The 210,669-nt window shown below is 40.0% G+C and overlaps 3 protein-coding genes and 5 non-coding genes across 15 annotated transcripts; 6 read left to right on the forward strand and 2 right to left on the reverse strand.

Annotated features, from left to right (window-relative positions):
- Window positions 1–8,798: 8,798 nt before the first annotated feature.
- On the reverse strand, window positions 8,799–113,117 carry LOC130922933 (SH3 and PX domain-containing protein 2A-like). 4 transcript variants are annotated; one of them, XM_057848214.1, is made up of 14 exons: window positions 112,783–113,117; window positions 108,146–108,226; window positions 100,446–100,521; window positions 97,095–97,171; window positions 94,330–94,421; window positions 78,352–78,383; window positions 49,592–49,720; window positions 33,936–34,049; window positions 28,224–28,307; window positions 16,709–16,826; window positions 16,295–16,623; window positions 16,088–16,137; window positions 15,451–15,570; window positions 8,799–15,376 (listed from the first exon to the last, which is right to left on the reverse strand). In XM_057848214.1, the coding sequence occupies exons 1-14, from the start codon at window positions 112,852–112,854 to the stop codon at window positions 13,499–13,501; spliced, it is 3,252 nt and encodes a 1,083-aa protein (XP_057704197.1). In that variant the 5' UTR covers window positions 112,855–113,117; the 3' UTR covers window positions 8,799–13,498. The 4 variants fall into 4 exon arrangements, with proteins under 4 accessions (XP_057704197.1, XP_057704199.1, XP_057704198.1 ...); XM_057848216.1 differs by lacking the exon at window positions 49,592–49,720; XM_057848215.1 differs by lacking the exon at window positions 28,224–28,307.
- Window positions 44,870–44,942, forward strand: trnar-ccu (transfer RNA arginine (anticodon CCU)). Its single transcript has one exon. It is a non-coding gene; the product is annotated as a tRNA-Arg (tRNA).
- trnar-ccu (transfer RNA arginine (anticodon CCU)) lies at window positions 53,977–54,049 on the forward strand. The gene has a single exon. It is a non-coding gene; the product is annotated as a tRNA-Arg (tRNA).
- Window positions 55,194–55,266, forward strand: trnar-ccu (transfer RNA arginine (anticodon CCU)). Its single transcript has one exon. It is a non-coding gene; the product is annotated as a tRNA-Arg (tRNA).
- trnar-ccu (transfer RNA arginine (anticodon CCU)) lies at window positions 56,049–56,121 on the forward strand. Its single transcript has one exon. It is a non-coding gene; the product is annotated as a tRNA-Arg (tRNA).
- Window positions 56,912–56,984, forward strand: trnar-ccu (transfer RNA arginine (anticodon CCU)). Its single transcript has one exon. It is a non-coding gene; the product is annotated as a tRNA-Arg (tRNA).
- A 2,568-nt stretch (window positions 113,118–115,685) lies between the features above and the next one.
- slka (STE20-like kinase a) lies at window positions 115,686–155,301 on the forward strand. 2 transcript variants are annotated; one of them, XM_057847756.1, is made up of 19 exons: window positions 115,686–116,367; window positions 127,085–127,249; window positions 128,978–129,026; window positions 129,471–129,620; window positions 132,675–132,747; window positions 132,956–133,150; window positions 134,133–134,214; window positions 134,346–134,477; window positions 134,541–135,476; window positions 135,644–135,774; window positions 136,059–136,182; window positions 140,458–140,637; window positions 148,235–148,306; window positions 150,088–150,217; window positions 150,291–150,415; window positions 150,492–150,686; window positions 150,762–150,887; window positions 151,043–151,156; window positions 154,328–155,301. In XM_057847756.1, exons 1-19 carry the CDS (start codon window positions 116,218–116,220, stop codon window positions 154,472–154,474), a joined length of 3,276 nt encoding a protein of 1,091 aa, XP_057703739.1. In that variant the 5' UTR covers window positions 115,686–116,217; the 3' UTR covers window positions 154,475–155,301. The 2 variants fall into 2 exon arrangements, with proteins under 2 accessions (XP_057703739.1, XP_057703741.1); XM_057847758.1 differs by lacking the exon at window positions 148,235–148,306 and having other exon boundaries at window positions 115,691–116,367.
- Window positions 155,302–155,358: 57 nt separating this feature from the next.
- LOC130922761 (collagen alpha-1(XVII) chain-like) lies at window positions 155,359–208,112 on the reverse strand. Of its 4 annotated transcripts, none has more exons than XM_057847753.1 (50): window positions 207,790–208,112; window positions 197,838–197,888; window positions 197,578–197,697; window positions 194,365–194,631; window positions 194,221–194,277; window positions 190,360–190,395; window positions 190,219–190,269; window positions 187,569–187,724; window positions 186,767–187,438; window positions 185,436–185,513; window positions 185,292–185,357; window positions 184,805–184,939; window positions 184,649–184,741; window positions 184,541–184,585; window positions 184,313–184,453; window positions 181,317–182,102; window positions 181,191–181,241; window positions 179,156–179,182; window positions 179,016–179,078; window positions 178,840–178,935; window positions 175,539–175,574; window positions 175,432–175,458; window positions 174,948–174,992; window positions 172,807–172,869; window positions 172,612–172,638; window positions 172,391–172,462; window positions 172,293–172,328; window positions 170,216–170,251; window positions 170,081–170,143; window positions 169,949–169,975; window positions 169,795–169,869; window positions 169,423–169,503; window positions 169,289–169,348; window positions 169,147–169,206; window positions 169,058–169,084; window positions 168,936–168,986; window positions 168,775–168,861; window positions 168,670–168,699; window positions 168,491–168,595; window positions 168,292–168,411; window positions 168,105–168,218; window positions 167,836–167,970; window positions 167,644–167,763; window positions 167,391–167,570; window positions 166,078–166,218; window positions 165,781–166,011; window positions 160,150–160,314; window positions 160,000–160,080; window positions 156,118–156,201; window positions 155,359–155,999 (listed from the first exon to the last, which is right to left on the reverse strand). In XM_057847753.1, exons 2-50 carry the CDS (start codon window positions 197,851–197,853, stop codon window positions 155,947–155,949), a joined length of 5,388 nt encoding a protein of 1,795 aa, XP_057703736.1. In that variant the 5' UTR covers window positions 197,854–197,888; window positions 207,790–208,112; the 3' UTR covers window positions 155,359–155,946. The 4 variants fall into 4 exon arrangements, with proteins under 4 accessions (XP_057703736.1, XP_057703735.1, XP_057703737.1 ...); XM_057847752.1 differs by having other exon boundaries at window positions 185,292–185,360; XM_057847754.1 differs by lacking the exon at window positions 175,432–175,458 and having other exon boundaries at window positions 185,292–185,360.
- Between the last annotated feature and the right edge of the window lie 2,557 nt (window positions 208,113–210,669).

Below are 210,669 nucleotides of genomic sequence, written 5' to 3' on the forward strand. Positions count from 1 at the left end.
GGTGCTGAAACCTATCCCAGCTAACTGAAGGCAGTAGGCAGGGTATATCCTAAAATGGTTGCCATCCAATTATCAAGGATAATGGCGAGACAAAATATTTGAATTTTTTTTTAATGTTTTGCTGAGATTTTTTTCCCTTGTAAAATGTAATTGTTTTTTGTTTGTGTGTTTGTTTGTTGTTGTTATTTTTAATTAAAAAATATAGCTCCATTTATCTTTATTAAGGTTTTGAAGACTAAAGAATCTCTGGGGGAGGGATTGGAGAAATTTAAAAAATCTTGTAACATGACCTTTGTTTTCTAGTCATATAACGACATTTTGAAACAACTTTATTTTTTTGATTTGGCAAAAACTCCCATTTCCTGTTGCACGGGTGCCATCATCTATTTCCTTTTACCCGTGACTCAGATGGAAAAGTGGCTTTTCGTTCCCATCACCATTCCAATTTTAGGGGAATACCATTAGTGAAGTTCCCTGATAACAAAGTGTGTCGAGCGAGATAGATGAAACATAAAACCCGATCACCCGGTTATGAGTGCTCTAATATAACTCTCAGGAGGTATGTATGTTGAGAATGTGACAAACTGAGGCTGGAGGCCTTTGAGTAAACAGCTGTAAGTCACAGCAAGACTGTTTATAGAGCAAGTACGTAGCTTTGTTATTTACACCAAAGTGGCGACATGAAACAGCCGGCCGAGTGTTCTCACGCCATAACACAAACGTTCATGCGTGTGAAAGTGACACAAATTAAACGCTTTCACGCATACAGTACTGTGACATACCGACCCTTCTGTCAGCTGCTTAACTTATTTGCTGCCATTGACTTCAAGAGACAAGACATCCAATCCATTCATGGTAGCAGGGCTGGAGTGGGACTCACTTTCAGCCCGGGAGTTTCATGCCACAGACCGGCCTACTTTGTATCATGACCTACCGTATTGAAATTAAGGCTGTCAAAATTATCGCGTTAACAGGCGTTAATTAATTTTTTTTATTAATCACGTTAAAATATTTGACGCAATTAACGCATGCACTAAATGACCCGCTCGCACATTGCCTCAAACAGATTACAATGAGGCCGTTTATGGACATTGAGTGAAGAGAATGCCACCGGCCGCTTGGGGGCAGCGCCGTTCCATACTCATGTTATTTCTTCTAAACGTGGGAGAATTAGTAGTTGTGAGACGTTTAAGCTGTATTCACAATGCAATGCAAATTGCTATTTGTGCTCCACACGTATTTCGGTAAGTTTTCTTTCTTTTAGTGGCAATTATGTGTCTCTTGTTGTATTTTGGGTAAGATGTGTACAGATATATGTTATACAGTAAAGGCGAGTGGACACAGGCGTTCTTTGGACCGCGCCGTTTATTGGCATAAGCTTCTCCTTAACAACTAACATAAGTATCCTTTAGTGAAAGCACAACAAAAATAATATTCCTACCTCTCCCAAAAAAAATAATGTTCACAAAAAGAAAAGCACTTCAGTCTATAGTAATGAGGCCCTATTCTGACACACAGTTAAACAACAATGCAAAATGAACTGGCATTCCATATCAAAATAGCTACGCAAAATACACGTAAAACTTTGGTCACTCTATTTTTATTATTGTTATTTTTATTCTTATCATTATTATTATATTAACTCTACTTTTGATTGAACATTTTACACATTTTATTAAAACAAAAACATGAAGAGGGGTTTTAATATAAAATTACTATAACTTGTAACTATAACAATTATCTTTTAAGAACTACAAGTCTTTCTATCCGTGGATCACTTTAACAGAAAGAATGTTTAATAATGGCATTTGTGGATTTATTGTTACAATAAACAAATACAGTACTTATGTACAGTATGTTGTATGCATATATCCGTCGTGTGTCTTATTTTTCCATTCCGACAATTATTTACAGAAAAATATGGCATATTTTAGAGATGGTTTGAATTGCGATTAATTACGATTAATTAATTTTTAAGCTGTAATTAACTCGATTAAAATTTTTAATCGTTTGACAGCCCTAATTGAAATATTGTAATAATAATCATGCTGTCAAGCGATTACAATTTTTAACCGCAATTAATCGCATGCTGTCAATGGTAAACTTGCTATTAGTGGCATTTTTTTAATGCATAAATTTATGTACTTTAATTTTTAATTTCACCTATTAGCACAGGAGTTGATCAATGTGCTCACCTTACATCAAATTTCATTAGAAACAAGAAAACAGTTTTACTTTACACTTGTAAAGATGAATTAAACATGAATTTTCCCCAAATAACTTGTAAAAAGGGAGGCACGGAGAAAGAGTGGTTAGCATGTCCGCTTACAGTTCTGGGATCAAGAGCTCAAACACGGGTTCTGTGTGGGGTTACGATTTTATTTTGGGGTACTATTTTTAATTTTATCTTATATATTTGACAGGCTTTTCAAAGGCTCCGGAACCTTTTGCAGGTGTTTTGAATTACACAGGTGGCAAGTCTGTACAAAACCGAAGGTTTTCATCATCTTCATTTTTTTTTTTTTTTTTTTTTAAGTTTGTGGTTACAATAAACAGAAAAATCTTCAGCATCAGAATAGTTATGAGGAACTGCTTGAGATGAACCATTACATGCAAATTGACATATTAAATTTTGTAGGTTTAATCTTTTTATGTTAAATTGACAAAATAAAACTTTTACTTGATATTCAAAATTTTCGGGGAGTACTGTATATACTTTAATGTAATATATCATTTGTTATCAGCGTTTTCATACCATTAATGACATTAAATTACAACAAAAAATTAAATGTAAACGAATGTATTTTTTATATACTCCAGTTCGCTAGGCATCAAGTTGGGAGGGGCCGACTCCGCCGCTGGCAGAGTGGTGACTTAATGCTCGAGGCGATCTCGCCCATCTCTGCGCGCCCCAACTTGAAGCATATTATTTTGACATTTGAAGTGTCCAAGATTAATGTGCGAATACGCCATCAGCTCATCATAACTGGTTTATGTCAAGCGAGCAGGCGGGTTCCATGTTTAAGATGACGGGTTGGCAGAGAGCCATATGCGCTGTTCAAAAGAGCCATATATGACTCGCAAGACATAGGTTCCTGACACCCGCAATAGAGAATGACGCACCACGTGACTATTCTGTTGTACAATGTCCCGTCAAGTTAACATCACTATAATATTAATGAATTAGAAGAATGTATGTGTCTTGTTTGTCCTCCTACAGAAACCATGTTAAAATAAAAAGTATACTTCCCTCCTCCATCTTTTTCTATTTTCAAACATTTTTGAAAAAGCTCCACGGAGCCACTAGGGCAGGGATAAAATGCGGCTCTAGAGCCGCGGGTTGCTGACAAATCCTACCATGTGTTTCAAGACAATAAAGCCTGGAGAGGATACCGATGAGTGCGGGAGGGTGCAGCACGTCACATGAGTGACACAACCAAATACTGCTACAATGCAGGCTAACTAAACATAACATAAGAAAATGTCAGACATTGTTACATTTGACAGAAGTTATGGCACATTTTTGTCTGGTTGTCATCTCATCATCGTCATGAAAAAAATTGTTCATTGACAAAATCTTGTTGTTATCGTCTTTGTTGATGAAAACAACAATACTCCAGAGATACTCATTTGGGGCTCTGGCTGGGCCAGTCAAGAACTGTCGCAGTGTTGCTCTGAAGCCACTCCTTTGTTATTTTAGTTGTGTGCTTCAGGTCATTGTCCTACTTAAAGGTGAACATTCGGCCCAGTTTGCGTTCATGAGTACTCTGGAAGAGGTTTACCTCCAGGATATCTCTGCATTTTACCGCCTCCATCATTCCTTCAATTTCAACCAGTCCAGTTCCTTCGACCTCATGATTTTCGTTTGCTCTGTCATGCACTGCAAGCGTAAGCTCTTAGGCGTGGGCCTTTCCTAATCAAAAAGAATCAGTTTATTTAAACACAGATGGACTCTAATAAAGGAGCAGAACCATCTCAAGGAGGATCAGACGATTGGGCAGCATGTGAGTTTAATATAAAGGTCTGATTACTTATGACTATATGATATTTCAGGTTTTTTTGTTGTTGTTGTTTTTTTTGTTTTTTTTTTTGTTTTTTTTTATACATTGGCAGAAATTTCTACATTTCAGTTTTTTTCCTGCCAAGATGGGGTGCTGAGTGTACAATAATGAGAAATAAAATGAACTATGTTTTGATTTCCGCAATAGCTGCAATGACACAGAGAGTAAAAAAATCAAGGGGTCTGAATACTTTTAGCCACTGCATGCTTCAACTTTGATGAGATTTTTGATACAATCACTACTTTCGTTGGCTTTTTAATTTGATTATAATTCTAGTTTGAATAACCAATTACAATTCCTATTAGCTCGCTATTTTTCATTGTTTAAGATTTTTATGAAAATTTAATTAAAATAACATTTTCCTTTTTAACTTAATTACAATGAATTATAAGTCAAATTTTGATTGCAATAGAAACTATTTATACAATTGTAGCCTTGTTATTTTTGTTTTTGTCTTTTTTTCCAACAATAGTCATTTTATTTAGATGAGATTATCAAATCTAAGCTAATATCTTTGATTGTCTTATATGTGTTTCTTATGTGAACCATCTTTGAGTGTCAAAAAAGAGCTATAGACGTTCAATGTGTTATCATTATTATTATTATTATTATACATTTACTGTTACTGAAATCACATCTGTCGTTTTATTTGAATTGTAATGTAATCATTTTTATTGTGAGTAGAATTGTTTGTAAAGACGTTAATTCAAAGACAATTGCTATAACGGCTCAGCCATTCCAACAATGATAACAAAAATTTTTTTAAAGATGTAAAATTTGTTTGTATTTGTAAATTTAATAAAATAAAATGACATTTAATTTAGTTAATTCAAATAACCAAAATGTGTGTTATCAAAAGTCTTATTTTTTAAATTTAAACTACAGCTCTCTAACACACACGCACACACACACACACACGTACACACACACACACAGAGCCTTGTGGTCCATAGGGGGAGCTAGGCAAATGCTAGAGGCGTTGCATTGTCATTGTCAAGGCATTAAGAAAAAAAATGTTCAAATAGTATTTGATGATAGAGGTATTAAAAAAATTATACAACACAACGAAACAAGAAAAGAACAACAATACATATTATAAGTATTTAAATAATAATGAAATAATTTTTCTAATGCACCTTCTGCCCATTTCACTGTTTCCTGCGATGCAGTAATTTCACCACCGTCTCTAATCTCACTTGAAAACATACTAGGAAGGTAATCTACCTTTGATGTCTTCAAATATGTAAGACATACTTGCATTGTAGCCATATTATTATTTGTTGACGCTGTTGAGCTGCCGACATGCAGAGCGCTGTTGTATGTTTGTGTGCAATTGATTTTAGTGTTGTGAAAAGGGGGTGTTAAACCCTTTTGGTTTTCAAATGTGTTCTACTGTCATTACGCCGTCTAGCTGTAAAATATCCAGTATGTGTGTGTACTGCCATTTAACATGCTTTGTAGGAAGAAAATGTGCGAGCATGACAAGTTTGGACCGAATCGGCTGTTTTTGGATGGGAAATAATTAAAAAATAGATCCTCAGCACCCCCTGCTGTGGGTGACTTCCAGCACCCCTGCCTAAAGGTGTTATTTCTATGCAATCCTCCGCAATTGAGCGACGTCATGAAAAGACAAAAACCCTCCGGGTCACATTTTAGAAAGAAGACAGGAGCATAAACGTGAAAAAGACAGAGGCTTGTTGTGATGAAAAAAACTTTTTTAAATTGCATAAACACGTATACTTAGCGCAATTCTAAGCTAGCAGTTATTTACATAGTTTAGATGACAAACTGCTAAAGCTAAATTATACTGTATCATTAGCCAGGGCTGTTTTAGAAATATTTTCAGTATTCAGCCAGGTGTGCACCAGCAAATATGTTGCCTAGGGCAGGGGTCCCCAACCGCCGGGCCGCGGACCGGTACCGGTCCGTGGCGCATTTGCTACCGGGCCGCACAGAAATAATAATTTATTAACGACTGCATTCTGGCCGAATTAACTTTGGCCTGTGCCCATTAACACACCAATATTCCTGTCTACTCTAGATCTAATACTACAGGATAGAATGTCGTCATAGAAATCCATTGATTGGACTGCTAGCAGTACATCTTGTTTGTTTATCTATGTGCGCTTGTCCTCGATAATGACGCATGACGTAGGGCGGGCGCATCACATTTGTTCCCGGAAATAATTAGCCCCCACACTAGAATGACTGAAAAACAGACGTCTTTGGACAGATTTTATATGAGGAAAAGGGCACTTGACGAGCCAGAAGAGGAGCCTATATCCTCGAAGAAAACAAAATCTACGCTACTTCCCAATCACTAAAGACCCACGAACTGCGAAGGAGTGGATTCGTGACCCGTTTGTGAATAAACCAAGTGATTCGAGCATGTCTTTGCAACAGGACGATCAGCTTGTAGCGATCGCAAATGACGGGGACCTTAAACGTACTCTACATATGAGACAACAACTCTACCGAGGTTCTGGATTAAAGTCATTCCGGAATATCCTGACATCGCTAAGAGAGCACTGAAAACCGTGCTACAACTTCCAACATCGTATCTTTGTGAAACGGGCTTCTCTCACTCTCCTATCACACCAACGAAACAAGCTCAGGCCTCCCACTGATTCAGCGGGTGAGTTATATTTTCCCTGCACTTAACACGACAGGGCTAAAAACAAATGTTATTTTATATTTGCTGTATTTTTCTGCCGCACATTGCCGGTGTTCTGACAAATTTTGCATGCGCATAACGTTAAAAATGGCCGCGAAAGCAGCGATTCCAAAGTAAACACTACAAACTTTCTTTAAAGAAAGGAATATTGATTTGCGTTTGATCATGGTTGGACTTGTAGAAAAGTTCTCCTCAGACACATCCTGCCATGTTAGCTGCACACAACGAGTGAACGCCGCTCTCTGACTTAACGACTTCGCCGTGTCGTTAAGCATTAATTTACGCCATTTTCGTGTTGCACATGGATGTTTATGATGTTACTATTTTTTTTTTTTTAGCACCGGTGGATAACTGAATATAAAAGAGGGCTTTTTCACCGCCACAAAAGCTTTGGGAGCAAAATTTTGTAAGGGTGCAAAATTTGACAAAACACCGGTCCGTGAAAAAAATACCCAAATCACACCGGTCCATGGTGCAAAAAAGGTTGGGAACTCTTGGCCTAGGGCAGTACTGCTCAAATAGTGGGGCGGGCCCCCCCAGGGGGGCGCAGAGCAATGCTGGGGGTGGCGAATGTGACCTTGGGGAACATACTTTTTTGCGACTAGAATAAAGTGTAATTGCACATCCACTCAGTAGGTGGCAGTGCCGCTCTCATTTTCAGAGTGTGCACAATATTTTTGAACCAAACAAGAGCACACAAATAAGAGCACTGGAGTAATGAAAAGCTAAGACAAAGAAATATGACGAAACGTATGCAGCATTTGGCTTTTGGCTTTGACATTTAGTACAGTGGGACACGAGGAAAGACCAGTCTATTTACTTTGTTTAAAAATGTTCGCAGCGGGCAACAGGAATTAGTTTTTTTCAGCGAAAACGTGCCAAATATTGCCAACCATCCTCCCGCTTTGTCAGTGTTTCATCAGTAAACCAGCGAGCACTGTCATATTATCATATAAGGTGGCATACCAAGTTTCTCAGTGCAAAATAACTCCACAACAAAGGAAAGGAGCTGATACTGCCAGCAGCAAGAATACACTGTCCCTCTGTCCAATGACACTGTCGTTTTTGTTCTACTAAGTTTTGTTTTTCCGGTCTAATTGTTTGGCATATTGTCCTCGTGAGTTAATGTTGCTAATCAATTTGGATTTATTATTATTTATTGACTTTATTAAATTGTATTTTTCAGTATCAACCGGTGAAAAAATCTTGAGTGTATTTTTACAGTATGGATGAGTATTTTTTTTTAACTTTATTGTAAGTTGATCTATATTACTTTTTTCCTTAATATTAAAAAGAACACAATGTTAAGCAGAGGAGCACAATATATTTTATATACAAATGATACTACAGTATATTTACAGTGGCGGCAGAGAGTTGGGGGGGGGGGCGCGGAACGTTTATGTCTTCCTGGGTGGGGTGGCATAACAGAAAATAATTGAGAAACACTGGCCTAGGGTACCAAATTGGTCAGGAACGGCCCTGCACACACACATTTGGCCACACGAAATTGTGTAATGAAGCTGCCTGTTGGCTTTTAGTTGGCTTCAGAGTGTTTGGCTAGATGTCTCTGTGTCTTGTAGACACGTCTTATATTTACCCATTTACATTACCTAAATCTACAGCTTCATATGTATTGATTTAGAATCCTAAATTAGCTTCAGACACGAGATTGAAACTGTGCTGTGTGGAAGATTTGAGATTTAATCTCCCTAATATTAGACGGATTGAAAAGTAATTATTGTCAAAGTTCAACTTTCAGTGCAAAATGGCAATTGCCTGTTGTCACTTGAATGCTTTCTAATCACTGTCAGTGCATGGGGGACGACAATGGATTAGAATTAGTGAGATACTGAGCTCTACTGCCCTCCAGTGGACACAAAGTTCCAACTGGAAATGACCAAGCATTTTCATAATGTGGTAAATTACACATTTTCCTCTCTATCAGTGGTGTTCGATTTTCTTTTATCACACTCCAATCTGTGAAACACGTGTCAATGTCACCCGTGAAAAATGGGAAGAAAGAAGAGTTCAAAAAGTGCATTTATTTTCATTTTCAGGCACTTCAGCTATTGCTGCTTGTCACACAGTCAAGAGGGGAAAAAAATGAAAGCGAGCATCATCTAAAGACTACATGTAAAAAAAAAAAAAAAAAAAAAAAAAAAAGGTCAAATTTACTGCCCAGCAGAAACCTTTTTTTTTTAAAACCATTAGAATGGAGTTAGAGCAGATGCATATAGTAATTGTGAACGATTGAGTCCATTAGAATAATTTTAAATCAATGAATAAATACAGATTTGGGTTGGATGGCCAGTTTTCTTGGTTAACCATCAAGGGATTCATTTTTTACAAAATGCCGTCATTATAACTTGAAATGCTCACAAAAGGACAATTACATAAATGATAGGAATATCTTACATAATGGTGATGTACAGTACGAAAAAAATAAAGCTGTAAAAAACATGCAAATAAGACAGCACCATGATTTGACTAACACTTAGCAGCAAAAAGAAAAAAACAATGTTACATTTGAACAGCTCAAGGCTTTGTCAGTATAATGAAATCAAACATGCAGAAGCTTTACATGCACAGAAAATTCTACAAATATGTTTACAGTAATCCCCCGTCTAGTCACACCATACATGTGGTGGCAACCACTACCACCACAAATTAGTGTTTCAAGATTTAGTTAATTGTTTATGTGATATTTTATGAACATATACAACTCCTTCTAAAAAAATTAGCATATTGTGATAAAGTTCATTATTTTCTGTAAAGTACTGATAAACATTAGACTTTCATAAATTTTAGACTCATTACACACAACTGGAGTATTTCAAGCCTTTTATTGTTTTAATATTGATGATTATGGCAAAAAAGTCAGGAAAAAACAAAAATTCCTATCTCGAAAAAATAGCATATTTCAATCGACCAAACAAAAAAGTCAACCTTCAATTCATTATATTAGCTATGCAATCAATACTTGATCTTAATCTTTTTGCAGAAATGACTGCTTCAATGCAGCATGGCATGGAGGCAATCAGTCTGTGGCACTGCTGAGGTGCTATGGAGGCCTTCCTCTTAACAATATCCCACAGATTCTCTATGGGGTTCAGGTCAGGAGAGTTGGCAGGCCAATTGAGCACAGTAATGCCATGGTCAGTAAACCATTTACCAGTGCTTTTGGCACTATAAGCAGGTGCCAGGTCGTGCTGAAAAATGAAATCATGTCCATAAAGCTTTTCAGCAGATGGAAACATGAAGTGCTCCAAAATCTCCTGATAGCTAGCTGCATTGACCCTGCTCTTGATAAAACACAGTAGACCAACACCACCAGCTGACATGGCACCCCAGACCATCACTGACTGTGGGTACTTGACACTGGACTTCAGTCATTTTGGCATTTCCTTCTCCCCAGTCTTCCCCCAAACTCTGGCACCTTGACTTCCGAATGACATGCAAAATTTGCTTTCATCTCAAAAAAGTACTTTGGACCACAAGCAACAGTCTAGTGCTGCTTCTCTGTAGCCCAGGTCAGGCGCTTCTGTCGCTGTTTCAGGTTAAAAATGGCTTGACCTGGGGAATGCGACACCTGTAGCCCATTTCCAGCACACGCCTGTGCACGGTGGCTCTGGGTTTTCTACTCCAGACTCAGTCTACTGTTTCTGCAGGTCCCCCAAGGTCTGGAATCGGCCCTTCTCCACAATCTTTCTCAGGGTGCTGTCACCGCTTCTGGTTGTGCAGCGTTTCCTGCCACACTTTTTCCTTCCCACAGACTCCCACTGAGGTGCCTTGATACAGCACTCTGGGAACAGCCTGTTTGCACAGAAATTTATTTCTTTGTTTTAGGGGCCGTTTACATGGTGACTCTCCGAGAATACCAAAAACGTCAAATTTGCATTTGCATCTCCATTCGAACAATGTCGCAATTCTGCATGAAAACGATGTAGTATTCATTCCAAGTCCTAGGGGGCAGTGCAGATTTAAAGGGCGACAGAGAATGATGGACTTTGACCCCACCAAGCTCCCTCAGCCCGGAAAAAAATATGCCCGCCCACTCGAAGCAATGGCATTTTTCTTTTGTTCAAAAAGGCACAAAAAAAAATCAACATATTTAATTTAAAAATATTATTAAAACAGTAAATTAAAGCCGACATTCCGCCATATGTGCTGTTTTTAATGTTTAGTAGCACCGCTGCGCACGCCCAATGTGACGTGTACGAGTGCTGACGTTAACGACGCGGTCTCGCGCCGCAGGAGCCTTTGATATGCATGCCGAGGAAGCCCCCCTCAACCCCCCGCAATCGGATTCTTCCACTTTGGAGGTAGGATTCAGAATTTTTCGTCTTCGCTGACACCATATGCACGCGAGGCGAGTCCGCAACTCAGTCATTGCGTCTTTGTGTCGCAGAGTCGCCATGTAAACTGCCCCTCAGTCATTGCGTCTTTGTGTCGCAGATTCGCCATGTAAACCGCCCCTTAGCCTCTTGCTTGAGGGTGTCAATGATGGCCTTCTGGCTTTAGGGTGTCAATGATGGCCTTCTGGACAGCAATCAGGTCGGCAGTCTTGCCCATGATTGCGGTTTTGAGTAATGAACCAGGCTGGGAGTTTTTAAAAGCCTCAGGAATCTTTCGCACGGGTTTTGAGTTAATTCGTTGATTCAGATGATTAGGTTAGTAGCTTCTTTGGAGTACTTTTTCATGATATGCTAATTTTTTTAGATAAGAAGATTTGGGGTTTTTCATGTCTTTTTTCAAAATTATCAGTATTAAAACAATAAAAGGCTTGAACTACTTCAGTTGTGTGTAATGAATCTAAAATATGTGAAAGTATAATGTTTATCAGTACATTAAAGAAAATTATTAACTTTATCACAACATGCTAATTTTTTGAGAAGGACCAGTATTTTCTAATGGGTGCACACTTTAGTTAATATTTGTCCGAATGTTTACTGGAATTTATTTTCTAATTTGAGGTACCGACCACAGCTGTGTAAGATCTGGCACCTACCATTCTGGAGGGGGCATATTTAAGTTGATTTGATTATGACTGTTTGGCGTAAAGTTTTCACTGTTTGTTTAAATGCACATTAGTTGATTGTTGTTTGAAGTTCATTAAATTTTTCCATCTGTTGTTTTATAAAGTTGACAATGTTTGGTTAATTTGTCATACCTCCTTTAGGTGGTCGTTAGTAGAGTCCGCCCTTCTTTAAACGGCCACGGAGATGTGTCTGGAAGTCAGTTTGGTTGAAGCCTTTTGTTATGTTAGCCTCTTTTATGTTGGGCCCAAGATATTTTGTTAAACTGTTTCTTTTGTGACTTTTATTAAAATTAATCTTCACCTAAGTTAAAACACCAGTGCCCTCGTGTATGCTTGGTCCACTACAATATAAATTGTATTTTCTATTTGCATTTCTGTTGTTTTCCTCTAGAACAGTGGTGTCAAACTGATTCCACAAAGGGCCTCAGTGGGTCCTGGTCTTTGTTCCAACAGATCCAGCACAGACAGTTCAACCAATGAGGTTTCTGCTAAAATAAGCAGCACCTGACTGCAATCAACTGATTAAGCTTGTAAAACACCAGATTGGTGAAAAGGTATTCATCTTGTTTGGTTGGAATGAAATCCAGCTACCCACTGCGGCCTTTTGAGGACCGGTTTAACACCTCTGCTCTAGAATCTATCCCTAGCTATCTTCATTTCTCATGTATATTACACACTAGTTTATTAAGCCTTTGAGTATTGAGAGCGAGGGGAAGAGCTTTGAGGGGTTCTGGTGGTGTGGCCGCACGTGGGCCTGGGGCTCTTGTGGGTCCTGTTTACCGGTGTAACGGGTGCCCAGGTGGGTGAGGAGAGGGGCTAAAAATGATGATGATGCACCGAGCTATATTCTAGTGTTTACAGTAAGTGGGCATATATATCACTAGAAACATCAACCACCCCATGCTAATACAGTTAAGGCATGGTGGGTGGTGCCTTAACGCAGGGGTTTTCAACCCAGTCCTCAAGGCACACTGTGGGTCCTGGTTTTTGTTCCAGCCGATCCAGCAGAGACAGTTGAACCAATGAGGCTTCTGCTAAAACAAGCCACACCTGACTGCAATCAACTGATTGCACTTGTAAAACACCAGATTGGGGAAAAAGTGTTGTCATCTTGTTTGGTAAGAATGAAATCCTGCACCCACAGTGTGCCTTAGTGGAATAGGTTGGGAACCCCTGCCTTAACGTACCGATGATCCAAGTCATGGAAACGGGCATTGATCTCTTTCAGGAAACTTATCTAAAAGAAATGACTGTGATTGCCTTTTCTGTGATTTTTCGCAAGTGATTCGACAAGATAAACCTGTCAAATAGGAAAGTAGCACAAAGACCAAATCTAGACGCATCTATTTTTGGCAGGGCGGAGCTAAAATTTGAATTGGTAGCGGAAGCTACATAGAGCAGTAAAACCAAATTAAATAAGAGCACAGGAGTTTTAAAAATGTTTTTGAAGTGTGTGGAAGGCATAAAAATCTGAATAAAATAAAACAAAAAGATACACCATCTAAATATCAAGGATTTTCATTATTTTACATTTTGGTCTGTAATGTGTATTACAAGCATGTTTCACTATTCGCAACAGGGCCCAGTCCTGATCCCCCACGAATAGCTAGGGATTACTGGAGTTTCTACAACGTGGCCACCACTGAAAGCAACAAGTTCCACTTTTCAAATGTTCATTGGCTTTGCTCTTCTTGGGCGTTCAGAGATGCCCCAGCTGAGAAACCGCTAAGGCTTCCTCTCGAGGTAATTGGAAGGAACCCAACCTTTTCTAGGTTTGCCGTTGTCCAGCACCTTGCAGTACCACCAGCCGTTGGGGTTCCTTTCCAGAACCTCCAGACTGGTTCCCTCAGGGAAGCCCATGGTCTCCTCATCGCCATGGTAGTCGGCGATGGAGACGTAGATCTCTCTGAGGTTGTTATGGATAATGTGCGGCTTGGGCCTTACGGCGGACATGGGGAGGGAATTTTTCTGAGGGCCGCCACCAGGGAATTCCGAGCCACCGGCGCTTGAGGGACCCCGACTGAATGGGGCGATGTTGTTGGGCGCGGGTACACGTGGCACTGTACCAAATGAGGCATTTCGACGCACCGTGGGGCTGACCCGAGGGTTGTCGCCGGAGTTCAGGGACTCGTTTCTCCTGAGGGAACCCACAGGGCTAGGATTATCCCTAATGGGGGCTGAGATGAAGACTGACTGAGGTCTGACCACCTGCTGCCGCTTGCTAGCATTCTGCTTGCGTGACCCAAACAAGCTCGCGGGTTTGGAGAGACCGCCGGGTGGTTTGGAGGGGATGGGGGGCGTGACCTTCTTCAGGTTCTGATTGATGTTGTTCATGGCCTGCACCCTTTGTTCGTTCTTCTCCAAGCTGTTGGACTTGCTAAGGTTCCCAGGTTTGGACGGCGTTCCATCAGACTCTGAGCCGGCTGCATCATCCCGCTGCCGCACGGGCTCCAAGAAGTATGTCGGGGCCCAGCCCTCGGAGTCTTCCCAGCGGACGTACCACCAGCCACTTTCCTGCTTTTCCAGCACCAGCACCTCCACGCCGGCGGGGAAGCTGAGTTCTGACTCCTGGACTTTCTCGTACGGGTCGGTGGTGCGGTAAAGGACGCAGCCTTCCGCATCCGAGTCCCCACGGCTGCCTTTGGAGTAAATGGAGGACAACTCGGAGGACGTGCTCTGAGACGAGAAGGAGTCCTCGGAGGAGACAACAGAGGCCGTCTCTGAATCCTCGCCTTTGCTTTTGCTGCCGTTCTTGAGCTGGCCCGTGGGTCGTAGCTGTCTTCTCAACGTGCTGATGTCCATCTTGTCCCCACTGGACGCCTTAGCTAGCTGTGGTTTAGGCCTCACCACCGGCTTGGGTTTGGAGGAAGATTTGGCGTTGGGGGATGCTTTGCTTTCCTCCGAATCTTTCTTGTCTACCAACAATGACTCGTTACACCCCTCCTCGCTTTTGGTTGACATTTGGCTTCCGTTCAAGTTGATCTTGAGCTTATTAGCCGCAGATCTCCATGCTCCCAATTTGGGGTTGGCGGTCTTGCCAGTTTCAGAAGAAACGGTGGCCTTGGAAGAACTGGATTCGCGGCTAAACTGTCGCTCTGGCAGCTCCTTGAAGGGCCGGAAGCCATCGTTCTCGTAGATGCACTCCTCCTCAGCCTCCGCCTCTTGGCTGTCTTCAAATGACTCGCACATCCTAAAGGAGGCGCTGTGGAGAGATGACGCCGGGGAGGGTTTGGAGGACCGCTGGGATCCCTTATCAGAGGACGTGTCCTCACTTTTGGCATCCACCAAGGAAGCTTCGCAACGCAGGAACTCAAACTCAGACTCTAAATCAAGGTCACCAATAGCTGGGACGTCGTACTCCGGCTCTTCATACACGGGCTTCCCGGGAGACGCTGGGGACTCGGGAGTCTCAGGCGGTGCCGTCTCCACCGAGTCCTGCTTTTTGACAGGCGGCGCAGGAGGAGGAACTTTGGGTCGGCAGAGCGTGCTGGTTCTACGATTGAGGTTGGGCTTTTTGCGTTTGTCAATGTAGGAACATGGAGCCCAGCCCTCTTGCTCACCGATCTGGACATACCACCAACCTCCAGAATTTTTCTCAATCACCTGAAACATCATATGTGATGGACATTAATTCTGAAAATAATCCACTCAGAAGTTTTAGATTATGTGATTGTCACCTCAGCCTTTTGGCCTCCATTAAAACTGATCCCATCAGAAATACAAGACTGGAACTCGGCAATTGTGTAATACTCAGCTTCAACTGTAGGGGGCTCTGGTGGTGAGGGCAAAGGAAATCCCTGGGAAGAAAATATTTAAAAAATATTTAAAAACAATACACTTGATGTATTAATTAGTCTTTCATCTTTAGTGATGTTAACATTACAGCACAGGTTAGGTACACCTGTTTCATATATGGAGATGGCATAGGCTCTGTTTTAATTAACCAAAAACCCCAGGGGCAAGCTTATAAGTTACATTAAAAAAAGAAATAGAAAAAAGAAAACTTATTGTTTTCTGAGACGGGGGTGAAACAAGGTTTGCCCAGTAATTGCTCATTACAAATTAAAAGTATAACAATAAGGCACATTAGCACATACCAAAATAGAACTGGTTCCAATAGAAAAGCAAATCTAAACAGAATAACCAAAAGTACTGACGCATCGACCTATTTTGCTCCTCTAATGCAACATAGCATGAAAAATATGGGAAACATCTAAGTACAAAAGCTAAAAAAATACCTCTTTGATAGTCACATTAGTGACTAGTATATAAAATATTATGTTCATGTACGTATGTTATATAAAGCACTCCCACCAGAGTTGCATCTCTTCGAGGAGGAGGTTTTTGCCTGAGAACTGGGGAACCTGTGGAACAGAAAAAAATGTATTTTTATACTGCACATTCAAACTTTCATTTCACTCATTCACTACCATTGATCTTGATAGGTTTCCAATCCAGTCGGACTGCTACATCGATCACTTTCAACGGCATGAAATGATTATTTTAATCAACGTGACTGACCGATTTCGATGCGGTGAGGTGCAATACGGGCCACGGCTGGCGAGGCCTGCTCTGTTTTGCCCTTCCCTTCTTGAGGCACGCCGACAGGACCCGTTTCAGAACACAGGACCGGTAAGCTGATCTCTTTGCGGACGACCCGCGGGCTCTCTGGCACGCTGTCGCCACCTACGTCCTTTTCACTTGGGGCTTTCTTGTTGAGCAGGTTACTGATCTCCATGATGTTCCCGATGATCTCCACTGGGCCAGTTGCTGTATTTTTTCTGGGGGAGAGGTCTTCTTTCATCTTCTTTAGATAAGAAGCTGGAGCCCAGCCTTCCTTATCTTGGTACCTACATGTCCAGAATAAAGTAGAACTCCAAATTACTTGATACTATGAACTTGTCACAAATTCCAAACATGCTATGTGAGACTCACCTTATAAACCACCAACCTTCAAGGTTCTTCTGAATCACTTCCACAACCACTCCTTTCTCAAATGCGATTTCATCTTTCCCTTGGCTGGTGTACGCTTGCACTGTGACATATTTTTCTTCTGTCATAGACACAGAAAAACAGAGATGTATTTAAATTATGTTTGGTTAAGATAAAGATTACTTACTGTATTTTCAGACTACAATGCACACGAGATTGTAAATTTATTTTCATACATACGGCACTCCTCATTATAAAGCACTTTAGTGTGTAAACATACCCAGGGTGTCTACAGGTAAAGCTCATTTAATGCTTTTTGATGCCACTTTTAATGGCTCTTGACACGAATTGAATGCCGATGCCCAACTGCAGATAGTTTCACACACACACAAATTGTAAGTAGAGTTGTCCGATAATTACTTTTTAACTGATATCCCAATTTTTTCCAACTCCAAAAATCCGATACCGATATCAAACAGATACCAATATATACTGTCGTGGACTTAACATTTTATGGCCAATTACTGTATATTGTGATTCCCCGCCGGATACTTTAATAATGATAAATATAAAAGCATCAAGGTTTTCCTATAAGCATCCTATAAGAAATAAGAGAACAACCTCAACTGAAGTTATGGGAAAAATGCCTATATTTTACCACTATATTTGTTGTTGAAATCAAAATACTTTCATGCAAACATCAATTTTTAGATCAAGTGCAAGGGCAAAGTGCCAATAAGGCACTGCCATATCGCATATGACTCACAGTGTTTCTGGCTCAAAATAACATCAAAGGCACCCTGCTTCAGTACAGTGAATGAGGTACAGTGCCCTCCATAATTATTGGATTTATAATAATTATGTGCTTTTTAGCTTGTAATAAAATTTTTTTTTTTTTCGAAAAATATGGGATCCTTAATGGAAAAAAAGAGAAAAATCCAACCTTCAATACAAGTGCATTTATTCAGTGGGGAAAAAATCCCACATAAAGAAATAATTATCTGACATCAAATAATGTGTGTCACAATTATTAGCACCCCTGGTGTTAATACTTTGTACAACCCCCTTTTGCCAACAAAACAGCACCTAATCTTCTCCTATAATGTTTCACAAGATGGGAAAAGACAGAAATAGGGATCTTCAGCCATTCCTCTTTGCAGAATCTCTCTAAATCATCCAGAGATCTGGGTCCTCTCCTCTGTACTCTCCTCTTCAGCTCACCCCACAGGTTTTCAATGGGGTTTAGGTCTGGGGACTGAGATGGCCATGGGAGGAGCTTGATTTTGTGTCTGGTGAACCATTTCTGTGTAGATTTGGCCATATGTTTAGGGTCATTGTCTTGCTGAAAGACCCAGTGACGACCCATCTTCAGCTTTCAGGCAGAGGGCAACAAATTTTGATTTAAAATGTCCTGGTATTTCAAAGCATTCATAATGCCATGCACCCTAACAAGGTTCCCAGGGCTTTTGGAAGCGAAACAGCCCACAGCATCACTGACCCACCCCCATACTTCACAGTGGGTATGAGGTGCTGTCTACACGCCAAGAAGCTGTTTGGGAGGCATGCACGGAGAAAACCTTTCCTCACTCACAATCATAAACGCAAACGTCTGGAGTTCGCCAAGCGGTATTGGGGCTTCAACTGGGACCGTGTGCTTTGGTCAGATGAGACCAAGATTGAGCTTTTTGGCAACAAACACTCTAAGTGGGTCTGGCGTGCCACGAAAGATGCGCATGCTGAAAAGCTAAAAAGAAGCTAAAAAAACCACATAATTATTATATATCCAATAATTATGGAGGGCACTGTATGTCTTGAGTTTGAATTCATTATTATAGACAAGTTTCCTGAGCGAAATATGGGCGGCACCATTTTAGAAAATGTCTGCTCCGAACTTCCGGTTTAGAAAGAACATCAATTGCGGTTGAAGTAAGCAGTGTGTTGACAAAGTTAAAACTGCAATATCAAGCCAGAGGAACCCACAAAATCTCCAAAAATTGATTCGGCACGACGTAGATGACACGTAGATAAGATTGTAACAAAAATAGTATGTCATTCTCTTTTATTGCAGATATTGATCACAATAAAACATTTAGACAATATGAAAAAGGTCAATAAATCACAATTTATAAAATTATCTGAAAAATTAGCATACGAGAATGTGATATCAGACAGCAGAGCTCCGGAGCGGCTTACGAGCCTCGCCAAACTTTGACCAGACATTACGCAGATCGTCGGGTGCAAACAGATGGTCTTTCTCATGCTGTCCTCGGTAATTCCAGCTCCAATAGCGTATCTTAAAGTCCCTGCAATTAAAAAGCTTGTAGTTGGATCTCGGGATCAAGCTGACGGTCCGCCGCGAGTCGAGCCACGTCTTTCCCAGCCTTTCAGCCGCCCCCGGGTAGAACGCACGTAGTCTCAATATATGTCCATCAACGTACAGCAAGTGTTGATGTGAGGCACATCAACTTGTCTTCCCATTCCTAAAAGGCGTTTTCCACCTGTAAACAAAACGAACAAAAAACTTGTAACACTTGCGTTTATGCGTTGACATAATTGTGCCATCTACACGTACTGATTAGCAACAGGCTAGCAGCAGGTACAGTAGTTGTAGTAAATAATATTAAAGATCATAATCACAATCATCATCGTAATTACAATATCAAAGGCAACAAGTGGTTTCATGCACAAGATTTTAGCATAACTAAGAACATACCTTCCTTAACACTGCGGAAACATGGCTACAAAAACACCTGGTCTTTGTGGTGGCAAGAGCTTGGTTCCACATCTGTTTTCATGAACACGTTGTTCTCACCTTTTGTGATGATGGCAGATGGATGCGGTATTTCCAATTTTTTTTGTTTTAGGGATTTTGATGAGTAATGTTACTCCAGCTTCACTGTTGTTTTGGATGGAGGAATTCTAAAACGGAAGTTGCTGCAGACATAAGGAAGTAAAGCGGAAGTACCTCGGAAACTTGTCTATAATTCATTATTTTTCATTTATTTATTTTTTGCACCATGAATGCAAATGGTCTGTTCACATAACAAATCGCAAGCATCTTAGTTTGGAGACATCTAATGGTCAATAAGCATAACTGCTGTGCTAAACTGTGACCATCTCTTCTCCAAAGGCAGAAGAGAAGGCTTCTACATTCACTTTGAAGGCAAGATGCATATTGGACCAAAACCTTATGTCGAAATTATCACATATCATTTTAAAATACTTTAATCAGCCAAAATTATCGGCTACCCAATAATATCAGACAACTATAATAAATTATGTAAATTATGTTTGTTTTGTTTTTTTAACCAAGTTTACATAAAATTTGATGCCTCAAACATTAAGCTTAATCCTTTTTAATGCTTTTTAAAGCCTGAATTTTGACAAAATCCATTTAATGACTTTTAATGCTTTTCAATGACCTGCATAAACACCGGTACTGCATCTGTCATTTGTTTTTGTTTTATTTTTTATGAGTTTGCTGAATGATAGATTTGTCTTTAGCACTCTACTCTCTCTACTCTTCTCTACAGTTACGTTCCACCAAAATAGGTTCAAGGTCATTCAGCACAATCAGAATTCATTAAGCACATTTTCCATTTTTGGGAAAAATAAAATATTCCTAGTACGCCTGGTAGGTTAAAAACAGAATATAGTAAAGCAAATTTGTAGATGTATAATATGTTTTGACACAATAGAATGGAACGTTCCCTATCAACTACAACTAAAAAGTTGTTTTCTTTCATCTCAACGTAAGCCTACAGCCCAATACTTGTTTTTTGGTAAATAAGTATCACATCATCACACTTCCTTGTTTATTTACAGTGATCCCTCATCTTTTTTGGTTAATGGGGTAAACCCCCCGCAAAAATGGAACATCCGCGAAGTAGAGGCGGAGCTTATTTGAATTTAAAAAAATACTACCATACCTTAACCCTAAACCCTAACCTTTGACATGGTAGTACTGTCGAGATAATACTCTCCAAACCCTAACCCTAAACCCTAACCTTTTTTTTTTGTGTGTGTGTTCAATATATTTATTCGAATATACCAGCATTGGAAATATACATATAAGACATGTCATATGTATATTTATATATTTTTTTAATAAATATTTTTAAGCACTGCAAATGTATTAAAAATGATGAGATATATGTATAAAAGAAGACAATGACTTGCAAATGTATACATACATATAACTTTTCAGACTTAACATTTTAAATTAATACTGTATTTATGTACCGGTATTTATTTTTAATTGAAAAAAATCCACAATAGATTCAGTCCACAAAGTTTGAAGCGCAAAGTAGCGAGGGATCACTGTACTACTTTCCTGTTTAGACAATTCCTGTGGCATCTTTCAATTGATTGGCTTTTATTGACGTTGATATCCTTTTGAATTCTGGGGGCTGGCAGTGAAGGCTCATGTTTCACTGCCATTTCCAGCAAAAGATCAAAATGGATTGGACGTCTACCACCATCAATCGCAGAAAAACTCAAAAAAGGAGCACAAATTGATAATTAAATTTGTGTACAGTGAAACACTAATAGATGGAAAATTACTATATACATCTGTCAAGCCTGTTTTAAAGTCAGTGTAAACAGAGAACAGCTACAAAATGGGTCTCACAATTAAATATCATGGGCAACACATCGTGAAGTGCACTTTAATGTTGCACACGGAGTAATTGCGAAGATAGAAACACTGTGCGGCCTGCCATTCATTTAGTTTTGTTTACATTAAGTGCACCTTAGGCGAGCCAGCATCCTATGAAGTGTCCTTGGCCTTGCGCCTCTAAACTCAGCACATAATAGCGAGAGAGGCTCCGTGCTGATTTATGCATTCCTGCAAGGCCATTGGAGAGACACCATTTCCCGTCATTATGGTCATTCCTGACTTATCCCTGCCTGAGCGAGTCACATGAAAGCAGGGCAGCAAAAGTTACAAGAAGTAGTGTTTGGGTTCCTGCTTACAAATAATTTTTCTTTCTCGCCCTTTCCCAAGGTTGTCGAGGAAGGCAGAAACGGGCTTTAAAGTCATGTATTTAAATTAGTGAGAGCATCTTCAAACTCTCTGTGTCAAAATGAGACTAGATGCCATCTGAAGCCAACTTTATCCCAAGAATTTGTTTTATGAATGAACTGCCGCCTCAAACACAATCACTTCAAGGTTTTCATTTTAATTTAATGTTAAATTGCTTTTGTAACCAGCTCCATCATTGGCATTTTGGAAATGGGGTATTAAAATACCCCAAATTTGCCACTTTTTGAGAGGTGTTATTCAGAGAAATCATCAAAATGAGTTTTCAGAGCATCACAGTGGTGGCACCAATTACCATGAATGATTAAAATACAGTGGGGCAAATAAGTATTTAGTCAAACACTAATTGTGCAAGTTCTCCCAATTTAAGATATTATAATTGCCTACAATTGTCAACATAGGTAAACCTCAACAATGAGAGACAGAATGTGAAAAAACCCCCAGAAAATCACATAGTTTCATTTTTAAAGAATTTATTAGCAAATCATGGTGGAAAATAAGCATTTGGTCAATACTTTAAGTTCATCTCAGTACTTTGTTATGTACCTTTTGTTGGCAATAACGGAGGCCAAACATTTTCTGTAACTCTTCACAAGCTTTTCACACAATGTTGCTGGTATTTTGGCCCATTCCTCAATTCAGATCTTCTCTAGAGCAGTGATGTTTTGGGGCTGTCGTTGGGCAACACGGGCTTTCAACTCCCTCAACAGATTTTCTATGATCTGGAGACTAGCTAGGCCACTCCAGGACCTTGAAATGCTTCTTACAAAGCCACTCCTTTGTTGCCCTGGCTGAGGTTTGGGATCATTGTCATGCCGAAAGACCCAGCCAGGTAAGGAGATTTTCACTCAGAATCTCGCAATACATGACCCCATTCATTCTTTCCTTTACACAGATCAGTCGTCCTGGTCCCTTTGCAGAAAAACAGCCCCAAAGCATGATGTTTCCACCCCCATACTTCACAGTGGGTATGGTGTTCTTCGGCTGCAATTCAGTATTCTTTCTCCTCCAAACACGAGAACCTGTGTTTCTACCATTAAGTTCGGTAAATTTTGGTTTCATCTGACCATAACACATTCTCCCAGTCCTCTTCTGGATCATCCAAATGCTCTCTAGCAAACCGCAGACGGGCCTGGACGTGTACTGGCTTCAGCAGGGGCACATGTCTGGCAGTGCAGGATTTGAGTCCCTGGCAGCGCATTGTGTTACTGATAGTAGCCTTAGTTACTGTGGTCCCAGCTCTCTGTAGGTCCCCCCGTGGGGTTCTGGGATTTTTGCTCACCGTTCTTAATATCATTTTGATGCCACGGGGTGAGATCTTGCATGGAGCTCCAGATCGAGGGAGATTATCAGTGGTCTTGTATGTCTTCCATTTTCTAATAATTGCTCCCACAGTTGATTTCTTTATACCAAGCATTTTACCTATTGCAGATTCAGTCTTCCCAGCCTGGTGCAGGTCTACAATTTTGTCTCTGGTGTCCTTCGACATCTCTTTGGTATTGGCCATAGTGGAGTTTGGAGTGTGACTGACTGAGGTTGTGGACAGGTGTCTTTTATACCGATAATGAGTTAAAACAGGTGCCATTAATACAGGTAACGAGTGGAGCCTCGTTAGACCTCGTTAGAAGAAGTTAGACCTCTTTGACAGCCAGAAAACTTGCTTGTTTGTAGGTGACCAAATACTTATTTTCCACTCTAATTTGGAAATAAGTATTGTTTAATTTAAAAATCAAACAATGTGATTTTCGTTTTTTTCCCCCACATTCTGTCTCTCACGGCTGAGGTTTACCCATGTTGACAATTACTAGCCTCTCTAATCTTTTCAAGTAGGAGAACTTGCACAATTGGTGGTTGACTAAATACTTATTTGCCCCACTTTAAGTCCCTTAACTTGAATAAAAGACAGTTAGTAAAGACTTTTGAAAGGCAAGCATGCTTCGTGGCTTCTTTAACCAATTTTTCACATTTGGAGTAAAATTTTGCTGACTTTGGCAATTCTACTCATATCTCAAATTATCTTTGTAGTTTTGGAGTGCAAACCAAAAACAGAACCAGGAGAGCTAAAACAAGTGTTAAGGATTAGATTTTTTAAAATTGTGTTTTAGCATCTTTAAATGTGTTTAACTACTTCGTTGCCACTGACGGCGGTTGGCAGCAATCATTCCTTTAATTGGCAGCGAATGGGTGAAAGATAATTGAGGGTCAGCGTTGGATTTTCACCTGTCATACTTAGGACTGCAACAACCCCCTTTGATCCCGGTAGTTCATTTCCTGCCTTCCCCTAACATTTCCCAAAGTTATTCAGGAAAAGACAAATACTGCAGCAACAAACAAAGATCATATTTATGTCTTTTTGTATTTTTGACCTCGTGGACTCTTTTTGTGTGTTCTGCCTGGTGAAACGTTTTCCCCTCTCAAACAATATCCAGCCGAGCAAAGAGGGGAAACTCTGAATCAGATGTTTTGTTAACCACAACATGCATCGCCTCCATCACTGTTTGAATAGATTCTAGTGGAGTCAGCACAATCTTTCTTTTTTTTTTCCCCCTCTCTGTCCTTCTCAAGAAGGATTATAGTCTTCGGTGGAAACAACGCTCGTTCCACTCCAGAGCGCAGCGCCAAGCACAAAGTTGGGAATCAACCTAACTGCTTATTCCTCAGTGCATCTCTATCAGAGACCATCTTGGCCTGCTTGCGGACGTCATTTTTCACACGTCAAAATTAGTTGCAATTTGCAGCTGAGCTAAGTAAAACGGGCTCTTAAATGCGGCATCAGGCCAATCCCTCTGTGTATTGCGCAACTGATTTCGGTGCGTGGGTGAGAGCTGTTCGGGAGTATTTGGCAGTGTTGAAATAAGCAACATTCTGTAACATTAGTTCAGTAATTGGTTGTTAGTCATGAAGCTACTGATTTCCCCTTATTTTCCCTGGAGGCAGGATTGGTGGATTAAACATGAACTGAAAGTACTGAACCATACAGCAACAAAATATTAATGAAGGAATACACAGTATTGCCCCATTATATAGCAGTTCACCATTCATGCAGATACTTTTTGCTAAAATTCAAATTTGAAATGCGTGAAAATGAGATCACTTGAAGACTCCCCCAAGAAATTTAGTAGTATTATTTTTAATGAAACTCATCAATTCACATCATCATAGAAAGATGGCAGCAAAGCACGACTGAAGAATAACTGAAGCTCCTCAAATCACTTCGTTACGGTAGTTGCTTGGCCACGAGAAAGTAATACTTCTATTACTATGGCTTGTTGAATATTTTAGGTAATAAGATCCTAAATTTGACCAAACGGCAAAGTATTTGTTATTTTTTGCAATGCATTTACCGTATTGGCTTCAATATAAGACAGTGTTTTTTGCATTGAAATAAGTATGAAAAAGTGGGGATCGTCTTATATTCGGGGTCTAGACATTATACCCATTCACGACGCTAGATGGCCAAATATTGAAGCGATGTTCTGTCATGACAGAACTCAGCTACTCTCAAGTTTAACCAGTATGAATTATTTTATTGCAATGTTTTTCCTTATTCAAATTTGTTTCAAGACTACAGTTACAGTTAGACTGCACTTTGATGGTTAATGCAGTTATTGCAATTTTGTTGTTTTATCACAATAGATTGGTTTGTTTGCATTTCAAAAACCAGAAGCCATTCATTTACGAATGTGATTACACGTTAGTTTACATATTTAAGTGTTCAGATATTAAGATTTGAATGAGGCAAAATAACTAGGGCTGTCAAACGATTAGAATTTTTAATCGAGTTAATTACAGCTTAAAAATTAATTAATCGTAATTAATCGCTATTAATCGCAATTCAAACCATCTATAAAATATGCCATATTTTTCTGTAAATTATTGTTGGAATGGAAAGATAAGACACAAGATGGATATATACATTCAACATACGGTATATAAGGACTGTATTTGTTTATTATAACAAGATGGCATTATCATTATTAACATTCTGTTAAAGCGATCCAATGATAGAAAGACGTAGTTCTTAAAAGATAAATGTTAGTACAAGTTATAGAAATTTTATATTAAAACCCCTCTTAATGTTTTCGTTTTAATAAAATTTGTAAAATTTTCAATCAAAAAATAAACTAGTAGCCTGCCATTGTTGTCAATAATTACTTACACAATGCTCATGGGTGCTGAAGCCTATAAAATCAGTCGCACCCAAGTGCCAGCAGAGGGCGGCAAAACTCCATAAAACACAATTAACATGCAGGCATTTCACAGTACTGTCATTTAAATCTGTCTGAGCGGGGCATGTGCGTTAAGTGCGTCAAATATTTTAACGTGATTAATTTTAAAAATTAATTACCGCCCGTTAACGTGATAATTTTGACAGCCCTAAAAATAACATGCTTTCTCTCTCAAATATATTGTTATAAACATTTGTTTCAGGTGTACTGTAATTATTTTCTGTATAAAAAATATAATTTGTTGTTCAAAAAGTCTTTTTTTAAACTTGAGTCTTGAAAAAGAAGGGGTCGTCTTATAATCAGGGTCGTCTTATATTTGGGCCAATACAGTAAATAAAATTATAATAATAAAGTATTAGAGCACTTTGAATTACTTCGTTGAATTGTGCAATACAAATAAGTGTTGAGTTTTGTCAAAAATGTTTCCCTAGTGTGTCTGGTCATTGTGATTACCCAGTGATTTCACCTGTGGTGGCATGCTCCTTGTGTGTTGACGATCCGCTGCCTCTTGTGTCACCCACTTGTGCCTCATTTTCTCGTTACCCCTTGTCTGTATTTAAGCTCCCAGTTTCTGTTAACTCCTTGTTGCGTAATTGTCACTTTCATGTCTATCCCAAGGTCTGGTCTTGTTCATGTCAGTTCCGCCATCCATTGTCCTTTTGTTCCTGCATCCTCTGTTTATGTAAGTTTTTGGTGCTTTTTGTCTATACTTTGAGTTTTTGTAGTCATCATTAAATCATTTTTTGAGTTCACCGGCCACAGGACGTCGGCACGGGAAGCCAGGACGGGCCCATGCCGTCGGCGTGGATGAGCACGCCGAGGCTTATGGACGGAGGTTTTGGCCAGAACAAGTGGCAGGTGTGTAGGAAATACAGCCCTTACCTGGGTGTCCTCAGAGGCAACCCCGTGGAGGTCCAGGGTAGATGGCTAACCGGGAACCCATGTAAGGGTCCGGGAAAAAAGGCTGGGAAGGGGACGTGGAATGAGGGAGGTGTGACAAAAACTGAGAAGGTGAAAAAAAGGCACTAACTCAAAATCTGGGTCGGAATCTGAGTCGGGGAGAAGGTTAACTAAATCAGGGCTATCTTTGAAATCAGAAAAATCGGAGTCTAAAAATAGGTAAGGAGGTAGGATGGTGGGTTGGAGACTTCCCGCTGGGTTCATAATTGATTTGGTCATTCTGTCAGGTGGGGGCGGCATGGAGTACCCCAATGCAGGGAAATAATGACAAGGAGGCGAGGCAGGGTAGCGGTGAACTCAAAAATTAATTTAATAACTACAAAAACGCAAAGTACAAACAAAAAGCACCAAAACTTAGACAAAAAACACAGAGAACGCAGGAACACGATGTTTTGTGTTGGTTCCCTCCCAGTGTGTCCCTGTGATTCCCCATTGATTTCACCTGTTGTAACTGCTCCTAGTGTATTCTCCAACCTGTGTCACCCATCTGTTACTCCTTGTCGGCGTGTGTATATATGCTACCAGTTTCTTTTCACTCCTTGTTGCGTCATTGTCAATGCTCATGTACACATCCGAGTCTGTTCCCGTCAGTTTTCTCCAAGCCCTCACACTCCCCTCAGTAAGTTTTTGATAGTAACCTGTGTTTTGTTCTTCTGTGTTTTTTTGGGATCTTCACAGTATTTGTTGGTACTTTGTTTTTTTTTTTTTGTTTGCTGTAATTAAATCATTTTTGCACTGCCGGTCTGTGTCACCTGTTTTCCCACAATTGGGTCCACACCACATGCCTGCGCGCAAACACTGACAGACGAGGGCTATGGATGGCGAAATTGACATAAACAACACCAGACCTTGGGATAAATAAAGCAACAATTACGCAACAAGGAGTTAACAGAAACTGGAAGCTTAAATACACAAGCAAGGGGTAACAAAACAATGAGTCACAGATGGGTGACACAAGAGGGAACGGATTGGTAAACACACAAGGAGCAGGCCACCACAGGTGAAATCAATGGGTAATCACAATGACCAGACATACTAAGGCAAAATCTTAACAAAACTCAACTCTAGGCGTGACAATATCAGTGCCTTTGTCTTGACAGTCTTGTATAACCACCACATTTTTGGTTATTGATTTACAAGTTTGGTTATGAGATGAAGTCAACTCATAGGTCAAGGCACTAATGTGAATGTCAGTAGTTAGTCACATCTGATTTACATGAAGACACGATGCAAGACAAGACAAACAAGCAAGCAAAGGTCTGCAGACGGGGAATCCGTCGCACTTCACCTCGGCTCTGCTGCCGGCTGATGACACCCCCCAGCGTCCATCTCCGGTCCAGCCTCTTCAGGTGGGCCTTGTGTCGCTTAGTGACTGACAGACACAAACGTGGACCAAACAGAGGTGAACAAACACATACATGGAAAGCGACACGCATATACTATGAAGCTGAACATGAAGATGGTTAATACAATGGCTGCCATTGGCGGCGATAGAAAAATGATCCCTGCAAGCGCTCCCTGTTAAAACGGATTAAAGGTCTATCAACGTCAATGGCAGCCGATGAGTTAACAGTTGAATGATGACCGGCTGAATAAAGGGGTTACAGGGGACGTGTTAAAAAAAGACATCCCTGCAGCTTTTAATTAGGATGTTGTTAGCATGGTTTCCCCATCCTGTCATATTGAAGCATCTGTGCCACACATTGTTGCGCTGAGTAAATGCATCACATTACTGGGACAGCTGATTATGCCTCATAAACCTCAAAAAGATTGCAGATTGATCTTCTAACGTAGCTTGTTATGTGTTATATGTTAATCGTGCAGGTGTACCTAATGAAGTGGTCAGCCAATTTACAAAATGTTAACAAATGCACAGAGAGGCAATTGTGAGGCAAAAACATTTTGGCAACACGGTTAGAAAAATTCCATGTTTGTTTGGAAGTCTAATAATCATTTCCATACTCCATTTGTTGTTGTTTCCAACAAAATGCTGCATAAGCCTTTTGCTAATATGCTGCAATTGGTTCACTTTCATTTCAAAAGAGTCCAAAAAGGCAAAATTTTCCCCTTATTATGTAAAATCAAGGCCACACAAGTGGAGGAGGGCCATCCAAAGGTGTTTTCAGGCTGGACCGGTGACATTATAAAGCAAAAGTATAGGGACACTTGACGTCAGTCGGATTGTTACTCCCAATTTGAATGATATCACCATAATAATAATAATACATTTTATTTGAAGACGCCTTTCTTGTACTCAAGGTCGCCAATGCTGTATTAGAAAAGAAATCCGTTTCTTCCACATAAGTCATCAAGTTATGCCTTGTCGAGATGGAAAAGGGCCTTCCCCAGAACTGTTCTCAGTACCTAGGAACAGGGGCGCTGGAAGTCGTTCACAGCAGGGGGTGCTGAGGATTTATTTTAGTTTTTCCCATCCAAAAAGAGCCGTTTCCGTCATGCTCGCGTGTTTTCTCTATACAGTGCGTGCACGATAGCAGTGCACAAGCATGCTGGATAGTTTACGTACCACTACTAGGTTATTACACAAACAGTAGGGCTGTCAGACGATTAAAATTTTTAATGGAGTTAATCACAGCTTAAAAATTAATTAATCGTAACTAATCGCAATTCAAACCATCTCTAAAATATGCCATATTTTTCGGAAAATTATTGTTGGAATGGAAATATGAGTCACAAGACGGACATATACATTCAACATACTGTACACAAGTACTGTATTTGTTTATTATAAGAATAAATCCACAAGATGGCATTAACATTATTAACATTCTTTCTGTTAAAGAGATCCACGGATAGAAAGACTTGTAAATCTTAAAAGATAAATGTGAGTACAAGTAATAGTAATTTTGTATTAAAACCCCTCATAATGTTTTCGTTTTAATAAAATTTGTAAAGTTTTCAATCAAAAAAACTAATAGTTCGCCATTGTTGACGTCGCCGAGCGGGACGTCACATGGGCTCCCTGCCGTTCTTCCACTGTGTCTTTAACTACGTAAGGTAGTGATTGAAATACACCACAAGGTGTCAATGGCGAGTTTTAAATTAATTAGAGATCTAGCCAAGGCAAAGTCTGAGTAAGTTTTATGTTTATTTTGCATAGCTATTTTGATTGGAAATGCCAGTTCTCTTTGCATTGAGCGCTTTTCTTTTTGTGAACAATTTTTTGAGAGATAGGAATATTATTTTTGTTGTGATTTCGCTAAATGATACTGTAGCGACTTAACTATTCCGCCCAAATACATGATGGGAAGTTGGTCAACCCTGATTGTCAGTGGTGGCTGCAAATGGTATATGTTCTGCATGTTAAGAAAAATATCATTTCCTGTCATTTTTCCCCACGTCGCTTGCCATAATAGTTATGTTTGTTGTGAAAGAGTTGTCAAAGCTTATGCCAACAAAAGGCGCGATGCAATGAACGCCTGTGTCCACTTGCATTTCACTGCCTTTTAGCTCTTAATGTACGGAAAAGGCGTCATTGTAATCTATTTGAGGCAATTCCTGAGCGGGTCATTCCGTGCATGTGTTAAATGCGTCAAATATTTTACCGTGATAGATTAAAAAATTAATTACCGCCCGTAAACGCGATAACTTTGGCAGCAATAAAAACAGCTTTCTATTTCATCTACAGTGTGTGTTGGAGTTTTTGTACTGGAAATAAAAGCGCCCGTGTATAATATTGCAAATCCCAACAGCTAGACGGCGACACACGATCACATTTGATTATTAAAAGGGCCAATAAGCCTCAGTTTAACGCCCCATTTTCACAACGCTAAAATAAATTGCACACAAATATCCAACAGTGCTCTGCATGGCGGCAGCTCAACAGCAACAGCAAACAATAATTTGGCTACAATGCAAGCACGTCTTACCTATTACCTAAAGGACAATCATCATTTTCGACCTCGAAATTGAATTTTAGAAATTTCACTGATTTTGTAAAGAAAAAAATTTTCGTTTTTGTTCCATGTTAGCGCCTCCTCTGTCAACAGTTTATTTTTCCGTTCCAATAGCCCCTTATTCAACGTGACCGGTAGCAAGCAAGGTGTCAGTGTTATTAACACAAAAAAAACAAAAAAACTTTTAAACATATGGCGGAAAACACTCAAGTGACTTGAAGTTCCGCTCTGAGACCCCCGATTTGGCCAAATTTCAAAATTGTCCTAAATGCATATGCATTGAAAAGCCTAAAATCTCAATTTTCTGGGGGGAGAAACATTTTAAACAGGAGGGCATTTTTTGAACAGCGAAATCATAACTGTAGGTGACAGCATGAGAGAGCATAATTAAAGATGCCATGATTTTAATGAGATATTATCGCATACTTACCTTGTTTCAATCCAAAAACTCCATGTAGCATGTATCACCGAGTGTCAAGACACAGCTGTGAATGGCCACAGCCTGATTTTTGGGGGATTTTATGGGTGAGAAGGGTCGCGATGCAGAAATCGCAAACATCAAGGAGTGGTCGAGATTTTCTTTTTCATATATTCACTAGGGCTGTCAAACGATTAAAATTTTTAATCGAGTTAATTACAGCTTAAAAATTAATTAATCGTTATTAATCGCAATTCAAACCATCTATAAAATATGCTCTATTTTTCTCTAAATTATTGTTGGAATGGAAAGAATATACATTCAACACACTGTACAGTAAGTACTGTATTTGTTTATTATAACAATAAATCAACAAGATGGCATTAACATCAACATTCTGTTAAAGCGATCCATGGATAGAAAGACTTGTAGTTCTTAAAAGATAAATGTTAGTACAAGTTATAGAAATTTTATATTAAAAACCCTCTTAATGTTCGTTTTAATAAAATTTGTAAAAATTTTCTATCAAAAAAATAAACTAGTAGCTCGCCATGGTTGATGTTTTGCTCATGGTGCTTAAATCCATAAAATAAGTCACACCCAAGCGCCAGCAGAGGGTGACAAAACTCCAAAAAATGCAAGTAACAAGTGGCCATAGCACTGTGCTGTCATTTTAATCTGTTTGTGCGGGGCATGTGCGTTAATTGCGTCAAATATTTTAACGTGATTAATTTAAAAAATTAATTACCACCCGTTAACGTGATAATTTTGACAGCCCTAATATTTACCCTGTTAATTTTTTTTTTCTTTTTTTTCTTTTTTCTTTGTTTGGATTGATTATTTATCGTCTAAAAAATCGGGGGAAATGCGACAGTAACAAAAGAAAATACAATACAATAAAATTAAGCAATAGTTATGAGGTATATATCCGTTACTTATTTACTGACTTTTTTTTTTCATTGTTACGTAATTTGTTTAAAAGTTAAAGAATATGCGAGTGAATAATTTTTTTAAAGCCGTTTTTTTTAAACTAAATATTAGACATCAATTAATGATTCTAGGCTAAAAATGAGAAACATTTCGAATAATAAATAAATATAATTACTTAGCTTCTTTTTATGGCTGGGTTGAAACAAAAGTGATTGTGCGGTGTCTGTAAACTGGGGTCTTCAGGGTAAAACCGACAAATTAAAAATAGTTCGGGCGCCATGAAACTGCTATGGCAGCTATAGTCATATTGTTTTATCAAACACAAAAGTTCTTTTGGCTTAAAATACAGCGGTTTATTTTAAAGAGGGGTGCAAGAGCAGAAACTACTTTTGCAGCCTTGTGTCTCGTGTTTTCCGCCATATATATTTAATCCCCATAGTCAAATATGCTGTTGTTTCATTGTGCTTTATTTATTCATATAAAATAAATAAATAAATAAATAAAATAAAAAAGAATGTACCAAAACACGTTTTTCCTCCCCAACACCAGGGGGTGCTGCAGCACCCTCAGCACCCCACTTCCCGCGCCACTGCCTTGGAAGCATATAATTTTCTAGAATTTCATGCTACGAAGGGTCTCAATACATGTCTCAAAACTTATATCTACATCTCAGCAGCGCCTAACTGGTACCAGCCAGCACCTTCTTATTCTTAGTTGTATTGTACCAAAGGGTTCAAAGTGTGGGTTAAACTAGCAGTTTTAGTTTTGAGTTATAATTGTTTATTAACGTGATATTTGATTCATGTTGGGTGTAGAAACAGAATGAAGCTTAACATTTTTCATTCCAACTTACAAACTGTAAATGAAACAGCTTGCAATAAAGCACTTTTTGTCGGATGATTATCTTGTACTTCTTTATGACAGTAGGTCTGATAAAATTGTCGGATGATTATCTTGTACTTCTTTATGGCAGTTGGTCTGATAAAATTGTCACGCGTGGTGTTGTGTTGACCATATGCTCCTGGTTACCAGGAAAATAAATATTAGAAATATATTTCTCCTATTATTCATGTATTTTATGTATTTTATGATGTCATGTATCCACTACTGTACATAGTAACATTGGAAAATTTGCTCAAATGAGGAGTATTTTCACTTACTTGTACTCTCCCTATAAAATTTGCTTGCGCTAATAGACCCCATTTTTCTTGATAAAGAAATCCAAGACACCAAAGCCCCACTGATAGGTAGTTAGGAGCTGATGGAAAATTCTCTTTTGGGTCTATGGCTGTAAAGCTTAGAAGTAAAGAGAAGCATTTGCCAGTGTATGTTATGTATATGACATCATAATAATGTTTTACCATCAAAGTCATGATTATAAAAGTGCAGGAATTAGGAGTGAAGTGATTCAACGCTAACTGGAAATGGAAATAGGGCCTATCATGTAAAGCGTGAGTAACATCCTGGTTTGTACAATGCACTACTGTACAACTCATCACTGGTGCTGTGGTCTGCTCCCTTCTGGAACCCCTACTGGCCAGTGACGCAGACTTGAATCCAAGCACTGTTTAAGTGCGCTTACGATGGCAGGCGGACAGGGAAAGTGGTTGACGCCGGCCGTTTGGAGTCAGAGGCCCCGTTTGTGTACTGTGATCGTCTTGTCAGTGATCAAAGGTGGACGAGTCCACGGCTATAAAGCGCCACATGTTCACGGATGCGTGAGCTGGCGGTAACTTACCTTCCCCGCTTTTTGAGGCGCCAACCTCCAAGTCGTCCCGTGTCCCGCTGTGGGAGTTGAGGTAGGTGGCGGGGACCCACCCTTGCTCCTCTGAGGTGCTGACAAACCACCAGCCTGTGGAAAGGAATCAACATGGCAGTTAACGGTTTGAGATTTAAAAAAGACTGTCCAAAGAGGGCTAGGAGTCATTGAAAGTGTTGTTAATCTTACTTTAAAAAAGTAATTAGTTACACTTACACAACTTACTTGTCCCAAAAAGTAATTGAGTTAGTAACTCAGTTACCTCCTTGTAAGAGTAATTATTTACTCAGCAAACTAACTGATATTACTTTTCATGCTCCACACATTATATTATACATTCTATAACATATTGCACATCAAAGATGTTTACATTAACTGTTTGAATTTAAATGATTTCTTGACCCCCCCCCAAAAAAACAACACTTTTTACTTTTTTTTAAATTTTATTTTAATTTCACCTATATAAGTGTATAACAGTACAAACTTTAACTTTCAAATGCTGTGAGAAACAAAGCCTTTTTGTTTTTCCTGTTGTACCGTGCCGAGGAACGTACTGAGCCATGAGTTGTATGTATCGTCACACCCCTAATATATGTAAATATATTTTTCAATATGCAAGTGAGGCTCAACTCCTGCCTTTCCTATCTTTCCTATCGTATCCATCACACATGGATACGTCACTCAAGAAAAGTTTAGGGCAAGCGACTATTTTTGGTAATAATAATAAAATGTATTATATTGTAGCGTCTACAAGGCAACACTAACTTGGTGATGATAATGCACACTCAGCAGGAAAACAGCACACTATTTTTAATTACCTGTACTCACCTGGATGCCATGAAATGTATTTTAAAAAGTTGCCCAAGAGTTTAAGACGCTCACCACACTAAATGCTAATGCTAACACTAATTCTATGCTAACGTTCCGAGTCAACTATCATCATCATCATTGCGTTTGCAATGGCGTCACCACCCCCTACACTCCTCCCCCTCCCGCTCTGTGCTATCCAAGGCAGCTGTCAAAATCAGACAACTGCAATTTCATACAATCAAATTGAAGAAAAACGTCCCTTCACATCCATTGCAAGCATGGGAAAAGTAACTAATTAGATTACTCACTACATGCTTATTGATTACGTTTCAGTACCATTGACTGTTGTTCGCTGCCAGCCTCTCAGAGTCAAAATGGTTCAGATGTTGGTCGCCGTCATTGTTGCTTTGGTCAACCATGATGATAACGAAAATATTTCATTGACGAACAAATTTTTTTCATGACGAGACGCTAATGACCTAAAAACGTGTCTTGGGGGAGTGAAACATAACGAGACAAATGCCAGTTTGTCGTTTCGTCAGACGACAGCGAGACAAAAGTGCTACATAGTTTTCGTCATATGTTCACAAAGTATGACATTTTTTATTGTATGTGTTGTTAGTCAGACTACATCGTAGCAGTGTTTGGGTCGTCTCACTCATGTGACGTCCTGCATCCCCACCCTGACTGTTACTGACAAATGGTGGTTAACTCATTCACTACCAAGGATATATAAAAAAATGATGTTCTTCAAGACAGGCTGCGCTCCAAGCTTGCTTTTTTTGAAACACATGGTAAGATTAGTTCGGAAAATATGCAATGTTTTGCATTCGCATTCAAAGGTCTGTGCTAACTGCGGAGTGATAATCACACAGTAAATGTAGTCTAATGTACAATGTAATGTAACCAGTAGCAATAGCATACAGTAGCATTCGCGTTAACATTAACTTTAGATGAGCGAGCGTCCTCAAACTGTAGTTGTGTTGTTTTCGGTAATTTGGCGTCTGCTCTTGCTTACATTAGTAGCGCGCCGTTCTTCCAGTTGCAAATAAAACCATCGGAAAACCCCCACGAAGTTGGCGTTGTCCTTGTTAGACGCTACAATAAGTGCTTATCTGCCAATGTTCATTCGAAATTGTCGGAAATGCTTATTTTTTTAATTATTTTTTTTTAATAAAACCTTTGAATTTTGGGGGGACTAAGACCTTTGAATTTTTACAGACAAAAACATTTAGAATATTTGTCGACTAAAACGAGACGAGAACTTAGATAGGCTATTCATAGATGAAAAGTAAACGAAGACTAACACATTTTGAAATGACTAAAATATGACTGAGACTAATAAGTATTTCTTTGTCCTGTTCAGCAGCTTGACACGGAGATCTTAGTGTCCAATTGATTTGAACAGTTTTAATGAATCACATGGGAATATGACATACATCCATTGAGAAAGCAGCAAACAGGAAGGTGTTATGGGGGAACAGAAGAAAAGAGGGAGAGAGACAGAAGAAGCACAAACAACAACAAAAAATGCATTAAACGCCTACTCTAACTAACTATGAATATGTTGGTGCTATCGTTAGCTAGTTGGATTTCCAGTTGACACCATGTGGGGGGCCTGATAACCAAAGAAAGAAGGGGGGGAGTCTGAGAAATATGTGATTGGGAGGGGTGAAATGTACATAAATCAGCCATGTGGCCTAGAACCCAGTATTTGTGTGCATCCCTTGTGAGTGTGAGTATGTTGGCATCCTATTCTATGCTGTCTCAACGCTAATTTTGATACCAAGGTTTTCTACTTGAGTGTGTCTAATTTCACCTAGTCATGCGTGAGTCCAATCTAAAGTGATAGTCCCGCAGACGAATGGAGATGCTGCGTGGGTGCTGCCCCAGGGCCATGGTCCTTCCCCGGCCAATCCGCGGGGGGGAAGCAAGCGCAGCCCATCCCTCCTCCAGCAAAGCCACCCGCACCCCTATCAACCGGCGTTCAGGGACGGGATAAGGGGACACACCACCACCCCCATGACCACCCGCCGCATGGGCAACAGCCGCAGCCCCCCCAACCGGCACGGAACACCGCGTGAACCTAACGGCCCACCAAGCCCAGGGCAGGGCAGGACCCCCCGCCAGAGCAGGCAATATACCCATCCAACCTACTGGCATCCAGCCAGCGACCCGTGCCGTTGCACAGGGCGGACACCCAGGCAGAGAAGAGAGGGGAAGGCGGTATGATGAGAAGCCGCCGCGGAGCGGCGCGAGATCGGAGCCCTGACACCCCCCCCCACCAAGACTAATAACTATTTCGTCAGGCTGCAAAAAAACAACACTGGTCACTGTCAATGGCAACAAATAAGGTAGTTGGCATTAAGATTATGGTGGGTCCATGTTAAAAATGTCCCAAAAAAACAAAGCTTGTAAAACCCCAGGGCTGCAATCACACAGACTTGTCACAGCTGGCACCATAACCATCCTATACATACACACTGTGCCACACCATTCTCTTGTTTGCTGTGGTAACAGAGATACAATGCACCTGACAGCTGCTCAGAGAGCCATAAAGAGGACTGGAGCGTTCCATCATAGCTGGCCCGAGCCTCCAGTGCACGTGTTCTTGAAGAAATGCTGTGTTAGAGGGCTTTTAGTTCCACCATGGGAAGAAAAAATGGAAAAACCCCATTGTAATGGGTTGTTACCACGGTACTGTTTTGGGATTGCAGCAGCTTATTAGTGCCATCTCTGTGATTCATATGGACGTCAATGTTAGCTGCAATATGTTAGCTGGACAGTAGCATGGAAACATAGATGAGCATAAGCTGGATATCAAGGATGTCAAATAAATGCTCAAATGGCTTTGCGGAGAGTAGAGCGGTTTCACATGGATTTCGGGTGGGTCCGTAACTTAAGGAAGGCTGGGCTGTTGGGTATCTGGCTTGGACTCAAGTATATATAACAAGGCATGTAATGTGCTGAGTCTTTGCGTAAAACCCACGGCTCAAACAAAAACCGGCGTCCGTAAATCAGTCAAGAGCCCGAACAACAAACTAACCCCAGAAAAACAACATGTTGTCTGTTAAGGTCCAAGACTAATGACTCTCCAAGGCTCTTCGCACGGCCGACTGATGCAGCCAAACCAGACGTACGATCATAAAACATTTTTAGCTGCCACACATAATGTTTCATATATTTTTCTATTGAACTACACTGCAAATTTAAAAAGATGAGTAACTTTGTTACGAAAAATTTTATTCAAGATGGCATTTGATAGGCTGTTAAATCTGCATTGTTGCTACTCTCTTCACCTGACATCCAAATTTCAAATTATTGCATTAGACATCTACGGTGATGAGCAGAGGTATTTGCACCCCTTGTGATTTTGCAAGTTCACCCACTTACAAAATAGGCAGAGATCTGAAAATCCAGTCATACATGCATTTCCACTTATAGAGACAATTTTTTTTTTTTTTTTAAATCTGGAACACATTATATGATATTTCAATTATTTATTCCTAATTTACTGGGGTTCGTATATATTTGTACCACTGAGAAAATCAGTGCTAATATTTAGTGCAGAAGCCTTTGTTTGTAATTACAAAGGTCAGACGCTTTCTGTAGTTCTTCACCAAGTTTTCACATATGGAAACGGGGATTTTGGTCCATTTCTCCACACAAATCTTCTCTAGATCTGTAAGGTTTCGGGTCTGTCATTAAGAAACACGAAGTTTCAGCTCCATCCAAAGATTTTCTATTGGATTTAGAACATCTATTGGCTAGGCAACTCCAGAACCTTGATAGGCTTTTTACACAGCCACTCCTTGGTCAGTTTGGCTGTGTGCTTCGGATCATTGTCATGTTGGAAGATCCAGCCACGACTCATCTTCAAGTCTCACTGAGAGAAGGAGGTCGTGGCTCAAAATCTGACGATGCATTTCACCATTCATCCTCTGCTTTATACAGTACAGTCGTCCTGTCCCGTTTACCAAAAAGCAGCCCCAAAGCATGAGGTTTCCACCCCCATACTTCACAGTGGGGATGGTGTTCTTAGGGTTGCACTCATTCATATATTTTCCTCCACACACGTCGAGTAAAGTTTGCACCAAAAAGTTCTACTTTGGTCTCATCTGACCACATGACATTCTCCCATGACCCCTCTGCATCATTCAGATGGTCCCTGGCAAAATTAAGACCGGCCTTCACATATTAGGCTCGAGCGTTTACGTCACAGCAACACGGGATCATGCGAGATTTGCGACAACGCAGCCATATTGGAAGCACGTCTGCATCACGGGACATTTAAACTTAATGGCAAATACAATTCAACTACGAGTGCCAAAGATGGAAAAAAGTAACGAAAACTTGCCGGTTCGATACAGAGACAAACTTGTTACCACGGCGAAGGACAGATATGTGAGCAAACTTAAGGATGTGAACAATGTTGACCCTTACAAGCAAGCCGAACAAAAATGGAATAAATATGTCGACAAGCTGCCACCAATACGCAAAATGGACATCATGCTGTATTTAGTGTTTAGTGTTAGTTACTACACTCATCAGCAATTCCGAAACTATAAATCGCTACAAAGCTACGAACAGTTTTGCTGCGGATCGCTGCAGGACCTGCACATTATGACCGTAGCAAACGGCAACACCATCGTTCTTGCAAAGGTAGGCAATGTGTGTTTACATTTTCATTGTCATGAACATCTGAATTTGTGCTGTGCTGAGCTGTGATTGTTAAGTGACAAATCAATGTTGTGTTTTAGAAAACAGATTTGTTGCAGACAATGTAGCCTGTGTACAAATTCTTTGCCACTATCTCACGGCAACAGCTTTTTCATTTAGAAACGACAGGAATTATGTCTAATGAAGACAATGCACATCTATGCATGTTAGTTGTTTAGCTGTAGCTATAGCTAACAACAGGCCGATTTAGGGCATAAAGTTACCGAAATTTGCGTAGACAAACAAAATTAACTTACCGGAGTGGAAGTGCATAGAGCAAACTCTGTGTGTAACTGGAGAATCAAACGTTATGCCCTCCCTTCTGATCGAGGCCACCCATGCCATTCTTTGACATTTGGTAAGTTCAGATATGAGCTTTCCCTCGCCTTTTCTCCATGTAGGGATCCGGAAGAAACTCAATGGGGTTCCATCGAGCTGTACATTCTCCTTTCTATTCGATCGGTTGTTGCAATTCTTTACCGAACAATAATTTCCAATCATTTTTAAAGAGCGACCTGAGTTGAAATGCCTCACTGTTTATGTTTCCCGGAGTTCTGACACCGAACTTCCTGCTTCCAACATGGCGATAGGGGCTGAAACATCGCTAGTACCACGTCATACGCTCGAGCCTAATACTGACTACTACTGACAGTAGCCTTTGAAACTGCATCCAGCTCTCTTCAGGTCATTGACCAGCTCCTGTCGTGTAGTTGTAGGCTGAGCCATTAATTTTCTCATCACGAGTGACGCCACACAAGGAGAGATTTTACATGGAGCCCCAGTCCGAGGTAGATTATCAGTCATGTTTAGCCTTATCCATTTTCTAACAATTGCTGCACCTGTTGATTTATTCTCACCAAGCTTCTTTCAAATTGTCCCATAGCCTTTTCCAGCTTTTTGGAGCTCAACAATTTTTTCTCTGGTGTCTTTTGAAAGCTCTCTGGTCTTGCCCATGGGAGTAGTTGGATAATGACTGACTGTGGAGCGCACAGGTGACAATATTGAGCTCAAACAGGTGGTGGGTGGGTGGTTACTCATGGGGTAAAGGTAGACTTTTTTAAAGGTAGACTGACAACGCTTTGAGTGTCATAATTTATTGCTGATTCTCAGGGGTACAAATACTTATGAACCCCAGTAAATTACAAATAAATTTTAGATTGGTCTCTATGAGTGGAAATGCATCTTTGATTGGAATTTCAGACCTCTACCTATTTTGTAAGTGGGTGAACTTGCAAAAGGGGTGCAAATGCTTCTGCTCCAAACTGAAACGACATCTAAAACATTGGTGTCTCCTGTAAATGATGGAAAGATATCCAGCCCACATGGTAGGTGCTGCAATTTTTGACATTTAGTCTGGTATAAATTTCCTTCATATTGCCTAATGGATAAGGCACTGGCCTCCTAAGCCAGAGATTGTGGGTTCAAGTCCCATCTGGGGTGTAAGACCTCTGTTCATCTGGGGTTGCAACTAGCCTTATACCATTTGAATGACCATAATTTCAACAGTATATGCTAAGTCTCCAAAATGAAACAAGACACTGGTTCACTCCTCAATTACAAAAATAACAGGTCTTCACCCATACAAGGAACGCACAGTAGATACCAAAAATATGGAACAGATGATAAAACATCGTATTGTAAACTTCAGTTTGCAATTTATTCTTGAAGGACTTCAATGTACAGAGGAATACATCACAACAAGCTGGCGACTAGAAAGAAGCAGATGCACAGTACTGATGTAAAATGACGCACATGTCATTTTTGGCAACATAGATGCACTGTTTTGCAAAAGATCCACAACTAAGTCAATCACAAATGGTCGCGTCGTGTTTTTGGATGGCTGTTTATCACAACCAGCCCTTCCCTGTGTTGCTAACAACAACAGAGGATTTTCAACCACAAGTCAAGGAAAATCACTGAGCGCAGCCAAATGGTGACTGGCAGCATGCATTTCTGTCCGGTATGATAGCATAGCGATAGTCAGCATATTAAATCCATCAAAAAACTTTATTGTATATCATTTTAGTGGAGTCTCATCTGCAGATTTTTAAGAACAGAGTGTCTTGAAACATGCAAAAAAAAGCATTCAACTTTGATCAACATATAAAAATCACTTTATTTACAAACCCATTGTGCAAGGTATGAACAGAGTACTAAATTCTATTTGTGTTTCATACTGTTCTTGACATCTGGAAACTCCACACATGCTTCATTTTCTCTGTAATCCACACCAGATTGCCGCAACAGGAAACAAAATATACACATTGTTTTTTCTCCATAAAGGACTGAATGATATGTGAAAGCAGACAGTTTCCAAGCACAATTAATCAATCGCACCGACGCCACATTATTAGACCCAAAAAAGAATTAAAACTTTCACAAGTAAATAAACAAAAACAAAATCTCTACACTCCTCGCACTAAGCACTGGTTCAGCAGCAAACTGAGGATATTTTTTTCAGAACATGGAATGATGAGGAATGCGTCGGCGCAGCAGTCTTGCTGATATTTGACACCACTGTCAAGTAGAGCGGCAGAGAACTCCATTCATTTCCAGCTTCTGTATTTATTAACTGTAGATACAGTATCAACACACAAGAAGGGGTGGTATTAACTCTAAACACACACACATACACACAGAGGCTTCCAGTTTTCATAAAACACTGGGTTTCAATTACCTGGGCGCTTCTGGTCTACAGAAAAGGGGGGTTGTGGGAAAACAGCACAACACGACTTTCAAGAGCTAATGTTGACCTTAGAAGCTCCGGTCTCTCACTCCAGAACTGTGAAAGGATCGCCTCATGGTCTAAAAACGAAGCACTGTTTGTGCACGGTGGAGGCCCGCTGATGTGGAGACACAGCGAGCCTTCAACGTGTGAAGGGCCACCCCTGGAAATGTTGGTTTAACTGAGCAGCCAAACTTGCTGTCTTGCTTCCTAATCTGTGATAGTCCAGACTATTTGTGTATCACTCTGAGAACCTCTTGAAAAATAGAGCTTAAAGGTAATACTACATGAGCTTTCAAAAACAGAATGAGGTTAATGCCTTCAATTGGTCCCTAAAGACTTCTGATAGAAATTTCAAAGAATGTGCAGGAAATGCACAACGATTGGAGACTAATACGTCTTCCATCTGCTTTTGTGACTCCAGACATTAAGTTGTAGATATTAGCTTTAATGGTCATGTTTCAGTCCATTGATGGCAAGAGATGTCCTACCAATTTTGACTAGGAGGGCTGATTGTGTTCCATAGCTAGACAAAATGGCATCAAGTAAATTAATCCGTCCCTGATGATGACTGACAAGCTGTCCTGTTTCTCCTGTTGTCAGCGGATAGATCGATTGCATTTATTACTCCTGAGTCATTGTGAACAGTTCAATGCTTCCATTCTTGTGGGGACAATTTAAATAAGGCTTTGGAAGAGGTTTGAGGGGGGAGGGGTGCAGAGAACTCTGACAAACCCTAAACCCCTTCAGACACCTTTGGGACTGAACTACAATGACTAGAAAGCCAGGTCTTCTTCATCCACTGACCCTCAGGAATGCCTTTATGGAAGAATGGACAGAATTTCCCATGAACAGACTCTCAAAAACTGCAGAAAGTCTTCCCAGAAGAGTGAAATATTAAATTTCCCTTCATTTCCAGTTCCTGTAGTTGTACAGGACAGGTAACTTAATACCTTTACGGCACTTAAGCCAGCAAACCTGACTGACCTTCCATTGCCAGCAGAGGTAAATATACAATATTTTACTGTAAAGCCTGAATGATGAATTCAGATGAATCTTAACTTCTGTGGTTACAATGTGTGGCCTTCCAAGTAATGATGATGCTGTATGCTACAAGCTTTGTCGCAATACCAAATAAGGGAGTAGAATCAACATTACCTCTCCATTACAGTTTTGGACAATTTAGTCCACGGTTCACATGAAAGTGACTAAAGTAACAGCTTGGGGTGGCCCAATACCTTAAAAAGACACTTTTCCCCTTTCATTTGTCACCGATCTGGATTTACAAATAGTTTGGGATCACAGAGGATAAATCAAAACACTTTCCAAGCATGCGCTTGCTGAGCTGAGCACTAAAGCGCTTCTTGCCCTCAACCCGCAGACAGACGCCGGGGACTACAGTAAGGATATATTTTTACCATGTGAGAGTAGAGCAGACATCTAGCCCATCCATCATGTCATTCCAAGGGCTGCAGCGGCTTAATCTTCCAGAATTTCCTGCAGGTCCAGTCGGCATTTAGCCATGAAGTTGAACATCAAAAGCAGGTGAAGAAACCTCTTTACCTTCCAGGTTTTCAGTCATTCTGATCTGCCAAAGCCTTTAGTGGGATGCAGAAGAACATTAAGTACTACTTCTGTCCTTAGCGACCTTTAAATTTCTCATATGTCTTCACTTACTCCACCCAATTAATTAAAGAGGGTGGGGCAAGCACAATGCATACAGTACAAGTGTGGTGTCAGGGGTCTTGGGGCATTCCAGGGGTTCATATCTAATTCATGAAGTCTGATCTAGAGGTGGAATTAAGGCAAGTTAAAGAATTACTCGTCTAAAGAGAAACACTGGGGACAGTGTCTGTATGGTTGCCCTTGAGGGATTGGCAAACTGTCTGCTGTAAGTACATTTCCATGACTTAAAGCTGTTTTCTGTCCCATTCAAATTTTCAATAAAATATTCAATGAAGAACTTTTGAACTTACCGAAAAGGCGGGTAGCTAATGTTAAACACCTCTTCCATAATGCAAACTGAGGAGAGGAATCCCGAAGGATACATTAACTTATTACAAAGAAACAACTCCTCCGAACCAATACCTTTGACAGGAAATGAGTTTTTCCATTTCTCCACTAGTTTCTCTAGTGCTCAACAAGCAACACCCCCACCTTCACCAAACTCTCACCAAGAAGAAAAGTACGTGTCATCAAGCGAAGTGAGCGAGGACAGAATTATAATAAAACACATTTTTAGTCAGGATTTAAAAACATTTGAAAAGCATTTGGGGTGCATGTAGTTTTGAATGACCATCCCACAGTCACATGAATGTCCAACCACAATTCCTTCAATCACGTCCTCTCTTTTGTGTCTCTTAAAACAAACTGTTGAAAAAATATGACATTCTTCTCCATCTTCAGGATTGTAACTGCTAAAACAAAAGCCATGACGTATTGACTAATCCGAGTACAGATTTGTGCACGTCGCTCTCTAGTGGTGGCCACCATTACTGGGGTGTTTTCACAACTCAGTGGCAGCCCAACGTCAGTCAATGTAAATAGTAACGTTAGCTGCTGCTGGGTGTGTGCTGCGGGCGGCACACCTCAGCACGGCGTAATTTCCGTCGTGTTGCCCAAATTAGTCAATACCGTCTCAGGCACAGCTCCACCTCCAGCCCCAGTGGCCTAATGGATAAGGCACTGGCCTCCTAAGCCAGGGATTGTGGGTTCGAGTCCCATCTGGGGTGGACAGTCTTTTCACTTCTTCTCGATCTTCAACTCTGTAACTGCTAGTATAAGTGCTATGGTGTATTGAATAATCTGAGTAGAGATGTGTGCACGAGACGCTCTTGTGGTGGCTGCCATTACTGGGGTGTTTTCACAACTCAGTGGCAGCCAGCATCAGTCAGTGTTAATAGTGATAATAAAAGAAATGAGCACAGATAAGCGCGGAGCTTTCTGGGGCGGACATGCGTTTTACGGAGCAACCCCCAAATCCACAAGCAGTTACATGTGTTTCTTTCTCACTTAAAAATAAACTGTTAAACAAATACGACATTCTTCTGAACCTTCAGGATTGTAACTGCTGAAACAAAAGCCATGGTGTATTGACTAATCCGAGTAGAGATGCGTACACGTGACGCTCTAGTGGTGGACACCATTACTGGGGTGTTTTCACAACTCAGTGGCAGCCCAGCATCAGTCAGTGTAAATAGTGACATTAGCTGCTGCTGGATGTGTGCTGTGGGCGGCAAACCTCCACAGTGGCGGACGGGATACTTCCGGTCATTTTACCCGGATTAGTCAATAGTGTGTCAAGCAGGCCCAATAGAAAATTGTACTTTGGATAGAAAAATGAGTACAGATAAGTGTGGAGCCATCTGGGGTGGACATGCATTTAAGGGAACAACTCCCAAATTCACAAGCAGTTAAGTGTGTCAAAATACTTCATTTCTTTATTACTTCCTCCCATTTGTCTCACTTAAAAATAAACTGTTAAACAAATATAGCATTCTTCTGAACCTTCAGGATTGTAACTGCTGAAACAAAAGCCATGGTGTATTCTATTGACTAATCCGAGTATGGATTTGTGCGCATGGCCCTGTAGTGGTGGCCACCGTTACTGGGGTGTTTTCCCAATTCAGTGGCAGCCCAGCGTCAGTCAATGTAAATAGTAACGTTAGCTGCTGCTGGCTGTGTGCTGGGGACGGCACACCTCAGTAATGGCGGACAGCGTACTTTTCCTCGTTCTACCCACATCAGTCTCATCTAGTCCCAGTGGCCTAATGGATAAGGCACTGGCCTCCTTAGGGTTGTGGGTTCGAGTCCCATCTGGGGTGTACTGTCTCCAAATACTTTAATTCCTAACACCTCCTCCCCCCTCCTTCCCTCCTCTCACTTAAAAAAAACTGTTGAACGAAAATTGCATTCTTCTCAATCTTCAACTCTGGAGATGCTAAAACAAGAGCTGTGGTGTATTGACAAATCAGTGTAGAGATTTGTGCATGTCACCCTCTGGTGGTGGCCACCATTAGTGGGGTGTTTTCACAACTCAATTGCAGCTCAGCATCAGTCAGTGTAAATAGTGACATTAGCTTGCTGCAGGTGGCAAACCTCAACGTGGCGGACAGGGTACTTCCTGTCGTTTTACCTGGATTAGTCAATACTGTGTCTAAGCAGGCCCAGTAGAAAATTCAACTTTTGATAGAAAAATGAGTACAGGTAAGCGCGGAGAAACGTGAGAAATTCAAAAGCAGAGCCAGGGATTGTGGGTTTGCGCTCCATCTGGGTGGACAGTGTTTTGAGTGTGCAACCACCAAAAGCCTGGTCAGTCACTTAGTTGTCCAACCACTTCGATTCCATCATACATCTCCCATTTAATAAATTTTAATAGGGCTGTCAAAATTATCGCGTTAACGCGCGGTAATTAATTTTTTAAATTAATCACGTTAAAATATTTGACGCAATTAACGCACATGTCCCGCTCAGAAAGTATTCTGCCTTTTGGTAAGTTTTACAGCAAGACTTTTTGTGCTGTCCAACAGCGAACTCTTGTGGTCGCTTTGCGACATGGTTTATTGTTTTCTTTCCAGTTCATTATGGCTGCACGACGTCTCGGGTTGATAATGTTGTGCTTATATGATCCTTGGACAAGATTTGTCCGTAAGTATGGTTGTTGTAAAGAATGTACATATTATGTTAGTAAGCGAAATGTTATATTTTTTGTATGAGACGCTTTTTGTTTTATGTTTAGTGAACCTGTATAGCGTGCTAAGCTAACGTTGTTGCTAATGCAATGCTTGTGTACTTTTTTTTTGTAGTTTTACGACGGTCTAAAGAGGACAATGGTCAAATCAGATGAAAAAGGAAGAAGTCTAATTATTAAAGTGTCGTTCACTAGCTGTCTAGCTTTGGAAAAAGTAGACGCTTCGGAGTGAGGACAGCATAGACAGATTTAAATGACAGTAGAGTGAAATGCCCACTACAGTCCTTTTGTACCGTATGTTGAATGTATACGTATATCGATCTTGTGACTTATCTTTCCATTCCAACAATTTATTTTACAGAATATATATATAATTTACAGAAAAATATGGCATATTTTATAGATGGTTTGAATTGTGATTAATTGCGATTAATTACGATTAATTAATTTTTAAGCTGTAATTAACTCGATTAAAAATTTTAATCGTTTGACAGCCCTAAATTTTAATTTAAAATACTGGATTCTTCTCCATCGTTAGTACTGTAACTGCTAAAACAAGAGGTATGGTCTTTGTTGTGTTGTCAAGACATTTCAGCAGAAAATACTACTTTAAATGGAAAAGTGAGGCAAATTGGGCACCCTTACAGCGCTGACCTCGATTCCTTGCCTGTCCAATGACATATGTTATTTAATCCAAAGTAAGTAACATGTGAACACCCAGTCAGCAACATAATAATAAACAACAGGGTGAAGTTAACGCCTGATACAAACAAGTGAATGCCAAAATTGGTCTCAATGCATTGGAAAAACACTGCAATGTGAGCAGATCAGCAGATTTGTGGCCTACTTCTGTAATTAGGAGATCAATATATCAGAACATATTGAACTTATATATTATTACTTTTTCTACTTGAGGGAATATATACTAAATTAAATTAGCTCTAAATTCCTGTCAGCCACGTGCATTTGTTGATGTTGGCAGAGCCAGTTGAAGTGATGTCACTCAGTCCAAAGGAGCTGTATTAGCCTCCTTCCACTGCGGGAGGTTTTGCTCTTTCACTTGCTGGAAACAAAATGTAGACCCATTCACCTCAATTTTTGGCCAAACACTACTGATCAATAAAACAATATGGAAATTCATGGTTAGCACATCTGTATCAGAATCAAAGTATTCTGGATCTGGAAATCTCAGATCAGGGCTTTCTGCTGTCCATTTCAAAACTGTCCATACTTGATGCGAATAGTTCATGTGCCATAGAATGAAGAGCATTCCGGGGAGTACTCTATCCTGTGAACCTGAACAGGATAAGTGCTACAAAATGGATGGATAAATCTAAATAGCTAGGAAATCATAATGCGAGCATGGAACTAGTCAATCACATTCTCCATGGATCGTCAGCACACAGCAGGCAGCTGAAAGGCATTGTGGAATTTTACTTCCTCCAATACCCTGGATGAAAGGAGTAGAAGGTGGTGGTGTATACGTCTTGCTGTGGCTCCCTATTGGGCTGAGATCCTACTAGAGCAGCGCGTGAAAACAAATATGTGAACCTTACGCTCCCACACATGACACTTCAAAGTGATCCCATGCTACGTTCTCCTTGCTTAAGGCCACTGTGGTGCGGTGTTTCACTCACACCCACAGTGAAATCCAAGTCCCATTCCCTTCCTGGTCACTGTTTTCGTCTTCTGTCTCTCTTTCCGTGGCATGCTTCTGAAGAACACATGAGTCCCATTATTGTTTAACTGTCTCAGCACACCATTAAAGCTCAGCGTCAAACCCTTGTGGGCCTAAACCTCCCTGGCTCATCTTGCAATTCACGCTTTAAAGCAGCTTTAGTTGTAATTGAGAGTTTTTACCAAAAACATATGGATTGGCACTCCTGGTGTTCATTACAAATAACCACAACTTAACTACATGTCTAATCCTCATGTCTTTAAAGCAGGGGTCCCCAACCTATTCCACTAAGGCACACTGTGGGTGCAGGATTTCATTCTTACCAAACAAGATGACAACACTTTTTCCCCAATCTGGTGTTTTACAAGTGCAATCAGTTGATTGCAGTCAGGTGTGGCTTGTTTTAGCAGAAGCCTCATTGGTTCAACTGTCTCTGCTGGATCGGCTGGAACAAAAACCAGGACCCACAGTGTGCCTTGAGGACTGGGTTGAAAACCCCTGCTTTAAAGTATTACCGTCTGATTGAATTAATTTTGTTGTAAACCATTTCATGCATTTTTTGCGTTTTTTCCACTGATGAGCAAAAGATGACAGTTTCTGCAGCCATCCTGGTCAACAACATTTGTGATGGTATCCTATACCTCTTGGCCCGACCCGCTAATATTTTCCAAGGGTTAAACAGCTGACTAAGGACTCTTTACAGCTGGCCTTTGTCAATCAGGCATGGATGCTGGCTTTCCATTAAAGTGCGGCGGAATAATTAATACAAGTTTGGAAGAGGCGGAATGCTGGCCTCTCGCCTGAACTAACAGGGGGACAAAAACAGGGCTGACTGCAGGCCAGGATGAGCCTCCAGATGGGGCTAAAACAGGGTGGATTCAGGACAAAGGAGATAAGAGGGTGGAGATTGAAGCAGAATATAATGTTAGAGGAAGCTGAGGAAGAGTTGCATTGTAAAGGTGTATGAGTCTTGCTGAGCATGCTTATGTCGCGTGTTTGTTTTGATCACTCACCACTCTCGCTCTTCTCGATGACGTCGACCACCTCACCCGCTTGGAGGCTGATTTCTGCAGGTTCCTGCTTCTCGTAACTGGCCACTACCACGTACTGTTCCAGGAGCATGGGGTCCGAAGCATCCAAACCTGGAGTTGATGGGAAGAAACAGGCTGTCAGCCAGCTGCCAGCCATAGGTCCCCTGGAACGACCGCTGGGCACCCGCTGTGCCATAGGCCACTTTGTTACTTGAGCTCAGCCAATCACAATATTCACAGGGCTCAGTGCATCTTCCTGAGAGTCTAGCCATAGAGGTGCATCCCCCTCCAGCCCAATATGGGGCAGTGGAGATGCAGAGAGTCTACCCAGAGATCATCATCCCAAAAAGGGAATGTTCAGGCAGAAAACAGAGGAAAATCCATGGTGTGTCGCATAAACCACCTTATCCAGAGTGTCCGACAATGCTGAAACCGGGTCAGGAGACGCATGTAGAAACAGTACCATAGTTGGAATGAGTGCCCCAATCAGATGCCACACAAGTCATAGAAGTGTTAAGGACAGGACAGTTGAGAGAGGGAGCGAGAAATGGCTTCCCCTGGAAAATAAACCATCTGCTAAAAAGCCTCCTTCTCCTGAGTCGGGGCTGGAACTTGGAGGAAGAGTAGGGGGGTTGTGTACGCCAATCATAAGAGTCGGCACCAGAAGCCTTAAATAGAACCAGATGAAGGGGCTGGAACAGCACTCAGAGGGATGGCCCTCCGTCTCTATGAAACACTAGACCTCAGCCTACGGTGTGCAACACAGCCAATGGAAATGTTCCTTTCTCTACCTCGCTGAGTTAACCATGTCAACACCAGCGGTGACTTAGTTTGTGCTTGTTTTCATAACTTGATCACATTCATCTCTTTACCGGCGCCCCGTTCACCCTGAGTATCGGAATGCCCACTTGTGAGGCGCACACAGATGGATTTTATTTGCGAGGATATTCGGAAATGTGAGACATTGCTGCTGCCAATAGCGGCCTGAGTACGAGTAAAGAAACTAAAACCTAATCATGAAAAATCTTGCGAAAAAGTGCAGTCGACTGAAATAAGGAAGAGCTAACAAGAGTCAACTGCTGCAATCAGTTCACCTATAAACAAATGTTTCTGCTGACCACGCTTTAATAGGGTAGCCTTACTACAGGGGCGCCAAAGTGCTTCTGCTTTTACAGATGACTCACATAACAATAACAGACCTACCGATTGCATTGTACCACATGATTTCTTACATTTCTAATACCAAGTCAATACAGGGTCGGTATCACAACGTCCAGAATTGTCAACTTTTGAAAATTGTTTAGCAAGAGACTGCGTGTGTGTGTATAGCAGTACTTCTCAAATGGTGGGGCGCGCCCCGAGCGATGCCAGGGGTGGCGCGAGTGACCTCGGGGAACATGCTTTTTTTTTTTTTTTTTTTTTTTGCCGTACTAGAATAAAGTGTACTTGCACATCCACTCCAAGGGTGGCAGTGGCGCTCTCATTTTTCAAAGTGCGTGCAGTATTTTTGAAATAAGCAAGAGCACACGGAAGAGACTCATGCAGAGCTGGACTCACGCAGCGACCCACTGTCTTCTCCGTTTCTCACGTGTCCGGCCGAGAAGTGCCGTTTTCGGCTTGGGATCGTCACGACCACCGCCCTCACCTACGGTTCTCCCTCGGCCGCCGAGAATGCGCTTTTTTCGGGCCGTTTGCCTTTTGGCTTTGACTTTTATTATAGTGGGAAATGAGGAAAGACCACTGTTTACTGAGTCTAAAAATGATTATAGCGGAGAGTCTGAAGCCAAATCAGTTAAGACGCCACTTAAAGACATTAGACATTAATCTCATTGATAAGCCGTTTGATTGTTTTTCAGCGAAAACGTGCCGAATATTGCCAATTGTCACAATCGTCCCGCTTTGTCAGTGTTATACCAGTAAACCAGTGAGCACTGTGGTGAATCAGCGAAAATAAAAACTTTCCTTCTGTCCAAAGACACTTTCCCCCTCTTCTATTCAGTTTTGTTTTTTTCGGTCAAATTTTTTGGCATGTTGTCCTGAAAAGTAAATGTTTGTAATCAATTTGAATTTGTAATTATTTACTGATTTTATTACATTTTATTTTTCAGTATCAAATGGTCAAAAATGTACCTTGAGTGTATTTTTACAGTTTGGATGTGACTTTTTTTTTTTTTTTTTTTACTTCAGGCAAATTGATGCGCGTTAAGTCTTTTCTGTTACAAGCAAAACAATGTTAATAAAGTTATACTTTATCATAAGTTGATCTATGTTACTTTTTTCTTTAATAGAAAAAAAGGACACAATGTTAGGCTGAGGCGTACTTATAATAGTAATATTATAGACAAATGATACTATTTACAGTGGTGGCAGAGAGTTGGGGGGGCGCGAAACATTTACGTCTTCCTTGGGGGGGCGTAACAGAAAATAATTGAGAAGCACTGGTGTATAGGGTACATACTATACAAGTATATGTGTGTGTATATACTAGTACATATTGAATATACCGTATTGGCCCGAATATAAAACGGTGTTTTTTGTGTCTTTTTGCATTGAAATAGGACTAAAAAAGTGGGGGTGTTCTTAAATTCGCGGTGTAGACATTATACCCATTTACGACGCTAGATGCCCCCAGATATCATTGAAGCGATGTTCTGTCATGACCAGTGTTGGGCACGTTACTTTAAAAAAGTAATTAGTTATCGTTACTCACTACTTCTTCCAAAAAGTAACTGAGTTAGTAACTGAATTACTCTATAGTAAAAGTAACTAGTTACCAGGGAAAGTAACTATTTCCGTAACTTTAAAAAGAAGTTGTTGTATGTCAAAGAATTTGAAATTTTCTGAGCAGTATTCGAGTCAGTTGAATAGAGAAGAACAGACAGCTAGTTGTGTTATAGAACCTTGTAATATTTTTTGCACATCACCAGCAACAGAATTATCCTACATTTGAAGTGCGACAAAAATAAACAGATTTGAATTGCTTACCACAGATGTCGACAAAAGCTTTGCCCCGGGACATAAATTACACTTTAAATGCACGTTCTTTCCTTTAATTTCGACCATCTTGAAATAGTGTTTATATCTCCACCTCGCAAAGGACAAATTTTCCTCTGATTGCTCTGCCATCATATCTTTCTGCATCTCTTTTGCGTCTGTGTGTTTGCCGCACGCGTACATTCCGGTTTGTGTGTGAAAACACCGGCTCTGAAGTTTGTTTGAAAAAAAACAACTTTATTTTACAACAAATTAGGCTCGAGCGTTTACGTCACTGAATGGGGGATCACGTGAGATTTGACAACGCAGCCATATTGAAAGCAGGTCTGGCTCGCGGGACATTAAACTTTAACTTGCCAGTTCGATAGAGACAAACTCGTTACTAAGGCGAAGAACAGATATGTGATCAAACTTAAGGATGTGAACAATGTTGACCCTTACGAGCAAGCCGAAGACAAATGGAGTAAAGATGTCGACGGGCTTCCACAATTACGTGAAATGGTCATTCTGCTGTATTTATTGTTTGGTGTATGTTACTAAACTCATCAGTGATTCCAAAATTACAAATTGCTACAAAGCTACGAACAGTTTTGCTGTGGATGGGTGCAGGCCCTGCACATAATGACCGTATCAAACGGCATCTCCATCGTTCTTGCAAAGGTAGGCTATGTGTGTTTACTATTTTCATTGCCATGAACCTGAACGCACCCCAAGTCTTAGATGACAAACAGAGCACACTCGCTATGGCTGGTAGTTTCTTCAATTTAATCAAAAGTAAGTAACGCACCGGTAACGGCGTTGTAACGGCGGAAAAAATAATTAGTTAGATTACCCCGTTATTGAAAAAAATAACGCTGTTATGTAACGGCGTTTTTTATAACGGCGTTATTCCCAACACTGGTCATGACAGATCTCAGCTATTCTCAAGTATATTAGTGTAGTATAGTGTATTGACTCATCCGAGTAGAGTTTTGTGGAGGTGGCCGCCATTACCGGGATGTTTTCCCAACTCAGTTGCAGCTCAGCATCAGTCAGTGTAAAAAGTGATATTAGCTGTTCTCAATTCTTTAACACTTCCTACCATTTCTCTCACTCAAACTGTTGAACGAATATGGCATTCTTCTCAACCTTCAGGATTGTAACTGCTAAAACAAAAGCCATGGTGCATTGACTAATCCGAGTAGAGATTTGTGCGCGTTGCCCTCTAGTGGTGGCCACCATTACTGGGGTGTTTTCACAACTCATTGGCAGCCCAGCATAAGTCAATGTAAATTGTAACGTTAGCTGCTTCTTGCTGTGCGCTGCGGGCAGCACACCCCAGCAATGGCGGACGGCGTAGCTTCAGTCCTTTTACCAAATGTGTAGGACCTCTAGCCCCAGTGGCCTAATGGATAAGGCACTGGCCTCCTAAGCCAGGGATTGTGGGTTCGAGTCCCATCTGGGGTGGGGAGACGTTACCTCACTTAAAATAAACTGTTGAACTGAAATTGCGTTCTTCTCAATCTTGAACTTTGTAACTGCTAAAAAAGAGCTACGGTGTATTGACTCATCCGAGTAGAGATTTGTGGACGTGGCCGCCATTACTGGGGTGTTTTCCCAACTCAGTTGCAGCTCAGCATCAGTCAGTGTAAATAGTGACATTAGCTGCTGTTTGCTACGGGCAGCACACCTTAACAGTGGCGGACGGGGTCGTTTTACCCGGATTAATCAATACCGTGTCAAGCAGTGCCCAGTAAAAAATTTCACTTTGGATAGAAAAATGAGTACCGATAAATGCGCAGCCATCTGGGGTCGATATGCGATTTAGGGAGCGACCTCCAAATTCCCGAGCTGTCCAAACGCTTCAATTCTATAACACTTTCTACCATTTCTCTCACTCAAAAATAAACTGTTGAACAAATATGGTATTCTTCTCAACCTTCAGGATTGTAACTGCTCAAACAAAAGCCATGGTGTATTGACTAATCCGAGTAGAGATTTGTGGACGTGGCCGCAATTACTGGGGTGTTTTCCCAACTCAGTTGCAGCTCAGAATCAGTCAGTGTAAATAGTGACATTAGCTGCTGTTTGCTACGGGCCGCACACCTTAACAGTGGCGGACGGTGTACGTCCGGTCGTTTATCCCAAGATTAATCAATACCGTGTCAAGCAGTGCCCAGTAGAAAATTCCACTTTGGATGGAAAAATGAGTACCAATAAATGCGGAGCCATCTGGGGTGGACATGCGATTTAGGGAGCAACCCCAAAATTCACGAGCTGTCCAAACGCTTCAATTCTTTATCACTTCCTACCATTTCTCTCACTCAAAAATAAACTGTTGAACAAATATGGCATTCTTCTCAACCTTTCAAGATTGTAACTGCTAAAACAAAAGCCATGGTGCATTGACTAATCCGAGTGGAGATTTGTGCGCATCGCCCTCTAGTGGTGGCCACCATTACTGGGGTGTTTTCATAACTCATTGGCAGCCCAGCATAAGTCAATGTAAATTGTAACGTTAGCTGCTTCTGGCTGTGCGCTGCGGGCAGAACACCCCAGCAATGGCGGACAGCGTAGCTTCGGTCCTTTTACCAACAATATAGGACGTCAAGCCCCAGTGGCCTAATGGACAAGGCACTGGCCTCCTAAGCCAGGGATTGTGGGTTCGAGTCCCATCTGGGGTGGGCAGACGTTTTAGGCAGCAACAAGTAGTGACGTGAAGCAAAGACTTCAATTCCTTAATACCTCCTCCCATTTACCTCTCTTAAAATAAACTGTTGAACTAAAATTGCGTTCTTTTCAATCTCCAATTTGTAACTGCTAAAACAAGAGCTAGGCTGTATTGACTCATCCGAGTAGAGATTTGAGGACGTGGCCGCCATTACTGGGGTGTTTTCCCAACTCAGTTGCAGCTCAGCATCAGTCAGTGACATTAGCTGCTGTTTGCTACGGGCGGCACACCTTAACAGTGGCGGACGGTGTACGTCCGGTCATTTATACCCAGATTAATCAATACCGTGTCAAGCAGTGCCCAGTAGAAAATTCCACTTTGGATAGAAAAATGAGTACCGATAAATGCAGAGCCATCTGGGGTGGACATGCGATTTAGGGAGCAACCCCCAAATTAACGAGCTGTCCAGACGCTTCAATTCTTTAACACTTCCTACCATTTCTCTCACTCAAAAATAAACTGTTGAACAAATATGGCATTCTTCTCAACCTTTCAAGATTATAACTGCTAAAACAAAAGCCATGGTGCATTGACTAATCCGAGTAGAGATTTGTGCGCATCGCCCTCTAGTGGTGGCCACCATTACTGGGGTGTTTTCACAACTCATTGGCAGCCCAGCATAAGTCAATGTAAATTGTAACGTTAGCTGCTTCTGGCTGTGCGCTGCGGGCAGAACACCCCAGCAATGGCGGACAGCGTACCTTCGGTCCTTTTACCATCACTATAGGACGTCAAGCCCCAGTGGCCTAATGGATAAGGCACTGGCCTCCTAAGCCAGGAATTGTGGGTTCGAGTCCCATCTGGGGTGGGCAGATGTTTTAGGCAGCAACAAGTAGTGACGTGTAGCAAAGACTTCAATTCCTTAACACCTCCTCCCATTTACCTCTCTTAAAATAAACTGTTGAACTAAAATTGCGTTCTTCTCAATCTCCAATTTGTAACTGCTAAAACAAGAGCTACGCTGTATTGACTCATCCGAGTAGAGATTTGTGGACGTGGCTGCCATTACTGGGGTGTTTTCCCAACTCAGTTGCAGCTCAGAATCAGTCAGTGTAAATAGTGACATTAGCTGCTGTTTGCTACGGGCGGCACACCTTAACAGTGGCGGACGGTGTACGTCCCGTCGTTTATCCCAAGATTAATCAATACCGTGTCAAGCAGTGCCCAGTAGAAAATTCCACTTTGGATAGAAAAATGAGTACCAATAAATGCGGAGCCATCTGGGGTGGACATGCGATTTAGGGAGCAACCCCCAAATTCACGAGCTGTCCAAACGCTTCAATTCTTTATCACTTCCTACCATTTCTCTCACTCAAAAATAAACTGTTGAACAAATATGGCATTCTTCTCAACCTTTCAAGATTGTAACTGCTAAAACAAAAGCCATGGTGCATTGACTAATCCGAGTAGAGATTCGTGCGCGTCGCCCTCTAGTGGTGGCCACTATTACTGGGGTGTTTTCACAACTCATTGGCAGCCCAGCATAAGTCAATGTAAATCGTAACGTTAGCTGCTTCTGGCTGTGCGCTGCGGGCAGCACACCCCAGCAATGACGGACAGCGTACCTTCGGTCCTTCTATCAAAAATTAGGGTGTCAAGCCCCAGTGGCCTAATGGATAAGGCACTGGCCTCCTAAGCCAGGGATTGTGGGTTCGAGTCCCATCTGGGGTGGGCAGACGCTTTAGGCAGCAACAAGTAGTGACATGTGTCCAAAGACTTCAATTCCTTAACTGACTCACCTAAAATAAACTCTTGAACTAAAATTGCATTCTTCTCAATCTTCAACTTTGTACCTGCTAAAACAAGAGCTACTGTGTATTGACTCATCCGACTAGAGATTTGTGGACATGGCCATTACTGGGGTGTTTTCCCAACTCAGTTGCACTCAGCACACCCCAGCAATGGCGTACCTTTGGTCCTTTTACCAATATATAGGCCATCAAGCCCCAGTGGCCTAATGGAAAGGCAGTGGCCTCCTAAGCCAGGGATTGTGTTCAAGACCCATTTGGGGTGGAGCGGGTAACTAGGCAGAAACAAATTTTACAAGCAGTTAAGTTCATCCAAAAGCAGAAAATACCACTTTGGATATAATTGTGAGAAATTCAAAAGCAGAGCCGGGGATTGTGGGTTTGAGCTCCAGTGTTTTCAGTGTGTCACCCCCAAAAGCCCGGTCAGTAGGACGTGAGAATGGCCTGAAATGTGTAGGAGAGACATTCAATGTGTGAGAGATGAGAACCCTGCGAAGCCCCTTTCCATACGATATTAGTATTTTGTATTCCAGAAGCGCCCATCAAAAGAGCCACATATGATGGCTCGTGAGCCATAGGTTCCCGACTACTGCTTTAGCTCATTCTCTGCGATAGACATCCAATCCATTTGAACTGGGAGGGTGGCAGCAATAACACACAATGAGTTAAAATGGATTGGCTGTCTATTGCCTAAGTGGCAGCCAATGAGTTAGAGTGGTTTTATTATCCAATAACGAAACCCCTTGTGAATTGAAGAAGAACTGAACATAAAAATATTAAGGATTTGTTCAGAAACAATAGTAATAGCAGTATAAATAACTTTTTCTATACATTGATGAGGAAGTTTTTTTTTAATGTTGTGAAAATAGCAACCCTCAAAAAGTAGGTATGTAAGCCTATATTTATTTAGGGCAAACAAGTGAGAAACTGAACCTACTATTACACATTATTCGCAGAGGATAGAAAGCAAAAATCAAAAGTCAATTTTAACCTAAAAAAGTTTTATCACTGCCTATTCTAGAGATGGAACTAGTTTACTGCAAAGCCACTACTTTTGGCATCAAGATGCTACAAAACGACTGTAAAGTCAAGGCCGAACCACAAACATAGCAGATTTTGAAATGAAATGAGATGACTTGCTTGTGCTGAATCGAGAATATCCCAGAGTTTTCTGCACCAATATTGGTATTGATAATGCTCATTGCTAATAGGCAGCATTATCTATTTATATTTTCTATGAACTATTATGATAGTTTCTCATCTATCCACTGATAGGAAAAGCCAGATATTTCAAACTTGGAAAAGAGAAAACACTTGGGGGGAAGCAAACGATGCATTTATTTTTCAAATGTGACAAACTGTTCCTGGAAAAAGGAAGTATATTTTAAACATAGCAATCCAAATGAAGCTCATCGATAGAGACCGGCTGAATTTGACTTCCATTCACCAAATGAATGACCTGGCATCAACAGTCCTGAAACACACTAGAGACTACGCCTATGCTTTACTCTGGGCATTTATTTTATTTTACCGATTAAAAATTGACATTTGAAGTAATCATTTGTGAAGGTCAAGTCGTCACCATCCGTCTTTCAATTCCTACTGGAGAGTCTAACATGGGATTACTGCGGTATCACAAACGTCATGTTGTATTGTGAAGGACAGTCGCCCAAACCACACTGTTGGAGACAAACGCTACTTCTATTTGAGGTATTCTCTCCTAGTCTTCCAAGTATAATATGATGGTGGTTATAATTCAGTTGACGCAGGCAAAAGCATCCATTTTCCTAGGGGTACATAAGTGTTTTTACATTCGCTGATGACTTACTACACCGGCTAAATGAGGACGCGAGTGCCACAATGCTTTCTACGGCTCGTAAAACTCAGAAAGTACTCATGCATGTGTAGGCTTTCCTGAGTAATTACTCATTTAAAATGCAGTGGGTTCACATATATAGTAGTGCACATGTGTTTTATGCACAACAGGGATGCAACTATTCTGCTATTATTCATTAAACAGTGTTCTCAACTTGAGCTAAAACAATTACTAGAATAATTAGAGTCACTCGATTTTAAAAATTGATCGAGGAATTTTCTCTGCCTCAAGGAGTCATTTCATTTCGCCGGCTCTAATCATGACCTTTTGCCCGAACTGCTTTAAATGCGGCACAACATAACACGCTGACGCTAAAGTGCGTAGAGGAAGAAGAAAGAGGCTGCAGATATGGTTTGATTTCAACCATGCATGAATATGGAGGTAACGACGAAAAAGTCGATGAACGCGAAGAGAAGGGCGCCAAGAAAAAACAGAAAATGTCAAAAGTGTGGGAGCATTTCAAGATAGACACCAAGGCAAACACTGTTTCATGTATTCACTGTAAGACAGCGCTTGGATACCACTACAGCACGTTTTCAATGCTGCAGCTCCACCGAAGACACCCGTTTTGAGCGATACTAGGGACAAGGTAAAATTGACGTAGCGCTAATGAATAAAATTAACGTTACTGTACGAGGGCTAGGTTTCTATTAATCACGACCAGTGTTGTTAATCTTACTGAAAAAAAGTCATTAATTATAGTTACAAATTACTTCTCCCAAAAAGTAATTGCGTTAGTAACTCAATTACCTGAATGTAAGAGTAATTAGTTACTTGGCAAAGTAATTGGTGATAGTTACTTTTTTTTTCCCCTCAAAAAAAAAAAAAAAAAAAAAAAAAAAAAAAAACATTGGCCAAAATATGTGAAGTTTTTTTGTGAAGGTTTTTGGTACTATTGGCCCAAGCCCAATTCTTTACCCTAATTTACCCTTTACCCTGAATCAACTGTTAAAAGTTGTTAAAATTGCTCCCATTATTGCATTAGTTCCCTTCTCTCTACTTTCGACATATGAAAGTTTTAAAACTGTTTCATCATTTAAAGATAGATTCAAGTCAAGATTTTGCCGATTTAGAAATATTTTAGATAAAAAGTTACTTAGGTTCGCAAGGAAGGTTCTCTACAACAGAGCCGTCCTAAAAAGTCTACTGCTTTAAGATGGCAGCTGTTTACTAACGCATCTAGTGCCATGTCTGTCATTTTGCATCTAGTTATATCTATATACAGTATATGGGATATCTACCATGTCTACCATATCTACCATAACATGGGGGCGTAGTTTGTAGGCTATCGGCTACAACAGGTATTATTGGAGCTACCTAGCATCGCGTTTGATCGGCGTCACAACTTTCTTGCCTCCTTCCAACTCCTGCTCTGCTCTGTCGTCTCGGTGAGTCAGTCTCCCTCAGACTTTTCAACCAATATAATAACGCATAGTAACGCATGCCTTGCCGTCCTCAGTAACGGTAACGGCATTGCCAAGATGAGAAAAGTAATTAATTAGATTACCCACTACCGAAAAAAATAACGCCGTTAGTAACGCCGTTATTAACAACACTGATCACGACAAATGTCTATGTGTGGCTAACACGTCTTTCATACAGTCTTTATTTAATCTGTAAAAACACAGCACTGTAGAGTGATGAGGGTGTAAAATAAAAACATAATAATGCTAACTGTCGATTTTAGCTCAATAGTCATTGATGGATAAAACACCAAGTTGCACTGGTGCCAAATGTGCTCCAATACAGCAGGTATCGTGCATATATTTTGAAAACTGCAAAAACTCAAAATCTTATCAGGCCTTACAATTAAGACTAACTTAAAACTTAACTAGAACTAAAAATTAGCTTGACACAAGTGGAAATTCAATTAAACACGTGGGAAAAACACCTAACTTTTAAGTGATGCGTTATCAAGCGTAATGACATTTTTAGGTAAGAAATCAGAATTTTCTTTTATAAGACCTTAAAGTGCATGTGACACGAAAAAGCATGTTTATTTCATAATACACGCGGTATTTTATGCTCCTGAATGATATGGACCGCTTGGATGTGTGTGGAAGTGATCGCTATATTTATTTAGTTTTTTGAACCCCGCGCCATGAAAATGAGTGACTTCCGGCTTCGGTCTTGCATTGAGGAGGAGGGCGCTGTGACGTGTGCGGGTGAAGACGTCCTCTTCACTAAACAGCCGTACTGTTGTGTATGAGGACTAAGGATTCAGCTGATTTTGCGGATTAATACGTTTATTTTTCGCATCACGCCAGCCAAACGGCTGCAGAAAAATCTTGCTTTATGAGGGAGAGGCGTGTGTGCCTTTTTGGAGGTTCAAAAGTTTCCCATTCACCGTGGATATTGGCCAAAACAAGCCCTACTACTGTGGGACCGTTGGACTTACGAGGAAGTGAGTAAACATCTTGTTTTGTATTATGTCAAATATAAATACAGCAATTACAAAGTAAACACTACAAACTTTCTTTAAATAAAGGACTACTTACGTTTGATCATTGATTGGCATATAAAAAGCTCTCCTCATGCACATTAGCTGCACGTTAGCTGCACAACAACTGCAGCCGCCCTCCTCCGGGAAACGAACTGTAAATTGCTCTCCGCCGGGTGGTTTGCCGATCCGCGAAGACAATCGACAACCCAGTCATGTCAAATAATCTGGGCGAGTTATGTGTGATTTTCCACTTCGAAGACTTTGAAACATCACTCAGTTCGGGTTAGCATGTCGGCTAGCTGTCACGCCTCTTGGTTTGTTTACATTCTCCGAAGCCGGGGAAGGAAAATGACATATGTCCGATTTAGGTGTCATAAAATATCACTCGGGAGGTGTGACAGTAAAGGTGAAGTCTACAGTTTTGACCATTATGGAGTAATTTTGACATGTCGTCCTGAATAAGTGCATTTTTATCATTTCATATTCCATTTAGCACAAGACTGTTATTTGTCATGACCATGCCATTTATTTAGCAAGTGGGGAAAATACTTGGATAAAAAGAATATCCTGTAAAAATATTGGAGTAGAGAGATTGAAACAATTACATTTTGCGGCTCTCTTCGTCGCGTTTTCTTCGTTCTGAATAATTCACCCTCAATGGGCTGAATACTAAAACCGATGAGCCCAGTCTCCCGCTGACATCATCCACCTGTTGGGGACGCTAGAGCCCGATAATGGTAGGCGTGGCTAACCGGCAGATTAAAAGACTATTTCTCGTCATCTGCGCTTTGCTAAATTGTTGTATATAGTCGAATCGTCTCAAAATATGATTCTAACTCACATAATAATGCTATTTAAGACTTTTTTCTCCTGTCGTATGCTCTTTAAGTTTTTTGAGTGAAAGCATTGAATTTTTTGTAGTTTTTTTCTAGTCACATCTGAGATGCAATTGTTGACTCTTTTCAACAATTTATATCTAAAATAAAGACTTTGTCTAAAAAAAAGTTCAATATTAGGTGAAATGTCTTGTTTTCTCATGTATATTTATAATTGCTCTTTTTTTTCAAAAAAAAAAAAAAAGGTTTTATCTGAGAACTCGATTAATCGATGGAATTTTCAGTTGAATACTCAATTATGAAAATATTTCATAGCTGCAGCCCTATTCTCAACTAACAAAGTAACTGGATGACAATGGATTTTGAGTGATAGGATGACAAAATATCTATCGTCACACTATCGTCAAATTTTACAATATGAATGAGTCATACTGTATGTACAGTATTTAGCCTAGCCTGATGAGTGTCATTGGTGTCAGCAAATGAAAGTTGCGAGCTCATTTTAGCGGTTTGCTGTTATATTGGTAATTGTTAGCTAGTCTGGAATGGTCATTCACTGACGGCGATCCCAATCAAATAGACTGGACGTTTATTGCCATCATTGGCAGCCAGAGTTTATAAAGCATTTGAAAGTGTGTGTCTTTCCTTGATAACATGCAGTATGCGAGCAATACATTTTAACCATAATTTTTCATTGTTTGCAATGATATTAAATATACCTATTAGATATAATATACACTCACCGGCCACTTTATTAGGTACACCTGTCCAACTGCTCGTTAACACTAAATTTCTAATCAGCCAATCACATGGCGGCAACTCATTGCATTTAGGCATGTAGACATGGTTTAAGACAATCTCCTGCAGTTCAAACCGAGCATCAGTATGGGAAAGAAAGGTGATTTGAGTGACTTTGAACGTGGCATGGTTGTTGGTGCCAGAAGGGCTGGTCTGAGTATTTCAGAAACTGCTGATCTCTTGGGATTTTCACGCACAAACATCTCTAGGGTTTACAGAGGATGGTCCGAAAAAGAAAAAATATCCAGTGAGCGGCAGTTCTGTGGGCGGAATGCCTTGTTGATTCGAGAGGTCAGAGGAGAATGGCCAGACTGGTTCGAGCTGATAGAAAGGCAACAGTGACTCAAATAACCACCCGTTACAACCAAGGTAGGCAGAAGGGCATCTCTGAACGCACAGTACATCGAACTTTGAGGCAGATGGGCTACAGCAGCAGAAGACCATGCTGGATGCCACTCCTTTCAGCTAAGAACAGGAAACTGAGGCAACAATTTGAACAAGCTCATGGAAATTGGCCAATAGAAGATTGGAAAAACGTTGCCTGGTCTGATGAGTCTCGATTTCTGCTGCGACTTTCAGATGGTAGGGTCAGAATTCGGCGTCAACAACATGAAAGCATGGATCCATCCTGCCTTGTATCAACGGTTCAGGCTGGTGGTGGTGGTGGTGTAATGGTGTGGGGAATATTTTCTTGGCACTCTTTGGGCCCCTTGGTACCAATCGAGCATCGTTGGAATGCTACAGCCTACCTGAGTATTGTTGCTGACCATGTTCATCCCTTTATGACCACAATGTACCCAACTTCTGATGGCACTTTCAGCAGGATAATGTGCCATGTCATAAAGCTGGAATCATCTCAGACTGGTTTCTTGAACAGGACAATGAGTTCACTGTACTCAAATGGCCTCCACAGTCACCATATCTCAATCCAATAGAGCATCTTTGGGGTGTGGTGGAACGGGAGATTCGCATCATGGATGTGCAGCCGACAAATCTGCACCAACTGTGTGATGCCATCATGTCAATATTGACCAAACTCTCTGAGGAATGTTTTCAGCACCTTGTTGAATCGATGTCACGAAGAATTGAGGCAGTTCTGAAGGCAAAAGGGGGTCCAACCCGTTACTAGCATGGTGTACCTAATAAAGTGGCCTGTGAGTGTATATTAGAGAGACATAAAGTTGTAGAAAAATGAGAGACTTTGGAAACCTGTGCATCTGGAAAATCAAAAAGTTATATTTTAAAGCTGAGGAAAACGAAATTAAGGCAAAACAATTTTGCTCCTAAATGGTTTTATTTCAAATGTGACAACCTAGTTGCTGCGAATTAAATATGCATGCGCTGCGAGGATTCATTTAATGGGGCTATAATAAAAGTATTTACTTCTTGGCTTGCATCAGATGGATGTATTAACTGCTCACTATGTTTATGTTTCACTCAGATTTATCAGTGTGCTTCTTGCACTCCACCCTCGCACTCCCAGACGACCAAACTCCATCCAAACCCATCCCCCCAACCCCCCAAAACCCACCCATGCACACAAACCCGCTATTGGCTCCACGCAAAGGAGAAGACAATAATTACTCGCAGTACTTAATCAACATGGGTAACTTTTTGAGAAGGTTTGCGAGGAGCCAAGTTTGGCAATGCCTTTGTTTGGCTCATCAGCAGCAGATGTGCAGTGAGATTAGTAAAGGTCACAGGACTGCTGTTCAATGTAGTGCAGATGTACTCATGTCACTGCATCACTATGTGGCCCTCGGCAGGGAAAGGTCGGACCGAGTACTGACATTTCCAAGTACAATTCTTGGCCTAGGACAACCTTTACGAGCTTGTTAGTCCATGTTATAAAAAGAGTTTTGTGGAGTTCTATTAATCTGTAATTCAGTAGTCAAAAGTCTCACTAATGGGAGGTTGCAGTAGTTGTTTGAACAAAAAACTTTTTGTTACCATTCATTGTTTTGCAATAAAACCACTTGGAATAGTAGTCTCTATAGGGCTCTTTATCGACTTTAGTGGCAATGAGTGGAAAAGGAACAATACATTAACACCAGTGTGACAATAGCTCCTTTGTAAATGCCAGAATTTTTGTCGTTCTGTATAAACTGCACCTACAAAGAGTGAGACTCCCCTAATCAGATTATATTTCCTTCTAGAAAAAAAACAAGCCCAAATCAAGTCAAAAGGAAAAGCAAATAAGAGGTGTATTTTCTGATACTCCTCATACATGAAAAGATGAATTATCCTTAGGGGTTTAACCATGTCCAGTTTAATGTAATGTGCAAAAAAGTGCAATCAAATGATCAACAACTAATTGATAATACAATTTTTCAACAAATATTTAAATCATCAGTTAATCAGGGAGATCATTTCACTGAGAATTGTACAGATACTAGAATTGTCACGCTCTTCGGTAAATATTCTATATTGATTAGTCACAGGTTATTCTTTTTTGTGCATTTACCTTACTGTAAATTTAAAATAACATCCTGTTTTTGAATAAAAGTATTGAAATATAAACTTTTTTTAAAAATCTAATTTTTTTTTTTTTTAAATCAACAGTTTAAAGATGTGCAGAGTGGGTTTTGCCCACCTATGATAAACAAGGAGGCACTCCTCAGTAGGGGTGTGACAATATATCGAAATGGTGATATATCGTGATACTTTGCATCCCAAAAGGTTATCGATACGCTCATGCCAAGAATCGAGATATCGTTTTGAAAAGGTATCAATGTTTAAAAAAAAAAAAAAAAAAAGAAGGAAACAACAAGTTGCTACCAAAATCTTACTACATAATAGTGTTTCAGTTAACTCAATGGCAGCCATTGACAGTTACTTTTTCTGATTTTCAGGGCTTTTACAGGTCACTTTCTGTTCATTTTAGGGCATTTACAGATAACTTCCTGTTGAGTTTGAGTCACTGCCTATTCATTTGTGGGATTCCCGGCTCACTTCCTGTTCTGTAACCCAAAATCAACAGGAAGTGCCCATAAAATACCCCCAAATCAACAGGAAGTGACTGAAAATCAACAGGTAATGACCTAAAATGGCCCAAAATCACCTCCTTGCCTGGCATTAATTGGCTGCCACTGATGTCTATGTCTATGTGGGAGGGGCCTGTTTGAAGTGGGAGGGGTTAATTTTCTGCCACCCTCCCAGTTCAAATGGACTGGACATAAACTTACAGCAGAAGGATGAATATAGCTTGTTTTTTTGTAGTATGATTTCCTGGCCAATGTATTGATAATCGCTGTATTGCTATATCGTGAGATCATCGTTATCGTGAGCTTCATATCGGAAATCGTATCGTATCGTGGGGTACCAAGAGGTTCCCACCCCTACTCCTTTGCATCCAGAATGCATAATACACAGTGCTGGCCAAAAGTATTGGCACCCCTGCAATTCTGTCAGATAACGCTCAATTTCTCCCAGGTAATGATTGCAATTACAAGTGCTTTGGTAGTAATATCTTCATTTATTTTGCTCGCAATGAAACAACACATAAGAGAATGAAAAAAAAAATCAATTTTGTCAAACTTCAACTCTGCTTTTTTATCTCTCTGGCTCACAAGTGGGGTCTTCCTGGGTATCCTACCATGGAGTCCCGCTTCATTCAGATGCCGACGGATAGTACGGGTTGACACTGTTGTATCCTCGGACTGCAGGACAGCTTGAACTTGTAAGGATATCAGTCGAGGTTCTTTATTCACCATCCGCACAATCTTTTGTTGAAATCTCTCGTCAATTTTTCTTTTATATCCACATCTAGGGAGGTTAGCCACAGTGCCATGGGCTTTACACTTATTGATGACACTGCGCACGGTACACACAGGAACATTCAGGTCTTTGGAGATGGACTTGTAGCCTAGAGATTGCCCATGCTTCCTCACAATTTTGCTTATCAAGTCCTTAGACAGTTCTTTGGTGTTCTTTCTTTTCTCCATGCTTAATGTGGTACAGACAAGTACACAGGACAGAGGTTGAATCAACTTTAATCCATTTTAACTGCCTGCAAGTGTGATTTAGTTATTGCCACCACTTTTTATGTGCCACAGGTAAGTAACGGGTATTGTTATTTACACAAATTACAGAAAGATCACATGATTTTTCAAAGGGTGCCAATACTTTTGTCCAGCCCATTTTTGGAGTTTTGTGTAAAATAATAAAGATTTAATTTTTTTCCATTCTCTTTTGTGTTTTTTTTTTTTTTTTTATTGCAAGTAAAATAAATGAAGATATTACTACCAAAGCATTTGTAATTTCAATCATTTTCTTGGAGAAATTGAGCTTTATCTGACAGAATTGCAAGGGTGCCGATGCTTTTGGCCAGCACTTTACAGTAAAGGCTTGCTCACTATTCTGACTTGCATGTTATACATTTACAGCACCTCTCACTATATTTTTTTCATTTTTAAGAACTCCAGCCTGGTAGGTTGCATTACACTACGATGACTGTCAATCTTTTTTATGCAACAGTGTACAGTAAATTTAAATGGGAAGAATCATTTATGACTAGACCTGCACACATTGAAGTTGAACCTGGTTTGACCCTTACAATGGGCCCTTCTTGTTCTGTGAATCTCATCATTGTGTATGAGAAAGTAAAGGGGGTGATCTGTTAAAAGGCACACTACTCAATGGCTTTTCATTGAGAAAGAGGCTGGGGAAACAGTGCAGAGTTGTCTTTAAAAAATTTGCTCTTAACGATTTCCTGTGCCGATTTCAGGTCTTATCCATTTGCAAACACAAAACACCTCTTGACCCACCCAACATTTGACCCATGCATCAGTTAACCCTTTGGCTCCCGCCCGAAACAGCATAAACACACACACGCGTACACATGTAAACACTGACAAAGGCACAGCCACACATCCACATACGTCCCTACAGGCCCCTGGAGGCCTGCAGCTCAAATAAAGACAGCAAGGCTGCGCACATAAACACACTCCCTTAGGTTGAGGCGCAACACTGAAATGGTTTCCACTTGCCACGTAAACCTCCTCTCCATCTGCTTTTCACATGCACTACACCCCCGAGCGCTGCGCCTCTTTTTCTCCTCATACTCATTTCGAGCTGTCTTCTGACTTCTCGCTTTCATAATACATTCATAACGTGTCAAATGTTACAAAAATATCAGAAGGCCCTGGATATAGTTCACAAAAGTGACAGGAACATTTTTATTTGGGATCTAGTAACACTAGAAAATAAATGGAAAATACAAGACTCTTTAATTTTCAGGTACTAGATGATTTTTTTATTTTTATTTGCACGTGTACAGTGTAGCCTCATGAGTCGCTCAATATGTTACCAGGGTAACATTTTACAATACACGTGAAAAAACTATTTCAATGAAGGGTAGTAATTATTGAGCATCTTGAACTCCCAACTTTTCGACTTGACTGCATTCAAGCTGGCGGAGAGCTGCAATATGTTTGGTACGCATATGTGGACTGCAGTGACAATTAGAGAGGACTCAAAGGGTACCATGGATAGAAAGTTTGGCTGTCAAACGATGAAAAATTTTAATCGAGTTAATCACAGCTTAAAAATTCATTAATCGTAATTAATTACAATTCAAACCATCTCTAAAATATGCAATATTTTTCTGTAAATTATTGTTGGAATGGAAAGATGACACAAGACGGATATATACATTCAACATACTGTACATAAGTACTTTATTTGTTTATTATAACAATAAATCCACAAGATGGCATTAACATTATTAACATTCTTTCTGTTAAAGGGATCCATGGATAGAAAGACTTGTAGTTCTTAAAAGATAAATGTTAGTACAAGTTATAGTAATTTTTAGTGTTGCACCGATACCATTTTTTGGCCCCGATACCAATACCTGGCTGTGCAGTATCGGCCGATACCGATACCATACCGATACCACCCCGATTATATATATATATATATATATATATATATATATATATATATATATATATATATAATTTTTTTTAATTTTATTTTATTTTTTCCCCAAAGAGCTACATAATTGGATGTGAAATCATTGCTATCAAGGCTTTGTCAGGCTGTTGCTTACCTTTGCAAAATAGGAAAAAGACTAGTACAAAGTATAATACTAGTCCAACAGTAAGAAAGTAAAAATAAGTTCATAATAATAAACTCTGAATGAACTGAGTAAATTTTTTTAAACCTCTCAAAGAGGACCAAACACCAAACAGTGCAACTTTCATGAAATTATTGTCACATTCTGCTGCTGGTTAGATTGTGTTTTGTTGCTGGGCTGTTAGTGGGGGCGTTCCTGACATCGCACCTGAATCCAATGCGGGCTCATCAACGCTGCATTTAAGCACGGGTGAGCTCAGAGAAGGCTGCCGAGATATTTGCTTTGCTGATCGCCATTTGACATCTCGCACTATAGTCTCGCTACATTTGCTTGTTACGCCCCTGCATTGGGTTTTTTCTGTTAATGTGCTGCACTCGTTTGTAACCTCTACCCTGTGCAGGTATTTGAGTGTTTTTATTTTGGCTTTTTGGCTCGCTGCCTATCGTCTTAGTTAATCTTCGAGTTTTTAGTATTGAGCTCCGTCGACCTGCTGTCACGGACTCCTTTTGTTATTTCTACTATCCCGCGATCGCGTGTTATTTTTTGTTTGCAATCATTAAACCCTTGTACTTATCCCCCGCTTGTTGTCCGCTTCGAGGTCTAACCTTGTCTCCGCATTTGCGGACGCTCACAATTATAAGTAATAATAATTGACAACAGCATCCCGTCTCTCTATTAGCCTCGTTTTTTCGGGAGGGGGTGGGTCCCTTATTTCTATTTCTGAAAGGTGGCAACCCTACCTTGGAAACAGTTCCCAAATTACTGCAGCATTTCTTTCAGTAAAAGACAATAAAAGTAAAGTAGACGTAGTGAACTGACCAGAGATTGTTGCACCTGTCCAGCGCCCTTCCTCTGGATAGCAGTCCTGCTCTTGCAGGTTCAAACTTGTGTTCGTTCACGTTTCGTCTTCACATGTTTTATCAGGTTTGATGTATTGAAACTGGCCGATTTAACTCCACATCTCGAAACTTTCAGGCCGCAAATCTTGCACGCAGCCATCGATTTTAATTGACAGGATTTCTATTTTGAAATATTTCCCGACTGCCGCCATGTCGGCCATGTCGCCATATCGGCCATGTCATTGATCAGAAGTGGCTATTGGCCCGTTCTCATTGGTCTGGAGCAGGCCAATAGCGATAGCTGTTTGGTGTTCATGTGTCTTCACACAACACAGAAACAAAGTGTAGTGAGCGCCAGGAGAAAAAAAAAAAAGGCTGCGGTCAAATGTTATAATAATGGACCGGTAAATGGTATCGGCGCTGTCTTTGTTGGTACTCGCCGATACCGATACCACCATTTTGGGCCGGATCGGCGCCCCTTGCCGATACTAGTATCGGTATCGGTGCATCTTTAGTAATTTTGTATTAAAACCCCTCTTAATATTTTCGTTTTAATAAAATTTATAAAATTTTCAATCATAAAATAAACTAGTAGCTCATCATTGGGGGATGGCGTGGCTCAGTTGTAGAGTAGTTGTCCCCCAACCCAGAGGTTGTGGATTCGATTCTCTGCCCTGATGAACTCGCCTAAGTGTCCTTGAGCAAGATACTGAACCCCACATTGCTCCTGGTGCTGCGTCACCAGTAGGTAGATGGCGATATAGTGTAAAGCGGTTTGAGCACCTTGAAAGGTGGAAAAGCGCTATAGTATAACACCATTTACCGTTGTTGACGTCGCCGAGTGGTGACGTCACACTGGGCTCTCTGCTGTTCTTCCACAGTGTCTTTAACTAAGTAAGGTGGTGATTGAAATACACCGCAACGTGTCAATGGAGAGTTTTAAACTGACCCCGTAGTTCCCTGTTTACTGGTCCATCCACGTCATTTGAGTGCTGGCTTCACAATGTACGAGACCTCTGATAGTTTGTATATTGTGACTAAATATTGCCATCCAGAGTATTTGTTGAGCTAAACGAAATGTTTGAATTGAGTTTGACCAAAGTCTGAGTAGGTTTTATGTGTATTTTGCATAGCTATTTTGATTGGGAATGCCAGTTCTCTTTGCATTGTTGTTTAACTGCATCAGAATAGGGCCTCATTAATACAGATTGAAGCGCTTTTTTTTTTTGTGAACATTATTTTTTTTTGAGGGCTAGGAATATTATTTTTGTTGTCCTTTAACTAAATGCTACTTATGTTTGTTGTGAAGGAGTTGCCGAAGCTTGTGCCAATAAACGGCGCGGTCCAATGAACCTCCCTGTCACTCGCCTTTCTCTGCTTTTTAGCTCTCAATGTGCAAAAAACTGCATCATTGTAATCTGTTTGAGGCAATGCATGAGCGGGTCATTCCGCGGATGCATTAAATGCGTCAAATATTTTAACATGATTAATTTAAAAAATTAATTACCGCCCGTTAACGCGATAAATAAGACATGTAATTCTTAAAGATAATGTCAGGATGATTTAAAATAATTTGATATTAAAACCCCTCTTCATATTATCTTTAAATAACATTTGTAAAATTAATTTAACGAGTAGGTCGCCATTGTTGTTGCTGACACAAAGCACTTGGGGCGTTGACTTCACTGGGCGGCACTACCGGTATACCACCGTGTCAATCTTTAGCCACATAAACATGTCGTCGGTTCTGCCCTTCCAATTTGAACCCGAGCGGAAAAGTGACAAGCAGGACCACACTGTCGATATGTCACAAAACGAGCAGCAAAAGCAATTAAATGATGGTCTCCAGCGGGATTCGAAGCCGCCGTTCCCGAGCAACAGACGAGCGTGTAAACCACAGGACTATCCTTCCGTGTGAAATTTGAGTCATGATTTTCCTCATAAAGTAATCGCGACCCACATGTGTTGTCTGTCTCTGTGCGGTAAAACCTGAAAGGGAAACGCAACTAAAAAGAAAGTGCGGCTGGCTTGACCACGGAATTAAAAAACACGGCTCATTTCAGACAGCAATCAGACAACAATAACATAGGGATTGCGTAAAAGGGTTTGTTGAACACACAAAAAAACACGCGATTGCGAAAAGGGAGACACAAAAAGGCTCCATAGCAGTAGGTCGGGATCAATAAAAATAAAAAAAAAAACATGAGGGAAAACCGGGAAATGAAAGAAACATGCAATGATGTAACAAGCAACGAAGGGATATACAACTGTCAAATGGCAGCAAGTTAATATCTCAACAAGCCGCCTAGGATCGGTTTGATGACACTGCTCATGAGCTGGAACTGGATGCAGGTACAATGTTGGGAATTCATCCTACAGCTCTGTAACAAAACATCTGACCAGCAGCAGAATGTGACAAAATCATGCAAGCCGTAATACTAGCTTCGCTGGCTAGCTGGCACAGCTATTCTCCCAGTCCAGCCCAACAGTGTCATCACCCCCAGCGTGCAATGCGCGCGTAAAACATGGTGCCCTCCGAATCAATGGCAATAATATATATGTTTCCAATAACATATTTAAGTAAAAGAGAACAATTGTGGCTTATTAGACCCTACAAGTCTTTAGGTCCGAGGTTCCCTTTCAGGTCACTGAACTACCCGCTCTGCCAACTACACCAAGGCAGACAGGCTGGTGTGCCCTTTAACTGTTTCAGTAGACATAAGGACCTGCGCACAACTTATGTACAGTATACCCCTGACCATACCAAAACAAACTTATTTGTGATTTATGGGAAAGTTGGAAAAGATTAATGACCTTTTCATTGAGTTCAATTGGGAAAGGGGATGTCTGATAGAAGGGTTTCTAATTGTGAGGGTATGGAACTAAACAAATTGGAATTGGAAGTATTAAAAAGAAGGGGTATTTATTATTGATGACAAACTAATGTTTGGTAAAAACCTGAAGCTTTAAAGACTATAAAAGGCCAGGAAGAAACTAAAGGGGTCGTAAAATCCGACAAGGCTAAACATTTAAGTTCCATTTTAATTCTTTGTTGATAGTCGTGGTGATTGTAAATCTCTTGAAAAGACAAATAAATCTAATGGACAAGTACCTTATCCTCTTTAATCTCTCCACAAATGCTAGTAATGAATGCAAAAAAAACAAAGAAAACAGATTGATTGTGTGTTAGCCGCAAATGTTTAGATATCTTGTGCTTGCCAGGTAAGCACACATCATTGTACGCAGCCTCCCAACCACTCGCATTCTCAGCAAAGTCTAGCGGGATACTGGCACCGTGTAATTATGGAAACCATAAAAGATGCAAGCTCCAGCATAAAATTTCACCACACTCTGGTAGAGAAGCGAGGTCAACCGTTTCATCTGCGCTAACTGCCAATGTCCAGTCGAGGTTTACAGATCAGTAAACGCATAAACACATGTAGCTCTTAGGAGCGACAAAGCTCATTAAATGCTAATTAGTACTATATGATGAATTTTCCAAGGCTGCCTTTTCGCTAAGAGCGAATGTAGGTTACTTGACACACACACACACACAGAGTGCAGAAACGTTTCCATTTTGCAATGTCGTTGGAATTCCTTGTTGCATAAAGCATAATGCCATGGAACATATGATAAATTTAGATTAGAAGACGTTTTTTTCAGAGCGGTAAATCTGTTCAAGTGGAGCAAATGTGCATGATTGCAAAAAGAAATGTCATTTTTTAACGTGTGTGGGTATTGCTAAATTGCAAACACACACAAGTGACAACTAACAGACACAAATACACTTGCCAGCTGCAAGCCAGAGCTCTTTGCATTCTTTTATTGCTGCCTCCTACGACAGTATCCCTATGGTCAGCTGAGTCACTCACACATTCTTCCTCCCTTGCACTCTCCTCTCACACACCCCATCCAACGCACACACATCTCACCAACTGCCAGGCTTGGCAGAGAAAATATAGAGGCACAAACAGGTGGTCCATCTAGCGCCCACCCATCATTTTCTAATAGCAGGTCAGTCAGTTCAAAAAAACAGGACTGATAAAGGCAATCATTTGAAAGTGACATACAGTGTTGCCTTGAGATCAAAGTGACCCATTGTTTTAGGAGTAAGTTGATATTTGCACTTTTTTTAAATCTCATTTTGCTTTTTTCTCCAAGTATAAATTTTGAGATACAAGCAATGTATAGACCCCAATCACGTGACGTCACAACTCCGCCCTCCTGACTGGCGCCGCCATATTGTCCGTCAGCTCATCGTGTTTACATATTACCACTGCGTACATTCCTCCTATTACTGCGTGTTTTTCTGCTTGTCTAAGGAATCACCGCCTAGTAAACGAACCCAAAAACCTTCCTGACAATCGTTAACATTGATTAATCAAAATGGTCAAGGCATGTGTGGTGGTTGGTTGCAGTAACAGAGAAGATAAATGGTCATTTTAGTAGTTGCTGTGTGCCCATTGTTAAAAGGGCAAATCTCTAAAGCAGCGCGGTTTGTTTATCTCGGTCCATGATGCGTTTGTGTCGACAGCCGTTAGACAGCGGCGAAAACATCAGTATGATGCCAACACGATGGCAGACATCATCAGACGGAGACTATGAAGCTCGTCGCCACGGTCGCAGAGCAAGAAGGTGAGCGCAACAACAGGTGTTGTGCCGAAAAATAGCCGCCCTGCGTGAAATTTCCCCCCTGACGGGAGCGCCCACACGGAAACGACTTTCTTGTACCGTGAGCGGGGGTCGCGTTAACCGAATATTTTCCGTCGTTGACCGGTTTTTTAAAACGGTGACGGAAAAAACTGAAGTCCGTCGTCATTTTGACAGGTTGCAATTCACACCCCAGACCACAGGGTGGCGAATGAGCATATGAATTAGCTATTGTCTCTCTTAATGCATGACGTCGTTGGCTATTCTGTCAGAATATTGTAGCGTCACCGGGGTCTGGCGGCGGCACCGTGATTGACACATCAACGCAAGGTTCCTATTGGTGCACCCGGTGTGCCAGCGCGTCATCCAATTGGTGGACTAGATTGCCGCCTGTGTATGGACCCCAATCACATGACGTCACAACTCCGCCCCCCCTGACTGGAGCCGCCATATTGTCCGTCAGCTCGTCATGTTTACACATTAACGCTACGTACATGCCTCCTATTACGGCGTGTTTTTCTGCTCGTTAACATTAATAATCAAAATGGTGAAGGAGTGTCTGGCGGTTGGTTGCAGTAACAGAGAAGACGGACCGTATTCTGAGAGACCCGAAGAGGAGAGCGAGATGGACTGCTGTAATTCGACAAGAAATCTGGGCACCAAATGATCACCACAGACTATGTAGTAGTCATTTTATATCTGGTAAGATGCATTTAATAAATATTTAGGAGATTTTGGGCTGACAACCACAATTAACATCATTGTGTGACGTTGGTGATTGGGGTCCATATAGTTGCCTCTTTTTCTTTGGGGGTGGAGTTGTTGTTTTGTTGGTGTTGTTGGCGGTAAGCAGAGTAAAAAGAGGGAGAAAAATACCACGACTTCCGTGTCTAATTTTTCGCCGCCAAGCAAGCGTTACAATATTAATTAAAAATGAATGAAAACTAAATTCTATTGAATATGTCATCATTATCATTTTAAAAATTTAAGTGACGGGTAAAAATAGATTATGACCGGATTTTTATGACCCTGTCAGTCAAAATGACAGACAACGAAAATGTCTAGCGCAACCTCTGACCGTGAGTATGTATTATTTTACTCTGCTTGCACTAATAAATGTCATACCTGTGTAATTGTCATTGGGATATGGTTCTGAAAACCTGTAGACTAATACATTTCTGTTCAAAGATGGTTATGTGGCCCAGTCCACGATTTGTTACTAAAATACAGTACTAATATTTTGTGTAATTTAATTATTTAAAACTGATCTTACAGTCGTAAATCCATTACTGTAATGCGTCCATGAAAACATTTGATGTTTTCACGTCAATAAAGCGTTATAAATAAGCGCTCCCGTCAGGGGGGACATTTCACGCGGGGCAGCTATTTTTCGGCACACACCGGCCCGTTGTCAATCAAGTTTCATTATACAATCGTGACAACGGTGACGCTCAGCTGACCAAATGTCAGTTTATATTCGGGCCGGTGCCGATTTTGGGCACCTGACTCCTCATCGTGACATAAACTGGAGTATGATTGGAAATTTTGTGGTCTCAGGACGAGCTCTGACTCACGGGACGGGACCGGACAGGAGGAATCGGTTTGGGCACCAAATATGGATTTGGCGACTGGATCGACCGAAGTTTTTCCAAATAATGGCTTTTATACAACTCATCCAATGAGTTTACAGCATCTGAAAGCACCGGGGCTTCCATAATTTGCAAGTGAATCCACCTTTAGAAACTACGATCAATGACAATATGGACACACAATGACGGACAATATGGCGGCACAATACAGCGATCATGTGATTGTGTGACGTTGGTGATTGGGGTCTAAAGCGGGAGCAAAATACCTTCAACTCGCTTCACAGTATATGTATAGCAAGTAGTGACCAATTCACCAAAAAAGATGCTTTGAGATGTTTCATGACACTCCCCATATAAGTAAAAAAAAGGACAATTAAATTTGCCTTAGCTAAACAGACAATAACATGCTAAAAGTTAGCATAGACAGTTTTAGAAGATGTTGACAAATACACACAGACATATAGTACAGGCCAAATGTTTGGACAAACCTCATTCAATGCACCACAAATGAAGGTCCCAACCCCATTGATAAAGCAATAAATTCCACTAATTAACCCTGAAAAAGAAAACCCGTGAGGTCAAAAACCATTTTAGGTGACTCCCTCTTGAAGCTCATCAAGAGAAGGGCAAGAGTGTGCAAAAAAGTAATTAGAGGAAAGGGTGGCGACTTTGAAGATGCTAGAATATTATAAGTTTTTAGTTATTTCACCTTTTTTTGCCAAGTACAGGGATCCCTCGTTTTTCGCGATTAATGGGGACCAGAACCTGCTGCGATAAGTGTAAAACCACGTAGAAGTGCCCCACCAGATTTAGCAATGACTAGAGATACATATAAGACATGGTTTTTCACTTTTTTCCATAAAGTATAATGATAAAAAAAAAAAACTTTTATGTAAATATACATAGCCCTGGAACTAACAAATAACTTGCAAATGAAACAGAGTTTGTTGAAATCAACTCCACCAATTAGCTAACCTACTCCTAACTCGAAGATTAAGCCTAATGTCAAAAATCCTGAACTTCCGCTTTAAATTTTAAACATGTAATTGTCCCACCGAATTATTTTTAAACAAAAATAAATTGGAAAAATGCTTATCTTTATTAAATGCTTCATTGAGTGAGTCCACTCAAATCAGCTCAAGCTGCTCACTTACAAACAACGAGTTGCCACAGCAACTGTTTATTTAAGTTAAACGATGATTGACACATGCGGGGCTCTGAAGTTTCAGCTTCCAAGAGTCTCTGGCAAGACCAAATCTTAACGTCTATTAATCATCGTTAACTTTAATAAGCAACTCAAGTGCACTGCCTGACCAAGAAAAGTGGTAGGAGGGAGAGACTACTTCATCGGATCAGGACAGCTCTATAAAATACTGCATTTATTTATTTATTTTTTAATTGAAAAAAAATCTGCGATGGTCTGAGGGCGCGAAGTTTGAACCGCAAACTAGCAAGGGATCACAGTACATAACTCCGCACATGTTCATTCATAGATATATTGCCTTCAGTGAGAATTTATACTGTAAATACCGTATTTTTTGGACTATAAGTCGCAGTTTGGTTTTTTTCAGTTTGGCTGGGGGTGCGACTTATGTGTGAAATTGTTAACACATTTTTATGTCATTTCACATGTTATTTTGGTGTTTTGGAGTGACACTGATGGTTTGGTAAAGTTGTTAGCATGTTCTTTATGCCATAGTTATCTGAATAACTCTTAATAGCTATAATTTCCCCCAAAAATACGACTTATACTCAGGTGTGACTTATATATTTTTTTCCTTTTCATTGTGCATTTTTTGGCTGGTGCGACTTATACTCAGGTGCGACTTATTGTCCGAAAAATACGGTAATCAAGAAAATAAAGAAAACGCATGAATGAGTAGGTGTGTTTAAACTTTTGGCCTGTAATGTATATTCTCTACTCTCTATACAAAAAATGACAATAACTCATAGAATGAGTACTATTTTTCATTTGTTTTTTTTTTTGTTTTTTTTTTGTTGCTGTTAATATTCTGCACTTATTTGTGTAGCAGAGCATTTTTAAGTATTACGTGACTACAATTTGTGGCATATTTACAATTTTAACTGTATCCCCCATGAATGCAGAGTAAAAAATAATCGCGTTAAATTTATAAGTGCTGTAAGCAGTGAAAATAGAGAAGATTGTACGCAATCCTTACCCGATTTGCGTCTGCCAGAGCCACTGCTGTCCCTGGAAATAAAGCAACACAAAAGAGGCATGGTCATTATCGGGCTTGCACTTTCAAAGCAAGACCAAGCATTGATATGGCTTCATTGAAAGAGTATGTAAATACAGCTCAATCTATTTGTGGGAAGGTCCCAATGCGGTTGGCACAAGCACAGAAGACCAAACCCTCAGTGGGTATGCATGTAGGACTTGTCGACATATCAAGGGGTGGGGAGACCACATAGGAACATGTGTAGGGTCTCAACAGTCAACAAGTTCTCATTAGAATCAAGTAGGAATGACTATTAAAAGCTAAGCATTGTAGAATCAACATAAAGAACACAATATGATTAGGGACAGAATCATTACGCTAGAAATAATTTTACATTATACAAGCATTGAACAACGTGTTAGTCACTCATTCACTGCCATTGACAGCTATAGATGTCCAATCCATTCGCTCATTCGCTGCCAGCCCTCCCAGTCAAAGTAGGGTGAACGTCAATCACTGTCATTGGAAGTTTTCCTGTGTATCCAGTTGGGTATTTTTATCACAGAGATTAACCTCCCTAAATACAGAAGTTGATATTGCTGTATTAAAGTCCACTCATATATTTTGTACCAGTTCATGTAAATGTGAATCGTAACATAACGCGCCACGGGTTAGCGCAGTGGCGTGCAGAGATGCTGCGGACTGACGTTAATGTGAGCTGACACCTGGCGCTCGGCAGCAGCACCGACGTTGTGGCCAGTTATGGATATGAGGGCATGTTTGGAGAGAGCTTCTCTAGCATTTGCATGGTTACAACAACATTCAACTCTGTTTTTTATATGCTGGCTTTCCACAAAGAAAATATTTGTTTAACCCTTCCATAGAGTTTATTTTCCATACACTGATAATACAACTGTGCATTTTAGGTCTATTTTGACTAGAGCCATATACAGTATATGCTCAAAATAATTTTCCTAAATCAATTTATGAACAAAAAATATTTTCAATATACAGTGGTATGAAAAAGTATTTGATTGAACCTTTTGGAATTTCTCACATTTCTGCATAAAATCACTGTCAAATGTGAGTCGATCATTGTCAAAATCACACAGATGAAAAAACAGTGTCTGCTTTAACTAAAACCACCCAAACATTTACAGGTTTTCATATTCTAATGAGGATAGCATGCAAACAAAGACAGAAGGGGGAAAATAAGTAAGTGAACCCTCTGCCTAAAGAGACTTAAAAGAGCAATTGAAACCAAGTTTTACCAGACATTTTAAGTCAGATGTGTGCCTAATCACTGATGAGTCGTTTAAAGCTGCCCCCCCCCCCCCCCCCCCCCCTTTGGCAGCAATAACTTCACCAAACGCTTCCTGTAGCTGCAGATCAGTCTGGTACATCGATCAGGACTAATCTTGGCCTATTCTTCTCTACAAAACTGCTGTAGTTTCAGTCAGATTCCTGGAATGTCTGGCATGAATTGATGTCTTTAGTCATTCCACAGCATCTCAATGGGGTTCAAGTCTGGACTTTGACTTGGCCACTACAGAACGTGGATTTAATTCTTCTGAAACCATTCTAAAGTTGATTTACTTCTCGCTTTTGGATCATTGTCTTGTCGCAGCATCTATCCTCTTTTTAGCTTCAACTGTCTGACAAACGGCAAAACATCCTGATAAAACTTTTGAATTCATTCTTCCATTAGCGATTGCAAGTTGTCCAGGCCCTGAAGCAGTAAAACAGCCCCAAATCATGATGCTCCCTCCGCCCTGCATCATGGTGGGGATGAGCTGTTGATTCTGGTGAGCGGTTCCATTTTTCCTCCATACATGACGTTGTGTGTTAGTCCCAAACAATTCAACTTTGGTTTCATCAGTCCTCAAAATTTTTTTGCCAAAACTTCTGTGGAGTATCTAAGTGCCTTTCTGCGAACATTAAACGAGCAACAATGTTTTTTTTAGACAGCAGTGGCTTCCTTCGTGGAGTCCTCCCATGAACACCATTTTGGCCATATAGTTTTACATATAGTCGATATGTGTGATATTAGACTGTGCCAGTGAGTTCTGTAAGTCTTTAGCAGACACTCTATGGTTCTTTTTTACCTCTCTGAGTATTCTGCGCTGAACTCTTGGCATCATCTTTGGTGGACGGCCACTCCTTGGGAGAGAATCAACAGTGCTTCAACTCTCTCCATTTGTAGACAACTTCTATGACTGTCGATTGATGAAAATTCAGACTTCTAGAGATGGTTTTTTATCCTTTCCCAGCTTTATACAAATCAACAACCCTTGATCGCAGGTCTTTGGACAGCTGTTATGACCGAGCCATGATGCACATCAGAGATTGCCTGGCACGGCCAGACTGTTCTCCCTGTATTTTTCAAACACTGTGAGAATAGTCTGGGACCCAGCCCATTAACGGCCCCTCGAGCAAGAACAAAATCAACCATCCAATCAGATTCATTTATTTTCGTGATGTGTTCTCAACGAGCAACGTCACTCTTCCGCGTCGGAACTCAACACAGCAACACAGATGGCGAACAAGAGAGCCGAGAATATGTTCCAATCCACGGTAAAATCAGTTTTAAATTACCAAAAACACATCGACATAAGTCATTGACAACAGTCTGTCTCACGCTAGCCATGTTGAATAAACTCCGCTCTCCTCGTATGTTTACTTCCGCGCGCAAGTCCCTCGTCGCTTTACTAACGTCACGTCTGCCCGTCGCTGATTGGTCCACTCCGCTGTCTGTTTGCTGTGGCTTTCTCCGCCCTGGAAATTTTATCCGCTGAATGGTGGCCAGACACAATAGCTGGAACAACGTTGAGTCTGGTGTACCAGGCTACATCAGACAATGCTTCTCACTGAGAAAATTCTTACCAGGTATGTGTTTTATAGTGGGCAGCGCAGCTTTAACCGACTCATCGGTGATTGGGCACATATCTGACATAAAATGTTTGGCAAAAATTGGTTTAAATTGCTCTTTTAAGTCTCCTTAGGCAGAGGGTTCACTTACTTATTTTTCCCCTTTCTGTCATTGTTTGCATGCTATCCTCATTAAAATATGAAAACTAGGGCTGTCCCAAACGACTAATTTTCTCCCGATTAGTCAGCCGACAATTTTTACGATTAGTCGACTAATCTAATAATTAATTTTTTATTTATTTATTTATTTATTTAAAAACTAATTTAGCAATGAAATTTTTGTTGACGCTTATCAATTAAAAAAAAAACATATTGGAACACTCAAATCATTTATTAAAGTACAAATAAACACGTAAATAACAATAATAAATCACAAATAAACAATGAGTTCAAATGCTGATAGAATTAGCTAGTGTAGCATCCCGATTGAAAAGATGGTCTCTTAAACTGATGGTTTACAACTTTTATTCCATCCTTGATGTAAACACACCGTAAGAGCTACGGCGCACACAAATAAAGCCACACAATTAGAAATTAACAAAAACTTTTCACCTTTTTCCTTTTAAACCTTATTTATATATCAATGAATTGCCTATATGAATTGCCTTTACCTTATTACCTTATCATTGACAATCTCTCCCTTGAGTGCAATCACTGTATATACTGTATATATTTATGACCTTTTAACCTTATATAATTTTCTATACCATAAAATAAACCATAACATGAAATAAACCTTTCAATTAGCATTAAGAACAATACTAATAGCACTTATAGGCCCATTGTCAATGAAACATTATTATTTAGTAAGGCGACAGCACCCTCTGGTGTACAAAAAATGAAAAAAAAAAAAAAAAACCTTACAAACTGCGTGAAGGTGCTTGAGGTGTTTATTCACGGCCGACGTGCAGCCAAGCTTGGCACTGAAGAGACAGGACAGAAGAGTGTACTCTCCTTTGTTTCTTTGAAATAAGTCAATGTTTTGGACACTCTGGTGCGCTTTTTTTGGCTTTGTGCCGCTTTCCCTGCTTGCAAACAGAGCATCCGACATTCTAACTTTCCACGCATATATTTTTTTAACCCTTCATTAACCGTCGACGGCATGTTGTGCTCGTCGACGGATTTACGTCATCAATGACGTCGACTACGTCGACTAGTCGGGACAGCTCTAATGAAAACCTATAAATGTTTGGGTGGTTTTAGTTAAAGCAGACACTGTGTTTTCATCTGTGTGATTTTGACAAAGATAAGATCACAATTGACGGGGATTTTATGCAGAAATGTGAGGAATTCCAAAAGATTCAAATACTTTTTCATACCACTGTAATTTTAAAATCCTTCATCTGTGCCTGTGCCTCTTAAATTGGGGTTGAAAGACTGACATTTTTATATCTGCAAAATTTCAAAACCTTTCAATCAGAATTGTGGATGCAAAAATAATATACGAATGAGGCGAGTTCAGGCCGAGCAACACTTCTTGCTTGAGTATCATCCAAACACAAACTGGATTCATGTGTTAGTTAAGATAAAGTCACACTTGGCCCACTCCCACTTTAGTTCTGGACTCATGAACTAATCCCTGAGGAGAGATTCCCAATGACAAGCATTAGATAACAGCCCTTCATTGAAAAGACATTCTTTTATATTAAAATGGGGTCACAGCAAAATATCAAATTAGCTTGTCACTTAAAACTTTTTCCATTGGCTTGTTGCGGAGATGAGAAGTGGAAACGACGTGTGAGAGGAGATGATATGGAATGATGGACATAGAGTAGATGACCTGTGCGGCAAGCATGTGATTTGGGAGGATATTCTTCCCATGAGAAGGACAAAGAATGCAAACTCTGGATCGGTCCAAGCTGTTGCAATCAACACTCCGATCTCATAAGCGTGCCAAATCATTAGCAGCGTTGAGCTTACACATTAAAAAGTTTGATCTCAAAGCGCTAATAATTAATCTCAAATTGAGGTTGTCTGCAATTGCAGTCAATCAACAGTTGTCTCAGCTTGTAATGTAAATAAACAAGTCTGTCAAGTGTTTAAAGGGAGGATTGTAATAGGATTATTTTGTTGGAGGTTTAGCTCAGTTTTTGCTGGCGGGTGAGTTAACAGCTGAATGCTATCAAAATGTTGAAGATTTTTTTTATTTTATTGATACTCCAGTAGAACTGCCACAATTAATGGACTAAACAACTACAGTGGTATCTCTACATACGAAGTTACAGTATTCGAGCCTTTAATTGACAAATCGCTAAAATAATCGGTGATTGATCAACTATCAAAACAAACGTTTGTGACATTCATCATGAAACCTTAACCATTCAGTTACATGAGGGCTGGCGGTGAATTATCACATTTCAGTGTTATTGACTATGATAGACGTCTAATTCATTTGAACTGGGGGAGGTTGTCAGCAATCAGACAAAATAGGTTTGATGTCTCGTTGTCAATGGCAGCAAATGAGTTGATTCACTTTAGCAAATTATGATTCAAAATGACCTGAATAACCAGATGCTTTAAATCAATAGTCACATATCACAATCCCTGCAGTCACAATACAAAAAAATGGGAAAAGAAACACTTGTCTGGATAATCTGCCTTTATGCATGATGACAGGGTTGGATTAAGTAAATTATTAAAATTTTGAATGATAATTTTTGACGTAACTTCTTGGAACACATCACACAGATATTTATAATATTATTATTACCGCATTGGAGGCTAAGTATGTTCGCTGCACAGAGCCCACATTCATTATTAAATTATCTATTCGACACGTGCATTGGGAAAACTAATCCAGCGCCGTGCGTCATGTTTGATGGACCTAGGCTATTAGTAATGGAATGTGTGCTTCATGTATACATTACACAGACACCCAGGTTCACCCAGGATTAACCTCAACGGGAGGAACCAGCAGCTTCAGCCTCGAGCGCTCGACATCACAGAGCAGGAAGTCATTATAAAAGGACAAGTTGATTGTTTAAAATCCCAGACAAATGCACAAACAAAGAGATCAGCGATGTGAGCTTCTGGGGGGAAATGATGTCTGTTTGACCAAACAGCAACCACTAATAACCTCCCATGTGGGGAAACCTATGTGTAAAGGGAAACATGAGTATGTAAAAAGTGATACTTTTTGTGCACGTCAATCAAAAATAGAGAGGAACTGTAGAGAAAGGTTAGTGGTGCGGTTTATATAATGTTCTATGGTGAAGCCTGAAGCAAATCTAAGGACACTGAGGTCATTGAGTCTTGCGACCATGTTGTTCTTGGCAGAAGATAAAGAACATAAAGAATATCTACTCATTGAAATGCGGATCTGTACTAGTTTCTGTGTGATGGAGCCCATCCTAGCTGGGTACACCACCTGAAATTGTTGCCAGCTAATCACTGGGCACCTAAAGACTAGGAGTGTAACAACGCATCAATTTAGATTGATACATTGATTCGTTTGATCCAATCAAATTGATGGAAATGCAAAAACTTATTTACATAACCGTCTTCTTCATTTTGTTAAAAAAAATATGTTTTTAATCAAATACCCGAAATGTTTAAGCAATAAAACCATCATAAACACTAACATGTATTATTTTTTTTTTTTTATTATTATGGCTTCAGGTAACTTTTTAACTGATCGTGTTAAATATGCACATAATTATGTATTAAATCAGTCGAAGGCCCTTCTATCAAATCAAATTGTGGTTTACTTTGTAATATTGACAAATATCGCATAATTTTCCAAAGAAATTGGTGACTTACATCCTTATTTATTACAGTGCTGCAGTTGATACCGTCCTTAAAGTGCCTATGACAGCAAAAAGCATGTTTATTTCATATTTCACGCGGTATTTTATGCTCCTGAATGAAATGGACCGCTTGGATGTGTGTGGAAGCGATCGAGTTATACATTCAATTTTTTGACGCTTTTTAAATTTTTTTTAATAATGTGACGTCTCCCGGGTCAGCATCTCACAATGCAGCTTTGCTTTATAGCATGCAGATGGACTGCGGATTCAGCTGATTTTGTGGATTAATTTGTTTATTTTTCGCATCACGCCAGCCAAATGTGCTGCAGGTTTTTTTTTGCTGCACCAGGGAGAGGCGTGTGAGCCTTTTTGGGTTTCAAAAACCCCCACCCCGAGATTGGCCAACACAAGTCCAACAACTGTGGGACCATTGGGCTTCAAAGGAAGTGAGTAAACATTGTTTTGCATTATGTCAAATACAGGGATCATGGCACACGTTTTAATACGGAGGTGACTCGCATTTTGTGGCTGACAATGCTCCTTGCCCACCGAGAATCCCACTTGAAACGCCGCTTGGTTTGGGTTAGCATGTCGGCTACCTGTCACGCCTCCTGGTTTGTTTGCGCTCTCCGAAGCCGGGGCAGGGAAATGACAAAAACCGGACAATTCCGGTGGCATAAAATATCGTTTGGGAGGTGCAAGAAGTTGATAGTTTTGACCATTATGGTACTGAATAAACAAATTTTGAATATTTCATATTCCATTTAGCACAAGATTGTTATTTGTCATGGCCACTCCATTTATTTAGCAATTGGGGAAAATACTTAGACAACAAGAATATCCTGTAAAAATATTGTATTAGAGAGATTGAAACAATGACATTTTGCTGCTCTCTTTGTCGAATTTTCCTCATTCTGAATAATTCCCCCTCAATGGTCTGAATTCTAAATCAGATGAAATCGTGACCCTTCCGACGTCATCCTCCATCTGGGGACGCTACAGCGCTAAAATGACAGGCAGGGTTAAACGGCAGATTAAAAGACTAATTTCTCATCATCTGCGCTTTGCCAAATTGTTGTATATTGTTGAATCGTCTCGAGATATGATTCTATTTCACATAATAATGCTATTTAAGATAGATATATTATTTTTATCCTGTTGCAGGGTCTTTAAGACCAGCCTGAAGTCATCAGGAAAAGGGTAGAATCCAATGACCCAGTATAAAAATTGGAGGCCGAGGTAAATGGCAACCCCTCCCCATGAATAAAGGAAATAAACTCAGCCCTGATTAGAATGTCTGCAGGTAATTGGAAATTCACTCCACAAGACAATGAGCAAAGCCAACCTAGCACACTTGGCTTGATTTAAATAGCCACAGTAATCTTACTTGATCAAACGCTAATATTTAAAGTACGGTTTCCTCCGAGGGCGGTGGTCTTCATCTTCTCGTATTTGCACGCTGAGTACACAGAATCCACACTGGGGCACCGTATGCTCAAATTGCATCATCCAGATGTAAGTACAGCCAGGCAGGCCTCACACATACTCACTGAAATTTATTGAAAACTCCAACTGCGAAGAGTGGATTATTATCGCCGCTGAGTAGGCAAACACTGTTAGAAATGTAGATACAGTATGCATGCGTTTAGTGGAATTATGCATACTTCCATGAGAGCTGGAGCGAGTCCCGGAGTGTCTGGATGGATGTGCACATGGTTCCTAAAATTATTCGGAAAGCTTAAATGCAGAGGAGAAAAAAATCATCTCCAAGGGGATTGATGGAGTGTAATTTCACTAGGAATCATTAGATGCGCTCGGACTACAGGTTAGCCAACGGATTCTGTTTGTCAAAAATTTGCATAACACTGAGTGAATGTTATGTCATTGGCTGCCAGACCTGGGAGGGGCTGCCAGTGAATGATAGCTGCCCGACCTACCAGTCAAAATGGACTGAACGTCTATCGCCGTCAATGGCAGTGAATGATTTATCAGCTAAAACTGCAACTCAGACAACAGTGAGCTTTAAACCTGCAAGCTTTAAATTATCCAAAAATCCATTTCAAATATCATCATTATTTCATTTTTACTACTTTTAGTAGCAGAAGTAGTATTAGTAACAGTTGTCATGGTGATGGTAATAACATTACTGTACAGGTGGTAGGAGAAGTAGTTGTTCTGTTATTAGTGTTTTTTGTTCTAGGAAATATCACTGTGTTGATGGTAGTACTAGTACAGCAACAGTAGTAGCGCTGATAGTAGAAATACAGTACGGTATGTCTGAGCAACAAAGATTGTAGAATTCCATCACAGCGTTGAGGCTTGCCCTCTGGTTCCCTCTAACGGCATATTGACAACATAGCATCCCATAACATTTTCCAACGTGCAGATGCATGATTGTCACTAGATGGCAAGAGAAGATGAGTTTTCAAAGAACCACCTACAGTGACCTGTGTTAGCACAAAATGCATCCTGTATTGTTAACCCTTTCAGGGACAGTGGTCACTACAATGGACAGCTATTCAAAAGTTCACACTTAAGACCTTTAACTCTTTATAGAGAACATGAATTTATGGTAAGTTTTTTTTTTTTTTTTTTTTTTTTTTTTTTGACAATTAAAGACTGACTTAAAGTGACTATTTTTGCCACCCCATCAAAAAAATAAATTAATTAATTAATAAATATTTGCAATTATTTACATTGTATTATTATGATTGTATTTTAAAAATATTTTTGAAATTATAAATGGGTTTATAAATTACAGTGCCTTGCAAAAGTATTTGGCCCCCTTGAATCTTGCAACCTTTCGCCACATTTCAGGCTTCAAACATAAAGATATGAAATTTAATTTTTTTGTCAAGAATCAACAACAAGTGGGACACAATCGTGAAGTGGAACAACATTTATTGGATAATTTAAACTTTTTTAACAAATAAAAAACTGAAAAGTGAGGCGTGCAATATTATCCGGCCCCGTTACTTTCAGTGAAGCAAACTCACTCCAGAAGTTCAGTGAGGATCTCTGAATGATCCAATGTTGTCCTAAATGACCGATGATGATAAATAGAATCCACCTGTGTGTAATCAAGTCTCCGTATAAATGCACCTGCTCTGTGATAGTCTCAGGGTTCTGTTTAAAGTGCAGAGAGCATTATGAAAACCAAGGAACACACCAGGCAGGTCCGAGATACTGTTGTGGAGAAGTTTAAAGTCGGATTTGGATACAAAAAGATTTCCCAAGCTTTAAACATCTCAAGGAGCACTGTGCAAGCCATCATATTGAAATGGAAGGAGCATCAGACCACTGCAAATCTACCAAGACCCGGCCGTCCTTCTAAACTTTCTTCTCAAACAAGGAGAAAACTGATCAGAGATGCAGCCAAGAGGCCCATGATCACTCTGGATGAACTGCAGAGATCTACAGCTGAGGTGGGAGAGTCTGTCCATAGGACAACAATCAGTCGTACACTGCACAAATCTGGCCTTTATGGAAGAGTGGCAAGAAGAAAGCCATTTCTCAAAGATATCCATAAAAAGTCTCGTTTAAAGTTTGCCACAAGCCACCTGGGAGACACACCAAATATGTGGAAGAAGGTGCTCTGGTCAGATGAAACCAAAATTGAACTTTTTGGCCACAATGCAAAACGATATGTTTGGCGTAAAAGCAACACAGCTCATCACCCTGAACACACCATCCCCACTGTCAAACATGGTGGTGGCAGCATCATGGTTTGGGCCAGCTTTTCTTCAGCAGGGACAGGGAAGATGGTTAAAATTGACGGGAAGATGGATGCAGCCAAATACAGGAACATTCTGGAAGAAAACCTGTTGGTATCTGCACAAGACCTGAGACTGGGACAGAGATTTATCTTCCAACAGGACAATGATCCAAAACATAAAGCCAAATCTACAATGGAATGGTTCAAAAATAAACGTATCCAGGTGTTAGAATGGCCAAGTCAAAGTCCAGACCTGAATCCAATCGAGAATCTGTGGAAAGAGCTGAAGACTGCTGTTCACAAACACTCTCCATCCGACCTCACTGAGCTCGAGCTGTTTTGCAAGGAAGAATGGGCAAGAATGTCAGTCTCTCGATGTGCAAAACTGATAGTAACATACCCCAAGCGACTTGCAGCTGTAATTGGAGCAAAAGGTAGTGCTACAAAGTATTAACGCAAGGGGGCCGAATAATATTGCACGCCCCACTTTTCAGTTTTTTATTTGTTAAAAAAGTTTAAATTATCCAATAAATTTCGTTCCACTTCAGGATTATGTCCCACTTGTTGTTGATTCTTGACAAAAAATTAAAATTTTATATCTTTATGTTTGAAGCCTGAAATGTGGCGAAAGGTTGCAAGGTTCAAGGGGGCCGAATACTTTTGCAAGGCACTGTAGTACGATGCTTATATAATTTCCATTAATTATTCATTCATTCATTCATTTTCCATTCCGCTTATCTACACGAGGGTCGTGGATGTGATAGAGCCTATCCCAGCTAACTACGGGCAGTAGGCTTTCCAATAATTATTATTATTATTAATTATTATTATTGCTCATGTTTTGACATCCGTCTAATATTTTAAATCTGTCATAAATGTTCTATACTTTTATTTTTTTCTTATTAATTTTTATTGTTTTTAACCTTAAATCTGCCTTAATGTTTTAATATGATTGTACGGTGACCTTAAGTGCCAGAAAGGCGCCTTCAAATAAAGTGTATTGTTATTACTATTATAAAAACTAAAATTAAACTAACTAAATTTCCAATTCTTAAATTATTCGTGATTGGGTCGTGGAAGATTCGAGAACGATTGACAAACATCCAAATTCCGATTATTGAAATATACCAGGTAAAGCTGAACTAAAACACAGTTAACGCGGTCATCGGGAGGCAATGAGGAACGGACCAGGATTAAATATCATGTTCAACTAATGCCGCTAGATAAAAAATCAATAATACCTGACTGCGGCCGACAGCCGCTACCAACCACACCAAATTGCTAGTTGCTACAAACATACAGCCACAAAAATGTTACGGTAGATATCACATATATGTAGAACTAGATGTGAAAGGACAGACGACAGCGGCGTTAGAACATGTATAGAAAACTAGATGCGAAATGACAGACTTGGCGGCGTTAGTAAACAGCCGCCATCTAAAGCAGTAGACCTCTCTGGAAGGCTCTATTGTAGCGAACCTAATTACCGTATTTTTCAGACTATAAGTCGCTGTTTTTTTTTCATAGTTTGGCTGGGGGTGCGACTCATACTCTGAAGCGACTTATGTGTGACTTGTTAGCATGTTCTTTACACTATCATTATCTGAATAACTTAATAGCTATGTTACGTTAACGTACCAGCCACGTTCGCATTTCGTTGTTCATGCATCATGTAACATTATCATACTGTACTTATTCAGCATGTTGTTCTCTATTGTATTTTTATTTTAAATTGCCTTTCAAGATGACATATCTGTTCAATGTGTTGGATTTTATCAAGTAAATTTCCCCCCAAAATGCGACATATGTTTTTTTAACTCTTCATTGCGCATTTTTGGGCTGGTGCGCCTAATACTCAGGTGTGACTTATAGTCTGAAAAATACGGTAACTTTTTATCTAAAATACTCCTAAATCAGCAAAATCTTGACTTGAATCTATCTTTAAATGATGAAACAGTTTTAAAACTTAAAACAACTTTTTCACAATATTAAATTAATTGAATGTAATTTAAAGCTGCTGATACAGTACAGTACAGTACAGTTTTTAACTGTTAATTTGATACTGAAAATAGTAGTTTGGTTTAGCCTGAGAGGATTTTTGAACAATTTTGGAACTAATGTACGAAACATTAAAAGCAGCTACAAATTGGTGGGTGGGGTGCCGTGTTGTTAATCTTACTGAAAAAAAGTAATTAATTATAGTTACAAATTACTTCTCCCAAAAAGTAATTGCGTTAGTAACTCAATTACCTGAATGTAAGAGTAATTAGTTACTTGGCAAAGTAATTGGTGATAATCACTTTTTTTTTTTCCCCTCAAAAAAAACAAACAAAAAACAAAACAAAAACATTGGCCACACTATGTGAAGTTTTTTGTGAAGGTTTTTGGTACAATTGGCCCGAGGCCAATTCTTTACCCTAATTTAGCCTTTACCCTGAATCAACTGTTAAAAGTTGTTAAAATTGCTCCCATTATTGCATTAGTTCCCTTCGCTCTACTTTCGACATATGAAAGTTTTAAAACTGTTTCATCATTTAAAGATAGATTCAAGTCAAGATTTTGCCGATTTAGAAGTATTTTAGATAAAAAGTTACTTAGGTTCGCTAGGAAGGTTCTCTGCAACAGAGCCGTCCTAAAAAGCCTACTGCTTTAAGATGGCGGCTGTCTACTAAGCATTTAGTGCCATGTCTGTCATTTTGCATCTAGTTATATCTATATACAGTACATGTGATATCTTCCATGTCTACCATATCTACCATAACATGCGGGCGTAGTTTGTAGGCTATCGGCTACAACATGTATTATTGGAGCTACCTAGCATCACGTTTGCTCGGCATCACAACTTTCTTGCCTCCTCCCCACTCCTGCTCTGCTCTGTCGTCTCGGTGAGTCCGTCTCCCTCAGACTTTTCGACCAATATAGTAACGCATAGTAACGCATGCCTTTCCGTCCTCAGTAACGGTAACGGCGTTGCCAAGATGAGAAACGTAATTAATTAGATTACCCACTACTGAAAAAAAATAACGCCGTTATATTGTAACGCCGTTATTAACAACACTGGTGGGGTGCAACAATAATCGATTTATAATCGAATCGTAGCCTCTGAATCGTAATCGTAATTGAATCGTTTGGTGCCCAAAGATTCCCACCTCTACTTATGGTTCTGGGCCTCGGGGCTAAAATGCTTTTGTTTACCAAGGAGTATAAGTTCAAACTATAAATATATCTTTAAAGTGTTTATTTAGAGATGTATTTATATATTTCATTTTGCCCCATTTGGTCCTCTATATTAATGTGACTTTTGTGTATTTTATTTGTGTGTTTGCATTGTCATATGATGTAAAGCACTTTGAATTACCTTGTGTGGAATTGTGCTATACAAATAAATTTGCCTTGCCTAAACAACACTATAAGTTTTTTTTGTTTCTTCTCTATTGTATTCAACTTATTGCACTCCATTGATGGTGATGTCCAATTAATTTAAACCATGAAAACTGGCTGTGAGTGCTTATCTTTTGGTGCAAATGACAGTGCGAGACATCCAATCCATTTGGATTGGACAAAAAGCATAGTCAATAACAGCAGTCAGTTAACTGAATGCCCTATAAGTGTTAAAGTGTAAAAATCGTAATTTGTGCATGACAAGGTTACATCTCCGGCGTTCCAAAATGTAATGGTTGTAGACTGTGTCATCTCATAATAGATGTTTTAAAGTAAATGATGCGATAATGCCTCATGAAAGTATTCTTTTGACTTCCCTCCTCAGTAGTGAAGCATTTGTGCAGCATGACTTTTGAGACCCCACACAAACCCTTGTTTAAATTCAATTTACTTTGAAGTGGGATTAACATGCATGAGCGTGTGGGGCTGCCGGACATGGAAAGATGACTCAAGAGGTTTTTCCCCTTGAGTGGGCCAGGACAGAGCAGTGTCAACATTCATGGTCTGAAGAGTTTAAATTCACGCCTCTGCACTACCTACAACAAAGCTTAAATGTCCATAAATAAAAGGATAAGAATATTACTTAAACTAGGGGTGTCCAAACAATTTCCTAAAAGGATGAAATGGCTATTTTGATACTCGTCATCTTACTAAAACCAATCCATAAAGTTATTGTACCTTGTATTTAAAAAAAAAAAAAAAAAAAAAAAAAAACTTCTACAACACTGGATGCTGCGAAAATTTTATGGAGGTTGGATCACATAAGTTGACAAACAAATGTTGACAGGCAGCAGAAAGTGGAGCAAAACAGTTTTGCTTCCAAACTGAAGTTCCATTAGTAAAGAGACATTTGTTATGTAACAGAGGTTTAGTCCCCCCCCTAACTTAACTAATTTGCTGCCATTTAGGGTGACCATTGTGACTGGGAGGGCTGGAAATGAACATTCACTGTCAGCACTCCAGAGGTGGGTAGAACAGCCAAAAATTTAACTCAAGTAAGAGTAGTGTTACTTCAAAATAATATTACTCAAGTAAAAGTAGTCATCCTAAAAATGTACTCAAGTACAAGTAAAAAAGTATCCAGTGAAAAGTATACTCAAGTAATAAGCACAATGTGAGTAACTGCTTATTTTTGTTAAAATAAAATCTTAAACAATGGTATTTTTTGTATTTTTTTAAAAATTATTTCTATGAACTGTTGTTATAATGATACCAAACAATAACCCATTACATAACATCATTAAGCCAAATAAATAAATAAATAAAACAGAAATGAAGTACAGTTCGTCCAAACAGCATGAGTGCCCTCTAGTGGAGAAAACAGTTCCTAGTTTGAATAGTTCCTTCGTAGTTAGTATAATGAAATTAAAAGGATAATATTTCCGTTTTTCCGTGGTCAATCGGTGCCAGATAAAACCTGAGAGAGATCTTTAAATCCACGCTTTTGACTCATGTTGAGGGCAGCGCTCTATGTCAAATACTTCATTTTTTACAGTGCTTTAAAGACGCCATGTGATTGTACAGGCTGGCGTGATCATAGAATGGCAAGCTTGCATCTGATTGGTTTAATGGAGTCATGTGATTATTGTTGCGACGTCTCATTGGTGAAATTAGTCGAGCAACTCTTGGCATCGCTGGCAAAACATATTAAATCTAATATGTAAAATAAAGAGGGAAATGTAACGACTCTTGTGTAGCGCAAAGTAGCAGCGTAAGAGTAGCGTTTTTTCTTCACAAATCTACTCAAGTAAAAAGCATGGCTTAGTAAAACTACTCATAGAAGTACATTTTTCTCAAAAAGTTACTCAAGTAAATGTAACGGAGTACATGCATTACTACCCACCTCTGCAGCCCTCCCACTTAAAAGGGAGTCGACTTCAATTGCCGCCAGTGGCACTGAAACGTGAGCATTGTTGCTATGGTAGCGAATGATTTAAGTGAGAGTGACAAATGATGACGAGTGGTGAACTTTGCCACATTTTCATGACATCGTTGATCCTAATTGCATTTGTTCTGGGATCAGATGTCCCCTGCCAGACGCTATATTTCATTAAAGGCCATCTCACTCATCTGGATCCAACACACACATACAGTATGATGAGAGCACATGAGTCAGTATATGGAGCGCACACTGTGATAGTTACTCACTCAGTGGGAGGGTTGAGGTCCTCTGACTTGGTCTCAAAGAACTTCAGAACCTCTTCACTTTGTGAAATGTGGGTGGGGAGCTTCAACAGAGCCTGCGAATGAGAAAGCTTGTTTAGCAACAGCAGGTCAAATGTTTTTTGAGATAGGTTTCACTAGCAGTGAGTAAGCTTCTGACTACTCAGTCAGTCAGATGTTAAGACCAGGTGGAGGGTGTGGAGAGAAAGAGAGAAGGATTGCTTTTCTAGAGTCAAGCCTGTAGGGGTGATATAGAATAACAATCGTCTGTCTCAGCCAGCTGCTACAGGAGCCATAAACAAAGCCTTATAGAAAACATATTTAAAAGGGCATCTTGAGAAGGGCTCGTCTGTGGTGTTCACTAAATTAATTAGGGGAGCACACTTACAGAGCCAGAGCACTCTGATTAAAAGAAAATTGAATGTGAAAACCAGGAGTTTGAAAAATGCTTACTTTTTAAAAATATATAAAAGTAATTAAATAAAAAGCAATGTCAATTAAAAAAAAAAGTAATGAAGGGAAAAAACGACACTGAGAACCGCTTTATCGACTATAGATGTTTTTTGTTTTGTTTTTTCTGTAACCAGGTTTCTTTTTACAGTGTGATCTTGTTTTGATGCTATTCTTTTTTTACAGTGTCAAATTGCCATTTCTATCCCGAAACCACAGACACGTCAATGAATGGATGAAGTCATATAGAAACAGTATGATTTACAATTTAATTCATTACAATATTTCATTTCTAGTACAGCGTCATTCTATTAGGTCTCTCAAACATAAAAAGCTGCTCAGCTAGGCTACATACTGTATTGCTTGTTATTTGTTAGTACTGTATGTTAAGTAAACTCAACTGCCAATTTTCAGAAACTTTGACTCTCCAGTTGTGTATTAAACCATAGACTTCACTATCAGTTGACGAGACAGCTCCTACAGACATAGCGCAACGGCTTCCCGTAGGAGGCCGGGCCAGGCAGAGTGTCCTGGCAGCTTTCACTGCGATAAACTCAAACACACGCTGCATTCTATCGCCAGATTTAGGTGGAAACAGGACAAAGTTTTTGGTGCATGCTAGCAGGCAGGAGTGTCTCAAGAGTGATTTGGTCGAGGATTCAACGTAATTATTATATAAAATAGCACCATGCATGCACTTTCAAATGTGAACAAAAAAAAGAAAAAAATTGAAAAAAATTAGCATAACTTTAGGTTGAAATATTTACGTAAAATGAATGATAACTGCTTTTAACCAAGAATCTAGATTGTGTTACGATTACATCTATAGAAATTCCAGGATTTACGCATTTTATTTACAAGAATTTTACACTTTAAAAGCTCTATGTTTTGTGATGGCCGCCATGTTGGATTTTGTATCGACACAATATCGTAATATTACATTCAAATAATCAGGTAATTTTCGGCCAACTGCCCATTTTTTGGCAAAAAACTAGTAATTTAGACATTTCCGAAACCATACAATAAAAAATTCGGCTTTTTTTACGTGTTTTATTTTATGCAACATTTCAATCTAAAACTGACGAGCACCTGATAGCCGGCAAGACGTGCTGAGGCAATAGTGACATCAGAATCAAAAACGGAAATTTTGCTTTTGTTGAGTACAATTTAGATGATTCTGCATACTTTCCTGAAGTATTAAGTTTCTGACGTGAAAATTGAGTGATGTATTTGCTGTTGAAAACACAAAATTGCACTAAATTAAAAAAAATTAAGTCACTATTTCAGGCAAAAACTTAGATATGTTAAATATTGCTATTGATCCTGAAAATATTGGTGATTATCTCTGCATTTGGAGATTTTTGTGCATCTAATGTAAAATCTGAGAATTTTATAGCCATTTTAAGTTTTGTAATACTTATATAAAAATAATTAATCTGGATTTTATTAGAGAAAGACTGAATTTTTTGATGCCGCTGCTCATGGAGACTCATATATGCCTAAGGCAGGTGCCTGTTTTGGTTTTAGGCACTGGCGGCTTTTGTTTTGAAAATATTTGAATTTTAAGTTTTTGAAAATAGGCCACCATCGTTTCCCGTCAACTGATAGTGAAGTCTATGATTAAACCTAAAGAACTGAGGTGGAAAAGTACTTAAAAACTGTCAAGTAATATATAAATTTTGAAATTTAGCTCCCTCCATGAATTACAAATGGGGTCATATTTGCAAAAGCGGTGCAGGATTTTTCCAGATCTTATTATACTGTATTCTACTTAATGTACCTAATGTTTTGGCCTTTGAAACTTTCTTAATGAAAATCAGTGGCACGCTTTGCAACACACCTGCCCAGCACTTCCTCTCTGACTTAACAATGAAGTGTGGGTCAGGCAACTGCATGTTGTGTTGACTCCGCTGATTCATTCGTACTTTTTTCATGTATTCTGGTCCAAGTGAGTGTGCCCCCACTTCCTTGGTTTCTTTTAAAGGCTGCCTATTTACATTGGCCACAGGAAATGAGCGGTGCAGATAGAGCAGTCGCTTTCCTGTTCAGGCCTGGGACGGGAAGATAAATGCCGAAAGGCTTCCCTGAAAAAAGTTGCAGCACTTATGTTCTGCGAATAAAACTCTCAAAGAGGTAACTTGTCCCTATCACCCTGACCAACACAAACACTAAAGAGTCAGTCATTGTCTGACCTAGAACATAAAACTTTATTGCATTTACAGACCATAAAATTACATTTACGGACATGTGTTTTTAGACAATTATAGCTCTGAGGAAAAGACGTGCAATCTTGGGCTTACTTTGCAATAGTTGTCTAAGTGCTTCAGTCGTTTGACTGCAACATCTCGGATGTGACTTCGACGAAACAGGACCTTACCTAGAAGGGAAAAGAACACACGCAATTTTGTTCATTAAACTAATGGTAAGTAATAACATATACATTGAATGCTGAAGATTTTTTGTGATTTGGATTTTTTCTTTTCAATTCTCAAGAGTTTTCATCTTCGCCTATTCTTTTAGTAAAAACAGCAAATGAAGCAATAAAGTCAATATTAGGACAAGATGGCTTTGAGGCTTCCCCATTTGATTGCTTGATTTAACTGCAAGCAGACCATCTGCATACTTGTAAAGAGCAAAATGTTTTAATGCCGTTGAAATTATTTGACCCTTTTTAAGAGAGTTATGTGGAAACTTTCTGTTAATATAATTTATTGAGCACATAGTATACCTTTACTTCTAAGCAACAAGATACAGCTAGTAAGTCTACTGTGTACTTTTTAACAAACATATTTCTCATCTCTGACTTTGATAGTGTGAGCATACAGTAAAGTAGCCTTGATATCATCCAAGCACACTTGGTATAATGGAAATTACAAATCATAAATGTAGATATGTGTTCTGCAACTGTCCACTGTTTCATTTACCTGTATATCTGTTTCAATTAACCAAAATGTATTTGACATAATCACACACATCCAAAATATAGTTTGGTTTTGAAAATAATGCATCTTATTTGTTGTGTGTTTGCGAGTTTGCTTACAGGAGCCCAAAATAGCATCACCCAGACTTGAGCAGTTCAGCCTGTTTTACAAAGGATCTCTTCACTGCTCCCTTCTGCTTTGACTCAAAATACGTTGATCAGATTAGACCAATTTCTCACTGCAAACGTCTTGCCTTTATGGCCGACAGCGCACTGCTTGGGCTTGCTGGAGTGAATGATCGTAAAAGAAAAACAATGCGACATGACTGGCCCTGATAGTGTACAATAAGCTGGAGCCATAAAAACATGGGTGATATTTCCTTCTTTTATTCATGTACAGGAACTTCTATTCGTGTACAGTGAGGAAAATAAGTATTTGAACACCCTGCGATTTTGCAAGTTCTCCCACTTAGAAATGATGGGCGGGTTCAAAATTGTCATTGTACCGTATTGGCTCGAATATAAGACGGTGTATTTTGCATTGAAATAAGACTGAAAAAGTGGGGGTCGTCTTATATTCGCGGTCTAGACATACCCATTCACGACGCTAGATGGCACCTTGTTAGGGTGCATGAATGAATGCTTTGAAATACCAGGACATTTTAAATCAAAATCTGTTGCCCTCTGCCCAAAAGTTGAAGATGGGTCATCACTGGGTCTTTCAGCAAGACAATGACCCTAAACATATGGATGGCCAAATCTACACAGAAATGGTTCACCAGACACAAAATCAAGCTCCTCCTATGGCCATCTCAGTCCCCACACCTTGTTTTGTTGGCAAGAGGGGGTTGTACAAAGTATTAACACCAGGGGTGCTAATAATTGTCACACACATTATTTGATGTCAAATAATTTTTTCTTTATGTGGGATCATTTCCCCACTGAATGAATGCACTTGTATTGAAGGTTGGATTTTTCTCTTTTTTCCATTAAGGTCCCATATTATTTGAAAAAAACAAACAAAAAAAAACTATTAGAAGCTAAAAAACACATCTTTTTCAGGGGTGCCAATAATTATGGAGGGCACTGTATTGTTATAATCATTTGTTTCAGATGTACTGTAATTATTTTCTGTATAAAAATTAATTTGGTGTTCAAAAAGTCTTTTTTCCAAACTTGAGTCTTGAAAAAGGGGGGTCGTCTTATAATCAGGGCCGTCTTATATTCGGACCAATACGGTAGGTCCACTGTGAGAGACAATCTAAAGACAAAAAAATCCGTAAATCACAGTGTACGATTTTTTAATAAATATTTTATTACACTGCTGCAAATAAGTATTTGAACACCTGTCCATTAGCTAGAATTGTGAGCCTCAAAGACCTTTTAGTCACCTTTAAAAAGTCCAATGAAAAAGTGGAGTGGAGGTGGACCTTTTGAGTCTGACTTTTTGACCTGTTTGAGGCGGTTAGCTGCATATAAACACCTGTCCACCCCAAACAATCAGAAAGACCCCAATTACTAATATGGTTAAGACCAAAGAGCTGTCCAAAGACACCAGAGACAGAATTGTAGACCTCTACAATGCTGGACAGGGTTACGGGGCAATTCGAAAGCAGCTTGGTGGTATAAGATCCAACAATGGAGCAATTATTACAAAATGGAAGAAGCTAAACATGACTGTCAATCTCCCTCGGACTGGGGCTCCATGCAAGATCTACCTTGTAGGGTCTTAATTATCCAAAGAATGGTGAGGAATCAGCCAAGAACTCCACAGGAGGAGCCAATGACTATTTGGATGATCCAGAGGAGTCATGGGGGAAATTCATGTGGTCATATGAGATGAAAATTGAACTTTTTTGTCTTAATTCCACTCATAGTGTTTGGGGGAAGAAGAATGATGAGTACCATCCCAAGAACACCATTCCTACTGTGAAGGACGGGGGTGGTAGCATCATGCTTTTGGGGTGTTTTTCTGCATATGGGACTAGACGACTGGACTGTTTTAAGGAGAGGATGACCAGGGCCATGTATTGTGAGATTTTGGGGAATAACCTCCTTCCCTCAGTTAGACCATTGATAATGGGTTGTGACTGGGTCTTCCAACATGACAATGACCCAAAGCAGACAGCCAGAATAACCAGGGAGTGGCTTCGTAAAAGCATATCATGGTTCTGGAGGGGCCTAGCCAGTCTCGAGACCTAAACCCAATAGTAAATCTTTGGTGGAAGCCCAAACTCCGTGTTTCTCAGTGACAGCCCAGAAACCTGATTGATCTAGAGCAGATCTGTGTGGAGCAGTGGTGCAAAATCCCTGCTACAGTCTGTGCAAACCTGGTGAAAAGTTGTTAAAAAATTATACACAGTGATTTACGGATTTTTTTTTTCTTGAGATTGTCTCTTACAATGGGCAAGCGCCTACCATGAATATTTCAAACCCGCCCATCATTTCCAAGTGGGAGAACTTGCAAAATCGCAGCGTGTTCAAATACTTATTTTTCTCACTGTAAGTGTACATGCATGTACAAATGTACACGCTAAGGAGACTCTCCTTAACTGTCACTTTACAGATCAGGTCAAATCTCGTATAACTTCAAAATGCTTTACAACACTAATGTTGGTATTGCTTTCCTTTTCAGACAGAGTTCTGGTAGAAATCTTGTGGCAGCTTTACAACGCACAAAAAATATGCAAACAAGTCAATTTGTGAATGGTAAACTAAGCTGATTCATTACCTGGTAAAAAAGGAATAATCCTCTTTTTAGGGTCCTTCTGTCCACCTTCAATAGGAAATTTGTCAAGAATCCTCATCTGTAACAGTGTAGAAAGAAAACACTATTTGACCCCACATCTGTATCCCTTCAATAACAGAAAGAAAAAATGTCAATCACGCCAGAAATTCAGTCAGTCATTTGTGGTATTTTTTTTCAGGCGAGCTCTGTAATGGTACATGAATTCAATAGCAGACTACATGCCTGCTACTGTGTCATTCATCAAAAATATGAGCCACTTTGATCTCTGAGGCAGCAGACATTGTTACATCAGGCTCTTTTAAGTGGCAAAAATGCCCTCTCAAGCACGTTCCACTCAAGAAATGTAAAAAGCCATCAGATAATGAACACAGAGGGCAGCATACCATTCAAGTCATACAGACAGTGGAGCTACATAGACGTGAGATTGTATAATGAACTCAGATTTCCTCAGTTTCCTCTAACATAAATCAAGGTGATCAAAGGTGGGTAGTGACGTATTACATTTACTTGAGAAAAATGTACTTCTAGGAGTAGTTTTACGAAGCCATAATTGATAACATTATATATTATACATTATAATAACAATAACATTATTAATAACTTTTCCTAGAGTAGTTTTTTTGAAGAAAAATTAATCTTACTCCGCTACTTTGGGCTACACTAGTCGCTACATATTTCCCTTTTATTCTACATATTAGATTTTCCTTTTTTTAATTTTTGTCATAGATGCCAACAGTGGTTCTACCAGTTTCAACAATGAGAAGTCACAACAATAATCACATGACTCCATTATACTAATCCGACTCAAGCTTGCCATTCTATGATCACTCTGGCCTGTTCAATCACGTGGTATCTTTAAAGAACTGTAAAAAATGAAGTATATGACATAGCGCGCTGCCGTCAACATGACTTGGAAGCGTGGATTTTAGCCTCTCTCCCAGTTTTTATTTGGCACCGATTTACAACGGAAAACCGGAGATATGGTACTTTTAATTTCTTAGTAGGAAATATGTTTTCTCCGATAGAGGGCACTCATGCTCTTTGGACGAATGATGCTTCATTTCTGTAGATTTTTTTTCTTTCGCCAGAATTCAATGATTTTTTTTGTATTTATTTGGATTAATGTGGTTATGTAATTGGTTATAGGACAGTATAATAATAACACTTCATAAAGATAACCTTATGCGGGGGTGGGGGAGGATCAAACATCTTAAGAAGTTACTCACAATGTGACTTGAATATTCTTTTCACCAAATACGTTTTTGATTGTACTTAAGTAGATTTTTAGGATCTACTTTTGGAACTACTTTTACCTGAGTAATATTATTTTGAAGTAACGCTACTCTTACTTGTGTATTTCTTGTTTTTTGGCAACTCCACCCACCTCTGTAGGTGATGCAATATCTAAAGACAGTCACTTTTCTGCATTGGTGTACTCCGCTTTGCCATGTTCCAGATGTGTTTAGTGAAGCAGAAAAAAATTGTGAACGTCAAGCACAGGATAGTGTAGAAATGTAGTCAAAAAGTACCAGGTGGGAAAACAGTGAAAGTACAGACTCAGAGTTGATGCTAAGGTTTTTGCGGTAAGATGTGGTTTTGGTTTCAGCACCCTCTTTTGCTGCCTTTACAAAATCCTCATGACTTTTTACCCTCTGCTCAAGCACGGACGGTTAAAAGATGTGGTTTCCTTCGTAGACGGTCAACTATTGCCATTGTGTTTAAAAGTGCAGAATGAAATGCTGTGTCAGAAAAACATCCTTGTTTGAATGGGCAAAAATCCACTCTAAAGTCCTTACGAGTAAACCCAAAACATCATGTTCTCATACCGCACTGTTTTAAAATTTTGGATCGTACGTCTGTGACAGAGTAACCTCGTCCAAGGAGGTTCTGTTTTCACTTTTGAGGTTCATTTGTTATCTCGGGAGAACACTCTGCATGAAAAAAATGCTGAATAAGTATTATTCCAATGATCCCATGTAGGATGAGAATTGGGATATAAATTGAGAGATATAAATTCAATTTGTTCCCCCAGCTTGTTCAGAACTCAAAACACTAATAACTCAAATGATCTTTGCCCGAAGAAAAATTTGCATGTCATCAGATGAGGTGCTTTGTATGAAACAGAAATGATGGAATAGTCCTTTTTAGTTATTATGATCATGAATTGTAGTACTCATTTACTTCGACAACTTGGGTGGAGGTCTTCCAAAAATCTTTTTATTTTGGAAATGTGCTCTGTGTTGGACACGAGGGGAATTTCGACTTCATCTGTGATGGGATGGCTCACTCAACACCTTTCAGAGACATCCATAGGCGTTGATGACATCATCCCATGGGGTGTGGTTCGATGCACTCACAACAGGTGTGAAAAGTGCTCGTGGGGCAACAGCTGGCCAACTTGAAGAGTGACCCACATTGGATACACCGTGAATCTCTACAATACTGCAGTTTTTTGTTTTGTTTTGTTTTTTTTACAATATTTGAATACTGCATTGACAGCATGCTGCCCATACAAGCCACCTACACAAGTCATGTGAGAGGATGAACACAATTCTGCTATATTAAAGAAAGAACAACATCAATCTCTTAGTGATCACCAAAATCTCAATAATTTAAAGGATTTTACATACTTGAGCTCACAGCAATAGGCAAATAAACGGCACCACATGGAACTGGAGACAATGGAACTTTTTTGGAAAGCAATCTATGGCAGGAGGAGTCTGGAGGAATGCTGGCGTGGGCAGGGACTCCAATTCTTGACTTTTGTTTTGACATATCTACAAACTTGTTTACTACTGAGAGATTAGAGGTCACTGACCTCGACCTTCTTGGACAGGATTTACACTCCTTTTGCGTAGGTTGAGTGATACAACCTAACAACGTGTGCAGTATCAGAAGCTGCAATAACAATTGCCTCTCGTCAAATAATTTGGACATCTGTTTTTGGCAATCTTATCACTCAGTCTGTTTTGCATTAGATCCCATAGAATGCAGACAGGGTAAGACTGATTACGATCCAATTCTCCAAATCCGAAAAAAATGGCAGCTAACAGACTTTTGGGAAAGTTTGGGTCCAAAAGGCAAAGGCAAGCCAGGTCGCACACTCCCAAATCCTCCTGTGGAATGCAGCAAAAACCCATGTGCTCAATCCACTGAGGCTGCAGGGTGTGGAGGCTGAAAAATCCCTTCTGTTTCTCTCTGACTGTAAACTCTGCTTGACACACTGACCGCTTCGAGAAAACAGAAAAGAAAAAAATAGATCTGTGCTCAGCACTATTCTGACAGGAAAATAGGTTAATGTGCTTAAGTCTGCACATGTATTAGGAAGGGCAAACCGCATTTAAGTTAAGTACCAAGAAAGAAAATAAGTGAAGAGGCGGATAATATATGATGATTGTGATGCAGAGGGACTGTTAGGAGCTATGCTAAGTGGACTTGAGAGGTTTTAACAACACAAAGTGTCTGTCTTCCAAGATGTTTTGACATCTTTTAAAGAGCATGTCTACAGCAGTGCCTGCTGATAATCGTCCACACTGTGACCTGTCTTTGTTTACCACTGAATTGATAGTTATCTGATGAGATCATGAACACATTTGTCAGTATGGGGTGTCAAATGGCTCTTTATTTTGCCTCTGTCAGCTTCCAGAGCGCACAAAACAAGCAATTGTGCTCCAAAAACCGAGAAGGCATCTGGAGTTGGATCGTAGGTGTCGGTTGGCCGACACACAAACAAAATATCAGTTCATGGTTTGAGGGAAGAAAAATATTCAGATGGATCAACGGATGGAGTGCAAAATGAGCAATTCACAACAATGAGACTGCCTTGTTCCGCCAGGATTTCTGCATCAATTCTTGGAAGAACTCCTCAGTGATCTTCCAAACTGCAACTCTCTTTTCTTGACTTTAACAACCCTGCTTCGATCCTATCTAACAACACACCACCTCACCCATTTACTACGTTGCACCTGCTCAATATTTATCAAAATATTGTCATCACCTGCCATCTGTTTCACATGGATTATCAAAATCCACTTTTGCTACCCACTTTACATGTACAGCTATAGAGTGCTGATCCACACAGATAACCATTGGGATACAAAAACATCTAAAAATCAGCCATCCATGAACATGATGACAGAAACGTGAGAGAAACTCTTGTTTCCATTCAACACAGAAAAACATTTCCTGGATATTAGAATGGGACCACAGAACAAATGGGTTTCCTTTACTGTACTCCAAAAGGCTACCAAAGAGGTTGACTCACCAATAAGCACAGAGGTAGAGATTTGATTCAATAGTTAAGGACCTTTAAAAACTACAATGGGATTGTGAATGTGTTAGTACACCTACGGTAGGTAGTAGTTCTGCCTTGAAGGGTAACTTGGATAGAAAGGCATGTACTTCTTAAAAGATAAATGTGAGTTCGAGTTACAATAATTTGATATTAAAACCCATCTATAATAAAATAGAATTTGTAAAATTTTAAATAAAAAAATTAACTAGTAGCTCACCATATACTGTTGACATTGCACGGTGGTGACGTCATATGGCCACGCTGCCACACTTCACATTGTCACTCTTTAACTATGTATGGTAGTGATTTAAATACAACACAAGGTGTCATTGGCGAGTTTTAAATTAATAAGAGCTCAAGACAATGACTGTGTTTTGTTGCCTGGCACGGCCAGACTGTTCTCCCTGTATTTTTTAAACACTGTGAGAATAGTCTGGGACCCAGCCCATTAACGGCCTCTCAAGCAAGCACAAAATCAACCGTCCAATCAGATTCGTTTATTTGCGTGACGTGTTCTTAACGAGTAACGTCACTCTTCCGCGTCGGAAGTCGTCTCCACAACAACACAGATGGCGAACAGGAGAGCCGAGAATATGTTCCAATCCACGGTAAAATCAGTTTTAAATTACCAAAAACACATCGACACAAGTCATTGACAACAGTCTGTCTCGCTCTAGCCATGCTGAATAAACTCCGCTCTCCTCGTATGTCTACTTCCGAGCCCGCAAGTCCCTCGTCGCTTTACTAACGTCACCTCCGCCCGTCGCTGATTGGTCCACACCGCTGTCTGTTTGTTGTGGCTTGCTCCACCCTGGAAATTTTATCCGCTGAATGGTGGCCAGACTCAATTGCTGGAACAGCGGTGAGTCTGGTGTACCAGGCTATGTGTCTTGTCCCTCGACTGACGCCGTAGTAGATCAGTCACAACAAACAAGACTTGTGATAATGGCTCCCAGTGTCATAGTTTGTATATTGTGACTAAATATTGCCATCCAGTGTATTTGTTGAGCTAAACGAGTTGCTAAAATGTTTAAATAGAACTTGACCAAACTCTGCGTAAGTTTGTGTATTATGCATCAGAGGTTGCGCTAGACTTTTTCGTTGTCTGTCATTTTGTCTGACAGTGTCATAAAAATCCGGTCATAATCTATTTTTACCCGTCACTTACATTTTTAAAATGATAATAATGACATATTCAATAGTATTTAGTTTTCATTCATTTTTAATTAATATTCTGTCCGAACAAGCTTAAAAAGAGGCAAACAGACAGCGGAGTGCACCAATCAGCGACGGGCAGACGTGCCGTTAGCAAAGCGACGAGGGCAGGACGAGGGACTTGCGCGCGGAAGTAAACATACGAGGAGAACGGAGTTTATTCAACATGGCTAGCGCGAGACAGACTGTTGTCAATGTCTCGTGTCGATGTGTTTTAGCTCATTTAAAACTGAATTTACCGCGGATTGGAACATATTCTCGGCTCTCCCGCCATCCGTGTTGTTGTAGAGACGACTTTCGGCGCGCAATAGTGACGTTGCTCGTGAAGAACACGTCACGCAAATAAACAAATCTGATTTGTCAATTGATTTTGTACCTACTCGAGAGGCTGTGTCCCAGACTTTTCTCTCAGTGTTTGAAAAATACAGGGAGAACAGTCTGGCCGTGCCAGGCAAACACTCAGTGTCATTGACGTTTTTCCGAGTAAGGCCAACGACGTCATGCATCAAGAGAGACAATAGCTAATTAATATGCTCACTCGCCACCCTGTGGTCTGGGGTGTGAATTGCAACCTGTCAAAATGACGGATGGACTTCAGTTTTTTCCGTCACCGTTTTAAAAAACCGGTCAACGACGGAAAATATTCGGTTAACGCGACCCCTGTTATGCATATATAGTTTGATTGTGAATTTGTGAATGCCAGTTCTCTTTGCATTGTTGTTTAACTGTGTGAGAATAGGGCATCATTTATACAGATTGAAGCACTTTTTTTCTTGTGAACATTATTTTTTGAGAGCTATGAATATTATTTTTGTTGTATTGTCACTTAATGATACTTATGTTTGTGGTGAAGGAGTTGCTGAAGCTTATGCCAATAAACGGGGCGGTCCAAGCTACGAATCTGAACGCCTGTGTCCACTTTCCTTTCTTTCTGCCTTACACCCCATTGTGCATTGAAGAAAAACTACGGCATCAGTCAAGGGACAAAACGCACTCATTAGCTTGATCCCTAATGAATTTCAAACTCGCCATTGACACCTTGTGGCGTATTTCAATCACTACCTTACATAATTAAAGAGTGACACGTTTTTTGTTGTTGTTATTTTTTAGAGTGACTCTGTGAAGCACGGCAGCATGGCCCTGTGACGTCACCGCCCAGCAAGGTCAACAACAATGGCGACCTACTAGTTAAAATAATTTTACAAATATTTTTGAAACGGAAACATTAATAGGGGTTTTAATATCAAATTATTATAACCTGTACTAACATTTATGTTTTAAGAACGACATGTCTTTCTATCCGTGGATCCCTTTAAAACTCAAATTGACTTACTGTGGTACATAAACTTTAGACCTACCCAAACTGCCGGAAAGGTGCCAAGAAGCACAGTCTATCGGTTTTGACCAAAAAAATCCAACTGACCTTAGAGAAACATCTTTAGACGAAACACAACTCGTAGTGTTTGCTTGACCTGCTTAATCCTCCCTTTATCCTCTAAGCATTAAGCTTCAATTTAGTTCTGCACAGTATGCCTTTTATTTGTTTCCACTGTAAACCGACCACAACTGTCCATCTTAACAATACTCCTTCATTTGGTTGCCAGTCTCAGTGATGTACCAGATATACTGCTGCCTGCTGATTGTTTAAAAGAGAAGCAGCCACTTTCTTTCATGTAATGACAATACAACAGAATGGGATAACAACTGTGGATTATAACAGAAATTGGATGCAAAGCATTGTTTCTTGTTTATAGTCATTGTAAAGCAGAGACATAAATACACCCTGAAAGGGATTTGCAGTGTACCATGTGAAGCTGTACTGTACAATACCATGAAGTTTTAGTTTTGTTTTCTTCAGGCTGTTCAGCCCCCATCAACCTGTAACTCCACACATTTCACTCTACATTCCGCTTGACGTTTTGTTCCTCCCTTCCTCCCTTTTACGCAAATAAACGTGATACAGCTGTTGACTGGATTTCGTCTATACACTTATTTTTGAGAGAGGATTCCATTAGTCTTTGGATACCATCCATCATCTGAAGGAAATGTAAGGATCCAAAGGTCAAACTGAAGACAACCAATATGTTTAATGTCAAAGCTGGTAACATAAATAAACCTTGACTTACGTATCTCCTTTCAAAATAGCTTATATTGTGTTTTTTCTATGACATACCTGTAGGTCAAAGAATTTGCTGTATCTTCTGTAAATGACATGAGAAGTGGAGTCTGAGTAGGTCACGTTGATAAGATACACCTAAGGAGAAAGGCGCAAACAAGACAGACATTAAATCCCTTCGTCTGAGACGCCACAGAGGCACCGATTGAGCGGTGTTTACCCAAGCGACAAAAAAACGCACTCACTCCCATCTTAACTTCAGGAGTTCAACAAAGGTCAAGTAAACTCATTAAAGTCGGCGCGCTTCACTGACACATTGGAAACCCAAGGGGGGTTAATGCCGGGGTCAATGGATTTCAGGTAATGTGTCATGACTGTAAATCATTCGTTATGATTAAGATGCATGAGTGTGATTTGTCGATCAAAAACTCAAATTCTGAGGGGAGGGAAAAAACCAACATGCTCCAATTGTGTCAGTGCACTGACAGCAGTGAAGTGTAAACACATCCAGAGGATGCACAGGGATTACCATTTGTGGAACGCACATCAGTCACCAATTTGACAAAACCCAGTTGCTAAACATTCACCCATAATAATTCTCTATTTGCATGAACAATTAAGGACCAAAAGACATTTTTGAGCAACTTGAGCTTTCAAAAACAGATGGCTGACCCTAATGCATTTCAATCAGAGCACGTGGGAGCGCGCGCTGAGGGTTTAGACACGCAGTGTTCACACACATATGGTGACAGTCTGCAAGGATGAATTTTAAAGTCAACCTTCACTTTGGTTTATTAGGCAGGGTGTGCAGCTAGGAGGAATGAGCTCTCTGGCAGCTCACTAATTACATATGCAGCATGTAGGGATGTGTGTGTTTAATGCCACAAAATGTCATAAATTAAAAAAAAAAAAGTCATAGATGCTAAAGTAACATCAAGGGACTCTATAGTTCCCATGATCAATCAAATACTTGTTTCCACTATAGGGGTCCGCACTTAAGAATGAATGAATACTGTACATTTAGGGGATCCAGTTTGGAGAAACCACTATAGACTAAGAACTTGTCATTGGTTCATACTCAAGCCAAGTTGTAAACAAGGAAGAGTTGCCATGGGCTCCAGTCCTGTCAGTCCCTGGAAGGAAGCTCAACTCCACCAGTGAGGAAGGACAAAAGACAAAGGGTTGCTTCTTTACTCCATCCAACCGGATAAGCATTTTCAGTTGCTTAGCTCATTGATAATGAGATTTTTTTGGTCTTCCTCTACTTTCCTCAAGGGGATTTCCCTAACCTCTGCTTCCTTCCCCGGGGAATTTCAGGCTGTGCTTTCTCCTCTTAGGGGGCTTGGGGAGATACTTCCTCAGCAGAAGATGGATGAGGCAATTGATCCTGACTCTCAGGTTAATTAATCCAATTTCACCCTATGGACTAATTGACTTGTGGGGTCCCCCTGAGACGTGATGTTACTATGGTCAGCAAAATGATACCAAGTCCATAACATGCAGTCCCACATTGTCATAGTTGAAGCTCTGTGTGATATACAGTATCTGTCAATGGGTTGCATTGAATGGGAATTAGGAGCAGTTCTGTGAACCACTGCACTGCCAATGGAGGCACAGCAACCCATTGAAAAAATTTGAGGTAACTTTATTACACTGAAGACCAAAAACACTGGAAGACCCACTCACTCATGATAGTAGATGTTGCGCTAATAAAGATATTTTTGTAATGAAAGTCAACTTGAGATAGAATGAGCAATGTCATGTCATAAAGGTATTTGTACATATAGTCAAGGGAAAATTTTGACTATTGCAGTAATTAAAGTTGTTTTAATTAATGGTTTTAATTAATGGTAGAAAGAAATTAATTACTACTCTGGTTACTGTAACTGAGTAGAGTAGAGTATTTCCTGTAACTTGCAATTATTTGTAGTATTTTTTACAATCAGTAATTTTACTTTTACTCAAGTGAATTTTGTTGTAATTATTTAGTCAATTACATTTAGAAAAGAATTCACTTAAAAACTATAAAAAGAAAAGAGCAAGGGGAGGGGAATTTTTCCGTCCGCGTGCCAGTACGGAGCATCTATTTGATTGGCTCTGATAACTGCAGCACCAGACAGCAACACATTATGTTATTACATTATTAACCTTATTGTGTCAAGAAATTCTGTCACATTGCCGCCAAATTACTTGTTCGTGCTCACCGTCACCATAGACCAGTAGTTCTTAACCTGGGTTCAATCAAACCCCAGGGGTTCAGTGAGTACGTCTAAGGGGTTCGGCGAAGGTAAAGAAACGCAGAGCCCTATTTTCGTACACTGATTAAATCTAGGCAAAGTGGCTTTTTAAACAAGGTTTTGGACTGCTTTGCTCCCAATTTACAGGCTTAATCCATTTCTTTTAAATGCTAGTCCTTGATCAAATGGGAGAGGAACTTGTTTGCTCAGTGGAAGGTTGACTCGCACTTGGTATGAGGGAATTCATCACACCAATGGGCAGCGTGGTCTCAAACTTTGACCTATAAAACATGCTGTCAAAATGAGAAGAATTTTGAACGGGAATTTGCTAAATTATTAGCTTGCTAGCTAAGCTTAGATATATCGATTTTGAATTTGAAAAGAAAAATGCTTTACTATCTAATTCCGAAAGGTTCAGTGAATCCATATGTGAAACTTGTGGGGTTCGGTACCTTTAGCAAGGTTAAGAAGCACTGCCATAGACATTACATGTATAGATTTATATAGACACAATCGACACCATAGGTAACTGGCGGCCATCTTGCGTCGGGAAACTTCTCTAGCGGGCTCCAGTGCAGCAGATGAAGGAAGGAAAGAAGGTGAGTGTTTTCACTAAGTAAACCTGATTTAAATACTGTATAAGAAGTACAGTATATACAGAATATATAATAAATCACTCTAAGAGCTGGTGGAAAAGTGGACGAGGGATTACCAAATCCACCTCACAGTTCTAAAATCAAGGGTTCAATCCCAGGTCCAGGCCTACTGTGTGGAGTTTGCATATTTACCGTGCCTGCGTGGGTTTTCTCCGGGTAGTCCGGTTTCTTCCCACTGCCCAAAAACATGTATGGTAGGCTGAATGAACACTCTAAATTGTCCCAAGGTATGATTATATGTGTGACTGGTTATTTGTCTCCTTGTGCCTTGCATTTGGATGGCAACCAATTCAGGGTGAACCCTGCCTACTGCCCATAGTTATCTGGGATAGGCTCCAACACCCCCGTGACCTTCGTGAGGATAAGCGGCTTGGAGGATGAATGAATGAATAATCCAGGAGGAATTTTAACCTGGATTTTCAACTTTAAAATTCAAACAACATAACAGATTATTCAGAAATGTAATTTTACCTACAAACCTGATCATTTGAGTTATTACAACTATTTTGTCAAGTTACCAGTGTAAACATTCATTCATTCAATCATTCATTTTCCATGCCGCTTTTCCTCACGAGGGTCGCGGAGGTGCTGGAGCCTATCCCAGCTAACTATGGGCAGTAGGCAGGGGAATGATTTTTAGAAATGAGTTAGGAATATTCAAAATGACAAGTTACCTAAGAAATCATTAGAATTTGAGTTATGTCTACTTAAAATCTTAAAGACTTGCGTGATCAAACTCAGTTTTGCCCTAACAATGAATAAAAAATTACCAGAGGTGAGTAGTAACTCCGTTACATTTACTTGAGTAACTTTTTGAGAAAAATGTACTTCTAAGAGTAGTTTTACTAAGCTATACTTTTTACTTGAGTAGATTTGTGAAGAGAAAAAAAACACTACTCTTACTCCACTACTTTGGGCTACTCAAGAGTTGTTACATTTTTCCTCTTTAGTCTACACATTAGATTTATTACTGTTTTGCCAGCGATGCCAAGACTAGCTCTACCAAGTTCATACAAAATACACTGTTGAAACATTTTAGAAATATTGTAATAATAACGAAGAGGTATTCAAATAGAATCTTTGTGATTTTAAACTAAAATAGAGATTTTCGTAATTTTCGTAAACAAAACGCGAACGCCGCGAAAGACCAAAAGCGGAGGAATACAGTAATTTTTCCCCGCGGCATTCCCTCGTTTTTCGCGATTTTTACGAAAAATGCAAAAACGTGAACACCACGAAAAATGAGGGAATACCACGGGAAAAATTCACTGTATTCCCCGCTTTTCGTGGCGTTCGGGGTTTTTGCGTTTTTCGTAAAAACTGCGAACACCGCGAAAAAAGAGGGAATACGACAGGGACATTTTTTTTACTGGATTCCCCCACTTTTGGCGGCGGTTTTCGTAAAAACCGCAAACGTCGCGAGAAAAAAAGGTTAATGTAGCAGAAAAAAATTGGGTACAGTATCATTATCACAACAATTCATATCGATAAGTTTGTGCAGTGAGAAAAAAAATGTTGACAAAAAAATCAAACTAAAATAAGCAGTTGCTCACAATGTTCCTTATTACTTGAGTATTCTTTTAACTGGATAGTTTTTTACTTGTACTTTAGTACATTTTTTTTTTGATGACTACTTTTAACTTTTACTTAAGTAATATTATTTTGAAGTAACGCTACTCTTACTTGAGTAAAATTTTGGGCTACTCTACCCACCTCCGAATATACACCACTGTGTGTTCTTTGATAAGTTTATTTACAGGTTACAAGAGAAACTAAGCATTCCTGCCATACAACAACTTACATAGTGTTTGGAGGGATTCCTCCTCTTCTGCACATCCACAACACTGACGTCAAGCACTGTCCTGAGCTGCATCTCGACAGATAAGTTTCACCACGAATTCAAAGCACAACGTCTTCCCATGAAAACCAGTGGGAGTTTAAAAGCGGCTGTCAACTGTTTTCTTTTCTAAGTTAGAGGGGAAAGTCCATACATCCATAAGAAGTGAGTGCTTGAATGTCGGTCTGGAGCTTCCGAAACATGACAGCGCAGTAAAAGTGGTGTTTAATCAAGTGTTCTCCCTCGGAGAGGGCAGGACCACTTCGAGGAAAAAAAAAGTCAGATGAGAAGGAAGGAGGGCTGAGTGTGCAGGGCGGTCCAACAGTCCCTTTCCTCTGGCTAGCCCGTACACTGCACGCTGAACCTAGATCACAAGGTACACAAAAATCAATCAATGTTGTGACTTAATCTTATACAAACTTTATGATTGTAGTTTAGAAAGATAAATATAAATTAATCTCAACACGTGATGCGAATTAATGTATGTCAAGTGGTTGACCGCGTGAGGGCGCTACAGCACAATAAAGCACATTGAAGGTAAACAGTCGCTTTATTTTTGGAAGCAACTGTATCATATTTGGCAATGCAGCGCATCAGTTTTACAGCTGTTTCACATATTTTGCTCAGAAGTCGTTAGGGGCGGGACAAGGTTAATTTTACTACATTATTGAGAGTAGCATATTTTGCTCACAAATAGTTAGAGGCAGGACAAGGTTAATGTCATTACATTATTGAGAGTAATAGTTTAAATCACTTTAATTTATATGGCTTTCACCAAGTGCCTACAATACAGCCATATACTGTAGGTCTAAAATACAAAATAATTAAAACAATTTTGTATTTAACACAAGACCAATATAATCCAAATTAAACCAAAATGAATTCATTTCAAAACTAATAAATACGATCTAAGGTCAATAGAAGAATGTAGTCATTGTGTATAACTTACTTACGGATTTTTTTTAATTACCGTAATTTTTGGACTATAAAGTGCACCTGACTATAAGATGCCACCCACCAAATTTGACACAAAAACGGCATTTGTTCATAGATAAGCTGCACTGGACTATAAAACGCAGTTTTCCTCACTGTATTATGGGGTGTTTACACCAAAAGATATTAACCGGTAACACTTTATTTGACAGAGGCATCAAATGACCACATGAAACGCCATAAAGGAAGCTTCAATTGGCCATCACTGCTCCCTTGAGGGAGACAATCAACCTGTGCTGCCATCTGCTGTCAACACTGTCATCCAACATGCCTCCTAGAATGCATTGCAGGCTACATATGTAAATGACAATCGAATTCATGGTCTGTGCTTATTATTTCTTCAGTTACTGTTCCAGTTGTTTCATTAATTGCGAGTTATGGTATTTGGTATCACTTTATCTGATAGTGGCGCCATAAAACTGTCATAAGACTGCCATGAGCATTTAATCAATGCTTGTAAAAGATATCATTTTGTGTCATTTGGCAAATTATCTCACTTTTGAATGGATGTAAAAGGAGTTAGTAACATAATTTGCCGGATGACACGAAATTACAACCGTCATAAGTATTCATTAATGCCCATGATGGTGTCATTTTATAATTAATACGGCCTTATTGCAGTCTAATGACGCCGCTGCCAAATTAAGTGTTACCTATTAACACAATAAATCATCAAATAAGCTGCACTGGACTATAAGTCGCAGGATTCAAAATGAGGAAAAAAGATTGCGGCTTATAGTCCGAAAATTACGGTAATCATGAAATAGAAAAGAAAAAAAAAATCAAATAAAAAATGTATATACAGTTGACATTGTTTACTCATGTCATCTAATAATTTTCATTTAATATTTTGCATAACTAAGAAATGATACCGCAGAAAAATTAACAATTTTAGCACACTTACAGTTAACATTTTAAATTAATTGGATAAAATTTGTGACAGAAATATTTACAATTTCAATTCAAGATTTCAGTGTATTTTACATGTTTCACATACACATAATACGATTTTTAGAAAACCTTTGGTTTGAGATGCAGACATATTCAAATTTTATTAAATTCTTTGTGCACATTAGACACTCCCCTCTCTGTCCAGTTTTCAAATTCAAGAACTTACAGCACACAATAGAATAAAAAATACACAACATATTAGACACAATGTGTAATGAGTAATATCAATAAAGAGAATATAACATAGCAAATAATAACAACTGTTGTTGACCCAACCCTATTGTCGCTCTCTTGTCACCATGCATACCACCACTCGCACTTTCTGTTACAAATTTTACATCCAGTTGTCTAGCTCTACATATATTTCACTGTTTGGGCAGGTTTTTTTTTTTTGTTTGTTTTGTTGTTTTTTTTTCTCTATACCGCTATTTGCTCTATATGTACAGTTGATTTAAGTGGACTTGAGTGTTGATCTGGCCAAGACGCAGGCATATTAATAGCAATGTCACTAATTGCTCAAGTTTATGACATTAACTGGCGTCTTTCGGCATATTGTGGCTTCTATAAGTTATACCCCATAACTAAATTTACTACCCAACAACTTTATTTGGAAAAAGGAAAAAATAAAAAGAAAGAAAGAAAATTCAAGAAAAAAAGAAGAAAAAACTTTCTTCCTCCTTATGACGTCAGGAGCTAAAGTCGAGCGCGTGTTGGAACTGAGGGGGCTTCTAAACTGGAAGGAGGACGACTACACAGGAAACCCGTCGTCCATCAAGTTACCATATGTTAAACCAATTTACAACGGAAATTTCTGGAAATTAAAATAATAAACCGTTTATTTTTCAGAGGAGTTAGAGTGCCGTTTAACTAGCTTGACGAATTCAGGCAAAACAGAACAACTTAACGAAGAAAAATATCTGCATTTAACAGTCGAATTGACACCCAGCCGTACGTTGAGTCTTTATTGTGAATGCGCCTGACGGAAGTATTAGTTTTAACGCAAGTTAACTTGACGCTAGCACGCCAAGTTGCATGTGTGGTCAGGTCAGCTAGCTGAAGAAGAAGAGGGCGCGGGGCTTCTTGCCTCGCCTTCGTGTGCCATTTCCGCGGTGACGTTAAATGAGGGCGAGTCTACCGTTTTGACGTTTTTACTCGTCACCGGCGCGGTGCTCTCTTTCAAGCCCTTTTAAACAAACAGCACCAAAAAGAAAGGGAGCCTTCGCGCAACGGTCAACTCCTCCTCCGCCGACGCCTCCGTTTCCTCGCCTCGGGCTTCTCCCCATGACCGACAACGACTTGAGATGCCCGGCAATGGAAGTTGGAATTGACAGCACCACCGCAGTTTAAATGACATTTACCCGCTTTATAGCTACTCAAGCTCCGCCACACTAGCGGAAATCAGCGGCGAGGCATCACTCACATCGTAGTAACACCCCGCACCCCCCAAAAACAAAGATGTCATTTTTCAATTTTCGCAAGATCTTCAAGCTCGGGCCCGACAGGAAGAAGAAGCAGTACGAACACGTCCACCGAGACGTCAACCCCGAGGAGATTTGGGACATCATCGGGGAACTCGGTGATGGAGCATTCGGCAAAGTCTACAAGGTAATTATTACTGCACCTCTATGTTATTAGGTAACCGTCCTCCATACAGACTCCATTGTGGTTCTGATAGCACACACATTGGCAAGTGAGAACACGTCAAGATGACAGCTTGATGACAGGGACATGATGACATGCTAGCCCGAAAATTATGCCCAAAGAGTGCCGTTTCATAAGAATATAAAATAACTAGTTCTCAAAATAATTAGCCTACTGTGTACGTCTAGGCAAATCATCAGGGAAGAAGTAGCTCAACTGGGAAGTCACTCGTTTTTTGTTGTTGTTGTTTGTTTGTTTTTCATTATCAGTGCTTTCACTTCAAGAGCACAAGTGTAAAATGACTGCAATTTAAGATTATTTTCCTAATTTAATGTAATAAATATTATTGAAATAACAAATGAAGACAATTTTAGTCATGATAAATGTGCTCATTAGAGGATACCCATCACCCTAAAAATCTAAAGAGTTTGCCACAAACATAATGTATGATCATATTTTTATATTTGTGTATAAGAGCTGAATTAAGACAAATGAAACCCGAAATTAATGTCACAATTACATATTGCATCACCTGACCAACTGTGGAAAATAGGCCCTTGCCGGTATGATATTCTGACGGTATGATAACCTTAAGCCAAAATATCAAGGTTTCACATTATCACGGTATTGCAATTATAGAACTAAAATGTGTTTTTTAAAAAAAAAATTAAAAACTTTTCTCCATTGAACAGATTTTGTATTTTTCAAAACATTAGCAAATTGGAACATACAGTGGACAAGTATTTGATACACTGCCACTGTAAGTATAATGTTAAGTTAAAATAAAAAAGAGCCTAAACCCACAGCTCAATATTATTACAATCAGAACAAAAATAATTGAAGAATTATTTTCCATAAAAAGCACATGAGTATGACTCGTACCATGTCTACATTATACACAGCCTTTCTCAACACAGACAGTTGCCAGAGAGAAAAAACATACCACGTTTTACCACCACTAGACACACTAAACAAACACACTGGAGTTAACTCTTGTAGCTGGTAAGAAACATTCATGACAGTATTAACTAATCTTTAATTTTGTATAAATACGAAATCATATTGGAGGTATTGCCTCCTCGGCACCCACCCTCCGCAAACATGTTTTACGTTTTCATACCACGGTATAAATAAATGTATTATCATTATTATACCTTGAAAAGGTCATCTCCACATGCCTAATGGAAAACAGTTTAGTGAGCTGTATGTTGTGATAAGTATTGATGACTTGACAATTTGAACAAAATACATGCTTTTGGTCACACTATAAATACAAATAAACAGTACAAATACAGAAAGCAGTACATAAAGTGGGCATATAAATTGTAATATGTTGGCATAGAAACTATTATTTTTGGACACTGGCATGTTAGTTTGGAATGTTCCTTGCCTCTTGTTTTTTTGTTACGTTAGCTCTATTTTCAGGTGACTTAAGTGCTGCCTAGCATGTTGTACTGCAAGATGGTTCGACAATAAAGGCTTGCAACTCTAAAACTGGACTTGCCTTTAAAATGAGAAAACATTTTTTTAAATGCCTGAAGCCATGACAGCTTCCTCTACTTGTTTATATCAAATTCCAGGTTATAAGGTATACATTCATTGCAAAGTTGTATGCCCTAAAAATCTGAAGTGCCATTGATCGTGTTGCTACCAGTGGCGGCTAGTTCAACATAGCTGGGCCTTCAACAAAGTCTTACATGACTATTTCCACTTCTTTATGCTACCAATATTGTGGCACCACTGTAAAAACTATTAGTATTATGAAAAACAATATAATGGCACATAATTCTGCCATGTCTTGATTAGTCCAGAATAAATACTTTTCTTTTATTGTTCTTATTCACGCACTTTTAAGTGGTGCACTTTGAATTTCATTATACTTGTACAATGACAATAAGGACTATTCTATTCTATTTATTAAATTACTTGACAGAACATTGAACAATTTGGTAAAGTACATTACATTGTTGTGAGTTAAATATAATGTACAGGGTGTTCCAAAATGGTTGACCCCATTCTAAATGCCCATATCTCGGAAACTACTGAATGGATCTTAATGAAACTAAATACACTTTATATTGAAGGTCATAAGTTTTATTGGTTAAATTTACAAATAAAAGTTCCATTATTTGTTGGTTCTATGACAGATTTTCATAAATGTTCAATATGAGTGCCGCCTGTGACTCTGTACACGTCGAGTCGGTATTCGAGCTCGTGCCAAACTCGCTGAAATTTCTTGAAATTTATGGTGCCAAGTCCTAATTTGTTTTGAAGTTGGTGCCTTTGCAAAATTTGTGAAGGCACGCTGCCCTGTCTTCGGTGACTTAGTCCGAGGGTACTCTAACACGCAAAATGCCTTTTCTATTAAAGTGAACAGCATTTCTTAACCTGAAAAGCTAGAAATGCCAAACATTACACACAAAAACTTGTACCGTTTCTATACAAGCTGTGAAAATTTGCGGTCATTCCAACGAAAATTGTCAAAATTATCGGCCTACGAATGGGGTCAAACATTTTGGAACACCCTGTATTGTGTGTGGATTGCAGAATGCCACAGATGCGTTTTTCTAGTTGATGTTGGATGTAACTTTGCTCATGTCAATAGATAAGTATGGAAAAATCCTATTATCAAGATTGAGTTTGTCATAGAAAGAGCCCCATCACTAATACAGTGAACAGCTGCATATTCACTTGACACACTTTGACATTGGTGATGTTCTTTATTAGCTGATTTTTGTTTTTTTTTGTTTTTTTTTGTTTTTTTGAGGCTGGGATTTCTTCATTTTTTGCGGAAAAAACTCACCCAATCGCTGTTTTTGCACTTGGGCCAAAGTAGCAAAAAATCGTTTTTGTAGCATTGTAGCATTTTGCCGCTAAGGAACTTGAGTTGAAAAACTTCATTTAACTTTGTTATTGTTAACACTGTACAAATATTCTAGTAATACTCTACTCATTACTCTGATTCCCAGTAACATCACAGAAATAATTGGACCTTGCCTGGCACAGCCAGACTGTTCTCCCTGTGTTTTTCAAACACTGAGAGAATAGTCTGGGACCCAGCCCATTAACGGCCTCTCGAGCAAGTACAAAATCAATCGACAAATCAGATTCGTTCATTTGCGTGACGTGTTCTTAACGAGCAACGTCACTCTTCCGCGTCGGAAGTCGTCTCCACAACAACAAAGATGGCGAACAGGAGAGCCGAGAATATGTTCCAATCCACGGTAAAATCAGTTTTAAATTACCAAAAACACATCGACACAAGTCATTGACAACAGTCTGTCTCGCGCTAGCCATGTTGAATAAACTCCGCTCTCCTCGTATGTTTACTTCCGCGTGCAAGTCCCTCGTCCCGCCCGTCGCTGATTGGTCCACTCCGCTGTCTGTTCGCTGTGGCTTGCTCCGCCCTGGAAATTTTATCCACTTAATGGTGGCCAGACTCAATAGCTGGAACAGCGGTGAGTCTGGAGTACCAGGCTAAATTGGACCACCGAGCCCAGCTACCTTGAGCCAGATACCCTCAAAGCATTAAAACATTTCCATTGATGTAGAACAGAAATGGCCATTGACTCCCACTGGACCCTAGACTGAGGCATAACACTTTTCTTTGCAATCTTTATAAAGTTTTCAGACCAATATAGCCTACCGTCAGTGCTAACAATTAAGCCAAGATACCATCAATTGAAGTCAACTTAATCACTTATTATTCAATCTACTACTGCTGTCTGATGTGGATGGCTCTGTACGGCGCCTATGCAGGAGTTCCTTCATGAAAATCTCCTGATTAAATAATACTGCTAATTGTTCAGAAATGTCTATCTCCCAGTTTGCAGTTCCTTATTAGCTAAGTAAGTTGCTGCGATGAAAGCCAGGAGTCTGTCATTGGCTTTATACAAACTACTACTATACGAAGTTCATATATCTGCTCCACAAGACAGTTAGGACAGAATATCGAAGTTGGGATTTATTTTAGCAATGGGATTGCAGTGGATAAAGTTACTATCAAATGGATATCTTGAAACAAAACTCAGTACTACTTACATTATCTTATTGGCCAACATAATAAAAAAGAAATGTGATTTAATGTGCAATGTAACTTCCAATCATTAAAAATAGGAAAGTAACATCCTCAGTCTAGAACCGCTCCCAAGTCAAAGTTTTTCCAGATGACCTCAAATGTAGACCGTATCGCACATGAAGGACATTGCATTAACATGCTGTCCATATTCACCACAGACAACGCATATCATTCACATCAATGCGATTCAGATTGCTTGAAATATGACACACAAAAATTGACACTGACGTCAGGCCATGCAGAGGAAAAGTGACGGGGCGTGTGTCAGGTTAGCACTATGTAAACATAGGATCAGTTGTTCCAATCCTAACACTGCTCCCTCCCTCCTCTTTTTCCCTTTTACTCTTATGTTGGGTGTGAGTCTACCAGGACTCAAAGCAAGCCTTAATAAAACAACTCCCCTCTAACTGCTTGTACACACAAGGTGTTTTAAAAGATGAGACATTTTCCCATATTGTACAAAATCCCAGCTTAAACCTAAATGTCATGCCTGACTCAAGTGACGGGAAAAAACAGAGCGATGGGAGGAAAAACCAGCGTGAGGAAGTGACTCTGAGCCAACTTCAGTGAGAGTGGGTTGGAAGATAAGCTTTGCTGACAATAGTTTGGCGTGTTATTGGATCTCTTGGTCATTTCTGTAGCAGCAATGGCCATGCCCATGGCTGGATTTAACTCTGTGGTTCAAATGAAAATTTTGATTTTTAGCACACACGTGACACCATACGGATATGCGTCAGAGTGGTATAAATAGAAACGAACGAGTGAAAGTTGGATATATTCAGATCAGACCTCTTCCAAATGTGGATGAAGATCTCATATGCAAGCGGTATTTGCTAATGCAGTGCATAATGTGATTTGATATTCCAATTTATTGGGATGACAATTGGTGACATACTTAGCTGTTGTGTCTGCTCCAAACTAAAACTCAAAAGACATCCTCTAAATCTAAACTACGTAAATCACAGACCAGATCTCAGGTATTTGATACACCACAATTTCTCAAGTATCACATGGCGGAAAACACTCAGGTGGCTTGCAGCCTCTCTGAGACCCTATTTTCTGCGGGAAGAAAATTTTTGAACCTGAAAAGTAGGTGAAATCAGGTCAGTTAATAATAGACATTTTTGAGACATTTGAAAAAAAAATTTAAGTTTCTCAATTAAAAAAAAGGTTTTGAACAACCAACCTGGTACATAATAAATAACGAACACTACAAGTAACATTTTTTAACAGAAACTTTATTTTATCTATTTCTTAAAGATGATTTCCCTACTCCTCGTCATTTCATAGTCGTTGGGTGAAAGGAGAGAAAAATATGTAACGGTTACCTTAGGTGTACCAGATTCTCTGAGAGATACTCAACCATGAAGTTTTTTCCGGGGTGCACGGCTCTTCTGAGGGCCTGGGAGAGGAAGCCAATCTCTCCAACACTCTCCCTTTTGCTGTGCTCAGAGCCATAGGAGCAATGTTGAGCCTTGTGGAGCTGCATTGTCAAGTCATGAAATGTTGATTCATTCTGGTGAATGGACGCAATACAAATGATGAATAAGAACATAAACAAAAAAGACCCTCCATAACACACTTATCTAGGCTGATTTTAAAAAAAGACTACCTTGTACTGACTCTTAGCAGCATCATTCCATATTGTCATCCTTTTCACTGTCATTTTTATGGTCATGCTTGACAGGATCTGTGTTTTAAACTTGTTGATCGCTTTGTAGTCGTGTTTAATGTCATCTGTCATAAAGATGTGGGCCTCCCTGACCACAGTGTCCTCCCCACATCAGTAATCACATCCCTCAGAATCTCATATTTATCCGGGTCATTCGGCCTCATGTCTATACTCCACTGTGTAGGTCTATAGACCCCACTCACCAACGTCACACAATGATGTGTCTCTGTATCCGGCCACCATATTGTCCGTCATTGTTTATTCGTATTCTCAGTGGTTTCAATTTGTCGTGCAATTTATAGTGCAATTCATGGAAGCCCCGGTGCTTTCAGACGCTGTTAACTCATTGGATGCGTTGCATAAAAGGCGTTATGTGGAAAAGCTTCAGTCTATCCATTCGCCAGATCCATATTTGATGCCTAAATCGATATTTTTCGACCCGCTGTCTTCGCCGTCTCTGCCTGACATCTGCTACCCTGATATCTACAACTATCTTGTCCACAGAAACTCAGCCTATTCTCACGAAACTTTGAAAAACTTTAAGAGCAGCACTCTAAGCAACATTACCCCGCGTGACCCTTTACTTTCAATTTTCTAAAATGGCGACAATCAATAAAAAAAAAAGTTGACTGCGATGGCCTACGCTTCAAGGATAGGTGGATATTGGACTATTTCTTCAATAAAATACGCAACAACTGTGTCTGCCTCATTTGCAAAGAGACAGTCGCTGTTTTCAAAGATTTCGATGTGACGCGATATTACCAAACAAGACACACTGACATGTACGACAACATTACAAGGAAGATACGCAGCGAGAAATTATAGCAACTTGAAGCTAGTTTAATTTCACAGCAGCAGTATTTCGCAAGAGCCCGAGTGTCGAAAGAGAACGCCACAAAGGCGAGATTGTTGAAATTATGAATTTAAAAAAATAATAATAAAGCAAATGTGACACACAGAAGGGCTTGCTAAAAATTGTTTAAATATATTGTTCTACGTAAATCAGCCAAGGTAGCCCCCCACATTTTTACTAGAGCTGGGAATCTTTGGGCACCTAACGATTCGATTACGATTACGATTCAGAGGCTCCGATTCGATTATAAAACGATTATTGATGCACCCCCCTCCTTTTTTTTCTCTTTTTTTTTTTTTTTTTTATGTTTTGTACATTAGTTCCAAAATTGTTCAAAAATACTCTCAGGCTAAACCACACTACTATTTCAGTATCAAGTTAACATATAGCAGTAAACAAATATACAAAAATAACATTAAATAAAAAACTCCAGTCCCCATTCTGTATCAGCAGCTTTAAACTACATTCAATTAATTTAATGTTGTGAATCAACCATTAAATTAGTTAAAATTGCTCCCGTTATTCCATAATTTCCCTTTTGTCTACTTTCGACATATGAAAGTTTTAAAACTATTTTAAAGATAGATTCAAGTCGATATTTTACCGAGGAGTATTTTAGATAAAAAGTTAATTAGGTTTGCTTGGAAGGTTCGCTACAACAGCCTTGCAGGGAAGTGTACTGCTTTAAGATGGCGGCCGCTTATAACGCCCGCATCTAGCTTTTTGTAGATGTGCTGCAAACACTATTAAATCTATAATGCATCTAGTCCTATATAAATGATATCCACCGTAACATTATATGGATGTACTTTGGAGCAGCTTTTCGGCAGCAGTCAGGTATGTTGTTGTGTTTTTTTATCTCGTTGCATGAGTTGAGCTAGAGCCGTGAGTATAGCATTGGCATTACCCGAGGGGCCGGGTAATGGGAAGCATGATGTTTAGCTACTCTCGCTCCGTTCCGTTCCGAAGACCGCGCGGCGCGCTGAGTGTTGTGTACTTCCGCTTTACTTCGCATATTTCAATAATCGGAATTTGGATGTGTGTGAATCGTTCTCGAATCTTCCACGGCCGAATCGCGAATAATTTAAGAATCGGAAATTTTGCACACCTCTAATTTTTACCACACCAAATCTGGCCCCATTTGCAAAAAGTTTGGACACCGCTGTTTAACTGATGATCCGTAGACAAGGCCAGCTTCTTTCACTTGGTACCAGCTAAATATTATTAAAAAAAATAATGATGGCGGAAGAAATAAACATCTTGAATTTGAAACTGTATGTTGTCGGCGATTAGCCTCGCAAAGATTTTAGTTGTGGTTGTCAGCCCAAAACCCTCTAAATATATATTAAATGCATCTTACCAGGTATAAAATGACTACTACATAGTCTGTGGTGGTCGTTTTGTGCCCAGTTTTCTCATCGAATTGCAGCAGTCCATCTCGCTCTCCTCTCCGGGTCTCTCGGAATACGGTAGAACTTCAAGTCTCTCCGTCTATCTTCTCTGTTACTGCAACCAACCGCCACACACGCCTTCACCATTTTGATTATTAATGTTAACGAGCAGAAAAACACGCCATAATAGTAGGAATTTACGTAGTGGTAATGCATAAACACGACAAGCTGACGGACAATATGGCGCGGAGGCGTGGTTGTGACGTCATGTGAGTGGGGTCTATATGGCATGATGACATCTGAAAAGTAATGCAGGCAATAATGTGAATAATGTGAACGCGAATAGGGAATTCCCAATAAAAAGATTGATCTATCTATTGTGTTTAACCTCGAAGCGTGGGACCTAAGCTTTATAATTTAAGCATCTAATGTATCTAATACATTGATATCATCCCTTAATAAGCAATGCAAACGGCAATACAGGTCGAAAAGATAATGGATAAGCCGCTAGTCAGTTAGCCTGCTTTGTTCATACTTCTTTTCGCACTAGCGTTCGACTGCAACGTACGTCTATTTTCTGGCTCGCGCTGCACTTTCAGTAACTTTTTGCGCTATGAAGCGTGAGCAGAAGTAGAGACACACTGATTTTGACTAGATATTAATGCGTACTTACCTTGTTTCCATCCAAAAACTCCATGTAGCATGCATCACTGAGTGTCAAGACACAGCTGATATTGTGTATTGTGATATCATCATTGTAAAGGACCATACAGTGGGGCAAATAAGTATTTAGTCAACCACCAATTGTGTAAGTTCTCCTACTTGTAAATATTAGAGAGGCCTGTAATTGTCAACATGGGTAAACCTCAACCATGAGAGACAGAATGTGGGGGGGGAAAGCAGAAAATCACATTGTTTGATTTTTAAAGAATTTATTTCCAGATTAGAGTGGAAAATAAGTATTTTGGTCACCTACAAACAAGCAAGATTTCTGGCTTTCAAAGAGGTCTAACTTCTTCTAACGAGGTCTAACGAGGCTCCACTCGTTACCTGTATTAATGCCACCTGTTTTAACTCATTATCGGTATAAAAGACACCTGTCCACAAACTCAGTCAGTCACACTCCAAAATCCACTATGGCCAAGACCAAAGAGCTGTTGAAGGACACCAGAGACAAAATTGTAGACCTGCACCAGGCTGGGAAGACTGAATCTGCAATAGGTAAAACGCATGGTGAAAAGAAATCAACTGTGGGAGCAATTATTATAAAAATGGAAGAAATACAAGACAACTGATAATCTCCCCCGATCTGGGGCTCCATGCAAGATCTCACCCCGTGGCGTCAAAATGATAACAAGAACGATGAGCAAAAATCCCAGAACCAACGGGGGGACCTTGTGAATGACCTACAGAGAGCTGGGACCACAGTAACAAAGGCTACTATTAGTAACACAATCCGCCGCCAGGGACTCAAATCCTGCACTGTCAGACGTGTCCCCCTGCTGAAGAAAGTACACGTCCAGGCCCGTCTAAGGTTCGTTCGAGAGCATTTGGATGATCCAGAGGAGGACTGGGAGAATGTGTTATGGTCAGATGAAACCAAAATAGAACTTTTTGGTAGAAACACAGGTTCTCATGTTTGGAGGAGAAAGAATGCTGAATTGCATCCGAAGAACACCATACCCACTGTGAAGCATGGTGGTGGAAACATCATGCTTTGGGGCTGTTTTACTGCAAAGGGACCAGGACGACTGATCTGTGTAAAGGAAAGAATGAATGGGGCCATGTATCGAGAGATTTTGAGTGAAAATCTCCTTCCATCAGCAAGGGCATTGAAGATAAGATGTGGCTGGGTCTTTCAGCATGACAATGATCCCAAACACACAGCCAGGGCAACAAAGGAGTGGCTTCGTAAGAAGCATTTCAAGGTCCTGGAGTGGCCTAGCCAATGTCCAGATGTCAATCCCATAGAAAATCTGTGGAAGGAGTTGAAAGTCCGTGTTGCCCAACGACAGCCCCAAAACATCACTGCTCTAGAGGAGATCTGCATGGAGGAATGGGCCAAAATACCAGCAACAGTGTGTGAAAAGCTTGTGAAGAGTTACAGAAAACGTTTGGCCTCCGTTATTGCCAACAAAGGGTACATAACAAAGTATTGAGATGAACTTTTGGTATTGACCAAATACTTATTTTCCACCATGATGTGCAATTAAATTCTTTAAAAATCAAACAATGTGATTTTCTGTTTTTTTCCCCACATTCTGCCTCTAATGGTTGAGGTTTACCCATGTTGACAATTACAGGCCTCTTTAATATTTTCAAGTGGGAGAACGCACACAATTAGTGGTTGACTAAATACTTATTTGCCCTGTATATCATCACAGTATTGAGTATTGAATCGTGAGTTGTATTGTCCCACCTCTATATATGATCCACCAATTTGTGATGGAATTTTAGGGAAATATTTTAATTGTGTGATCCTACTACAGCCTCACAAATTTTCTAATACATTTATTGCTATGAAACAAAGTAGCTTTTTCACTATGATAGCTGCTGAGTAGACCATATACTGTAAGAGCAAAACTCAATAAATTATGGTAAAATACAGGGGGGGCATGATTGCATAATTTTACGACACTTCTGTAAGAATAAAAACTAAAATGACAATGTTCCAATGTTGGGTTCAGGCTCAGAACAAGCAAAACGGAACCCTCGCTGCCGCAAAGGTCATTGACACCAAGACTGAGGATGAGCTTGATGACTACATGGTGGAAATTGACATCCTGGCCTCCTGCGACCACCATCACATTGTCAAACTCCTGGACGCCTTCTATTTCGAGGGCAAACTCTGGGTAAGTTGCTGTGCTGATTTGAAGCCAAGGAGAGCATAGAAAAGAAGCTCTCGTGCAGGGAGACTTGCCAATTTAGCACAAGCCACTAGTTGTTTCTCTTCCACATTAAGTGCATTTTATCCACCTACTTTTTAGGAGATGAACAACGGTTAGGATACCATGAGTTCTCTGTAGAATATGAATAAGTGCCTGTAGAGGGAAAAAAGGACATCTGAAGCCACAAAACAGTATTAGAGCAGAAATCACTTACCGTATTAAAAACGTTGCTGCCTTTGCTTTTCTGCACAGATAATTCTTGCTTCACAAAGTGGGCGGGGAATGCTCTTGCTGATCGCCTCTTTTTAAACCTTTAATGGAAGTGCTAATCTGCGCAGCACAGCTTGAAACAGCCTATGGAAAAGCTTTATTAATTATACTCTGTATCTGATAGCGATCTTTATTATAAGCACTTAGCGTCCATCTGTTTGAATGGCAGAGGCCAAGTTGTGTATTATCACACTTTCACGGGCATGTAGATCATATAAAGCTTTACCTTAATGAGATAATTAGTTATTGTGCTATATTTTAATTCATTTAATGTGATTGACACTAATTGACATCCAATCCATTTCAAGGACGGGTGGGAGGTCTGGGATAATCATAGTTGAAATGGATTGGACGTCGATCTTGTCAGTGGCAGCCAATGAGTTGTTAATCTTGTCAAACAAACTTGGAATTCAACCAGTCTTTGTTGCAGTGAGTGCACAGTGGACTCCCTGCGCTGTTTTAGTACTCACTCAGCAAATCTCGTGCTACACGGGACAGACCAAGAGACCCCTGGTCATTTACGTCTTGGCTGTTGGTGTCATGTGACCAGTCTCTGGGGCACGGGCCATATCCACCGCTGACATAATGGAGCGGTTTGAAGAGAAAGTGCCCGTAAATAATTCAGAGCTACACAGCAGCTCGTCCCAATGGAGTTCGTCTTTAACCAGAGTGATGAATGTGTAACCGCATGTGTGTTGTGTGTATCTTTTTGCAAGTTTTTATTGCACATTTTGAAAAAATGGTTTGTTGGTGTTTAATGTTGGAGTTAATGTGACAATGCGGTTATACATTTACACCTGTGAAAGTCAAAATGAAGGAGATTACAAGACAAATCGTAATTGAAAACAAGCCTGGCAGTCTCTGTTCATCATTGAACAGAGGACAGTGTTTGGTAGTAGCGTGGATTGATTTTCTATCACTTGATACCACACATGACTTTCCATAATGGACTAGAAATAGCAGAGAAGTCAAAGTGGCTGTTAGGTAAATTTCATCATCTGTACGGAGGTTTTAGTAGAAATACGATGTTTTCTTTTCCTGAAAAAAATATTCTATTTTATATGCTATTCATATAATGAATAAAATTATGTCAGTTCACCCTTAAGGAAAATGAGAATCAATATATGGGAATAGATGAACAGAAGAAAAATTCAGCAAAATGTCTGATGAAATATGTCTGATTTGAGGCATTTTATTCTCGGCATGTTTCCTATTTAAATGATTCCGTGTCAGTGCTGATATGACTCCACTTCTAAAATGTCCGTTGATAATTCGCTCCAATTGATTGGCTTCTTGGAACAAGGTCTAATCGATAATGTCTTTCTTTTTAAAAGGTCATTCTGTCCATCACATAATAAATACTTTTTTTTAAAAACGCCTTTTAAATGTATCCCACAAGATGATTCATTTTCCTTTTTGCAGATCCTTATTGAGTTCTGTGCGGGTGGTGCAGTGGATGCCATCATGCTGGGTAAGTCCCCCATTTACCATCAGGTTTTGTTCAACCCTTTTAGTCAATCTAGAATGCATTGTAAGTTGTGCCCCCTCACTCTAGTTAACAAGGCCATTTCAAGCCAGTGTGTAATTGTTGTAGCTCCGATTACAAGGAGTGGTGCTAATTTCTATACTGTCATTTCACCCTTTTATTGTGCAGATTGAAAAAAAAAACATGTCCACTGTGTGAATTAGATTCATTTTGAATATAAAATAGCTATGAATGCCTTCTGTTGTTGAGCATGTAGCCACACTTAAAACTTCCTCTCGTTGAAGTGATTTTTGCTCCGCCTGTTGCTATTGGTTACCACTTACCATCACAGCTGATGTTTACTTACCAACTGGCCACTCAGCACACTGGCATAACAAGGCAATGTAATTTGTAAGAAAATATGACTCACTAAATGTCATTCTCTTGCAGAACTGGAGAGGCCCCTGACCGAACCTCAGATCCGTGTAGTGTGTAAGCAGACGTTGGAGGCTTTGGTCTACTTGCATGAGAACAAGATAATCCATAGAGACTTGAAAGCTGGCAACATTCTTCTTTCCTTGGATGGCGAAGTGAAACTTGGTAAACTAAATTATATTAACAAGCATGAAAATTTTGCATGCATTTCATTGTAGAGCGGAGAAATGTTTAACAGTGGTTACCAGAAAAGTGTCATCACAAATTTATATGTAAAAAATTAACTCCACCACAAATGTCCCTTGTTTTGGTTGTGCATATTTGTCATTAAATGAGAAGGATTATTCATCCTGCAAACGATCGCTCCTCTTCCTGCAAAGATCAACTCTAAGATGCTCAGAAGAATACCGTGCAGAACAAAAGCAGATTGTTGTCTTTTCCAGCTTGAGACCTGGTTAGCTACTTAGAAGCATCCTACTGAGCCACTTAAAGGCTTAAGGGGATAATTAGTTAAGTCGATCTTTGGGCTGCCGTCAGCGGCGTGGCACCCAGCTGAGCTGTGTGATTTTGACAAGTGCGAGCTCTGGAGCGCCATGTTTACACAAGCATCTGACTCACTCATGTACCCCCTCAAAGAAAGAAAATATTTGGTTTAGAGGTCAACCTCGATGGGGTTTTCAAATTTCATTACCGATATCTTTTGCCGATATCCAAAACCGATTTTGAAGGGCGATATTTGAGACCAATATACTTTTTTTTTTTTAACGCATGTAAATTATGAAACTTTTTTTTTTTTAAATGCTTCAACAGCTTCAAATTTACAATGATCAATGGGATTTAGAGAATTAATTAGCTACTGTGCTACCAAACCAACGAACACAGCACTTCTTTTTATGATTACAAACACTCCGCAATAACAGTACATTGTTTTCAAATTATTAAACTTTCCATGACGTCACGACGAGATGTAAACAAGTGAGACCGCGTTTAAGAGGATGCTCTCCATGCTAAAGCTAATGATAACGCGAATGCTATGCTAATGCTAATGCGACTGCTATGCTAATGCTATGAGTTACATTTAGACTAAGGATCACTCAGTAAACACCTTAAAGTAGCATTGCTTATTCTCTCATGCAAGATAAAAAAAAATCTTACAATATTTACAAAACAGGCAAACCTGAAGGTTCCTGTTGGAGCCTGTTTTAAGCTGCTGCAGGGTCCTTCCGGGGTCCTACTTAGGGTGACCACTTCCATAAGGTCAAAATAGAGGACATGTTTAAAAAAAGAGGGGGAAAAAAGGAACATCAGACTTGCAGAATTTTCATCAAAAATAAAGTTAAACGGTCAAACCTTTTTGACTATTTAGTTTACAGTACTGTTTTCAAATTGCAACATGCCCAATAACAAATCTTATTTTGAAACTGTATTCACAAGGAACATTTGTGACAAACAAAATTCTTAACAAAAGAATTTTTGGGTGTAAAAACAATGTAAGCATTGAACTGCTCAAAAGAACCCTATATACGAGGAACAATTTTACAAAGTTCAGCTGCAGTTATTTTGTTATCCAGAGGCAATGAGGGTTCTCGAAAAAATGGTTTCAATGTCGACGCACCTGCTGCTCGCTTCTTTCTTTTATATGATGAGTCTCGACTGCTTTTGGCGAGAAAATTGTGCTCTTCCATCCATTCAATGTTAAAAAATATTCCACGTTTTGGCGTGTTTGCTAGCACTGTTATAAAATCTCGGCGTGGGAATTATGTCGTCAGATAGCCACACGTGAAGCTTTGTATTCATTTTATTGAACCAATGATATTGGACGTTTTTAACTGAAGCCACTCTGGGCCAATCACAGACCAGTTGTGACAACCGTGGGGCTGAGTTGCGCCACATAAACTGAACCGCGGCCCATTTTCTTGAAAAGCCGGACAAATAGTGTCCGGCTAATGGGTTTTGTCAGATGCCGGACACATCACTGAAAAGGCTGAGTGTCTGTCCTAAAACCAGACAGGTGGTCACTCTAGTCCTGCTGTCAGTCAGCGGTAACCACAGTTGCCCACACAGATGCGTGATCAAAATCTTTTTTTATAGGCTCATTCTTTTGGGAAAAAAAGTCCATGTATCGGCCCGATACATATTGGTCGACCTCCACTGTGGTTGTCTTTTACCCTAATTGACATTACCATTCAAAAGAGGACAATACTTTAGACCTTCCGATCAATTAAATTTAAAGGGAGTGGACGAGTTGTTGGGATTTGATCAATATTCAGTTTATACAGACTTTCAAAATTATTCGCCTAATGCGTGAGCGCTTAACTTTGCAAATCAGCATATTACGTTATTACAGCAAGGTCATCACGCATAGAAAACGTGATGATACGGATTGCATCATTTCCTCATTCCCCCAAACCCTGCAAACTTGTAAGATTGTTTTGTTGTAAAACAAGCAAGTTTTTCATGACACTAATGCCGTCATGAGTTTCTTTCCTGCATCAAAAGTGTTTGTTTTTCGCCAATGTGTTGGACAGCAAAAACTATTTTCTGTATTTGAAAGACCTTGCAATTGAAGCAATTATTGTAAGCAAAAATTTTTCAAATGCTCCTTTCAAAGGGGCTATCCCACTAGCTGATTTACATGGCCACATATTTGCTTTAGAAAAGGGAGTCATCAGGTTTTTAAAAACTCAATTATGAGCATATTTGGGTTTTTGAAAGCATTTTATATGAAAACTCAATCATTTAAAAAAGCATTATTAGCTATCCTTTATTTCATCAGTTATATAATTTGGTCACTGAAATTAAGATTGAAGGATCAATTAAGGTGAGACTCTCTCCATGCAGCACTTATTTTTTGCTTCCTCCTCAAGCAGCACAAAAACGCGTGATTTTTTACGCAATTTGTTCGTGTTTTTCCTGGAGCACCCATCCTGCATGATTCACACTCTGTAGGAAGAAAGTCAATGGTGGAGTCTTGCAAGTAATACTTATCAAGCCACCTCAAGGGACTTAACCATATATGGTTGTTTCTTTGCAGTACGTCCATAGTGTAGTGTATAACAACTAATATAGTTCGATGTATCCTTTTTGGTTATTAACTACAGCTCTGTTTGGATTTAAAATGAAGTGACTCTTGAGTTTTAATGATAAACACAGAGCTCAACATTGCAACTTGGCCAAGTCAAGAAAAGAAAAGATTTATTAATTCATTTCCTTTTTCAGCCGACTTTGGTGTTTCTGCTAAAAACACGAAGACGTTACAGAGGAGAGATTCTTTCATCGGAACGCCGTACTGGTGAGTCACTCAGCCTGAAACAAAAGGGTATTCAAGCCTTTCTATCTGATTATAGTTGAAGCAGCTTGAGAGCATCCATTTTGAATGTGCTGTCAATAAAACTGTTGGAAAGTAAAGGGTCACGAAGCCTTGAATGTTCGTGGTTGAGTATCATCAACAGAACTACAGTAATTCGGTTTGCCAATCCACTGCCCTTGTCGCTGCGCAGGATGGCGCCAGAAGTGGTGATGTGCGAGACGTCCAAAGACCGCCCGTACGACTACAAGGCGGACATCTGGTCCCTCGGGGTGACCCTGATCGAGTTGGCGCAAATTGAGCCGCCCAATCATGAGATGAATCCCATGAGAGTGCTGCTGAAAATAGCCAAGTCTGAACCGCCCACCCTCATGCAACCCTCCCGCTGGTGAGTTGTGGTGCCATTGTTGAGGGCTGACTTGTCTCTTTAACTTGCCCAGTCCTTTTGAACTGGGAGGCTTGATTTTAAATTATAGATTACATTTCAGTGCTATTGACTATGATACACATCTCAGTCTCATTTATCGCTGGCAATTGAAGCCCTTGGGTGAATTCTGATTTATCAGGGACAGACACATTCCAGACCCACAAATCTTATACAGTAAGTGGTTTCATCAAAAAGTGGTCCTAAACACCAGTCTAATTTTTACCTTCGCCAGAAGGTGAAACCTACGGAAGCAGACGTTATGTATTCGGTTCCATATGTCAAGTTACCCGTATTCTTTTGTTCAAAATAACTCAAGAACGAAGTTGTTGATTATCAAATATGTTATTATATATTTTTAGCAATTGTGATTAATTTAGTTCTCGTGCTTACAGTAATGCCGGGTGATGGAAACAATTAAAAGTGTCTGAGTTATATTATATTTCTGGAGATTTTGAGGCTGTTTCTTGTTAAAGGTGTTAAAAAAATATATAAACTTATTCTTCCTATGCCCAAGACTCACCCTCCCACCAGGTTTGACTTCCGGGCGATTTATAGTCTCCAAATAAAGATGGACAGACAGACAAACAGATTGGCTAGAATTTTAGTATGAATAACATTTGAGGACATGAGAAATAGAAGGGGTGGGTAGAGTTTTAGTATGAATAACATTTGAGAAAATGAGAAACAGAAGGTTTGCTTCAGCACGTGCTGTCTTAAATATATTTATTTGCCTCCTACTTGAAGTTGCTGTAAACCTGACACATAAAACAAGATAATTAAATAAATATAAATGTGAAAATGTATAACCAAACCTTATAACTATATATGATATAAAATGAATGTCCCAGATATATGTCGCAGTATTTCTGCACCTTCACTGTCATGACCTAATCCTGATAATCCAGTGTATCGATGTGTCTATGTTCTATATACTGAATTGCAGGACACCTGACTTCAATGACTTCCTCCGCAGAGCACTTGATAAGAATGTGGACAACCGGTGGGGCCCGTTACAGCTTCTACAGGTGGGTCACCCCGCTCCGCTTATTGCATTGTCACTGCACTATTTAGCTCATAATAGTGGGCGGATCTATTCGCAAATCAGCTCAACAGCTTTGTAATTACATTCCTTGTGTCTCTTCCTCCATCCTGGTAGCATCCATTCGTCGCCAGCGTCATAGACAGCAAACCTCTGCGAGAGCTCATCGCTGAAGCTAAGGCAGAAGTCACGGAGGAGATAGAGGATAGCAAAGAGGAGGAAGAAGAGGACGAGCCTGATACCCCCGTGGTATGTAACGAATACCAATTACCAGATTTGACTTATTTGAAAATTTTCTGAATTTTGTTTCAGGCCGCCCCTGGACATAAGCGAGCACCATCCGACGTAAGTATGGCGAGCTCCGAGGAAGACAAAGTTCCGCCAACTCCATCTGCGCTGGAGGCCGTCACAGAAAAAACTGAGGCTGAACCAGCCGGAGACGGAACCAGTGATAAGATCTCTGATGAAGGTTTTGAAACTAGTGAGCCTGACAGGACGGAAGAGGAGATAGTCACCGAGGTGCCCGAGGCCGGTAATGAAGAGCCGGTCTCATTGGAGCCTGAGGGCAAGGCCGATGAGAGTATTGCTGACCCGACTGCTTCTGAGGAAGATGTAGAAAGAGGGCAGACAGCAGAAGATGAAATAAATGAATCTCCACAAGTAGTGGGTGATGAACAACCTGAAGAGGTGATCAATGAAGACGAGTTGAATCAACAGATTATCGATTCTTCAGAAACAGAAGAGCCCCTCGAAGATGCGCATGCCAAACCAGAGGTTCAGTTTGAACAAGTGAGCAAGCCGGATGACATGCTTCACCATGAACTCACCGATACAGCCAATGGTACAGTTGTTATTATGGAATCAAATATTGTTGGAGACTCAGAAACAAAGTTGGATAAGGAGGAATCTCTTTCGGAAAAGCCTGAGCTGAAGATTTCCGACTTACCTGATGAGGAAGTCAGACCTACAAATGGAGTATGCGACAATGTCAGCGATATCTCTGAAACACAAACGCTCCCAATGAAGGAAGATGATGATGCCATTTTGGCAGAGGACAGCATGACTCAAACTGAAAAGGAGTCTGAGACCAAGACAGAGCAGGGAAGTCCTGCTGTGTGCCGGCAGGAAGCGGAGAAGGATTCCGACTCCGGTAGCAGCTCAGCTGCCGACACTAGCAGTCTGGACCTGAATCTGTCCATCTCCAGTTTCCTATCCAAGAGCAAAGAAGGAAGTTCTGTGTCTGTACAGGTAGGTTCGTCTGCCCTACTTACTTTAGTTAGACCCAAACACAGTCGGGCCAAATTAACCTCCAGGAACAACAATTGCGTACTCAGCAGCAACTCTTGGTAATCATTTGAGAACCAAACCAAAAATTTAATGTCCACCACTGACCATAAACATGTTTTACTTTTAAGGAATTAAAACGTCAGAAGAAGACGCTGAAAAAGACACGCAAGTTCATGGTGGACGGCGTGGAGGTCAGCGTGACAACGTCCAAGATAGTGACGGACGACGACGCCAAGAATGAGGAGATGAGGTTTCTTAGGTATGTGTCTATTTGCCACCGTTATGCTGCTGCTCCTAAATGAGGAACACGACCTATTTAGCAATGCATGCCTTTAAATAGTCCCCACTCAATCCAGATGGGTTATCTGCAAAAATTGTTGTTGCTACGTTCACCATGATGAGGACAGCAGTTCATGACAGCAGGTGAATAGTGGACTGACATACCCCAGATAGGTTTCTTTTGATGGTAGAGCTAGTCAAAAAGTAGTTTTAGCAAGTTGGCAGCCTCTCTGATAACATGGCCGCATGCTGTGGTTTCCTCAGGCGGCAGGAACTGCGAGAACTGCGCCTGCTGCAGAAGGAGGAGCAGAGAGCTCAGCAGCAGCTCAGCCACAAGCTGCAACAGCAGAGAGACCAGATATTGCGGCGTTTTGAACAGGAAACGACAGTGAGTCACTTCCACCGCAACCTTTTTTTCCCTTCCTTACTTCGTCCAAGTGAGATACTTTGTTTCATAGTTCAATAGAGGGAGTGTTCACACTCAATAAAGTAGTGTAGACAATATGTAAACCTGTTGGCCTCGAAAAATAATTTTGCCAAAATAGTGTCCAACGCCCAAAAAATTAAACATCAAAGAAAAAAAAAATTACACTTTGCATTTCTTTTATGATTTATGTTTCATATTCTAGGCCAGCACTATTTTTAACTCATTCACTCCCACTGATAGCGATAGTTCGTTTGAACTAGGAGGGGTAGCAGTGAATGATCATGTTTCAGTGTCATTCACAGGGATAGACACTGCAAGTCCCTCCCATTGAAAAGGATTTGACGTCTATCGCTGCTAATGAGTTTGACACTCTGGAATATTTGAATTGTTTGAGACCTGTAGTGGTTTTCCAGATTTGAGAACTCCACCCAGAGTTGCTAGTTTGGTCACAAGGTACCACATAGGCCTGTCATTATCACTGTCTTTTCAGAATGACATAGTTTCCCGGGAACTAGGACGAAAAATACTGCTGGCATAATAGTACAAAATAATACAAGAATCATCATAGGAAAGGTCATGAAAAATGAGATTTGGCGATTGGATAAGACGGCTGACTTAAACAGTATTTTATCTGTATCAGCAATGCTGGCCCTGTAATCACTTGGACCAGACTGATGCCACAATAATGCAGTATCGTCCTGCATCATTTTCGGTGTCTGTGCGTTAGTCTCGGCTCCAGCAGAGAGCTAGTTAGTTTACAGAGGGGGGAGAAAGAACAAGGCAGTGCGAATGGATGTTGATGAAACTTAAATTTATCGCGCCCTAAAATATAAAATTGTTGGCCACTTAATATATCAGATGATAAGTGGATATAGTAATAAGTAAGCATGCTTACTTGACATCACTTTTCCAAATGTCCGTGGTGAAACTGATGTGATCGGCATGTTTTTCACGAAGAAAGGTGGACGTATAAACTGCATTATTTTTTTATCCAGAGCTTTGGCTCTCGGGTCACTTCGGTAAAAAAACGTCTCTCGTCCGGCATCCCCTCCCGCCTGTGCCCTTCAGTCTGTCCGGCCGCCAAATTAGCACCCGCGCCAGGCCTCTGTCTGGCCGTGGTGCTCAATGAGTTGAACCGGAGATGAGTGGCGGCGCCAGCTACGTTCGTACCGGATATGCTTCCGCTGCCGGGGAACCGGGCTCGGCCTGCCTGCCCACCCCGCCTAGGGCGAGGCGCCAGCCTGCCGGGCTCAGTCGGAAGATGGCTATTTGGAGACTATCGGTCTCGTGCCGGTGTTAGCCTTAGATGGAGTTTACCACCCGCTTTGGGCTGCATTCCCAGACAACCCGACTCTGGGAAGGCCGCAGCGTCTCTCCATCGTCACAAGCCCCGTAGCTTAGCTTAATAGTTTATGTGTGTTTACATTAGCTTTAGCATTTGTGCTAGCAGCAACCTCGTATTCATTCCAAAAATCTTTGTGATGCAGTTTAAATGGCTGATCAGGTTAGTGGTGTTGAATGAGAAACACTGTCTTTCCGCCTCATGGAAATTTTGCAGTGCATGTTTTGCAAATGGTGAGAGCGTCGTCTTTTTTTCACACTGATAAATCAAGCCACGCTGGTGACAGAGCCGCCACGATATCCAACTGCAGTGCCTCTGTTGTGTAACTCCGCCTCCTCAACCCCTCCTCAGGGGCTTTCGGGGGGGGAGGGGTTGAGGAGGCAGCGGTGCAGAATTGGTTGCGCACATTTGGAGGCTAAATCAAGTATATAATTATCGGATTGCATTATCGGTTAATTTTTTTAAAATCTGGATTATCTGTGTGACGTCATAATTGCCATTATCGGCCGATAATTATCGGCAACCAATATTATCGTGCATCTTTAGTGAAAACTGTCCAAATCTGTCTTTGTGTGTACTAGGCTTCATGGAGCACCTGCTTTTATTTTTTTGGCTTAAAACATGTTTTGATATTCTTGCTGCTGTTGAAGTGTGATTGCCTGGATTACACGGTATTATATGAATACAATGTGGTTCTGGTGAGTTAGCCAGTTTTCCCAAACAGCAATTCAAGTAGTTTGGTGAATATTCTTCAGTTTTAATATCATAATATACTGTATATATATATATATACATATATATATATATACATATATATACATATCACAAACCCCCAAAAAGTCGCAGTGTCAGATTTTTCCAATATCATTCAGCGCTAGTATATGCACTTTCTCCTTCCATTATTGCTGGAGTCTGTTGCATAAATAAAATGCTCTTAATCCCTAGGGATTGTTCTGTGTATACTAACAGAGTTCAATTCACTGGCACTTTCAGTTCTAATAAAGCAAAAAAATAAGTTTAACCCTTTAAGGTCTGGGCCTATTTTGTCTGATTTTGCATGCCTTTGAAGTTGCCTTTATATTTCAAAGAAAGAATTGTTTACGATGGCCTGGTTTGGTCCCTTTTTTTGTGACACCTTGAACTTCATGTCCAAACTGTTGTTTCCGTCACTGACCAATTATAAATCATCATTTTGGGCCCAAAAAGACCAAAAATTCCACAATCGTTTTGTCAAAATGTTTAATTTTGATGTCCAATTGACAACCAAACATGCGTAACGAACCGTTTTGAAACTTTGTAATATTTATTCAACATGTTAGGATGAACATTCAACCAAAAAAATTTAGAATAAATAGTCTTATATTTGACAATTCAACATAAACAACAGGTATAGCATAGGCGTTTTTTGCCTTTATACATGCTCTAGTCAAAACAGGTTATATACAGCAGACCGAACAGTGAAAAAATATATACCATCTAACACAAAAAGTGTTTAGAGGCCATCTCTTTATGAGTTTAGGTATTGCGGCCCATCACCTGATGAAAACTATGTACACACAATCAAGCTTCTTGAACACACATTTATATACACAAATTGAGAAGACTGATTGTGGGAAAAAATGTATATATATATAACATTGGGGGTGAAAAAAAGTATTTTCAAAAATATTTACAATAAACAAGTTAAATTTTTTTCAGGCATGCCACTCCGAAAAGCAGTTTCGTCCTGGAATTCGAAACAGGGCGACATCCCACAGCCCACACTTCCATGGGGTGTTGGTCCTCTTTCCACCCTTCCATTTTCATTTCACTTTACTTTCATTGTCACTATAAATGTACATGAAAAAAAGTCAGTATTTATGAAAATAATAAAGTATAAAATAAAAATATATACAGCAATAAATAATATTGGAAATTATATGTATGACAATAGAAAGAATACCATAGCTGAATATGTGCTACATCCCTAATCTTCATATAGAAAGAAGATCACCACAATTATAAATTCCTGCCTTGGATACACACAGTTCACGTACGACTTTGATCTGATATGCACAGTTTATTATTATATACACAAACACACTTATATTGCATCAAAATTAACTTTGTCTTGCAATATCAAAAGAAACTTTTTCCAGCCTAAAAAAAAAAGTGAGTTTGCTTACCTCTGCTCGTCGATGGCGTCACCCACGTGTTCAAATACGTCACTATCTTCACTCGAGGACTCTTCCGAAGAAGACGATGATGACGAATTTGGACCATCCTCTTCCTCAAGTTGATCAAATAGCACAATTGCTTGCGCTAAATTTAGTTTTCCGTTCATTCTCAAAGTCACACAAAGTCGCTGTTCGATCCAAACGGCCGTCGGCTCGCCACCTCGCTGCTTCAGAACACTCCTCCCTCTCGTTCGGTGGAACCTCGCATGGCAGTTATATTTATTTAAAAAAACGCATTTAGTGCGTCCACTGTGACTTCGAAAGGGTTCGTTTGATTTGTGGTTTTTTCATGGAGCTTCCGTTTTGAAAAAGGACAAGAAATGATGGAAATATAGACACAAACAAATGATCCATGCATCGTTTTAATGTTTTTTTGAGAGGACAATAAAACTATAAAACTTAAATGACAATATCTCACGTTTTAATTGGTCGATTGACTTCAAATAATAACGAGAGTAAACCGCAACTTCCGCACTTTAAAACGAGACCAACCAACGGCATGTGGGTGACGTATTTAAAACGTGAGGGCGCTTCAAAGACGACGTGCGCTGAGGACGCGCCGGCGCGTCCTTCGACTCTCAAGGGTTAAATAGAAGACATTCTGAATACTTTATTTGTCATTATTTTTATTTTGCCGAAAAATCATAATTAATCCCAGTTATAAATTAATGTATTCAGGCTAAGAAGCGTCAATACGACCAGGAAGTGGAGGGCCTGGAGAAGAAGCAGAAGCAGACCATCGAGCGCCTGGAGCAGGATCACACCACGCGACTCAGGGATGAAGCCAAACGCATCAAGGGCGATCAGGACAAAGAACTGTCCAAGTTCCAGAACATGCTGAAGAACAAGAAGAAAGAGGTACGTGAGGCCTGCATGGAGCTGTGCATGACTGGTAGTGGTTGCACGTTGTGTTAAAACGCTACACGGTGGTTTTCTGGCAAAGTCTGTTCAAAGCAATCGCTTATTGCTTGTCTTTGTGGAAACTGCTGCATGTGTTGGGTGCATTATTCCTCTGCCTCCAATCTAAAATGCAAGTTCAATCCAGGTTGCGCTGCAGCATCAACAAAGCGCTTTATGAGATGTGTGAGCCATCTTCATAATTGACAGAGCTCACTGGCTTTTGGCTGTTTATTATTATGGTTTGTGCTTTGCATCGCCATAGTGATTTCGCTACATGCTGTGACGTTATTGTGGTTTTCTTCTGTCTGCAGAATATTATCGCTGATTTAAAGTGTAAACTTTGTATTTTTGCAATGTTGAACTGTACTTTGTTTACTAACCATGTGTTTGGAATGAGTGTGTGAGGTGGCTTTAGGAGCTGATTTTAGGACATTTTCCCTTTGGTGGTGTCACGATCATATAATGGGAATAAGGAGGATTGATTGATGTATCAATTCTAGTATTCAATTAGCATTGTGAGCTTCTCTTTGATTTTTTTTAAAAACAAAATGCAAAATACTGAACTCCTGACTAAATTAATCTGGCTGTGAGGTGAAACGTGGTGGTGGGACATTCTCGATATGCTCTGCATGCCTTCTACTGTCGAGGGACAATCTTTTTGAATTTGTTACATTTTGTAGAAATGAATGAGGGCTTTGTGCGGAAATACAATACTTTCTAGGCCAAACAGGAAGTCGGGCAATCACCTAAACACATGCGCAAAGAGCTCATGAAGCGCTTAAAGGAGGACCTAACGCTTCTTAAGGCCACTGAGGTAAAACACTAACTTGTACTGACGTCTTCTTTCCCCAGCCCTTTCCTGCTTTTCCTCTTGACTTATTCCTACAGAACAATGTATAGACTCAACACTCTCTCCTCACTGCTGGAATTGAATGTGACTTGATAGGGCAAAATGGCAGACTGATTGTGCAGTGGAATTTTTATTGCACTGTTTTCTATACCAAGTACTTAAAAGTTGCTTTTAAAGTAGTACCATTTATATGACCAACATGAAAAATACATTAGTTGTAAAAAGGACTAGTGTTCATCAGGGAAAAAAAAGTTTTATTCCTGCTTTCACACCGGAGGCAATAATGCTAGATTTTGATTTTTTTTTTTTTTTTTTTTTTTTTGTGGCATTTGATTTTTTTGTAGTTCACATTACAAAAACATGTGGCACTTACAGTAGGGCAAATAAGTAGTCAACCACTAATTGTGCAAGTTCTCCCACTTGAAAATATTAGAGAGGCCTGTAATTGTCAACATGGGTAAACCTCAACCATGAGAGACAGAATGTGGGGGAAAAAAAACAAAATCACATTGTTTGATTTTTAAAGAATTTATTTGCCTTGAAATGCTTCTTTGAAGCCACTCCTTTGTTGCCCTGGCTGTGTGTTTGGGATCATTGTCATGCTGAAAGACCCAGCCACGTCTCATCTTCAATGCCCTTGCTGATGGAAGGAGATTTTCACTCAAAATCTCTCAATACATAGCCCCATTCATTCTTTCCTTTACACAGATCAGTCGTGCTGGTCCCTTTGCAGAAAAACAGCCCCAAAGCATGATGTTTCCACCCCCATGCTTCACAGTGGGTATGGTGTTCTTCGGATGCAATTCAGTATTCTTTCACCTCCAAACACGAGAACCTGTGTTTCTACCAAAAAGTTCTATTTTTTTTTTTCGTCTCACCATAACACATTCTCCCAGTCCTCTTCTGGATCATCCAAATGCTCTCTAGCGAACCGCAGACTGGCCTGGAAGTGTACTGGCTTCAGCAGGGGGAAACGTCTGGCAGTGCAGGATTTTGAGTCCCTGGCGGCGCATTGTGTTACTGATAGTAGCCTTTGTTACTGTGGTCCCACCTGTCTGTAGGTCATTCACTAGGTCCCCCCGTGTGGTTCTGGGATTTTTGCTCACCATTCTTGTTATTATTTTGACGCCACGGGGTGATATCTTGCATGGAGCCCCAGATCGAGGGGAGATTATCAGTGGTCTTGTATGTCTTCCATTTTCTAATAATTGCTCCCAGAGTTGATTTCTTTACACCGAGTGTTTTACCTATTACAGATTCAGTCTTCCCAGTCTGGTGCAGGTCTACAATTTTGTCTCTGGTGTCCTTCGACAGCTCTTTGGTCTTGGCCATAGTGGAGTTTGGAGTGTGACTGATTTAGGTTGTGGACAGGTGTCGTTTATACCGATAATGAGTTAAAACAGGTGCCATTAATACAGGTAACGAGTAGAGCCTCGTTTTAGACCTCGTTAGAAGAAGTTAGATCTCTTTGACAGCCAGAAATCTTGCTAGTTTGTAGGTGACCAAATACTTATTTTCCACTCTAATTTGGAAATAAATTCTTTAAAAATCAAACAATGTGATTTTCTGTTTTTTTTCCACATTCTGTCTCTCATGGTTGAGGTTTACGCATGTGGACAATTACTGGCCTCTCTAATCTTTTCAAGTAGGAGAACTTGCACAATTGGTGGTTGACTAAATACTTATTTGCCACACTGTATATGAAGGCCATACATCTGCCAAGTGAGCAGAAGTGTGTAGAGACAGAAGGACAAAAAATGAAATGTTGCAGCGCTGTGTTTCCAGAAGTAAATATGACCCTTATATGTGTCTAGTGCAGACGAATATGTGGCAAATTCAGATATTTTGCCTTTTGATTACGTACAGTCCAGATGAGCACAGCATGAGCTTCATACTGCACAGGCTTTGGATTTATCATGATTCAAATGCAACCCAGGCAGCAGCCGATTTGAAAAAATTGGAATTTGTACTGTTCACATAGCATGAAAATGTCAGATACATTATACATTGGGGGGAAGGGATCTGAATTGGCCTACAGTGTGAATGTACTGTGGCTTTATGCGCAGTTTGAACATTAACACTGTGCTTAAATGTTGAAGAACAAAAAAGCCTAAACAGTATGTTTAGTTAGGTTAAATAAATAATATTGTAATTGAATAATATAATATACATAATAATATAATTGTATAAGGTTAAATAAAAATGTACCCAGCTAGCTAAATGTTGAAAAACGGGCATATTTAGATAGAATGCAAATATGTTGTACTAACTAAATACTTAATTACAGCTGAACTGTGCTATACCATGAAAGGCTTCTGCGCCATAGAAATGCTGCATTCTACAGTCAAAATATAATCCAAAAAAACCTTCATTAAGTTGTAGAAGGGTATTAATTTATTTTGAAGTTACATTTTTACTATTCAAATTTGGGGTTTATCGTCATGAGGATAAGCGGGTCAGAAGATGTAATTTGGAGTTTGCACAGTAGATAATCACTGAATAATCAGTAATTAAACGACTGACTCAATTCATTACAAGAACATACAAGCACCATCCAGTAATAATGCTTATTGAGAATCAATAAAGTAGAGCTGAAACAAATACTCGAGCGACTCGAATAACTCGAGGTTAAAAACTGATCTGAGTAATTTTATTCACCTCAAGGAATCATTTAATTTTGCCAGCTCTAAGCATCACGTTTTGCCCGGACTACTTTTAATGCGGGACAACGCGCTGACATCACGTGCGTAGAGGAAGAAGCAATAAAAAAATCTTACTGCAGCCGACAGCCGTTACAAACTGCGCCGACGTTGCTAAAAACTACGCCCGCATGTTGCTACGGTGGTAGCAAGTAGCGTCTGATGCATGTCATAGATATCACATGTACGTACAACTAGATGCGAAATGACCGACTCGGCGGCACTAATAAAACAGCCGCCATCTTAAAGCAGTACACTTCTCAGCGCTCATAAATAAGATTTACGTTACTGTGACTAGCTCCCGTAACGTTACCCCTGCTAGGTTTCTATTCATCATGACCACTGTCGATGCGTGGCTAAGGGCCTAAGTACACCAGATGCATGATCGTTGCAGTTCCGGTCCGGTTCAGTGTTGACTGCGTGCCACGCAGTACGTCAAAAACAGGCAAATCATACCGGCTGCACACGGCTGCGGTCCGCCAACTCCGTCCCCTCGTGAGCTCTCGCGTGATCGCGCGCTATAATGTGCCATTTAAAACGACAAACACACGGAGTCTGTACTCATCAGAGAAGCAGAGAGAGAGCACATTTTTTTCCTTGCATATTGATATTGTAACGTTTTCTAAGAGGAAGTTTGGCCGCGAAAACAACAAACGAGCTTCAACGCCTTTTTCCTCTTTTTCTTTATTAACTTCCCGCCACCTCACCAATGCCAAAACAACAACTATATACACTGACGCTATCTAGTCCACCAATCGGAGCGTTGTGCTGGTGCACCAGCACACCAATGACAGCCCCGCGTTGGTGCATAAATTAACCCACCGATGACAGCCCCGGCGACGCTACAATATTTTAGTTGTGTCTGTCTCTTAATTCCAGATTGACTGCATCATGTTGAGATCAGGGCTCCGTGTGTGGGGGGAAGGGGGGCTATTATGCCCTTGGTTGTGTCGGTGGGTTTATATCTTTGTGCACATTTAAAATTTATGGCACATAACATCTCATAGAGCTGTTATAAACAACTTAAATAATCTGTAATATTTATAAAATGGATAGCGAATTCTATACTACACGAACTAAAAAACAGCGTACTTGGAATTGGTGCCTCAACACTGCAGATTCCTGTGCCCAGCGCAAACTGTTGTTTTTTCTATGAAGAGTCAAGTGAAATGTAGGAAAGAAAGAGAAACGTCTTGAATAGACCACCAGGTCGAAACTTGTGAGTGTCTATTTTTTCTCTTTCGTACTTTTTCCCCTTGACTCTGTATACAAACCGACGTTGTGTGTGCGCCGGGCACGAGAATTTCTGCAGTGGAACCACTTCCAGATATGCTGCTTTTTTTTTTTTTTTTCGCTCAAAGTTGTCAGCACGCCGTTTGTTTGATATCATTGCCAGAAAAACACACATAATAATAATAATGCTGTCCTTATAATAACGATCTGCTGCATCGTATATTACTTTGTGACTTTCCAGTTTCCACCTCCATGATGAAGCGCTCATCATCCATCTTCGCTCGTGTTTAAACCGTGATTAGGCACCTGGGCTTTTGACGTCAGGCCCAGCTCCGCCCATTTTGTCGGATGCGTGTCCGGCAAAAATAGAAAATAGCCTATACCACCCGGCGGGCATGTGGCACGCCAGTGGTGGTTCGCAGTCAATCTGGAGCACTGATGCGGCCGGTATACGTTGAACAATAGGATATAATGGGAACGGATTGGCTCCGGCGCTATGTTTTTACCGGAGTCGGACCGGAACCGCAACGATCATGCATCTGGTGTACTTGGGCCCTAACTCTTACATACAGGCTTTATTTAATCTGTGAAAACAACGCTGTAGAGTGATTAGGGTGTAAAATAAAAACTTAATAATGCTGACTGTCGATTTCAGCTCTGTAGTCATTGCTGGATAAAACACCAAGTAGCACTGGTGCCTGATGTGCTCCAATACAGCACAGCATTTATTGTGAACACTGCAAAAACTCAAAATCCTATCAGGATTTAGTTTAGACCAACTTAAAACTTAACTAGAACTTATAGCTTGACAAGTGGAAATTCAATTGAAACATGTGGGAAAAACACCTAACTATTAAGTGATGTGTGTTATCAAGCGTAATGACATTTTTAGGTAAGAAATATACACTCACCGGCCAATTTATTAGGTACACCTGTCTAACTGCTCGTTAACACTTAATTTCTAATCAGCCAATCACATGGCGGCAGCTCAGTGCATTTAGGCATGTAGACATGGTTTAAGACAATCTCCTGCAGTTCAAACCGAGCATCAGTATGGGGAAGAAAGGTGATTTGAGTGACTTTGAACGGGCATGGTTGTTGGTGCCAGAAGGGCTGGTCTGAGTATTTCAGAAACTGCTGATCTACTGGAATTTTCACGCACAACCATCTCTAGGGTTTACAGAGAATGGTCCGAAAAAGAAAAAATATCCAGTGAGCGGCAGTTCTGTGGGCGGAAATGCCTTGTTGATACCAGAGGTCAGAGGAGAATGGCCGGACTGGTTCGAGCTGATAGAAAGGCAACAGTGACTCAAATAACCACCCGTTACAACCATGTAGGCAGAAAAGCATCTCTGAACGCACAGTACGTCGAACTTTGAGGCAGATGGGCTACAGCAGCAGAAGACCACGCCGGGTGCCACTTCTTTCAGCTAAGAACAGGAAACTGAGGCTACAATTTGCACAAGCTCATCAAAATTGGACAATAGAAGACTGGAAAAATGTTGCCTGGTCTGATGAGTCTCGATTTCTGCTGTGACATTCAGATGGTAGGGTCAGAATTTGGTGTCAACAACATGAAAGCATGGATCTATCCTGCCTTGTATCAACGGTTCAGGCTGGTGGTGGTGGTGGTGTAATGGTGTGTGGAATATTTTCTTGGCACTCTTTGGGCCCATTGGTACCAATTGAGCATCGTTGGAACGCCACAGCCTATTATTGTTGCTGACCATGTCCATCCCATTATGACCACACTGTACCCAACTTCTGATGGCTACTTTCAGCAGGATAATGCGCCATGTCATAAAGCTGGAATCATCTCAGACTGGTTTCTTGAACATGACAATGACTTCACTGTACTCAAATGGCCTCCACAGTCACCAGATCTCAATCCAATAGAGCATCTTTGGGATGTGGTGGAACGGGAGATTCGCATCATGGATGTGCAGCCGACAAATCTGCGCCAACTGTGTGATGCCATCATGTCAATATGGACCAAACTCTCTGAGGAATGCTTCCAGCACCTTGTTGAATCTATGCCACGAAGAATTGAGGCAGTTCTGAAGGCAAAAGGGGGTCTAACCCGTTACTAGCATGGTGTACCTAATAAAGTGGCCGGCGAGTGTATGTATTTTTTATCAAATCTAGAAGTTTTTTTTTAAGTGAAAGCAGTGAATTAGTCCTTTGTTTTTTTAGTCACATTTGAGATGCAATTAGGTTGTTGGCTGTTTTCAACAATGTACATCGAAAATAAAGACATTGATTGACTGAAAATGGTTCAATATTAGATGAAATGTCTTGTTTTCTCATCTATATCTATAATTGCTCTTTACCTAAAAAAAATGTTTTATCCGATTACTCGATTAATAGATACAATTTTCAGTCGATTACTCGATTACTAAAATATTCGATAGCTGCAGCCCTACAATAAAGTGACCAATTGCAGACAGTCGTGTAAAGTCTGGTTTTACTTGTGGTATTTTGAGCATGCTATCCACAAACTATGAATAAATAATCTTAAGCATGGGCCCTGTTAACAAAACTCTTATTTGCAAGCTGAATTTGAGGCGTGTGCACTACTGTAAAAGCATGAGCCAAGCAGAGCATTAATAAATAATATGGACTAACATTTACTTGCAACTGCGCCGCAAATTTAGTTTTATCCCCAAAGTGGGACGGAAGTCTGTGGATGTGTGTGTCTGTGCGGTTGTGTGTGTTTGTGAGCTGGTCAGCCTTCTGACGAGGGCGAGTGTGCGTTGTGTGCTCTCCTCCGCAGGCGGTCGCCCAGGTTATGATACAGTCTTTTCAGTTGTCCTCATGCGCACTCTTCAATGCTCAGATGCAGGATGTAAGTCCCACCCCCGCCCCCGCTCCCTCCTCTCTCTTTCCAGCCCATACTTAAATGTGTGTCAAGTGATAGCGCAGCTTTTATCCAAGTCCACTAACGTGTAAGCATGGGCTCTGGTGTGTTTGGAGTGATGTCATCGCTGTGTTTTGTGCAGTGGTTTCTGCCTCTCCTCCACCAGTGTGTTTGTTTACCTGACAGTTAAAGAGGAAGTCATTAGCTGCCATTGGCTGTGATCGGCATCCAAAAAATTCTGACTTCCAGTCATAATGAATTGGACGTCTATCGGCATCAGTGGCGGTAAATGAGTTGAAATGACAGCCAGTGAGTTTTGCCAGCATGATAAATCAAGGAAAGTGTGCTAAAGTTAAATATATATTTAAATGTGTCATTAGATCTTCACTGTAAATTTGTTTCAACATAGAAAATCATGTATTAAATATTGTAATTTACATATTAATTGTCATGTAATCAGTCAATATCGTGGTGACATCATGTTGGCCTTTTTCTCGTCGTCCTCACCCTCCAGTCTAGATTTGAACCCACGCTATTATTTTAGCAGTCAAAAGTAGTAAAGACTGAGCTACTGCACACCAGTTAATTAGTGTTGTGCATGTAGAAAACAGACTCCCTGAGAGCTGTGAACGATGCCTAAATTTACATTTAACTCATTGGCTGCCATTGACGGCGATAGATGTCTTATCCAATTCCACTGGAGGCTGGCAATGCCCCTCAGTCAAATTGGATTGAAGGTATATCACCGTCAATGGTAGTGAATAAGTTAACAAATATGCCTAAAAAGCATTGGAAAATACATTTATTTATATATATATGTATATATATGTCTCGTATATAGATAGATATACAGATCTATACATATAAATATATATTTTTGAGAGAAAATTAATTTTCAATCAATTTTAAAAAATTCCAACTCAAAATTGGAAAATCTGAAAGTTAAAAAATAAATAAATAAAACAAAAGGAAATTTAAAATGTAAAAATAAAAAACTAAAGATTTTTTTTAAATATGAAAAAATAATGAAATGGAGGAAATTATTAATAGATTCCTACTTGTTTATTTTCTTAAATTATTTATTATTTTGATCATTTATTTGATTTTTTTCCCCTTTGTAAATATATATTTTAATCGGTTTTCTCTATTTACTTTTATTATAATGTTATGATTTTTTTTCTGTAGCTGTATTTTCAAATACAATTTTTATATCTAGTATCTTTTTAAGAATATTATTTTATGTACTTCATTGCTTTATGCATGTAAATATAAATTCAGGCATCAAGGGCTTAAAAAGTGCGGGAGGTGACAAAATGTGAAATCAATCCTGAGATAAATAAATAATGAAATTAATTACAAAACTGTATATAAAGAAAAATGGAATTTTAAATTCATTTTGGTGCATTTAATATATATGTAGTGACTTCATTTGGCACTCCTGGTTCTTCATATAAATCGTTACAATCCTCGTTACAATGTGTAATAATGTGCGTGCAAACAAGGGATATGTCATTGTAGATGTTGTCTTACATGAACTGAACTTTCTTCTTTCCTCCATTGTGCCCATGCGTGCTCTCTTGCGTGTCTTCTCTGCCGGTCCTGCTCGGTGATGTCACATCAGTGTAGATATAATACGATGACATCATTAATTTTACAGCAGATCTGTCTTTCTTTCAAGTCTCACCGGTCTCTTTTGCTATCTTCATGTCGGCTGACTCTGGGGTTTTTCCTCACTCACTGTCGTCTCTGTTATTCTGTTGCCTCCTCAGGAGCAGGAGTTTCTCCAGAAGCAGCAGCAGGAGCTGGATGGGGAGCTCAAGAAAATCATCCAGCAACATAAAGTGGAGATCGCCACCATTGAAAGGGAGTGCCTTAACCACAAGCAACAGCTGATGAGAGGTATCGTTAACTTAGAAGTCAGTGGAAAATTAAGAGAATTTTTCATCTGTACTAAAATTGTGTGCGTGTGCAGCTCGAGAAGCGGCCATGTGGGAGCTGGAAGAGCGCCACCTGCAGGAGAAACACCAGCAGCTCAAGCAGCAGCTCAAGGACCAGTACTTCCTGCAAAGGCACCAGCTGCTTAAGAGGCACGACAAAGTGAGCAAGCGCCTTTCCTGCGTACGCCATTGACTTTAAAACGCGCCTTTACATCTTCCTTTTATATGCTGCGCAGGAGATGGAGCAGATGCAGCGTTACAACCAGCGTCTGGTGGAGGAGATGAAAAACAAGCAGAACCAAGAGCGAGTCCGCTTGCCCAAGATCCAACGCAGTGATGGGAAGACCCGCATGGCCATGTTCAAGAAGAGCCTTCGCATCGCCCCGTCGGCCATCATCACGCCCGAGCAGGAGCGAGACCGCGTCAAGCAGGTTCGGAGACTTCCCCCTGCAGTAACGCGTGCTTATCAAAAGCCAAGGTGTCATCTTAGTTGTTTGTCAATTCAGTTTGCCTTTCAAGAAGAAAAGCGGCAGAAAAACGAGCGTCTCCACCAGCACCAGAAACACGAAAACCAGATGAGAGACCTTCAGCTGCAGTGCGACTCCAATATTAGAGAGCTGCAGCAGCTACAGGTAAGTGACTGATTTGATGGCCGACATTGACCGCGATAGACGTCCGATCTATTATGACTGGGAGCGAATGACTGCTGGTCAAAATGGATCGGACGTATTTCGCCGCCAGTGGCACTGAAACATGATCATTCACTCCTCTGCTGATCCCGTTTCAGAATGAGAAATGTCACCTACTGATTGAGCACGAGACCCAAAAACTAAAGGAGTTGGATGAGGAGCACATTCAGGAGATCAAAGAGTGGCGAGAGAAGCTTAGACCCAGAAAGAAGGTTGGTTGCCTTCCGCCAGTGCTCTACTTGAATGGGTTCAATGAACAAACATACTGTAAACCATTAAAAAAAAGGGCCGGGGGTTAGTTTTTCTACTACTGTCCGCCGCAGTTGACACCAACAACAGGACTCTAAAAGAGAAAGTAATATCTCTACCGCACTCTCTATCTCACTGTCACGTCAGCCACATGGTGTGTTCAGGTACAGCACGAAAAACACATCCGCCTCATTAGAACCCGATTCGTTACATTATTACAGGAATTATTATTATATTATTCAGATTTTTATCTATAATTTATTTGTTTTGCATGTGTACAGTGGTATGAAAAAGGATCTGAGCCTTTTGGAATTTCTCACTTTTCTGCATAAAATCACCATTAAATGTGATCTTTGTCAAAATCACACAGATGTAAAAACTGCTTTAACTAAAACCACCCAAACATTTATAGGTTTTCATAATTTAATGAGGATAGCATGCAAACAATGACGGAAGGGGGAAAAATAAGTAAGTGAACCCTCTGCCTAAGGAGACTTAAAGAGCAATTCAAACTAATTTTTACCAAACATTTTAAGTCAGGTGTGTGCCCAATCTGGTTTAAAGTTTCCCTGCTCTATAAAACACACACCTGGTAAGAATTGTCTTATGACAAGCCTTGTCTGATGTGCATCATAGCTGGGTCAAAAGAGCTGTCTGAAGACCTGCGATTGCTGATTTGTATAAAACTGGGAAAGGATCCAAAACCATCTCTAAAAGTCATCAGTGTTGGGCACGTTACTTTAAAAAAGTAATTAGTTAAATTACTCACTACTTCTTCCAAAAAGTAAGTGAGTTAGTAACTGAATTACTCTATAGTAAAAGTAACTAGTTACCAGGGAAAGTAACTATTTCCGTTACTTTAAAAAGAACTTGTTGTATGTCAAAGAATTTGAAATTTTCTGAGCAGTATTCGAGTCAGTGGAATAGAGAAGAACAGAGAGGTAGTTAACTTATTAGGTGCTTCAGCAGATTTGAATTGCTTACCACAGATGTCGACAAAAGCTTTGCCCCGGGACATAAATTACACATTACGTGCAGGTTCTTTCCTTTAATTTCGACAAACTTGAAATAGTGTCTATATCTCCACCTCTTAAAGGACCATTTTTCTTCTGAATGATCTGCCATCCCGACCCTGTGCATCTGTTTTGCGTGTGTGTTTGCCGCACGCGCTCTTCCGGTTTGCTTGTGAAATCACCGGCTCTGATTGGCTTACCACGACACATGACTCTAACCCTCAGCCAATCACAATCACTTCCATCGCACCTCTCGAGGGGCTGCATTCAGGTAGGCTCGTTTCCCGACAATTCACGTCACCTTCAAAGCGTTTGCCGTCCTCAAGATGGAAGCAGAATTATTGATGGCTGACAGTGGGGTATGGGAACGAGGCTAGCATCAGGTGTAGCAAACACAGAAATTTTACCAAACTTTGGAAAGCATTGTCTAATTGAATGAGCAGGGACAAACAGCCTGGTGTCAGAAGTACGTGCGCTATTCTCGAACCTGAACGCACCCCAAGTCTTGGATGACAAATCAACAGAGCAGAGACTCGACTCGACACGGCTGGTAGTTTCTTCAATTTATTCAGAGTAAGTAATGCACTGCTTTTGACCGTCAGTAACGGTAACGACGTTGTTATGGCGGAAAAAGTAATTAGTTAGATTACCCCGTTACTGAAAAAATAACGACGTTACATAACGGCGTTGTATATAACGGCGTTACTCCCAACACTGAAAGTCATCAATGATGTTCATCAATCTAAAGTCAGAGAAGTTGTCTACAAATGGAGAGAGTTTGGCACTGTTGCTTCTTTCCCAAGGAGTGGCCGTCCACCAAAGATGACGCCAAGAGTTCAGCTCAGAATACTCAGAGAGGTTAAAAAGAACCCTTGCGTGTCTGCTAAAGACTTACAGAAATCACTGGCACAGTCCAATATTTGTAAAACTATGGCCAAGAATAGTGTTCATGGGAGGAGTCTACGAAGGAAGCCACTACTGTCTAAAAAAAACCAAAACATTGTTGCTCGTTTAATGTTCGCAAAAAGGCACTTGGACACTCCACAGAAGTTTTGGCAAAATACTTTGTGGACTGATGAAACCAGTTGAATTGTTTGGGAAAAACACACAACGTCATATGCGGAGGAAAAATGGAACAGCTCACCAACATCACCTCATCCCCACCGTGAAGCTTGGTGCAGGGAGCATCATGATTTGGGGCTGTTTTTCTGCTTCGGGGCCTGGACAACTTGCAATCATTAATGGAAGAATGAATTCAAAAGTTTATCAGGATGTTTTGCCGGAAAACCTGAGGCCGTCTGTCCGACAGTTGAAACTAAAAAGAGGATGACTACTGCAATAAGACAATGAATGAATGAATGAAATATTTATTGTCATCATCATCGGTAATGACAATGATCCAAAACATAGAAGTAAAATCATCTTCAGAATGTTCTGGAGTGGTGAAGTCAAAATCCAGACTTGCACCCCATTGAGATGCCGTGGCATGACCTAAAGACAGTGATTCATGCCAGACATCCCAGGAATCTGACTGAACTACAGCAGTTTTGTAGAGAAGAATGGGCCAAGATTAGTCCTGATTGATTTGCCAGACTGATCTGCAGCTACAGGAAACGTCGGTTTGAAGTTATTGTTGCAAAAGAAGGGGCCATAAAATATTAAATGTGATGATTCACTTAGTTATTTTTCCCCATCTGTGATTGTTTGCACACTATCCTCATTAAAATATGAAAACCTATAAATGTTTAGGTGGTTTTAGTTAAAGCAGACACTGTTTTTTCATCTGTGTGATTTTGACAAAGAACAGATCACATTTGATCGTGATTTTATACAGAAATGTGAGAAATTTCCAAAAGTTCAGATACTTTTTCATACCATTGTAATTGCCATTTGTAATGTACCAGCAGTATTTATTAAGGATTTAGTGTAGGTTTTTGGGCTGTGGAACGAATTAATGGAATTATAATGTATTCTTGTGGGAAAATCCTCCTCGACATAGGACCATTTCAACTTACAAACAAGGTCCTGGAACGAATTAACTTCATATGTAGAGGTACACTGTACTTGTATGCTCTACGTTCTTGTTGTAATAAAACGCTTGTCTTATGGCGCCCCCCGCAGGCACTGGAGGAAGAGTTCACGCGTAAGCTCCAAGAGCAAGAGGTGTTCTTCAAGATGACCGGGGAGTCGGAATGCCTTAACCCCACCGCTCAGAGCCGTGTGTCCAAGTTTTACCCCATCCCGCACGTTCAGGGCTCTGGATCATAACGGCGAAGAAATTGCCCTTAGTTGGGAGAGGGTTTTTTTTTTTCTTTGTTTTCTATACGAGTGCCTCCTAATTACTTATCAGTTGCATTTTTATGTTAATTTCAGTCCGCACGCCCTCCTACCAATGAATGTCACTCGCTATCACTGAATAGTGGTTTAATCAAGTGGATGCACTCTCCCTCTATTCTTTTGAATGTGGTGCTGACTACTTCCTTGAGTGAATGCTGTCAAATACTAAGGAATGTAAAATGTTGCTGTTAATTTTGCACTGTTTTTTCCTGCCACAATAGCTGAAAGAATATGCAGTATTTGAAACATTGGGATTTTTTTTTTTTTTTTTTTAATCTGCTTTTATTGTATGACCGATCTGGTGTATAAAAAAAAAAGCGTTCTGCTTAACACTGATGCTGTAATTCAGAAAAAATCCATAACCTGATATTTAATAATCATTTGCTCAGCTTTATTTTTTTATATCCATAAATGTATTAGCGCCTGAATTTGATTATTTATGCTCAAGTTCTGATTTTGCTTCGTTAACAATGCTGGATTTTTATTTGGGTTTTCCACCAAACAGATATTGATATATTTTTTAAGGAAACTTGCTGCGTTGTAACTCATTGGCTGCTACTGATCGCGATTGATGTCATTTCCAGCCCCCCCAGTCAAAATGGATTTGTACATTTGTTGCCACCAATTGCACCCAATTAGTTAACTGTCACGTCTCCACCTAAATGAAAAAAATATATATATATGCAGTTCTATTGTCAGATCAAATGTATTGGAAATGTCTTTGGACATATTTGTAGTTGTAAATAAAAAAAAATATTCATGTGTTTTCCATGAGTTGTGTTGGGTTTTTTATGTTTAAAAAAAAAAGTCCTGCAGCAATTCATAATTTAATATTTTCCACAAAATGTGACGGTATAAAGTCGATACATCAAAGTCAGTGTTTTTCTATACAAAAATATACAATCTAATTAAGCTTCATCTGCAGCACTGAAGCGGATTATTGCTTTACTTGCATGTTAATCTGCATATGATTCAAGTACAGTTCGAATCTGACATGAATACAGCAAAAAAAGTTGGCTGGGTGAATGCTAATGCTACAATGCAAATGTAAATACATTTTATAATTAGCCTGTTTGAAATCATTTAAAGGGATCCTGGAGGCTTCTGTAGCAAGTGGCTAATGACACTATAATGGAAATTTCATAAAAACAGCAACACATTGACTTCAATACAGTAGAATACTTCAAAAATTAAAAAAAAAAATACTTCAGTCACTCGAGCTTAATTCTACTATAGTAATATTTTCATCCTCCAAAAAAGCAAATATTAAACATCTACACGTGAGCGATGGAAAATGTGTCCAAACAACTAAACACCGGCCAGCAGCAGAGCTAAAGCTTTCTTTTTTTCCTTCTCCTTGCATCACTACAGTTGAGAAAACAGAAGAAAGTAGTAAGCCCGCTTCAGCCGCCATCTGCAGGACTTTCGAGCTGTTCCCTCTTGATTACTTTTCTTCCTGCAACAACAAAACATGAAAAACATGATTTGTTTGAACAGCAAACTGTTTTAAATTGTGAAAACAAAAACAAAATGTGAAACAGCTCCTTTAAAAGTAGGCGGATATTTTTTAGTACCTGTGTCTCTCTTTTGTACGCGATGTGGAATTTGGATGGTGTACGACCCTGGAATCCCTGGTAACCCTGGACGTCCTGGATCACCTGAAAACAAAGTTTGAAAACTTCAATGGTGAGTTATCAAACGTCGCTGTCATGCTCAGCCCACAAAAAAAAAAAAAAAAACTTAGTTCAATTTTGTATCACCTGTATCTCGTAAACGTTAAAATTCAGAAGTAATTGCGCAAAACTTGAAGTCCATTTTAATGACCCCTGGAAATTACCATAATTGTCCGCTTGAATGGGAAGTTTAGAATTTGTGACATCTGGCATAACCTTCGATTTAGCGAGGGTTTAGTTAGTCGGTGAAGTTGATTCCAACAAATTCCGTGTAGTTAGTTATTTGTTAGTGTCGGGACTCCAGAGTGGCTAAACTAGCGCGGGTCAATTATGCCGACTTAGCATGCCAATAAAAAACATGCACGCATGAAAATCATTGATGACCCATGCAATCAATAGTGTTGGCTATGTTTTCAGGATAAGGTTATTAAAATTTACCATTGCATGTCAATATTTGCAGTATGAACAGCGATGAATTTATTTGACTATGTTGGATCTGTTCGTAGATCTGTATCGTTTTTTATTGACATGCTAAGTTGCTCCCGTTGACTCGCGCTAGCTTAGCCACTCCGGAGCCCTGAAACTATCAAATAACTTACAAACTGCACGGAATATATTGAAATCAACTCCACCAACTTATTAAACCTCTGTTAACTCGAAGATTAAGCCTAATGTCAAAAATTCTGAACTTCTGCTTTAAAACCAACATGGTGCTCTTCCCAAGTGGGTTCTTGAAGCTTGTGTGTCTACTAATGCCATCCAAATTTCATGTAACTTAGTGTAACTGATTTGCACCACTGGCATTTGAGACATTTTTGCAAGTCTACTCACGATAAACACCTATGCGTGTTTCATTCGTTCATTCCATATATGTTTTAGAATCCAAAATTGGAAAACAGATACAGTGCCTTGCAAAAGTATTCGGCCCCCTTGAATCTTGCAACCTTTCACCACATTTCAGGCTTCAAACATAAAGATATGAAATTTAATTTTTTTGTCAAGAATCAACAACAAGTGGGACACACTCGTGAAGTGGAACAACATTTATTGGATAATTTAAACTTTTTTAACAAATAAAAAACTGAAAAGTGGGGCGTGCAATATTATTCGGCCCCTTTACTTTCAGTGCAGCAAACTCACTCCAGAAGTTCAGTGAGGATCTCTGAATGATCCAATGTTGTCCTAAATGACCGATGATGATAAATAGAATCCACCTGCGTGTAATCAAGTCTCTGCTCTGTGATAGTCTCAGGGTTCTGTTTAAAGTGCAGAGAGCATTATGAAAACCAAGGAACACACCAGGCAGGTCCGAGATACTGTTGTGGAGAAGTTTAAAGCCGGATTTGGATACAAAAAGATTTCCCAAGCTTTAAACATCTCAAGGAGCACTGTGCAAGCCATCATATTGAAATGGAAGGAGCATCAGACCACTGCAAATCTACCAAGACCCGGCCGTCCTTCCAAACTTTCTTCTCAAACAAGGAGAAAACTGATCAGGGATGCAGCCAAGAGGCCCATGATCACTCTGGATGAACTGCAGAGATCTACAGCTGAGGTGGGAGAGTCTGTCCATAGGACAACAATCAGTCGTACACTGCACAAATCTGGCCTTTATGGAAGAGTGGCAAGAAGAAAGCCATTCCTCAAAGATATCCATAAAAAGTCTCATTTAAAGTTTGCCACAAGCCACCTGGGAGACACACCAAACATGTGGAAGAAGGTGCTCTGGTCAGATGAAGCCAAAATTGAACTTTTTGGCCACAACGCAAAACGATATGTTTGGCGTAAAAGCAACACAGCTCATCACCCTGAACACACCATCCCCACTGTCAAACATGGTGGTGGCAGCATCATGGTTTGGGCCTGCTTTTCTTCAGCAGGGACAGGGAAGATGGTTAAAATTGACGGGAAGATGGATGCAGCCAAATACAGGAACATTCTGGGAGAAAACCTGTTGGTATCTGTACAAGACCTGAGACTGGGACGGAGATTTATCTTCCAACAGGACAATGATCCAAAACATAAAGCCAAATCTACAATGGAATGGTTCAAAAATAAACGTATCCAGGTGTTAGAATGGCCAAGTCAAAGTCCAGACCTGAATCCAATCGAGAATCTGTGGAAAGAGCTGAAGAATGCTGTTCACAAACACTCTCCATCCAACCTCACTGAGCTCGAGCTGTTTTGCAAGGAAGAATGGGCAAGAATGTCAGTCTCTCGATGTGCAAAACTGATAGAAACATACCCCAAGCGACTTGCAGCTGTAATTGGAGCAAAAGGTGGCGCTACAAAGTATTAACGCGAGAGGGCCGAATAATATTGCACGCCTCACTTTTCAGTTTATTTGGTAAAAAAGTTTAAATTATCCAATAAATTTTGTTCCACTTCACGATTGTGTCCCACTTGTTGTTGATTCTTGACAAAAAATTTAAATTTTATATCTTTATGTTTGAAGCCTGAAATGTGGCGAAAGGTTGCAAGGTTCAAGGGGGCCGAATACTTTTGCAAGGCACTGTAACGACATGTTATTTCATTTCTCGGTTTCAAATCCCAAATGGGAAAACAGATAACGACTTCTTATTATATTTCTCGTTTTAGGATCCAAAATCAAAAAATGGATAACAATTAGTTATTTAACTTCTTGTTTTCAAATCAAAAAACGGAAAACAAATAACAGCCTATTTTTCACTGTTTTGATTTTGTTTTGAAATTAAAAATAGAATAACGGTATGAAATTATCATTGTATTTTTGTTCTATTCGTTTTGGTTTATATGATTTTTGATGTGTAGTGATCCGGAAGCTGTTAACTTTTTTTCTCAGGAAGGTCAGTTTCTACCGGGTAATTACATTGATGGTCAATCGAGCAGCACGGTAGCTAACGTTTTACATTCATTGTTACTTAAAGTCAGAGGGGTGGGTAGTTACATGTACTCCGTTACATTTACTTGAGTAACTTTATGAGAGAAATGTACTTCTAAGAGTAGTTTTACTCACCCATACTTTTTACTTTTACTTGAGGAGATTTGTGAAGAAAAAACGCTACTCTTACGCCGCTACTTTAGGCTACACAAGAGTCGTAACATTTTTCCTCTTTATTCCACATATTAGATTTTTTTTTTTTTTGCCAGCGATGCCACGACTAGCACTAATTTCATCAATGAGACGTCGCAACAATAATCACATGTCCCCATTATACCAATCAGACGCAAGCTTGACACTCTATGATCATGCTAGCCTGTTCAATTACGTGGCGTCTTTAAAGCGCCGTAAAAAAATGAAGTATCTGACATACAGCGCTGCCCTCAATATGACTCGAAAGCTCTCTCCCAGTTTTTATCTGGCACCGATTGACCACGGAAAACCGGAGATATGATCCTTTTAATTTCATAATAGTAACTATGAAGGAACCATTCACAATTAAAACTAGGGGGAAAAAACTATTCAAACTAGGAATGATTTTATCCACTAGAGGGCATGCGTGCTCTTTGAACGAATCATGCTTTATATCTGTCTTTGTATTTTTTTCTGTTCTCCAGTTTCCCGATTAAAAACTGTTCATCAGAACATCGTCTTCCAGGTCATGGCTCATTTTAAAAGCCAACATCGTGGAAAACAAATTTGGACGTAATTTGTTTTTCGACTTCAGTTCAGTTTTGGATTCTAAAACAGATATGAAATGAACGAGATAAACACACCTACCAAATTTCATGTTTCTAAGGCCAATTTGAAACTGCATCAAATTTTAATGGCTGTAAAATCAAACTACTTTCTATGGATCGTACCCTTATCTCCCTTGGGTCCTGGGTAGCCTCTCTCTCCTCTGGGTCCAGCAATTCCTGGAGGACCGGGAACGGTGCCGTGAGCTGTGCCAAAAGAAAAATTAGTACAAACAGTCTTGATAGTTTGAATCCTTCTGTGATCCCAGGACTCACTTCTGAAAAAGTCCATGAGGTCAGCTGTGACATTGCCGTAGGCCGCTATCACCCGACTGTAACCGGGTGCGCCAGGGGGTCCCGGGGGGCCGGGAGGTCCTTGGACTGCTCTTACGTGCGTCCTCCAAGGGCCCTCCACAAGGTAGTCCTGCAGGAGACCTTGGTCTGATTGAAGAGAGAAGACACTTCTAGTTGTAGTAGATGTCTTTTATCCAAGGGCGTAGGTTTGCATATGGACAGTAGGGACATAACACCGCCAACTTTTCAGGACGCTCAAATTGTGCCCACTAACTTTTAAGCAACCTTATTTGCATTATATCAGTGGTTTTCAACATTTTCTGTGTCACGGCACAATCTCACGGGACACCGAAAACCCAAAAATGTTCCAAAATTACTTTCTGTACATCATTTTTAATTATAAATAATTTCTCAATATTTACACTTACTCAATGTGAAACTTGAGCCTGTTTAGATGAACACAAAGCCGATATCCTGACAGGAATATTCTTCAACAGCACTCAGTCTCTCTCTGTTTTATTTTTTTTTTTATAGCAGTTTGGCTTGAAAAGTTATCAGACGGGAACTTTAGCAATGTCTTTAAACGCATCAGGGCCAACCATCTCGCAGACAATGGCTTTGCAGTAGGGGTGTGACAATATATCGAAATGGTGATATATCGTGATACTTTGTATCCCAAAAGGTTATCGATATGCTCCTGCCAAGAATCGAAATATCGTTTTAAAAAGGTGTCAATGTCTAAAAAAAATGAAAATGAACCAACAAGTTGCTATCAAAATCTTCCACCATAATAGTGTCTCAATTAACTCTAAGGCTGCATTGACGGTGCTTGACGCCCAATCCATTTAGACTGGGACTGTTCGTTCATTCAAAACCTGAGCGCTCAGTCATTCTGATTTTCAGGGCATTTACAGGTCACTTGGTGTTCATTTTTGGGTATTTACGGGTCATTTCCTGTTGAGTTTGAGTCACTGCCTATTCATTTAGGTGATTCCCAGGTCACTTCCTGTTCTGTAACGCAAAATAAACAGGAAGTGACCCATAAAATACCCTAAAATCAACAGGAAGTAACTGAAAATCAACAAGTAAATGACCTTAAATGGTCCAAAATTACCTCAAAGCCTGGCATTGGCTGCCACTGACGGCCATAGACGTTCAATCCGCTTGAAGTGGGAGGGATGGCAGCGAATGAACGAATGTTCATTCGCTGCCACCCTCCCAGTTCAAATGGATTGGACGTCTACTAGTGATAAACTCATTCCAATTCACAGTAGAAGCTTGTTTTCCTGTTTATTAGTTGTTTGTAGAATATCCTAGAATGATTTCCTGAACAATGTATCGTTAATCGCTGTATCGCCATATCGTCAGATCATCGTTATCGTTAGCTTTGTATCGCAAATCGTATCGTATCGTGATGTATCAAGAGGTTCCCACTCCCACTTTGCAGGCAGGTAGTATTAATGTCCCTGCCACTGTGTGGGACTTTTTGGATTTAGCAACAAGTTCAGCAACAAGGTAACGGGCTTTGAGGGCTTTCTAATTTATCTTTGTAGTTTTTCTAAAAAAGTTTTTCTGAAAAAAAAGTTGCCTGTTTTTCTGTGTTTTCACAAAGGCAAACAAAATAGTCCAACTTGTTTTAAAGCGACGGAAGTTTCGTTTGGAGATTACGTTTAAACTTGCTTGGCACCATGGCGCTGCTCGTGCCGCGTTCAAGAACTGTTCGGATTTCTAGCCATCAGCCACCTTGCTGTCCTCGACAATGTGTTGGAATAAAACACATTGGAATTAAACACAGAGGGTAGGATTGACGGTCATCACATCTGGAAGTGTTGGAATAAAACACATTAGAATAAAACACAGAGGGGAGGACTGACGGTCATCACATATGGATAAGGTAGCTAATGGCTACAAATCCGAGCAGTTCTTGAACGCGACACGAGCAATACCTTGCTCATCTGCACATGATCGCAACCTTCTACCTACTCCTTCCTTCCTACTGCAACCTCGCCAGACGACCAAAAAAAAAAAACAAAACAAAACAAAACAAAAAGGGATATTGAATAATTTCTCGCGGCACACCAGACGATCACTCACGGCACACTAGTGTGTCACGGCACACTGGTTGAAAAACACTGCATTATATAATGACTTCAGTTATATAGGTTATTTAGACTGTCTTATGTTGTAAAGATAGAATGGACCCTACAACCGACACAACCAAGGGCATAATACCCCCCCTTCCCCCCACACACGGAGCCCTGATCTCAACATGATGCAGTCAATCTGGAATTAAGAGACAGACACAAATAAAATATTGTAGCGTCGCCGGGGCTCTCATCGGTGGGTTAATTTATGCACCAACGCGGGGCTGTCATTGGTGTGCTGGTGCACCAGCGCGACGCTCCGATTGGTGGACTAGATAGCGTCAGTGTATATAGTTGTTGTTTTTGCATTGGTGAGGTGGCGGGAAGTTAATAAAAAAAAAAGAGGAAAAAGGCGTTGAAGCTCGTGTGTTGTTTTCGCGGCCAAACTTCCGCTTAGCAAACGTTACAATATCAATATGCAAGGAAAAAAATGTGCTCTCTCTCTGCTTCGCTGATGAGTACAGACTCCGTGTGTTTGTCGTCGTTTGAAATGGCACATTGTCGCGCGCGATCACGCGAGAGCTCACGAGGGGACGGAGTTGGCGGACCGCAGCCGTGCGCAGCCGGTATGATTTGCCTGTTTTTGACGTACTGCGTGGCACGAAGTCAACACTGAACCGGACCGGAACCGCAACGATCATGCATCTGGTGTACTTGGGCCCTTACTCACAGCCCCCACAACATAATACAACATGTCAACAACATCAACTCTGACCTGCATCAGAGTTAGCATAACATTAAACTGTGTGAATTTGCTAAACCGCAAATCTTGAGTAGGAAGCTGCTTAGAGAGAAGTGTCCTCCTGTAAGTGTTTTCTACTGTTAACATTAATTAAGAGTAATGTAGTGAACCATGGTTCACCCCCTTCTCCCCAATTTTCATTTTTTTAAGTTACGTGGTCTTAAAGCAGCACAGAGAAGATTTCATTTTTTGTTCAGTTTGGCTCTGCTTTTGGACAAAAGCAGTCGGCTTTTACCTGAAGGAAGGCTCCATTTTTGTTATTCCCTAAGAAGTTTTTTTCAATTATATTTAATTTCTCTATTTAGATAGACAATTTTGAGTGGTCTTAAGACAAATGTTGAATGTATTGTTTGTGTTCCTGGTTAGTTAATATATTATTAACAGTTTTAATTTAATTTAAATTATGTTCAAATATTGCAATTTAGATTTGCTAATAAAATCCAGACATTTATTCTGGAAGTTTTCAAAATGTTTCTTTAGTGGTTTTGAAAACAAAGGTTTGCATCAAACAGTGTATCACCTGAACCAACAGATACGAAAGTTAGTATACGTCAATACAGATTTATTTTACATTGATCATTTAAGCCTATCAATTAATTAGGTTCATATTCGTGAGAAATGTAACCCTGACCCCCGTTCACCCAGTCTTCATTCATTCATTTTCCGAGCCGCTTATCCTCACGAGTGTCGCGAAGGTGCTGGAGTCAATCCCAGATGACTGCAGGGCACAAGTAGACGAACAACCATTCGCAGATACACTCATACCTAGGGACAATTTATAGTGTTCGACCAGCCTACCATTCATGTTTTTCGGATGTGGAAGGTAGGCATGGGGAGAACATGCAAACTCCACACAGGAAGACCAGACGTGCTAACCACTCTGCCACCGTGCCGGCCTTCACCCAATCTGTTTGGTCTTATTAGTGTCCTGTCCCCAGCAAAAAGTGTACATGCAGGTTATGCTGTCGTCTAAAGATACACGATAATATCGTTACAGATAATTATCGGCCGATAATGGCCATTATGACGTCACACAGATAATCCAGATTTTAAAAAATTCAACCGATAATGCAATCCGATAATTATATACTTAATTTAGCCTCCAAATGTGCACAACCGAAGAATTCAGCACTGCTGCCTCCTCAACCCCTCCCCTCTCTGAAGCCCCTGAGGGAGGAGGGATTGAGGAGGAGGAGTTACACAACAGAAGCAGTTTGAGATAATGGCACCAGTCACTGGCGTGGCTGGGTTTGTGTAAAAAAAAAAAAAAAAAAAAAAAAAAAAAAAAAAAAAAAACATCGCTCTCATCATCTGCAAAACATGCACTGCAGAAGTTTCACGAAGCGGAAAAAAAGCGTTCTCATTCAGCCCAAAGCGGCTGGTAAACTCCATCTATTGCTAACGAAACCGATAGCCGACAAGTAGCCGTCTTCCAACGGAGCCCGCCGCTCTGGCCGGTCCAGCAGGCCACTGCCGCCTCACCCTAGGCGGGGCGGGTCACTCAAGTGTTCCCCCACGCCATGCGCCTCCGTCCGGAGGAGAGCCAGGCTCCGAATATGCCGCGGCGTGCTGGCCGGGGCGGGCGGTTATCCGTTACGAACGTAGCTGCCGCCGCCAGTCCAGTTCCACTCATCGAGCTAGACAGAGGCCTGACGCGGGTGCCAATTTTGCGGCCGGACGGACTGAAGGGCACAGGCGGGAGGAGATTTCTTTTTTTTTTTTTTTTAACACAAGATAAATTCATCCACGCTGCCGTTATTTTCGGCTTAGCAAAACTCAGGCACACGCACGGGGATGCGAGCTACTACTCCGGCCTAATAATACTGCCGTGTATCAGCTGAGCTGCCGTAAAGCAAGTGTCGTGAGTGCCGCAAATGTAAACAAAGCACTGAATAATGGATGCATGACATCTCCCTCTTTTGAGTTAATTATTTTCACAGTGTGCAACAAAGCATATAACGTTAGCAGTCACTTTTCAAATTATTTAACTTATTTGTCTGCTCAGTTACAGTCACAGTAGATAATCAAAACTTATTGGCACTCATTAACACTTCTCAATTTAAATAATGTTTCGAACCATACCTATTCTTGAATAAAGAACATTTCTGACAAACATGTTTTTTTTTTTAGGATTAAGTATAATAATTTATTGCTTAAAATAAGGCTGTTAAGCTTATTTTCAGCTAGCTATTTTTCTTCCAAGAAATCTGAGTGAAGTACACTTGAAGCACTGGCAGATAATTTCACCTATTTCCAATAGATTCACACCTAAAATTGACTAGTTTTAAGGAGGTGTGTTTTGGCAGTGTAGTCATGTTAAATATTTTAGGAATGACTTACTTTCAAAGGCATTTTTGTGAAACAGGTATTTAGTCTATAAGTAATTGTTGCCAAAAGGTTACCATTACACAATGTCATACAATCTGTCATTATTTAGATGTTGAATTTACTGCTTGTTCACATTTGATGTTGAAAAAAGAGCAATAAATTATATTTTTGCACAGTAATATTTTCTCTTGTGTATACTTTAAAATTTTACATAAATCTTTTCATAGAATTATCAGCTTGACATTATCGGTTTGAGGAGGAATGAGGAGGAAATTATTGGTTATCGGTTGAACAATGCATTATCGTGCATCACTACTGTCGTCCCAATCATTGTTGAGACTAAACCTACGCCTTTGCTTTCATGAACCACTTGAGGAGTTTAAAATGGGCTCAACTCACTCTTGATGTAGTCAGAGACTTTCAAGGCGACACTGCTGTAGTCCATGGTCTCACTCAGCTTGCTAACATCAATCTCATGTTGCTGGGAGACAAAGCGAGAATCGCTTTGAGACGAGCTATGACTGTGGCTGCTGTGTCTTTGGACGTAACCCGGCTCCCCACGATCTCCCTTAAGGCCCCTCGGCCCAGGAGGACCCGGTGGTCCGGTCATGGCGCGTCGGACGCTGTCAGCTAATAAACAACAGCAATGTCAGTGATGCTATAATATTCATCAACACACGGCAGCCGGAAGCTTACTGGTCAGGTAGTCGTGAACTTCAGCACGGATGGTCTCCCGAGGGAATGATCCGCTGTACGTAACGGTGCCGCCGGAGCTACCAGGTGGTCCTTGAGGGCCTGGAGGTCCAGGAGGACCTGGGAGACCTCTGAAGCTAGAGCCTGTTAAGATTGGAATTTAAACTCAGATAGCTAAAATGGTACAACCTCTTTCTTTGAGACTGACAGGGCTTATCTTTACATGTAGTAACTCTTACAGTTGGATTTATTGTCTATAGACCCCAATCACCAACGTCACACAATCACGTGATCGCTGTATTGTGCCGCCATATTGTCCGTCATTGTGTGTCCGTATTGTCAATGATCGTAATTTCTAAAGGTGGATTCACTTTGTTAATTATGGAACAGACAAGTACAACGTAATTAGCGTGAGCTGAGAATGGAGAAGTTTATTCAACATGGCTAGCGCGAGCCATGTTGACTGTTGTCAATGAATTGTTTCAGTGTGTTTTTGGTAATTTAAAACTGGTTTTACCGCGGATTGGAAAATATTCTCGGCTCTCCCGTTCACCATCTGTGTTGTTGTAGAGACGACTTTCGGCGCGCAAGCGTGACGTTACTCGTTAAGAACACGTCACGCAAATAAACTAAACTGATTGGACGGTTGATTTTGTATCTTGCTCGAGAGGCCGTTAATGGGCTGGGTCCCAGACTATTTCTCACAGTGTTTGAAAAATACAGGGAAAATAGTCTGGCTGTGCCAGGCAACTGCTCACGCTAGTTACTTGTCGCTTTAACAACGTCACGTTTGCCCGTCGCTGATTGGTCCACTCCGCTGTCTGTTTGCTGTGGCTTGCTCCACCCTCGGAATTTGATCCGCCGGACGGTCGCCAGACTCAATCGCTGGAACAGCAGTGAGTCTGGTATACCAGGCAACCCTTAATATATATATATATTTTTTTTAATTATACTTTAGGAAAAAAGTGAAAAAACATGTCTTATATGTATCTTTTTCTAATGCTAAATCTGAATAAATACATTGAACGCAAAAAAATAAATAAATAAATAAAATTGGGGGGGCAGGGGGGTGCACTACTTCGCGGTTTTTCACTTATCGCGGCGGGTTCTGGTCCCCATTAGCTGAGAAAAACGAGGGATCACTGTACATCCCATCACTTGATTGATACACAGGGCAACAAGTCAAATGATGTCAGAATTTATTTTTTTGCACCCACACTGAGATCTTTGTGCATGCTCAAAAATCGCAGATGATCGTCTCTTTAAAAAGTAGATCTTGGAGCAAAAAATTGTGGGCACCCCTGGTCTATACTCACCCTGCAGGTAACGCTGAAGCTCCTCCAAGCTGTATCCGCGACCACCCGCCCCCAATACGGTGGCGGTGGATACCCCAGGCGGTCCCTGAGGACCAGGGGGTCCTGGTTGGCCAGGACTACCAGGGGGGCCTGGAGGACCTTGGTGCAGGGCGGAACTCATCCACGTACGGAACTCTGGATCTGGGCAGGAGCAAAAACATTGGTGGAGTCACCATTTTGACTGAGATGAATGACAAAGTAGATTCTTCATTACTTCTAATTAGCGCTGAGTAATCGATTGAAACTGTTGTGTAGCCCGAGCCGCCCGAACCGCCCTGTCCTGGAGGCCCAGGGAGCCCTGGTGGTCCAGGTGGTCCTCTTGCAATTCCTCTGTCTGTCAAAAAACAGGAACAGTTACAAAACACACATAACGACACCACAGTCATGGTTTGAATCCTGGACTTACCGTTCATTATGTTGAAGACATATGTCGCTACCTCCTCGATACTGTAAACACTAGATATCCCTCCTGAACCTCCTGGTGGCCCGGGTGGTCCTTGAGGACCCGGTGGGCCGGACAGGTATCTCCTCACGTCATCTCCTAGAGATTAAAGGTTAAACACTTTGGGCTCCATTTTTATGTCCAGCAAAAATAAAATGGCTCCTCTCATTCCCTTTAAATGTGGTGCAATAAGTATCACCGCCCATGATCTGAGCTGAAATTTTCATACTTACTCTGCAGCATGGCAATGAGACCACTGACAGTCAGGGCCCCTCCGGGTCCAGGAGGACCAGGAGGTCCTGGGAGACCCGTAACACCGATGCTAATGCCTGAGCTTGAGCCGGAACCTGCAGAAAGACAACCAAGTTAGACACATTCTTCTTTCGATATAAAAAAATCAGCACACCACTAAAGCCTCACGTTGCAAGTAGGCTACAATACGAGCAGAGATCTCCTCTATGGAACCTGAGAAACTTCCGGGTTGTCCAGGAGGCCCGGGTGGACCCGGAGGTCCCGGAACGCCGGACTGTCTGCTTCTTGCTGTAAAGTGATATATTTAATACTGCAGTCTCATTAATTGTTTTGATAGACGATCTTTGAAGTTCTGAAAGGAAATTACTTAGGTAGTCTGTCAAGTATTGACGCATTTCGATGGAGGAAGAGAAAGAACCGGGCTGACCGGGAGGTCCTTGTGGTCCTGGGGGACCTGGGGCCCCTGCTGTAACTGATAAAAATGAACATTATCAGATTATTTCGTAACCCTAGCACAATAAAATGGTTTTCAGAACTGCAGTTTACCTCGAGTAGAACCAGGAGTTCCGGTGTCACCTTAGAAGCAGAATCAACAACCCTTCATTTGACATACTTATTAAGAAGATCTTTTGGCTTCCTATGATCTACTACCTTTGACTCCCTGTGGTCCTGGAAGTCCAGGAGGTCCTGGTGGGCCTGGGGGTCCTTGTACTCTGTGCTCCCCGCTATAGGTGGATACTGTCACGAGGAGTGAAATAAGCTTCATTATAAGGCAATCATTACTGTGATCATCGGTTTGAAATGTTCCTGACCTCGCTCCAAACTTCCTGGTCTTCCTGGTAAGCCGGGTTGTCCTGGTTCACCTGAAGCACCACAGTGAATTAATTACGCATATGTCGAAGTCAATGTCAATCCTAAATTGTCAAAGACTTGCCTTGGTAGCCTCTCGGTCCTGGAGAACCTAAAGATGGATGAAAAGGTTACTGAAATACAATGGATCCAAAATGTTGAGCTGTAGCTCACCTGTGGATCCTTTCTGCCCAGCAGGCCCAGGTGGTCCTGGTGGTCCAGTATAAAAAGTTCCTGAGTAATAAAACAATTGCATTATCCCTATAAGTTCCTCAGATGCTGCTCATGTGTGTAAATCGAAATGGTGATTACATACCAGAGCTGGATGTAACAACAGAATCTCCTTTGTCACCTTTAGGTCCTGGTCTTCCATAACCTGGACAGACACAAAGATCATCCCACAGTGAAGTTTTAGTTTGTACTTCATCAAAACCTTTGGGTGATACATACCTGGCTGGCCTGGAGGCCCAGGTGGCCCAGGTGGACCCGGTGGGCCAGGTAAGGATGACACACCACCAGAACCAAGCTGCCCTAAATTACCATTTTGAAAGAAATGTTTTTTTTTCAAACAAATGTTATGAATTTATATTTTCTGTTGTTTTTTGGTAGTACGATATATATTGTCTCTCTGTAATATGTCCCCCAGCCTGACCCCACACTTTGCAGACAACCTTTCTCGTCACCCTTCATTTCCTGTCTGTCTCTCATGCATCCTATTTCATTAAGGCTCACATACTGGCATGGCACTGCATTCCTTCAGTTAATATGCAGGAGATAATATTACAACTAGGATAACAGTTGGATTTTTTAAATATTACTCACTTTCAGCTACACTGGAGCTGAAACTCTCAGACGTCCTCACTGTCAGTCCCGATTCTCCTCTGTCGCCTTTAGGACCTGCCGGGTCCAAACACGTGAACAGTGAGGGTGACATGTAATACTTCCAAAAATATTTACACTATGTGTAATGACTTACCTCGTGGACCAGCAGGGCCACTGGGACCTGAAGAAGCATTTCAGCAGAGAGGAACACAATTTTTTTTTTTTAAATCATGTTATTATTATGATACTATCATGTTATTACATTGTAGAAATAAGCTTTCACTACCTGATACTCCCTGTGGTCCACGAGGCCCAGGTGGTCCAGGGATGTGTACCGTGGCAACACCGGCTGGAAATTGAGCAACAAATAAGCACCATCCTATAAACAGGAGTCTGGCGAATGTTTTCTTAGGCTAATTACCTGCGTTAATAATTCTTCCAGCTTCACCTGTATCACCTGAAATTAAACATATATGATACAAATGGAATTGCCTTGGAAAGCATACAATCATGGACTCCACCATCAGTTGACAAGACAGCTCCCACATACATTGCGCCACACCTTCCCGTAGGGTGCCGACCCAGGCAGAACGTTGATAAACTCAAACACACGCTGCGTTCTAACGCCAGATTTAGGTGGAAATAGGACAAAGGTATTACTGCATACGAGCAGGCAGGAGTGTCTCAAGAGTGATTTGGTCGAGGATTCAAGGTAATTGTTATATTTTTCGCACTATGCGTGCACTTTGAAATTTTGTGAATACAATGAAATGAATGGAAAAGATTAGCTTAACTTTAACTTGAAATATTTAGGTAAAATGAATTATAATTGCCCGGTATTTTTGCTTTTAAACAAGAGTCTAGAGCAGGGGTGTCCAAACTTTTTGCAAAGGGGGCCAGAATCGGTGTGGTAAAAATGTGGGGAGCCGACCTTGGCTGACATCCTTGACGTAGAACAGTATATTTATGCAAATTTTAGCAAGCCATTCTGTGTGTCACATCTGCTTTATTTTATTTTATTTTTTTAATTAATAATTTCCACAAAATCTTGCAACTAGCCTTTGTGGCGTTCTCTTTCATCTCTTGGGCTCTTGTGAAATACTGCTGCTGTAAAATTAAACTAGGTTTAAGTTGCTTCAATTTCTCGCTACGTATCTCCCCCGTAATCTTGTCGTACATGTCAGCTTGTCTTGTTTGGTAATATCGCCTCACAACGAACTCTTTAAAAACAGCGACTGTCTCTTTGCAAATGAAGCAGACACATTTTTTTGCGTATTTTAGTGAAGAAATAGTCCAATTTCCACCTGTACTTGAAGCGTCGGCCGTCACAGTCAACTTTCTTTTTTTGTTGTTGTTGTTGATTGTCGCCATTTTAGAAAATTGGGAGTAAAGGGTCACACAGGGTAATGTTGCTTAGAGTGCTGCTGCCTTTTAGTGGGTAAATGAGGAGCAGCATTTAGTGTGTAAGCTACTTCATATGCTGGTAGTAGTACTGCTGACCAATTTATTAGGTCTATGTGCGGGCCAGACATTATTGATTTTATGACACAGGCTGGGGGCCGGATGAAATTTCACCACGGGCCGCATTTGGCCCCCGTGCCGCACTTTGGACATGTCTGGTCTAGAGTGTTTTACGCTCATATCTATAGAAATCCTGCAGTTCAAGCATTTATTTAGAAGAATTTTCAACTTAAAAAGCTATTTGTTTCGTGACGGCCGTCATGTTGGATTACACATTACCGTAACTTTTGCTTGAAATATTTACGTAAAATGAATGATAACTACCCGTTTTTTGTTTTTAACCAAGAATCTAAACTGTTTTACGTTCATATCTGTAAAAATTCCGCAATTTAAGCATTCATTTCCAAGAATTTTCTACTTTAAAAGCCCTTGGTTTTGTGATGGCCGCCATGTTGGATTTTGTATCTCTACACAATAGCGGAATTCAACCTAAATGAGTTGTGATTTTACATAGAAAAATGCAAATTTTGCTTTTGTTGAGTAAAATTAAAATTATTCTGCATGCTTTCCTCAAGTATTAAGTTTTTGAAGTGAAAATTGAGTGATTTATTAGCTGTTGAAAACTTGCACTAAATTAAAAAAAAAAGATTAGGTTGCTATTTTGGGCAAAAACTTATATATGTTAAATATTGCTATTAATCCTGCAAATATAGGTTATTATCTCTGCATTTGGTGATTTTTGTGCATTTAGTGTTAAATTTGAGACTTATAAAGCCATTTTAAGTTTTGTTATACTTAACTTATACTAAAAAATAAACGGGGAACGACTTTCAATTTTTTGATGTCGCTGCTCCTGGAGACTCATACATGCCTAAGGGAGGTGTCTGTTTTTGTTTTAGGTCGCTAGCAGCTTTGGTTTTGAAAATATCTGAGTTTTAAGTTTTTCGAAAATAGGCCCCCTACGGATCAGCCCCGAGCTCCATGTCCCGTCAACTGATAGTGAAGTCTATGATGCAATCTTTGTACTGATGGTGTACCTTTAGGGCCTGGTTGACCTGGATTGCCTGGTAGTCCTTAAAGAAGAAAACACTGTTGACTTCACATTCTATTTTTTTTTAAAATAACAAATATATACCTGGAGGTCCAGCATCTCCTGGTGGCCCAGCTGGGCCTCGAAGTCCAGGGTGGCCAGGACTTCCGAGATCACCTGTGGGTACATATTTCAACTTTACTTCTATCATTTTTAACAAGACCTGAAACTTGATTTAAAATGGAACATGTGTTATTTTAGACTAATGCAATGAATATTTGACTGTCTTATGAGTAGCATGTTGAACCAGAAATGCTAAAGTTTACCTCTTGAACCTTTTGAACCATCTTGTCCTGATAACCGGGGTGGGAGAAGACATTTTACATTTTATAAAAAAAAATTTTTTTTTAATCAGATCATTTCATTCAAATATCCTACACTAGCAAGCACACTTACAGTGGGGAGAACAAGTATTTGATACACTGCACTGGTTTTCCCATTGGCAGTGTGCTGTACCTCACCTGCTGATCCCTTGGGTCCCATTTCTCCAGTTGGTCCAGGAAGACCAGGTAACCCACGATCACCTGACCATAAAAAAGTTCATTGAAGTTAATTTGAATCAAACGTGTATTATTATTAAGGGTGTAACGGTACATGTATTTGTATTGAACCGTTTTGGTACATGGTGCTCAGTTCGGAACAAAGGCGTACCGAACGAGTTTCTGACATAATGTAACCCTTACTTTTCGAGGCTGTGAGTCGATCCGGTTACAGTTTCTTTGTGTAGATTATATTTACTCCGTCTTCTCTACTATAACGACGACCAATACGGTAGGACAGTATAACCCAGAAACGTCAATGGCGCGACAACGTGGCCGCCGCGAGAACGCAGTGAAACGCGGGCGTTAAAGTCAATCAGCCAATGCACACCAGTCGCAGTGCGGCCGCGTGTTAGACGCGGCTCAACACGACGCATGTGAAAAGAACGGCAGAGTTTATTATGTGACGCGAGACGCGACCCTCCAGCGTCAATATTACTACCGGTAGCTAGGATCGGGCAGACAGGAAGTCACTCGTGTAAAAATACGGTGGATCCAGTCGATTTTCAAACTAATATGCAATCGTAACCCACTTTTTGAGTCCATCAGATCTCTTGAGTGGTAGATCAGGGCACAGTTGACTTGTCTTTGTTGATTTACTGCTGTCTTCTCTGCTATAATAATAACCAACACGGAGCCGTGTTCAATACAAAACCCTCCTACCACAACAAAACAAGTAGGAAGTAATATTCACATAGGAACTCAAGTTATACAACATAAAATATACAATATGAATGTATACTACATCACATTTGTAAACTATAAACACATAATAAAATAAATAATAGCCCATTTAAATAAAATAAATTGAAATGAGCTAAAACACCTGTAATTAAATAATGAGAATAATACACAGATCCTGCTTACACAATTAAATGTATTACTTTCCCTGTGGTGCTTTAACTTGAGAAAATCCACCAATAAAGCTTTTGAAAACCGTTCATAAGAAAAAAATGATTCATTGAGGCATTTCATTTGTAAAGTACATGTTAAAATCTTTGTCATTGGGATTGCTTTTCTCTTTAGCACAGGACTTCTTTTTTCTTCTTTCTTTCAGAAAGAAAGCTGACCAATACGCGGGGTCTGAAAGGCAAATTTTTGTTGGATTATCTTTAAATATACGCTACTTTTTGAGCAGAATTCTAGCTTTGTATAGGCTAATGTTCCTACTGTTGAAAGCACAAAGGTGTGTAATAAACAACTAGCACATTTATATTTTGCATTTTGTTTTCTTACTGTACCGAAAATGAACCGAACCGTGACCTCAAAACCGAGGTACGTACCGAACCGAGAATTTTGTGTACCTTTACACCCCTAATTATAATGCATAGACTTCACCATCAGTCGAGGAGGGCAGGAAGGAACCGGCGAGGGACAGGGACAAGTCCAGGAAGCTGACCGGGGCCCACAAGTCATAGGCCAAGAGGCTATGTGATTGTTGAAAGACGAGAGCCAGATAGCTGACAAAACGTGCTGAGCCAATTGTGAATTCAGTAAGTTCAATAAGTTGTCATTGATAGAAAAATGCAAATTTTGCTTTTGTTGAATAAAATTAAGATGATTCTGCATGCTTTCCTCAAGTATTAAGTTTCTGTTGTGAAAATTGAGCGATTTATTAGCTGTTGAAAACTTACGTCAAAATTGCACTTAAATTAAAAAAAAAAATTAAGATGCTATTTTGGGGGGAAAAAATTGGATATGTTAAATATTGCTATCGATTCTAACATATAGGTGATTATGTCTGCATTTGGTAATTTTTGTGCATCTAGCGTAAAATCTGGGAATTTTATAGCTATTTTAAGTTTTGTTATACTTGTATAAAAAATAATCAGGATTTTATTAGGGAACAATTTTTTTTATGCCGCTGCTCATGAAGACTCATGTTTGCCTAAAGGAGGTGCCTGTTTTGGTTTTAGGTCGCTAGCGGCTTTGGTTTTGAAAATATTTGATTTGTAAGTTGTTTAAAATAGGCCCCCTACGGATCGGCCCCGAGCCCCGTGTTCCGTCAACTGCTAGTGAAGTCTATGTATTATGAGTCCAAAATTTTACTCTCCAACTTTTACCTTTAAGTCCAGGTGACCCTGCTTCTCCACGGAAACCTTGAGGACCTGGTTGAACAAATAGATCATTATTAAAATAAAGAAGCTATCCAAATTGACATCCAAAAAGGTTGCTAACTGTCTATAGATAGCACCAAGGCAATAACTTCTCAATAGAAGTGGAAGGAAAAGACCGCAGAAAGGTGGAGGTAAAACTGGAGAGTGAGGGTGGTGTAGCTCAGGAGGTTAAGTTAGGAGACTGCTTTGGAAGGTGGTGCAGTAGAAATGCTAGCTTGATATTTATAAAAGGTGTGCCGAGAAGGGTGAATGGATTTCATGGTTGAAAGTTTCTGAAATTGTTGCCAGCAAGAAGGAGGCAAAGATGAAGACCAAACATGAGAGTCATGAATGTGGTCTGTCAAGACTTGGAGATACGTGAAGTTAAAGCAGAAGATGCAGGCAAAGGCAGAATAAGAAGAATCTTGCTGAAGAGCATGAAGAAGCTCACCTGGTGCTCCAAGGAGCCCAGAAGCACCTGGAATCAGTGTAGGGTTAGACTAGATTCTAAAGATGAGGAATTTAATGCAAATGAACAACTTGTGGGGGTGGTCTCACCTTTTTGACCAGGGGCTCCAGATTCCCCTGAATTACCTTCCAGAACAAAAATAAAGAAATACTAAAGATTGACTTCCTGGTGATGTTTCGTATTGCATTTACAAATGGGTAGCACTGCTTGCCTCACTACTGCAGTCCAATTTACAGTATATCCAACCCAATACAAACGGCAACCAAAGTACTCAAAGACATACAGTCAGAGGTGGGTAGTAATGCCTTACATGTACTCTGTTACATTTAGCTGAGTAACTTTCTGAGAAAAATGTACTTCTGAAAGTAGTTTTACTAAGCCTTACTTTTACTTGAGTAGATTTGTGGGGAAAAACACTATTCTTAATCCCCTACTTTGGGCTACACAAGAGTCGTTACATTTTTCCTCTTTATTCCACATTTTAGATTTTTTTTTTTTTTTGCCAGCGATACCAAGACTAGCGCTACTAATTTCACCAATGAGACGTCGCAACAATAATCACATGTCCCCATTACACCAATTAGACGCAGGCTTGCCGTTCTGTGATCACGCCAGCGTGTTCAATAACGTGGCGTCTTTAAATCACCGTAAAAAATGAAGTATTTGACAGAGCGCTGCTGTCAACATGACTCGAAAGCGCGGATTTAAACCTCTCTCCCAGTTTTTATTTGGCACCGTTTGACCGCGGAAAACCTGATATATGATCCTTTTAATTTCATTATAGTAACTTTGAAGGGTTTACTAGTCTAATCACTTTTCAAACTATGAACTATTTTCTCCACTAGAGGGCACTAATGCTCTTTGGGCAAATAATGCTTCATTTCTGTCTTTTCTTTTTCTTGCCGGAATTTTTTTTTTTTTTTTCTTTGGCTTAACGTGGTTATATAGCAGTGACGTGCAGTCAGGGGAGGCAGGTGAGGCAGAGCCTCACCTGTCATCATGACAAAAAAATAATTATAGCATCAAATTTATATTAATATTTGTCCATTGCTCTTTATGTATGACTCATTTCAAACATTTTCTATAGTCAAAATCGCTGAATTTGCCCATTTCCTGTTCAAATAAAGAGGTGCGGCAGCAACGAGTAAAGCCTCACCTCTGATTGCGCAATCCTTAACAAACTGGGTTGATACATGGAATTGGAGCGTGCTGGTTGCCGTACATCTGCATGTTGCCATTATAATGTTTCCAGATACGTTTATTTGACCTGATTTTCCTCAGTCTGGCTAATGTCTTTAACCCTTAAAGTTTAATGTTTGTTAGCGACATATTTAGTTTTGCTGATGGGAAATAAAACCGCAGTGAAAAGGCGCAGGTTGCGGCAGATAGTACTCTGCCGCACTGCAAAGGGGCGTACGTGAAACTGGACTTTCCGTTAAAAGTGGACGCGGTTAACACAACGCCGGAGCTAAAAGGTTTGCTTCAAACTACGGGACAGAGGATAACTCGTGCTTTTCAAACGGACTGGTACACCCGAAAAGAATGGCTATGTGGCTGTCCTTCGAAAAATCGCCTTTGCTGCTTTCCCTGCCTTTTCTTCTCAACTTGTGCCAATGTCTGGACTAACACGAGATATTGTGACATTAAAAAACTACCACGAAGCCTCAGCAAACATGAGAGCTCGACCACTCACATTCAAAGCCTGTTTGCTTTAAAAACTTTTGAAAGCTCAAGGATCGATTTGGCTTTGACGAACAGCGGAAGTTCAACGGTAGCATCCAGAACGCAAAGGTAAAGAGTTTGAAATACCTCATTAATGCAACCTGCATCCTAGCTAAACAGGAGTTAACATTTCGTGGTAACGATGAGCGTGTAGCTCTTCTAAACGTGGCATATATGTAGAACGATTACATGGTTTTGCTGAGAAAGATGAAAGGTTAGCTAGACATTTGGACACATCCACTGTGTTTTCTGGCTTGTCAAATAGAACACAGAACGATCTAATTGAAGCAATCCTCTCCATTGAGGCGGAGAGATTTTTTTTAAAGTAAAGGAAAATAAGGAGGACTTTTACTAAAAGGGCGTAGGTTTGCATAGGGACGGTAGGGACATAACACTACCAACTTTTCAGCATGCTAAAATTGTCCCTACCAACTTTTAAGCAACCTTAACTTTTTTGCATGATACAATGTTCAGTTATAAAGAGAATTTAGATCTTTCAATAGTTCCATATGTTGTAAGGATAGAATTGACCCTACCATTATTAAGTGAATTATTTTCACTATGTTTATGTTTGCTAATAAAAACCAGACATTTATTCAGGAAGTTTTCAAAATGTTTTAGTATTTTTTGAAAACAAAGGTTTGAATCGAACAGTGTATCATCTGAACCAATGCACGTAAAAGTTATTATCAGTAGATAAGGATTTATTTTGCATTGATCATTTTGCCTATTAATTAATTAGGTTCATATACTTGAGAAATGTGGCCATTTGCCCCCTTCATCCAATCTGTTTGGTCTAATCAATGTCCCGTCCCCAGCAAAAAGTGTACCTACATGCAGGTTATGCTGTTATATCGTCCCTACGAATGTTGAGACCAAACCTATGCCCTTCCAAAGTAACGCCGGTTTTTGTGGTGAAGGACAGGCGCAAGACCACAAACAGTTTTCATTTCAATCTTATTTAAAAAAAAAAAAAAAAAAAAAGAGCTTAGACCAAGAAAAATACAATAGAATATTTAAAAACTAATTCTAATTCTTTGTTTTTCTTTTCACACTTTTTGTTTAGCAATATGAAATAAATTGATTAAAGTTTCAGAATTAAAAGTTTTAAAAACAACTGAATATTTCACTAAAGGTCAGAATTGAATTCTGTGGTTTTGTACACCAGGATGTAGAGCAAATGCATGTTATTTTCTTACTTTTACGTATCGATAATATGTACCGTGTGTGCGTGTTTTGTGAAGAATGCTGATGAGATATGAAATAACCAGTAGCCAATTGAATAAGCTACCCTTTTTGGTTTATATATTTGGAAATCTGACACTAAAGGAGTCAGTGCCTCACCAACCATGAACCTCACCGCACGTCACTGTTATATAGTGGGTTATTGTACAGTATCATTATAACAACAGTTGATATAGATTAGATTGTGCTGAGAGAAAAAAAATAAATCAAACAAAAATAAGTAGTTACTCATTACTGGAGTGTTCTTTTCACCAGATACTTTTTACTTTGACTACTTTTACTTGAGTAATGTTACTTTGAAGTAACACAACTCTTACTTGAGTAAAATTTTTGGTTACTCTACCCACCTCTGCATACATCACATATCCACCACAATGCATGACTGATCAGCCCATGAGGACACAAATACTTCATTTTACGTACCTTTTTCACCTTTGGAGCCAAATCCTGGTTCTCCCCTGGGTCCAGGAGGCCCTTCTCGCCCTCTCAAACCAGGAGGACCCTCCAGTCCATGTTCACCTGAACAGACATGTGTTGACAAAACCCACTCACCGAAAAACAGTTCAGCTAGTGTACTTGTGTTGTGCCACTATACAAACCATGGCTTCCTTTCTGGCCCTTTGGACCCTGAGGACCCTCGTGGCCAATGGGACCGGGAGCACCTGAGGTCAGAACCTTTTCTATTAATCTTATAACCCTGCGATAATATTCAAGTCAAGTCTTTGCTGTACTACCTTACCTGGAAATCCGGGATGACCAGTGTCACCTGTGATTAAAGAAAAGACACAGAATTGGTTTGTTTTTATGCTTTTACACTTGAATATGTGTTTGACTATCATGAACATTCCTAAGGTTTGTACTGGCAATGACTGTTGTTTGTGCATTTATACATTTTTTATCTAATCTAATTAACAAATTGCTTTTTCACCAATTCTTAATTTTCCATTTTGGTTTCACGTCTAACTAATTACGTGTATAGGGGAATAAAACCACATCAAAAACCGATTGTAGAAATGTCATGTATTGCCACAAGATGACGCTAAAATTCTGTCTAATAATAATGCAATGTAATACAGTGATCCCTCGTTTTTCGCGGTTAATTGGGACCCGAACCCGCCGTGATAAGTGAAAAACCGCAAAGTATCAACCCCCCAATTTTTTTTTTTTAATGTTGAATGTATTTATTCAGATCTAGCATTGGAAAGAGATACATATTAGACGTTTTTTCACTTTTTCCCAAAGTATAATTTATAAAAAAAATTTGGGGGGGAAATATATATTTTAATCAATGGCTTTTAAGCACTTCAAATGTAATAATTATGATAACTTTTAAACATGTTACTGTCCCACTGAATGATTTATTTATGTATAATAAGAATAAAGTAGAAAAATGCTTGTCTTTATTAAATGCTTCATTGAGTGAGTCCACTTAAATCCAGTGAAGCTGCTCACTTACACACAATGAGTTGCCACAGCAACGGTTTATCAAGTTAAACGATGATTGACATATGCAACGCTTTGAAGTTTCGGCTTCCATGCGTCTATGGCAAGATCAAACCTTAACGTCTGTCAATCAACGTTAACTTTAATATAACTTTAATAAGCAACTCCAGTGCACTGCCTGACCAAGAAAAGCAGCAGGAGCAAAAGTAAGAGACTACATGATCGGATCGGGACAGCTCTAAAAATATTGCATTTATTTATTTATTTTTTGATTGGAGAAAAAAAAAATCTGCGATGGACTGAGGCACGACATTTGAAATGCGAAGTAGCGAGGGATCACTGTATCCAGTTTCATCTGCGGGGTAGGCTAGGAATTAAGTGGTACCTCTACTTACGAAATTAATTGGTTCTGGAAGTAGTTTCTTAACTTGAAAATTCTGTAAATCGAGAGGCGTTTTCCATATAAATGCCCTAATCCGTTCCAAGACCACCAAAATTCTGACATAAATCTTTTACAAGGCATAAAAATGTATCATAAAATGTAACAAATACATGTTACAATTTGATTATTGGATAATAAAAAATCTAAGTTGTGCACAATATAAAAAACCAAGACTAGAGTAAAGAATAAAAGGTAATATACTTATGTAAAGCTGTCGGAACACAAGGGGCGAATGAAGAGGACTCTGCGATACACATATACACGTACAGTAGAGGTCCCTCTTAGCCAATTGGATGCCTAGCATGCTAGGCAATAGCCAATGGCAGAGCAGCTATTAGTATGTTACGTTCACTAAACTCTGGGAGCTGCGAGTACCAGCCATACTGTATTTTTGACTTTCTTATCTTAAAATTTCTTTCTTAACAATAGACAATATTTTCCCATTGAGCCGTGTCTTAACCTGAAAATTCTGTTTGTAGAGACATTCTTAAGTAGAGGTACCACTGTACTCGTGGATTGTTGATTTATGAGTTAAATTTGTTTTGTAACCTTGATCATAACTCAGTTGGCTAGTGCTTCTTGTGAGTATTTTATTCTGTGTGTGTCATATTCTATAAATGGCCGAGTTGTTATCTTTTTTTACTTCATTAAAGTGGATAGGCACCTAAAGCACACTTTTAACTCAAATTTCAGTGACTGACGCACCGCAACAAACACTCAATTGTTGCTGTTAACTGTGATAGATGTCCAATTTATTTGAACAGTTGAAATGGATTGGATGTTTAGTCTACAATGACTGCGAATTAATTAATTCAAAATAGTCCTGACAATGTCAGGGCAGCCACCACTATATTACTGTAGTGGCCAAGATAGGTAAGAAGAAAGTCACCTTTAGGTCCAGGCAGTCCTCTTTCTCCTTGCATTGTCGCTGTTATAAAAGCTGCAAAATGAAGTTGAGAAAATTTTATACAAGCTCTATGTCCCTGTAAGCGTCCATATTCATTTCATTTGTCACCTTGGAATGCCTGTGACTGCATTTCCCCTCTCACCATCCTCTGGATGGCCATGTGAAGGGCAGCAGCATCCACATAACCGCCAGTCCCGCTGGTCCAAAAGCCCTGGCCGCCACTGTGACTCACGCTGGAGGTGTGGCTGGTAGTGTGGCTTGAGGAGGAGTGGCTGCCACTGGTACCGGCGCCACCAAAGGCGCCACCACTGGTGCCCGCGCCGCCACTGGAGCCCGCGCCGCCACTGGAGCCCGTTCCACTAGTACCAGTGCCAGCACCAGCGCCGCCGGCGATAATGATGGTAGTACGCTCGGAACTGGAGCCGCCACCTAAGCTGGTGCCTGCGCTACCACTCGCACCGGTTCCAGTGACTCCACCAGCACCTATAACAGTACCGCTAGCTCCAGCGCCACCTACACTGGTATCACTGGCTCCAGCGCCACCCACACTGGTACCACCGGCTCCAGCGGCACCACTGGCTCCAGCAGCACCACCGGCTCCAGCAGCACCACCCACGGTAGTACCACTGGCGTCACCAGCGCCCCCAGCTCCTGCACTGGCACCCGCACTCCCAGCTGAGCCACCTCCGGCACCGACAGCAACGTCAATTTGCGTTCCAGAACTAGAGTCCGAGCCTCCTCCGCCGAACACAAATATGCCCGGGCCGGATTGGCCCCCGCCGCCCACGAAGGTGTTGTCGCCGAGACCCACCAGACGACTGGTGCGAGCAGAGATGATGGCCGACTCGCTCTCCAATGTGGCTACACGATTCTTCAGCTTTCTCACGTCTTCAGCTGAAAAGCATGATGTTTGTTGTTTTGATTAATTTGTTATACAATTTTTTTTGTTCCATTGAAAGTGTTTCAGTATACCTCATCTGACAATGTCATGACACCAAAGCCATTTCAAATCAACCTGCATTCCGCTTTTTAGATATCTAGATCATAATAATGTTCCAGTTTAAGTAATTTTATTCCAAGTGTCTAATTTACAGTATACATTTCTGAAAGATCAGGTGTGAAGTGTTTCGATAACTATGTTAACAAAATCAACATATGAACTGATGTTTCTAATTTTTGCATTGCTATTATTAGTTTATTAATTTGTTATTAGCCAATAATGACAACATTCTGGTACTTAGCAAAACAACAATTGACCTTTCGCAAACTCCGCCTCCTAAACGGCTAAATCGACCAATCATATGTCCTAGAGACCGCTGTTAAGGGGGCAAGCGCCGTCAAGCTTTTGGATGCCATTTTGCCTAATTGATTGATTTGCTGGTTTTGAGCGCCAACTGCCATAAAACTTTACGGAAGATGACGAAAAGGCTCGACAAGCTGCGGATGTCCAAAATGGTGATGCAATGCACCTATTGAATATCTAAATCGGACACGAGGTACCCCACGAGGTACACTCCTAGCTAAATATCTCCAAAAGAAACAAGCATACAAACGTGTTCTCACAAGCTAAAATCAAGCTAACGCCAGAAGCTAACTAGCGAGCTGTCTTGACTAAAATGCTTTAGTAGAGGCAAAAACATTCATGAAACTGGATATCAAAGTTAGAGTAACTTATCGAATGTCAAATCTTACTATGATGTCATCACTTTAATGTCTACAATGCTATAAGTGTGGCTGTTTCATTAGCCAAAGTTAGATAACTTGATGCCGGATTAGCAACTGTAACTACTGTATGTGGGGCGGAGCTTTTGCGAAAGTTGCAATGAACATAACTTACATTCTAGTATTGGATGAAAATACTTTCTGACCCTTCAAATGAAATTCACGCAATAGGTCTTCATAAAATTGTATACTGTAATTTTCGGATTATAACCCGCTAATTTTTTCCCTCATTTTGAGGCCTGCGGTTTACAGTCCAGTGTGGCTTATTTGTTGATTTATTTGGGATAATAGGTAACACTTTATTTGACAGCGGCTACATAAGACTACTATAAGACCGTCATAATTATGACATGACACTATCATGGGCATTAATAAAAGCACGATGGTTGTCAGTTAGTGTTATCCAGCAAAGTATGTCATTAACTCCCTTCATGTCCAGCTGGGATCTTTTACATCCATTCAAAAGTGAGATACTGTAAAATAAAGTGTTACCAAATACCATAACTAGCAATTAATGAAACAACTTGAAGAATAACTGAAAAAATAATTTGCACAGAACACGAATTTTGATTGTAATTTACATCCATAGCGCCGACATCCTTTCAAAAGTGAGATACTGTCAAATAAAGTGTTACCCAATACCATAACTAGCATTTAATGAAACAACTTGAAGAGTAACTGAACAAATAATTTGCACAGAATATGAATTTTGATTGTAATTTACATCTGTAGCACTGCAATGCATGCTTGGAGGCATGTTGGACGACAACAGTGTTAAGAGCAGATGGCAGCCGCGGTTGACTGTCTCCCCCAAGGGAGCAGAAATGGCCAAATGAAGCTTCTTGAAGCAATTGAGCTTTGCAGCCAATTGTTTCAAAGCTTCTTGGGGTTCATTTGGTTTTATGACAGTCTTATGATACCGCTGTCAAATAGTGACAAAAGTGTTACTGGTTAGTATCTGTGGTTTAAATATCCCATGATATAGTGAGGACAGCTGTGGCTTATAGTCCAGTGTGGCTTATCTATGGATAAATGCCGTTTTCGTGTGAAATTTGGCGGATGGCGCCTTATAGTCCGCAAATGACGGTAAATAGATTCCACTAAATTACAAGCATCACCAATGTATTACAATGTAACAACACAATAACAGTTGCTTTTCATCAAGAATTTAGCTGCAATTTTTCATGCTGGAATAACTAGTTTACTACAATGTTATGTAACAGAAATTAGGTAATTCTGCCGTTTAACATGACAATATTTGGTGATAGCTCACCAAAGACAGTTTGTGCAAGACGAATACACTAAAATTAGATCTGAGTTATGTGCATGGCAATAGTTCAGTTATTACACATTATTTGTGATGTTTAATCAACGCTCCTTACCCAGCGCAATGAGGCCGAAGAGGAGTCCGAGCAGGAGCAGGAAGAGGAGCAGGAACGCCAGCAACCACTTCCACCACGAGCAACAGGCGTCAAAGCAGCAGCACCAGCCGCCACCACAAGCGCCGCCCTTCTTACGGAGCTCTGCAGACAGAAAGAAAAAACTTTTAACTCTAAGGTACAGCATTAAGTCAAGGTATCCAATACAGAAAACAGTCCAAAGATACATACGTGCATGTGTGCCTTTGTCTTTCATTAAAACCCCCGATGAGCCATCTGTTGAGTGCACACATCATTAGTTTCAGGAATGACCACCTAATAACGTAATTTTCCACTCACAGTAAGCGTTTCCCGTTCCTGCTTTGAGCTGAGCTCCGTCGACGTAGCCCGTGACGAGCTTCTCCTTCTGGATGGAATCGCCCGAGAGCGAACCTGGAACATAAACATCGATGCTTTCCACTGTGTGATCAAAGAGCGCGAGAAGGTGTGCCTTACCTCCTCCAACAGTCCTGCTGAACTGCTTGCCGCTGTCTTTGGCCAAAATGAGCGTCTCTGTGTCCCTGGCATTGTCTTTGTCAGAATTCACGAACATGTAGTCCTTGTACGCGTCCTCGTTTTGAGATCGATTAGCTGGAGATCACGCAGATTAGAAGATCAAGCAGTGCAGCAGCGTGTAGTAACAAACCGATTCCCAAACTAAATTAATGGACTGCTGTAATAACTAGTGTATTACAATGCTATTGGCCAATGATAGAATATAAACATGAACTCATTGACTGCAAATTCATTTGGACAAATTCAAATGGATTGAACGTCTATCTAGTGAAAAACTAACTGAAATTCACGGCAGAGAGATAGAAAGAGCTACATGCGGCTTTATCATCGTCAATGGCATTAAAAGAGTTATCGGCTTTACAGTAAAAAGAATGTGTTTTGACAGTATAAATATTTCACTCCTCTAGAGGGAGCTAAAGCATCTTACTTGCAGAGACTCCTGTGCCGACGACACCTCCGCCAATGCCAGAAGCGTTTTTATGAGCTCCATAAGCTGCTAAAAAAAAAACAGACAGGCCTCACTTACATATGCCATCATTTTTTAAAATTATGACTTTTTCGAAATGCGTACATGTCATGTTGGCATTAGCTCCGCTTGTAGTGATTGCAGCGCCAGTAGAGGGTGCTAAATTATTCTGAAAGCCATAAACTGGGAACAACAAAAACACAATGTTTTTAGAAAGGTGAAAAATATTCATACAATAAGGAAAATTAAGTTCAGTGTTTTTAATACAAAATTTCGAACATTAATTAATTTAACATTTGTATGCATATTTATTGTGTTATTTATATGTATATATTATTTTACCGTTATTTGTATTATCATCATTCAGGATTACTATTTATTTGTACAACTATCACCATAAATAATTCATTGAAATCAAGAATAGAATAGAAAAATATACACACACTTAATTATATATTCATTGAATAATAACAATTACATTAAAAAAAATCAAGAAATGAAAATTGTATGTATGAAAATATTATTGTTAATATTTCTGTGATTAATTTTGTCGATATAGTAAATGATTAAAAAATCAAATGAAATATAATATAATTTTTAATAGTTTGCTGGTTCATTTGTATGTGTATTTTAAATTGGAAAATATTAATTTATAAATATGAATTAAAAAAAAAACATTTGAACCACAGCAACATTTAAAGAGACGGTATCATGTTTTTACTATATTATTAATAATATTCCGAAATTCTGTAATTGTTTAATTAAGTATAAAGGAATTTCAATTTAAAAACATTTTATTTTTGAGAAACAATCATTGTTCAAACTTCCTTGTTCAATATGTAAAATAACAAAATTGACATTGTTTGAAAAAATATTATGAGGAAAATATTATTGATAGAGATGAATAATTTTCTAATTTTATATAATTTTAATTTTTTGAAAGGGTTTGTACAAAAATACTCATGGAAAATTATATAATTCCCATAAAAGTGAAATGTTTAGTCTCCAATCATTATTTATATTGCCTAATTTCTGCATTTGTTTCATTAATTATAAATGCACATAATTTTAATTCCTCATTTAAAAATATTTTATATCTGCAAAATAAGGTAATTATTAAAGATCTATATTTCTTCCAACTTGCTTTTTAAATTTACTAACGTGACTAGGGTTCTATGAATACCGTATGACCGCCCTCTGGCGGTCAGAAGGGATGAACGAGAATTCTTGTGTCACTATCTTTTTATTGTTTTCCTATTAAAAAAATAAACATTCTTGTTAAATCAAAGATAATTTGCTAGATGATTTGAGATTGAGTTGATGTAAGTGAATCCATTCAAATAAAGGTCCACGAACATTATGTTTACATGTAAATATTTACACAATACACAAACAAATCCACTATAAACAATATGAGCATATAATCGTGAGCTGACCTGACAAGGAAGTTGCAGCCAGACCGACTGGTGTAGCTCCCCCTGACATGTTGTTCGCGCCAGCCTGGTAGGCGTAACTACTAGCTGTGCCAGCAGTCGCCGCGGAGGTGCCTGCGGCGGACGGCAAGGTGGCGGTGGACCACGGGAAACCCGGAAGCGGGGCGTCCGAGTCATACTCGGTGGATCTGACGGCAGAGTCGTGGATGCCTGATTTTTGACTGATGCTGTACTGAGACGACTGAACGCCGGTGTCATAATGACCCGACCTCAAACTGCCGCCATACTGAGACGATATGACACCGGTATCGTACTGCCCAGACCTCAAACTACCATTATACTGGGTGGCAACGGCACCGTTCTGCGTCAAGGACCTGACTCCTGTATCGTACTGTCCTACTTTAGCACCGCCGTTGTACTGTCCGGTCCACACGCCAGTATCGTAGGACACCGATCTCATGCCAGCGCCATACTGGCCCGATCGCACGCCTGTTTCATACGTGACTGATCTGGTGCCAATGTCTGACCTCCCTGCGTCACTATAGTGACCTGATTTGAGACTGCCTTCATAATGGCTGGTTTTTCCACCAGTATCAAAATGGCCCGCTGTAAGCAAGCCGGAAGAGTCCACAGGGTGGAAGCCGTCCGATCTGACACCGGAACCAAATGTTATCACTGTAGAACAGAGAGACACACACAAAATGTCAGTCTTCACTTTCTCAGGAAACAGATGTTGTGTGTAAGTAATGTTGTAAAGGTAAACCCAGAGTGGGAGAGAGATAAAGCGTAGGAGAGGATCAAATACCTGACTGTGAGGCCCGAGAGGTCACTGAGATGGTCTGGGTTTCCACACTGGCCTTCTTAGGGCCACTCGTGATGGCAGACGTGCTGGAGGCGCGGACGGGGCTGGAGCTGCTTGAACGAACCTTCAGCAGTTTCTTTACGTCATCCAGCTCTGCCCCTAAGCATGATAAAATTAGTTATCATGTTTCAGCGCCATTGATGGCAATAGACGTCCAACAAATTTGAAGTGGGAGCGCGGGAAACGATTATTTGTTTATTATCAGTCTACTATCGCTAGTAGACGTTCAATCCATTTGGAGCCAGATGGTGGCAGCCCTCCCTCTCATCTGACCAAAGCACACGGTCCCAGTTGAAGCCTGGGACCGTGTGTATTTTTGTGTGGGACCAAGATTGAGCTTTTTGGCAACAAACAGTCTAAGTGGGTCTGGCGTGCCACGAAAGATGCGCATGCTTAAAAGCACCTCATACCCACTGTGAAGTATGGGGGTGGGTCAGTGATGCTGTGGGGCTGCTTCGCTTCCTAAGGCCCTGGGAACCTTGTTCGGGTGCATGGCATCATGAATGCTTTGAAATACCAGGACATTTTAAATCAAAATCGTTTGCCCTCTGCCCGAAAGCTGAAGATGGGTCGTCATTGGGTCTTTCAGCAAGACAATGACCCTAAACATATGGCCAAATCTACACAGAAATGGTTCACCAGACACAAAATCAAGCTCCTCCCATGGCCATCTCAGTCCCCAGACCTTGTTTTGTTGGCAAAAGGGGGTTGTACAAAGTATTAACACCAGGGGTGCTAATAATTGTGACACACATTATTTGATGTCAAATATTTTTTTCTTTATGTGGGATTTTTTTCCCCACTGAATGAATGCACTTGTATTGAAGGTTGGATTTTTCTCTTTTTTTCCATTGAGGTCCCATATTATTTGAATAAAATATATATATATTAGAAGCTAAAAAAACACATCTTTTTCAGGGGTGCCAATAATTATGGAAGGCACTGTACATAGCCAAAGTCCGCTAGTTTAAATGCTATAAATTGCAAATGTTTTTTTTTTTTCCCTTTCTTTTTTTTTTTTTTTTTTTTTTTTTTAATTTTGCAATGCTCTTAACAAACAGTTAACAAATAGTTCAATCGCATATTCCCACAAAAAAACTGCTATAACCTTTCAATTAAATTACAAATGCATTAAAAAAAACATTCGCTCAAACAAAAACTTAGCTTATGTTGGTCTTAACAAGGAGCAGCTGGATTCAGCCATGTGAAATGAGGCAGACTAGAGGGCAGTGTATCCACCCAAATCAATAAAACTAAATGCAAACACTTTCAAAACAAACCATTACAACGCCACTTTAATTAGAATACTCGAAGCAGCAAGATTTAATTCGGATATTTTTTTTCTAATCGAATACTCGAGTTAATCGAATAATCGTTTCAGCAATAATCAGATTACAGTAACGCATTACTGACAACACTGACAAAGTGATAAATATATAAGACGATTAAGGCACTAGTAGTAAGAATAATCATTCAGTGATTAATTGACAATCAAGTGATCATTTGTGTCAGCCCTACTGTAGTGTTAAACCTTTCGATCCGCAACTTCTTTTGTTGTCTTGGTCAGTTCAGTAAATTTTGAGTGTGAAGAAGTATAAAAAACAAATATAATGATAAAACAAATGCAAATATTTGTTTGTATTATTATGCCCTTTCAATGGATCTTCCAATGTAAACACTAAAACAAACGCAGGACTGACGCTTCTATTTTAGAATGGAGTAAAAGTGACGTGTAAATATAAAGCATCCCTTTGCAGTGTTATCATCTTAACTGTAAATGTCTACAATTACTGTCCAACCCCCTTTGGAAGCATGTGAAGCGTAATCCCCTCAAGATAAAAAACCGAACACTCCTCCCGAACAAATAAGAAGCAGCTGGGTAATTGGACACCGGGCCCATGTGGGGTTATGTCTGCTAAAACCATCTTGACTGCCTCCCGCATGTCTTCCTAGGCTGAGAATGAGCAGCGTTTTTAGTGTTACGGTGAATTTTAGTCACCCTGGTACATGTTTCTGTTGAATGAAAATAACTCCTTGATATTGTGACTTTAATGTCATGTAGTGGGGCAGAGCTTCCACCTGATATAATGCAAATATTATGAATCACAAATGTGCCTATGTACAAAAAAGCCTATTTTCCTTGATTATTTTTCACATAACTTTGCATTTTTCTCTCAAATGAGCAGTTTTACTCGGTTGGTAGTGCATGAAACGACTGCATTTGTAGGAAAATACAGCAGAGGGCGTTATAAGTAAGAAGGAGCATGTGGTAAACAGTGACTCATTTGTACCTCGACTGCTGCCAAATCTGCACCAAAAACAGCACAGTGCAAAAAAATAAAACCGCCAATCAAGCCCAACTGAATACCAGATTTCCGCTGAAGGATGCGACCACGTGTTTGTAATTTTTGACATAAACACACACATTATGAATGTCCCACGTAGGAAGATAGTGAGTCCTGATAGAACCACAATTCAAAAAACGTGATGCCAAAGTAGCCTGTCAACTATTCACGAGGTCCCTTCAGCCAAATAAAGATGCTTTGTTGCTTTATGACGTGTTACGTAAGAAAGAAAAGTGAAGCTGACTTACATCTGCCGGCCGTGGGCGAGGCGCTCTGCAGCCGAGCCCGGATCTCGCTCTCTGTGCGCCCATGACAGAACAAAGAAATTCCACATTAAAATCAAACCGCAACATTTGAAATTTCAGGTGTTGTGGAAAGCGAAGGCTTACCTCTGCTCTCGCTTCTCCCTCTGCTGTTGCCGGAGCCTGAGAAGTCCAAACACAAAATACAGTTGATGATTTTGCTGTGAATACATGTTCTGACACTTAACAAGTACATTGTTTCAATCTGGATTTTAAAGTAAAAACACCACAATGACCGCAAAATGATTCAAAATACAGTGGTACAAATGATCAAATACAACAATGAACAGTTTTTTCCATCTTAATCCTCAAGGCAGCTAATGCCTCCAATGGTATTTTTGCATTATGAGCATAATTCGAAATTTAAATGAATTGTGTGTCAAATGTTGTCAATGGTAGGCAATGAAATACCGTAAATACTATGAAAAAAATCTATTTTAGAGTGTTATTGCGGCCATAACCAGAGAGTATTTCTCTTTTTAAATAATTGTTTTTTTAATTTATTTTTGTTTTAATAACTTAATAAATCAATCTCTCTCCAGGCACCACACCACAAAAAACATGGAAGGTAGGCTGATTGAACACACTAATTGTCTGTAGTTCTGAGTGTGTGCATGAATTGTTGTTCGTCTCATTGTGACCTGCAATTGGCTGGCAACTGTACCCCGCCTACTGCTTATAGTTAGCAGGCGCCAGCACCCCCGTGACCCAATGAACGGCTCGGGAAATTAATGAATGAATAATTCATGATGATGCTATTCATTCATTAAAAAATATAAACATAATTATAGAATAATAATAAAAAAATATATGGAAAAAAACACAGACAAGGCTGAAAAAGCACTTTCTGCTTTTGCACCCCTCTTTCTAAATATACTGCTGTATTTTAAGCCAAAACAACTGTTGTATTTGATAGAAAAATATGTCTATATGGTGCCATTGCAGTTTCATGGCGCATTAAGCCACCAAACTATTTTTAATTGGTCCGTTTTACCCTGGAGACTCCCGTTTACAGACACCGCGCAACCCCTTTTGTTTCAACCCAGCCATAAAAGGAAGGTAAGTAATTATATTTATTATTCATTTTTAGCTTAGAATCATTAATTGATGTCTAATATTTAGTAAAAAAAAAAAAAAAAAAAAAAAAAAAAAAACGACTTTAAAAAATTATTCACTCGCATATTTTAAACTTTTAAACAAATTATGCCACATTGAAAAAAATTGTGTCTGTTTATAAGTGACGGATGTGCACCTCATAACTATCGCTTAATTGTTTTGTTTTTTTTGTTAGTGTCGCATTTTCCCTAATATTTTAGATGATAAATAATCGATCCAAAAAAAGAAAAATTGAAAAAAATATTTTAAAGGGTAAATAAAGAAAATCTCGACCACTCCTAGATGTCTGTGATTTCTGCATCGCGACCCTTGTTATATTACCATGTTTCACCCAAAAAATCCCCCCAAAATACAGCTCTGGCCATTCACAGCTATGTCCAGACACTCAATGATACATGCTACACTGAGTTTTTGGATTGAAAAGAGGTAAGTACGCGATAATATCTCGTTAAAATTATGGCGTCTATAAATATTCTCTCATGCTCTCACCTCCAGTTAGGGTTTCGCTGTTTGAATTTTTTTTTTGTTTGTTTGTTTGTTTAAATGCCCTCCTGTTCAAAATTTTTCTTCCCCCAGAAAATTGGGATTTTAATCTTTCCAATGATGTATCACACATGCATATAGAAACATTTTGAAATTTGGCCAAATTGGGGGTCTCAGACCTGAACTTCAAGTCACCTGAGTGTTTTCCGCCAACTTGTATACCAAATACAGTTAGTCCCCAGGTTACGAATGAGTTCCGTTCCTACGCTGGCGACATAACCCGAATTTCCACATACGTCGGAACTAACCCTTTAAAGCAACACTTGGTAACTTTTCAGTTTTGGTCGATTTTGGCTACGCCGGTGGACAAAAGTGGAGTGTTTTGCCTTAAGGAAGACTGCGTTTCCCATGAGGACCGGCACTCTGTTTCCCATGAGGACCAGCTCACACTCGTACAGTGTCGTAAAATCATCTATCAATCAAAAATCAATCTTCCGGTCGCCTGCAGATGGATTAAACAGCATTTCTGTATCCAGTGGGTGTTTGAAGGATGGATAGTAATAAGGTAATAATTCCAGTTGTGGCTAAACAATAGCATATGACGGTTAGCAACCGAGTGGCTTTAATGTGGCTAATCCCCCCACCCCACCCAAACTCGTCATCGCTGACAAGTTCAGTTGGGGGGGGGGGGGGGGGGTCATGCCAGCGAGTCAAAGCCAGGCCAATGTTCATTCTGTATATCCTGGTAGCCTGCCTTTTCCCCTCCTCATACAAAACTTTTTGTTTCTTTGGTTGCTCTGCCATCTTTGTAGTATTCGCGCAAAAGCGTTCGCATCGACTTTATAATGTACCATATTTTACCGTCTTTATAATGATTGGGGAGAAAAGGGGAGGTGGCATATGCTGTAAAGCTTTCAGCAGATTTGTATTTTTTTGTGTGTGTGGCAGGGTTCCTGCCACCCTCCTCAAAGTGTTAATTAGTGCTGCTGAAAGTGGCACAGGTCTCCTCAAGATATAAAAGAGGTGTAATTCAATTCAAGATGGCTCTGCCATCTTTGCAGAATTTGCGTGAAAGTGTTCACATCGACTTCTGTCTTTATAATGAATTGGGAAAGGGGGAAGTGGCAGATGCCGTAAAGGAGTCAGCACATTTGTAGTTTTTTTGTGTGTGTGTGGCAGGCTTCCTGCCATCCTCCTCAAAGTTAATTAGTGCAGGTGAAAGCGATACAGACCCATTCAACAAGTTGTCTGTTGAAATATTATCACAAATGTTATGCAAATATTTTATAAAGGTTGAAAAAGTTACCTAATATTGCTTTGAGCACCCCTAAATATCTAAATAACTATCCAAAAACTCCAAAATATATTGTATTTTGTTTAATGATGGATGATACACTGCCCTCTGGTGGCAGCGTTGGGTCTAGCTGGACTGTCACCTTGTATGACTGAGAAGCAAACTCAGACGTCTGACATGGATAAAGTATAGATGCGCTCTGGTTTGGCCCAAAAACAGCTGTAAATTGTTTCAGCTAATATATGTTTGTGTATGCATTTGTAATCAAGTTGACAGCTGCAGTTTGTGGAGTTACGTGTGAGCAATTTGCTGGGAGAATTGTAAATACGTTAGCTTTCGTAGCATTTAAGATAGAGGACTTTTGTTAGGCAAATTAATCTTATTTAATCTACTAAATTTACATACTGATCAGAATAGAGGGACGTTTGGAAAATTAATGGTTTTGTGTTAAGTGTTTAATTGTTAAAATGCGTGTCGTTTTGAACATTAGTGTACATATGTGTGTTACAGCTTTACAAATTGTCAAAAGCTTCAAAAAGCACAAATGCCTTGTTTGCGGTCTGTAAAGCTGAACAACTTCACGTTTAGTGAGGACAGAACACATCATATTTATAAGTAGAAAATAAGATATTGTGAGGTACAATAAGGTGCTGTTTATGTGACAAAAAAAAAAACTACTGAAGAAAAAATGGCGGCCGAGACTCCGGCGTGGTAAAGTCGAGATCGTGTAAATCGAGTACGTCTTAACCCGGGGACTACCTGTAATTATATTATGACATAAATGACCCAAAATTTGATGTGGACATCAGGTCCCAATGTGGTCAAATGAAGTTTTTTTTTCCCCCCAAATAACCAAAAATAGTCACTTGCCCTATAAAGGTTGAAAGAAATGTATTGCTTTAGTGCCACTTTGTTCCCATCTATCCACAAATCTAAAGCTTTTGGGAGCAAGTGGCAGAGTTTGTGGTGTTTATCCATTATTTCCTGTGGGAAGAATTTTATTTCTGAGGTTAAAAATGATCCTTACAAGCCTGGAAGTTGTCAGAGTTACTTACAATAGATTCCATAGTCTTTGCGGGAAAATTCCGGGGAGGAATTAGCACTGGAACTCCCTAGAAAAGACACAATAGAGCACCACAAATGTAATCAGTGTCCTAACGTGACCGCCATCGTGCCAACTTGTTCAACCGACCGCTCACCCTCGTAACCTCCGGAGCGGCTGGACCCTGCATGCTTCCTGTCTGAGGAGATGGCGGAGACGCCCTGCGTTCTCTTGCCACCGCCTGACGAGCTGACCTTGGTCACCGAGCTGACGACGTAGCTGCTTCCTCCTCCGCCACCACCGCTGCTGCCGTAACCCTCACCATCCAGGTAGCTAGCCGTGCCATTGCCCGCTCCAACGGAGTCTCCTCCCAGGTAAACCCCCGAGGAGGAGCTGTAGTTACTGCTGCTTACGCCCACTGAAGCTGTAAGGACAGGATATACTCTACGTGACCATGCGCATCAAATGCTATTTTCAAAAATGGAGGTTCTAGTACAATATAAAAGAAAATAATCTCAGCTCTCCAATGACATATCAACCATTTTCGGTCAGACGTTTCATCTCCTAGAAATTCTAACTTGAAGTTACAGTGGGGCAAATAAATATTTAGTCAACCACTAATTGTGCAAGTTCTCCCACTTGAAAATATTAGAGAGGCCTGTAATTGTCAACATGGGTAAACCTCAACCATGAGAGACAGAATGTGGAGAAAAAAAAACAGAAAATCACATTGTTTGATTTTTAAAGAATTTATTTGCAAATCATGGTGGAAAATAAGTATTTGGTCAATACCAAAAGTTCATCTCAATACTTTGTTATGTACCCTTTGTTGGTAATAACGGAGGCCAAACGTTTTCTGTAACTCTTCACAAGCTTCTCACACACTGTTGCTGGTATTTTGGCCCATTCCTCCATGCAGATCTCCTCTAGAGCACTGATGTTTTTGGGCTGTCGTTGGGAAACACCGACTTTCAACTCCCTCCACAGTTTTCTATGGGGTTGAGATCTGGAGACTGGCTAGGCCACTACAGGACCTTGAAATGCTTCTTACGAAGCCACTTCTTTGTTGCCCTGGCTGTGTGTTTGGGATCATTGTCATGCTGAAAGACCCAGCCACGTCTCATCTTCAATGCCCTTGCTGATGAAAGGAGATTTTCACTCAAAATCTCTCAATGGATGGCCCCATTCATTTTCCTTTACACAGATCAGTCGTCCTGGTCCATTTGCAGAAAAACAGCCCCGAAGCATGATGTTTCCATGCTTCACAGTGGGTATGGTGTTCTTTGTGTGCAATTCAGTATTCTTTCTCCTCCAAACACGACAACCTGTGTTTCTACCAAAAAGTTCTATTTTGGTTTCATCTGACCATAACACATTTTCCCAGTCCTCTTCTGGATCATCCAAATGCTCTCTAGCGAACCGCAGACGGGCCTGGACGTGTACTGGCTTCAGCAAGGGGACACGTCTGGCATTGCAGGATTTGAGTCCCTGGTGGGGCATTGTGTTACTGATAGTAGCTTTTGTTACTGTGGTCCCAGCTCTCTGTAGGTCATTCACTAGGGCCCCCTGTGTGGTTCTGGGATTTTTGCTCACTGTTCTTGTTATCATTTACACGCCACGGGGTGAGATCTTGCATGGAGCCCCAGATCGAGGGAGATTATCAGTGGTCTTGTATGTCTTCCATTTTCTAATAATTGCTCCCACAGTTGATTTCTTTACACCAAGCGTTTTACCTATTGCAGATTCAGTCTTCCCAGCCTGGTGCAGGTCTACAATTTTGTCTCTGGTGTCCTTCAACAGCTCTTTGGTCTTGGCCATAGTGGAGTTTGGAGTGTGACTGACTGAGTTTGTGGACAGGTGTCTTTAATACTGATAATGAGTTAAAACAGGTGCCATTAATACAGGTAAGGAGTGGAGCCTCGTTAGACCTCGTTAAAGAAGTTAGACCTCTTTGACAGCCAGAAATCTTGCTTGTTTGTAGGTGACCAAATACTTATTTTCCACTCTAATTTGGAAATAAATTCTTTAAAAATCAAACAATGTAATTTTCTGGGGGGTTTTTTTCACATTCTGCCTCTCATGGTTGAGGTTTACCCATGTTGACAATTACAGGTCTCTCTAATCTTTTCAAGTAGGAGAACTTGCACAATTGGTGGTTGACTAAATACTTATTTGCGTCACTGTAGGTGGGTCGAATGTTTTGGAATTCTAAAATTGGAAGAAACTGATTTTTATTTTATTTCTTAAATAACAACCCTTCACGTTTTCCTAGCAACCATCACATTTGTCACAGAAACTCAGGATATACTGAAGAACAATTTACTATAACTATGTGTCAGCCATGAAATAATGGTTTACATGTATTTCATTTCACTTTTAAAATTCATTCTGAAACGGTGTCATTGAACCGGATGGACGACCAAAGAGTCTGATATATTCATGTCCAAACCTTAACAATTATTATCATTCCCATTGCCAGTGTCATTTTAAAGTTCATTAAAGCTGTCATAATGATCCTCCCATTCTCTCCTTTTACATCGATTATCGTCACAGAAGTACCGTAATTTTTGGACTATAAACCGCTACTTTTTCCCTCATTTTGAATCCTGCGGTTTATAGTCCAGTGTGGCTTATTTGTTGATTTACTTGGGTTATTAGGTAACACTTTATTTGACACCGGCATCATAAGACTGTCATAAGATCGTCATAACTATGACATGACACTGCCATGGACATTATTGATTGCTTATGAGTCTGACAGATGTCATTAAGTGTCATCTGGCAAATGTTGTCACTAACTTAACTTATGTCCGAACCGATCTTTTACATCCATTCAAAAGTAAAAAGTTATGACTGACTTATGACAGTCTTATGACGCCGCTGTCAAATAAAGTGTTAATATTTTTGGGGTAAATATTCCATAAATCAGTGAGGACAGCTTCGTCTTATAGACCGGGGTGGCTTATCTATGAACAAATGCTGTTTTTGAGTCAAATTTGATGGGTAGCGAATTATAGTCATGTGCGCCTTATAACCTGAAAACTGCGGCATGTTGTCAACAGCTCAAATTTGTAAAACAAGCAACAAAAATCTTTTTTTTTCCCCCCTTGCGGATCTGTATAAAAGTCTGTGTTCGTAAAAAATGGTCACACGTCTTGTTTTTTCGAACAAAGACTTATAGTATCCTGATGAATAGACCAATCAGGTGCCGGTATCTGTTTCCTGCTCTGCCAGGTCACATACTGTATAGAGGCATGTTTCCATGATTTACAATGGTTTACAGCCGCAGAACTTTAACGTTGGACACTGAGTGGACGTCAGTGCTGAACTTTTCCCTACTTTCCTCTCACGGGTGTGATTGGAGACTCACATGAAGTGAAGTAAGTGGTGCTGCTCTTCTGGCTTAAGATGTTCTTCTCCAATGCTGCTCCTCCTCCACCACCACCGCTTGTGCTGGCCATATTCCTGTGAGTCGATCCCCCGGTTCCCTCTAGCAACCAGAAGACACAGAGCAAAACAAGGAGCTGCCATTACTCATTGGGCACTTCCCCACCGAGCTGCACGCTTGTAATTACTGCGTTATGCCTTGCCTTTCGACGTCAACAATTAAAGTGGGACGGAGACACTCACTTGGAGGGAGGGACATCAGTCTGTCAGTGGATGCGGGTGACTCCGTTGCAACTGATAGCACACAAGGAAAATGATTAGTTGGTGAATAATCCAGAGGGTTTCTAAACAAAGTAGAGTGTTTATTTTAACATCAACGTTAATCTCAGCACCAGCAACTGTCGACCGAGCGGGAACCAGATGATTATTCCCGAATCTATTAGAGTGAGTGTACTGGTGAGATGGTAGAGAGAAGTTTTAGTACTTTTAATGAGGCACAAGCTATTAAAGGTGACATTTTGTTTTGCTTTTATGCAATGTTTTGAGTTTCAAGGTGGAAAAAAAGTGCTTATACACGGCCACAAAATGGAATTTTAACACTGGGAGGTCTGGCACTGACGGTTCTGTTTCAGTGCTATTAGTTATTGCCAATGGTTACTGTGTCAATCTCATATTTTTCAAATTTTTACATGTTGATCTAGCAAACAAAAATATTTTATCGAATACTTTTGCTCTACATGAGAATGTACATCCACAAATATGAGTGTAATGGTAACATAATGGAGTGAAATTTTAGAATATCCTTTAATCAGCCATGAGCCACTGAAGGATTTACCGAATTGGCCCGAATATAAGACGGCCCTGATTAAAAGACGACCCCCTCTTTTTCAAGACTTCAGTTTGAAAAAATACTTTTTGAACACCAAATTAATTTTTATACAGAAAATAATTACAGTACATCCGAAACAAATGATTATAACAATATATCTGAGAGAAAAAGCATGTTATTTTGCCTCATTCAAATCTTAATATCTGAACATTTAAATATGTAAACTAAAGTACAATCACATTCGTAAATGAATGGCTTCTGGTTTTTGAAATGTAAATAAACCAGTCTATTGTGATAAAACAACAAAATTGCAATAACTGCATTAACCATCAAAGTGAAGTCTAACTGTAACTGTAGTCTTGAAACAAATCTGAATAGGGAAAAACATTGCAATAAAATAATGCAAAGTGGTTAAACTACTAGCTGAGATCTGTCATGACAGAACATCGCTTCAATGATATCTGGCTCCATCTAGCGTCGTAAATGGGGAGAGTAGCTGAGATCTGTCATAACAGAGCATCGCTTCAGTGATATCTGGCGTCATCTAGCGTCGTGAATGGGTATAATGTCTAGACCGTGAATATAAGACGACCCCCTCTTTTTCAATCTTATTTCAATGCAAAGAAACAACATCTTATATTCGGGCCAATACGGTACTTTGTGGTAACCAGTTCATTCGTGTAATTAGCGCTATTCTATAACTGTCATTGTTGCGGCTGAAGTTTGTGGTTGTCCCAAATGGAGACATTTTAGCAGCCATTTGAAATGGGAAAGGCAATCATTTCCTGCTAGCCCTTCCAGGTCAAATGAATTGAACGCCTATTGCAGTGAATGACAGCCAAACAACATTGTTTAAAATACCTTAATTTCGGACTATAAACCGCTACTTTTTTCCTTCGTTTTGAATCATGCGGCTTATAGTCCAGTGCGGCTTATTTGCTGATTTATTTGGGTTAATAGGTAACACTTTATTTGACAGCGACATCATAAGACCCTCATTATTGTGATATGACATGAGCATTACTGAATGCTTATGAATATTATGGCATTACTTGTCATCAGGAAAATTATGTCACTAACTATGTTTATGTCCAGCTCGGATCTTTCACATCCGTTCAAAAGTGAGCTAATTTGCCGGATAACACTAAATGACATCTGTTGTAAGCATTCATTAATTCTCATGACAGTGTCATGTCATAATTATGATTGTCTAATGACAGTCTTATGGCGCCACTGTCAAATTAAGTGTGACCAAATACCATAACTAGCGATTAATGAAACAACTGGAACAGTAACTGAAGAAATAATTAGCCCACAACATGAATTTTGATTGTTATTTACAACTGTAGCGCTGCAATGCATGCTAGGAGGCATGTTGGACAACAACAGTGTTGACAGCAGGTGGCAGCAGAGGTTGACTGTCTCCCCCAAGGGAGCATTGATGGCCAAATGAAGCTTGTTGAAGCAATGAAGCTTTGCAGCCAATTGGTTCAAAGCTTCATGGTGGTTCATTTGGTCTTATGACAGTCGTATGATTCCACTGTCAAATACAGTGTTAATATCTTTTGGGGTAAATATCCCATAATACAGTGAGCAGCTTATAGTCCAGTGCGGCTTATCTATGGACAAATGATGTCATCGTGTCAAATTTGGTGGGTGGCGGCTTATAGACAGGTGAGCCTTATAGTGCAAAAAATACTGTAACTCTCAGGAAGTGCTTTTTAAAAAAGCTCTTGTATGACAGAAAATCTCATGAGATAGTCTGGTATTCAGATTTTTTTGTTTTGTTTTGTTTTGACAAACTCACTAGAACTGGCCAATAAATCATGAATACATTCCCCTGAAATATCGTTGGTGGAATGTAATAACCCAGCACTTAAGTCTGAGGCATCTGGACCATTCCTGGAAAAGTCTGCCTATCTATCTGTCTGTCTATCTATCTATTCACATAGCTGTGTGTAGGGGCTTGGCTAAGTGGTATAGTAATTGTCCCCCAAACCAAAGGTTGTGGGTTCTATTTCCTGTCCTGGTGATGTCATCTAAGTATACTTGAGCAAAGTACCGAGCCCTACAGTGCTCCTGATGCTGCGTCATTAGTAGGTAAATGAGGATGTAATGTCAAAGTGCTGTGACCACCTTAAAGGTGGAAAGGCACTATAAAAGTGTAACACCATTTACTGTACATAACCATTTCCTTAGTTACAAATACAGCATTATTTACTTTGGAGGGTCAGTTTCCTGAAAGTGATCATTAATAATAATAATGATCATACCAAGGAAGAGCTTGACTCTTGTTTAATGTCATCCTCCCTCCCTTTTTTCAGAAACACCCTTCCCTTCTCCTCCGCTTGCACTTTTATGGACTTCTCTGTTTTGACGTCAGGCCCGCAAACTAACGGCGTACATACTTGAGCTGTTTAAGAGTTTGGCAACGCTGCCAACAACCCTTCAAGACGCAAACACCAGGGTCCATTTGTTAACTAGGTTTCAGGTTTGGTTTCCTTGCACCTTTGTAATGTGTTTTCTCCCCTATTACCTTTTAAGCACTTTGTTTCTTACTGACATTAACCGATTATTTTTAGAGGTGACACATTAAGAAAAGTATGGTCTGACTTTATGCGCCCACTTGAATTTTATCACCAGACGGGACCTGACCTCATCACATGTTGATTATTAAAGCTACTGCTATGCGCAAAGATGGCCAGAAGGTTTTGAATGTGGGACAAGGCTGTGTGGGTGGGCAGAAATTTGAAAGGTGAGACTTTAGAGAAGTAGAAGGCATGCAAAAGTGACAGTCTGCGAGAGACAAAAGCGCAACAGAAAAGATGGCAGTGGTGTGGAAAGTAAAGTTAACTCTAACCTGACACGAGAGGCTTCTGAGAGTTTGCTGGGATCTCTGAACGCAACATAACATAAGTTGAGAAGTTCAAGTGATTGCTTTAGAGCATTCGATAATTGGATTCACATATGACATTCAAGTTCAATCAAGCAATTACAGTGGGGCAAATAAGTATTTAGTCAACCACCAATTGTGCAAGTTCTCGTACTTGAAAAGATTAGACAGGCCGGTAATTGTCAACATGGGTAAACCTCAACCATGAGAGACAGAATGTGTAAAAACAAAAAAAAACAAAAAAAACAAAAATTTTTGGGATTATTTGATTTTTAAAGAATTTTTTTCCAAATTAGAGTGGAAAATAAGTATTTGGTCACCTAAAAACAAGCAAGATTTCTGGCTGTCAAAGAGGTCTAACTTCTTTTAACGAGGTCTAATGAGGCTCCACTCCTTACCTGTATTAATGCCACCTGTTTTAACTCATTGTCGGTATAAAAGACACCTGTCCACAACTTCAGTCAGTCACACTCCAAACTCCACTATGGCCAAGACCAAGGAGCTGTCAAAGGACACCAGAGACAAAATTGTACACCTGCATCAGGCTGGGAAGACTGAATCTGCAATAGGTAAAAACCCTAGTGTAAAGAAATCAACTTTGGGAGCAATTATTAGAAAATGGAAGACATACAAGACCACTGATAATCTCCCTCGATCTGGGGCTCCATGCAAGATCTCACCCCGTGGCATCAAAATGACAACAAGAACGGTGAGCAAAAATCCCAGAACCACACGAGGGGACCTAGTGAATGACCTACAGAGAGCTGGGACCACAGTAACAAAGGCTACTATCAGTAACACAATGCGCCGCCAGGGACTCAAATCCTGCACTGCCAGACGTGTCCCCCTACTGAAGCCAGACACGTCCAGGCCTGTCTGCAGCTTTGCTAGAAAGCATTTGAATGATCCAGAAGAGGACTGGGAGAATGTGCTATGGTCAGATGAAACCAAAATAGAACTTTTTGGTAGAAACACAGGTTCTCGTGTTTGGAGGAGAAAGAATACTGAATTGCATCCGAAGGACACCATACCCACTGTGAAGCATGGTGGTGAAAAGATCACGCTTTGGGGCTGTTTTTCTGCAAAGGGACCAGGACGACTGATCTGTGTAAAGGAAAGAATGAATGGGGCCATGTATCGAGAGATTTTGAGTGAAAAAGCAAAGGAGTGGCTTCGTAAGAAGCATTTCAAGGTCCTGCGTGGCCTAGCCAGTCTCCAGATCTCAACCCCATAGAAAATCTGTGGAGGGAGTTGAAAGTCCGTGTTCCCCAACGACAGGCCCAAAACATCACTGCTCTACAGGAGATCTGCATGGAGGAATGGGCCAAAATACCAGCAACAGTGTGTGAAAAGCTTGTGAAGAGTTACAGAAAACGTTTGGCCTCCGTTATTGCCAACAAAGGGTACATAACAAAGTATTGAGATGAACTTTTGGTATTGACCAAATACTTATTTTCCACCATGATTTGTAAATAAATTCTTTAAAAATCAAACGATGTGATTGTATGTTTTTTTTCCCCACATTCTGTCTCTCATGGTTGCGGTTTACCCATGTTGACAATTACAGGCCTCTCTAATATTTTTAAGTGGGAGAACTTGCACAACACAATTAGTGGTTGACTAAATACTTATTTGCCCCACTGTATACAGTGGAACCCCATAAGTCCAATTTTAAAGAAGGCATACAATAAGAAAATTTTGAAGAATAATTGAAACAAATGGAAACTTCAAATTACAGAAAGATTGCTGCCTATAATTCGACAAGCACTGAACGTATTAACAATGGATTTGTTTTTATTAAGTAACAGATTAATGTTTTACCACTACAATTGTCATGATTTGAATGTGAATTTGCTTAATCAGCTCTCAGGGTGAGGTTTTTTCAAATTTTCAATGTTTTTGACAAAATAAACGATACATTCCACCAAAACTGAACACTTGGGTCAGTTCTTTTATTCACTGGCTTTCCTGATTGTGTTCTTGACTTCAAAGGTATTTCAAATCTGGTGGTAACATTAGAAACTATTTTTTTCTCCTTCTAAATTGAGAAAATTAAAGATCTTAACAGGTTAAAAAATGTCCCAACATTTATGTAAAATTGGTGCCACCCTTCTGCCACGCTGGGTATTGTATTCAGCAGTTGCTATCTGTAATTTGGTTAAAAAAAAAGTTAAAAACATGAAATGTTAGGGACTTTTTTTTCTCGATGCTTAATTGAATTAAATGTTGTCTTTGCATATAACACACAACGAAATGAAAAGTGGTCTGGACCACAACTTTAGAATGCAAAACACAAATAGAAAATTTCGGTTGTGAGGTTGTTGTTTTTTTTTTGCAAATACAGTGATCCCTCGCTGCTTTGCGTTTCAAGCTTCGCGCCCCCAGTCCACCGCAAATTTTTTTCTTAATCTAAAAATGAACTAAATGAATACAGATGAGCGGTCCCGATCCGATCACGTAGTCTCCCTCTTCCTCTAGCTGCTTTTCTTGGTCTGGCATTGCATTGGAGTTGCTTATTAAGGTTAACGATGATTGACAATCGTAAGGTTTGAGCTTGCCACAGATGCTTGAGAGCCGAAACTTCCAAGTGCCGCATGCATCAATCGTCGTTTAGCTTGTTAAACAGTTGCTGTGGCAACTCATTGTGTGTAAGTGAGCAGCTTGAGCAGATCTGAGTGGACTCACTCAATGATGCATTTGATAACGACAAGCATTTTTCACTTTATTCTTGTTTAAAAATAATTAGGTGGGATAGTAACATGTTTAAAACTTATCATAATTATTTATCAGTCGATCTACGTTCCTACCCTCACCTATGGTCACTAGCTGTGACTGAAAAAACAAGATCCCGGATACAAGCGGCTGTGTTTCTTTTTATGTTTATGTCCTTTCGTAATACTCCTGGCCAGTTAGGAATAGATTATTTCTATTTCCATTATGTCCTTTGGGGAAAAAGTATTTTTCAAATGCAAACAAATGTGTGGTTGACCAGTAGAGTTTGTCCTCAGAGATTCCACTGTATCTTATTACGGCCAGAAGACCCCGTCTGTCCGCCAAGTCTCCCGAGGAGTCGGCCAGTCCCGTTAGCTCGTCCATCCCATTTTATCTGATGACAGGATGACAGCACAACAGTGTCTGCATCACGCTACCGAACGTGTGCGCCAACTCTGGTTTTGCTTCTAATGCGGTTAAATGGACATAAAAGTGATAATCCACTGAGAATGAGGGGGGAATACAAGAATGTCACAAGATTCACTTGAGTTCCTTGGGTAAGAAAGGTCATGAAGCACGGTGCTTGATTGAAAATTTCACAACACTGACTGAAATGGAATCATATTTGCAAATGGCGTGTGTTTTTACTTATAAACAGGTGGGCTAGTTCATTTAGGTTCGTAAAAGTGAACTATTGGCCTTCAAAGTGGACAGTGATGGATTAAACATTCTGGTTTTACTTTGGCTTTTCAAATTTACCCCAAAAAGATAAGTTGTCACCTTTTCCAACAGATACAAAACATGTGTTCTACTAACCTGTGCAAAACATACAGCAATTGGTGTATACCACACATCTGCTTAAGCATGTCAGATTTCCAATGTAATGGCATTTCTCTGCCCCGTAACCAGTGTTGTCAGTTAAATTACTGTAATCTGATTACATCTTTCAGTAATGAGCAATCTAACACGTTCATTTTTCCAAACCAATAATCTGATTGAAGTTAGTTTCCTTGGTGTCTGTGCGTTGCTATTTTGTTATTGCCTCATAATGTATGTAGAATGAAGAATATTGTAATCATGTACAAAGAGCATTTTGAATAGGAAATGTTACAAAGGTTCCGAAATGTTAGTTTCCATGGTAACCGCTCATAGTTACTTTCTGTTTTGGTCTCGAGTCACCCGCGCTAAGTGTTTTGGGACTGACAAAGGCGTGACGAACCCGAGTGCACATTCGAGCCGAGTGCAGCCACCTGTTGAGATGTGTGAGGGAATGTTGGTCTGTGTGCGTCCATGAATGAACGTGAGTATTTTTCCTTCATTCTGGAGGGTTCCAGCGATAGGTTGAAACTGCTACATTCGCAGCTGTTTCGTAGTTTTGCCGTTGCAACGGCGGGTCGTCGGCGAGCTTTGTTTACATCATATTCGTGTTGAACATTTATGCCATAAGGTGACATGTTTGTTTAGTAGCATCTTTAGGATGTTTTGTAACTTGTAAGTCCGACTGAGTGTAAAGTGCTTAGTTGCCGCCACGTTTTGTGGTCAAATTGACAGCGTGTGTGTACAGCGTAGTTCCGGGTTGTGCGCGCACATTCGCGCCTGCCACCACCTTTGTGTTTATTGTGCAGTCAATTTGCATTGTTTTACATTGGCACTGAGATGCTGTTAACCCTAACCCCTAAACCCTTGCCTGGAGTTCAGAATTTTTGACATTAGGCTTAATGTTTGAGAAGCACAACTCAGGTTTAAGGCTTAATCTTTGAGATAGCGGGGATTTAATTATTTGGTGGAGTTGATTTCAACAAATTCCATTGACTTTGTGAGTTATTTGTTAGTTTCAGGGATCCTGAGTGGCTAAGGTAGCGCGAGTCAATGGTGGTTCACATCATCTCCATCGACGAATTAAACCCCGCTAACTCGAAGATTCAGCCTTAAGCCTGAGTTATGCTTCTGCGTTGCAATGACAGCATAGCGACTACGGCGTCAATGAACATTCGATAGTTCTGCGGAAAGGGAACGCGTTGCGCTATAATTCACCGCCAAGCCACTAGAGGAGTGAGGAGTTGTGTTGGTACGGTTTTGGGGGACTCTTGTCGACTTCCTCTAGTTTTCTTCCAGTTACACAACAATGCCAACAGAAATGGAAGGCTTGAATGTGGATCTTCATCTCATCCACCCTTGAACAACATATGTTGATCATACAAATGTTGAGGCGCAGGCGACGCAGAAGACGAATGTTTGTAAATGGCAAGGATTTTGCGCTGAACCGCAAACAACATCTTAGCGGAACAACCACAGTCCATTTGCATCATGTCACCACGCGATGACACGATGGATCACGGAGCTGCACGTCAGACTATGGCGGAGTGTCGTAAAACGGGTCTGCCTTGACGGCGTAGGTCTGCCACAGAAGCATAACGCAGCCTTTATGTGAAAAATTCCGATCTTTCTCTTTAAATTGAATTATCGGAACATCAGTTACATGTGATGACATTTTCCTGTTGTTATTCTTATGCTGAGGCAGCAAAGGGAGAAAAACTGGCAAAAAGTAACCGATAAATTATTTTTAAAGTAACTTAGTCACTTTGATAGTAAAGTAATCTAGAGGCATAATCAGTAATCAGTAATTAAATTACTTTTTCAAGTAATCTGTGACAACACTCTCGTAACTGATGTAACGAGGCGAGATTCACCACTAATCTGTTATCTCCTATCAAATCCTAAGTGATGCAGTGTCACCGCCTACTTATATCCGTGAGTCATGACAGTGGTTTACAAAACCTGAATTTCACAAACTGGGCAAACCCATCATTCGCTGCCAGCCTCTCAGCTCAAAATTGGATGTCTGTCAACGTCAATGATAACACATTTTAGAATAAATATCTATAGTTTACTGTCGGTCAGGATGGTGGTTGTTGGAGGCCAGAAGTATTTTTGTATGGTAAAGTCTGCAAGCATACATTAAAGTTCAGCTCCAAGGAAACGGTTTATACTTTTCATGGCCAAAAAATGCCACATGCCAGGCTGTAAAAGCCAAATGTCAGGGGTATAAAAGCAATATCTTGGAAAGCACAACCCCTTTTTCTGGACAGATACTAATCATATAACATTTTAAGCCATGAACACAACATTCAACACGTTTAACTCCTTGTGCTAGAAGCCTAGAACTCACAAAACAAGCCACCAAAGGCTCAAAAGCAGCATTATTATGCCTAACAAAAGCACAATTGGACAGATGCACACTATACAAGCCACTCACCACACCCTTAGGATATTTAATATATTATCCAACACTTTTCCCATTTCCTTAAACCTTCATCAGCATGCACTGTTGCTGTTTTTTCACCTCCAGTGCTGACCAGACATTTCAAGAATCTACATCCTAAATTCCTTTAAGTCACCTAGTAGCCTGTGTAATTTCACCTCATAACCTGGAAATATAAATAACATAGGCTATAGACGACTTGTCAGAGTAAGTAGTGTAGGAGGGGAGAGGTTAAGCACTGGAATATATTTAGGACAGATGTAAATAGCCCCCAAAAGAGCATGTAAAACTATCCGCAGATCATGGTAACAGACTAATTTTAACGTGGGCAAAAAGTACAAAAAAGATAACACACAAAAGGGTTTTGTGTATTGTTGGCTCCCAAGCACAAAAAGTTTATGGAAAGATGAGAAGTGACTGTTATTACCGCTCATTTAGAATTAAAAGTAGCCAGAAAGAGTTTTTTTTAAAAAGTACTTCCAGTGTTTGTGTTCATTACCTCCAGCCAACGGAGTCAATCAATTGGCCCCGCCGCGTGAAGCTCCTTCGGGGAGGGGGGCAGCGTGCGCGTAGAAGCCCCGGGATGTTCCTAAAAAAAGTCCTCTCCACTCCTTGTTGTGACTTTTTTTGTTGCCCAAGTGAAGTCCCGACCGAGATTTGCGGGCGTCGATCCCGGCCGCGCCCCTCGACGCCGCTTGGCAGGCAGGTGTCGCGGCCAGGAGCTCCAAAGTCCCACTACCGAAAAGGACACGTGAACGCGGCCGTCTGCAAACTTGAAAACACTGAGAGTGAAAATGAAAACTCCTCCTGTGGCTCTTTGGCCACAACTGCTCCCCAAATGTTTTTTTTTTTTTTTTAAGGAGTGGGTGGGAACTTTTTTTTCTTTCTTTTATTAGTGTGGAAGGCGATTGTGTGCAAAAAAGTCCTCCTACTGCAGCTGGCTCACATCTGCTGCACACATTGGACAATAATTGGCATGAGGTTTATGGTTGGAGCCACTGCTACTACACTCAACTGCTTTACTGTACTTTATCACATACAGTACGCATGTATTTTGAAGACGACACTCATGCACTGTGCATGATGCACATTGAGCTTTTTTATGCACAAAGATTTACTTGTGAGATTTTAACGATATAATTACACGCTATACTGCACATCCCCCATGCCAATACTTTGTGAATACAAAAAGAAGAGCTGAACTGTATTTGAGATCAGTCTGAGGCACATTTTTGTATTCTTCTGCCCAAATGATATATTTAATGTTATACCGCTATCATATTTTAGACATGAATGGTCAAATTCAGTAAAAAAAAAAAAAAAAAAAAAAAAAAAAAAAAAAACTGGAAAAAGTTTCAAGCGCCTATTTTTTTCATCAAGACTGAATAAAAACACTGTAATTCTGCTGTGGGATCAGAGTGGCTAAGCATGTAATAGAACTATACACATGGTTTAATTGCAGTGAAATGCTAAAAAATTTGTAAAATAAAATAAAATATACAAACTAGGGCTGTCAAACGATTACAATTTTGAATCGAGTTAATTACAGCTTAAAAATTAATTAATCGTAATTAATCGCAATTAATTGCAAGTCAAACCATCTATAAAATATGCCATATTTTTCTGTAAATTATTGTTGGAATGGAAAGATAAGACACAAGATGGATACAGTATATACATTCAACATACAGCATAGGGACTGTATTTGTTTATTATAACAATAAATCAACAAGATGGCATGAACATTATTATCATTCTGTTAAAGCGATCCATGGATAGAAAGACTTGTAGTTCTTAAAAGATAAATGTTAGTACAAGTTATAGAAATGTTATATTAAAACCCCTCTTAATGTTTTCGTTTTAATAAAATTTGTAAAAATTTCAATCAAAAAATAAACTAGTAGCCCGTCATTGTTGATGTCAATAATTACTTACACAATGCTCATAGGTGCTGAAGCCAATAAAATCAGTCGCACCCAAGCGCCAGCAGAGGGCGGCAAAACTCCATAAAACACAATTAACACGTGGGCATTTCACTGTACTGTCATTTAAATCTGTCTGAGCGGGGCATGTGCGTTAATTGCGTCAAATATTTTAACGTGATTAATTTAAAAAATTAATCACCGCCCGTTAACGCGATAATTTTGACAGCCCTAATACAAACAAATAGATAAATACAGCTAGTCCCCGGTTGACGACTTACGTGATTTCGACTCTATGGCGCTGGGTCTCGTCCGCCATTTTGTCTCCAGTTGCTTTTTTTCTTTGTAGTCATATAACAGTGTCTCATCCACCATTTTTTGCTTATTTTTTACAATATTTTATTATTATGACGTATAATACATGTTTTTGGATAGTTGTATTGAGATTTAGGGGTCATTTAGGGGTACTTAAAGGGTTAATCCTGTCTTACGCGGAAATTCAGGTTACGTTGTCAGCGTAGGACTACCCGGAGACAACTGTAAATACTTGAAAATTACTGGAGAAATTTGTTTATTAGTTACCGTTAGGGCTGCCATGATTAATGGACTACTCTACAACTAATCGTTATTAAAGGAATCAATAACTATTTTGATAGTCAATTATTCATGCTCACCTGAAATTACTCAATCATCTTTTTGAGCCACTTAACAGTGTATAGTTTTTTTTAAAAATTTTTTTAGAATAAAAAAGTATTTCTTTTCCTTATATGTTTTTAGATTTTTTTTCATCAGTTATAATGTTTCATTATTTTTTATCCATGTTTCAGAAAAAACAAATCAGTAGCTACTTTCTGATTTATATAGTCATAGATGAAAGGAAATGATTATCCTGTATTTGTATATATGTTTCATTATTTTTTATTCATGTTTCAGAAAAAACAAATCAGTAGCTACTTTCTCATTTATATAGTCATAGATGAAAGGAAATGATTATACTGTATTTGTAATTAATTTAAATTAAATATTTGCAAATGTCTGTTTTAGTCTTGGAAAACATTTGTTGCCGTTACACTGCTACATAATAATCATCATCTTATTTATTTCAACGTATAGGTTTTGATTATAATGCACAATTAATATAACAGCAAATTATATGTAATTTATAGTTTCTTCAAAATAATATTACTCATGTAAAAGTAGATATCCAAAAAAATGTACTCAAGTACAATTACAAAAGTATTTGGTGAAAAGAATACTCAAGTAATGAGTAACATTGTGAGTAACCGTCAGGGTTTTTTTTGAACAATGGTATTTTTTTCTTAGCACAAAGTTATGTATATGAACTGTTTTTACAATGATACTGTAGAATAACCCATTACATAACCACATTAAGCCAAAGGAAAAAAAAAAAATCATTGAATTCCAGCAAGAGAAAAAAAATTACAGAAATAAAGCAT

This window comes from Corythoichthys intestinalis, chromosome 10 (genome assembly GCF_030265065.1).
Source record: "Corythoichthys intestinalis isolate RoL2023-P3 chromosome 10, ASM3026506v1, whole genome shotgun sequence".
In the NCBI taxonomy this organism is placed as follows: Eukaryota; Metazoa; Chordata; class Actinopteri; order Syngnathiformes; family Syngnathidae; genus Corythoichthys; species Corythoichthys intestinalis.

Bases quoted from the DNA above. Each gene is read 5' to 3' on its own strand.
- LOC130922933 (XM_057848214.1), bottom strand. From the start codon at position 112,854: ATGCAGCTCAGGACAGTGCTTGACGTCAGTGTTGTGGATGTGCAGAAG. The intron at 78,384-94,329 runs GTGAGTAACTAT...CTTTATTTCCAG, and splicing joins GACCTCAACCCTCCCACTGA to GGACAGCAGTGGCTCTGGCA. The intron at 15,571-16,087 runs GTGGGAGTGCTT...TTTTCTTCCCAG, and splicing joins CTCGAAGAGATGCAACTCTG to GGATTTCCTTTGCCCTCACC.
- slka (XM_057847756.1), top strand. From the start codon at position 116,218: ATGTCATTTTTCAATTTTCGCAAGATCTTCAAGCTCGGGCCCGACAGG. The intron at 129,621-132,674 runs GTAAACTAAATT...TTCCTTTTTCAG, and splicing joins GGATGGCGAAGTGAAACTTG to CCGACTTTGGTGTTTCTGCT. The intron at 148,307-150,087 runs GTAAGTCCCACC...TTGCCTCCTCAG, and splicing joins TCAATGCTCAGATGCAGGAT to GAGCAGGAGTTTCTCCAGAA.
- LOC130922761 (XM_057847752.1), bottom strand. The intron at 185,361-185,435 runs GTACGCATTTCG...TTTTTTTTTTAG, and splicing joins AGCTAATGCCAACATGACAT to CAGCTTATGGAGCTCATAAA. The intron at 184,454-184,540 runs GTATGTATCTTT...TTCTGTCTGCAG, and splicing joins AGACAAAGGCACACATGCAC to AGCTCCGTAAGAAGGGCGGC.